This window comes from Lacerta agilis, chromosome 3 (genome assembly GCF_009819535.1).
Source record: "Lacerta agilis isolate rLacAgi1 chromosome 3, rLacAgi1.pri, whole genome shotgun sequence".
Classification (NCBI taxonomy): Eukaryota; Metazoa; Chordata; class Lepidosauria; order Squamata; family Lacertidae; genus Lacerta; species Lacerta agilis.
Genome location: NC_046314.1, coordinates 73,864,248 through 74,111,098, shown reverse-complemented (window position 1 = coordinate 74,111,098; position 246,851 = coordinate 73,864,248). Strand labels below are relative to the sequence as shown.

Genomic DNA, 246,851 nt, shown 5'->3' with positions numbered 1-246,851 from the left:
AATGAGAATGCAAGGATGAAAAACTGTAAATACTCTATTTACTTGCAAGTTAACATGGTTAGGGGTCAGATTTGCATCACTTAGGAAATATATATGAAGTATCAGTGGAAAACTTAAGTCAGTGATTTAAATTGCTGTTTTCTTCTTGCTTATTTAAATTGTTCTACCCTGATGGAATATTCCCTACCCCTATGAGGAGGTGCCATAGTCTGAGCCTGGGACACACACACACACACACACACACACACACACACAGACACAGACACACACAGTTCTGTACCACTGAACAATGACCCTTCCTGTACCTATTCAAGGGAATTTGGAGATGGAGGGGTTTTTTTGTTTTGTTTTTTTGTTTAAATGATTCAGAACTTGCAAGCCAAAATGAGGCCATGGTGATCTCATCTCACTGGTCAAAATGGCACACTGAAGTTTAGCAGGGCCAGTTCAGTTTAAATGAAGAATTGTTGCTTAGAAGTTTATACAAATTTTGCAGGTATTGATTTCCACACTCCGCACTGTAAGCCATGAATCGCCATTGCAGGATGGTATCATAGGCTATTTAGCATTTGCTTTTATCCCAGGCTCAACACCAAAATGCCACCACCAGTCTTAGTCATTTGCATGTTCTTAGTATAGTTCAGCACACATTAAGCAACTGTATTTTCTATGTTTGTTTTGTACGTTAGCTCTTACTCTTAAGTATATCTTCAGGCCCTTGAAATTGTGGCATAAGGATGAACAGGGTGTTTCCTTCCACATAAAAAGGTAGTACCTCTAAATTATACAGTTAATGTGCTCCTTGCTGTGTGATCAACAGTGTTACTGTGCAACCTCAGTCTTTTTCTCCTCATTTAAGTTTTTTATGCTTTCAATATTAATTTTAATAAAGGTTATTTTGATTTGTGATCGTTGCCTCTGGAATAGTTTGTCTGCTTGTTTGATAACAGTATAAATGGTTTACAAGTTGTGTGTCATTCATTATCACACACCTGGGATTAAGTCCCTCTGGTACTGTGGGTTCATTTCAACTTTGGACAAACCACACTTTCTTTGCCTCAATTCCCCTTCATAGATTCTGAGTACTGATTTTAGAATTGAATTCTACTGCTGGATTGCTGTTTTATGATGATCATTGGTTTTTATAATTTTTATGTGATATTGCTGTGTTACATTTTAGTGATCTGTATTCTGTGCTGGGAACCTTCTGGTTAAAGGGTAGGTTTTAAATAAAATTAATAATATTCTAGTTTCATGTATCTTGCCATGCTTTGTTTAAAAAGTAAAAATCTAAAAAAACAACTTATTAAATGCTTAATCTTTTAAGTAAGGGAAAAACATTTTTGCAACAAGATAAGACGATGTTTGAGTTTTGAACTTTTGTTTGAAGGGCTATGCAGCCCAAGATCAGGTATGCAAATAACCTATATCTCTCTGTTGTTTACTATGGGTGTCTCACTTCTTCAGGGAAGGGAAAAAATAAAATGCAAAATGAATCAAGAAGTTCCATAATCCCAGACAGTTGAATTGTGACTCTACAGTTTTATCTCTGTTCCTTCCCTTGCATGCCACTTCTAGCTGCGACTTTCCATAGTGAGGGAGAAACCTCCCCCCCTCACAAAATGATTGGGCAGAATACTCCCTGCACATCTTGCCTTAAATATCTGATTTTATAAGTGCTAGAGCCTTTTTAAAGAAAGCTAGGAATCCATGAAAGTAAATGGTAACTATGAACCCATTAAGGCTTGTCAGTGACATCACCTTAAAGGTGATGACCAGTGCATGGGGCTAATTGAAGGTTAGGTTAGCGCATGTATGCCTGGCTCACTATACAGTATGTGTTTACCCTTGTGTGTTCAGGACTTTTGAGCATTCTCACTGTTGTCTGAAATCAGTGGTACTTTCATATTCTCATGCTATTGCCCTGTGTCTACAAGACAGTATCCCTCCCCCCACAAGAAATCTCCAAAGGCTTCTACTCTTGCGTACATCCTCAGCATCTTTTGGTAGGTCAAGTGTGTATTTGGAGGGAAGATGAAGCTTTGTCTGTCTGTCTGTAAGCAGCTGTAAGTGTGGGATGCTAGCTGACACCAAAATTCTTCATGGTATGCCATTCCATCTCCACCCACCCTGGACACTGTAGAAGATGCCTCTTAATTACCGGTAAATGTAAATTTATGTTTATGGCTTTGAATCCTAAATATGAAATTCAAGACAAAAGCTGACACATGTAATGGTTTCCATTCCTAGAGTTTTATGAAGATAAAACCTATTGTATTCCTTATCTATCACCATACTGTAATATATCTGTGCTCAATAAAACCGGACTCTCATTTTAAAACATATTTAGCAGATATGGCAATTTGTTTTAAAAATGCCTTTAGAAAGCAAGAAAAACAATTAGTTGCTTTCTTCATAATAAGCTCCACTAGGGAACCCTTTCTACATCATAATTGATTTAATTTTAACAAGGCTGCGCAAGTTACCATGGCAACATGTTTACTTATCCTTTTCCAATTGAAAAGGCCTAACTGGCACAGTGAACCTAGAAGATGTAGGCCATAGTGTGTGTTGTGTTCTCTCTCTTCTTAAAAGATTTATAAGACATTAGAAAGTAAGTTAAATGCAGATGTAAACTATTTCATAGTTACTATAAATAAATAGATTTTAGAAGGGGGGGGGGGGGGAAAGGAAGAAAAACACTGCATTCCAAATGACCTCACCCAGAGATTTCACATAAATGTTGAACAGACTGGGGGACAAAATGGAGTCATCTGGCCCAGCATAGTATAGTACAATTGTCAGGAGGCACAAAAAAAACCCTGACTACATGAACGAAACTAGCATTAGGGAGAATGTATTAACCTACATTGCTAATGTTACACACAAGAAGAGGGCCAGTAAAAAAGCTGGCAACCATATTGTGAGTTAGTAGATGCTGCTTGAACCAGGAACCACCACTTACAGCTCATCCTCCTAGCCATTTCATTATACTATTTATATATTTGCTATTTTACTGAACCTTAAACGGCTGCTCACCAGCAACAAAAGGCAAAAGCACAGGGACCAACACCCTGCAGTGACTCAGAAGTCAACTCTACCCCCATCTGTACACAGGCAACAGGACCTAATAATGTTGGCCAGCTTCAAAGGTTTATTCACCTGTTCATCTTCCAATATGATATATATAACCATCTGCAGGCAACACCCGTGTTCTACATAGGACAGGTAGACTAGACTCTATCCAAAATAATAAATGGATGCAAAACAGACACCGGAAAGGAAAACTTTCAGAAACTACTTGGAGAACATGTCAGCCTCCCAGGACACTCTGTTGGTGACCTTGAGGAAGCCATTCTTGAACAAAGGAATTTTGAAGGGAAACTCCAGTGTGACGCTGCTGAATTACAGCTCATCGAGAAGTCAAATTCTACCATCAGTTCTGAATTGAGACAGCAGGTTTTATATTGACTACAGGTGTTTGTGGTGTTAACACTGTTGCGCAAACAGCATTTATTTTACACTTAAGTTTACTTTCATCATCACAGCCTGCATTTCTTACATGCCATTTCCCTCTGACTTTGCTGCCAACATTGTTCTCTCTGTACCCCTGCGATTATAGCTGCCTGGTCTCTGTAGGTACAGCAAAATAACTACTGTATTTTGTTTCTAGCAAAAGTGTGCAGTGTATATTACACTGTATGCATTACATGCTGCTTCCCACTTGGCAATCGTTTTTGGAAAAAAATACTTATGAAATACCGTAACTTCTTTACAGCTGTTCTATTCCTCCTTCAACCTCCTTTCTAAATGGTTTGTAGGTTGATTTATTGCTGCCACCTGCTGGATGAATAAATAAAATTATTCATGTGGTAAGTGAAAGGGAAGGCTTGATCATGTAATTATATTGTGAGAGCCTGGCAATGGACTGAAGCATGCAAAGAAATAGCACCTAAAGAAAGAATTATCCTTTACCTTAACTATTTGCAGTACATTACTCTTGCAGTAATATTTTCCTATACAAATCTTAGCTGAAGAGAGACCTATGGTTCAGGGGAAACCAGAAACTAGGACACATAGGACTTGTGTCAATGCTGGGAATGGTAGCTTGTTTTAAAATGCAGATGCCTAGAGAAATCAGATTTCAGTTTGCGCCCCCCCCCCATTTGCAACCCAGGCAAGAGCTTTTTCTGTGGTAGCCCCAAAATCGTGGAATTACCTCCTTACAGAGACGCACCCTTAGCATTATCAATGTTTGCTGAAGATGCACCTCATTACATATGACAGTTGAAAAGTATTTTATAAACTACCAGAAAGCTATAAAGAAACTTGATGGATAAGAAGTCAGGGTACATATAAAAATGAATTATAGAATTTGCAACATGTGGATAATGTGGAAGAAATTGCAATGAATAATGCAAGTGCACTCTATAAAATTAAGGTGTTGATCTCATTTTTTGTCTCACATATAGGGTTTGCCAGCATTTTAATGGTCCTACTCATGCATCTTTGCCATGCAAAAATTAAGCAGATGAAGCTTCCCACAATCATTTCATCTCCATATTAGGAAGAGCTTCAACTGTTAGATTTCTGCATGCCAGGCTGCTGTTAAAATCATAGGCAATTAGCAGCAGTAGGTGCAGAGTGGTGGGGTTAGGAGACTAAATGACAGGATCAGGCCAATGTAAGCGAGAGAGTCAATACCGTGTTTCTCCTAAAATAAGACATGGCCATAAAATAAGCCATAGCAGGATTTCTATGCATTTGCGAAATATAAGCCGTTCCCCGAAAATAAGCCATACCCCGAAAATAAGCCATAGTGACGCGGCACCTCCCATTAAAACAGCCTGGAGAGGCGTGGCTATGCAGTGTACCGATGCAACGCGGTTAAAATAAGACATCCCCTGAAAATAAGCCATACTGTGTTTTGTTGAGGGAAAAAAAAAAAGACGGTGTCTGTAGCTGTAACACGGTAGCTGTAACAGGTGGGCCATTCCCTACACATACACGAAAAAAATATTACATGTTTTATTTCTGTACTGCCCTTCTTCCCAATCAGGAGCCCAGGACAGTATAGCCTACAGCATCATTAAAAACAGTCCATTTAAACATCAGGTAGGAACCACCCGCATTTTCAATTTAACCTCATTTCAACAGTTGGTGAAGAAGCCCTTTGGACTAACTACCCATGATATCAACAAGGACACTGGAATTTACATTTATCTATATTTGCTTTTTCAGCAACACAGGTGGATCGTTGTGAACTTTGGTTTTTATTACAACAAGTTTTATCGATTTTCAGTGTATAAACACGATTGCGAAGAGTCCCCCACCAACTTGCCCTCCTCTCCCCTCGTACAGGTAATTTTATTAAGTCCAGTTTGTGATTCTGGTGGATTCTTCAGAGTTATCAGTGGATAACCCTGTACCGCCAAAAGGCGTGCTGCCAGCAGAAGAAACGTGCATTCCCACGTACCACTCCGTCCGGCGCCCGCCTGCAAATGTAGCGAGATTTAGCCCTGCATCTCAGGAAACAGCCTGACCTGGGGCATCTGCTTGTTTCCCTGCTGCTGGGGATGATGAGCCAGGTCTAGCTCCCGCCTCCCGCCCGCAAGTTCTTCGGAGGCGTGGGCGTTTAAAAAAAATGCTTGCTTCCCACGTTCAAACGCTGGTAAAGCGCTTCAGTCCATAGGGGGAGCTCATGCTGACATGACAAAGCCTCCCACGTGAAAGGCATTTTCCTACAAAATCATACAGGTATAAAGCAGAAAAGAGAGCCATTGAAATGAAATTCGTTGTTATTATTTCGCGCAGCGCAAGACAGCTCGCTCGCTCGCTCGCTCTCATTTATTTCTGCGGATCCGCAGCTTGCTGCGGGGCATCCCGAGGGGAGGAGCTGGAGGCCTCTGGAGGCCCCCCTCTTCGCCGCCAGGCATTGTGGGGATTGTAGTCAGGGAGCTCCGGCTGTGCGCACACGCGTTTCCCCGTTCGGGGCGGGGCTCTGGCTCTGGGCCGGCCGCGGGAGGGGCTGGAGAAAAGGCGGCCGGCAGAGCCCTGCCGCCGCTCGCGCTGCCTCCTCCGAGAGAGCCGGGGGAGGAAGCGAGGCGCCTCCTCTTGTCCCTCCGGGTCACCCCCCTCCCCAGCCCCTTCTTCCTGGTCCCCGCTAAGAGATCCGTAACGGCTGCGAAGGGGCCGGCGGCGGCCAATGCGAAATTGGCTGGTCCTTCTGTGCCCGTGTGTGGTCGGGGTCGTGCTGCACCTCTGGCTGCTCCTCCTCAGCTGCCCGGCGAGTGGCCCCGGGAAGCAGCACCCGGCAGGTAGGTCGGGGAGGGAGGGAGGGAGCAAGCAACCGGGGAGCGACGCCCGCCTGTCTGAGGGAAGGAAGGAGGGAGGGGCGGGCGGCATTTCACCCTGCTTTCCCCCCCGCGCGTGAGGTGAGGTACTAGGAGAGAAGCCTGCATGGGGGGCGGAGGGGGAGAGGTGAAGGTGGGTGGGCGCCTTTCTCGCCCAGTGTGGAGGGAAGGGAAGGGCAACGTGTAGAGGCAGGCCCGGCTCCAGCTTTTTTGGGGGCGCTGTGGGTGCCGGGTGGCACTCTGGGCAGGCTGCCCTTGACGGAGCCCTGCCAAGCGCCTGTTGAGCCCCTTTCCCCGCTCTCAGGAGGGCTCACCTGGCGTCGCCCGTAGTGGGCTGCTGCCTCCTGTGGGCGAGGGAGAAGGGCAAGGGGCGAAGGTAGTGCCCGCCTCCCCCCCAAAAAAACCCCTTAGGTACTGGTAGAGCAAGGGATGGCGACGTGCTGTTCCCCCCCCCCCGCCCCCCAAGGAAAGTAAGGTTACTGGCGAAAGCAACGGAGAGTCTTGTGGGAGAAGGTGGGGTGCAAAAACCGCCCCCTCAGAGGGTGGGGAGGGTGGTTTGCCCCCTTCGTTTTGGAAGGAGTTTAGGAGGAGAAGTGTAGAGCAGGGGATTGTGGATCAGGAGGCATGAGGGAGGGAGGCTTCAACCAGAAGCGGGGCGGGGGGGGGGGAGGTTGAGGGAATGAAGGGCATAATTCACCCAGGCACTTGGAGAGAAGTTGGGACAAAGGCAGGAGGCACACTGAGAAAGCTGAGAGCAAGTGAGAAGAAAGGAGATCGGCTTTGTCCCCACCTGGTTTGCAGGAGAATTGAGTAGTGGCAAAAAGAGAGAGGCATAAATAAGATATGGAAAAGGTGGCTCAGAGTCTGCCTTATGCGTTCTTGCTGAGAAGTGAATGAGTTCAATGAGCCTTCCTCTCAAGAAAGTCATTTTTGGCTTGTAATGCTCATCTAGGCTAGGGGGGGAAAGTGAGAGGTGAGCTAAGAACTAACGTGTCTGAATGTAGCAGAGGAAATCCTAGTGTTGTGGGCAGGAGAGGAACCCTCAACCAGGCTATTGACCTGAAGGATGGGGGCTCCTATCCAGTCATCCATTATTATTGAAGCAACTACAGAAAGATGAGGAGGCCTCCAGGCATTCCTTTCCTAAAATTTATTTTTGGGGGATCTCTGTTTGGTTCAAGACAGATTGGAAAAGAATGTGCTAGCAAAACTATTTAAATAATTTACTCCAAAGTACTCCAGCATCTGAAGAAGTACTCCAGGTATCTGAAGAAGTGTGCATGCACACGAAAGCTCATACCAGGAACAAACTCAGTTGGTCTCTAAGGTGCTACTGGAAAGAATTTTCGATTTTATTTAAATAATGGAATAAGTCAGCACTAAGAAACTCGGGAAGAAAACTGCTGGAGAAAAAGAATTGCAAACTAAATTATTGACAGAATACTGTATGATTTGGCCATCTACTGGGCTGATCATACGAAACAGATTTAATGAAACTAAATGCTGGAGTACTTTGGAGTAAATTATTTGTCATCAATCAGTGTACTAGTATGTATTTGTCTATCACATGTTGAAGAAAGAAAATGGCCCAATAAATTAGACCCCAGTCCCTTTGTTCTCTTAAGTAGTTGTGACAAACATGCTGCCTTCAAGATCATCAAATCTCTTTTGAAATTAGGATGGGGCAAAATTGCAAACGTTCCTCTCCTTAGAGTGTGGTGAAACTTTTAAACTTTGGTTTGGAGTAATTAAGTGATCTGAAAAGCTCTGTTGCACCTGTTCTCAGACCTTTTGCTTACAAAGTTTACCTGTTTGCTTCTACCAAGAGGGTTCAAGACACACCACTGTACTCATTGTCCATCTAGTTAGTTAATTATTTTTTTATTCCATTTATTTATTGTGTTCCATAAAATATCCCAGAGCAATATTACAGTAAAATCATCCCCAGCTCCTTCCAACAAGCCTTTTAAGTAGAGATACTTCTCAGCCTGTATCCATGTTCAGATTGTTATGATGTGTTTTACAAGATGTTTGTTGCTGGGGGCTCCTTTGAGAGGAAGGACAGGGCAAGACATAAATTTTAAAACAACAATTCCATAGGTAGAAACAATTTCATATGTAACAGATACAGATGAGGATTAAGATTTCCACTGAAAAGCCATGTTGAAAAAGGAAAATCTTTAATAGGCACTGAAAAGACAATGAGACAGCACCTGTTGTCTCTAGCACCTCCCAAATGTTTATTGGAAAGGAATTTCAAAGGGTAGGTGCCACCACACTAAAAGTCAGTTTCCTGTATCATGTGGAATGAACCTCCTTGTAAGATGGTGTCTGCAGGAGGCCCTCTCCTGCAGAGTGCAGTGAACTGTTGGGTATATAGTTGGGATCCCAAGTTCCTGTTTTCCCCTATTCTCATTAATAAATTTATAGACTGCTTCACAGCATAAAGCCATCAAAGTGGTTTCATTCAGACTTGTAGTCTGCCTCCATTCTTTATCCTCCTCTGGGGTCCAGGTGATCCCACTTCTGTGAGATCCTGCTTTGTAGCAGTTTAGCTTTCAAAAGTAACTAGAACTGGGAGTTAATGATGTACGAATTGGATTCTAATTCCTCCGTGTTTCTATTTAGTTACATGTAGTGACAAACACCAGTGTTTTCATCCTGTTGCTGTACCTCTGATTAAGTTTCCTGCCTTTTACTGTGGATGTGGCATTAGGGCTATGACACAAAAAGTGCAGTGAGCTTTGTGCATGGCGGCTTACTGCTCCATAAGTGGTCCAGAGACCATGTGATGATTAAAGGTGGTTTTTTATGAGGTTTAGGAAGAAATCAGTTAGTGTTTTGGGGAGCAAAACTGTGTTAGAATTGAATTATAGGACAAAGTTTTATTCATACTAGTCTTTCTTTCCAACTTGGAGTTGTAGAATAGTCCCTGAATGTAAGGACTATGAGGTCTGCACCAGCTAAAGCTCCTAGACCAGCTTCAAGGGAAGCCCTCCACAGAGTACACTGCAGTAATCCAATTTTGGAGTTACTGATGCATGGACCATTGTGGCAAGGCTGTTCCTGTCCATGAATGGCCTTAGCTGGTGAATGGTACTCCTAGCCACTGTGGCTGCCCGAGCCTCCAGTGACGAAGGTAGCTCAATGAGAACTCCAAGACCAGGTACTTGTTCCTTTAGGAGAAATGCAATCTGCCTAATTTCTACACCCAAGAACCACACACCCAGAGAACTTTAATCTTGCCAGGATTCAGACTGGACCTCATCCAGCCCACCACTGCTTCCAGGCACTGGTCCAGGACTTCCACAGCCACACCTGACTAGATGTAACTGAGAAATAGAGCTGGGTATTATCAGCATGCTGATGACACAGTGTTCAAATCCCCTGATAACCACTTCCAACAGCATCATATAGCTAGTAGGGACAAATACATATTATAGCTTCAGAAGCAACCCAGATATTCCAAGAAATTCTAGTAAAATGTACAAAGAAAAGTCTCTACGACCAGAAACTCCTTAGATTCCTTGAGACATTATCAGGATATATTTGATGGGTTTTACTTTGTCCTACTACTGGCTTTCAAATACTTGCATAATCTTTCCACAGGAATAATAACAAGTATGCTTTCCACAGATCAAAAAACAGCCTGGAGACAGGAGTACTAAAACACATTTGCACTTTTTTTTAGGTTGGCACCACTTTCTTCAAAAACTTAGGTCAAGTGTGTAACATGTCTAAAACCAACAACAGTGAAAACATGGTTCACAGATTTTGACTGGTATTGGTAGCCAAGATATTTTCCCTCTCTTTGTCCCTATTCCCCCCCAGAGGTGGACCACAATAACCTTCAGTTTCCTCTTCAGCTCTGAATTGGACAGCCTTTGGGGCAGGGGAACAGGGGATTTGAATGGTGCTGGACTGCTGAGCAGCTCAGCCCAGGCCAAGCCCCACTTTGGAATGTGGGGCCGGGGATCTTCCCCTCAGTTGCAGAATCTTTCTGTGTAGACTGTAACTGCAGGAATAATTCCTGTCTCTTCCTCAGTTCCATGTTGGAGAGGAAGACTGGGGTTCTGGGGCAGCAGTAGGTGGACAGATAAATGGGATTTAAACAGTCAAAATCTTTATTGTACCACTGCATAGCTGGTGACCAGGACTAGATTATAATTGGGGTGTGAAATTGGAGAGGGTGCCCACTCCCCTGTTCTTACAGGGAGATGTGGGTGGAATTGTGGACTCATGGCAATGAGATCAGGAGTGTAAAGTCTTCCACTCACTTAATTGACTCTGAGGGAAACTTTCCTTGGCTGTGTAACACCAACTCACTCTCTCCATACTTGTGGCACTTGTGCCCAGCTATTTTTTAGTGTGAATGGTAATATCCCAGAGAGAGCATTTCCCCCTTAGATTGAGCCTATTGTGTAAACCAGGCATAGGCAAACTTGGCCCTCCAGATGTTTTGGGACTACAACTCCCATCATCCCTAGCTAACACGACCAGTGGTCAGGGATGATGGGAATTGTAGTCTCAAAACATCTGGAGGGCCTAGTTTGCCTATGCCTGGTGTAAACCTTTTGTAATTCAAATTTATAATCTTGTGACTATAGGATTCCATTCTTGAAACTATGTGCCATCAACAATATATTATATAAGATACTCATAGAAGACAGTGATATTATGAAATGTCACCATGCTGTTAAATCTTGAACATGCAATGTAAATTTGAAAATCTTTTGGGATATGCTAAAATTAGACTTCTGAAATTACCTCTTCCTGCCTTACGTGCAGTAGTTGTTCTAAGATGTCCAGGCACTTAGTTGATTTGTCATCTTAATTTTTTTGGATGCAATCTCAAATTAAGCAGAGTGAGATGAAACTGATCTCTTGCCAGTGCTAAATATACATCTGAGTATTTCCATTATAGAATAACTGAAGATACAATCCTATCTTTCTCAATTGACTAGGATTATGCCATGTTTATTTAGTCTCAGTTTAGGAAAAAGCCTTAGTGTAAAGGAAAATTTGTTTATTGTAAGTTTTTTTGTGAAGCTTTTCGCCATAGCAGTTGGATGTGCATATGTTTAGCTAAGAATGCAGTTTAAAACATGTAACCTTCCTTTTCTCCCTCATGAAAATTTCAGAGTACTGGCTCATTTCCAATGCAGTGCTAAGTAAGCGTCCCTTTAGCGCAAGGATTCTTGCTTGCTTAATAAACTTTTCTTCCCCCCACCCACATGCTCCCTAAATCTATTTTGTGAGTTCCCCCAATCCTCTGGAGCAGATTTGGGGAGAGTGTGGGACACATGTTGGGGACGGGAGGGGGAAGTTCTAGTGGGAATCCTTGAGTTTATGGGACTGCATTGTATACAAACCACTGAGACTCCCCAAATTCTGCCTTGGTTTATATTAATGTTAATTATACAATAATAGCTTTATCTTCTCAGTATTGCAGGCTTCATATTATATGCAATCCATTCATTTTAGTGTGTAAAGTGCTCTTGTGCCAAAGCCTCAAACTCCTCAAATATGTGAAATTGCATTTCTAAATCCCTTGTGTTCTTTACCTACTCCTAATCTAAGAAATAGCTTATTAATTTGTAAGATTTCGTCTCTTGTTACATAGGTTTGGCTTGTTTAGCTTGTGTGTATTTAGTTAATTCTGGTTGAAGAGTTAGCAAGTTAATTGCAAACTAAAAGCAGCTTCCAGTGTTGAGGTTTTTTTTTTTTTTAAGTTACTGCCCCAGTATTGTTTACCATTTCACCACTATTTGAATGACCTGCCTATAGCTCTCGCCACCCTACTTGTGCACTTGCTTTTCTAGTAAGGCATTGTTAATTTCTACTTCCTAGGTCTACTGGCTTTCTTTCCTCATTGGAAACCAAAACATTATGATGTCATCGTAGGGGTACTGTCTGCACGACATAATGATGGGTTGCGGAATGCTATAAGGAGCACTTGGTTCAGGCATTTGAAGCAGCACCCAGGACTGAGCCAACGGTAATTCCAAAGAGTTCTCTTATGAACCTCAAAACCTAGTATCCAAACTCATTTATGAGAATCTTCAGTAAGTGGAATTAGTTCAGAATATTCTTTTAAAACCCCCGCTAAGTTATAGTGAATTCTGTTGCCTGCTTCTGAATTCTCCAACAAGAAGTGTCCTGACCTAAATTAAAACGCTCATCTGCTTGACAGTGCTTTTCTTTATTCTTTTAATGAACATGTCATAATACTGTCCTATGTAGCTGGAATATTCCAGGATAACACTTCATTACATATTAAGATATGCATTACTGTTGAAAAATGATGGCAGCAAAACAAGGCAAGTGGATGTAATGGGTTTCCATGCTAATTTTACTGGCTTTTAATAAATCATTTCTTTGATTATTAATCCTTTATGCGGGAAAACATTTAGAAGATCATTAATCTCATTTTAATTAATCTGGAATGAATACCAGTGTCTAGTTTTCTTTCTCAAATAACTGAGGGAACTTAGAATTGCTACTCCACAGAAACAAGTAAACAAGTTGCACAGGGATGTCCTTCCTTTTTATACCTTGAGCCCTGAAACTGCATCCCGTGAACCACCTGAAACATCAGAGCTCTCCCTCCAAGGGTAGGAGGATTGCTCCAACCTTGGAGAGGGAGCTCTGATGTTGGATGCCCATATTAGATGCCCTTCACTACTGCAAAAACTTCAGCTGCCTTTAATTGTTTTTTTTAAGTTATTGTTTCTTTTTCTATGTTTTAGCTGTTCTTAGTTTATCTGTAAGGTGCCTTGAGTTCCTGTCAGGGAGAAAGGTGGGATATAAAACAAGAACATCAGTAGGGCTGATTAGGGGATGTGACAGGGAAGATTAGCAGATGGCTTGGATCCAAAAGATCAGGTATCTCCCCACCTCCACTGTGTGCCCCCAAACCACAGAAAATACTATAGCCCAGGAGCTTAAAAAAAGAAAGAAATCCTGGAAAAGGATGGCAAAGTGTGGTGGGTGGAGCAGTTAATCTGTCTTCAGTTCTCCTGTCCCCACCCGCCCCTGCTTTAGGGTTGCAGCCTTAATCTTTTGCAAAGGACAACAGTGGGTGAAGTGTGTTGTGGTTTTCTTGTGTAAAACAGTCTTCATAATTCTGGAAATTATGGAACAGAAATCAGTAAATGTTGTTAATAACAATATTTTAGTGTCCTTGTGAAGTTTATAATTGGTGCACATGGATGTGATGTGCCAGTAGAAGATAGAGAAGATCCTTATTCATGCAGACTTCTGAACATCACTAACCCAGGTAAAAACTTTTAGAAATCTTTTGGATGGATTGCTTATTATGTAGCATATGCTTATAGCTAATTAGCTCTGCAAACATTGCAACTGCTGCAGTTTATTGCCCATTGAGCTATTTTTACACTACAAAGCTCTCATACTAAGCCAAACATTTTAGGCTGTTATGACAGTTTTAGCAAGGACCCCTCTTTGTTTTACATCGAGCCCACCCACTCTTCTTAATTGGTGCAGTTGGATTACTTTTAAGTAAATGTCTTAGGGATTAAAGTGTAAGCTGTTTCTAAGTACATTATCCACTGCATTTGCCAGTGATTGTAATTAATATGGAAAAATTCCATGTCTTCTGTAATAAGAGTGTTCAAGAGTTGCTTTGTCTCAATCACCTTCTTTAAATTGACTTCTGTTGTGCTCTTTGTTACCCCCCCCCCCAATAGTTCTGAATCAAGAAGTTGAAGCATTCAATTTGCCAGAGGATGACACTTCAGTGCTCTTGGAAGATAGAGTTGTCAGTGTGCATTTCAAAGTCCTTTACCCGATTGTCATCACCAGTCTTGGGGTGTTCTACGATGCTGAGGGTGTAGGATTCCAGAGAAACATAACTGTGAAACTATACCAGGCAGAGCAGGAGGTATGCTGCTGTAGTTATCCTAATAGAATGAACAAAATCCAGTCTTTTTCTAAGTGTAGAATAAAGGAGAGGTAACAGGTATCTATGATAAATGAACGCACAGCGTGGACTGTAGTGCCGTAACCTGCAATTAATTTTTTTTTTTTAAAAAAAGAAACTTTATTGAAATTTTAAATTAAAATATACAAATCCATTAAACAAGTTAAGAAAATCATACATACTAATCAAAACAAGCAAATCTTACTCCCATAACCCCTCCCCCCTCTGACTCCCCTCCAGCAACATTTCTTCTTCTGTCATAAATCCTTTTCTCAGTATGCATTCTGTATTATCATTCTTTATAAAACATTTTCTTATCCTCTTAATCTCTTTATTTTCCCTTTATTAATCTCCATATCTGTTAATCTAGACATGCAAGCACATCATCCCTTGAGTAATGTTTGGCCATATATTCCTCATAACATATCCATTCATTTTTTAAATTTTGCCTTGATGTATTCCTTATTACCGCTGTTAATTTTGCCATTAATAGATACTCATTCAATTTACAGATCCATTCCTCTTTCGATGGTGCCTTTTCATCCTTCCACTTAGCTGCTATAACTACCCTGGGCCGTAACCTGCAATTGTCAAACAATTTATTTGTTCCTTGAAAGTTCTTTGACATTTGTGAGTCAGTAAGAGTAGAATTTATGGGGTGGGTATATGGGAGGAGAAATAAATAGAAAGGGGCAAAAACTCAGATATTTCTATGCCTTCTCTATGTTTTGTGCCAAAACATTGAAGAAGATGGTTTAACCATGATTTCTGGTAGTCTTCTGTCTGCTCTAAAATAATTAGGCACAGGAAAAGGGAACACAGATTCTTTTTTTCTTCATTAAGCCATTAAATTAATTTTTGTCTAGATTTTAATGGCTGATAATTCTAGGTGGGTCTCCTTCTGCCATAGGACATAGCTTGGCTCCTTTGCTTGCTTCCATGGGTTGTGTTTTTGGGTGGTTTTATAAGATGCAATGAAAGGGGTTGCAGCCTAAAAGATGGGATATTAAATAAATAAATAAATGATTCTACCTTGCAGTGGGTGTTAAAACTAGATATTAATTTGCTTCCTGCCAGCCCTGATGCTTTGAATCCAGTGTAATGGAAGGCATATTCCATATAATGGCTTTCCAGAGGCTCACGGTAAATGAGAGTTATGTTGGGTAGAATTCTTTCAGTGGATTTTAAAGTAGCTATTTACGTAGGGTAGCTGAAATTCCAGGCTTAAGTCACAGGACTGCTTTGCAACTTGAGTCAGAGGACTGCTTTGCAATGCACTTTCAAGTTTAAATTAGCAGCCTGGGAATGTTTTATATGTGGGATTACATTTGGCTTTAATTATGCAGTAATAGTAATAATAATAAAGGATGTATGCAAAAACCCTTGTATTTAACAACTCGCCTGGTAGCCACAGGAGACCAGAAATTCCAAGCAGGCTTGTGAAGGAGGAACAGGTCACTGTATTCCTCCTGCGCCAGACTGCTTGGTTTTTATGTTAGCAGCAGAAGGAGGAAAGCCCCTTCTATGACCAGCATGGGGAACACAGAGGGGATAGTTTGCTTTGGCCCTCACATGAGAGAAGAGTCTTGCATGTGCCAGATCACCCAGGAGTGGTTTCTGATAATTTCTACTAATGTATGGGTAGTAAACAAGCACAACCATTTTCCTTACTCATCCCACAACCAGTTCCAAAAATTCTATAAAGGCTTGTATGAGATTGGGTTAAAATAGGTAACACTTGAATGCAAATGTGGGTTGTTCTGCTATTTGGACTGCATTTGAGATACAGTATTCTGAAATGGAGGTTTGCATATTATTGATGTGAACCTGGAATATATCATATTGGACTCAGTGGACATTTCAAATGTAGTCTGTGGCATTTTAATTCTGACATGGGTACCTTTAAGTGTGCAAGGTGTTGGCTAAGGCCCTGAAGTCTTGATATGGGGACTTGAAAGCTTCCCTCCCTCCATTATTTAGCAATGCATATTTGCATTTTAGGTGTAGAGTCTTTGACGCTTACCTTTTTATAAGATATTATCAAGAGTGTGCAGGCCATATAAAAAAGCATGTTCTCCTGTATCTACAACTATATTTGAATGTTGTAAACTGGTCAAGAGTGTGAATATTCATTAACCTTAATGGCATTCATGGCTTACAAATGTGTTGCTTTTTGTTTTCATAGGAGGCGCTCTTCAGCGCTCGCTTTAGTCCAGCTAGCTGTGGAGTGCAAGTAAACAGACTCTGGTATAAACCTGTAGAACAGTTCATTCTGCCTGAGGTATGTGTGGAGCGTATCTAAACTGGTTCTTTACGATGGCATTTGGTTTTTTCATCTATTAAGAATTCTTCAGCTTTTTCTGTCGTTATTAAATTATTAATGGATTTGAGACTGCGAAATGTCACACATACTCGGTGCTAGCAACCATATCTTTTTGTAGCTCAGTGCACTCTGATTCTGCTCATCTGTAAGTAACTGAAATCTTCTTAACATCCCAATAACTTAATGGGGAGGCGGCATTATAAGCTTTCAAGAGAATTGTCTCCAAGCCCTGGTGAGTAGAGGCAGTGGATTTTAGGCAGCTTTTATTCATGGGGTAAAATAGAAGAGGCATTATATTGCATTCTAAAATTCTGTTTCATACTTAATATGAAAGAGAATGAATAGATCTGGCCAGAGAATGAAGTTCTGCATTTAGACTTGGGTCCAAATCCTAATGTAGATTAAAATATAGAGAGAGCCCTAGAGCACAGTTCTATTTCTTATCCTATTTTCCACCTATAAAGTTGGAATATTAGATATTTCCGTCATGGGCCTATTCTAAAAATGAACAAAAAATATATCCCTGCTGCACGTTCCTCCAGTGAAGAGAAAAGTATGGAAGAAAAATGTAATGAGTTTTAAAATGGACAGATCATTTCAGGCAACTCCCCATTTATGCATGTGCGACTGTGCACATGCGTGGTGCTGGAAATGGGTAGCACCCTGGAGAGTCCTTCTGGCTTGTGAGGAGATCCTCCTTGGAGCCCAAAAAGGAGGGAATCCTGAATTGAAGGCCCAGTGTGGCTTTTTTGAGGCCTCCCCACTTAACAGTTGACATGCAGGGTAGCGCAGCAGTAGCCGCTTCCCCACACATCAGCTGAGCAAGCCCTGCTGCTCTCCGGCTCACGTTCGTCAGAGGGACAGCGGGCCTTCTTGATCAGCTCAGCTCAGCCCTGCTGCCCCTCCAGGGTGCTCCCAATATATGTTATTTTGGTTACAAACAGGGAGGCCCGGAAAATAATCCCCGCATAAATTGAGAGTTGCCTGTAATACAAACTTCTTTTAAAATGCATATGTCCTGATTTTAATGAACCATAGATTTAATGCTCCTGTGGAGAGCATGTTTTAAACATTTGTTTGTTGTTTTATTGCTGGTTTGAGCTTCTTTGGGAGGAAGGGTGGGAGAGAAATTCAAGAAATGCACAATAAACAAACAAAACAATACTTTTCCTGTTAAAATGAAAGATGTTGCTTATTACCAAAGGTCAACATAGTTTGACCATCCCTCCCCAACTTTTAAGAGCAGAATATGGAGGTCTTGTTTAATCAGCAGCTTTTTTGTTACTCCCCTGGAATTAGCTTTGTGTGGGAACTAACTCAGCCCATTATTCCAGATATTTAGATGACACAAAACATTTTTATTTAGATGATTATGTGATAAAAAGTGTTGTTGGTTTTAAATTATCTTTATTCAATTTAATTTTAGCAGACTTTTTTATTGCGTGCCAGGGTCAATACACTGGAAGAGGAATTGCAAAATAAATGGATTGATAAAACTGGATAAAGTCTATCCCTCTTCGGGGTTAAACTGCATCTGTATTTTTGCAGGAGGGAAATCTCTGAACACTTGTTTTTAAGGCCACAATTATTTTGTTTCTAAAAGCTTCAGGCTCAGGGAGCCCACAGCCAAAATAAATAGCTAAAGAAGAAGAGTTTGTAAGACACTAGTTTAAAGCAGCGCTTATTCATCCCTGTCACAGTTGTGTCTTTTATGCATTTATTAATGAGCAGCAATGTGAACAACAACAGACACCATAGTGCCTCAGTTTTAACTGTGGTTAATGTTCACTGTGGTTTTTAACACATTAATAAAAGCAGCAGATTTGACCTTAGTGCACTGGGGGAAATTGCATATAGTCTATGTTTTATTCTTTGATTATTCAAGTGCAGTAGGCAGCCTTCAACGAAAGTCAGGAAGGCGTGATAATTGATTTTGCTAGACTTTCTCAGAGAGACCTCTACCAATTTTAAGCCCCAGCCATTTATTTTTCACTGTAAAAATGTTGTTTGAACGTCTACAGTCCCCACTTCATAAAGCAAACCAACATACATTAATTCCTTAAGGAGACAAGATGCAATTGTAAACTGGATGCAGGTACACACACAGTGCCTTGAAGGTGCCCCAGTAAAGGGAAAAACAGGCTCGGGAAATAACAGTGCTTTTGGAAAACCACCACTGTTAAGGGGAAGAAGTTTCTGTTCTTCTTTCATAGCCAGTGAATAAATTGGGGTATGAGCTTAAATTTGAGTCACTAAAAAGAAGGGCCATCAGAAGTATGCCAGAAGCTATTGAGCTGCCTCTTTCATAAGCAGCTATTAAACAGAAAAGTGTTTATGTGAAACGAAGTAGAACCATGTTTTAATATACGCTTCAATGTGCTCACTCTTTTAGGGTGGAAAGAAAATATCTTGGCAAGTATGAAATCCCATCCTTAAGCATCTGAAGATAATGGGGAGTGTTGGAATAGGAAAAATTCCTTAAAACTACTGGGTAGGCACTAACTAGGAAGAATGAGTGCTCAGGGGAAGGATTAGGTATTTTTGAGGCGAGGCGACCAGAAATATACACAGTATTCCAACGACAGTTACACCATAGATTTGTATAATGGCATTAGGATACAGGCAGCTTTATTTTTGATTCCTTTCCTAATGATCTCTAGCATGGAATTTGCCGTTTTCATGGCTGCTGTGCACTGGGTCGACATCTTCATTGAGCTATCTAATAAGACCCCAAGGTCTTGTTCCTGGTACGTCACCTCTGGTTCAGACCCCCATGAGCATATATGTGAAATTAAGATATTTTGCCCGGACACGCATCACTTTTAACTTGTCTGTATTGAATTACATTCGCCATTTTACCACCCATTCACTCAATTTGGAGCAGTGTTGTTAGAAACTGAGATATGAAAGCTAGGAGCTAAATAGCACCTTAACCCTAGGTTATGGGTGCAATAGTGGAATGTCTAGGGACACTTTTTATAACAAGAATACAAAGGTGAAAATGAATGAACTGCAGCTAAAATCTTATGTTCATTTTTCACATGGTCTAGTCCTTACCTGAAGCTTTCAAAAAACAACGCCATGCTTCCCCTGCCCCACCCCCTAATATTCTTAAAGAGGGTCCCTTCTACAGTCTTCAGAGAGTGGCTGGAAGTGGGGAGGCAGAAAAAGGTCATCCTTTCCTTCTACTCTGCAAACAAGCCCTGGATTCTCCCTACACCCCCTTTCCTTCATATAAATATTTTGGCACCACAATTAACACATATTAAAGGCCTATACAACTGATGGCAGAGACGCCCACCTTGAGTGTCTGGTTCGCAAACCTAAGACTTAAGGGTCCTTCAATGATCCCACTCCAAAATTTGTTTTGATTTTAAGCATCACTGTGAGAGTCTGAGGTAGATAACACTTTAACATGCACTACTTCCTCAAACTCTGCCCTCCAGATGTTTTTGGCCTACAACTCCCATGATCCCTAGCTAGCAGGACCAGTGGTCAGGGATGATGGGAACTGTAGTCTCAAAACATCTGGAGGGCCGAGTTTGAGGAAGCCTGACTTAAACCATCATAACTAACTGGCTAGTATATTTCAAATTAAAAGTACATTAAACAAGGCAACTAAAACCTAAACAAAACATGTTGGGTTTAAAATAAATGAAATTTTTCAGGTCCCCAATGCATGCATGTTTTACTTGGGAGAAAGCCCCCTTGAACTTGGTTGGGATTTACTTCCAAGTAACAGTGGCAATTTTAATCTGAAATCTTAGGCACAGTATTGCGCCCACAGCTCAAAACGCGCCTAGAACAATGGGAGTTTCAAACGCTGATTTGGAGAGGTCTCTTCCCTTTAATGATCCCAAACAATTTAGTATCCCCAGCAGACTTGGCCAAATCACTGCTAGTATTCTTGGCCCTGTTGATTTTTGGTGGTGTTTCATGATTAGTAGACATGGGGCCTTAGCTAGAGACATAAAAAACTCTCAAGTACTTCACTGTTTTTCATCTCAGATGCAAGAGGATTAAAAAAAACCACCACTCTTTAAACTACAGCTTTTAAAATTTGGAGAGTTGTGTTAAAATTTCTGGTGAGGAACAATATAAGGCTGAAAATTATTAAAGATTTGTCTTATCCTTCATTTTCTGTACTCCTCTCCAAATCCAGTATTTAAGGACTTGTACATGAAAATTTAACTTCAGTTCTTCAAGTTTATTGTTCTGCAAAGAGTCTAAAAGATCTGTGAAAAAATTCATTTGTCTAGTGTGAACACATACAGATAAATTGTTAACAGTAAGTGGTGACTGTTTTGACAGAGTTTTGAAGGCACTATTGTGTGGGAAAGCCAGGATCTGCATGGCCTAGTTTCTAGAAATCTTCACAAAGTGATAGTGAATGATGGCGGAGGTGTCTTCAGAATCACTACGGTCTGTCCTTTTATTCCTCCATATAATGATTATAATAGGGCAGCATTTTGGTAAACATTTTAAGCAGGTCAAATTCTTAGGTAACCTCTTAAATATGTTTTTGTTTTACTTGAAATCAAAATGGTGCATTTGGATCATTTTATCATCTTATTATAGTTTTGAGTAGTTTATACATCTGTATAAATTCATAATCTTAAATAGAATCCCCACAGGGGAAATGCTAATGCTTCTAACTCTTTATGACTACTTCCATCTTGAAAGCCATTATGGAGAGCATTTGCCTTAGCTAATGACCTATGAGTTGCATGTTAGCCTAGAACAAATTGCTCTGAATTGTTATAACTATATTGATATAACAAGCATATTGGGCATGTTGAGTATAAAATAACAAAATATCATAATTCCTCTTTATATATTAGTATCATATCATCTTCTAGTATATGTTTTTTGAACTGCAGGTCTACTTTGGATTACCATAAGCTTGACTTACTTAATTAATTAATTTGTATACTGCCCTATACCCGCAGGTCTCAGGGCGGTTCACTTATCTTAGGAATCTCTATTTCTAATACAAATGCAATGGGGATCTAGTATTCCTGCTAGGAATAAAGGTGAACTCATTGCAGCTCTGCCATATTTTGCCACTTTATGGCATCAGAGTACAGTAATGATTTACTAGCTGCTCTGAACAATTGCATTTGATTAGGGCTACAACATTTAATCAATTCTTTGGACAAAATGTTGGAGGAAACCTTGACAGTAACTAGTTTCAAACCATCTTAGTTTTGTAGAAGTGATATTTCCATAGCAAAAGTTTAACTAATTTTCTCCTGTTTAATCATTGTGCACAATAGGCAGGGGAAGGGTCATTGCCTCATGAATTTACACAAGGCGTGGAAGGGATTGCTGGAGGCTTTATTTACACAATTCAAGGTAAGCATCAAAACATATACTCTTATTAAGGCACTGCTGTTTGATGCTTGCTCCCTCTGTTTTAAATTTAGTTGACCCCTCCCTGACAGATCTGCCTGAGATACTGTATGGCTCTGGGGTTATGTACCTTGTAGTCAGCTACCACAATCCTGGAACGCCCCATCTGACGGAAACTGTTGCAACTTCTTTGATTGCTTACAAATAGCTCTGGCAGAAAGCACAAAGCCACCTGGCCATACTGTATCCTACCGGTAGCTCTCAGGTGTGATTTGGACTTTTCCTGTGTTCTATGGGACAGAGAAGCTTCAGCACAGCCCTTGGGGGGTCATTTTCCAATATGTGAAGATAATAGTTTCTTTCAGTATTTAGCAAGGTAAAGCAGAAGTACAATGGATGTTAAATATTCTTGAGAATCTCAGAATTCTCATCTTGCAGAGACCTTTTTAAATACCTTTTACTTGGAAATAGAATATTTCTGTTGCAAAGTAAAGTGTATTTTTTAAAATCTAGGAAAGATAATTATTTTTTCAATGCATCCTTGGCCGCAATCTAATTTTCACTGATTTTCACTTTTGTGTCTTTGTCTTAAGAAGTTTTTTATTATGTTATGTTATGTTATGTTATTGCTGATATTTTAAATACTGTATGTGAGAAAACCTATAGAGAATAAATTCTGCAGAGTGATGTCATTTCAATGTTAGACATATGTGATTTTTGAAAGCTTATCTTTTCCTATCTCATTTTCAGAGGGAGAGGCACTCCTAAAAAGCCTACAGAGTCGCCCTGAAAGATTCACACATCATATAAATAAACTTGAAGAGGAAGATGCCTTATTGAAAGTAGAAAGCAACACCTATGATGATATTGTTTTTGTTGATGTAATTGATACATACAGAAATGTTCCAGCCAAATTATTGAACTTCTATCGATGGTAAGTTGGGAGAAATGTTTGAGGGTTTTGCCTGGTTTATCTGGTGCAGGATTATAAATGCCTTGGTATTGTGGATTATTTGCAGGTGTGAATGAACTGTAATTTGAAATGACCATGGGCCTTCCTTAAAATTCCAATACAATTATAATGTGCATATTTTCCCACTGTATGTGTATGTCTGTTCCCTGATTGCTCTCCTCCTTGTGGGGCCACATTTCCCCAGTAACAGATGTATGTTATATTAAAATAAAACTGGTTCCCCAAATTACTATGTCCTTTGCTGCTATGCTTGCCACATAAAGTATTACAGCATAGTATATTCTTGACTATTACTTTACATACATACATACAACAAACTTCTCCCCTCCCCAATTCTTCATATTTACATTACTGCATTATTGCTTTTTCTCCTATTTTTGAGTTTTTAAAGTATCATAATAGTTGTGCATTCCTTCCTACACAAACTCCAGGGCTTGAGTGCATATATGTAGGGTCATTAAAAGCATTGAGAAGTCTCCTTACCCTCTACTCTCTGTCCTATTTAATGCGACCTTTGGGGATTTTTTAAAAAACAAACAAACAAACAAACAAACAGCCTGCACTCCTCCTCTCCAATGCTAAAGTATACTTCTGTTCAATTACAAGGGTAACAGGAGCCTGACTTTCCCTTTTCCAGAAGGCTACCACCTTCACTTTCCTAATGTAAGCATGGGATATTGCACTATTTGCCCTCTATCACAGCTTACAGGAGTATCCTACTACTAATAAAATATTATTGGAGCCCCCCTTTCTTCTTCTTCTGTGGGTTTCAGTGAGTCTTAATTAGAACAAACAGTTGCCTCCCAATGCCAGAAGAGGAATATGAAAGATGACAGCATTTCTTATTAGGCTGAAGATGACAAACATTTCAGAATTAGAGCTCTTTATTTTTAACTGCTGTCAGAAAGGGAATTTCAGCTCCTGTGGATTATCATGCAATGGTGCTGGGCAACTGAAAAGTTGCATTCTTTCCTCAATGCAGCTATTAAAGCAAGGGGCCAGAACCTTTGGGGCTAATGGAATGTTGAGTGTGTCCTTCTGCCATGGTGGGGGGGGGAGGCATGCCCAGTGACAAAACACGCATTGCAAAGAAGGGAAATTGGTGAGACTAGAAGACAAGTTACTTCCCACGAACCAGAGTACATGGGTGATGTCTTTTCCCCTTTCCCTTTCCTTGCCTTCTCCTCCCCTTCCCCTGTCCTACCCCTTGTCACTCCCCTGGTGCTGGCAGGAAGGGGCTCTCTTTTTATCTTATTGCACCTTTCTTCAGGCTGACTGGATATGTGTAGCTGTCTGCTCTCTTTATTTTTCTAGAGGGCTGGATATGGGAAGGGTAAGAGTGCTGCATGGGTGCTGCACTGGGAAAGCTGTATTAAAGGTACAGGTATAGAAGCCAAAATGTTGAAACATTGATCATCCTATTGCATTAGACCTGTTTCAGTGTAGTCATTACAGTAGTTACAATGCATTTTAAGGGACTTTTCTAGTATTTATTTATTCTGTTTATTTACTGGATTTATATTACTCCCTATACCCACAGGTCTCAGGGCAGTTCACAGAATAAAATCAGAATATTAAACCATAAAATGCATAATCAAAATAAAAACAACCCAATAATAGTCTCATTGTTTTTTATTTGGCTACAGGACAGTAGAAGCAGCTAGTTTCAACGTATTGCTGAAGACGGATGATGACTGCTACATAGATTTGGAGGCTGTATTCAACAGAATAAAGCTTAAAAACTTAGGCAGACCAAATACTTGGTGGGGAAAGTATGTTTGTTTGTATTTAAATAAATTGTTTACACCAGCAGTGTTTCTGCTGCTGTACAGTTTCATAGGCAATAGGTACTGAAGGAGCTTATAGTTGAAGAATAATGGGGAGCATAGGGGATATTTTAAAGCCAAAAATCAAACACCAAATATTGTTTTTAAATGTTTGTTTTATTTTCATCTTGTTGCAGAGTATAAGTGAGCAAGCATAAACACACTAATCACAGAAAGTATATTTAAGGAAATTTGCAACTCTGGTTGCAATTAAAGGGTTCAAGCCATGCTTGAACCAATATTTTGATTTGCATTCTATATAAACTTCTAACTGCAGAATCAAATACAATATTTCTAGATAGCATAAATGATGGATGGTTTTCCATTTGTGGCATCCTGCTTGTACAAAGATTTCTGCTTGTGCTACCAGACCTTGCCCTTATCTATAACATCCATTTGCTCTAGGCAAGGGAAGGAAGGAAAGTCCCATTGCATCTACTGGTGCTTGCCCTATGAGTTTCCTGCTGTGTTCATTCAGATATGAAGTTTATTTAATAAGCAGCTGAACTGCAGAATCAGTATTGCCTACTACATCCATGCTCCAGAGATTGATTTGCATGATGATGTATTGGTTTGTTTTGGGGGCTGGTTTCTGGTATCAGTCTTCTCTTGCAACCTCTTTGGATTTCCTTATGATGCCTTTGCTTAGACTGGCAAAAATCTGGGTGGGAGTGAAGGTGGATGTCAAAGCTGTTTCTAGAGGTATCAGTAATTCTCTTGATACTGTAAAGGAGGCAAATATAAGCAGGGAGATGGGGAAAGAAGAGAGGTTAACTAGCCTCCGTTGTTTTTTCATGAATCCTGTGATAAAAAAATGGCTGCACTAAAAGGTGAATGATTTCACTATTTCACTGTACCGTCAAACCCCCACAAAAATAGGAAAAATAAAATGTGTAAAGAACTTTGAAAGCCAAAAAGTGGGGCACATAGGAGCTACTTTTCTACTTGTATATTGAAAAAAAGGAACAGGTGGCAGCAAAAAAATTGCATGTTGCTGCCTGAAAGATTAAAGGGGTCAGACATGAGAGTGAGCCCCTTCTCTGTAGGGACTAGTCCTGATGATTAAATTGTCTAGTTGCCAGTCCCTGAGAAAGGGTTTCCTACCCCTTAGTCAGAATTAAAGAGCTATTAATATTCTGTCAAAATAACTTTATTTTGGTCTCAAGTTTCAGATTAAATTGGGCCGTCGACCGCACTGGGAAGTGGCAAGAGCTAGAGTATCCAAGTCCTGCATACCCAGCCTTTGCTTGTGGATCTGGTTATGTAATTTCCAAAGACATTGTAGAATGGCTTGCAAGAAACTCAGAGAGATTAAAGATTTATCAGGCAAGTATTTTCACAGGAGGAATGGAGATAGGTTTGTTAGACTTGTGTGGTTTTGGATTAAAGCCAAAAGTTACACAGCATTACACTTGGCTTGGGGGTTTCTGGTTGCATGGATGTGCTCCATTACCTCAAATATGGATGTGATGACATCTATATGCTTCAAACACAACAACGCACCTATACACCACAGTTAAGGGTCTGGTGACTTCTGTTTCAGTGTATCTGAAGAAGTGTGCATGCACACGAAAGCTCATACCAAGAACAAACTTAGTTGGTCTCTAAGGTGCTACTGGGAGGAATTTTTTTTATTTATTGTTTTAAATGATGAAGTGTGTGTCATCTTGAGTCTTGGTTGAAACTGATCTCATTTCGGTTTTTATTTTGATTTAAATGTAGGGTGAAGATGTGAGTATGGGTATTTGGATGGCAGCCATTGGGCCAAAACGCTATCAGGTATGTTTTTACTTGATTTGTTAAGTAACTGAGAATCCTACATACATGTACTTGGGAATCAGCGCCATTTCACTCGGTGCAAATCTGTTTAGATAGATCTGTAAATAATTTTAAGACTGCTAAGGAACAGATGATTGTTATTATGTCCTTATATGTAAAATCAGAGTTCAAAGAGGGTGTACTTCCTTTTTCCACGACTGTATTTTCCTGGCACAGCATGCTATGTGCGTGCTTTGCTCCTCTTACAGCAGTTGTGGTGAACCTATGGCACGCGTGCCAGAGAGGCCACTCAAAGCCCTCTCTGTGGGCACGTGCGCCATTGCCCCAGCAGGGCTGTAGCTTCCATGGGGGGAGGGTGGCGGTGGAGGAGAGGAGGGCTCGCACATGCCATCCAAAGCCTGCGGCATCAGGGCCTGGCAAGTATCGACTTTTGATGTGCGAGGGCCTCCTGCCAGTCTGTTTTTCCTACTTGGGAGTAAGCCACCTTGAGTTCAGCAGGACTTAACTCCAAGGTCAGTAAGCATATAAAGAAGGCAACCTAAGAAGGGGCTGCTGGGTTTACATGTTTGCTGGGCTAACAGAGATTCATTCCATGGAGGCTGCGATCAAACTGCAGCCAAAGAAACAGCAAAATATAATAGTAGTAGTAGTAATAATAATAATAATAATTAATAATAACAACATTTCTATCCCACCCATCTGACTGGGTTTATTAATTTTTATTTGTATGTGCGCATGCAGACAATCATTATTATCTCATATTAAAAATTGGGAGAGGGTGGCTCTTAGTACAGCCCTCCAGTGTACACTAGTGGCCCACATTATGGAACCTTCTGGGAAAAATATACCGTATTTTTCGCTCCATAGGACGCTCCGGACCATAGGGCGCACCTCGTTTTAAGAGGAGGAAACCCAGAAAAAAAATTTTTTTTCTGGTTTTCCTCCTCTAAAACCCATGGCTTTTTTGAGAATCAGCTCAAAGTTTTACAGCTTTTTTTGCAAAGGGAAAAGCCCTGCTTTTTTGAGGATCAGTTCAGATTTGTGCAGCTTTTGCAAAGGGGGAAAAGCATTGCTTACAAACCAGTAAGCACCAGGACAGACCAGTAAGCACCAGCAGGTAATAGGAAGCAAGAGGAAAGCAAATCAGTACAAACCAGTACAGACCAGTAAGCACCAGTAGAAACCAGTACGCACCAGCAAGTAATAGGAAGCAAGAGGAAAGCGAACCAGTACAAACCAGTAAGCACCAGTAGAAACCAGTACGCACCAGCAAGCAATAGGAAGCAAGAGGAAAGCAAACCAGTACAAACCAGTAAGCACCAGTAGGTAATAGGAAGCAAGAAGAAAGCAAACCAGTATGCACCAGCAAGTAATAGAAAGCAAGAGGAAAAGTAACAGAAAGCCCCAAATGGCTGAAAAACTCAATTTCCCAGGATCCTCAGCCCTCCCAAAGGAACTACTGTGCAAGGGGCCTGGGCGGGGCAGGAAGGGAGCTAGCTCCCTTATCTCCCTCTCCGATCTCCTGCAATCAGCTGTTGAGCGGGTTCTTTTCAAAGCTCTCTTTCCCTCTTGTTAGCCTTTAGCTCTTTCTAAAATAGAAAAAGCAGGATCTGCCTTTCCTCCCTGGATAATTTGGCTCCAGGGACCATGCATTCGCTCCATAAGACTCACAGACATTTCCCCTTACTTTTCAGGAGGGAAAAAGTGCGTCTTATGGAGCAAAAAATACGGTATTTCCGAGGTTTGATGGCTCATAACACAACTTTGTTTTGGAGTAAATACCAGTGCTTTTTTCCTGTGGGGACACATACCCCTAAACATTTTGTGAATTTAACGGGAGAAGAAATTCACTGTATTTATTCCCCCCGCCCCCGGTGATGATTTTCTTGAGTCAAAATGAGAGTACCCCTAAAAAAAAATTTAAAGAAAAAAAGCACTGCGTTATACCATAAAATTATACATCAATGGAAAGACAATTAAACAAGAATGTAATGCAATAACTTTTATGAAGGATTATTTATTACAACAGCAGTCGTAAAGAAGAAACGTGAAACACACAGAAAAAATGAGATATACAGGTTAAATTGCTGTGTTGGCAGTTTACGCTAAATGGGTTTTGGGTTGCAGTTTGGGCATTTGGTCTCTAAAACGTTCGCCATCACTGTCCTACAGTGTCTTAGCTCAGGGTGGCAAAGCACTGCACCCACCCCAGTGGTCTGAGAATCTGTTGTATTTAGCAGATCTGTGGCCTTGCAGTGGTTGCTTGACTACAGTTCCAATCATCCCTACCTATTGGCCATGAGAGCTGCAATGCCACAAGCTCCTGATTGCTATGTGGCATCTAACCTGGTGACTTGCTGGTTGAAGTAATCCAGTAACTTAGATTCAGTCTTAAGTGTTTGGTTCCTGTTGCCAGCAATATATTTCTAGTTATTTATTGAGGAAATCTTCGACTTCTGCTCTTCTTTAGTTTCTCACTCCCCCTTTATCTGCCTACCCCTGCCGTCTGTATTTTAAAACCTTATGTTACAAGAGGATACAAATAACTAATATGTCCTGAACTGCCTTTGGAACTATCACTGTGACCTCTTCTTATCAATATTTGCCATGTTTTGTTTCCTATTGAAGAGCCTCTGAAATAATTCTCTCAAACAGGACAATCTCTGGTTGTGTGAGAAGACATGTGAGAGTGGTATGTTGTCCTCTCCACAGTATTCTCCAGAGGAACTTGCAGAGCTCTGGAAAGTCAAGGAACATTGTGGAGATCCCTGCAAATGTGATGAAAGATGAACACTGGCCAACAGCATGAGGAAACTGCAGTTTTCAGTGATAACAGGAAAGGCTCTCAGTGGTTTCTGAAAAGAATTTCCTTTCATAAGACACAACATCAGTCTCCTGTGTAGTTTGTCACTTGTGACAAATATTAAGTGTGGGTAAGTGGCAGTTGTGTGTATGTCCCCCCCCCCCCCGTTACATGGAAAAAGAGGAAGTATGTTTGCTGTGGGTGCCAAACTATACATGGAATTCACTTATTCTCACAGGCGGATTCACATAGGTAATTTGTGTCAAATGGCCCTTTAACAATGTTTTGTACATCTTTTCTTTTGTAAAGGGAGCCTTTCCATTTCCATATTCTCTATAGGAGTTTTACAAAGCTAAATGTGAAGTAAAGCAATTTTCTTTGTTAGTAAATGACAGATGTAGATAAGCTTGACCTCTCATGCATTAATATGCAAAAAGAACAAGGATTTAAGTCTAGCCTTAGGAATGTAAGTGTACTACTGTAAAAATATATATAGATGAGGCCCGCGCTACTGTGCCAACATGTGTTGCTATAGAGGTTCCCAACGCAGGAGGGAAGCATAAGTTAGTGTAGCAGTATTCCACTTATGGGCACTATATATTCTACAACTTGCTAAAGAAAGGTGGTGAATGCTGCAGTAATTCTGCATTCTTTGCACCAGTGGATAAAAAAATCAGGGTAGCAGGTCCTTTCTTCCATGTGGTGTGACTATGGAGCACTCAGGCAACAATCCTATACCCCACTGGGTGGGTGGGGGGCAGGCATGGTGTAGGATTGTGCTGTAAGTAGCTGTGTTTACTTAGTAGTGTTATGCTTGCTAGTAATGCAGTGCCCTCAGGCCAGGTGGACATTGAGAATACCTCAGTTTTTAATTCTCTAGATCTTATGATTATATCTATAAGAATGAGAATATAGTCCCATCCACTTCTAAAAGTTAGCAGTGTAGCACAAACCATGGGTTAAATGCATTTCCATTAAGTTGGTTAAAGCTTACCTTTTCTCAATGAGGCATGGCACTGTTTTTAAAGAGAAATTTCTTAACAAAGTACAACACTTAAGTAATCTGTCTAGTAAATAAGCGTTCCATTTTTCATATCAAGGTTCTTCCAGAAAATAGTTTTTAAAAAATCAACATACGACATGTAGAGGCTTTGCTAGCAGCATACAACTGTTTATTGAAAGATGTGAAGGCAGCAGTTACCATCGGACTAGAATGGAGTCTTCATTTTCAATAGAGTAAAACTGCAATGGCTTTAGGTCATTGTCTAGTTCAAATTCCTTGCCTTTCATCTAGGATAAGAAAAGATCCAGATATTAGACTATTTTAATCTTGCATAACTTTTTTTTAAAGGCAAAAGATGCAAGATCAAGCAGCTGCTACCTCTCAAAAGAAAGCCGAACAAGGTCTAAAATTATGGTTATGGTTACTGTCCTTTGCAGGAATCAAATAATTCAATAGTGTTAGAGTGCAGTGTTGACAGTAGCAGTGTGACAAATTGTATTCTGTATTGTATGAACATGAACTTACTTTAGAACTTTCGTAGGATAGCTTCAGTTCTGAACCTGGGATTTTAAGTAGCCGATACAGCAATCCTTTAACCTTTTGGATAGTCATAGACTCTGTATAGGGAAAAGAAATTTGATCAACTTCAAATAATTACCTTTTAATGCATTTAAGTAGATCTCTTGAAGCAATTAGCAGCAGCACCTCAGTTTCACATAAAGGTAATAATATAAAAATTATAAACCAAATTGAAGTTTCTATAGTTTATGTATACAACACACTGACTGACCTAAGTGACCTTCAGGACTTAGTTTATGGCATTTGCTCTTTTGTACTTTGACTGAAGCTGTTCCCTCTGCAAAAAATGATTGTCATTCTAGGACCTTAGGACAAGGTCCAAAATCGTGTATATTAATTAGTTCTAGTTTACCACTGGCTTTATGTGCTTGCATTACAAACCAATACATATAAACATGGAGGTGTATTTTTGTAATGAGACTTGAAGGAGTAAGTTATCTTCTAAATTTGAGCAATGCAAGATTATTGGCTATTGTGCGTAATCCCCTTCCCCTTTCATTTAAAGCTTTATCTGAAGGCACAGCAATAGTGAGTTACTCTATTGTCACAAAATGTACTTAGAAAAATATTTTTCTATTAACTTTTTGGAAAAGCTGTATATTTTATGCAACTTGTGATAAATGTGATTTTTATTTTAGAATAAATACTTTTCAAAATACAGTGTTCAGATTCATTAAGACTATTTTTTCATGAGAAATGATGGAATTTGTATCCATGGAATATATGCTATTTCTTCTTCCACAAGATAGATTCTAAAGTCAGGTCAGTTTTTACCAGCATTGGGATATTACACAAGAATGGAAATGGGTCTTGGCTCTGTGTGTCCCCACCCACCAGAAAAATACTTCCACTTTGTCACACTGGCATTTATTTTACTTGGGACCTGTATATAATTGTGTAAGCAACTGCTGTTTAAATGGTTTTCTCCAATGTAACTATTAAGTCAGCAGAGACTACTCTATGCTGTTTCATCAAGTAAGTACTAAAGGTGTGAAATTTTGAAGCACAGCAGAGAACTGGTCTTTTAAAGGGAAAACAGGACATGGAATTGAATATGCAATTTTCCTTTCAAACTTATTTTACTGCTTTAACAAAAAGCTAGTTTATAAATTGGTATTTGTCCTGTTTACTCATAAGTAAGGGCCAGGTAAGCATGCAAAGACTTGCAGACCCAAAAGTATAAATACTTTACGCTGCAGTTCTATACATGTCTCTCAGAAGTAAGTCCCATTAAAGTTCAATCATATTTAAGTGAGTATAGAATTGCAGCCTTAAGTTTTGTATAAGATAAAGGACAGCAGACACAGGATACTTGCTCCTAATGCCTCCAAACAAGGTCACCAGACAGCTGGCATAAGGCAAGAAAATGATGGCCCTGTATGTTCTTAAGAAGGCAGCACCCTCTAGGTGCAGAAATTAATCTTGAATCTGAATGTTGTATTCTAATAACGACAGGGATTATCTCCCTCTAATGTTGCTGATTATTTTACACAAAAGATAATCTTGCACATATTCCTAATCTATTTAGCTTTCCCACAAATACTCCCCGTTAAGCAGACGCTGCTTTAAGAGGATTCACCATTTATTCAAAATATATACTTGAACAACTAGACTGAAGTTTTGAATGCAATAAGCAGTCATCCAACCTAGCTGGGGGGGGGGGGAGATCCTAATTAGGGTACTCTAAATTTTTTACAATAGCCTAATTTCTGTTCTTCTGCTTCAAAGGAATACTCTTTTAAAGATGCTTCTTACATCAGTGTGTAGGCTGAGGATGATTCTGCTGCCTTCAAAAAGGCAGAATGAGGCTAGTTTCTCTATGCCTTTTACAATAGAAGGAAAACTGGGTGGTGTCCAATGAAATAGTTCTGTTTAACACAAGGACTTTTGGCTGCACAACAGAACTTACAGGTCAGATCCTCTCCCTGAGCATCTCCTAAATCTGTTCTGGGTTTCCCCTCAATCTTCTGGAGCAGATTTGGGAAGGGAGATGGGGATGCACAGGGAGAAGTTCTGTTAAATCAACAAAAATCCTTGCTGTAATCCAACTAACTTTGTTGGATAGTGCCTTATGTACTCTTCAAGAGCTTAATCCACTTTATGTGAAAACACTTAAATAATGAGGTAGCCAAGAAGCACAAAATAATTATGACACACAGAAACAATAGGCTAAAATGATGAAATCCTGGCTTAATATGCCATAATATAAATTTAATAATTAATAATAATGATATACCTAAGCTGTTGCACCAGCAGACAGTCGCTTTGTGCAAGCTGAGAAACAAGTCAGGGAGCCACAGTTAACTGTAAATAACACATTACATGCAAATGGGACCTATGGTTTATGACTTTCAAATAAGCTTGGACTCCTAAGCTAACTTTAAACCACAGCTAGCCTGTTTAGAAGCCATTAACCCTGGTTCCCATGTAATGGGAAGTTACAGTTAACTTTGGATTCCTGGGTTTCCCTAGTCACCTGAATGAGTTGTATGTATGTTGGTGCACAGAACTCACACATATCTTGGCTTATTAAGCCAGGATTTGATCATGCCTGACATCAACACTGATTCTTGTCCTTACCCGGCAGTTTCTTCTCTATGGGCTTCTGATCAGGTCTGTCAGGACACTTAAAGGTCAAAGCTTAGAAAATAAAGAACAGCGAGAAGCTGATGTAATACTAACATTTTATACAATGTATATTAGTTATAGGCAAGGGAGAAAACCTTATGCATATTTCCAATTAACCCCTAATGCACTTTTGGGTGTAAGAATTCTTGACACTGAAAAGCGTATGACAAGTTCAAAGGCAATAGATTAATACTGATAAGTTACAATACCCGGGCATGACTATATCCTAAGAAACAATTTCAGGGTGCCAAGAAACTGAGAAACTTTGACATAACTGGGTCACACCACAATGGTACAAGCAGAGTTTAAAATGTCTTTGGGACAGGGGAAAGCAGATGTCACCATGCCTACTCGTTACCAAATACATTAAGAGTATTCCTTCCCTCTAAAATAAGCACACCCATCTGAAAACATTTTTTAAAAAAACCTCTGGCCTCACCAGGAAATCTGAGCGTGCTGAGGAATATTAAACCTAGATTCAAGTAATAGTTGTAATATCACATGCTGCTTGTCACATATAGCAGGGGTGCAGTTCCCAGGTTGCTGGACAACTCATATCATCCTCAGTCACTGGCCATGCTGGCTGGAGCTGATGGGAGTTCAGAGGCCAACATCCGCTGGAGGGACACAGGTCCCACACCCCTGATGTGTAGTAATAGGAATCATAATCTCAACACCCCACATCCTTGTTGGCTTAAGACTGCAGAAGCTATATGGCAAGGAGGGGAGGAGTCATCAGTTAAATAATCAGTTAATGTTGGGGATGTGTGCAACATCATAACTGAGACATCCTTTAAAAAAGTCACCTGCTCTGCAAATACTGCACTGTAGTCTTACAAACTTCCTTAAATACTTTTCTTTAGTTTGGCTTTGTATCTTACCCAACAGCTGACTTTTTAGTGAGAAGGGCTGTTCTCTTTTCAGCTCTCCATCTTCAGGGGCACCATATTCTTTAAAAGGAAAAATGGCAAGAATAGCAATTCACTTTTAATGCTTAAAACAAAATATTAGTCTTGTGGGTAGGTTTGCTCATGCTGGCAGGTAAAAGAGGGACTGCAACTTCTCAAAGGTTCAGACACTTCTGACTGGGGCATTAATGGCTACACAAGGGCAACAATGAAGAAAAAGATCTGATGTAGAAAGGTCTGAAAGAGCTCATAAGCACATTCATCTGAAAGGAATTAGAAGCTTTCACGCACCCAGGAATCCTACATTACCAGAAAGAATATACTTATAAGCCCTGATCAAACCTTTGCTCAAATCAAAAAGCTCATGTGCAGAGCAGGTGTGTCCTACACTACCTTGCAAACACATATCATATGAGGATCAGAAAAAGCCAATGTTTTGTTATTCTACATTATGAATTCTGCCAGGGTGCAAGAGGGAGGCAGTTGCTGGGAGAGCATCTCCTCTTGGCTACAGACAGGTTACACTGCAAGGATACTGAGAGGAAGATGCGGTCCACTCAGCATTCCAGATAATGCTGGCAACTGGGTTTTGCCCCACCAAAAATAAAGACTATTGAGTTTTATTCTCTGTACAGTGGTACCTCGAGATACAAAGGCCTCAGGTTACAAATGCTTCAGGTTACAAATTCTGTTAACCTGGAAGAGTTACCTTGAGTTGAGAACTTTGCCCCAGGATGAGAACGGACATTGTGTGCTGGCGGCACAGTGCCAGCAAGAGGCCCCATTAGCAAAAGCAAGCCTCTAGTTAAAAACAGTTTCAGGTTAAGAACAGACCTCCAGAATGAATTAAGTTCATAACTAAAGGTACCACTGTAGTTCCAAGGGGTTGGAGCAGGAAACCTTGGACCACGAGGGCCACATTGCTTCCTGGACAACCTTCTGAGAGCTGAATGCCAGTGCTGCGTTGAGCCAGAGGCAAAAGTGGGTGCAAGAATGGATGTTACTTTACCTTTTTCAGCAGGCTACATTCCAGCTACAGCAAAAGCCAGAGGTCTCTACTTGGCTTCACCTCCAAAATCTCCCCCCGACAACAAAAAGGTATTACTGCAGTTCAAGGACTTGTACCAGCCAAGCAAAAGCAACCGAAGAGGGCACAGAGCAGGGCTGGTGAGGGATATGGCCTATGGATGGGCATAGTCTGTAGAGCAGGGGTCAGCAAACTTACCACGCCTCGGGCCGGTGTCTCCAGCACCGATCGCACGGCGGGCCAGAGTGCGGGGGAGCGCGCGCCCATAAGCATGTGCACAAGCTATTTCTGGCGCACTTGCAGGTCGGAGGAGCACCGGAAATAGCTTGTGTGCATGTGCACAGGCCTCCTCCGACCCGGATGTGCACCAGAAATAACTCTTGCGCATGCGCACTAGCTATTTCCGGTGCTCCTCCAACCCGGAAGTGGTCAGGCGTGCAGCGCAGCGCTGGTAAGAGCGGGCGGTGGGGGTCGCCGTGGGCCGGATAAACAAGTCCCTCAGGCCTTATCCAGCCCATGGGCCTTAGTTTGGGGACCCCTGCTGTAGAGTCTTGAAAGCCAAACAGATAACCAGAGGGCCACATTTCTTTGAAGCTGCAAAGATGTGTTCTGTGCCAATATGCTTTCTCCTCCCACTCCCATGGCAGGAAACAAGTCAAGTTTCAAGATGGTGGCAGACAGGCTTCCCCTCTCCATTCTTGAAAGATGTGGGCTAGATACTACCAAGCCCAAAGATGCTGGAAAGTGTTGAAAGCGTTGGGCCAGATTCAACTAACCCAGGGGAATAGTGAAAGGGATAGTCACTCTACTTTTTGCCTAGAAACCTGACCCTGCTTGTAGCAAGAGCTGATGATATTCCCAGACGAAATTATTGCTTTTCACTGCCATCTACAAGAAGGTCCAAGAAAGTAAAACACACTTCCTTACTAATCTGTGAAAGGATTATACCAAAGCAGGCAGGCATCTAAAAAACAAGACAAAAAGCTAGAGGAAAAACCCTTCTACTGACACTATACTTACTATCACAGAGTAACTGGAACCTGGGGTGAGCAGCAAGGAATTCCTCACTTGGATTGTTTTTGTTTGGATCCTGATTACCACCAGCCTTTAACCAATCGATGCCATATTTTTTCCTGTAGTCAAGTTCTGCTCCCTTCCTTTCCTGAGAGGTGATCTGTGACAAAACAAGGACATATTTCTGCAACGTATCACCAGAACAGCCGTTACCAGTTTATATAAATAAAAGTGTGTATGATCAGAAGGCTATAGCTTATGTCATTTCTGGTTGTAACGTGGACCATGAAAACTGCCGGGTCTTTTCATGTAAGCAACTGGGAATGGCTTCAACTCCAGCAGGGTTTTCAAATTAGCAAACGATACAACTTAACACAGCTTCAGCTGGCTTTGGGTTTCTCAAGCAGGACTCACTCCTGCTACATTACAAACTGCTGCTATACACTAAAAGGACTTCTGAAAACAGTCTGTAATGTGGCAAAAAGAAAATAAGACAAAATTTCTCAAGCACTGGGGGTGCCTGAAGCCATAGTTTCTGTAATGAGACTATTAGCCCACCATCTCACAGAAAGAAAGATAAGTGAATTTCATTTGAGGTACCTATAAACACCATTTGAAGTCCCAGCCCTAAGCATCAACGCCAAAGGAAACAGCCAGCATTGGGTATAACAACTGCTGAGCAACAGAATATCCTGGGTGATTTACTGCTGCTTCACCCAGTTTAGTAAAGGGTACAGTACCAAAAGGTACAGAACTACATGGATCAGAAATACATAGAGCCAGCATGGTTCAAATGATACTAGGACTTAAAATGTATTTACAGAAAGCCGACATTTAACTAGTGCGCATTCAGCTTTATATGCTTGACAAATGATTTTTAAGTGGTAAGGGGACAGGCACCTGGGACAAAACGGCTTTGGCAATTTCACCCACCACTGAACCTATGCTTTGACTTCATGCAATTTTGGCTTTAGGTGCGATCCCCAGAATGCAACCCACGTGTAAATTGCGGGTTTACTGTATATAATTTCAACACTGCAGTATGCCTATGCTACCCTTGCCTTGTTTCTGCTACACAGGTGCAAGTTGTTCTGTGTGCTGTCAAAAGTTACACAATCTTCAGCAATGGGATGCTTTTCCAGCATCCAAGTATAAATACTGGTAACCCATATTCACAAAAAGTCAACAACACAATCAAAAGCTGAAGCTTATTTTTAAAGTCTCTTCTTTGGGATCACATTTTTGGTCATCTGAGAAAACTGATCACGCCAAGAACAATTAATTCCATGTTATGGTTTGTGTCTAAAGTTCTCAGGTGTAAGAAACACTTTTCACGCTCCTCAACACTGCTAACTGAAAAGAAACGACATACCTCAGACTTGTTCAAAAAACTTAATTGGCCTATTTTGGCAATAATAAGCTGCTTCACAGTCGCTGTGTTTTTGTCTATATCCATTAAAGGGTTATTCCGGCAATCGAGAGATTGAAGCTTTTGTAGTTTATCAAGTTCATTGATAACGGACCACTGAAACAAGAAAATGGAAAAATATGTCAACATTGAAACAAAAATTTCCTCTGCTGTATATTAAATGCTAAATGAGGCTCTCATAATGGCCACTATTGGAATGACAATGTATTACATTAAACAGGAGTAAGTCATGTTATTTCACTTAATTATCGACCTTAGAAACTGAGGGTAAATCCTAACAGAGTCTAAAGCTGGGGAAACAAATCTTGCTTGGTCTCACACTAGTATATTTCAACTTCTACAGCTAAAGAGTCATAATTCTGAAGCAGCTTTAACTCTATTCTTCTTTTTCAGGCAAAGGGAACTAAAATGAGGAAATTGCTCAGATTTTTCTTAAAATAGCCCAGAAATCTGTTTGCAACAATCAGGGGCTCAAAATCTCAATAGGCTGTGTAGAGGCAGTGACTTAAAGTGTTAACTCTTAACTGTTATTGTGGTACTTGTTCCATAGCAAAAGCTTAATGAAAACAAGAATAGTGCATGAGTGCACACATACACCAAATTCATACCCAGAGAAACTCACTGAAATCAACAGACATGGATAATTTCAGTCTATTGGTTTCTATGGCTCTGCTCTAATTATGACTTAGATAAATCCTTTAAATTTTATTTTGCACAGTTCATATTGCTAAGAAAAAAGAGCCAGCAACTTATTCAACAAAAGCAAAGTTCTTGATTTTGAAGGTGCTCTATTATTATTTCAATCTAGGGTGCAGATTATGGGGTGGATACAATACATAGTGCATAGTCCCTACATCAACCCCTTGCATAGTATATGCCACAAATATCATACCTGGCCTGACATTGTAACATTTTCACTATGTACTCTCAATTGACTGAAAGTCTATTTTGAAAGTTAAAAATATAAAAGGCAGTGTTAAGTTATAAGACACCAGTGTTCACCCTTCTATACACAATTCAATGCATTACATCAACATTTTACTTACTTCTGCTATTCTATTGTCCTTTATTATAAGATGTGTTAAAGAAGGGAACATTCTGGTCTTGCAACCTTCAAAGAAGAAAAAGAAGAAAAATTAATGAACTGATGATAGTAAAGAAAAATGAATACACACACAAAATGTTAACGGTGCTCGGTTTACTTACCAAATTTTACATCAGGAAAATGTATGGAAGAAATTCCATTGTTTGAAAGTATTAGTGTTTCTAATCTGAAATTTAAAGTCAGAGTAAGGCAGTTAAAATATAAGCTAATAATATACAACATATTATAAGCAGGTATTAAAGCACTATGCTCTGATTCATCAAATCCTAAGAAAGAAAGAGAGAGAGAGAGAAAGAAAGAAAGAAAGAAAGATTCCTCAATGGAAATAAAATTATGGAAAGGAATATATTGCTTAAGCAAACTGAAGGTAAGAAAAGCAAATCCAGATCTAGAGAAAAGGACACCAGGAAGCTACTAGCAGCAAATGCTTCAAGGCATAGATTCAAACTCATTTTGATGGTATAAGTTGTATTTAAAGCTGTCTGTTGCATCACTAGAGCAGACCTCTGCTTGCACCACAGGAACTTCACCTTCCTCTCTTCCCTCCAATCCCAATGCACCCTCAAAATAAACTCCAGAGGCAGGTTAGGGGACTGGAACAGATTTAGGGGCATCTAGAGGAGACAACAGGAAGGTGAAATCCAGCTGAGCAGAAATCCGCTTATGCATCATTGGATTCTGCCCACAGTGCATAAGCTGCAGCCAATATTCATGGAGTTTTTGTCTGGTATAAACAAAACATGGTTTAAGCTCAGTGCACAACAACTTACTTGGCATCCCATTAAGTTACTTAAAAGGGGGGGGGGATGAACAGAAATTGATTATAGACACTCAGTCTTAAAAATGGGAATGTGGTGGAAATGAAATGGCTATGTGGTAGAGCAAAGTAGAAGAACTCCATCAGTTCTTTGGAGGAATCACCAATACATTCTGCAAAAAAATATAACTCTTGATCATTCTATATGGCTGGTGCACCATAGATGTTAAAGCTCCCATGACCAAAAAATCAGGACAGGGACACAAGATTGTGAACTGTTCCCCTCAGATCTTTGGCTCTACCATCTGGCCTTAACCTATGGTTAAGTTTTACACAAACGGTGAAATTAGCAGTAGTACAGTATAATATTTACCTTGGGAGATCTGCAAGTAGATGAAGCTGATTTTCATCTGTTAACAGGTTGTCTGAAAGGTTTAACCATTTCAAGTTATGTAGGACATCAATAGGTCTGAGGGAAGATACCATATTTAAGAGTACAATAAAAACATTAAGAAATGTAACTAATTTCTTGTCCCTTTGCCACATTATACAACATGGGAATTATTTTCTACATTGAAGATATTGTGAACTGTTCGCTTTAGCCCCTGTAATATTGGAATGCTATATCAAAGCTCAATGATCACAGAGAACAATTTATCCAGGATTGGTTCCGTGAATTTGTGCTTGATGAAGAACTGAAAAGTTGCCAGCTCTCACCAGCTTTTAGAGGTATTTACCTACAAGATGCAAGGAATGGTGTATAAGCAGATTCCCAAATCAGACCACTGGGTCATCCTAGCTCAGTACTGTTCATTCTAACTAGCATGGCTGGTCAGTCTCATATTTTTCCCCAAACCTGGTACCCAAGGTCCACAGCTTGAGGAGCTCAAAATTGAAAACTCCCCATTGTACGAAGTACCAAGCTGAAAACATTGATGTTCTCTCAACAGGAAAATCCCCCAGAGCATTCAGGAATCAATTGGATTCAGCACCATCATTCAAAATGATTAGCATGGCATAATACTAAATGTTCAACCAGCATTCTAATAAGGAATATCACAATTCAAGAAGACTGCTTATGGCATTTACAGTTACTCTCATACCTTTTTAAAAGTGAAATGTCATTGGCAGTAAGATGTAGTTCTTCAAGAGCTGGCCACCCAGTAGCACATAAAAGAACCTAATGGGAAAACCTCACTTAGCACAAAAATACCATTTTGTATACCTTATATACATTGTATACTGGTATACCTTAACAGGCATACATTAGAACAAAACAGCACCAGATTTATTTATTTCACAACCACTCAAAATTTTGTACTTTACATGGTGCGGTATTGTTGACACCAATTATTTATATGCAGCAATATTGTTGTATTGAAAAAAGTGAAGGTCTTCATTGGTGTCATCCTTAATAACTTTTATCAGGTATCTTGTTTGTATGGCTTTCTTGGGGTATATTTCAGCCAGATACTGGCTGGATACAATCAAATTTTCTATTAACATAAAGATGAGCACTTCCTCTGGAGTTTTGATAGGGAAAATTTTTCAGAACCTCACAGGAGAATTAATTTTGTATTTGTGAATTGAAGGCAACTGAAGATCTCCATTATTTGTGTTCTTACTATGAACAGAAGTATTGATGAACTCATGTCGCATATAAATTACAAATAATTTTGTAAGTGAAGACCCATAACTATCTTTAAATATTTTGTGACAAAAACAAAGCCATATGATTACGGTCATGCCAAGCAATTCCAATGCAATATTAAATTACATTACCTCTGTCCATGTCACTCCTGTTTGATTAAGTGCTAAAGTCTTGAGATTACAAAATGTTGTTGAAGCAGGTGGTGGAGTCGATGGAAATTTCATTTTGTTCTGACTGTGTAAAAATAGAAAAAAGTGTCTTGCTTTTAGTGAATGGAACAAGTTCAACTCAATTATTTTTGTTGGTTAATGCACGTTTTAAATCTTCTGCTTAAGACAAAGTAAGTTTATAACCCTTCTATTAAATTCCTGTAAATTACTATCATGTTTAAGATAATACAGGTAACTCACAATTTATGCTTTACATGCTTAGCAATAAAAAATAGGGCAGGCATCCAGGAAAAAACTTCAGCAATCCCAGCTGTCATTGTACCCAATGCATTTTGACTATACACAACTTTGATTTAATGCAAAACCCTGTAAAGTAACCCTCATGCAAACTGAGAGTTGCTCATTTTTTAAATATCAACTGGAAGTAGTCAGATTATATTTTAAACAAATTGTGCAAATGTTGTATTTCAGAGATAGATTAAGCCAAACTATTTTTAATGTATGGTCAAATGTTAATGTCAGTGATGTAAGCCACAGCAAAGTGCCAACCAACTGGCAAATCATTCAACCAAGGTCCAGTAATCTGATTCATGATCAAATCTCCCAATATTTCTATTTTTAGTGTAAAGCAGTTGAAGGCGTCTCAGATTTGATGGGAACAGTGGTGCATGCATGTGAAGAGATTAATCCTTTCCCTTGTGCCATTTCCCCATGTTTTCCTCAGAAGAGCATTTGGTAGCTGGGACGTGTGTAGGTTTAAGTACAAGGAAAGTGTTGTAAAAACACTGCCTGCTGCTACAAATAAGAGCCTCTTGCTGATGCTTAACTAAAAATAGAAACTCTGGGAGATCTGAACCTGGATTTCTCATGTTGTGTGGACACCCCCCGTTTAGAATCTCAGCTCCCTGATTCTTAGATTTTCCAGAAAGCAACAGAGTGTCACTCTTCCTTGCCCAATTCACATTAAGTTCTTTATGCTGCTCCACATTACTGTCAGCTTGGAATGGATAAGTATGAAACACTTTTAAGATTCTTATATACCAGACATGTCCAAGTTGTCAATTGCGATCGACTAGTCGATCCTGGGATGAATTCTGGCCGATCGCCATGCACCCTCCACTGGAAACGTGCCTGAGCAGCCACCACCTCAGGGTAAGCAGGCTGTTTTGACGCTGCGCACGCACCCACACCTTCCATTGGCGCCCACCCACCCACCTTGCACCCACCCCAGCCATGGCGGAGGGAGACAGCTGGCGGGGGGGGGCAGCCGGCGGTGTGTATGGTCCTCCCTGCACCCACCACTGCTGCTGACCTGGCACCCATCTCAGGGGAGGCAGCCAGCACCCACCTGCCCACCCTGCCCCCTCAGGGGAAGCAGCTGGTGGTGCGCGCCCACCCACCCTGCACCCATCCCTGGGTGGTATAGCCAGTTTTTATACTGGATCGTAGATCACAGTCTACTTCAAGTTGGACATGCCTGTTATATATCAACATTACAAAGCCTTTAAAGGATTTCAGTTTCTTTGTTGCTAGTATGTTAATGAATAAACTTTCCTTTGCCAACATCTAGATTCAAAACATACTAACCTCAACATTATTTTCTAATTTGAAAATCAAGTAATTAATAGTTGAAAAACACATAATTGTACATCAGAAACAAGTTATAAAAGAACTGACAGTTCAGCTGAGCCTACAAGGGGATCCTCATGCCCATTTTAATCCAAACATCATTCAAGGGTAGGACTTTTAAAATGGCTCTCTTCATGGGTTTTGACAAAATTAGAATATACCACATAAAATAAAGCAAGGCAAATATATATATATATGGTGATATCTGTCTTAATCAGTCAGAGGAGACCCACTGAAATTAGAGGACTCAAGTTGGTCCTACTTAAGTCAATTGATTTCAATGGAACTACTCTGATAACCACTTACTGATAACACTTCTGTTTCAGTGTATCTGAAGATGTGTGCATGCAGGGGCGTAGCAAGGTAAATTGGTACCGGGGGGGGGGGGGTTGTCACACCTCCCCCAGAGGCGTAGGAAGGTAAGGTGGTACCCGGTGTGGAAAATTTCTCGTCACCCCCCCTTGATTCCCACCCCTTGCAAAAATGGTTTTACGTTACTTCATATTTTCTTAATAACAAGTAATAATAATAATAAAACTTTTATTTATATCCCGCCCTCTCCGGCCGAAGTCGGGCTCAGAGTGGCTAACATCAGATACATAACATTGGTATAAAAATCAAACAATAATTAAATTACCTCCTAAAAACATCTCAAAATCAAATTAAAGTCTAATTAGATGGCTTTCCACAGGGTTAGGGTTGGGAACAGTAAGTGCCCCACTGAACTGAAATTTCAGCCTTCACGACATAGGATAACAGCCAAGTAAACAGCTATTTTGGTGGAGGAGGGTCAAGATATTAACCGATATGCATGAAATTTCATATATAGCTATATAATCCCTAGTATAGTAAGATAAGACCTTTGGAGCAGGCATTTTTTTTAAAAAAATGTTTTTTTTATGAACTGCCCTAGTAGGGCAGTAATTGTTCCTTGATAATTTGTCACCCCCTCCATTATGGAACAGGGGGCGAACCGCCCCCTACCCCCCCCTTGCTACGCCCCTGTGTGCATGCACACGGAAGCTCATACCAAGAACAAACTTAGTTGGTCTCTAAGGTAATACTGGAAATAATTTTATTTTTATTTTTTATTTTGTTATGAAATATGAAGTACCTCACAAGTACCTGAGATTAAGTATTTCTAGATTTTCAACTTGGCTTGCAATGCTTATCACTTCCTTCCAAGAAGACAAAAGATTTTTCGATAGACTTATTTGCTTGATATCTGGGCATGAACATTAAAGAAAAATGTAACTGAATTGTGAGGTTCAAGAAGTAGGACCTTGCACCTTCTTAGTTTTACAGTCAATGTTTCTAGAACAGATCACTATTAAAACACCTTGAAAAGAGGTACTGCTTAAAGGTATAGCTCTCACCCAGCACCTTGGTCAGTAAAGTCAAGAACAAAGAGTTAATTCAGATCATCTGCATTCGTTCTATCACATTCCTAAGTAGAACATCCAATTCTTTGACATTTTGATATGCTTCTCACTTTAAGTGATCCTAGCTGCAAAAATTAGAATGTTTTATCTAGTTGATTTTAAGTATGCTACCTCTTCCTCTGCTGTAAAGTTAAGAAGTGCTGCCTTCTGAACCTGTGTTTCCAAACCAAATCAGACCTACCGTTAACCATGACTGTTTTTCCAGGTGAATAAAGGGAGACTTTATTCTGAGTAACACCTTTTGCAACTGGGTTCTGTCCATATGCAGGCTAATAATCTTTCCCATCCTACCTAGGCTAGTAACTTTTGCACACTTATTTACATGTCTGAAATTCTGGGCTACATGGACGAATAGACTGACTTGCCATAAGACAATTTCCTGTTTCTCTAAACCTCAGCACAGCTTGCAGTCAATACTGTGCAACAGATAAACCTTTCACAATTTTTTTTTTAAAAACGACTTACGGGAATTGATAGCAATTAATTCAGCAGTTCTTTTTTAAAAAAAAGGATACTGGGGCATGCTCTTCTGATTTCCTCTTCTGGACCAGCAAGGCTTACTGCACATTCATCTACTGAGATGTCAGTTAATGTAGTCAACTGCCTGCAAGAAAAGAGTGTCTCAGCATAAAGCACTTTAGTGAAAAGCAGGAGGAACCTTCAGCCTATGGACTGAACACAGCCTGACAGGTCTCTCCCTAGGTCATGCTGCCCCCACCCCAGCTCACCCTGCTCTGTACCCTCCTTAACTGCCAGAAACATATTAAATGACATTCTTATATACTGTTCATTTGCCAGGGAAAGCATACTTGCATTTGTTTTTCTTTAATGGAATCAAACCCAACATTTTCTACGATCTTGCTTCCAAATGCTAATGATGGTTCTGTCCCACCCTCAGCATCTTTTTCATCTTCATTCAATCCATACTGCTTCTTGACAGCAGAAAGGAAATCTACTCCAAAATTTGCCTTGCTTGGACGGATAAAGGATCCACCTGTGGGATGCCTGGAAGGAAAATATAGAAAATGACAGAATTATAAACTACTTTTCTGTCAAAAAATAAGCTTTTGCTGTTGACATTTTAGTAATACTTTTGTTTCAGAACTGTAAGCCTCTTGGAGGCGGGTATGATAATAATGTACTAATAACCACAGTTACCAGCACTGTAGAGCTTCACATACACTCTCAGAAATCCTTACAGTAGCTCTGCAAGGTGTCAATATTATTGTATCTACAGAGCTGTACACAATTAATAAATGTACAATTGTTCAGGGGCACCGAGACACTTGACTAACTGATTCATAGGCCAATTGCTTAGTCTTCGCCCCTCCAAACCTAATAAGTATTGCAAACAGCCTAAAAAGAGAGAGCTTTTAGGAAAAAGACAAAGGCTGCTGCTGGAAACTCTTCTTTTATTTATTTATCAAACAGTTTAGTAACATTTGCCACAAAAATACTATTCAGATATTCAGAATTCTTGTATGCAACATGACATTATATTGTTGTTGTTGTTCAGTCGTTCAGTCATGTCCGACTCTTCGTGACTCCATGGACCAGAGCACGCCAGGCACCCCTATCCTCCACTGCCTCCTGCAGTTTGGCCAAACTCATGCTAGTCGCTTTGAGAACACTGTCCAACCATCTCATCCTCTGGCGTCCCCTTCTCCTTGTGCCATCCATCTTTCCTAACATCAGGGTCTTTTCCAGGGAGTCTTCTCTTCTCATGAGAAGAGACATTATAATAGACATTATATTAAATGTCTATTATTATTATTATTATTATTGCTAAAAATCTTCCTCTTCCTCTTTACTTGGTTACTTCAGGACTGGATTACTGTACAGTGGTTACAGACGCTTCAGGTTACAGACTCCGCTAACCCAGAAATATTACCTCGTGTTAAGAACTTTGCTTCAGGATGAGAACAGAAATCGGGCAGCAGCGGCGGAGTGGCAGCAGGAGGCCCCATTAGCTAAAGTGGTGCTTCAGGTTAAGAACGATTTCAGGTTAAGAACGGACCTCTGGAACGAATTAAGTACGTAACCAGAGGTACCACTGTACTGCAATGCACTGTGTGTGGGACTTCCCTCGTGCTTGATCTGGAAGCTGCAGTTAGTGCATAATGGTACAGCACAATTGCTGACAGGCCTTGTCAGCATACAGCACCTGTGCTCTAGAGATCTGCTCTGGTTGCTGATTTGCTACCAGGCCTGGTTTAAGGTGTTTCTATCAGATATAAACCCCTTAACAATTTGGGTAGATTTACCCAGGAGAGCGCCTTAGCCCACATTTGCCCACTCAACCGCCTTGCTCAGGTGCTCAGAAAGCTGAGGTAATTTTAATCTATCCCAGTATCTTAACTTTGTACATTCTAGTGTACTATTGTAAACTTTTCTTCACTTTATTGTTTTATCTTTTTGACAGCTGCTTTGAGGATTATTTTTTTAACCATTTATTTTATGAAATAAAATCTTGTCCCCATATCCTCTGGTTCATCTGTTTGCTAAAAAAAAGTACTGCACATGTCAATATTAACTCACCTGCATCTGAAATACTGTATTCCTTCATGACTACCATTATGTTTTCCTTTTTCAGGGTTGTCCCATTCCACTCCAAGCCAAAATCCTAAAGTAATTATAAACTTTGCTTTTACAAGTGCAAAACTCAACATAAAAAGGAATCTGCCCATAATATATTTTGCATATACTGGCAGAGTCCGCATGACATGCTAAAGCATGGTTTAATGTGACTTGAGTGAGCAAAATTAATCAGCAGCACACTCTCTGCTCTGGCTTAATAGGCCAAAACCCTTGAAGGTTCAGGAATGAACAAAAAGCCATCTGATGAGTTTGTGCTTTTAGCCTCAATGCTGACACCAATTTAGTAAGAATGCTACTTCTAATCCCAATACTAATTTTAAAATATTATTGCCCAATGATTTTTTTTAAAAGTCTGCTGTTAAAACATGAACACCTATAGCTAATCAATGTTTCACCCTGGACATCAGAACTGCTTAGTGAACATTGTGTAAAACATCAGCTAAAAACAGTATCAGCTTGATATTCTTCCATTTTATCAATACTTGCCATTCTTGGATATTATTTGTATAATATGAGTAACTAGCATTTTCCAAATAAATAAAAAAATTAAAAATTGTCCAGTAGCACCTTAGAGACCAACTAAGTTTGTTCTGGGTATAAGCTGGGTATAAGCTTTCGTGTGCATGCACATTGCACACTTCTTCAGATGCAGAACAAACCTAGTTGGTCTCTAAGGTGGTCTAAGGGATGCGGGTGGCGCTGTGGTCGATCAGAAGGTTGGCAGTTCCAATCCCCGCAACGGGGTGAGCTCCTGTTGCTCAGTCCCAGCTCCTGCCAACCTAGCAGTTCGAAAGCACGTCAAAGTGCAAGTACCGGTAGATAAATAGGTACTGCTCTGGCGGGAAGGTAAACGGTGTTTCCGTGCGCTGCTCTGGGTCGCCAGAAGTGGCTTAGTCATGCTGGCCACATGACTTGGAAGCTGTACGCTGGCTCCCTTGGCCAGTTAAGCGTGATGAGCACCGCAACCCCAGAGTCGTCTGCGACTGGACCCAACAGTCAGGGGTCCCTTTACCTAAGGTGCTACTGGACAATTTTTATTTATTTATTTATTTCTACTGTGTCAGACCAACACGGATACCTACCTGTGTCTAGCATTTTCCAATATGTTTTTGCTAAAATTTGAAATCATGCTGCAGAATAGTTGCAAAAACAGAAATTAAGCTCAATTTGCTAATGATGAATCAGGCCTGAACATTTTATTTAAGTTTTCCTTTGCAGTGCATTCTTCCTAAAGCACTGGAAGCAACTACCTACTGCGGAGAGCAATCATAATCACAGTCAGTGATAGCCACAGCTATATCCAAGGCCCAGCCAACTCCTGCCAGTCAATGTGAAAGGGGTAGTTTTACACTCATTTTTGCTGTGCCAACACCACTAAAATAAATGCTTGTGCATCATTTTGAATTCAATCAACTTTACTTCCAGCTAGGACTTTAAAGGGCTCCATTGAACCCCTATACAAGATTGATACTATCCAAAACTGTGTGTGAAGAAGGTTAACCTTACGAAGCAACATACCAAAAGGAATTAATGTTTTATCACTTTGTTTGTCTTGCCATCCAGTGACAGTATATGATGAAATAAAAAAGACATTTTCTTACCTGTTGTAGGAGGAACTTTGCCAGCATAGAGCACAGTTCCATATTCACCATTACGGATGATTCTTCGACCAACTGCATCTGAAGGAATGTTGCTGGTCATCATGGGAAACTGGAGTTCAAGATACTTCTTTAAAGATCTGTGGAACATGACCACATCTATGTGTGAGCCAGGAAATCATAATCTAGATACCCTATTTGTTTGCAAGTCTTCTATCCCGCCTTTCCTAAGAAGCATGACTAGGGCAAGACTTTAATGTCCCATCATCAAGGTGCTGCAGACAAGCCCCCAGCACCAACACAGCACTGCTCCTGCCCTTGCCATCATCAGCCTTAGCCTAGTGCTGCAGAGTCTCTCTCTCTCACACACACACACACACTCACACACACACACACACACCAGTAGGACATGCTTATCTGGCAGGGAGCAGTGGTACTTTGGACAACCCCTACATCTGAGGAATCGAAGATGTCAGCTGCTAGTGCATACTAGAACTGAGCAGTGGTTCAGCTGCCATCCAAAGCACCACTGTTGCCTGCTGAGTAACTAGTCGGAAGGGTGAGGAAGTGACTAGTGGTAGTAACAGGTGAGCTGCGTATGTCTGGTGGTGATGGCAATGCTGACCAGGGGCCCAATGGGGTTGTGGGTCCTACTGCAGAATGTGGCCCCCAGCAGTTGTCCCAATATATCAGGAACTCATGCTATGTTGATATCCAACTTTAGGGCCTACTGAGAGTATTATTGATTTATTTATTATTAATTAAATTTGTATACCGCCCTATACCCACACGTCTCAGGGCAGTTCACAGGATAAAATCAGAGTATGAAACCACAAAATACATAATCAAAATAAGAACAAGAGCCACCCAGTAACCCCTCTCCAAGACATTTTAAAAGGGCATAGGATGTCAATCAACCAAAGGCCTGGTTAAAAAGGATCATTTTTGCCTGGTGCCTAAAGGTGTATAACAGGCATAGGCAAACTCGGCCCTCCAGATGTATTGAGACTACAACTCGCATCATCCCTGACCACTGGTCCGGTTAGCTAGGGATGATGGGTTGTAGTCCCAAAACATCTGGAGGACCGAGTTTGCCTATGCCTGGTTTATAATGAAGGCACCAGGCGAACCTCCCTAGGGAGAGCATTCCACAGGTGGGGAGCCACTGCAGAAAAGCCCCGTTCTTGTGTTGCCACCCTCCGAACCTCTTGTGGAGGAGGCACATGAAGAAGGGCACATGAAGAATATGACGCAGCTGGCTATCACCCAAGATCAGTAGACACCCTGGCTATCACTAGACATGGTATCATTGATTTATTATTATTATTATTATTATTATTAATGAAAATAAAAGCAGCTGCAATAATTCAAATTACCGTTAATACCAAAGTATTAATATAGCTGCAGTCTAGGAAAAAAGATGAGGGCAATACCTACACACAGTATATTTAACAACAGTTATTATACAAGCTTTCTGCTTCAAGTTCTGTTACACTTATAAAGGAGCTGTCAAACATTAACAGTTTTGACACTTAGAAGTATCTACATGAAGTACTAGGGCAACATTCTACAGCAACATGAGTCTGAAAAACTTGCATAACCCAATTATTTTAATCCATGAAGTCAACACCTCCATTTCCAGTTATAGGTGTTGTGAGGGGGCATCTTATTTCTCTGGATATGAAAGGATTGTTTCACAAAATATTGGTAAAGACATTGGCAGTGTGTTTTCTGGGGCAATCCAAGTCATGCTAGTGAAGTGTCATGCCATAGGGCTACAGCTCAGCCAAGATGTATCCACCTTTCCCTGGTAACAATAATGTTGTCGTTGCTCAGAGCAAGCCCCAATCACATGCAGTGCCTTAGGGCACGTACAGAGTTCCAGTTGAGCTGAGCTCCTTGAGAACACACTCTTCAGTCTAAAATAGCTAAGCAAGTTTGGGGAGGGGGATGAAAGCAATATACTGTAGTTTCTTTAATGAGTGTTAAAGGTCACAACCAAGGTATGTTAAAGAAATATAAAGAGGCTGGTAAAGAGGCAGTGTAAACAAAACTCAAAGGATCTAGTTCCAAGGAGGCTTTATACTGTATTTTCTGTCTTTCCTCCATCAAATGATGAACTACCGTACTAAAGGAACTCTCAAGAGCACTCTATATTATGATAGCTCTAAGGGTGTCAAGCCCCCATATGTGCCCACACTACCATAAGGGCAAATAAGAGGTAGGGTTAGAGACTACCCCCGCTACATACAGCTTCACAAAAATGTTGAGGAGTGCAAAATCCACCAGTAGACTTTTGCACAGATCAACTCCTGTAAACTAGCCACATTTCAATACCACACTACATGGGCATAGCCAGGATTTATGTTAGTGGGGCAGAACCACAGTTGGTTAAATATTTTTATTGATTTCCTTGATTTAGGGAGGGGCCAGCTGCCCCCACCCTGGGGCTACACCCATGCCACACTACAAGCATCGCTGAAGCTCAATAAAAACACACTTCTTGTTGTTGTTGCAGCGCCAAGAGTTTAGGATGACTTACAACACTTTAAATCAGTTGTTTTCAACCAGTGTGCCACGGCACCCTGGGGTGCCTTGAAGGATGGTCTGGGGTACCACCAGAGCCGTCTTAAGGGGATCTGCCGCCCTGGCGCGGCTATCCCTCCGGCGCCCCCGCCATGCCGCCTCTCCGCCGCCTCCCTCCCGCGCTTGCCGCCCCTTGGGAGGGGGGTGGGCGAGCGGGGGGTGAGGGGCGTGGCGCTGGAGCGGCGCGGGGCTCTGCGCGCCCTTCCAGCGCTTCCGGGATGGGAGGCGAGGGCGGCCGGCTCGCGCTCCGCGCGCAGCTGGACGGCGCGGCGCTGCTGGGCAGCTCGTGCTGCATTGGGCGGGCGGCCGGCTGCGCGCGGGAGCGCGAGCCGGCCGCCCTCGGCTCCCAGAGCCCCAGCTGGAGTGCTGGAAGGTCGCGCAAAGCCCCGCGCCGCTCCAGCGCTCCAGCTGGGGCTCTGGGAGGCGAGGGCGGGCGGCTTACAGCCCGCCCGCCGGCGCGCGAGTGCCCGCCTGCCCGTGGGGGCGGGGGCGGGTTGGGGAGGAGAAGCCCGGTATGCCGGCGGGCTCGCGGGGGCGCCCCTGGGGCGCCCAGCGCCCTGGCGCACCGCGCCACCAGCTTCTATGGATGAGACGGCTCTGGGTACCACAGGCAACACTGCCACCTGTCCCTCTTTTATCCAATGCCCTCTTGCATCTCTGCATCCCAAAGGCTTGCACAGTTGTTTGTTTCAGCAGCGCTGACTACAAGCTCCCCAGGCAAATGGTGCCTCTGGGGCTGGGCCAGGGGGTGCTGGTTGCCACAGCTGAGGCATCCTCGGAGTAAGCAAGCAAGTGGGTGAGGGATGCCAGCCAGCCCGCCAGCCATTGCTTGTTGGGAATGGAAAGGCAAGTGGGAGGCCAGGCTGCACTGGACTTCCTTGGGCTTGCTGTGTGCAAGGCCTGCCTGGGAGCTCAGCTGAGTGCCCTTTTCACCATGCACACCCAGCAGCGCTCGTTGCTAACACTGCTGCCTCCTAAAGTAAGGTGCTGGCCTCACCTTTGGCCAGTCTCCGTTGGGCCGTTAAGACTGGGGTCATCCTCCTCCCAGGCCCCTGTGGGGCAGTGTGAGGAGGCATCTCTCTTTGGGGCAAGGGTGGCAGCTGCAGCTCTCAAGGAGAGGGAAGAGGAGAGGAGGTTGAGGGAACAAGCCACACCAGAAGGTGTTCGATAGAAGAGTGAGAGGCTACCAGCTCTGCAGGCAAGGGGTGACATAACTTGTCTCCGGAGTCCCATAGGGGTACTGCAGAAATAATGTAGTTGGTCAAAGGAGCCATAGAATCGAAAAGGTTGGAAACCTCTGCTTTAAACCAACAAAGAACAAAGGTGTTTTTTTTAAACACACACACACAGCTTGATTGCAACAAAGTCACTAATGGGTTCAGAAAAATATAAATAAAACATCGATCATTATCAATATAAACAGTTAAAAATAGTTACTTAATAATATTCAAAAGAGAATCAAAATCAATAGCACCTGTAAATAAATACAGTAAATGCCACCCTCCCAACCAGCATCCCGCAGGTGCATTCCAGGGAGACGCCGAGGCAAGAGGACGGACAGCTCCTGCTTCTCCCGCCACCGCCAAGGCGCAGCTGCTCGTCCTCCCCGGCGGCCTCGCGGCCTCCGCTTTATAGCAGCCGGGGAGGGAGGAGCCTCCTGTGAGGAGCGAGCGGGGCGGGGGCCGGAGACAGGAAGAGCCGGGGAACCCGACACCCCTTTTCTGCCGCTCCGGGGTGGGGGGGGGGAAGGAGGCGGAGGCAAGCCCCCCCCCCCGCGTTAACCAGCGCCGCCTCTCACCTTCCGAGGTCTCCGCCGCTTCTCCGCCAGCCCGGAGCGAGCCTCTTCTCTCCGCGGCGGCCTTCCGCGCCAGCTCTCCGCCCGTTTCAGCCCAGTGTGGCGGTGGGCCCAGAGCCCCACCCCCTTCCGCCTCAACCGCCACCTTCGCCTGATGGGGGGGAAAATACGCCACCGGGGCCTGTCGGCGCAGGCGCGAGCTCCTCCTACCACCCAGCTTCCATAATCTGCCTTCGGCTCCTTCCACCGCCTACGCCCCGCACCATTTTCTTATTTTTCTCGCTGCTTCCCGATGCACTTCGGGAATTGTAGTACAGAGGAGGAGCAAGTCCCCTCGCGGGCTGCGGCAGAGGGGCGGATGGAAAACCACGCTACCCAGAAGCCCATGCGACGCCCGAGTCTCCGTTTCCATAGAACTGGAGAGAGAATTACATCAGTGTTCGGAGAGTGGGGCTAATGGCGCTGAGTAGGCGGGCCTTGCTGGTTTGAAAGCCAATGGTGGAGAGGCAAGGGTTGGAGTTGTCACTCACGCTTCGGGTTTTGGGGGAGGGTAGTGAACAGCTTGAAGAACCTTTTAATGAGGGTGAAAAAGGAGAGCGCGAAATATGGTCTGAAGCTCAACATCAAAAAAACTAAGATCATGGCCACTGGTCCCATCACCTCCTGGCAAATAGAAGGGGAAGAAATGGAGGCAGTGAAAGATTTTACTTTCTTGGGCTCCATGATCACTGCAGATGGTGACAGCAGCCACGAAATTAGAAGACGCCTGCTTCTTGGGAGGAAAGCAATGGCAAACCTAGACAGCATCTTAAAAAGCAGAGACATCACCTTGCCGACAAAGGTCCGTATACAGGTAGGTAGCCGTGTTGGTCTGCCATAGTCAAAACAAAATAAAAAATTCCTTCCAGTAGCACCTTAGAGACCAACTAAGCTTTCGTGTGCATGCACAAAAGGTCTGTATAGTTAAAGCTATGGTTTTCCCAGTAGTAATGTATGGAAGTGAGAGCTGGACCATAAAGAAGACTGATTGCCGAAGAATTGATGCTTTTGAATTATGGTGCTGGAGGAGACTCTTGAGAGTCCCATGGACTGCAAGAAGATCAAACCTATCCATTCTCAAAGAAATCAGCCCTGAGTGCTCACTGGAAGGACAGATCCTGAAGTTGAGGCTCCAGTACTTTGGCCACCTCATGAGAAGAGAAGACTCCCTGGAAAAGACCCTGATGTTGGGAAAGATGGAGGGCACAAGGAGAAGGGGACGCCAGAGGATGAGATGGTTGGACAGTGTTCTCAAAGCGACTAGCATGAGTTTGGCCAAACTGCAGGAGGCAGTGGAGGATAGGGGTGCCTGGCGTGCTGTGGTCCATGGGGTCATGAAGAGTTGGACACGACTGAACAACAAGTGAACAGTTGGAGAGGAGCCGCTGCTGTCACCATCACCACCGGGGTTCGGACGGGCGAGATTGGCTTTTGGTGTCGCTGGGCGGGAGCCCTCGTCTGACTTCGAATGTGCATGCACACGAAAGCTCATACCAAGAACAAACTTAGGTGTTCTCTAAGGTGCTACTGGAAGGATTTTTTATTTTATTTTTTGTTTTGAATATTTAGCAAACCAAAATCACAGGCTTTTAAACACTTTGAAAAATTGTTAAAGGGCTTGTGTGGTTTTTTTTTTTTACCAGACGTCTGCATTGCAGGGGGTTGGACTAGATGACCCTTGGGTCTCTCCCAACTCTATCATTCTGTGATTAATGACAAACTTCACATTCTTCCATAGAGATAGACCTTTCCTGAAATTTTCACATCTCCCACATGAAATTCTTTTTCTGAAGTCACCAACATGAAAGGTCTTTATAACAAATCTGGACTCCTAAAGAACTATTGTGTATTTCTTAAGCGCACCCACATACCAATATCTGGGAGAGCTCAGATATTCACAACAATACTGCTTAAAAGCAGGTGAGAAAGATCAGTGGTTTTCATTCAACCAGATGTGTGAGAGTGGCCTAATGGACACAGAGGGCAGACCTACTTACTTATTGGGCCTTACAGGTCAGAGGGGCAGCTGCATGCTATTTACATTCCATTCCTGCATCAGTCTTGTAATACAATATGGGATGTGTTTGTCATCAGGGAACAACAGGCTCTCTAGTACACTTGTGAAGTACCGGTAAACAAAGTTTTAAGTAAACAAAGCTAAACTTCAGTTCTCTCCTAGAAAGCAGGTTTGTGTACTAAAGAGCATTTTTTAAAACTTTTTTTGTTTTGTTTACAGTACTGCACACAGGTCTTCCTGTTTGGATATATGAATCTGCGGTGTGTATACAAAAGTAATATATATATATATATACACCGTATATCGCGGCGTATAAGACGACTTTTTAAGCCCGAAAAATCTTCTCTGAAGTCGGGGGTCGTCTTGTACGCCGGCAACATCATGACCCGGAGTTCCGCCCCGCCACTGGCTGCATGGAGCCTCTCCCCGGCGCTTCAGCCGCCATGGAGCCCGGGCTGGGCGTGGGCGGCAAGCGCGGAGGCTTCCTGTGCGGCGACGGGGAGCTTCTCCCCGCTGCCCCAGGCGTCGCTGCCGACGCCTCAGCAGCCGTGGAGGCCGTCCTGCGCTTCAGCAGGAAGCGCGGAGGCCTCCTTTGGGGCGACGGGGAGCTTCTCCCCGCTGCCCCAGGCGTCGCTACCGACGCCTCAGCAGCCGGGGAGGCCGTCCTGCGCTTCAGCAGGAAGCGCGGAGGCCTCCTTTGGGGCGACGGGGAGCTTCTCCCCGCTGCCCCAGGCGTCGCTGCCGACGCCTCAGCAGCCGTGGAGGCCGTCCTGCGCTTCAGCAGGAAGCGCGGAGGCCTCCTTTGGGGCGACGGGGAGCTTCTCCCCGCTGCCCCAGGCGTCGCTACCGACGCCTCAGCAGCCGGGGAGGCCGTCCTGTGCTTCAGCAGGAAGCGCGGAGGCCTCCTTTGGGGCGACGGGGAGCTTCTCCCCGCTGCCCCAGGCGTCGCTACCGACGCCTCAGCAGCCGGGGAGGCCGTCCTGCGCTTCAGCAGGAAGCGCGGAGGCCTCCTTTGGGGCGACGGGGAGCTTCTCCCCGCTGCCCCAGGCGTCGCTACCGACGCCTCAGCAGCCGTGGAGGCCGTCCTGCGCTTCAGCAGGAAGCGCGGAGGCCTCCTTTGGGGCGACGGGGAGCTTCTCCCCGCTGCCCCAGGCGTCGCTACCGACGCCTCAGCAGCCGGGGAGGCCGTCCTGCGCTTCAGCAGGAAGCGCGGAGGCCTCCTTTGGGGCGACGGGGAGCTTCTTCCCGCTGCCCCAGGCGTCGCTACCGACGCCTCAGCAGCCGTGGAGGCCGTCCTGCGCTTCAGCAGGAAGCGCGGAGGCCTCCTTTGGGGCGACGGGGAGCTTCTCCCCGCTGCCCCAGGCGTCGCTACCGACGCCTCAGCAGCCGTGGAGGCCGTCCTGCGCTTCAGCAGGAAGCGCGGAGGCCTCCTTTGGGGCGACGGGGAGCTTCTCCCCGCTGCCCCAGGCGTCGCTACCGACGCCTCAGCAGCCGTGGAGGCCGTCCTGCGCTTCAGCAGGAAGCGCGGAGGCCTCCTTTGGGGCGACGGGGAGCTTCTCCCCGCTGCCCCAGGCGTCGCTACCGACGCCTCAGCAGCCGTGGAGGCCGTCCTGCGCTTCAGCAGGAAGCGCGGAGGCCTCCTTTGGGGCGACGGGGAGCTTCTCCCCGCTGCCCCAGGCGTCGCTACCGACGCCTCAGCAGCCGGGGAGGCCGTCCTGCGCTTCAGCAGGAAGCGCGGAGGCCTCCTTTGGGGTGACGGGGAGCTTCTCCCCGCTGCCCCAGGCGTCGCTACCGACGCCTCAGCAGCCGGGGAGGCCGTCCTGCGCTTCAGCAGGAAGCGCGGAGGCCTCCTTTGGGGCGACGGGGAGCGTCTCCCCAGTGCCCCAGGCGTCGCTGCCGACGCCTCAGCAGCCGGGGAGGCCGTCCTGCGCTTCAGCAGGAAGCGCGGAGGCCTCCTTTGCGGCGACGGGGAGCTTCTCCCCGCTGCCCCAGGCGTCGCTGCCGCCGCCTCAGCAGCCATGGGGGCCGCTGTGCGCTTGGGCGGCAAGCGCGGAAATCTCCTGTGTGGCGCGGGGGACGCTCTCCCCGCCGCTGCCGCCGCCTCAGCAGCCATGGATCCCGGGCTGGGTGAGTATACCCCAAACTCTGTTTTTTCACATTAAAAGTTGGGGGGTCGTCTTATACGCCGAGTCGCCTTATACGCCGCGATATACGGTATATATAAATAAACAAAACAGGTTTCCAATACTCATTCCTCATGTTTGGATAGTGTGACCTGTGTTTACACATTTGCAGTCTCCTGAAATGCTACCCCAAAAACTATGAAATCTCAGGACCTCACACAGCCACTTTTTAGAAGACTGCAGACGAGGACAAAAATGGCTTAAATATAGGTAAACATGGGAAGAGTGGGCTATTGAAACTGCATGGCTACCAAGTCTGTTCTCTCTCAAATTATAACTCAGTGGTCCCTGTGCTTCAACAAAACCATTCACTGGCTCAATTGGGATGGGTGGCTATTACCCATTATAGTTAGGCCCTGGATTGCTTTACTTGCCTTCTTCACCCTTTTTGACAACACATTTCCATTTTAAAGCATACATTAATCCAGTGCTTTTTTCTGGGGAGACACGGGGACGCATGCCCCTAAACATTTTGTGAATCTTTGTACTTTTGTCCATTTACTGTATTTATTTTTCCCTATTTGAACTATAAAATGGTGATTTTCTTGAGTCAAACTGAGAACCCCTAAACATTTTAAAGAAAAAAAGCACTGCATTAATCCATTGCCCAAAGGCTAAGTGAAAGGAAATGTAAAAGTGATTAAGAATACATGTTAGGACAAATCAGAACAAGATAAAAACCAACACTAATAAACCAATAAAGTGAGAACTTCATTTTCTTCTCTAGTCATTTTTGGAAATGTGCCTTGTAGTCAGAATTAAAATAAACTCACAATCAAAAAGGATTATAGATGAAAGTTGTAGTTGGCAGCTTTATTTTAATGGAAATATGCAGCAATATTGCACCCACAGCTGAAAGAAGTCCAAAGTTCACTTAGGGCACATATAAACCCCATAACCCCTTAATGCATGCTTGAGAGCATTTCCTATGAAGCAGTGATAGAAATATTGTAGTTTAGTTTCCTTGATTATTTCAAAATTGTTTCCTGCAAATATAATCAGCAATTGTATCAGCTCTCGTCGTCCTTGAACATTTTGCTTAAATATTCAAGTAGTGCTGTAAGCTCAGGGTTCTCCCCAAGAGATTCAATTTGTTTGTAAGCTTCAGCCTCGAGTTCTTTTAATGTTTTCCGGGTATATTCAAAAGAACCCACATCCTCAAGGTAATGTACACAATATTTTTTTATGTCCACATTTTCAGTCCTTTGTCGCAGGATATTCTGCACCTGAGTGCTTTCTGGTCTAGACCATATGGCGTGGATAGTTGGGAAACTGAACTTCCCTTCAGTTAGGTCTTCACAAAAACTTTTGTTCTCACTATATTCTTTGGAGTGCAAGTTTGCATAGTCATCTCTAATTTGAAAGAAGAGCCCAAGGGTGTTAAGGAGTGGTTTTAAATCTTTCTTATAGCTAGAGAACAATTGCATGAGGCCAACAGCTAGTCCAAAAAGGCCACCTGTTTTTTGCAGAACCATGGTTTTATACTCTGCTTCTGTAGGACAGGTATAGGTATCTCTCCAGTAAATATCCAAGCCTTGGCCCTTATGAAGTTCCAGCAGTTGGCGGGTGAACACTTTTACAGCATCTGGATGATCAAGTGTTAAAACTTTTTCCAAGCCAAGGAAATACACAAAGTTGGCACAATTTATTACAGATGGTATCCCATAGATGCTATGGGCCACTGGAAAACCTCGCCGTAGTTTTGAATTGTCTTCTATGTCATCTATAAGCAAACTTGCATTGTGCAACATTTCTGTCACTTCAATGATAACCTAATAAAAAAAGAGAACAGTAAGCAAGTCTTGTATTCTACTTGTTTCTTCTACAACAATTCAATAGCTTTTGACTTTCCCTTAGCCTGGTTGCAGATCTCAACTTCTGATCCCAATGTATCAAATTTATTCTCAACTCTTTGCTTTATGTCTATGGTACCTGTGGGTTCCAGTGTGCCCAAAGGGCAAGCAGAGTGCACACCAGGCTCTCTACTTCTTTGTGTGCCCACTAAATATAATGGTAGTGCTCACTCTCACGTTCTTCTCTCTCCCTTGTGCTGCCCCATACTTCCCCTTCAACCATTCTGACAGGTAACAGACACAGAAAAGAAGAAAATGAACCATTCTGACTGGGTTGTTCTAGTAAGTGAGCGAAACAACCGATGCTGGTTTCACTCAGCGGTATATCGCTGGTGAAACACACCACCATTCCTGAGTCCTTCTGCTAGAAGCGTCCGCTGGAGGGAGTCAAGAGATCCTTTCTCCAGTGGGCACTGCTAGCAGAGGGACTCGGGAGCTGCGGCAGTTTCACCAGCAGGGCTGTCTCAGCTGCGGGTGGGGGGAGAACGTTCCCTTCCCTCAGCTGAGCTGCACAAAGCAGCCCCAATGCTCTTGCCACTTGTGCACAAGCAGTGAGAGCACCAGGGTGGAACAAACAAGCTGCATTGTTTCATCCTGCGAGCCTGGGTGAAACTGCCTCAGCTCTCAAGGTGCAATGTTGCAATGTTTGGCTGGCGATACACCACAATGTTGAAAAGCTGATAGCGCCCAGCCCTATGTATGACTAAGGAAATTAAGAGTCAACAGGAATAGGTTTGGCTAATGAATTCAGAGTAAATTATTTTGAAGTGATCTTTCTATTAATTTAGAGTACATCTAAGAGTAATTTACTGAGAGGTAAATTAAGAAAATTAGTTTGCATGCCATGAAATGGGTTTTCTACTGGAGCAGGAAACTTGGTTTAAAGGAGTGGTTTGAATTTGGGGGCTAAGACCCCATCACTGACGTACTCGGGTTCTTGGGAATGTCTTTCAACCTCACAAGTTTGCCTTCTGTGAAATGGGGGGTTGGCTACGCCCACCATGTCAGTCATTTTGTGTCTCCCTCCACTCAAGACTCCAGATGTACTCACCAGCCCAAAAAGGTTTACAATCCCATAATATATATGGGCCTACAGTGACTACAGCATGCATGATTGTGAATCACTGCATAGTTACAGTTCCTAGCCTTAGAAATGGACCAGATTTGGTATACAAAAAACACAAACCTCCTATCAAGTGTGAAAACCACGTACATGTAAAATTCAGTATTGTGATCATTTAAATACTTGGTAGCTTCAGTCTGGAAAGGATAAATTTACAGGTAAATCAGTTTAAGAATGCAACTTACTTGTAGCTTATCTTCAGGAACATTCAGCCAGTGATTAAAAGCTTGGGAGAGTTTGGTTCTGACTTGCTTTCCTGTAATTTTAAAAAAAAGTTAAAGGTATTATTACCTGGAGAAATCATTAAAGCATGTGGAATTTCCAAGCCACTACTCTCCTCATAGTAATTATACTTTACTAGGTCAAGTGGAACATGTGTTTTTGTGTGTGCAAGTTATTCAAATTCAGGAAAACTTTGCTATGTAGCTCACCAATGAATACTTCTGAAGTTTAGAAAAAGTTATTTTCATAGTATGGGGTAGTGTGGATGATACATGCTGTGTGGCCTAGTCTTTACTTACTTCAGGGTCCTGCTAGGACACATATATTGAAATTTGAGAAGTCCACACCTGCATGTTGCTTTACAATTTCATTACCTACTGAACACTACCACAGGTAATCCTAACATTATTACACTTTAACAATACGTTGATTAAAGCATTAAGGTGTGGTTTTAATTTGGTACTTTCAAAACTAAGGCTGTAGGCAGAGAACAAAAATTATGAAAAAACCACACCCAGTTGTACCACAATCCACTACTTCTGGGCAGCCATTTGTTCAAATCTGTATATAAGGCAGCTGCATCTGTTAAAACAAGCCAGAGGAATGTAGATAATTCACATATTTGGTTGACATGTTATTATAGATAATCTGGACACCGTTTCTGAGGATCATGATTGCCCCCAAAGCACTGCTGGCTGACATGCCAATTTTATCTTACCAGATATTTCAATAAATTTAGGATTAATTTTAAATCCACTCAGAAGCTTTTTGCTAGGATCAAGAATGTGGTATGGAAATTCTTTATGCATGTAGGAGGGCATTTGAGTCTCCCACTTCTTCCTGCAACATACCCTCCCATCCCACTTGAACAACTGTGACTGGATGTTAGGGATTCCCTATGTGGTATCCAACAGTACTGAGAACTGTGGTTGCAAGAGGAAAAGGATAAAACTCCAGAAGCACCTAAGCATGCACACTGGGCTCCAGATCCCATCGCTTAAGCATTCAAAACGAAGGAAATTTAAGGGGGGGTGGGCTTTTTACTAATTCCAGGGTAGACCAATACAGATTACCAAGAAAAGGAGGCCAATTTTAATAGAGTTTCCCATGATTAATATATTCAGTTAACAAAAAATTGAATCTGGGGCTTAAGTTCACCATTCTGCCAGCTCCAAAGTAGTAGTGAAGCTATCACAGGATAGGATTCCATACAATATCGCCTAAATAACACATTTGCCAATGGTATGGCGCTTAACAGCTGCAGTTTTCTAGCATTATGGAACATGAGTTAACATGGAAATCCCTTATCCCAGCATGCTAACATCAGACGTGCACAGCTCACTGTGGAAAGGTGACATATAAACTAAATAAAAAGGTTTTTGTCAATTGAATTTGATTATGCCTTGCGTCTATGCTTACGCTTCAACTTGAAATCGAAAATGAGAAAGAAGAAATAACAAATCATACCATTTAGAAGGGAAATACCGGTAATTCACATGCAACTTATTTAGGGCTGCCATTTTTCAAACAGTGAAAATCCGGACCAACTCTCTACCTCAAACAACTGGCTCATTATGGAGGTCATGTTTGTTCCCATGCCCTACAATCACCCTGGCAGATTTCTGCCTGTTGTATGGTTGTTAAAGGTATAGGAGCATGCCAAGCAGGGCTTCAGGTTAACTGGCAAGCCTAGCCTTTAAAGGATGTAATGGAAATATAAGAGATTCCCCTTTTCTTTCTGTGCCTTAAAAAGCTGCCCATCAGTGCTGTGCATTCAGATATTTACCCACTTCCTAAACTTTTTAACTCCTCTCCTGCAATTTCTTCTCCATGTCACCTGTCAGATGTAACTTCTACCCTTTTGGCCTTTTTCAATTGTAAACTCTTCAAGGGCACCGCTTGGTATGGGAGAATCTTGCCTAGCAACAACAACAACCTTCTATACATCTGGAGGCTGACTGACCAGAAACCATTGCCTAGCAACAGCAGAATAATGAACTAGAATTTGCTAACATTAGCCAAAAAATGCCTTTTTAATACAAACTACAAATACGTTGCATGGCCACCTGTCATGGATACTTTAGTTGAGGTTCCTGCATTGTATAGGGTTGGATTAGATGACCCTTAGGGTCCCTGCCAACTCTACAATTCTATGATTCTATGTTACACAAATCATGGCTAAAAGCACATACTAGAAGTTCTCCTAACCCAAAACAATGTTTCCTAAAACACATAATACTGATCATAGAATCTTAAGAGTTGGTTGGGACCCAAGGTCTAGTCCAACCCCCTGCAATGCAGGAATCTCAGCTAAAGCATCCATGACTGCCATCCAACCTCTATTTAAAAACCTCCAAGGAAGGAGCGTCCACCACCTCTCATAGGAGTCTGTTCCACTGCTGAAAAGCCCTTACTGTCAGAAAGTTTTTCTGAATGTTTAGTCAGAATCTCCTTTCTTGTAACTTGAAGCCACTGCCTCAAGTCCTACCCTCCAGAGCAGGAGAAAACAAGCATGCTTTCTCTTCCATGTGGCAGCCCTTAAGATATCTGAAGATGGCTATCATATCTCCCCTCAGTCTCTTTTCCAGGCTAATCATACCCAGGTCCTTCAAGCGCTCTTCATAAGGCTTAGTTTCCAGACCCTTGATCATCTTTGGTTGCCCTCTGCACACATTCCAGCTTGTCAACATCCTTATTAAACTGTGGTGCCCAGAATTGGACACAGCATTCCAAGTGTTGTCTGACTAAGGCAGAATAGAGTGGTACTATTGCTTTCCTTGATCTGGACACTATAGTTCTGTTGATGCAGCCTAGAATATCACTTAAAGACTAAAACTACAACTGAAGAAATCTTGACTTATTCCCATACACGGGTTCAGTTTGATGGGCGATATCCAACATGGCATGAGCAGACCTCTACTACTTTGGCTCAAGGAATGAGACTTGCTCTTCCTCCCTTCCCCTGCTGCTCTCCAATCTGCTCTATAGGGTTGGTGGACCTCCTGGGCCGGATTTGTGGGGGGATGCAAGAGGAAGGTGAAGTTTCATTTTTCAAGATGACGTCTGTTGTTTGAGGATGGAGTGAACAGGGTTTCAGCCAAAGCCTCTAGAACATTCCAGAAATAAGCACTGGTACAGTGATGGGGAAAAGTATTTGATCCCCTGCTAAATTTGTCCGTTTGCCCTCTGACGAAGAAATGACCAGTCCATAATTTTAATGGTAGGTTTATTGTAGCTGTGAGAGACGGAATGACAACAGGAAAACCCCCAGAAACCCAGAAGACAAAAGTCAGAGATTGATGTGCATTATAATGAGTGAAATAAATATTTGATCCCCTATCAACCAGCCAGATGTCAGGCTACCTGGTATCTTCACCGTATGTAACAAGATGAGATTAGAAGCACCTGCTGTAAGGGAGAGGTCTTACCTGTAATCCCAGCTCATTACAGTACCTGTACAAAAGACACCTATCGCCAGAAGCAATCAATCCAGCAGATTCCAAAGTAGCCACCATGACCAAGACCAAAGATCTGTCCAAGAATGTCAGGGACAAGATTGTAGACCTGCACAAGGCTGGACTGCGCTACAAGACTATTGCCAAGCAGCTTGGTGAGAAGGTGACAACAGCTGGTGCAATAATTCTCCAATGGAAGAAACACAAAATAACTGTCAACCTCCCTCGGTCTGGGGCTCCATGCAAGATATCTTGTGGAGTTGCAATGATCAGAAGAACAGTGATGAAGCAGCCCAGAACTACATGGGGGGAACTTGTCAATGATCTCAGGGCAGCTGGGACCATAGTCACCATGAAAATAGTTGGTAACACACTACGCCGTGAAGGACGGAGATCTTACAGAGCCCGCAAGGTCCCCTTGCTCAAGACAGCACATGTACAGGCCCGTCTGCAGTTTGCCAATGCACATCTGAATGACCCAGAGGAGAACTGAGTGAAAGTGTTGTGGTCAGATGAGACCAAAATCGAGCTCTTTGGCATCAACTCAACTCACCGTGTTTGGAGGAGGAGGAGGAATGCTGCCTATGACCCCAATAACACCATCCCCACCGTCAAACATGGAGGGGGACATATTATGCTTTGGGGGTGTTTTTCTGCTAAGGGGACAGGACACCTTCATCGCACTGAAGGTATGATGGACGGGACCATGTATCATCAAATCTTGGGTGAGCACCTCCTTCCCTCAGCCAGGGCATTGAAAAGGGTTTGAGGATGGGTATTCCAGCATGACAATGACCCAAAACACACGGCCAAGGCAACAAAGGAGTGGTTCAGGAAGAAGCACATTAAGGTCCTGGAGTGGCCTGGCCAGTCTCCAGACCTTAATCCCATCGAAAATCTATGGAGGGAGCTGAAGGTTCGAGTAGCTACACATCAGCCTCGAAATTTTACTGACTTGGAGAGGATCTGCAAAAAGGAGAGGGACAAAATACCTCCTGAGATGTGTGCAAACCTGGTGGCCACCTACAAGAAACGTCTGACCTCTGTAATTGCTAACAAGGGTTTTGCCACCAAGTACTAAGTGATCTTTTGCAAAGGGATCAAATACTTATTTCACTCATTATAAGGCACATCAATCTCTGACTTTTGTCTCCTGGTTTTCTGGGGGTTTTCCTGTTGTTATTCTGTCTCTCACAGCTACAATAAAACTACCATTAAAATTATGGACCGGTCATTTCTTTGTCAGAGGGCAAACGGGCAAATTTAGCAGGGGATCAAATACTTTCCCCCCTCATTGTAATTATAAGCAAAAAATAAATAAATGCTTATCTCCAAGATGGGAAATAAATATTTATGATTTTTTTTAATCAAGTCATAACTATTCATTACAGCTGGGTTCAGACATAATACCAAAACATACCGGTAGTTTGGCACAATGCAAAGGACCCTGGAATGAGCACAAAGTCTGCAGCTTTCCTCTTTCCTTATAAAGTGTGATTCTCTCCCTCTCTGGTTTGTGGCAAGCCATAATGTGTCAGTACATCTAAATGATCAAACTATAATACTATTCCACACAAGGTTAAGCACCTATATTTCCACATTTCAAACAGGAAATTTAAGCACATATTTGATCTCCCCCATAGAAGGCAATGGGACTTAATAATTTTAACGCTGGATAGATTACATCTATAGCATACTATATGACCTCTGCTTGCTTTGAATTAAATCTTTATTTGAAATAATTTAAATTAACATAGACATTACGTTTTACCACCTCAAATGTATAGTGAGTTGGAGGTGCATATCTGATATGACTTTAAAATTCAAAAATGGTCCAAAGAAAAAGCCGATGTCCAATAAAGAGGGTGCAAGAATCATGTTAACTGATTACTTTTGTTTCAAGTAGGCAACTACAATTTCATATCAGTTTACTAGATATATTCAGGCATAGATAATACTGTGTTCTTGCATTTTTTTTATAAAAGACAACTGAATTCCTTTCTAGAGTTATATGAAGATGGCAACCTTAATCTAACAGCCAGTGATTTCACCAAAGCATCTTGGAACTATGAGTAACATACAAGAATGCATTGTACTACTTCTTGCGTTAAAAGAGAGAATGAGAGCAATTTAGTATTCATCCTGCTGCCGTGTGCTAAACAAGTTAGCATTATGAAAGCTTATGTTGAGATTTATCTAGGCTTCCAATCATACACAAGCACTTAAGAGGGAGGGAGGTATTATGCAGGTATTTTGAAGCTTGTGGCACAGTGGCAGCCAAATAATGTTTTCCCACATATACTACCTTTAATGAAAATACAGGAGAATTATTTCATCAACAACTTATTCCTCATAACTCAAACAATCTTAAAAACAGAAACGAGCCAGCAGAGCTCAAAAACCTGAATATAGCTTGTAGATCAATAACCACCCTCAACTGAGGTGATATTAAGTAGGAAACTGAGCATGCACACCCAAGACACCCCATTGTGGAAAAAAAGGTGTAGGTGGAATGGCACCAGTGTAGGTGGAATGGCATGAGTAAACATTCCCTGTAATTTAACGCTTCGGTTATGAAACAGAAAAATGCATCACACCATGTGATGATTCCACGGAATCTCTACTTATCTTAAGGTTTTGATGCATGTAGAAGATGAATACCTTGCTAAATGAATGTTTGCATCTTGCTACATTGCAAATTTAGTTACTGGTAACTTGCATAAACACACAGGAGGTTCTTATATTGGTTACTGACCTCTTAATACCACCCCCTCCTCAATACCCAATATTTTGGAAATGATCAAAGTATTACTACATGAAGCTCAAGTTGAGTACTGGCAGTGAAAACATGTTTCATCGCCAAGTCTATTAAGACATAGTGATCTGGTTTTGACACAACCCTAGTCCATATTTAGTGTTACATGAATGAGCAAACTTGAACCTCAGGCTTTTATTCTCCCTTTTCCTCCTGTATTATACCCACATAGTTCCTGCTTTAAATTAACAGCTGTTTGTCATTAAAGTGAAATTGTTGGTTTGGCTGTAACATTAAATTTTATTGAAGCAAGCTAGAATCAGTGAGGTGTTATCTATGGTTTGAATTGCCCTGATGTTCATCAGAAAATGGTACAGTGAGATAGTTAAACATATTAACACAACATTTGCATATAGTCCAAACACATACTCTTTAGGTGGTTAGCAATAAAAAATGAAAACCATGAATAAATATAAAATATAGCCACCCACACATTATATCTCATTTGGTGGGGGAACCTGGAGAAAGGCCTCTGAAGATGACCTTAGGATCTGGATAGGTAATCTTCAAACATGTGCAAATCTATATTAAAAATCCAAGATCTTTAAAATACGCTAGCTACAGTGGACAAGTACAGAGACGAAAGAAAGGTAGGTAGTAAGATACAAACAGATCAGAATCAGGTATTATAAAAGCATTTACCCAGGAGCATAAGCCCAGACATTTATAACTCTTCTTCAACCAGACCACTGAGAAAGCATATGATCAGACACAGGGAGAGAACGGTCTGGAAATTTCAAGAGGTTACAGTATTGCTTAAGCTAAACACATGTAGAACTGGTCAGAAATTTGGATGGAGAAGTTTGGATAACACTAATGTTAAGAACAGGATAAGAATATAATTTAAAAAGAGAAAGCACAGGATATGTGATGGTTAGATAGCACTGGTCAGAAATTAATCGGTGGTTTGAAAGATATGTGACACCAACCCTAGGCTTTAAGCTGAAAACATGCAGTAGACAAAACAAAGTGATTGCTATGGGCATCAGTTTAGATACTAGTTTTAGACATTACTAGAACTTAAAGAGTGAAATGTTACCTGGTAACTGAAGTAGGTAGTTGTATGGCTCCAACAGAATTCTCTTAGATGACTCTTCTACTTGTTCCATTTTCAAAATTTTCTGGAGTAGTTCAATCTGTTTAAGAAAAACCCTTATTAATGACCAGGGGTCTGAAAAATCAGGTCCTACCATCTGAAGAAGTGTGCATGCACACGAAAGCTCATACCAAGAACAAACTTAGTTGGTCTCTAAGGTGCTACTGGAAGGATTTTTTTATTTTTTTATTTTGTTTCCACCAAGAATATAGTAAGAGTTTACATAGGAATCGTACCCTACCCCTTCCATAGAATTAAGGAGAAGAAATAATAATGTAGATGACATTGTTCTCCCATAAGCCTGAGTCCCCTGCATGTCCCTTCTGGAAACTGCCTAACTAATGCAAGTTCATTACAGCCACACCTTTGCTAAGGTAGTGCCCAGGGGGGACACAATCCCAAAATATTTAGTCATGGTTTTCCAAACTTCAATCAAAAATTGTACAGTTAAAATACTCCTTGTGCCAATTATCTTAACTACCTTGCTTTAGGCAGGCTTTCTGTTCTTTGCACCCACCCTGACATAGGTCTTAATTTGTGCCAAAGAAGAATCCAACAAGCATAATAAGGGTTTAAAAGGTTGGGAAATAGCCCTTCCTTCTCTCACAGAAACATGGTCCAGATTTTCCTTCACTCCCTGCAGCAGCCTCCTTTACTTCCCAGTCATCATTTTTTAAAATATAGAAACCCCTCACTGTGGAATATGGCAAGGAGAAAACAGAACACGGATACAAGCAGTGGGCCAATATACAGGATGTACAGGTGAAAAAAATCAAAGCAGGTAGTCACTGCAGGCTTGACTCAAATACTCCTTAAGTATTTTTACATGTCATTCCAAGTAGTATGTAGAATTTAGTGCAAAGTACCCAAGATTAGTAGTATGTCACTTTATGTAGGAAGCATCACTATAATAACTTCTTGAACATACACTTATTTATACTCTAACAAAAATGATATTAAATTTTCAAAATCTACCTATCATTTTAAAATCTACTGTTGTGAGTTTGCGGGTATGTGTGCCTTGGCTCCCCTTCTAATTTCTGAGTGCCAGATGCTGGATTGAGCATATTGATATACAAAACATGAGCCAGTGTGGTAATGACCCACTAAAGTAGAGTAGGTGGGGGAGTGACTCTGTGCCAGAGGGCAAATGGGAGGACCCCTCCCTCAACTCAGAATTAGTTAGAAAGACAAAAGCCTTTGAAGTAGAATTTTTAGAGTTGGAAGGGGAGTGGATGAGTTTAGGATTGCAGCAGTGGTGACGTGAGCTAGTTGGGAAGGGTTGCAATCTGCTAAACATAGCAAACTGTACAAAGTGACAGAGGGCCATGGCCGATTTCTGCTGGCATCCAAGACTGTGGCCATGACCCGGAAGCTGTCTGCGGACAAACGTCGGCTCCCTTGGCCAGTAAAGTGAGATGAGCACTGCAGCCCCAGAGTCATTCGCGACTGGATTTACTGTCAGGGGTCCCTTTACTTTTACCTTTATCCAGTTTAAAATCCACAAAGCACTTTCACAGACTTTGTGTGGAAAATGCAAAGTTACAGAAGACCAATACTGATGTATATTCTACATATATTCTACAAATGAAGTTTTATATATCAATTATTAATTACCCACCCTTCACCCTAAGGTCCCAGAACGGGTTAAAACATGGTTTTAAAGAGTTTAAAACAGCTTACAATCACAGAAATAAGATGGGTCCTAAAAATATAGATCTCAAGCATCAAAAGCCAGGGTAAAGAGGTCCATATCCAGCATTTGCTGAAAGCTGTATGATAAAAGATGCCAGATACACTTCAGTGGGGAGTTCCATAAGTTTGGGGCTACCACACAGAATGCCCTCTCCTGGGCTACCTGTCCCCAAACTTCTGAATGCTGTGAAACAATGAAGAGGGTTTCTACTGCCAATTTTAATACTCACCTTCCAGGGGAGTGCAAACCTGTGCATGACATACTATCAGGATGTTAACCCTTGGGGTACGTAACACCCATGTTTTCAGGAATCAGCTTCCGTTTACTGGCCCACATCCAGCCCATCACCACCTCCAAGCACTGATCTAACACTTCAACCACCTCTCCTGATTCAGATGGGTAGACAGAGCTGGGTGTCCTGAACTTATTGATGACAATTCACTCCAAATCCCCCAATGATAGCTGCCAGGGGCTTTTTATACATGTTAAATAGCACGAGGGACAAGATGGATCTCTCCAGTACACCACAGCGCAACTTCCATGGCACCAAAGAGTAACCTTCCATGGCTACTTTCTGAATACAATGGTACCTTGGTTCTCAAACACCTTGGTACTCAAACAACGTGGAACACAAACACAGCAAACCCGGAAGTAAGTGTTCTGGTTTGCGAACTTTTTTTGAAAGCCGAACATGCTGTTTTTTGAGTGTTATGCTTCTGATTTGAGTGCCACACTTCTGTTCTGAATGTTAAGCTGACGAGTTGAGTGTTACGCATCCGATTTGAGTGCCACACTTCCGTTTTGAGTGTTACGCTGAGGTCTGTCTGTTTTTGCTATTTATTTTGCATTTTTGTGGCTCTTTTTGTGACTGTGTGGAACCTCAGTTCAGCTACTGATTGTGTGACTGCAGTCCTACATTGTTTATTGCTTTCATTTTATGGATCAATAGTCTCATTAGATAGTAAAAGTCATGTTAAATTGCTGTTTTAGGGGTTGTTTTTAAAAGTCTGGAGGGGATTAATCCATTTTGCATTACTTTCTATGGGAAAGCGTGCTTTGGTTTTGGAACGGACTTCTGGAATGGAGTGAAACCAGTGAAGCACTGAGAAGCTTGAGAATTATATTGTGATCAACAGTATTGAAATGAATCCCTCCAAGAGGAATCCCATGATCTCCCTCCCAACAAATATAATCAACCAGGGTGTGACCAGGGCACTTTCAGTGCCATGATCAGACCTGAAACCAAGCTGGAACAGAGCCAAGTAATCAGCTGCCTCCAAGCATGCCTTAACATGTCAAAGCTTTTAATTGTGTTTCAATGCTGACCTAGAATTTCAGAGGAGGGTTTAAACATCTTTGGTAATGAACATGCCACTGTTTAACAGTTTGAATTGGTTGGCCACTTAATGCCTAAATCACATTGGGCCAGCATCCTAATAATGACCTCATTTTTAAATCAGGAATCTTTCAGCAAGAAGAGGTTCACAATCCTTATATCATTTATTATATTTGTTATGGTTACCGTATATTAATAAAGGAGAAAAGAGCATACATATGCATATATGTCTCCATTATTGAATTGTAACAGGTGCCCAGAGCACCATATATGTAAACATTTCAATGATTGCCATTATAACTTATTGTTCCACAAACCGCCAGCTAAAGTGTCAAGAGTCAAGAACACATCACATGACATTTTTACATCGAAGCTGCTACATATTATTCTTCACACCTAATCAATTTAGCAATATTCTGTTATTTTGCTGCAGTAACAAAGAAAAGAGTGTGCAGAATTTATGAGATTGCTAACTTGTCCTCTTATGGAAACATTTTGTCGCATACCTGCATAAAGTAGCACTAATTGATTTTGTTCTGTTCAAGGCAGCTATTTCAGCCCTTCTATGTTCAGAAATAATTTATGCCTTTTAAATAGTAGAACCTATTTGGGTTTAATCTTTTGCTTACATGGTTAACAAATAAACAGAGTTTTAGATCAAAAAGTAACCACACATTACATTACAGTTTTATACATTACACACAGTGGAAAAACACAAATCACTTATTTCAGTTAAAACAGAGCTTTCAAAGCAGCCCTCCCTCATATCTTTGAACAGGTCAACTTCTCCTAAGCAGGCACTTCTGAATAATGTACAGCCCTGGAACAAGCACCCCCATAGCCAAGTGATAATACACACAATTGTTTAAACAAAAGCTTGATTTCCTATTTTACCCTGTGTCAAAAGTTCAAGACCGCTTACTAAGAACACTGTAAGGCGAACAAAACCAAACTACAAAGCAAATAGCAACATAAAGTCACCTGTAACCAGTCTCCTGCCCCTCTCAACCAGCACCCAGGAGGCACTTGCCACGGGGAGACAGGTAACCCGCTTCAGAGGACAGCAGTCTCCCTCAAGCGCGAACACCGATAGAGAAAAAGGCCGAGGAGGGAAAGGCGAGCTCCGAGGCAAGAGGACGGACAGCTCCTGCTTCTCCCGCCACCGCCAAGGCGCAGCTGCTCGTCCTCCCCGGCGGCCTCGCGGCCTCCGCTTTATAGCAGCCGGGGAGGGAGGAGCCTCCTGTGAGGAGCGAGCGGGGCGGGGGCCGGAGACAGGAAGAGCCGGGGAACCCCCGCGTTAACCAGCGCCGCCTCTCACCTTCCGAGGTCTCCGCCGCTTCTCCGCCAGCCCGGAGCGAGCCCCTTCTCTCCGCGGCGGCCTTCCACGTCGGCTCTCCGCCCGTCTCAGCCCAGTGTGGCGGTGGGCACAGAGCCCCACCCCCCTCCGCCTCAACCGCCACCTTCGCCTGATGGGGGGAAAATGCGCCACCGGGGCCTGTCGGCGCAGGCGCGAGCTCCTCCTACCCCCGCTTCCATAATCTCTTTTCGGCTCCCTCCACCGCCCCCGCCCCGCACCATTTTCTCATTTTCCTCGGTGCTTCCCGATGCACTTCGGGAATTGTAGTACAGAGGAGGAGCAAGTCCCCTCGCGGGCTGCGGCAGAGGGGTGGATGGAAAACCACGCTACCCAGAAGCCCATGCGCCGCCCGAGTCTCCGTTTCCATAGAACTGGCGAGAGAATTACATCAGTGTTTCGGAGAGCGGGGCTAATGGCGCTGAGAAGTAGGCGGGCCTTGCTGGTTTGAAGCCAATGGCGGAGAGGCAAGGCGGGGAGAGGGCGGGCTTGGAGCTGTCACTCACGCTTCGGGTTTTGGGGGAGGGTAGTGAACAGCTTGGAGAGGAGCCGCTGCTGTCGCCGTCGCCACCGGGGTTCGGACGGGCGGGATTGGCCCCCGGTGTCGCCGGGCGGGAGCCCTCGCCTGCCTTCGGAGCCAGGCCAGCGATTGCTCGGTAGAAGCGTGGTATTCGGCCAGGGGATCAGGTCCAGCGTTGGGAGGAGGCTCCATCCTCCTCGCCCCCCCCCTCTCCGCAGGTTAGGGGGGACCAGTGAGCAAGCGGGCGACAGTCGAGGAACAAAGGTAACGTAGCCCCGGGGAAGATCTCCCTGGCCCCGGTGGCCTCAAGTGGCCGGCGGGGTCGCTCCGTGCAGGCGAGAGCCTTTTGCAGGGGCCATGGGGGAAAAGAGAGAAAGGGAGGAAAGAGCGCTCCTGGTTTGTTGTTTTTCTCCTTGTTGAGGCTGCGGCGGGACAGGCCGATCGCCCCCCTCCCTCCTCTCTCGAAACCTAAATCTTTGGGTCCCTCGGAGGACGCAGCCAGGCAAGCGGAGTGGGAGGATACTGGTCCGGGAGCCGCCTTTGGAGGAGGCGAGATGGAGGCAAGGCGTCCCTTGTTTCTCCTTCGCTGACCGTCGCCTTCCTGGATTCCTCGATCGCTGACCAGCTCTGAGCAGGGGAGCTGCGGCTGTTGCCGAAACTCCTGCCGCGGAGTCAGCATGGGGGGGGGCACACACGGAGAGAGAGAGACATCGAGACAGGTTGCTGGGAGATCTTTTGGGGAGCCGCTTTTCTTTAAACGGTATGGGGAGGAGTCGTCCCCCCCCCCCCCCATTCCACTCTTCGCTCCTTGTCCTAGTACAATGGAGAAGCCTCCCCTCCCGCAGGGGAGAGAGAGAGTCTGCATGGACGAGAAAGCGCCTCTCCGTCCTGGCTGGACACCCCGCAACCTGCCTCTCTCGTCTCCCTTATTCAGAGACACCCCCTCCCCACTTTTGTGGGGGGGGGGAGGCTGCTAGGAGCCGCTCCCATAGAGCCGAAGGCGAAGGGCTCGTTCCTCCTCAGGCGGTACCCGGAGAGGGGGAGCGGACAGAGAGGAGGAGGGACGGGGACGGAGGGGGGGGGGTTAAGAAGCGGTTGTTGTTGTGGCAAGTTTCTCCTCTGACAGAAATGGCGTCAAAGGCAGCGAGTGAGGGGGAAGCCGAGCCGCCGTGTGTGAGGCTCCGAGAGGAAGCGGCTGCTGGAGCTGGAGCGGCGAGGTCGTGGTTTGTGGCGGTGGAGAAAAGAGGGGCCTGCTTAGAGGGAATAGGAGAGGCAGGGGGTGAGGGAGGGGGGACGGTGGGGGGGGGAGAAGCTCGTGCAGAAATGCTCCCCTCGCGGACCGCGGAAAAGAGGTGGTGCGGTGGCTCAGTGCTTTGTTTTAAATTTCAGGTCCAGCCTCGGCAGCTCAACCTCTTTCGGGTTTTTCTACTGCAGCCTGAGTTCATCATGAAGGTAAAGCACTAATGGGGCGGGCGAGGAACTGGCGGAGGGTTATGTCTGCCTGGGTGTGAGGACTGGAGCCGATTCCAGACCTCGACTGCAGGCTGTTTTCTGCCCTCCGGCTTACTTGTGTTGGTTCGGTTTTGGTAAACCCTCTGTGAACTGTGCTGAGAGCATAATATAAATCTGGTATGCTGGAGTTTTTCTGCAACACCCTTTCTGTGCGGATTGAGGACATGTCTGCCTGGGCCAGCCCTTGGTATTTTGGCGGAAGAATAGGGGGCATTTGCTCTCCATCGTAAAGTATGAAGTGGGATGGGAAGCTCCACTAAGCAGTTGTATTTAATCAGTTGGGGTTAAACAATAGATTCAGTTTACTTTTTTTGTATGAGCCCCATTGAATTGATATTTGTGGGCTACTTGAAGGGGTATGTTTGGGAGGGAATAGCTGCAGCAAAAAAATTGCTGCAAGATGCAGAAAGAAATTTAAAACAGCCTTTCACTGTTGGATGCAGTAAGTGTTTGCATGACATGTGCCCGTTAACTGAAAGGCGCTGACAGCTGGTGGTCAGTGTCTTAAAGAGAATGTGATGGAAAAAATATTAATAATGTGTTCCTTATTTTTAAATCTGTGCTGTCCATGAACACAGAACCTGGTGTAGCATATTATCTAAACATCCAGAACAAGCCCCTTATCAAAGGCCAAATCTGGCTTTTAAGGCTTTACAAACCTGTTAGAGGCACTTACTGAATAACTGAAAATGGAATATTGCACAGTACTTGAATAATAAGTACTGCCTACCACATTTGTTATTAAATATTGTAAGCTACTTCCTCTGTTGAGTAAGGCCTTTCTTGAGGGATGTGGAAAGCTACATCAGCTGTGCCAGAAACACTAACTTAAAATCAAATGTTTCATACAATTTAAATTTGAGATAAGCTCCATGGATGTCTTCTCTTGATAAAATAGTTGTTTTTCAGAGAATTGTTGAGTTGTATCCAAATCTGTTTTTTTTACATTAAGATTATTTTTGATAATAAGTGAAATAATAGTCTTTTTAGTCTAGAGACTATTTGTTTTAAAAATATTCAGCACTCATTCTTCTTTATATATGCAAGTCTTAATGTAGGATGAAAGATTCGTGATCAGATATTACGATTATAGCAAGCCATGCAGTTTTGAAGTATGGAACTATGCAGTTCGCACGTTGTTGAAAATGTAAGAAATGTAGTAGTGCAGTCTTCACTCTGTAACAACTTAAAACCCTGTCTGTGTTAAATATAAACACTTTCGAAAGTGCTGAGTGCCTTTTTTCAGTTTCTTAGGATATGTGTGTAAAATGAAAGTTACAGTGTATTTCATACTCCAGAAATGGATATAGTCAGGTGTTTAGCATTTTAGTACCATAATATAATAGTTTTGGTCATATAAATCTTGGCACAGCCTGATTCTGTACATGCTTACTCTCTGTATTGGCCAATGCTTTTAGCATCTAAAAACTTGTCTGGAATATATATGTTTACTCAGAAGTGTCTCACTGTGTTCAGCAGAGCTTAATCCCAAATAAATGTTCATAGAATTGGTTTGAAAAGTTGAAATAAAATAGATCATTCTGTTATAAAGAGGTTCAGATGTTATTAAAAAAAAAAATCATGACGGAAACCTACTTTTTGGGAAATGCCCACTTTGCTTCCTCCCAGATTCTCATATGAGTTACTTAAGAGGTCTAAGTAACTTCTGCCCTTTTGTGAAAGTATACAGTAGTTTGCCAAAACAAAAGGGTGCAAACTTTTGCCACTCCATAGAGGACTAGCTGACAAAAGACAACATCCTCACTGCCGAATGGCTTTGGTCGCTGACAGCTGTAGTATAAGAGAGAGAATAGTTTGTTCATTCAGTATGCTGTGGCAGCATTGAATTCTGCATATCCCGCTTCAGACCTCATTCTGTTGCATGTCAAAGCTTTGATTAATAGTTGTGATACATGTGCACAGAAGGAAAAATAAAGAGCTGGCTAGTCAGGAGTTCACCCTGCAGCATGGTTAGTGCTGTGACTCATCTCCTTTTTGCCCTGTACTGTGGAAGAAGTTGCCAGGCTCTGTGTTATGTACCTTCTAGTACCTTTTCTTCTTTTTCACTGTGTCACAATTTAACTGTCTGCCTTTTATTTGCAAATGGCTAGCATATTGTTTAAAATTTCAGCTCTAAACTTTTAGAAAAGAACTCATTGTTTCCCTTTATATCATGTTTAAAGAATGTTTTATAGTATACCTTTACTACTATAAGGGTAACACTAACTAGAATAGTAGGTGAGTAAGCAAGGGTGGTTGTTTTTCTGCTTCTATTAATTCAATGTTTTACTAGAATGAATGTAATCTGTAAAGTGATGTTGAAGGTAGTGCTTCAGTAGATAAAAGTAAGCAGTGAAATTTTTAATTGCGCGAGAGAGCTCTACAGAGGTACTTCTGAGGAACTGAAATTATTTTTAGAACAATGCCACAAGCTCTGACTGATGGGGCTACTGGCTGTTCCCTTAAGTGAAGGAGGCAGTGTTGTCTTTTTTGGTTCATGTTCAAGGCTATCAGTCTGGAAACTCCCATTTCTGTTCCCAGCTTGCTGTTTTGCTATTGCTTGAAGTTGCACAAGTGACCTTTCTGTGCTGCAGCCCTTATTGGCAACCTGATGATAAATATAATTTGAGTTGAACACACTTGGATCTAGGCATCGTAAAGTAGGTGAAAATATAGTTTCACATTGCTGCTTATGGCTTAGTAAGTTGCCTTTATTATTAAGATTTATTGATACTTCCTAGGAGCATCTGTATGAATTCCAAGACAATTAGTCCCTTTGTGTGAATGAATGCATGGTATCAAATCTCATATGTTATAGATTTGTGATGAACTGAAAATCCTAAAACAGTGGATGTGCAAATATGTGTTAAATATATCATGCCCCAATTTAATCACATAGTGCTCTTAATAACTACATATTGATTAGCACAGTATGCCAGTGGACAGCATGAAAAACTGTAGTAATTTATTTATTATGGGAATTATTATATATTTCCTTTGGTCTTCACAGTATGTATGATGGGAATTATTACACATTTCCCTCAACATCCAAATAGCCAATCATGCAAGATTATAAGTGTACTTCAATAGAACAACTCTTATTGATGAATATATTATAATAACTATCCAATATCAGAGGCAGTGCTTGCAACAAACATTCCACTATAGGAGGCATTTGATAGAAGCATCAGTCTTCAGTCTTTGAGTCAATTTTTTATAAGGTTTGGTTCAGTATATGCAGCTTTCCAGTATAAAAACTAATACAGTATAAATGGATTTTTGTGTTTCTGATTCCTCCATAAATGTCTATTGATAGCCATTTGTGCCCCATCTTCTTTAAGAAAACGTTAGGAAATTTCATATGTCTGACATGTGGAAGAGGGGGTGTGGCGATGGGAACATGTTTTCCTATCTGTGGCAGTGTATATATATTCATACATTCTGGGTTGCAGTCATCATAGATAAAGTCACCAATCAGATAATTAATCTAGATCCATATTTGGTCTTATGGTAGTCAGTGGAAATTCCAGGAATATATTGCATAAAGAGTTTGTGATAGCTAGGATGGTGGTAGCTAGGATCACAATAACAAAACACTGAAAAGTGATGGGTCTCAATATGACATATCCTTGGTTGTGGCAGATTTTGAACCTAACACTTATGAAAATTTTACACACAGAGTGTCGAGAAAAGAATTGCAAGCAATTTCATGCAATATGGGAGTTGCTTATAGACAATCAAGCAGTCTGTAAATTTTAAAAATAAAATAAAAATTGGTTACTGACATGGAACATGGATGTGGTCTGCTACTGACATATGAGTCAGCTGTATCAGGAAGCTTTTAATGTGTGATATTTTGTTTTGTCTCGTATATTCTGTTGAGAGTGGCTGGGGCAACCCGGTCAGATGGGCGGGGTACAATTTGTTTTGTAGTACAGTAGCTGTACGCCGGCTCCCCCGGCCAGTAACGCGAGATGAGCACCGCAACCCTAGAGTCGGACACGACTGGACCTAATGGTCAGGGGTCCCTTTACCTTTAGTAGTAGAAAACAACTTTGGATAATCTGTGAATCTGATGGATAGCACAGTGAATGAATTGATGAATGGTTTATGCTCTTGATCCTATTGTTATTGCTGCTTTCTTTTTATATCTGAAAATAAACACAAATAAAAATAAAACATAAGGGAATAAGGACAAATGGACATGTGCTGTTTCTCTTGTCTTAAAATTTAGTCATTAAAGGTGTATATACTGGCTGTGTGGCACAGGTTGTGTGAAATATCTTTAATCCTGCTTGTGAAGAGTGTATGTTAACATTTATTTAGTTTATATATACACTCCTCCTCTTTACCACCTCCCTGCTCAATTATTTTTTATTATTATAAAAAATGACCTCTGCCACAATGCAAATCACTGATGTAATGAATAAGAGAGGCTGTAATTGTTTTCAGTTCTGTCTTTTTGTAATAAAATACTATGAAGGAATATCAGCCATTTGTGGTGGTGTTTCTACACAAACAGCCTGAAGAGAAATAGTACTATCATGCATTGGATGAGAGCTCAATTGTTCTTGCAGACAATGTGCTGTAACCTAGTTAAGAATGTAGTAATGTTTTACTTTTCTTGCCAACTGTGTAGAAACAAACATAGGATTAGAATAGGAATGCTTTTAAGAGTACATACACTACAAGTAAGTTAAAGCAGGAAGGAAGGAAATACTTATGGGATGTTTATCTCTAGAACTGATTGTTAGGGTATGTAAACAAGTGTTTCTTTAAAGAAATGCTACTTTCATAGCCTATCTAACCTGCCATTGCCCTATTTTTTTCTCTCCACCCCCTTCCATCTTGGTTACGTAACTCTAATGCAATAACTGAAACAAAATACTTACCGGTACACAAAGCTATTGTGTGCTATTTTATAAGGTCTGTTGCTTTACAAAGAATAATCCAAGAGGTCTGCTTTAGTTGCAAAACATTGTGATGAAGAAATGTTTGAAATAATTTTGTTTAGTTTGTTTGCTACTAGGAGTTCACAAATCTTTTTGTGGTTGCCACCACCACATGCTTTCTTGAGACCAGTGGCAATTGCAGAGAACTCATAGAAGGGAAAGTTGCTTGCCCTTGCAGTAGACTTCAGTGAAAGTTACAAACAGTATCTTGACTGCTGTTACATTATACAGCGATCCAGTGGAATAAGAGAGAAACTACTCCTTTCCTTCCTCCTTTGTGGAGAAAGGGAGGTGGGCTTCTATTCTGTATGCTGGGATTATTTAGGAGAGGTCATTAGCAGCATAGCTTCCAGAAAGATCCCAAGTTCTCTATAGAAGCTCTGCACCTGACAGAAACTCTTTTCCTCCATGCTGACTTAGGGTGAGAAAATGCAGTGAATTTGCCTTGTGAGTTTGGTTTTGCCAAGATGAATGTTGTAGCACCATAACCTAGGTATAAGGTGTGCCATTTGGAGATTAGTTTATATATCTGAGTTTCTAACACTGCAGGTGGCTGTAGAGGGGAGGAAGAATTGGTGAAAATTGCCTCCCTGCCCTCTTCCTCTTGTGTGAGTGGAACTCCCATGAGGGCAATTCTGGAGTCAGCAGAGTAAGTTTAGTTTATAGGAAAGTGAGTCATTAAACTTCTTTTAAAATTCCAAATTGTTAAAGGGTTGAGTAGAGAAGTTGTACCTTATTTTTGATTTTGATTGTACGGAAGAAACTAACAAGAAATAGACAAATCCCTCGAAGAAAATGTGGGGTTTATCCCAGTTAAATAAAAGACATTGTTTTGGTGTTGTGTATTAAAAATACATATAAAGAAATGTACGGTAATACAATAAAACAGAGATGGGGAAACTGCAGTCCTTCAGGAAGTGTTAGACCCCAGCTCTCATCATTTCTATCTTCTGGTCAGAAGGGGAAAGTGTCTTAGTAATGTTTGGAACTTAGGAAGAGAATCCAGAGTGACAGATGTAGCAGGTATCTTGTCTGTGAATTTAAACAAAATGATAGATTGTCATAAAATACAAAATCAGGAAAATGTGTTTGTGCCTTATTTTCCCTTCATATTTGGACAATGATATGCCAGGGTGGTGTGGGAGCTGGTGTGGTGTAGTGGTTAAGAGCAGTAGGCTCGTAATCTGGTGAACCGGGTTTGCGTCTCTGCTCCTCCACATGCAGCTGCTGGGTGACCTTGGGCTAGTCACACTTCGTTGAAGTCTCTCAGCCCCACTCACCTCACAGAGTGTTTGTTGTGGGGAAGGAAGGGAAAGGAGAATGTTAGCCGCTTTGAGACTCCTTCGGGTAGTGATAAAGCGGGATATCAAATCCAAACTCTTCTTCTTCTAACACTTTCCTCTTGGAAGTGTCATTTTCCCTAGGACAAAACAACTGAATTTGAATATGGATGCATTTATTTTGCATATTCATGTTTCCTTGAAACATATTTTGTCCCAGCATAGTTCAGACTAGGGTTTCCATTGGGATACCACAAATAATACTTGGATAGTGTGAGACTACTTTGTTTTAAACCATACATGTGTAATGCAGCCTGTGCAATGTTAGCAATTTACTAGCACTGTCTTGTTACATGCTGCAGCTTGTAAGGATTTTGCAGAACAAATCTGACAAACTTTTAAGTTTAAATTTAGAGGCAGCGGATATTTCAAATTCACACACCATATAACTGCTTCCTGTGAACCCAGATAGTGTGTAGAATTACCAGGTCATAACTTTTAAAGAAAAGGCTTGCGCCATGCTGTTTTCATTGTAATTATCTGTATGTTTTAAATAGGTCATATAGATAGTTTCAATTCTATTAATGTTTATTTTTTTAAATTATTGCTTTCCCCTAGGTTTCTAGCTATTTTTATCCTGTCTGTAAGCCGCCTTGAGTCCATGTCTCCTGCCTTTTCCCCAAGGTGGCTTACATAAGATAAAAATAACTAAAAACCTTGGAGAAAAGCAATCATTTAAATAACCACCTGTAATAACAACAAGCTGGAGAACTTCATTTTCAGAGGCCCATAAATTATCTTAATACATTGAACATTCCCCTCCCCTCTGGCAACCTCTCAAACATGTATCTGGGGAGGAGGGCAAGAGATTAGCTCTGCAGCTACACAGTACTTCCAGAAGTGCTTCAAGTGGCTCTGACAAAGATGAGTTGCGAGTCGATCACCCGTGTGGAGTAAATAAAACACAAGGACACATGATTTTAGGTTAATGGGCAAAATAAGGCCACAACTTCATTGGTTATAGCATGTGAGAGGTATTGGCTTTAGGCATTGGAGAAGAGTACAACGCTTTACTCCACCCCACTCAGCGGGGAGTCACCTTAGCGTTAACGACTAGTGGGAGGAGCTTGTTGATGCAAATACAACTGGAAGCTTCCCCTGATGTCACCAGGGGCTGTGCCATGGCCCTAGCCACCAGCAGGGCATCGGACAGGATCCACGACCTAGGTAGGTGATGGCCACAACCTGCCCTCCAACACACAACACATATACATCACATATTAAATATTCTAATGCCTAACTGCCACCTGAGCCCAAAGATGCTCGCTGCCAATACCCTCACAGCAAGCAGAATAGGGCAATGGCACTGTCGCGCCCGTTTAAAGGCAGCCAGACTCCGCCCCCGGCTAGCCCTATTAGCCAGCTGAGGGGCTTGGTGTGGCAGCGGATAGGGGCTGATGCAGGGGGCCCAACACGCCCCCTTGCAAGCGCGGGAAACGGCTCCTGCTCACAACTCCTCCCCTCTGGAATGAGAAAAGGTCCTACCACTTCCATTCTGAGCTGGGGGAATGGGGTGGTCCCTGACCTATAATGCCCGCAGAGTCTTGTTGGCTACTAAGGCCAGCATGACCAGTATTCTAGTAGTCTCACTCTGTAAATCAACAGTAACAAACACAGAACTAATAGGGAGTAATGCATTCAAACCCCACTTCTGGCAGTAAGTGTCTTCAATTAATGAAGAAACAAAGGGGTGCCCCAAGAGTCTTATTCAAAGTTGGTCCCTAACATGTTCACAATTAATTAACAGTTGAGCAGTATAGTTTAGTAAATGGTATACGTTTATTAGTGATAAGTTAGCATTAAACTTACTGCTATGCAAATATCACAAATGTTTTCCTAACAATTCACAGGTTTGCAACTCTTTGGGGATACTGAAAAAGGAATAAAAATTCAAGTTGCTGGGTAATATTCAATTGTGCCTCTCTACTAGTGAAACTTACATCTACTTTTCCTTCCTCTCCTCCACCTGCACACCCACCAAATCTACTTTGAAGAGTTGAAGGACCTTTACAGCAGATTTGGTGGGGTGTGGGGGCAGGGAGGTAGGGGAAATGTTGTGCAACATTAAATATCACCCTCATAAATATCAACCCTACAGGTTATCTTAGAAGAGGCTGATATGCATGTCTAAGAATTAGTGGGTCTAGAATTTTGTGTCAGATTTAAAAGGTGCCAAATCTAAGCCCTTATTGCAGAGGAACCACCAGGAGCACATCCTAAGGCTCCTGGTGGTTCCTTTGCAGCCATAGTTTTACCTGTTGCATCAGATGCCATGCAGGTGGCCATGGTTGGGGGGGAAACAACCCCATCTGTTCTATACTTGGCTTGCAGGTACGATAGGTTCATCTGATAGTTTTCTCTTTTGACCTGTTCAGTGGTGTCTCACAAGCTTAAAACCCGCTGCTGGCATTGGTCTTAGGATTTTGCTCTGTAATGGCTTTCTGTAAATTAGATCTTTCTCTGTCAGAACATGGTCTTGTTTTCTCAGCAGTGAAACATATTACATTATCCTTTGATGGCAATAATAAACAACAGTCACTTTGCTTGTAGGCAAGTAGGGCACTTAAGTTGTAGTAGTGGTCTCTGGTACGTGTTTCTTCTCTCTGGTGTGGCAACTGCTATCTTTAACCTTTCTCTTGTCACCTTTTATATATTGAATTCTCTCCCTTGGGGCATTTGTAGTCCTTACATTTGTCCCTCTTTTATTAAATTGTTTAAAGTTCCTCTTGAATTTCCCTCTTGATCTATTCTATTCCTTTGATTCTTTCCCCTGTTGTTTAGCTTCTCTTCTTTTTGATTCTGTGTAAAATCACTCAACAAGTGCAAAGTTTTATCCCTCCAATCATGTCCCTCTTTTCTCATGTTCTCTAGATCACGAGCAGGAACCTGTGCATTGAAATAATGTACAGTGCCTAGTTAACTTAAAACCATTACTTAAAATGATGAAGAAGCTGTCTAGTGTAAATTATATACTATTGCAATTAGGAGAAGTGGAACTCAATTTTTCTTAGAACATTTGTTCCTTTATTCCTTGCAAAAATGGAGAACAAAGCCAGCTGCTACAATGTCTGTCCTTTATGCATTTGCTTCTAAATCTAGGCTATACAGTTCCAGAAACAGAAAAGATCTAAGTAGGGTTCAAAGCATGGTTTATGGGTTAACCCATGCTTTTCTTTAAAAGCAATAATGCCAAAGCCCTATCACCAGGGTTGTATTAAACTGATTTGGCATGGTAAGTGGCTAGGCCCAAAGAAAAAAGTAGAGATACTAATACATGCTTGAAAGTACTGTATCATACTTCACATTTGATATGGTCTTAAATATCTGTATGTTAACAAAATAGTAGAGTTACCTTGCCCCCCGAAGAATAATAACATTATCGGAAGATTATTCTTTTTCTTGAATAGGTAGGTAGCCGTGTTGGTCTGCCATAGTCAAAACAAACAAACAAACAACAACAACAACAAATTCCTTCCAGTAGCACCTTAGAGACCAACTAAGTTTGTTCTTGGTATGAGCTTTCGTGTGCATCTGAAGAAGTGTGCATGTACACGAAAGCTCATACCAAGAACAAACTTAGTTGGTCTCTAAGGTGCTACTGGAAGGATTTTTTTTTTATTTTGCTTTTTCTTGAATGTGTATGATTAATTCAGTTAATTTGTAAATAATTGTTCAGATCTGTTGCTGTTTTTTAAACGAACTAACCCAGACGGTGTGTTTGTCCCTTCTCAATATGTCCTCTCTGAGAAAGGAGTAGAGGGTGGGAACATGAGAATGGGCCTTTTCAATGGTGGCTCCGCACTTGTGGAATGCTCTGTCAAGGGAGGCATCCCTGGCACCATCACTCCCTATTTTTAGGTGCCAGGCAAAAACATTCCCTTTTATCCAGGTTGCTAACCCTTAGTCTGGAGTGGTTCAGGTATTTATGGCCCCTCTTATGTATGTATAGTGGTTTTTATTCTTTATTGGCTTTTATACTTCATTTTAATGAATGTACCAGGTTTCTAAATTGCTTTGGATTACTTTTGTGAAAAAGCAACTAATAAATTCAATCCAATAATGAGAAATAATAATAATACTGATAATATAAAATTAACTCATTTTACCATTCTCAGAGCACCTTATGCACTACTTACCCATTTTTCAGCTTTTCTATACCCATTGTCGGTACATCGTGGGATTCTTGCTAGTATATTCATATCCCATTTGAATTTGAACACTTGCTGGAGCTTGCACTCATAAATAGTGATCGTTTTGTTGTACAAAGAATATAACAGCTTTTCAGGTTATATAACTTTTCTACAAAGATTTCATGTTTTGTTAACTGTCTTGCATGATTTGCTTTAGCCAGGAAGTGCAGTGTCTGTAGGTATTCAAAAATAACTTACCTTGCAGTTTCCTCTTTAATCTCCACCTAAGATAGTACTGTTTATCAAGTTTTTGTATCTACAAGGACCACTTCGTTCTCATATGATAAACATACATGCACAAAAAGGTAGAATCATATCGCATGTGAACATCCTAGATTCAAATAACCTTTGTTTTATCCTACTTAGTAATATTTCAGATAAAATATGTTGTAAGGCAAATATACTCCATCTTTTCTGTAGGAAATATTTTATGAAGGTACATTCCTGTTCTAAGTTCCTGTATTGTGGATATGGTACTTTAAACCAGAATGTAATGAAACAAAAATTGCAAGCGTGAAGACCTAATGTTAAATACAGGACACTGTATTTCAATTAAGTTTCAGTTACAGTCATACCTGGTGTTACGTTCGCTTCGAATTGCGTTTTTTCGGGTTCTGAACATTGGAAACCCGGAAGTGTTTACTTCCGGGTTTCCCTCGGCGTGCATGCGCAGAAGCGCCACTCGGGTTACGGACATTTCAGGGTGAGAACGGCACCCCGGAACGGATCAGGTCTGTAACCCTAGGTACCACTGTAAATAGAATAATTTATAGTTTTTTCTGTGAATTCTAGGGGTATTTTTCTAACCCTAGAGAAAAATTAATAGCATTACCGGTATGTTCCATTGTGTTTGGAGGCTAACTTAATTCTGTGTTACACTAATTTAAAAACTGGTAGATTATTTTAAAGCATAATGTCAGGGAACTGTCCCCGGCTCAGCGCAGGGTGGTGCAAGGGCTTTCGGGATGCTACAGAGAGCCTCAGCAACACCTGAGAAGCAGCACTTCCTCTTCCAGCGGGAGCAGCAGCAATGCCTCAAGTGGACTAGGGGAGGCGGTTCAGGGAACTGGCAGCCAAGGCTCTGGGGATTTTAGAGAGACCTCGCACCCCGCTGGTGCAGAGGGAGGCACTCCACTTCTGTCCCCCCAATTGCACAGAGGGGAGCCACGTAGGGAAAGAAGGAGGGGATTTCGTATCCCTAGACTCTTATGCTGGGGGAGAAACCGGAAAGAGGCACTCCCGGATTCTGCTGATGGATGAGACAGACGTGATTTGTTAGCTCTGCACTGTAAATAGTTTTGCACAATAAAACCATTAAAAAGAAGCTACGGAGTTTGGCTGGTCACTCATGAGCAATTAACTGAGGACCTTACACATAAATATAATACTTAGACTTGTATATCCCTAAATTGTTCAAAACAATGTCTAGTTTCAATTTTTTGTTATTGTAAATGTTTTATGTGACCATATTGTTGGCAGTGCTTATGCTGTCTACACAGCTTCTGATTCTGTCATTTGGTCTGTTAACTACTGGAGGTCCAATATGTAATATGTAAGGAACAGCCTTGGCACATGCCTTTGCACAGTTTAAATTGTCTGTAATGATTGAAACAGGCTTCCTCTCGCCCATCTTGCACTTGTCATCCAGTCATGTATTTGTTCCACCCCCCGCCCCTCACATCAGATTATTCCACTCAGATAACCCCTCATACCCATTAAGTGCCTGTAACAAATTACACTTCTTTTGAAGTGTACAATTTCAAGAGCTTTCACCCATACCTTCAGTTAGTAGCACAAATTTAGATACTCCTGGTTCATAAACCAGATAATTTGCTAATCACAAGTAATTAAAAGAATTTTCGAATTCTCCCAGTTATTAACATGTATACTGTACTACATGGCATATTTAATGGGGAGCTGAAAAAAATACTCTGGGAGAATTTGCAAATATTATAAAATACACACAAGAAACAAGTATTTACATTGTTTCGAAAATATCCTAATCTAATGAAGAATCTCTCCAATCACAGAAAAGTTATTGAAACAACTTACAGCTAAAAGCAGCAAAATATTAATATCATTGGGAGGAGAAAAGCACATTTAATAGAAGTACTTCTAGTGATACAGCAACACAATATGGATTAATTTAAGTTTGATCCTTCCACAAAGGGAAAAGGAAGGAGCCCTTTGCCAGTTGATTACTTTCCTGAGACAAACCTAAGATCTGCTTGCAATAGCCTGGGTGCCAGGACAGGATAGTGCCTGACATCACCACCACCTGGGGATCATTGGATTCGGACTGTTTTCAAACACATCCTATGGAATTCTATCAGTTACATTTTATCTGTTCAATTGGAATGAATTTTGTAATAAAATTCCTTTTTCTGTAGCCTGAGCAGGAACAGTCACCATTAAAAAAAGAGGTCGGAATAGGCCAAAATATATGTGGACTGTCCCTGGATCAAGTGACTTTTCTTCTTTAAGTTCTCAAAGCTCTTTATCTAGCTCAAGGTTGTCGTATGAACTAGCCAGATGTTTAACTGAGAATCAATCACAGTCAGTCCACCATTTGAAAAATAAGACTTTAGAGCCTTCTTGCCCCAAAATGGCAACTAGACATTCCATTTTGGCGACTGCAATGGTTTACGAACCCATTTGGCGCCTAGCTTATATATCTGAGTTTCTAACACTGGGTGTGTTAATGTTGAGTATGGTAATAAATAGTCCTAGTGAGGAGGAAAAGGAAGTTCTCTCTGTAAGTTCAAGCATGGGAAAAGAAAGGGCCTGATGGACCAGTTGCAAGAATTATCCACTAGCCCCTTGTGCTGATAATATCCACCATTGCTATTCCTTCTTATAAGAAAAACAAAATCGAAAATTCTTTCTAGTAGCACCTTAGAGACCAACTGAGTTTGTTCCTGGTATGAGCTTTCGTGTGCATGCACACTTCTTCAGATACCCACCTGTAACTGAACCCTTCTTATAAGATTAGGTGTAGCAAAATCTGACTTTATTTATTAAAATATATATTGCTATTCATTTTTTTAAAAAACAGTAGTTTACAACAAATATATTTATGTTATAATTGTGGCTTTTGGGTATTCTAATGTAAGTTGGTTCTGTTGTAAGGTTTTAGTCTACTGCAGGGGTCAGCAAACTTTTTAGCAGGGGGCTGGTCCACTGTCCCTCACATCTTGCGGGGGGCCGGACTATATTTTGAAGAAGAAGAAAAATGAACGAATTCCTATGCCCCACAAATAACCCAGAGATGCATTTTAAATAAAAGGATGCATTCTACTCATGTAAAAACACGCTGATTCCCGGACCGTCCGCGGGCTGGATTGAGAAGGCGATTGGGCCGCATCCGGCCCCCAGGCCTTAGTTTGGGGACCCCTGGTCTACTGTATTAGGTGTCTGGAGCATCTCTGGGTAGGAAAGCAGAATATAAATTAACTAACAAAGTTTATGCAGTGAAGAGAACTTTTATGGGCTTTATATTAGTGGCCCAGAGTGAAGCAAATACTTCTGAGAGATTAGTTCTAGTACATACCGTATTTTTCGCTCCATAGGACGCACCAGACCATAGGGCGCACCTCGTTTTTAGAGGAGGAAACAAGAAAAAAAAATATTTTTCTGGTTTTCCTGCTCTAAAAACCCTGTGGTTTTTTTGAGGATCAGCTAAAAGTTTTGCAGCTTTTTTGCAAAGGGAAAAGCCCTGTTTTTTTGAGGATCAGCTAAAAGTTTTGCAGCTTTTTTGCAAAGGGAGAAAAGCAAAGCTCCTTTTGCAAAGGGAGAAAAGCAAAGAGGAAAAGCCCCATTTTTTATGGTGTTCAACTCACATTTCTGCAGCATCTGAAGGAAAGGGAGCCATTTCTACAGTTTCCAGACAGATAATCTAATCAGCCAGTCACATGTTGCTGGGGAAACAAGCAACCTCCCTCTGCAGCACATTCAACAATGGAGGGCGGGGCTGAAAGGGAGCCTGGACTCTTATCTCTCTCCCAATCTCTTGCTGATCAGCTGCTGAGCGGGGTCCTTTCAACACCCCTTTTTCTCTTTGTAAAATAAAAAGCACTATCTGCTTTTGGCCCCTGGGCAATTCGGCTCCAGGGACCACCATTCCCTCCATAAGACGCACAGATATTTCCCCTTAATTTTTAGGAGGAGGAAAGTGCGTCTTATGGAGCAAAAAATACGGTACCTTCTTTCCTTGTTCATAGTAGACATATATATATTTCCTTTTCAGAGGAAGAACTGAACAAGGTGGAAAGCTAGGCTACAGTCATCTAATATTACAAGGGAGGGACAAGTTGTGCACAGATTACAATGGTAGAGAAATTGTAGTAGGGGACAGTTCTGCTTGACTGAAATCTCTAGCAGTATTGTAATATCGCCACTACATAAATTTACAGGAAGACCATATTTAGAACAATTTGTACAATTCTAATAATCCCATTTCCACTGTGCAGCTAAAACTCATTAAGAACTTGAGTGAACTATGATATTGAGCCTAGCTTGATATCATCCATAGTATTTTGAGTTCACAAGTAATGCAGTTAACACTGCAGATGCTTGCAGAGGTTAAACGATGCACATACTTGAGACACTTTGGAGATTCAGTTTGTGTGTCATTCTGTCACGTTTTTGTGGAACGGTATATTTATTCTTTCATAGTTATTAAATGTAGTCTAAGGCACAGAACAAAAGCATGCAGAGAAAGTGTTTTGTTAGATCAGGTTAAGTGGGCTCATGAATGAAATTCAATCTACCTCCATTTTCAAATCTTGAAGCAAAACAAATGTGGAGAACAAATGTGGCAACAGAACCTGTGGCATGGGATGGTGCAGGATAGAGGTGCTGCTCACTACTTGTCATTTACTTCTCATAGTTACCCTCCAGGGAAAAGTCATTATGAAAATGAAAAATTTTCATGGGAAAAATAAATTCCCTCCCCTGGCACTGTCATTGTTCTACCACTTTCTCAATATGCTGAAGACCTTGGTCTTTGAGAATTTTAATGTGTACTCTTTGGACACACTCTGGTTGTGGCTGTAATTTTTTTTAAAAAAAGTATTTTTTTTTATTAAAGCTTGAAAGAAGAAAGGAAAGACCGTATACAGAAATAAACATCAATCATTTTAAAGTGTTTTAATGCTGTCTTTTATACTGCTGTAACCCACTCTGGAAGCTTCTCATGAAGGGATGGTAAAGGTAAAGGTAAAGGGACCCCTGACCATTAGGTCCAGTCGTGTCCGACTCTGGGGTTGCGACGCTCATCTCGCGTTACTGGCTGAGGGAGCCAGTGTACAGTTTCCGGGTCATGTGGCCGGCATGACAAAGCCGCTTCCGGTGAACCAGAGCAGTGCACGGAAATGCCGTTTACCTTCCTGCTGGAGCGGTACCTATTTATCTACTTGCACTTTGACATGCTTTCGAAATAATAATACTGCCATGTTTGTCATATTGGGATCTTTTGTGAGGAAGGAGGGGGTATAAATTTAATTAATAAATAGGCAGAGGAACAAAAAGACATGTACTTTCTTTGTTTGAAACTGTTTTAGTCTTTCATGATATGACCCAGCTAGTAGAATCAAGACGGAACGTTTACAAATGGTAAAAATGTTGGGTAGATGTGTTAGCAAGCAAGATATGGGAGGAAAGAATGGGATTGTTTGTTAGTGCTTGTGTTTGAGATAAGGGATGCTGTGAACACACAAATATCTGTTTTGTTTGCTTTTATATGCTTTTATACTGTTTTATTGGTTTTTGGTTGTATTTTTGTTTTAATGGATATTGTTTTTATGTACTACATAGTGTGCACTGCTTAGAGATTTTTGAAATATTAAGTGGTTTAGAAATCCATTCAAATAAAATAAATATTAAGAGCCAAGATCAAGGGGGAGGGACTGGGAGTTAGATAAATAATGTGCTTAATATCTATTCTTCTGTGAAGGTTTATAGATAGGAAACACCTGTGTAAGGAGGGAACCCATGAGAATTTGTTCCTGGACCCACTCAGACATAATTACTGATGATCAAGCAAGCCTGCTCCTCTATTCTGTTGAAGACAGCTGTGGCTTCATAGCAGCTGGCCCATCTCCATGTTACTTTTGATTTGTTCTGGAAGCTGGAAATGTCTGGTGCAGTTTCTCAAAATGCTTTGGGAATTTGAAAGGAGTTGAAGGGTGGTACATGTGGGAGCAGGAGCGTAGCTTGGGAAAGTTGGAAAGCCAAACTTCTAGAAAGGCCCTAGAAATCTGATTGTTAGGCTAAATAGAATGCCGGCAGATTATTGGAGAGCCAGGTTCATAGCTATTCTGTATTGTATGGAGGCTAGACACTTCAGTGGCCCTGAGCAGGAACCATAGCACACACAAAAATAAATTCATGTTCGCCTAAAGTGAATAAACTTGCATCAGTTGTAATAATCTTAAATGTTGCTTGATAACTGCATATGCCATTTTCACAAACAGGATGATTAAAATGTTCATTTACTGCATGTCTCTTCCCCACCCCCCACCCCCATGGAGAGCAGTGATACTGTACATTTGAATCAAAATACTTTGGGGGTGGGGATTCGATTTCCAGAGCTTATTATCAGTACTGTATATTTATTTCATGTTCACCCTCCCATATCAGGTTTAGGAAACCTTTGGCACTCTAGTTGTTACTGAACTACAACTTCCAGCAGCCCCAGCAAGCTTGGCCAAGGGGAGTTGCAGTTCAGGAACATCTAGAGAGCCAAAGTTTTCCCACACCTGCACAATATAAAAGTCAAGCTGTAAATCAGTAATAGAAGCAAATATCTATGGACATGTTCCAACCAAGGGTGGACACTTCCAAGTTCAACTTATTTCAAGGAAATCAATTTGGGTCCAATGCAGATTTATCAAGCCATGAGCCAGCTTCAGAAATGTGTGCATATTCTCATTCTTCCCTTATCTTTCTGGAATGAATTCCCCCCTTCCCTCCTTTGTTTGCTCTAAACAAGTTTTAGATTCATCGGCTGGCGACAACCATAGTTAAGGCTAATCAACTTTGATATAGAGCAGGAGTTACGAACAAATTCTGGTTTAGAGAATCCTAGTTATCATGGCCATGGCTAGTAGTGATACAGATGTGCTAAATCATGGTTGAGTCAAGTACAGGAAGAAAGGGCTATATTTGCTTCAAAGTAGGCAAGTAGGTCTTATAAGCATGTCTTAGACTGGTTTCCTGTTTGTAGGGAGCCATCATTACATCCGCATTGGACTATAACCATGTGCTAAACTTTTTTCTTGAGCGGAACATGGGGTGGGGCTTGGTGGCTTTGTGTTGAGTAAGTACTACCATTTCAGTCACAACAGACAACTCTTTATCTCAGTGATCAATAAGCCTCTCTATATAACACATCAGCAATAGATCCATCAGAAGGATCTGAGTCCCAGTGTGATACCAGAAATTCTACATAGACAGTACTGAGGACACTGTCTCCAACATGTTTTGATTGGTACCTTTGATTGGTGCCTTTGTGAAGGAATTGAAAAAACTGAAAAAGTATCAGGCAGCATTCCTACAACCTAGGCCTCCTTCTGCAAAGCACAACACCATAACCACACAACCACAGCAATAGAGAAAAGAGAGATACACAGTGCGTTTTTTGGAGTCTCCCAAGAGCCCAGTCAGTTTCATGCTCCTTTCATCTCCCCACCCTGTGTGCATCACCTTGAGGAATACCAGCCATAGAAACCTGAAGAGGGACCATATGGGGAAGCTGTTGCCCCATAAAAAAGTGCAGGCTTCACATACAAGAGGAGGCATTAGTCTTTCTCAGGTAACTGCAGGCATACCCATGCCCCAAGGTGTCTTGGCAGTGCTAGTTTCCACAGTAATAGCACATTCACCGTGCTGGCAGTAGCTGTGAGTTATTTTCATGACATGGAACTGTTTCCATATACCTGATTAGTCCACCTGGCTACTTAGCCTATTTATCCATTGAAGGAGATAACATAGTAATTAACTCACCTATATAGTCTAGCGAATTGTAATGAACTCTATCCAGTTTGTCTGTTCTGTTCCACATGCTATAGCTCTTATCCTGCAAAGAAAAGGAGCCATTAGTGTTTGGCTAGAAGTAGTAGTAGATGGAAGTGTTCACCAGTAAAAGTACAGTGTTCCCTGGCGCAGTGTGAAAGAGTGGGTTGGTTGGCTCTCCTTCAGCACATGTGTCACACCTTTTATCCCTTGTTTGAGTGATACACTGTGGTCTAAACCACTGAGCCTATTGGGATTGCCAATCAGAAGGTCAGCGGTTCGAATCCGTACGACCGAGTGAGCTCCTGTTGCTCTGTCCCAGCTTCTGCCAACCTAGCAGTTCGAAAGCATACCACCTAAACATTAGGAAGAACTTCCTGACAGTGAGAGCTGTTCGGCAGTGGAATTTGCTACCAAGGAGTGTGGGGGAGTCTCCTTCTTTGGAGGTCTTTAAGCAGAGGCTCGACAGCCATCTGTCAGGAATGCTTTGATGGTGTTTCCTGCTTGGCAGGGGGTTGGACTGGATGGCCCTTGTGGTCTCTTCCAACTCTATGATTCTGTTCTATGATTCTATGATTCTAGTGCAAGTAGAGAAATAGGTACAACTGTGGCAGGAAGGTAAAAGGCATTTCCATGTGCTCTGGCCTCCGTCACAATGTTCTGTTGCGCCAGAAGCGATTTAGTCATGCTGGCCACATTACCTGGAAAGCTATCTGTGGACAAACGGCTCCCTCAGCCTGAAGCGAGATGAGCACTGCACCCCATAGTTGCCTTTGACTGGAATTAACCGTCCACGGGTCCTTTACCTTTACAATCTGTTGAGTTTCATTTGTTAAGCAAGTACACAATAGTGGAAGGAGAAACAATATGTGTCAATTAATATTTGATTTTTTGCATACCTATCTCCCTTCTGGGGAATAGGACAGGAGAGTGTGTAGGAATATTCATTTGAGCAGGGCTAGCCTGAATCCTTTGGGACCTCAAGCAAGATGTGCTACTGATGCTCCCTCATCCATGACCCATGGGGTGGGAGGAGACCAGTGGCAAAGCAGCTGCTCTGGGGGAACACCCCCTTTTCTCCAAGAGTCTTGATCATGGGTAGGCTGCTAGGTGTTTGTTGGTTGTACACAGTTATCACACTCTGCTTTTTCTAAAGATAATTATATAGTCCTATGCTACATTTTGATATCTGAGTTCCCTTTGTGAAGCCTACACTTGATGCAGTGTGACAATTGCTACTGAGTTAGGCTGCAACCCTAAACTGTGACTGACAACAGCAGAGCTTTAGGAGTGGAGCAGTCAACACTACATCCACAACCCAACCACTTGTGCTGGCCAAGGCAGAAGAGTGAGGGGACAGGAAAGTATAATATTTCTGCTATTTTTTAAAGTAGAAAAAGGTCATTGGGCATGGGTTCTTTTAATTTCTGTATTTTTTTTACAGATTTGTTGTGCTTTTGCCTGCTCCTTTAATGGTGTTGGAATTGTTTTATATTTTTAACTGTATTGAATCATGTCCTGAGAACATATGGTTAAAATGTTTTGTTCAAAAAAGGACCATATTCTGAATTGTGTGTGAGTATACGCATGTGAAGTAATAAGTCACAATTTTGTAATTCATACTTTTTTCATTTGCTTGAACTTATTTTATACTCATGATTTTGTCATTCTAGCACATAGAATAACGTGTGTAATACATAGCAGTAATTTTATATTATTTCATAAATGCTAAGCGTTGCAAAAAAAAATGCAAAACTGCTGAAAACTGTAGTACAAAATGCAGTGATACTGACGGTCCAATTTTAAGCCGCTTCCCATGCTACAGAGGAATAAGCACACATGCAGTGATGTCCAAACTTTTTTCAAAGAGGGCCAGATTTGATGAAGTGAAGGGCCTTGGGGGCCAACCAAAGTTATTGAACTTTTTTAAGGATTGAAGTTGCTGAGCTTTTTTAGGGTTGGAGTTGTTAAGGTTTTTTTTAGGATTTCACCCCAGGAAATAAACTGCCACAGGCCAGATTAGGCCCCCCAAATGGACTTTGGACATGCCTGCTTTAGGGAAAGAAACCATGTGTGTGAATACATTTGGTTATGAATGGCTTTCTCTTGCTTCTTGATCAATTTTTAGAATGCATGGAGGTGGAAGTTGTATTGAAGTAAACAGTAACATTTGTAGATATTTATTGTTATATGCTTGTTTTTTTGTTAGAAAAGGTAATGTGAAGTTGTTCTTAGTCTGGAATTATTTCTGTTGTATCTTCGTAATTTGTTTTGATCATATTAAAGTCTACTCAACATATAGATAGGATTATGAAATCCACAATTAGTTCAGGCTGGTCACTTCCCTTGCTCTTGCCATGGACGTTGGAGCCAGGAGGACAAGGAGAGGGAGAGGCCCAGGAGCACAATTGTGCTTGTGTGGGGAAAGAACTTAGAAGTGGTCAGCTTTGTTGGAATCCTTCCTCCCTTTGTATAAAGTTAATAGCAACAAAATAAATGTCAATTTGAGTTAATTGAGAACCCAAGAGGGCTGTCTCCACCCAGCCTTCTTTACCCATCTGAAGCCACAGTGGAGCATCGCATAACAACTAATAGTGGCCAGGGACCAGGGACCATCCAGGACCAGGAGCACACTAATCCAAGTTTAGATAGCAACCATCACCTCTTTGGGCTCTGCTCCTTTTTTTTTTTTTTTTAAACAAAGACCACAAGAGGTTGTACAGAGGGCCTGTCACTGAGAATCTTGGTTCAACTAGAACTCTCCAAGATGAAGTGAAGGAGGCTTACAGTGGTGGACAGGGAAAGCTCTAGCTTATATGTTGGTGATAATCAAAACACATGCTAGACACTAGCATATTGATAGCATACCCCACCCTAACCCAAATAAAATAATCTTGACTTTCAGAAGAAACCCAAACCCCATACCCTTATACAAGGGCAAAGGCACATTACTCATAGTCTGTGTTAATGAAGTGAAAAAGAAGCCTGTTTGCATTTTCTAAAGACTTTCAAGCTTGACCTCTTTTATCGGCAAAGCAAGATTATTTTGCTGAAAACAGTTTGAATGGGCAGAAACATCCTGTGGACTGGATTTCTTCCTTGTGGCATGACATTGAATTAATTACACTCAGGATGTCCCAGGAATTCTCTACCCTTGTCTTTGTCATTAATTAAAAACAAAATAAAATAAAAAATTCCTTCCAGTAGCACCTTAGAGACCAACTAAGTTTGTTCTTGGTATGAGCTTTCGTGTGCATGCACACTTCTTCAGATACTCAGGTACCTGACTGGACCCTCTCTGAAAACGTCCTTTAACATTTAGAGGCTTAGGTTAATCAGTGTTGTTTTTTCTGTAGCTGGGGGCATGAGTCATCCCCACTGGATTCAGTCTTCCCCACTCAGATTGATCCATGCTCCTCTACATGCCAGTCTCTTGCTCAGGAGGCTGCCACACAAGTTCAGCTGTCTTGGAACACTCCTGGAAAGTTTTTTCCAATCTCTTTTAGTATTCTTTTAGTCCCCTTGCCTCAATGGACCACAGAAGCTTGCTCCTTTTTGTCCCTCTTTCATTTAGGCTTTAGCTAGATTCCTTACCTCTTACACCCTTGCCAATTGCCTCCAAACCATGTTTGTTATTTTGTTTCACTGGTATTAATGAACCTCTGTACAAAGGCACCAGCCAGTGTCTTTATAAAAGAAGGTGAGTGAGTTGGGCTCATGGGCTACATTATTCACCACTCCATCACAGCCTGAGCCTTATCAGAGAGAGGGAGCATTTCCCACAACATGCGTAAAGCAGTCATGAAAGAAGTGTGATTACCCTTGTGCCGTTTTGTGGAATGATCCCCTCCCATCACAAAGAAAACTCAGGAAATTTGAGATTAGTATTACCTTCTGAACCCTGCATCTCAGCTTTCCTACTCTTCTCTGATTTTCACATTTCTCTGATCTCGAGAGAGGACAGCTACCAACCTTTTTGTTGTTCTTTCTATTTCCCCATAGTAAAGTTCAGCTTCACTTTTACTCTTTTCCCTTCATCTTGGTGATTAAGCCATGGGTAGGCGAACTAAGGCCCGGGGCCAGATCCGGCCCAATCGCCTTTTAAATCCAGCCCACCGACGATCTGGGAATCAGTGTGTTTTTACATGAGTAGAATGTGTGCTTTTACTTAAAATGCATCTCTGGGTTGTTTGTGGGGCAAAGGAATTTGTTCTTTTTTCTCCTTCAAAATATAGTTTGGCCCCCCACAAGGTCTGAGGGAAAGTGGACTGGCCCCCTGCTGAAAAAGGTTGCTGACCCCCGGATTAAGCAAATGGCCCAAGCATAGTTATTAACTCATTATTTTCTATACTAGAATTTTAAGCCAAAAAACTGTTTTGTTGTTTATAATCATATTTGTTTATATTGGCATATGATCTTTACATTTATTTATATTAATTTATAAATAAAAAATATTGTATTTCCAGCTGCATCATGTTTATTGCTTGCTTCCTAGAACAAGCATGTTAAGGATATTCCATGCTAAAGCCCCCAAATTTAAGTCAGTACAATTCTGTTTGTGGAAGCACACTATAGTCACCAGTAAGAAAGATGCAGTTGAAGAAGGAGAACTAGGGGAGAAGAGGGTGAGTAGAGCAAACCTACCTGGACTGAGCTCAACTGAAGACGGGGTTGTATTCAATATACTGTAATGCTAAAGTGAATGTTCCATCAGCACAAAGGTTTCTGCTTGTGTGATGGAACACTGTCCCCTGCCTTTCCCCTTAAATCTGTTCTGGATGTTTCCCGAACCCCCCAGAGCAGATTTGCAGACTGCACAGGCGGAGAAGAGGGGAGAATCCCTTTGTGCTGGTGCTAATCCTTGAGCTTGCACAAAAAGTTGAATACTTCCCAGAGTTCTAGTTGTTTACTTTTCATGCAGGTTCAGCTACATGTGGGATGGGGTTTTCTGCATCAGAAAGGGGAGAAGGGGACGTGGAGTCCTAGTAGGACCCAAGTTTTCCCACCATGGGAGATAAGTGCAAAGTACATAGAATGAAAGCGATGTTTAATGTGCAACATTTTGGTTGACATTCCTCACTTTGATGGATGCTAATTAGTAGTGATATGTTTACTGGTGCTCAGAGTGCCTCAGGCATCAAGTTTCCTTCCCCAAGGCTGTAAGATGGCCAGTTAGTAGATACACCTTGTATGGCTTGATTTCCACAGGAATCAGGCAGTGAGGCAGGCCACTGCTTATTCCAGTTGTCACCTCTCTCTGCATAACTTGTGAGAGTCACTCCTGCTGCAGATGGTAAGGGATGAGCTTGCTCTGGTTCCCCTAATTTCACCTGTTTAGTTCATCTTTCTAGACAAAATGGGATTTCATTGAGTCAGATACAGTACTGGGGCAGACTTAAATTGGCAGCAAGACTGAACTCCTTGGTATAACATCATATAAAAATTACATTTTTGAGGTGCATCTCCAGTTGTATTCCTGTGGTGTTCTTGTGTAGCCTTAATCAAAGAGTAGCAACTTTCCCCACCATTAACACCTAATGTGAATGCATGTGTGAAACATGATGTATTACTAAGCCATGACAGGAGGATATGTTGCCTGTTTCACCTTGTCTCTCTTATGTCATCTGAAATATTATACCATATCAGCTCTTTGAATGCTTTGGAGATGCCGATATGTATAGTTGCTGTGTCTAGCAGCATTTGTTTTTCTCCATAAGCCACATAAACTGTGTCTTTTTGTGGGATTTCTTTGGCAGAAACAATTCCTGGCATGTTGGAATGTGAAGGGTTCCTTCTCACCAGCTGAGTCTTTCAGCTGGCTGGGATCACCAAGTACCGTAGTGGTAATAACCCTCAGTATTCAAAATCACACCTTTTAGTTAAGATTTTGAAAAATATTTTTTGTAGATGCTACTTGGGGGGAGGGACGGGAAGACAAATTGTCTTATATTTATTATGTATGAAATGTTTCTGTTGCTGTTCCTTAACCTTTTGCATGATCGTGGAACTCAAAGTACTTTCCTAAAAAGCCAATAATTCTCATTAAACTAGAATAATCTTTTTTGGTAGTTAAAGCGGAACACTGTTAACAAAGAACATTGTGTCTTGCAAATTTAGTTTTCATTTCCCTCCACTCCCAAATATATCTAGTGGGTGGAATACAGACTTACCCTCTATGAATAGAAGGACTCGGTGTTAGAAACTGGGGAACGCTAGAGCCCCGTGGCTCCTGGGACCTAGGTTGTGGGCACCAAAACAAAATGTCTAGGCATCTTTGGGGGGGGGGCTGCCCTGCTACCAGACCAGGCAGCCTCACAGTAGAAAACAAAAACAAAAACAAACCCACACCCACCAGGAGAATCTGGGTGTCTGCAGGGTAGTGCAGCAGCAAAAGAGACGTGTGTTGTGCTTTGTTGTGACATCACACTTCCCTTATGCAGGTGAGATAAAGTCTCTAGCTATAGCAGCTCTGCTATTCAGTAATGGTTACAATGTAAATGGTTGTGGATGTCAGTTGTGCTACAGCAGCCCAGCTGGTATAAATTGATGGTGGATTGGATTGGAACCTCATATAACAACTTTCGTAAGTCTGAAACATCTATGATAGTTACAGTGTAATTTTGTATCACAAGGCTAGGCAAAGTTGGCATGGTTTTTATTTGGGCAAAAATATTAACCCACCCAGAAAAAAAACCCATGCACGTCTTAGTTATTGCTTTTCTGGGATTTTATTGTTCCATTTGGATCTGTTGGGTGTTAGCCTGTGATGTCGTTCGGGTAACACAAGAACTTTTGACTGTGCAGCGGAACTTTCCCTTGCTCTCCTCTTGCACCTCCCCCCCCAACAGTTCTGGGGTGTTCCTTCAGCATTCCTTCAGTGTTTTATCCCTGTAAGAGACAGCTGCATATTCCTGCATTGCAGGTGGTGGACTACATGATGCTCAGGATCCCTTCCAACTCTATGATTCTATATGTATGTCTGAACCCTCCGGAGCAGATTTAGGGAGGACGTGTGGGATATGGAAGGACAGGAAATTTCCATTATGGTGTGGGGTGTGTGCAGTGTTTGCTGTCATTTTATAAACTGCTTATAGACTGTTCTGGTATGAAGCAGTATACTGTACAGTACTGTATAAAGGTATTTCATTGATAGATTGATAGTTAAATTATCTTCTTTGATCAGAACTATTTACACAGAAGGCTGTAGTGTGCTAGCAACTGGTCTTGCGGAAACTGCGCAGTAGCAAAGCAGCACTTCTCTTTCCCTCTCTCTATAGCTTTGTGCACTTACACCACAGCTGCATAATGCTTAGAAAATGCCTGGTTCTTCAAAGCCAGGATTGCCAGTAGCCACAGCTGAGCACTATGATGAGTGAACTCCTAGCTCTTTTAAGCTAGCAGGCAGATAACAAAAATATTCTGCCATAGGTATGCTAATTAACACATCTAATGTGATTTTTGTTGGGGGGGGGGAATGTAATCACAAGGCAACTCACAAGTGACAGAATGTAATTGTCTGATAAATAACACTGTGCTATATTTCCCATTTTCTGCACACAACTGGCCCTTTTATTCCCTGTTCCAAGGAAGGCTATATTTTATACAACACAATGTACACCATTAATTCTAGTATAAAGAATTATGTTGCACTGTGTTTCATTTTCCTGTATAAAACCTTGGATTAAAAAATCATGTTCAAACTGAGCCCCACATCTTGGAAACAGCATAGGCTTGGTTGGTTTCCTTGCCAAATCTATAAAAATCTTTAAAGTGGTTTTAAGAAATGGGATCAAATTCTGTTAGTTGGATAGTGTGACTTCAGTATTTTATAGAATACTTGAAGCTCAAAGGCTTTAAAAAGGACATTGACCCAAACAAAGATATCAAAATACCTGGGTTTTTACACACCAAATTAATGTTTCTTGATTCTATCTGAAACAGATCTATTCATCTTACAGTTTATTAGGGGAAGTACGTTGATAGCAGAATTAGTGCCTGTTGAAATATTTCTGTGCTCTTGATAAGTGTAAGAGCCCGATGCAAAAAAAGAGCAAATAGTTTTTGAGAAAAATAATTTTACAGCTTATTCACCATGTTGATTTTCGCAGTTCCTTGGGGAAAAAATAGGAGAGATAGGATAGGGAATGATTGGTGCATTTAAAAAGTGCACCGATATTTCTAGATTCCTAGGTAATGGAAACAAACAACTTTTTAGATTTAGACCATGTCTTACTGCTTTTCTGATTTAAAAAAAATCTAAAAGATTGTGTGAGCTTTTAATTAGCAACAAGCTTATACAGGAAGTAAAAGTTATTTGTGACGAGAGGCCTGCACTTTTACTGTTTGGGAAAGAGGTGACCCATGATGCCTAAAGCATCTGCCCATCAGCAGTCTGTGCCTGAATGTCTAGCCCCTTGCCCAGCAAAGATGGTATTTGCTTTGCAGTTTAGATTTGGAAACTGGCTCCCTGAGGAGTTCCCTGAGAAATCTGTTGCACCAACAGAAGTTAGGCAGAGACTGCAGAGCAGGCTGCTCCACCTCTTCCTTGTTGGGTCCTTATCTAGGGCCTAAAGCTGCACTAGTTTCCCTCCTCCTGAGTTTAAACTTCAGGAAGGGATAGCACAAGCAGACAGGCAAGTGTCTGGCTCACTGCTGGTTCAGGGCTTCAAGCTTGGTTTATTCATGCCTGAGAGCCAGCTGTGTATTTATGGTGTCTGCCGCCACTGGGCAGAAGAAGAGAGGAGCGCTTGCAGTTCAGCCCATAAAGTACAGCGTAAGAGCCTGGGAGCACCTTCTTTGTTCTTCCTTGTGTGCTTGTACATGTCTTGCCGCCTCTCTCCCCCTCTCCAGCCTCTGTGTGAGCTCTGAGTGCTGCCCCTGTCATTGCTGCCCTTGGATCCTTGCACTAATGTTTGTTAGCGGCTTGGAGACACACAGGAAGCAGCCATAGACACCACCTCAACCGCCCTCATTATTGACACCACATATGAGCAGCACACACTGTCCCATTAGATCCATTTCTGTTGAAAAATATTGCGGCTGAGGGCAAGACAGGTGCACAGCTAGGTGTGGGAGTGGTGAGAAAAGAACAAGAAAAGGCAGGGGAAATGGGGGAGCAGCTCTTCTTCGCTCTAGGAAAAGCAGATTCTCAACATGCACGCAGCTGGTTCAGCTGGGCAGCCATATATAGTTGATCACCCATTGAACCAAAGAGGAGAAATTTGAAAGGTGGGGGGATGCCCAGGAGGAAACAGGAGCAGCCAAGCTTGTCTCTTCACATAAGTGCTCCTTCTCCCCCGCCCTCTGCCCCCATTTCTCCCATCTCTGCCTGCCTGCTTCCCTTCTTCACTCTCCTTTGTTGTTTTGTGCGTTAGTTTAGGGTTACAGAGGTGAAACCAACAAAGACACAGCCTGGGTTATTCCTTAGGTCTGAATCTTAGGTCTGAACTAAGGTATCCATGTTGTTGGTGAATAGCTTTATGCCCTTTTAATATTCTTCCCACCTATTTCCCTACCACCCCACATGTGTGTGTCTCCCCTCTCTTTCCTCCCCTTTCTGGTAATTGTGCATTTGGGAACATAAATGGATTTCTCTTTCAAGACTGGGCAGAGGGTTCTTTTTTGATTGAGGTGAGAAGTTGCATCCAGGCAGGTCAGTGTCCAAGATGGTTGAAGTTAGTTCAATTTAAACATTGGCTCCCCAAATTTGCCCTGATTTCCCTACCATAAATAAGTTTCTGCTAAGAGTCTGGGATAAAGGATGGGATTCTGGAACTGGATTGGGGGTCCAGGCAAATGGTATTGTTTCTTCTTGTTCCTTGGATGAGGGCAGAGGGAGTTCTTGTAGGTTTTCAGGGGTTGGGGGGGGGGTCTTCTCTGAATCAGGGGCTTCATAGAATTTCTATTGTTAAGGAAAATTCTGGGCTGAGAGACTACTCAACAGCCCAGCTTGTCAGGGTACAAGTCCCCCACAGGTCCATGTGGTCAGTAAAAGAAGGAAATTCCAGCCAAGCAATTTGGAGCAAAACAGTAGTCAGTAGACTCAGATTCTTTATTGTTGCGCAACAGGTTCAACAGCAGCGAGTGAACCCAGAGCATGGTGTGACATTGACTTTTAAAACTTCCCACCATATCCCAGAATCAGCTCAGCAGTTGTCACCACATGGAGTCCTTTTTTCAAGGGCAAAATAGCGTTGGAATGGAGGAAACTGGCAAAGGAGTTGATTTTATATGATTTTTAAAGCTAGGCTAAGTTCCCTGAGCAGTCAAGTTGAAAGGATACATTCAGGCATAATATTTGTAATATTTAACAACTTTAAAGATGTGCCCCTCCTGTAATTTCTGTAACACTATTCTGTACCATCTCTATGGAAGTTTCCTTGGTCTCAGAGTCAGGATCTAGATTAATATTGACTGGCATAGCTATTTTTGATGTCATCAATGTCTAGCCCAAGGTCTAAGCAGGTTAGGTCTGAGTTTGAATCCCATTATCAAGTATAAAAAAGCAGTGCACTTTCCTAGTTGCTTAAACAGGTCCTGTTTGACAAGGATAGAAGGAGATGAAATTTGCCAGGCATAATGCTTGGGAACTGAATGAATGGAGAACTATAATGAGCATGAGTCATGATTTACTTATAACAATATGAGGACTCTTTTTTCAAAAGTTCAATCATAGAATTGTAGAGTTGGAAGGGACCCTGAGAGCCATCTAGTCCAACACCCTATGATGTGGGAATCTGAACTAAATCATACATGACAAATGGCTATCCAGCCTCTGCATAAAAAGTAGAGTACATCACCTCCCCAGGGCATCTATTTCACTGGCAAACAACTCTTACTGACGGAAAAGTCTTCCTGATATTTCGCCGGAATCTCCTTTTTTGTAACTTAAAGCCATTGGTTTGGGTCCTACCCTCCAGAGCAGAATAAAAAAGCTTGTTCCATCTTCCATGTGTCAGCCCTTTAGATATTTGAAGATGGCTATCAATTTAATTATTCCCATTGAAAAGTTTTCACTGAAATTTAGTAGTGGATTGCTTATTCTCCTAAGTGTAGTAATTTTGCCTCTTTTGAAATATCAGGGGAGAGATTAAAAGCCAGTTGTGTTCCTTTTTCTTCTCTTCTAGGCCCTTGATGAGCCTCCATATTTGACAGTGGGCACTGATGTGAGTGCAAAATATAGAGGGGCCTTCTGTGAGGCCAAAATCAAGACAACAAAAAGACTGGTCAAAGTCAAGGTATGTATGTGTGCAATTTTTCATTTAAAAAATAGCATATATTCAGAGCACTCCACAATGTATGGGTCTTGCAGTGATACATTTTAAGAGGGATGAGTTAGTGAAGTACTGAGTGCCCTGTTGTTCTCCCTCTCCATTCCTAACAGTTTCTAAGATCACTTTGAGGGAGCAACAGCAAAATGTCATTAGTGTTGTTTTAAAAGCAACACCAAAATGTAGACATTGCATAATCATTTAATAATCCTGCTAAATTTCATTATGCACCAATATATCTGAAAATAAAGAAAAAAACTATAGCCCTCTTCAGGTGTTCTGATTAGGATTTGGGGAGGCTACAGGGATAAGCACACTACATCTGTTTCCCTTCTTGTTTTGTCACCCTTCACAAGTTGGAAGGCAAAGTTTTGAAGCAGGAAGCCTCATGTGGTGGATGTTCCCTGTGTATTTCAAAACCCTGCTTTTATAAAATAATCATTTGTATTAATGTAAAGTGCTGTTTGTTTTTGCAGTTTAGTTAATCAGTTAAATCCAAAGCTCCTGCTCAAAACAGGCAAGTTCTATGGGATTCAGTTTTCTACAAATAGACAGTATAAATGTATGTATCTTCTATTGTTTGTGTGTAATACTTCAGTTCTAAGCTAATGATGTTATTACTGATTACTTTTCTGTGCCACCCTTCCTTCAAGGAGTTAGGGAAGCATGCATGTGGTAATCTCACAACAATTGATGCTGCTTCATGGCTGAGCAGGAATATGAACAAAGGTTTTCTTAGTCCAAGTCCAGCACTATATCCTTTGCATTACGTCTCATTTTCCTTTATAAGGAAAAAAAAGCAAAATAAGTTAATGGAGATTATAAAATGGGTGGCGCTTCTAATATTTTAGATTTTAGTGGCAAATAGGGCCATAAATAGGGGAGACGTGCTATATATAGTTATTTGTCTGCTAGTGGCATAATTTGCAGCTATTGTAGACTGGCTAAACTCAAACTCGGAAATATCTGTACACCATGTGGGGATGTTGAAAATGGGTGTGCCCCAGTTGTGGAATGCCCTTCTCTTAGATGTATGTTTAGTGCCTATTATTTTTTCATTTTGTTGCCAAGTGAAAAATCTATTCATTTGCCCAGGCATTTGTAGGATATTAGCTTTATCTATTGCTGGAGGTTGCAGGCCCACTCTGTGCTTGAATAAAGGCCAGTATTTTAATGATTTGGGCTTTGATCATATTTGTCATATTTGCTCTTGTTATGAAGTGGATTTTTAAAATTGCAATTGTTTAATTTGGATGAGTTTTAATTGTATTGTTCACCACCACAAGATTGGTTATAATGAAGGGTGGCCTAGAAACACCCTAAATAAATAAATAAATAGTAAAGATAGCTATACGTACACTTGCACTGCTTTAACAATCCTTTAAATTGTGCTTTCCAGGTAACATTTAGGCATGATTCATCAACTGTGGAAGTTCAGGATGATCACATAAAAGGCCCTTTAAAGGTAATATATTTGAATGATTAACCATGAAAAATATTTCCTAACAAATCAATATATTTATAGTGATGTATATATAGATATAAAGTTAGGCGTAATTATTGAACAATCCTACTACATTGCACCACAATTACCTTGTGAAGAATGAACAGTTATTATTTAAGCAGGATACAGTATAGTTTGCATAGTATTAAAATCTGAGCTGTTCTGATCAATAGAATTTAAGTAGTTTGTTTCTGGCATGGTACGTACAGTGATCGAATAGACGCTGCAAATAAATGGGTTGGGATCCAAAGGATAATGCACAGTGTTCTGGCCTCCCCTTTTCACTGCAGCTTCATGGGCTCCCCTTCCCCAGCCCAGAAAAGCCACTCCTGAGGGCCAGGGAACAGTACAGAATGGTGTGCAATATGTGTGCCAGGAATGACAACACACATTGCTATGCACATGTGGAAGTGTCCTCTGTTCACTTATGTACTTCTTTGGATCTCGGATCAAGTGTCCTGTACGGTGTCTTGGCGTAGCTTATGCCATTTCTTCTGATGAAGAAAAATTTAGGCCAGGTCTAGTATGCTGTGCGGAGAGTCATGCAAGGGACCTGTGTTAGTCTTTTTGAATTTAAGTCTCCCGCACCCCCTTTGAACAGCTGGACCCACATCCCCATCCCCTATCACAAACTGCTTTTGATACACCCCTCAGTTTGAAAAGTGCTTGCCATGTGGTGCAGGGGCTGCTGTACAAGGGCAAAAGTCTTGAGCCCCCATTAATAGCTATTAGATTTTTGACTGAGCATGTTAAGGAAACAGTGCCTAGCTGGGCAATTTTTTAGAGTCCAGGACAATTCTGGTCTGTGGGGGTTGGACTAGATAACCCATGTGATCCCTTCCAACTCTACAATTCTGTGATTCTATGATTCTTTGTTTACAGAAATTTCTTGAAATTATTGTAGTGAATGAATAAGTGTAGGAAAATGTCTTGGGAATGGATAATCTTGTGAATTTTGTGTAGGATACTTAAGTTCCTATCAGTTTCTCCTCACAGATCTTTCATTAAAATACATGTTTTTTTCTGTTTTCCAGTTGTTTGGCACATCTAAAACACATACAGTGGTACCTCTGGTTACAAACTTAATTCGTTCCAGAGGTCCGTTCTTAACCTGAAACCGTTCTTAACCTGAGGTACCACTTTAGCTAATGGGGCCATCCCGCTGCCGCTGTGCCACCGGCACACGATTTCGGTTCTCATCCTGAGGTGAAGTTCTTAACCCGAGGTACTACTTCAGAGGTACTACAAAGTGTTTGTAACCCGAGGTACCACTGTAGTTTGCAATTAACTACATTCAGAACTGCATGCCTGCAAATATTACTTTTTATATATACAGTGGTACCTCGGGTTACATATGCTTCAGGTTACATACGCTTCAGGTTACATACTCCACTAACCCAGAAATAACGCTTCAAGTTAAGAACTTTGCTTCAGGATAAGAACAGAAATCATGCTCTAGCAGCGGCAGTGGGAGGCCCCATTAGCTAAAGTGGTGCTTCAGGTTAAGAGCAGTTTCAGGTTAAGAACAGACCTCCAGAACGAATTAAGTACGTAACCAGAGGTACCACTGTAATGTTGGCTTTGAGATTAATCATGAATTTATTATTTTAAGCAGTATCAAAATTTTAGTTTTAATCGTCAGGACAGACAGTAACTGCTGTCCACAGTGGCCTTGACTGTATTCATGCAGCTGCATACTTTGCTCACTCCCACAGTTGTTTGAAAGGTTTCCTTAAATCCAGTAGCTGACAGCAAAGCTGTTTGTTAGTTGGAATTGTTGGTTGCTGCTGCAGAGCAGTGAAGAGAGAAGGGGATTCATGTTGTTAGCTGCGTGTGCTAGGAGGCAGGGGGGAGCATTGTGATCAGCAGTGTGGAAGTACACTGTTGCTGACAGGCAAGAGGGGTTGTTATACTGGCAGTCAGCAACCCCCCCCCTCTCTTTCTTTCTCTCTTTCACAGTGCAGACTGTGAGACCCCTTGCTTCAGCACCAGCTCCTAATGTTTATGACAAGAACTATCCTACCTCCCCATCAGCAGCTTCTAGCAATGCTGCTCAGCTCACTGATTCACTGACTGGTGCTGCGTAAACAAGACCATATGCCTGGTTCCAACCAGAAGAATGAATAGTTTAGTGACTTCTCATAAACTTGAAATACTTTTATTTATCTGCTGCCTTTCCAGAGTTAAAGCTATGCTCAAGGCACCTTACAACATAAGAAAAAGACATAATTACAAACATAAGTAGTCATCAACAATAAAGAAAATGTCAAAAAGTACATAACCAAATTGAAAAAAGATCCACTTAAATCCTAGTGTCTAAAACAAAGATGCAAAATAAATAATATAAATAAGAGCAAAAATCCCCCTCCTCAACAAAACCCCCTAGGCAACACCCCAGCGTAAGCAGCCTCGGCTTTTGTAGCAGGAGTCAGTCAACGCCCTGCCCTCCCAGGACAGGTGGGGAAAAGGCCAGTAAGGCAGGGAGCAGAACTCCCAGGATCAGAAATGATGTCAGCTTATGGACAGATGGACGTGATTTGGGGGAAATGGCTTGGCGGGCCAAGCGTGCCAACAGGCTGAAGGTTTCTCATTCCTACCCTAAAATAAGCAAGTGTAACCATTAGACTACTGAAATGGTGTGTGTTTTACTTGCTGATTCCTTAAGTTGTTGAATAAAGCTCAGCAGTCGCTCGTCTAATAGTGAAAACAGCACACGGCAGAAAAATATTGTTCCTTCTAGAGAACAATGAATGGTAACTGCCATTAAAATGTAAAACAAGTGGTAGTCAGTATGACGGAGGAAATGTAGTTTCCTTTTTGTTTTCTATAATATTAATTGCTCCTTCCATATGAACTCTCCAGGTAGCATAAGACAGGAGACAGAAAGGAAATATGGTGGTTAATTTAAAGAGGCATGCAGCTTTTTTTTTTTTTACAGAAATATTTAAAATAATGCTTTAGAGAGAAAATGGGTGACTTTCTCAGTCCGTCATCCTCAAAAATCTAATAGCTATAATGATTAGAGATTTTCTTTCTTTAATCTTTGACATTCAGAGAAATTGAAACATCAGTTTAGATTTTTAGGACACAGTAGAAATAAGTTTGTTTTTTGTTTTAGGCAACTATTCTAGGGAATAACTTTGACCATTAGCTCTTGTTCACCATCTGCTGGCAGTAAGGAAGTAGTAAACAGGCAGATCAGCATTTCTGAAAAGTGCCTTTTGGAAGCATTTTGGGGTAAAAGTTGGGAAGCTGTCTTTTAAAAATAATTTAGGCATACTGACTTATAAAAAACACTTGTTTCTAAGCATAATTTATGTCTACTCCAGAATAGCAGTTCTATGCTAATAAATTGATTTTCTTTGGCTTAGACTGAGTTCTATATACTGAGTTGAATCCAGACTTTCCATGAGTGGAGCTCCACTCATAAGACATTTCCGAAGGGGGATACAGTTTTCACTGATTTATCCTTCCCCTTTCAGCCTCCTATCCACCCCCACCCCGCCAATCCCCACCCCTGCTCTGGTGGGTTGAAGTACCCTTCAGAATAGGCAGCACAGGGGACTGCAAGAGGAAATGGTGATAATTATCTCCTTTCCTTCCTCCAGTGGCGGCTTCCACTGGATCTTAGTCCCAAAAAGCCATTCTGTTCACTGGATCCGACCGAAGGAGGTGGGTCCCATAAATAATAACTTCACTGAATGTTTGGGCAGGTGTGTTACACATTCCAGCCATGTCTGAGCAGTCACATTTCTATGTGTTCACTTTGGTGGAAGTCAGTAATGTATGTCTCTGTTTTTTCATGAACTTGTGCCATACAGTGGTACCTCAGGTTACATACGCTTCAGGTTACAGACTCCGCTAACCCAGAAATAACGCTTCAGGTTAAGAACTTTGCTTCAGGATAAGAACAGAAATTGTGCTCTGGCGGCGCAGCAGGAGGTCCCATTAGCTAAAATGGTGCTTCAGGTTAAGAACGGACCTCCGGAACGAATTAAGTACATAACCAGAGGTACCACTGTACTAGTGTTTTTTAAAATCTGAGTTCCGGTTTATTGGTTATAATAGTTATATTTAAAGGTATAAGATAACATCTGGAGGAGAATTTCAAAACTACAACCTCTGTAGGCCAGGATCCAAAGTGTATTGTGAGTGCACCATGGCTGTTCATCCCCCCCCCCGGTACTTCTGAAGGTCAGGAGATCATCACCCTCCATAGCAGGTGTGGGCAACCTTTGGTCCTCCCATCCCCCCCCCCTCCGAAGACCAACTTACATCATCCCTGGCCAGTGTTGCAGGAAGGGCTGCAGCCAGGAAAGAAAACTGCCCTATTTGCCTATCTCTTTGCACACAGTTCTCTTTGAATCTTCATCATAGAACATATTTTGTCATTTTTTTAAAAAAATGCCTTCATATAATTTTATACATTGCATGTTCTAATATTTACAGCTTTCTTGGTTTGAGTGGGGAAAAAACTCACTTGTAAAATAATCCTATTAAGTTGCTCTAAAAGGCACCTCTTGGTACAAATCGATATATATTTTGAAGTCTGAAAAGTAAAACCTGACATACATTAGATTGCCTCAGAGGCATGTAACAAAGCCACCCTCTTGTGAAGATGGTATGTTTTCCAGATTTCCCCTTCCCCCCGAAATCCAGCCATGTACACTATATGTGTAGATTGGTTTTTGAGAGCAGAAACTGAATAAAAAACAAAATGTTCAATATTTTCTAATTACTGCCTTGGAGATTACCTAAGTGGCTTTTATGTTTTAGGTAGGAACTGTGGTGGAAGTAAGGAATCCAGATGGAACATATCAGGAGGCTGTCATCAACAAATTAACAGATGCTAGTTGGTACACTGTAGGTAAGGAAAAACTACTCCATTTTTCACCAATCCAAAAATTACAGGTCAGGAAAAAATGTTTTTTTTCTTCCATAATAAGTATTGGAATTGAGTTCTGGTTTTTTTATATTTAGTGTTTTCTTACTCTCAAAATTATCACTTTAATTGAAATCTATATATGGCTTCTTGAGAATATTCTTGGACTTGCTGCTTGACAACAACAGGCAGTAGGCATGGAGATGGGAAGGGAAAATGAAGAAAATATGGCAGAAGAAAAGAGAATAATGCAGATTTATGCAAATTGGTGGGGGGGTTTTAATTTTAGTTTGAGATTATTCAGCAACTTTTGAAAGGGTTTCCCCCACCTTTTGAAATTTTAAGAGTGTTCCTTCCACACAAAATATATAGTTTTATTCAAATCTATAATATTGAATAGTATTTACACTGCTGTTTTCTGTTACAACCACAACATGTGGGGAAAGTGTAGAATTTTACTAATAATATGTTCATATTAATTTTCTGCCTAAGAAAGAAGGAGCAAGAAAAGGGGACCATTCGATTTTCAATGACTCCTGTGGTACCTTTAAAAAGACTAAATACTTAACATATGAGAAATCACAGAGCACCTACTTCTTAGATGCAGGTTGATTTTAAATTAGAATTAATGATGAAACTATAGTTCTGGTTGGTAAGCTCATTCATTTAGGGCCTTCAGAATGATGATTTGTTTCCTCTTCCAACAGCTTTCATGACAAGTACGTATCACTTTAATATTGATGCCTACTAAGAAAAGATAACATTTCTCAAGATGCAAAACTTATTTGCATGCATTTCCAGTGTTAATTAATAAAACCTTGTTCCTTTATTTTTTTTATGAGTAAAGATTTCAGATTCATGGAGGGCTGGATAGGAAAAATCTAGTAGATCTTTCTCCTGTAAAACACTGCCTAGCTTCCAGCTTACAAATTTGATTTTAAGACTGCAATGCAAAGTGTACTTATTTGAGAGTGAGCTCCACTTGAACTAACTTCTAAGTTTTGAGTAAACATGCATACATTCAACATTTGTTTAACAAAGACTTTTCAGTAAGAAGTGCAGCATTTTGCTTTTAATTAAAAATGCAAACAATATTACAAAGGCTGCTTTTGCACACAACTCAAGCATGAGCTGTATGCTAGTGCACACATCCCTAGTGTTCCCATTTCACTCCTCCTTTCTACTGTAGAAGGGGGAAAACTAGAAAAGGTTTTCCTTCTCTAAAACGCTGGGACCAGTCCAGTGAAGGGGGCGGGGGAGAAAGGGGCAGCCCAGTAGCAATGCTGTCAGGCTCCTTCCCCCCCCCCACACTTTAGCTGGTGTTGGGAGAGACAGGCGAAGCGGCTTTGTCTGCCTCCCCCACCCCTGCCAACACTGGCGATAGTGGGGGGGAGAAAGGGGAAGCCCGGCAGCATCGCTACTGGGCTTCCCCTTTCTCTCCCCCCCCCCACTTTCGCTGTTGTCGGCAGGGGGGAGGCAGCGGGGAGAGGAGCAGGTGCTGCTGGATCCTCCCCGCAGCCTCCGTTCGCCAAAACAAGCCTGTTTTTGCGAACGGAGGTGCGGGGAGGATCAAGCAACATCGCTGCCGCTACAGTGGAGAAGCTGCTGCTCGCCCATCCTGCCCCCCGCCCAAGCCTGCTTTAGCGGGAAGTGGGGAGTGGTGGAGGAGCAAGCAGCACCTCCTCCGCTGCCCGCCTCTCGCAAAATCCTGTTTTTGCGAGTGGCGGGCAGCGGAGGAGATGCTCTTCGCTCCATAAGATGCACCAACATTTTCCCTTACTTTTTAGGAGGGAAAAAGTGCATCTTATGGAGCAAAAAATACGGTAAACAAAGCACAAACAGTCACGCTTAGAGGTACATACAAACCTGGGATTCTGGTTTGTTTCACCCAGCAAACCACGATTGCTATGCCAACAACAAAGCATGACCTTCAAGTTAATTGTTTTGTCTAGCTGAAGAAAACGATGATCCCAAGTGTAGATTTTACACTGAGCAAGCCTAAATTTGGCTTTTAATTGATTTTATTTGTTTGCATTTCATTATATTTGTATAAAGCAATGAATGCATGCAAAAATAAATGTATAATATAATATAATATAATATAATATAATATAATATAATATAATATAATATAAATAGCCTGTTGGTTTGTTTATTCATTTGTGGAAGGGAGAAGCAAAATGGGAATACTAGGGCTGTATGCATGAGCACGCACCTCATTCACAGTATTGTTGAATCGAACAAACCTTATGGCTTAGAAATATAGACAAGTTTTTGGTCTGAAATAGTAACCCCTCCAAAGAAAAGGAAAGAAGTAACCAACATCTGTTGATACTATTCCTCACTCTTACTCTTTTCTGTTTCTATTACTTTTTGCTATTTAGTCTTTTGCAGTTCAAATTAGTTTGAAATGTTAGAACTGTGTAAATGCAAAAAGGCCGAAGATTGAAAGGGAAGATCAAGCTGTACCCTCCATGTTCACCAGCACTTCATGTTCACCAGTCTCCATACTTCTTTTTTAGTTTGATTTAAACATTACAAACAATAGTAAAAAAATTGAAAGTACCCTCCCATTTACCAAAGAAGAGAGGGCCTATCGCCATAATTATCCTGGTGAATGGATTTGTAAAAACCCTGTTTAGAGGCTGTATTTCTACCATAAATAAGTTCCTGGCCAGTTCTCTCCACCAGTGGAGATGGATAACTAGTGTTGTGAGGCTCTCCAAAGGCCTCCAGCATGCAAGCCAGATAAAATCCTCCAGGTATGTAACTGGGGAGACAACACGAAGAAAGAAAATATATTTGAAGATTCTCTAGAAGCTGGACTAATTGAAACTAAGGCCAAGAAAAAGACTGTGTCAATACCAAAGTGGAGGAAGAGACACCAAACAACTTCAGTTCTTTTGTCCTTATAAGTTCTCCTAAAAGCAGCCCTCCAAGTACTCTTAAGCCAAGATGGCAATGGCAGCACAAGCCCACAACTACGGTTGGAGATTACTGTTGAGATTCTCAAATGTTTGGAAGGGTTCTGAAAACAGTGGAGAGTGTCATGCCCTGAAATTTCAGTTCTTTCCTGTCCATTGTCCAAATATCAGAGGATCACCTTAGCATTTCAGCATTTCCTCCATTAAAGACATTAAACTAGCATCTCACGAGGCAAAGTACAGGAGTTTATATTCAGGAAAAGGGAAACACATTAAATTTTGGACTTCCAAAGAATCCTTCGTCATCTGCAGAAGTGCAGATACTGCATAAAGACCCTGTGCTCCTTACTGACTGGACTTACACCATCTATACAGTTTACAACAACTATTCAAATATGCAATAAGAAGCGTGTACAAATTTGAAATTGGAGATCATCAGCTAACTACTGCAGAAGATGGTAACCTGGTAAATAACTCCAAAGTCTATGAATTTGCAACTGAAAATTGTCTGCATATTGATCTTCTTACCAACAATAATAGTTGCAGATGACCAGTAGCCTTAACTCAGAGATCTCAGTTCCACTCAAGGTAGAAAAATTGTTAGGTTGGTGGACTTCAGGGTTACCCTTGATATGGAGCTTCCCATTCAGAAATCCAGTTGGGTCATCTAAACCACAAATTCTGATCTGAGCACATGGGAGGCCCACTACAAGGAAGCATTTATTTTGTGATCACCAGAGGATCTCAGAGGAGCATAATCTCAGGAGTATAAAACCTTCTGGAACTCAAGATGATCAGATTAGCTTTGCTCTACTTCTCTCACTTTCTACAGGCACATCATCTCCTGATCAAGATGGGCAGTCAAGGTCTGCACCAAGAGAAGGGGAGCCCTTGATCAAAATTAGTCTGTGCTACACAAAAAAGGGACCCCAGTACCTAAAAGGGAAACAATCTCTAGACCTAGCAGATACTATTTGCTGATATACATGTCTACAAAAAGATAATGTAACACAGGAATAAACTCTTGAGTATTTTATTGATAAATTGGAATATTGTCCCTTACTGAGCCATCTCCTGACTCTGCTTTGCAAAACTCTCAAGAAGAAAAATACCTACACAGCCTAATTCCCTAGAGTACAAAATTGCAACAAACATTAAGATTGCAAGAGTTTCATATGGAATGTTTCCCATTTTAAACATTTTGTCCTTTTATGAAATATCGAATGACAAAGTAAATCTTTTTTTTTTTTTATAAGAATTTATTGGTATTTTTCTATAACAACATATACCCACACCCACACCTACAATTAAACAAATGCAAAACACATAGAACAAATACAAACAGTGTCAAGTTTTCTTATTGCATCTTTCTAGGAAAAAAAAAAAATTTCTATTTCCGTATCTTGACTATTGACTTCCCCTGTCTTTTCACCTTCGAGTTTATATCCTAAGTCTATTTTATAACCATTTCTCCTAACAAAAAAAAAAAAGAAGTTAAATTCAGTTGTATAATTACAATCAATTATATCTTCAACATTTTACTAAAAATACATCACTACATCTTGATCTCAATCCTCTTATTCCATAAACATAATCCACTTAGATTTACTTTACTTATACTCCACCTCACTGATCTTCATAGCTTATTCGATCAAATCTATCTCTTCTATCCTTAAGATTGCTGCTAATAACATGATAACTTGAAATATCTCCTTTCATGTTCAAATAAAAAATATAACAGAAAATTGTTGACAGTATTCACCCTCCGATTTCAGTTTACCATATCAGGCTACCTTAAGTATTACTTAATGCTTCACCCCACACCCCCTCTGTCCATTATTCTTCTCCTGGTGGTTTCAACACTAAACTTCCATGTAGCTTCCCTCTCCAAACGTCCACAGATCCAGGCACAGTCCAAACCTCTCCTTGCCACGAGTTCAGAGGTATCCATCTCATCATCTCTCAGCTTCTTCGGTTCTTTGTAACATTCCTTTTCTTCTTGTAAATACCTTAATTCTCTGTCCCTGGCCCCCGAGCTCACACCTCGGGGACTGGATATAAAAAATCTTGACGTCGCCTTGGGGCTGCCACCCCCAGAAAGCGAATTTCTTCTCCGAAGTAGCTCACTCATCAGCCCTCTCAGCTCCTTGGCAAGGGATTCTTCCAAAGTGTCAAAAGTTTTAAAAGCCTCCTCTGTGGGCAATTGGTTCCATTTCAGACCCCCACACAAGACTTTGACTTTTCTACAAAGCAATTCCACCTTCAAGGCAGTGAGTCTCTGTTCATCCGTTAATCCAGAGTTCGATACCAGTTCAAGGACGAAACCCAGCATACTGGCAGAGGAGGAGGAAGTGGGTGTCATATTTCTACTCCCCTCTTTGTTCGTCGCCATTTTCCTGAGCTGGAGCGCAAATACCGCAACTTTAAATGGAGATATTTTCCTCTAGTTAGCTTCCCGAAAGAAAAGTTTGCCAGTCTCATGTGTCAATTTTAAATACATTATAGCCAGTTCTGTAGCAGCAATCACTCAGATTGGTTAGATTCTTGAGCTCGAAGGGAGGGAGGCAGGCTGCCCTTCTCCTTCCCCCCGGATCGTCCCAAAAGCACGATTTCACTCAAATTCTTTACTCACGACCACCGGGTTCCTTTAGCTCCATTCTTCACAGGTAGAACTTAGACGCTCACCGCGGGCTCTGTCGCCGCATTTGCATCCCGGTTGGGGCATGTCCCCGAAGCCCGGCTCCGGTTGTCCCTTGACCCCCACTCCCCCTTTACAGGGGGGCAGGGGAAGGGTTCGGAGCCTCCGCGGGCGCAGCCGGGGAGCCCAGGGTGCGGGACGCTCTTCCCGCACCCCAACCGGAGCCGCGCGCTGCGGTACCGCGGCTCCTAACCCCCGGGATGGACAAGGCGCTTCGGACCCGAAGCAGCCTTCGACCACCCGGCGATGGCGTCGCCGCCGGAAGTTCGACAAAGTAAATCTTACTGCTTTGACTGACTAATATGGGGAATTATTATTAGTGATGGAAATTGAAAAGAGAATTTTTACTTTTGTTCTTCCCAAAATCTGATTTTGTCTAGGCTACTGTTATTCAAGGACAAGTTATGAAATATCTGTTCAGTGTGTTATACATGTCAACCTTGTAAACAGAATGCATTAAGACAGTAGAAAATACAGAAACATGTTGTTAAATTATAGTGCATTTATATAAATTAGTGATATTTTGTGTCATCTACACTTTACTCTTCAGTAACTCCCTTTAAGGATTAAAAATAGAGAAGTATTTAGACACCAGTTTAAATAATAGGATTATGGGCTCCATGGAGCATTGGCTTGATTTTGGATGCTGTAATCTTATAAATTGGAATTGCAGTTTCAAGTTGAATGTGCTCCTAGAGCAGTGTTTTTCAACCACTGTTCCGCGGCACACTAGTGTGCCGCGAGATGTTGCCTGGTGTTCCGTGGGAAAACATGGGCAGGCGGTTGCGGCACTGGCGGGAGGTGGCGACGCTGCTGCTAGCGGCAGGTGGGCTGGGCGCGTCTCCCCCTCGGCCCACGGCGGCGGCGGGCGCCTTTGACTATGAGCTGCTCCTCCTGCGGCGGAGCCCGCGGAGCGCCTTCCTGCCCAGTGCTCACGTCTTCGCGGGCGGCGTGGCGGACGCGGCCGACTTCTCGTCCGACTGGCTGCAGCTGCTGGCAGGCGGGCCGCGCTGCGGACTGGGCTCAGTGCGGGGCGAGTGCCCGAGGGCGCCGCTCTTCGCTGCTGAGCGCCCGGAGCTGGGCTCGCCGCTGCCGGGAGACGTGGCCTTCCGCCTCTGCGCCATCCGCGAGGCCTTCGAAGAAGCCGGAGTCCTCTTGGTACTGCCCGGGCCGGTGGCTGATGCCGCCGCCGCCGCTACCACCGCGGGCCCGGCCCGCCTGCTGCCAGCCGAGCACCTCCCGCCGTCCTCGGGACTGGCTGAGTGGCGGCTGCGGGTGCAGCGGCAGCCCGGCAGCTTCTTGCAGCTGTGCCGACACCTGAGCTGCGTGCCCAACATCTGGGCACTGCGCGAGTGGAGCAACTGGCTGACCCCCGTGCGCCGTGCGGGGCGAGGCGGCCGCCGCTACGACACCGCCTCCTACCTCTGCTGCCTACCTAGCATTGGGGCATCTGCTGCTACCAATGCTATTTTTCTAGAAAAAGAGGTGCTGGAGCCTGGAACTCATCACGGACGCCTTCCCTCGTTCTCTTATAATGGCGAAGGCGCCCACCTGAGAGGTGCCAGAACTGAGTTCCTGTGGCTGGGGGGAGAGTCCTGACTAGTACTATAGTTGTTATTTATTATTATTAGCCTGGTGGGGCCGGGGCAAGGTGCGCCATCTTCACATGCTCAATTCAGACATGAGAAGAATTATCATTTTTATTATTACTACTACTACTATTATTGTTATCTAATGGTGGTGTGCCTCGTGATTTTTTTCATGAAACAAGTGTGCCTTTGCCCAAAAAAGGTTGAAAAACACTGTCCTAGAGTACTGTCTTAAGTGCATATTGGTTGGGAATTTGTTGAATGAGCAGAAAGTGCTTTTGTCCACAAATAGGCAGGTTGCTGCTCTTTCCTGGATGCATCCACTTGTCAAATTGTGCTCCAGGGGATCCCTTGACCTTTCATGAGTTGCTTTTGGGGAAGGAGGAGGATTGTAGTAAGGAACTGGGGAGCCGAAAAGCCTGTGAATCATAGTCCTTTGGATCCTGGTCACTTAATTTGAATTCTATAAAAGACATTTCCAGATGACACAAAAATATAGGCTAATAATTCTTTTAAGCTCTGCTAATACAATTGGTTATATGAATAACTAATGGTTGAGTCCTTAGAAAGTTCATAAATTATGCCTGATAGATTGCAATTAATTTATAGTAATGGGTAAAACCTATTTAAAAGTGAAAGAGAATGCCTTGAGTTCTTTGTTGATTTACTTTAATAAATAGCTTGGCCTTCATCAGTTTGTCACTGATCAATCCTCTTGAGTATTATGCCTTGCATAGGGGTTGTTTTCATTAAATATACCATTAAAAATTACATATACACATGCACAGACACATTTTTTTAAATTTGTACACTCTGTTTGATATGTTCCTGTCATACTTTGGGTAGAAGCCAAAGAACATTTAGGAATAGTTAATTTTTAGTTACTGTTTACTGTTTAAATGAATTGTACTTAGGTCTCTACTGAATAAGCTTTAAGTCATACAACAAGATTTCCTTGTTTTTAATTGTAATTGGGCAAATAGATTAATAATTTGTGTTTCCTTTTTATGTTTGGAAATAGTATTTGATGATGGAGATGAAAAAACGCTTAGACGTTCTTCGCTTTGCCTGAAAGGAGAGAGACATTTTGCTGAAAGTGAAGTAAGTATTCTGATTAAATGAGAAGTAAATTCTTTTTGTAGATCCATGCCATTCTGAATTTTATTTAGTTATGTTGAAGGAATCTGGCATGTTCTTATAAGGTTATCCCACCAATTAAAGGAATGTAGTAACATGGCTTACTGAAAATAATGGATCATGATGTGAGTCTAAGAAATCATTACTACTTATTGAGGAGACCTTGCTGTTGAAGTCATATGCTCATGCTACCATGTCTTGAGCCAAAATACCTTTTACTCCTTGATTAGTTTTTTGTAGAATGGAAAGTGAAGCAGGGAAGATGGGCCATTTGTACAATACAAATTTTAACACAAATTATGCTTAAATTTGTTTGCTTTCAGTGATGATAATGTTTATGTTAAACTTACACAAGCATGCTTATGTAAATCAGACTAAAAACAAATAGCTAACATGAGCAAGTCCACAGGACAAATAAATTCTATAACAGGAAACCCAAGCATTTAATTAGCTGTGAAAACGTATATACCGTATTTTTCGCTCCATAAGACACACTTTTTTCCTCCTAAAAAGTAAGGGGAAATACCTGTGCGTCTTATGGAGCGAATGGTGGTCCCTGGAGCTGAATTGCTTTTTATTTTACAAAGAGAAAAGGGAGTGTTGAAAGGACCCCGCTCAGCAGCTGATCAGCAAGAGATCGGGAGAGAGATAAGAGCCCCGGCTCCCTTTCAGCCCCGCCCTCCTTTGTTGAATGTGCTGCAGAGGGAGGTTGTTTGTTTCCCCAGGACATGTGACTGGCTGATTAGATTATCTGTCTACAAACAGTAGAAATGGCTCCCTTTCCTTAAGATTTTTTCAGAAATGTGAGTTAAAACCCATAAAATGGGGCTTTTCCTCTTTGCTTTTCCCCCTTTGCAAAAGGAGCTTTGCTTTCCCCCCTTTGCAAAAAAAGCTGCAAAACCTTTAGCTGATCCTAAAAAAAAAACACACAGGGCTTTTCCCTTTGCAAAAAAAAGCTGCAAAACCTTTAGCTGATCCTCAAAAAAAAAACCCAAAACAAAACAAAACAGGGCTTTCCCTTTTGCAAAAAAGCTGCAAAACCTTTATCTGATCCTTAAACAAAAAACCCCAGGGCTTTTCCCTTTGCAAAAAAAAGCTGCAAAACCTTTAGCTGATGCTCAAAAAAAAAACCAAAACCAAAACAAAACAGGGCTTTCCCTTTTGCAAAAAAGCTGCAAAACCTTTAGCTGATCCTTAAAAAAAGGCCTTTTGCCTTTGCAAAAACAGCTGCAAAACCTTTAGCTGATCCTAAAAAAAAACACCAGGGCTTTCCCCTTGGCAAAAAAGCTGCAAAACCTTTAGCTGATCCTTAAAAATAGGCCTTTTGCCTTTGCAAAAACAGCTGCAAAACTTTTAGCTGATCCTCAAAAAAACAACAACAACAAAACCAGGGCTTTTAGAGGAAGAAAACCAGAAAAATATTTTTTTTTCTTGTTTCCTCCTCTAAAAATGAGGTGCGCCCTATGGTCCGGTGCGTCCTATGGAGCGAAAAATACGGTAATATTTACTGCTCTATCAAGAGAGAAGTTAATTTCTGGTTAACTTCTTAAGATATAGTCTCTCTACACTTTGATGTGTTTGTGTACACCATTCTACTCCAAAGTCTATGAATTTGCAACTGAAAATTGCTAACACGTGTGGCTACCTCTCCAGAAAAACAAAAAATGCATAAGCAACTGAGAATTGTTGCTCTTCACAGTGCAATCTTACACATGTGTACTCAAGAGTAAGTCCCATTGAGTTCAATGAGCCTTACTTCCAGGTGAGTGGATATGAGTGTAGCCCTTAATCTATTCCCAGACTCTAATTCAATGCTGTTTATGCCGTATTTTGGAATTTCTGCAGCAAGAGTGATTTAAAAAAGGATGTTGCTGCTGTTTAGCATAGTGAGAAGCAGATATTTTAAAATAACCCTGCTCTTACTTGCTTTCTAATTATTTCCTCTTGATGGTTCTTCATCCTGCTGCAGAGGGCAGCTGATGCCATTGAGAGTACTATATCTTGGTGCTATAGAATCAAAAGTTAAATAGAGGGTGTGGGGGAGAGAAAACAGGAATGACTGTATTTACACATTTGTGTCCAAATGTTAGGTATTTTGATAGGCAGATTATATTGTTCAGTGCTGCTCCTTCCAATCTGTGGCATGTTCTTCCTAGAGCGCCTCACCTGACACCTATATTAATGTCCTTTTGACTCCAGGCAAAAACTTTCCTGTTCTCCCAGGCCTTATAGCACCATTTATTATTTGTTATTTATTTCTTAATATCATTTCTTCCAGTCACTGCAGAGACATGATAATTTGGTCAGTTTTAGCTTTGGTTGGGGATGAATCTTGTCAATATGCTAATTGAATTAGTTGCTGGTGGCTGGTTTACATCTGTTTTATGCTGAGTTGGATTTTATGACTGGATCTTATTGCTGAAGTATTGCTGGGCTGGTTTTATTGTTTTATAATTGAATTGCTTTGCTTATAATTTTGTTTCTTTTGCTGTTGTATGTTGCCTAGAGACTCATAAATGAAAATTTACTTTAAAAAAAAAAAACCTTATAAAAGGCTAGTGCTATGGAAAGCACTTCCAAAATTTTGTTGGAATTGCCTAACATCCAAATGCTCCATTTAGACTTCTTGTGTGCTCGTCTCTCCTTCTGCTGCGAGAGGACTTCTGCCAAGTGTAGTTTCACTTTCAAAGAATTTTGGCTTAGCATTATGTCTGAGCCAGGAATCCTGGGTTACAACATATTCTGGTCAGTCTCAGTAAATCCATGGTTTGAAGATGGCTTGTTTGGCAGTTAGTTACTGATTGTTGTAAACTAGAATTCATGATTTTATATATTATGCTAAACCAAAATTGGTTGGGGGGGGACACCCTATACTCTGCAGAAGTCCTCCTCCTAACTGTGCAGGAGGAAAATGAGGAAGCTATTGGAGTCCTGTTCATATAGCACTAAACTGTGGTTTTGCATTACATATAATCTGAGCCATTGCCTACTCCAGAAGATCACTTTTCAATTTAATTTAATTGCAGTTTTCAGGGCTGTGTAATGCATTCATTAATATTCAGACATACTTTGTTGATGAAAATTCCTGAGTCAGTTCAAAGGGTGATAAATGTAATGTATTTTTCAACAGACACTAGATCAGCTCCCACTTACCAACCCTGAACATTTTGGGACTCCTGTCATAGGAAAGAAAACAAATAGAGGAAGGAGATCTAATCACATGTAAGTTGTTTTTGTTTGTAATCTTTTGTTAATTTGTTATTATCTTAATTTTCAGCAGGTAGTTTGAAGTTGGTAGAAATGTACTGCATACTTTAAACTGAAAGTGCTGTTATGTGGCCCAATGTGTATTGGAAGCAGGACATAAGGGCTATTAAAAAAAACCCAGACAAATTTATTAATGGAGTGGGGCAAGGCCACAGCTGGCCCACTGTATCTTAGAGTGACATAAGAAGAATCCTACTGGGTTAGAGTAAAAGCCTATGTTGTCCAGCATCCTCTTTCCCACAGTGGACAATAAGGTGCTTCAGGGTAACACACAAAAAGGGCATAAATGCAACAAAACTATTTTTTTGTCTCCTGGTGACTAGTACTCAGAGGCATACTGCTTCTGAACCTAGAAGTTTGGCCATTTGTAAAAAGATATTGCATGAGTTCCTCATTTTAAAACTAAGCCAGTGGCCATCATTAGATATTGTGGCAATGAACGCCCAGTCATAAATAAGATATGTCTGTATAAGGAGGTACTTTTTAGACAGTCCTGAATCAACTGTTTGTTATTTTTGGAGGTTGGCTTCATGTTCTGGTAGCTGTAGGGTATAATCAGCCTTGAACTCCTAGTGTAAGTACAACTTTCCCCTTGTATTTAGTAGTGGGCCAAACAGAGGCTACTCAAGTCTGCCATGCTTGCTTGTACTACTGGATATGGGTATTGGATCTTGCTGTTCTTCTTTATTTAAATTTTTTTGTTGTATACTATATGGTGGGCATTGCGCACATTAAGAAGAAAGAGGGGGTAGCCATTGATATCATGTTATGGATATAGGTTATGGGGGGCACAGGTGACAGAGATGCTGTTCTCTGACTTTTAACTCAGCAGATCAAACATTGAAATAGAGACATAAATGCAAATGTAATGAAGCACCTATATTAGAATATATATTTCTTTTTGTGTGTGTTTGCATATGGCAAAACACTGTTTGTATCTTTTTTCAAAAAGTTGCAAAGATGTACCAGAAACCTTTCCACTGAAGAATCCTTGCCAAGTGCACCGTGAATACATGCACTTCGATAATGGCTTATTCTTGAGTAGTCTTGGTTCTTGTTAATAGTACTGTTAAAAATTTTGTTTTGTCCCTACTCTCCTTTCATTTGCAGACACAATGTATTTGTAGTTGGTTTTAATACAGCTTGAAATCAACAGGTTTTTCTTTTATTGCTACTTTGTTTGTATCAGGATTCTTAGTGAGACTTGCATAGCTTTGGGAACAAGACTGATCCCTTTATTTCCAATAATTGTGACATATGTATTTTGTCCAGTTACTTGCCTCAAATAGTTACCCAGTTAAACTGTATGGTTCTAACTATTAACTTGCTCCTCTCCCCTGATTGGATGACAACCCACCCAGCCCTGATTGGTTTCTGAGTCACTAGGAGGCTGACCATCATATGTGAATTCGTCCTTCACATGCGAATTTAAAAAGTGGTGGCTACCATTTGTTACTTGCTCGCAATTCCCCTCAGGACAATACTATGTGATGTAGTGCCATTCCAAGGTCATTATGAGGAACATGGTGGCTACCAGCATGGAAGACTACTTTCACACCCTGGGAGACTGCTATCACTGTTGGGGGTTGGGAAAGAATGAAAAGAGAGTGTGAAAGGGATGGACCCTATAGCAGTCCCCACTTCCCAAAATTCAAGCTAAAGTTCATTTGTAGTTTGACCCTAATCAAAATTCTGAACTATATAGCACAATTTAACTTGGAGCTCTTTTCCTTATAGCCCAGAGGAAGAATCTTCCTCATCCTCAAGTGATGAAGATGAAGATGACAGAAAACAAACTGATGAACTATTAGGAAAAGTTGTTTGTGTAGACTACGTTAGTGTGGATAAAAAGAAAAACCTCTGGTTCCCAGCTTTGGTGAGTGTTTCACTTTTATATTTTTTAATAGCTTTATTTTTAAGAGAGAGAAAAGTACCTAGAAATTATATTTTGCACTTTGAGATATTCCTCTTTCATAATTTAAAACCACCACATTAAACAAATAAGGTCAGAATAGTCTTAACTATCTACAATTCGTTTGAGCACACCTAGGGCAGTAACTTCATAAAAGTGCATATATTGTAAAAACTGTGCAGTTTAATAACACATAAGTGCAAAGTCAGTCTGTATACAATAAAGCAGATTTTTTTAAAAAAATGTAAAACAGAGCACTGCTTCTTTTCTTTTAACCTATTTTATGGTCCCTATTAATTTCCACGCTATTAGTCCAGCTTCCAATTGAATAAGAAGGTCAAAGGCAAAAGCTGCTGTATTGTTCCTATTTTATGCTACAAAACATACAGATTGCTGGATCTGTATTCTGAAGTGGTGTACCAGTTGCTAGGGAGAAACAGCAGCAGTGGCTACTTTTTTCATTCCCTCCCTGTAGGCTTCCTGAAAGCATCTGGCTAGCCATGGTTAGGAAAACAGGGTAGACTAGATTGACCCTGAGTCAGGAATGTTTTTATCAATCCTTTTGCTACATGGAATTCTTTTTACACTTACTTACTTGAGAATATTAACATTTTTAAAATAAAATGCCCCCCCAAAAATTGTGTAAATCATGTCACATTAATTACAAGCATATAAGTGGTCGCAGGTAGAAAACGTGCTCATAAATTTTAATGAATATTTGCAGAACTGTAAATGAGATCCTAAACTGTACAGTTGACATTAAATAAATCCTCATTATTTTTAATTTATTGTTTTGGCTTTCAAAAGCAGTGCACATGTCACATCCATTATAAAAGAATGGCTGAAGCATGAAATATTACTTGATATTGTTCTAGAAGATGGTTGCATTAGGTTTGTGCTTCTAATGGAAGATTGTGACTTAGCCAAAAGCACCACGAGGTCACATTTTTAGAAACTGAAATAAGACAAATCAAAGATCTTAGAAGCAATGTGCCAGTTTTAAATAGGGAAGGTAATTTAACAAGTGGCTTAATTGATATGATGTGGGTGATTATATTTGGCTGAAGTTGCTGAGCAATTTAAATTCTTTGTGAAATCAGTAGTGAAAAGGGGTCCACAAATTTCTTCCTAGCTTACTAACCCACCGTCCTCTAGAAGACTCTGAAGAGAGGAAAGATTGGTATCTCAGTTGCTGCTGGGCTTTTCAGAAACATAGGCAGCAAGGGGCTTCTGCCTTTTCTCACTTCTGCACCAGACACTGAGGAAGCAGTGTAAAGGAGCATCGCTTCTTTCTCTGAAGCTCTGTGGGAAATGAGATGAAAGGGCTCTCCCCCAAGTCCTCTGTGCATACAGAGGACTCAGGCAAATGTGTGTGTGCCTTTTATCTCACTCAGTGCTGGACTTAAAGAGAAGGTAGAATGCAAGTCCTGTCCTCCTCGTTGCTTCTGTTTCTTCAAAGCCCACTGCAAAATAAGACAACAACATCTCCCCTCCCCTGAATTCTCTGCACAGGTTAGAACACTTGGAGAGGAGCAAAGCCTTGTTTTTCATGCATGGCACAGTGGAAGACAGCCTTCACACAAGTTCTCTGAAATTTTCAGAGAACTCTGGGGAGGATTTTTTGTGTGTGCTGAGCATCCATGACAGGGGCAGTCAGTCACCTCTGTGACCAATTTTTTGGACTCTAGGGTCACGAAGAGTCGGACACGACTGAACGACTGAACAACAACAAATTTTAAGCATTTCCTTCCTTTTTACGCAGGTGGTTTGTCCAGACTGCAGTGATGAAATTGCAGTGAAAAAGGATAACATTCTGGTTCGTTCTTTCAAGGATGGCAAATTGTGAGTAGAAATATTTCCACTGTCATTATTTATACCAACTAGCTAATACAATCTGTCGTTTCTACTCACTGACATATATAGGGCTTTATTTTTAAATGCCAGTAAAAGGGAGGGACAGGAAGCACAAACCAACTGTTCATTCTACCTTCCACCCCACTCATGTCACTTACATAGAGTGCCTAGCATATGTGTTAGGAATCAGGTTGCAATTTTGTGCAGCTGTATAAGTCGAAGGGTGGCCGCTTTACATACAGTACTTGTTCTATATGTCAAAGTTTGTTTTTGTGATGGACAATTTCTAAATAGTCTGTTCTTGATTTGGTTAACATGCCCGTGTATCAGTGTAAATCACAGTAACACAATATTATTTCAGCTGGCTTCAAAATAGTGTAAATGGCAGGCCCATTTCTGATCTGATTCATGCCACTTTTTCACTTGAGAATAATTTCTTTTCTTTAAGAAAGTTGCAAATAGGAAATGTTATTCTTGTCTCCTTTTATAAAGTCATTTTTCTCCCCTCACTGAGAGGCAGACATTCCTAGGTGGGTTAGGTTCTGCCTCTGGAAGGCAGGACTGAGGAGCCATTTTTTGAGAGGTGTGAACTACTCACCCATCTCCCGTTTGTCTTCTTGCCTGACACAAGAAGGCAGGGTTTTTGTAAGGATTGTACTGTTAAGCAGCTGCCATGGATACAATAGTCTGTTCCCACTGCTTTCCGCTCACAGAAAGCTTGGATTGAAAGTTCTTGCACAGAATTAAATCTGCTCTGGTAATGGACCCATGGATAAGTACATTCTTGATACTCTTGCTAAATGAACATAATAACAGCAGACAAGGTTTATATTAATTATAATGGTTGTGGACTTTGTTTTTTTTAAAAAAATATGAGGATGGTATGTTTAATCCATGGATGGAAAGAATGATTTGTTATTTAAAGTGTTTTAAAAATTTTGTTTTAAAAGTTTTTTAATACTGTATTATTATTATTATTATTATTATTATTATTAGCTCTTCCGTACCAAGGAAAGATGTTCGAGAAATTAGTGACTCTTCACCAAAGCCTGATGCTGCATTAAAGCAAGGTAAAGACAATATAGAATGAAGAAAAGATAGCATTTTTCTTCTGAATTTGGCTAGAAATCTGGCACACACTATGAGAGGCAGCTGTGCCATCAAAACATGAGGGTGCTACATGTCCCACCAACTGCTAAACAATTCCTACCATACTTTCCTGCAGTTCAGCCCACTCAAAGTTGCTCTTTCCTGTTCTACCCTAGAAAGCTCATCTTATTAGCCATGATAGCTAAATGGAACCTTCATGTTCTCAGGTAGTATACTTCTGAAATGTATACTCACTGAGTACACTCAGTGAATACTGGATGCTGGGGACAAACAGCAGGGGAATTTGTTCTTTTCATGACCAGCTTATAAGTTTTGCACTGGTATTTGACTGACCAATGTTGGCAACAAGAATGCTAGACGAAATGGAGATGAGTGATTTGCCCAAGGCTTCAAATAAAGAATCAAGCATAAACTAAGTCTTAAACACCAGACCACTTCTTTGATCTCACATTTGTTGCTGCAAAAACCATTTTAAAGAAGGTGAATGACTGAAGCTGAGATGGGTGACTTACCCAAAACCAGAATCTAAGTATAAGGAAGAGCAGGAGTTGCTTTTCTTTTTGGACCAAGGAACACATTTTGAATTTTGAAAGGGTTCTGTCGTAAGATGTGAGCAAAGCACAAAATGGCTGACGGGGAGCATGGCTTCACGCAAAATTAGAGAGAGTGCTTAACCTGTCAAATTTCTGCATAGAAAATGAGACGGAGGCTGGAAAAGTGCATTAAAGGGGAGTGGAAGCAACAGCTCTTTAGGACCCCCAGGATCCCTACTGGCTGGTATCAATCACATTGACTAAAAACACTTGACCAAGTGGGAGAGCCAGGCTTGCTCATTTTACAGAAATTCATTAGAAGAGTGTTCCTCCCTATTTTGCTTCATAACTATGTTTCTAGCAGGGCTAGATACTTGCTTAAAAAGAAGTAAAGACAGTTCAGTCTGGGGCCCCTGCATGGGAACACAAATGGAAGATTCTTGTGGGCGCCATGGCACGCACAGGCTCCAGGCTGGTGTCCCCTGAGGTGAACCAAGTAAGTTCACCTCCAAACTTCCCACTTTAATTTCCCTTTAATTAGGTGACTTCCCAAATCCGTTCCTCTTCAGCCAATTTACACTACATACATTCATCCCTTGGGCATTCACAGAAAGAAAGGAAAAATCAATGTATATTTCACCTGTGCTTTCCCAAAGCTCCTGTACAGGAGGGGTAGGGAAACTGTAGCCCTTCAGATGTTACTGGACTCCAACTCCCATCGGCCCCAGCCATTATGGTCAGTGGACAGGGATGATGGTTGTAGTAGCCCAGCACCATCTGGAGTGCCACAGGTTGCCCACCTCTGTGAACACTTAGCGGTCCTCTATTCCAGCCTGCAATGCAGCTCAAGAACAACAACAAAAAGCATGAAATTTCAGACTGGCAGCTGTTCTCCAGTCAGCAGCCACCTGATATGCTGGTCCTGTCTGGCTCCATTACATCTCTCCCACACAGCTCCTTCACATTATAACCATACAGGCCGTCTCTGGCTCTTGCTATAGGGACAGCCAGGAGCTGAATCCTGCAGACACCTTCTGAGCCCAGCTGGGATCTTAAAAAAAGAAAAGAAACAAACCCCAGATTGTAATATCAGGGAAGGGGTTAAATAGGGATCAGCTGAAGTTTAATTACTTTTATTATTTTAATGTATTTGAAATATGTACACATTGCCTCTCAGTTATAATTTCTGAGAGTGCTAATAATGTAATTGAACTAAGAAGAACAAAAACCAACACCATACAAGACAAGCATCATTAAATACCATGTTAAATAGCTTTAAAACAGCCAGAATAAATCAGCTGAGTGATACCTCACTTTAAAAAGAAAAAACAACCCTGTGCAAACTGTAGTATCTGTAGCTGGCAACTGAAAGCTATCAGAATTTGCTAGGCTAATGGACAAGGAGTGAGTTTCATAAATGAAGTGCCACAACTGAAAAGGTTCTGTCCTTCACTGCCACCCACCATGCTTCAGGAGATGGGACACTGTGAACAGGGCATCTGATCCTAATACTCGGACATGTTTTGATAGGAATTTGTGGTTTTTCATATACCCTGATCCCAAGCCATTTAAGGCTTAACAGGGGCGGAGGTAGCACATCATAAGAACAGTGGCCAGATCCCACCAGAATTAGTTATATGACCCACAGAGCATTCATTTGCAAGACCAGATCAATAGCCACACCCAGGCTGCAGACAGGAAAAGGCATATGGCCTGCACTAGTACGTTCCCAAGGAGAAAACTTGAACAAGCCCCATTTCTCTTATTTTTGTGTTTTACCAAACTGGCCTATTTTTTTTTTACATGCAGGAGCAAACAAGACATTCAGTGCTAATAAGTTTCATTCAATTTACAGCTTTTGATCACGCCTTAGAATTCCGTAAAAACAAAACCGTTCCCAGTAACTGGAAGACTGAGTTGAAAGAGGAAAGCTCCAGTAGCGAAGCAGAAGAGGAGGAGGAAGATGAAAAAGAAAAGGAAGATAACAGCAGTGAAGAAGAGGCAAGTACAGCACTGTAATTTGGATGAGCCATGGAATATTTCCCATTTGGATTATATTGATTGTTGAATTACAGTAGTGGCACAGACAGTATCAACTCTTTTATTACATTGTCTTTAGCATAATTCTTCTTTGTATATTGTCCATATTTGTGAAGCCTGATTAGTCTACAAAACACGTTTTCTTTATGCAACAAGGAAAACTAGTGTGTGATCAGCGTGAACTTCTGCAAAGGGGTAAAAAAACTAGCAACAGGGAATAAAGACCTATATGTTGCAATTTTATTTAAGTTCAAGAAATAGGCAAAATAATTGTGGTAATGAGCGTGCTTGACTGGAATAAAGAAGGGACATTATATCTTATTTGGGTTTGTAAAAAAAAAAGAATGTTCTGCTGATACCATAGCCTTTAGGGATAAGACATTGAACTAGCAGCATACACAAGTAGGGGGAAAGTCAGTCACACACACCATGGTCTGCAAACCCTGCAAAGGCATGCATTGAATGGCTAAGAAACCTCCTTAATATTAACTTTGTGTTTTGCTAAATCCCGCTTCTAACATAAATGATTAACTGTAACATCAGCAACATCTGCTCTTCTAAATTTTTACTGGAGTTGTTTTGTTGGTTTACAAAGAAGAAGAAGAAGAAAACTTTAAAAAGTGCAACCCAAAAACCCACCTCCCTCAAAATGGTGCTAAAATATTTGTGGAACATCCGTGGAAATGAGTTAGTTTATCTTTCTGGAAAAGTTGCCATCTCCACAATGAAATATTTTTGTCTTGGAGAGGAAAATGGAATTTCAGTTTGACTGCTGTAATTAAATAACAGATAACAAATTAATTTGTTATTTCAAATTTGCTTTATGTTTTTATTATGGCACTTTAAGACTGCAGTCCTATATACACTTATTTGGAAGCAAGTCCCATTCAATTTTCTTCTGAGTAGACATGCAGAAGATTATGCTATAAATATGCATTTATTTGTATTTTGATGGCTCCCCATAGTGAAACTAAACGTTTTGCAATTAAAATACACTTAAAACAGTTATTAGTGTAAGATACAGAGAAATGACATTTGCCTTCAAAGCCAAAGTACCAAAGCATTATGTAATGGTTCCTGAACTTTTAAAATATAAATGTAATTCCCTGCAATACTTTTAAAAGAAAACTGTGGTGATTAACAGGACACTCTAACATGTGCTTTTGTTACCGTATTGTTTAAATTAGGAAGAAATAGAACCCTTTCCAGAGGAAAGAGAAAACTTCTTACAACAACTCTATAAATTCATGGAAGACAGGGGTAAGCATGTCATCATATTTATCATATAGTTTGTTTTACGCTATAGGGGGTATAGTACATTACGAGAATGTAGTACATCCCTGAAAACTTGTCTTGTTGCTTTTCATAAAGTGAGTTTCAAAGCTCATTTGAGAGCCAGTGTGGTGTGGTGGTTAAGAGCGGTAGACTTGTAATCTGGTGAACTGGGTTCGCATCTCCGCTCCTCCACATGCAGTTGCTGGGTGACCTTGGGCTAGTCACACTTCTTTGAAGTCTCTCAGCCCCACTCACCTCACAGAGTATTTGTTGTGGGGGAGGAAGGGAAAGGAGAATGTTAGCCGCTTTGAGACTCCTTCGGGTAGTGATAAAGCGGGATATCAAATCCAAACTCTTCCTCCTCTTCTTCTTCATTTGGGGTTTAAACCCTGGTCTCCTAGATCCTAGTCCAGGTGTGAGGAACCTCTGGTCAAATGTGACTCTACAAGCCTCTCTTTCTAGCCTTTGGGGGCCCTGCCAGGCCACACTGGCCTTGTTTCAGATCCTCCTATGGTGCTTTTTCCCTGGCCGGAATGTATCCTTGAACTCTGATAATCATTCTCCCTCGCTTGGATGGAGGATAAGGAGGGGTGTTGTGCGTATGTTTAGAAGCTAGCCTACTGTACAAAGATAAAAATTTTGTCAGTGTTTTGCTTCTAGTCTTGTCCTCATAAAGTTGCCCAGAAGGGAATGCAGCCATAAGGTTCAAAAGGGCTCCCCTGCCCTATTTCAACCACTACATCACATAGGCCAGTTGAAAGTTGTTCCTTTTAAAAATCAGCACTATCTTTTTGGAATTCTAGCTGGTATAGTACAGCAAAATATTTCATTTATATATTAAACCTGTTATTTATTTATTTTTTCTAAAACATGTATCCTGTTGCATGTACATCCAATTAGTGTTCCCTGGACAGGTTATATCAAAGTAAAAATATAATAACAGCATAGCAATTTTTAAATGGAAGAAACATGCAGCAACTAAAGAAACAACAGAATAACTAATAACTTATACAGTGTGTGTCTGTATTACATACAAGCCTGCATAACGTTTAACCCACCAAAACCAAACACAGCTCACCAGCCAAATTTGGTGGCTTGCCAGGTGCTTGACACGACTCTATTTTTTGCAATCCTATGCAGGCAGCTAATACTGGAAGTTTATCAAGCCCTTCATGGCTACCATATGTTGCTGGTGTGGTGTGTTCAACTTTGTGGGTTACAAGTTGCGCAGGCCTGAAGAGAAGAATGATTGCAGGGCAAATAGTATTTCATTATATTTTGATTTTGAACTGTATCATAATGCCAGTTGTCCAGCTGCCTTTTGGTAATCATAGGGCAGAATGAATGCATTTGACAAGAAAGCAAAGAAGTTATGTCAGAGAACTCTATTCCCTTTATACCATTTAGAAACTTTTGGAGCCCACACATATTTGATAATGGTTTTCCAATTACTTGGAAAAACTCTGTAATATGAGTTCTGTTACATGGTTGTTAACTAGGAAGATAAGGCACAGCTGCAATCGTATGCACATTTCCCTGCAGTAAGCCCCATTGGAATTACCTCCGAGTAAATATGCAGAGTATTGAGCTGCACAGTATATATATGTGGTATAGTCTGGGATTGAAACACTGAACTGATTTATGTGCATTAACACCAATATGAGTTGTCCTTTCCAAGCTAAAACACCACACTTCAAAATACTTTCTTTCACAGGGACTCCTATTAATAAACGACCTGTTCTTGGATATAGAAACTTGAATCTCTTCAAATTATTCAGACTTGTACATAAGCTTGGAGGATTTGATAATGTAAGTACTATTAATCAGAGTAGAAATAATTTTGCATTTTGAAGAAAAGTTAATAGTGCAGCTTCAAAACCACTAGGAAAAGAGATTTGCAGATGATGAGGTGGACATCACACTAAGGACTTTTTATGCATTAATTTTTCTAACGCTAAGACTCTTTTCTAGGTTAAAAAAGAAAGCAGCTTGTAATAGTAGTTTAGTATGAAGTATGCAGTCATTACATATACCCAATTATCTGAGTGTTAACCCCATAGAAGACAGACTTACTTCAAAATACATGTGTATTATCTGTGCACAGGAGATGGAAGTGAATTTGAATACTCTTAAAGTATGGGTGTCTAATTTTTGTGTATGCTATTTTAGACCTTTAAAGTTCAGAATAAATTATTTATTTAAACACCTGTGCAGAATTATTCATTTAAACATAGACATAATGCTTTTTATTGGGATAACAACTTTCATTCTGCTTTATAGATTGAAAGTGGAGCAGTCTGGAAGCAAGTGTATCAGGATCTTGGGATCCCTGTCTTGAACTCCGCTGCTGGATATAATGTTAAATGTGCATACAAAAAGTAAGTAGATCTGTACAGTATATATAAAATTGTGTGCCTCAACTCAACGTTGAATGCTTCATCTCAGCCAAAGTAAACATTGCATAGGTATTCTGTTTTAAAGCTGTCATCATTTAAATGAAAAAAAGGATAATGGGCTATATTCAGTTTTATTTCTTCAGCCACAAACAGCTTTGTTTCAGTGGAGCCTTCCATGAACAAAACAATGGGGAAAGTAGTTTTCACCAATTCCCCCTTCTGTCTGCAACCCTTGCTCTGAAGGGTTGGGCGATCTCTGGAACAGCATGGGAGGTGGTATAAGGGGCTTCAGGAGAAAGGCGGGATTTGCAAAAATCATATCCTTCCTGCATTTCCAGAAACATCCACAGAGCAAAGAACCCAGGACTCTCACTGTGCAATCCTAATACTGTACTTGTGTGTATTCATTCAGAAATAAGTCACATCAACGGGGTTTACTCCCAAATAGGAGGATACAGTTCTAATTAAGGTGTCTTTATCTATTTTCGCTGTATCGTGCCATGTGTAGTAGTAACTACCCAAATCAAGTCTGCTGTTCTGGCAGCTAACCGTAAGCCCTCTTTCAAATTTGTTTGGAAGGTTATTAAATTTTATTCCTGAGCTTCCATGTTGCTAGACTAACCAGACTCAACATGACTTTCTTTCAGGTATTTCTTTCAAAAACAAGTTGACATTTGGGGCAGTTAAAACAACAACAACACAATTTTGAGCTGGTACCATGTTGTTGGTTTCTTTTAAAAAACAAAGCAATCTTAAACCATTCTTTAGCAAATTAATTTACATCCTTAAAAGTGTAGTTGTCTCGTAAACCAAACTATGGTTAACTAATCTTTATGTTATTGCTATCTTTTAGATACCTCTATGGCTTTGAAGAGTACTGCACATCAGCTAATGTTGAATTTAAAATGGCATTACCAGAGAAAATAGCGAGCCAACCCTGTAAGGACCTTGAAAAAGATATGAAGAAGCATGAAGAAACTGAGCAAAATATAAAAGAAATAAAGGTGGAAACTGAAGAAAGAGATGATGAAGTAACGAGGAAACAAGACACACAAGCTGAGAATGAGAGTGAAAGAAAAGAAAATGATGCGTCCTCCTTGGTAAGAGCTGTTCCATTATCTTTTGTAGATTTTGTAAAATATATCATTGTTTTCTGTTAAAGTAAGCTGAAATATCATTTGAGTGGATATTGTGCCTATAAAGCAATGCATTTTATTCTAGCATTAATATACTGTTTGCTAGTCTTGCTACATTTCTCAAAGTATTAATATCATTTTCAGAGCTAATAAGAACCTGTTGCAGTCCAGATTCACTTTGACAGAAGAAATACTTTTGTGGGTGTCTTGCAGAGTTCAAAAGAAGGCCCTAAAAACTCTGTTTAGGCAGAAATCAAACACTGTTGTGTCTGCTATATCTAGGCCACATTTGGAGATTGTGTCCCAAGATACAAACCAGACTTTTGTCCTCACACCCAGTCCCTTTGCTCCTCCTTTTGCTAAGCTCCGTTATGCTAGGAAGTCTCGAGCTACGAAACTGATAACACAGTTTGAAGGTTCCTTACATACACATGACCTTACAGTTTCCTTGTAGCTATAATTTGCAGCATGTGGAAAATCAGAACTCTATGTTCCTGATGTTCTCCTGGTCAAAAATATCTGGAAAGCTACGGGTGAACAATGTTTCTATGATATTTATGTTCCTTTTCCCTTTGAGCAGAGATGTTGTAAGGTGGGATGAGAGCTCCCTCTAGCACAGCTAGATTAGAGATTTCTGCTCTTCAGCTCCCAGCAGCTTTTAATGCTTTTACGTTGTGAGGTTGGATCTCACATTCTCCATTCAGCTTTGCTCAGAGTTGTGTTTTGTCTACAGTTTTCGGAGCTTATCTTTATGACATTGTTGCTTATCATTTGTTGTTGGTGTTTCTGTACTTATTTGGGGGAAGGTTGCATTGATTATGCCGTTTCTCTCTTAGGGAGTCCCGTGAGTTTTTATCTTGATGTACAGTGCTTGATTGTGTGTGAGTTTTTGGCTTCTTATGTGCCTTACCACTTTCCACTCTTTCTGCTCTGTATCTCCCCTTCACCTCCTCCCCTGTTGCTTGTCCCTGGTTTAAAGTGAACTCCCCTCCAGCCCTGGGGTCCCAATTTTGTTTTTTGGTCAATGGAGGGGATATTTCCTCCCCGCCAGAACTCCAACTTTTTTCCACAGTTTTCACCCAGCAGCTCTGTAGCTTTTTTTTTTATTTAATACTGCTAAAGCACTCATGCATAAGGTGGGCCACCCGAGGATGTCTGGTTCAGTTTCCCACTCTTTTCAGATTGATTGTGATAAGGAAGCTCTGTGTAAAGAGTGGGTGTACCTCAGAACCCTCTGAAAACTTCCTCTGAATAGCATTCTTTTTGGCATTTGAGGTGGCATTATCTGTGAAAAAAAATATTACTCATTTTTCAGATATGCAAACATATCAAAAGAAAGAGGTGCCCTAAGTCATGGAGTATTAGGGTCATACCAATGAATAGTGCATACATGATGTGGGTGGCGCTGTGGTCTAAACCACTGAGCCTCTTGGTCTTGCTGATCAGAAGTTCGGTGGTTTGAATCCACGCGACGGGGTGAGCTCCTGTTGCTCTGTCCCAGCTCCTGCCAACCTAGCAGTTCAAAAGCATGCCAGTGCAAGTAGATAAATAGGTACTGCTGTGGCAGGAAGGTAAATGGTATTTCTGTGCGCTCTGGTTTCTGTCACAGTGTTCTGTTGCGCCAGAAGCGGTTTAGTCATGCTGGCCATATACCCAGAAAGCTGTCTGTGGACAAATGCCGGCTCCCTTGGCCTGAAAGCGAGATGAGCGCTGCAACCCCATAGTTGCCTTTGACTGGACTTAACAGTCCAGACATCCTTTACCTTTTACTTTAGTGCATATATGAGACTGCAGCATTATCTTTAAATGCCCTGTGCTATGTTCTGGCCTGGGTGAGCCCTCGTTCCTTTGCAAGACATTACCATATTGATACTTACATCTCTGCAGGGGCACTTTTGAGAGGCACGTGCTTCACCATGTGTTTCCAGGGATATAGGCAGCCAAGACCCACCTTATTTTGGGCAACTTGGACACTTGAAGAGTGTCCTTTTCTTTGAGTGAAAAGATGTTTTCATAGCCTTACCCTACCATTCACTATTTGGTTTGTTCTTATCTGATTGAGTCTCTTTCTGGATTGCCGTGAGCGTCAGGGCAGGGGGCTGCTCAATGTGTGTTGTTGTTGCTACATGTTGTTGGTATGTTTTCTTATTAGTGTGTTGAGTGCAGGTTGTTGCAGCTTGGGGGCTGGCCAGCTGAGAGGGAAAATCTCTAGTTTAGCTGCAGTCGTGCTTGCAAGTGCTTGAGGGAGCTCTCATTCTACCTAAGAACATCCTTTCACTAAAAAATACCCTTCACAGGTAAAACCAATGGTCCTGTTTCAGCAACCTGGACATGGATCAAGGGACAGCATGCATGATCCAATGTGCATTGCAGCAGTACTTCCTTAGAGATGTGTTATTGTTTCATGAAAGTGATTTACAATATAGTAAAACATATATAAAACAGCAACATATATAAAAACAGTTAAACAATTGCATATATAAAAACAATTTTTAAAAAGTTTACACACACACACAGAGAGAGAGAGACAGACAGACAGACAGACAGAGAGTTTAAAACAACATCAGCACATACATAAAATCAATTCAAATCCAGTATAGATACCAATAGAGAAAATGCCTGGTGCAGATTCTTCCTAATTGAAAACTAACAGTTTTTTTAAAAAAAAAATATTGTGAGCTATATGAATGTTTTTATTTCTCCCAGGGAAGCAAAAAAGGTTTTCAGGAATCACACACTGACCAGGAAAAGGAATTAAGAATACTGAAAACAGATGAAGCCAATGTGGAACATAAAGAGGATGAGAAGAGTAAGGACTTGGAAAATCAGAATACCAGTCTTGAAACGGAAGAGAGGGAGAAAAAGTAAGGTTCTTTTATTTTCATCTAAAACCTATATATGAGGGGAGCAATACTGGGCTTCAAATCAGAGTTGCCTTTGATCTCTAAAAGATCAAAGAGGAACTAGAATTTAAGAGGAACTAGATGACTTAGGCTGTAATCCTAGCCTCATTTATCTCAGAGTAAGTCTTACTGAATTCATTGAGACTTAATTTTGTCAACTTGTTTAGGAATGCAGCCTTTATGTCAAAAAGCTCAATAAATACCATCTTATTTTGGTGCTTCTTTTTGTCGGAGATGTCCAGTTAAATTGCTTCATTATTCTGAATACTGTAGAGGTGGTGTAAGAGAAATCATCTGCTGTCTTCTGATAAAAAGATAATTAAGAGTGATGGGGAAGCAGCCGTAGGCCCCTCTAGTCCAGCATTCTGTTCTCACAGTGGTCATCCAGATACCCATGGTAGGCCTGCAAGCAGGGCCGGTTTACAGCAGCACTCTCCACACTGGTAATCATGGGCAGATGGACTTCAATACTGAAAGATACGAGTGGAGTAGGATTGAAAGCTAGAAGAATTGTGTAGGATAATGTAAAAGATAAAGGTGTCGGGAAAGCTAAACAATAAATTGTGGGCAAAAAAAAAAGTTACAGTAGGGGTTCTCAAACTTTCTGCCCATGAGGCTCATTTAAATTTCCTGAGGCCCGCGAGTCACAAAACGGTGCAGTGGCAGAGCCAGTCACAAAACGGTGACAGATGGAAACAGAGTTTGGCATAATCAGCTGACAGTTGCTGATATCATTTTCTACTGATATCAAATCCATTTTTGGAAATTGCTGACTTCTTTGTCACAGCATTTTCCTTGTGGCAAGGAGTTCCATAGCTCAGTTTTCCTCAGGTTAAGTACATACATTTGCTCTGTGGGTATTGTAATTCAGCCTCCCTATTTTTGGCAGAATTTGCTTCTTCGGAGGCTCTTTAAGTGGAGAAGGCTTTTTCTTTTATATTTCCCCCTTCACACTCCCACATTGCCTCTAAAGTATTTTTACTGTCTCATCTTACCACAGTTACTTATCTGCTCCCATTTTCCTTTCACACTCAACTTGTACCTTATTCACACACACCCCAGCCAACTGTGTTTCTTCCTCCTTAATCCTTTTGCATTAATTTCTTCCTCCTACAACAGTTTTCCTCTCATTCTCTTACTTTCTATTCCTATCTTATAAAAATATTAACCTGTAATCTCACCTTTAACACCTCCCTTTACCCTTCCCCCTCAGAGGAGGGAGAGCTTCCTTCCAATTCCCACTTTTCCCAGTCTTAACTCAACATGCAAGGAATTTTTGACACTAGCCAACTGTCTGAGAAACACAGAGTTCTAGGTTGGAGTTTTTAAAAATTTGGCTCCTCTGGTGGGCCACCAAAAGAAAAGAGACGATTTCTTATCCAGAAATCAGCTGAATATAGATCAGCACTCCATAAATTTATTCTAATGGAAGGCAGCAACATCATTAGAACTGATGGTACCGCTACTTGGTTGAAGCACCTGATCAAGTACTGGTAATTCTATTGATCTGCCAAGACTTCCCTAATTTTGCTGCTATGGTTTGACAACTATGTTGAACATCTGAAGGAAATTATTTTATTGCCATTCTGCTTCTGAAATAAATATAGGAGTATCTATTATCAGCGTGTCATGCATGTGACTAGATTCAAGTCAATAGCCTATCTGAGTAGTTGGCCCTCAGACATGCATAAAGTTGTGGTGCCTTTCAGGCAAAATGGTAACCAACTGATCATTTTTATGTATATAAAAAAATAATGCTTCCCTTTTTTTGAAATGCAGATTTACATGTATGGTATGTTGGAATTGGCCCATTGTGTTCTCATATTTTGGTATACTGTAGAGTTCACTGCTTATTGATATTGAAACGTGTGGATTTCTTTATTGTGAATTAATCTTTCAGGCACTTTTTTTTTTTGAAAGTATAGCTTTTTCCAGTTCAGGTTTCAAACATTATTAGTGGGACTAATGAGTTAATTTACAATTCTCACTTTTACACTTGTAGTTTGTACCTATCTTAAGTTTGTATATTTGACTACAGTGAGAATTGTGCCTGCTGTTACCAGTTCAGTGCATTACATGATTTCTGTGCTCTGGTGTTGGGGGCTGCTTATTACGAGGACCTGTGAGGAATGTGGCGAAATAATGTAAAAAGGAGCTAGTCTGGAAAGTCACTGAAGGGAAGCATTGTGAGGGAAGAGTATTTCTTGTGGAGCTGTTTGTAAGATCTTTGTAGCAATGAACGGAGGAATATGCTTGCTCTTTTCTTGCACATGCTCTAGGCTTAGATAAGTAACCATGTGCCTCCTTGTATACATGTTTTTACAGAAGATGCAAATGTAACTGTGCACTGTATTGTCTCATAAAAAGTAGCACTCACATTCCTGTTTACTACTACTAATATTAGTACTTGGTTCTGCTATGTCGGGGTTCTATAAGCCGTGGCCTGATGTGGCCCCTGTTGTGTTTTTGTGAAGTATAAGCTGTTGTTTTTCAAAATGTACATTTCTAGTCATCTTTATCTCAGATACGCATCTTGATTTGACAAACAAGTATAATATCACTGTATATCTAGTATATGTTAATCATGTGATTAAAACTTTGGTTGTTAGTATCTTGATTTGGGGCTTAGGAACACTTTGCTAGAGCACTTTGCTATGTAAGTTTTGTATATCAGTTACTGTATTTGAACATATATTTTGCTACATGGGAGAGCTTTCTTTCTTTCTTTCTTTCTTTCTTTCTTTCTTTCTTTCTTTCTTTTATTTCTACTCTTGATAATCTTTAGCAATTCAGTTTCACTAGTGATTTGCCTTAGAATATGCAGTCTTGTGCTATTGGCCACTCCCCCCCCCCCCCACTTTTGTTTGTTTGTTAGAAGAGCATACTAGCCATTGCATTGCCTCAATTCTGTAGTGGCTTTCAGTCAGGATTGCAGTGGTATGTTTAGTCCCACATATAAAAATACTTATCAAGACAACCCTCAGCTTTGTATACCCTTTCATATCTGCAAACACTGTTATCTGATTTCTTGCAAGTTACACATGTAATTGAAGAATCTTGGGTACAACTACATACAAAGATTGTATCTGCGGTCTGTAATGACCATACTGTTAAAATGCATAGATCAGACACTTGAGTCTTTTGTGTGGTTCTACTTTCATCAAAACCTTATGGAAGTATAGTTTTGTTTTGTTTTTAAAACCCCCCACTAATCCTGAGGTTAGCAACTTTTAGCTAAATAGCTTCATTGAAATAAAACAGCTATTGTGGTATAAGGTAGTAAAGAGAACCACGGCTGTTTGGATTTAATTGAAATGAAGAGCATTTTAGCATATTGGGATACAAAAAGAGGCTTTTGTATAAGTTGTTCTGTTGTCTTTGCTCTTCCTAGAACATACCTTAATTTATGTGGTTATTACAAATGGGATTAAAATAATGTGTAGATCATGTATCCAGTACTTGTGTTTTGCACATTTTGCCGCTTTTGTCTAATATATAAATTCTAACATTTCAAAAGCTCTGATTCCTCAGACCCTGGTTCTTTAGTCTATAAGTTTATTAGTGTTTTGTCTGGGACAATTACAATTGTGAGTTGCAATAGTGATGGGTGTCATCTTTTTTCTAGAGAACAGATTTCTTATGCTTCGCTATATTTGTGTCTTGCTTCTGTGACTCATGATATAGTAATGCTTGGACACAGATTTACAAGTTATGGGGCGTGGGGGTGGCAGTCTGCTAAAGCTAATGATAGATATGACTTTGTGAATCAGTGATTAAAATCTATGGAATGTGTAATAATAATGATAATTAATAAATTAAGCAATATAGCTATGCTTCTTTTCATAGTCTTTGAGATTAGTTATGGTGTGCTTCCATCAGGAAATTAGTTAATTGTTGCAAAGTCAAAATTGCCACAATCTGACACCACTACCACCTTTTGAGGATAATCCAAAATACTGACGGAACTTGTGTAGCTGTGCAGACGTTGCCTCTCTCTTACTTTTCATGGAATATATTTTAAAATGCAGAAAACTTCCAAATGCTATTTGGCTAGCCTGTGAAACTGTGATAACAGTTCCTCATCATCCTGAAAAAAAGTGACAAGTGGGGTGCCTCAAGGTTTTGTCCTGGGCCCATTGTAATTTGCATGAAGGTGCTCATCAAATCTGGAGATGACACCAAACTGGGAGGGATAGCCAATGCCACTGAATAACAGAATTGGGATTCAAGATGAGCTTAACAGATTGCGGAACTGGGCCCAAACTAACAAAATGAATTTCAATAGGGACAAATGTCAGGTTCTGCACTTAGGCAGCAAGAACCAGCTGTACAAATATAAAATTGGGGGTACCTGGCTTGCCAAAAGTACACGTGATAAGGGTCTTATGAAGAACCTGGATAAGAGGAGACTGAGAGGGGATGTGATAGCCATCTTCAAATATCTAAAGGGCTGTCACATGGAGGCTGGAGCAATCTTGCTTTCTCCTGCTCTGGAGGCTAGGACCTGTACCAGTGCATTCAAGTTACAAGAAAGGAGATTCCGACTAAACAACAGGAAGAAATTACTGACAGCAAGAGCTGTTCGACAATGGAACAATATACAATTATGTGATTCTATGAGTTCATGGACACATTCCAGCAAGGCAAAAGCACCTATGAAGTAGGGCTGGCAAGGGTGTGCGCCCTGGGCCAAGTCCCAAGGACCAGACAGAGAGGCGAGGAGGGTTACATTCAGATGCTGGGCCTGAGGTCCCCACCTGAGATATAAAACCTAGGGAAAACAAGCAGAAAATGTGCAACTTAAACAAATATATGGCATCTGCCCACTTACATGGGAGTTATGTTCCAGGCCCTCGCACTCACAAGCGAAAAGTGCAGGGAGCACTCTCTAAATATCTTACCTGAAGCTTTGTCTCCAATCCAGACCAAAAAAATACTGTATCCAAAAATATCCACAACTAGAATTGAAGCTCTGGGGTGGGGGGAGGCTGAGCAGCCTAAACAAAGCCCAATTGTGCCTCTTCCAGCTCTGGTGAGGCTCTCCTCACAAGCCTTGTGAATTGAATTTTTTATTTATTTCCTGGCGTCATGCATATATGTGGTCGTGCATGTATGTCGGGATGCCTGCATAGTGAAAATTTTCTTTTCTGAAAATTTAACTTGCTTTCCCTAGAAATGCAAAGAGCAAAGTGGACTTCATCTTCCATGATGGGAATTGCCCTTCCTTTCCTTCCCTCTGCAGCCTCCCCCCCAAATGTTAGAGCAGATTTGGGGGGCATGGGGTGGACTGAATTGGTGAAGAGGGGAAAGGGAAATCCCATTGTGCAAGTAGAAGCCTGTGCCGTTCACTCAAAGGACACCATTGGTTAATCATTTTGTACAGTCACATTTATAGGACCACTAAGATGAGTATCATAAGGGGCAATAGAAAATGATGACTTACGCTGATCGAGCCTCATTGATTTCTATCAGATACTGTTGTTGAGTGTACTTGATTTGAAATGAGGAAACTTCACAGGATACTGTGCTATTCTCACAATGGATTTTTTTTTTGGCGGGGGGGGGGGATACAAGTTAGTTAGGCATATCAAAGTACTACTTGATATACTTATTTCAGTTGAATTCCATCATTGATTATATAGGAGTGAAGTGTTCCTTAGATTGTGTTTCTGGAGATTTGCAAAAGATGTTTCTCAAGAGAGCAATTATCAGAGTAAATGTTGCATACTATGCAAAATGGCCACTAATGTAGAAGTAACAGAGTAGTTTGAAATTTGGAAGAGGGATTTACTCTAAGCAGACTCCAGGGGCAAATAATATTTTTCCTCTTTCAAATATAATCAGAACGATTACTGCATTGTTATAGTAAATCCTTTATACACTAACTAATATTCAGGCTGGTCTTTTAACAGTTGTATTTACTTTGATGATTATCAAGTATGTCTGTTCCCTATAAACTTTTTTAATGTAGTTGCTGTCTTCTGTTGTTGCTGGCTGGTTTCTTTCCCTTTCCCTTTCTGAAGGTTGAAGCTCTTGTTCTTTGGGACAGTTTTTACTTGAACTGCTTGAGGCAGCTTACATATGGGAACTGCTTGCATCATCATCTTACTGTGTTATCTTATTGATGTACTTTGGGATCCATCGTTCTAATGAACTGACCTTTCAGTTGCCTGCTTTGCAACACTACCATTTAGCCAAAATCTTCACTTTACTGGAGTTTTTAAAATCCTATTTAAAAGCTTATAGGCATCATCATCTGCTATGCAAATGCTTTTTATATTAGGTTTACCAAAGACTGGAATACAAGAAATCTAGCTTCTGTCTGTATGCAGATATGTAAAGTAAGGTTTCTAGAAGGCATCCTGGCCTATCCTGGCAACATTTTCCCTCGGGACTCCTGCTTCATGGTATTCAGTGCTTTGCTTCTTTTCTGTATGGCAAGATTTTCAATCTGGGACTAGAATGCTATGGTCTTCATAGTACAGATCTATTTTTAAAAATCTATTGAAAAACTTGGAGGCATGTATTCTTGACAGTTCTGCTGTTCCCTGACATGAATATTCTTGACATTGGTTGCATCTTTGTATCTTCCATCTGTGATTGCAAATCACTCTTCACCCCATATATATATGATCCCTGTTTTAACCCCATATATAATGATCTCTGTTTTAACTTTCTTATGCATCCTGGTATTTTGTTCCAGAAGATGTTACAACTTGCTCTTAGGATTTGAGGATTATTTAATTTGCTGAGATTTTCACACTTCCATAATTTTTTCAAGCTTTTAAATTTATTTTTTTTGCTACATTGAAGGTTAGATACTCACTTTAAAAGCAAAAGAGTGAGAACTGAAGGGCGCCATTGGCTGTGTTTTGCCTTTTCCCGATTTATATAATTAAGATTTCATAATAACTTAATACAAAAAATGCACATAATATTAAAAAATAGAATTTTCTGTTTAACAGGAACTTATTATTAGTGTTCTGCCTAATATTTAATAGATTTGTTTTTTTAAAAAAAAGAATTGAAAGCTCTGATGGTGTAAAATTGATGTTAGAAAGATGAGAGAGAAATGCTGAAATCTATGCAAGTGTTCCTAGATACCTATTAGATAAGAAACTATCAGTTACTAACCCCGCACACCCAATAGTGCTTTTTTGTTTGTTTTTTAAATTACAGAATGGCTTTATGCTCCCACCCCTTGTGCTGCATAACAAAATCAATACATTTTGAGATGATCATTTCTCAGGGTCCCTTCCAATTCTTTGAAAAGGTGTGGCTGAATATGCTGCATTGCGGGGGGGGGGGGGGGAGAGAGACTATTGTATGGCAAACAGCAATTTACTGGTAAATGGGGGAGAACATGCTTGTTGAGTTCAAAATCCCTACAGTTGTTTCATTGATATTACTGTTGAAGACACGTGGGCAAATTAAGGTTTAGTTTGGTCTTTCTGGGAGATTGATTCCTTTTTACGTGGGAAAAGCATCTGAATTACAATGAAATTTGTATCCTTGGAACACTGCGAGAGAAACCATATTACATTCATTTATATGAGAAAGGGCTTTTTCTATATGAAATACTAAAAAATAAAGTTTAGATTAAAAATTTCATGCAAAGCCTCTTTCTCTAGCTGTAACTTGTTCAAAAACATTTTACTATGGCTTTGAGATTTTCTCTAGGAAGTGCTTACTTATTAAGCATAATGAAGTAAGCACATTGCCAAATCCAGTTTATTATTGGAGACAAATTAGAATGGATGTGTGTAACATAGGAGAGAAAACATGCATAACTTAAACTATCTGTTCTGGTCTCAGCACTTCCCGCTGGGTATGAGAAAAACTGCTTTTTATACTCAACAAAGGCTTGGTTCTTCAGCAGCAGAAACTGCTATGGCAAAAACAGCTAGGGAAAGCTTCAGCTGCGCATGTGGTTCTCTCTCATCCAACTTGTCCCTCTTTGGATTTTTGTCAAGGCTTGTGAAAAATAGCCCTCAATTTTGGATGCTTGCCTCTTCAAAAGTCATGATTAAATTCAGTGGGAAATGTGCCATACTTCCTGCCCATGACTTCTAGGGAGAGGACCTGAAAAAAATCTGTAATTTAAAATTAATAAATGTTGGGTTGAGTTTTTAATTTTGAAAACTTAGACCACTACTTTCTGTGTCATGACCAGGATCCAAAGAGCTATTTTATACATGCCCAAGGGTGTGGGTGTGCCCATTGAGATTTTAAATAGATACACACCCACCTCCTTCTTCACAAGCTGCTTTTGAAATTCCTCCCAATGTCAAAAGAGATTTAATCATGAGGCTTGGGTTGCTACTGCTTTCAGTGTGCACAATTAATTGCACAATTTTTTTAATTGAGGCCTTAGCAACTAAAGCATACCTGTGCTTTTAAAGCAGTCATTTGCCAATTAATGTTATGTGCCAAAACAAAAAAAGTCATCAGTGTATACTATATATACTGTAGCTCAGTTAGTAGAGCATGGGACTCTTAATCTCAGGGTCATGGGTTCAAGCCCCATATTAGGCAAAAGATTTCTGCATTGCAAGGGGTTGGATTAGATTACCTTTGTGGTCCCTTCCAACTCTACAACTCCAGGATTCTGTGTTCTGAAAACTAGTTATGTATGAAGCACAAAGTGAAAAATTCAAATACATTCTGTAGGGAGAGACGGAGAAATATGGGCCCAAGATGCGGGTGGAAGAGTCTCAGCTAGGGATAGACAGCTTCAGTAGCATCTTGGCTTATGACTGCATCTTTAATCTTCATAGATGGTGGTAAATGTTTTTTTCCCCATTAAAAATCTTCTATAAGTTTTAAAGATTCTTTCTGTCACTATTCTGATTGCTATATTCTTGTCTATATTCTTGTCAGTTGACAATATAAATTAAAAATTCTCATCTTGTAAGGGATTTCATATATATTTACATATATATATGGAGCCTGCTGTTCTTCACCCTCTATGCATCCGCAGTATTAATCAATATACGCCATTTGGCACAGAACATTTTCCCCAATCTTTTTATTAACTGACATTTTTTAAACCTTTCAAGCAATGGCACCATTAAGGAGGAAGAAGAAGATGAAGAAGAAGCAGAAGAGGAGGAGGAAGAAGAGGAAGATGACAACAATGACAACAATGAGGAAGAAGAAGAATTTGAGTGTTATCCACCAGGCATGAAAGTCCAAGTGCGGTATGGACGAGGGAAAAATCAAAAAATGTATGAAGCTAGTATTAAAGATTCTGATATTGAAGGTGGAGAAGTCCTTTACTTGGTGCACTACTGCGGATGGAATGTGAGGTAATTGAGATTTAGCTAGTGATTACTTCCTTTAAAATACTTCTAAAATACACTTGTGTATTTTAAAACACACTGAATATTGAATTTTTTTCAATATTGCTGCTCTTTGGAGATCATTGTACTGTATAAAATTATTTATATTATAGGATATAGCCACAGCAACTGAATAGCATATAGATCAAGAAAAATAATCTTGTTCGGACTCCTTTCTCAATATTATTTTAATTCGTACATAACAGAGAAATAGCTTATGGCTCTGCTCATCATGTAGTATTGGGCAACACACAGCTAGATCTCTACACATTTCTCAAAGTCTAGCGTGGAAAAGCAAAGCATACATTTTACCATGAAGTAGAGGTGAGGTTTCATTTGGAATAACTGGATTTCTATCTGGATGATTGCATGCACGCAAGAATCTATCATTCATTTTCAGCACTTAAACCAGATGACCAGCTTCTCTGAGCACCTAGGATCCTTATGTGCACCTTTGTGGACAGTAAATAGCTGACTTTCACTTGGCCAGACCTGGTTTCTTGTTACCATACACTTCTGAAGAAGATTCATCTTGCCATAGTTACTTGTGTCACTGATTTTATGTCTGAGCATCTTCTTCTTCTTATGGCTTGCTGCCATAATTTAGTGCTTTGGGGAAATGTTGACTTTAATTTTTGCCAAAAATGTTCTTGACGTCTTTTATGCCATTAATTGAATTTTCTACTCTGTGCAGTTCTCAAATTGCTGTATCCTCAGGCTCTTTCAAAAGTTTGTTTTATGGATATGTGTTTTGCAAGGGCTTTTGTAACAGGCCCCATATTTCTCATTTAATACTCATGTAGACCTTCTTATCATCTTTGCTTGCCATTTGGATCTGCATTGCTTTTATAGTTATCTTTGTCTCGGAAGGTTGGAGAGAGTCCATATTAGATTTCTCTGATGTTGGCAACGTCAGCCACCATGAGTCATAGTTGGAAACTCTTGTCATGCTACCTTCTCTATTTTCATAATGGAGCTGTGTTCAATGAAGTCATTGCTAATCAGACAAATAAGAGGCTGCTAGTAAAGATTGTGAATTGTAGGATTTTGTTTTTCTTGCAGTATTTAGTTTCCTTAACTGTTGACTTGCTCACATGTGTCTTCAAACCAAGTTGAGCATGTATTGCAAAAGAATAAGAGTTTTGCCTTCTATGTTCAAGTGTAAATAGTGAATACACAACATATGACTTGGAAACTGATGTAATGAACTTGTATAAAGCCTTTGATTTTTTTTTCGTATTTCATTTCATTTAAAGGGATGTATATTTTAGACTACTCAAGCAACACTCTTTATTTCTCCCTAGCATTAGAAAGAAGTTGAAAATTGAGCTCAGGCTTTACTTGCTTCATTGTGAAAGAGAATTTTTATTTATAGGCTTTAAACTATTTTTATTTATAAGAGATCCAAGAACAGCTATAGTTAAGTTTTGAAATGATATTGGTGTTAGTATGTAGAAATGATACATTTGTGAGCGGTTGACTATAAAGTCTTAATTGTGGCTTGGGTGATTCCTGTTGAATGTATTCCGGTTTGAAACTCTAGCTTTTGAGGGATAGATTGAGATAATACTTCAACATAAGGGCTAGAGAATCCTCTTAATTCATGTGATTGTTTAGTTACTGAAGGGTTTCTATTATGTATGTTTAACTTTGAGTGTGACCCTTAGAAATGTTGTACTCAATAGACATAAAGTCATGTGACACTAGTTTAAATTTCCCCTAGAGGTTGTGCCCCGAGGCTCTTGCAAATTCCCTACAAGAAATGCAAACCCTAAATCTGTAGCTTGGACTTTTCAGCCTCAGGCCATAAAGTAGAAAACGGAGTAGAACTTTTTGTCCTGTAATCTAGGCATACAGGTGTGTGTGTGTGTGTGTGTGTGTGTGTGTAAGAGAGAGAGAGAGAGAGACAAGAGAGTGATCTTTGGTGGTTATATTTAGGGTGTGTGCGCCTAATAAGTTGCTTTCTCATTGCCTTTGCGGCCTGTTGTTCTTCAAAGCAATTTAATAATAAAAGCATACCTTTGTGGTTCTCTGTATCCTCCCTCCATGCTCCAACTCAAAAAAGCAATAGCAAATTGAGATTTTCACATTTGTCTTTCAACTAATGCCTCACATCATAATTGTAGACCCTTCACTGTTGGTTTGTAATTCTATAACCCTTGGACAGACGACATGTGTTTACTGTATATCAATATTTACACAGATGATTTAGGCTAGGGATCCCATGTGAATTCTAAGCAAATCAAGGAATTGTCAGTTTTGCATAATCAGAATTAAATTGCTACAGGACCTGAGACAGAATGGGTGGAGGGTCTACATACATTCGTTCATTAAGAGACTCAGAATGCTTAGGTGAGTAGATAGTTATTTTTAGTAGGTGCCAGCAATATTTGGTGATTGGAGTTGTTGGAAGGAAAGAGACAGCTAGGAGTTTCAGTTCTGTCAATCAAATGTAGACCCTGCAGTCTTCTTTTGTGGAAGAAAATAGCATTGATTCATAGCCTGACTCATACAATTTCTGTTTAGACACTTCTTTGAGGTAGGGAAATATGGCCTTCAGCTTGAAACAGCTGTTAACTATGTGTTCAACAGTGCTAGCGCTAACAAAGTGGCAACTCATTCATACTCTTTCTGCTGAATTTTAAATGTTAAGCAACTTTCATTCTGTCTCCTGAGTTGGATGAATATGACTGCCAGAATTCTGTATGATATGCTATCAGTAAGTTAAAATAATGTATTTATGGTTCTTCTTGCTTTGAATATTTTGTTTTTCATTTTGTAAAAGTTAGTCAAAGCATAAGCTACATTTAATTGCCATTAAAAGTTTCTGAATTATTTCAAAGTGATTACTGGAGATAACAAAGTACGTGCTGACTCCAGTAATAGTGTTGGTATGCCTCTGAACACCCATTCCTGGGTAGTACAACTGCAGAGAGTGTTGTTGCTCTCATGTCCTGCCTGCAGGCTTCCCATGTGCTTTGGCCTGCTACTGTGAGAACAGAATACTGGACTAGATGGGACTTTGGTCTGATCCAGCAGGGCTCTTCTTATGTGCTTAAAAAGATATTATCTTAAAGGATTTTTTAACCAATACTTTGGGATCTTGTTAATAATAATTCTTCCTCTGGCCTTCAGAATAAAACCTGTAAATGGTTTGGTTCATGGAGATAAACTCCTGATTTTATTAAACTACTAGTAATGCTGATTTTGTTATTCTTACTCTTAAGAACTTACTCCAGCATGTAAATCTGCTCAGTGGTCTTTAGCTTGAATTGTCAGCTTTCCATATTCCATATTTAAATAATGGGAGTACTTCTGTGTCCCAGGAAAATGATCTAGAATACAAAGAGTTAGTATAGTATAGTGGCTTAGAAAATGAGCTTGAGCTCTGGAACTCTGAAGTGTTCATTTTGTACCAGCCATGAACTCATTGGGTTGTCTTAAAGCAAGCTGCTCACTCTCTTTGGGCTCTTCACACATAACACTATGGTTTAGTATGAATGAGCCTCAACAATCCCAAGGACTTACATGCTTTCCCTCTACTCACATAGGAAGAAGGCTTCTACTGGTTTTGTTCAGTTACAAAGAATTTCATCAGTGTAATGTGCAAAGCAGGAATCCTGCCTTACAGTGGTTAGCTCCTGAACAAGCCAGATTCACTAACAACTAACCACTTTTCATTTTAAGTCAGGAGGTTCTTTGAAACAAAATAAATTTAGTAGAAGGCCTCCTGGCAACGTGGGAGAGAGAGAATGTGAGCTCTGTGCTTTGCTCAGGCTTATTTTGGCTCATCCACGTACCCTTAAACCATAGTTTAGCATTATGTAGGAACAAGTCCTTTGTTTCAGCCCCACAGCTGCACTATAGAGATGATAATGGCCCTACCTTAAAAAGTTATTACAAGGTTTTCAGTAAGAATATATGTGAAACTCAATACTCCAAAGTAAGGCAGGTAAAAGGTGCACCAGGGTCCTGGCAGATCTCTGATTTCTGACTCAGAACTGTTTAACTTCAGGGTTGTTGTTGTTGTTGTTGTTGTTGTTTTAAATCTGCTGTAGCTGGCTAATCTCTAAGCCTCAAGGATTCCTCAACAGCAAAATGAGTACTGCAGCTCTGCTGGACAGTTCTAGGGTTTGTTTGGAACCCTTGGCCTGTAGTAACTCATATATAGTAGATTTGTACTTGCATCTGCCAGTTAACCCAATGAAAGACTTATGAAGTGAAGGAGGTATTTATCCCCACCTGAGCTATCAGTTGCATCTGGCCGTCAGCCATTCTTTTGTTTCTGGCTCTGTCTGATAGACCTTGAAGTTCTAAAGAAAGAAGCATATTAGTGCCAGGAAGCTGAAGATTGCCCTCCCATGTTTTTCAGGTACTCTGTAAATGTTAGGTTATTGTTGCTGTTGCTATTCATGTAATATCATTTCTAGTGGAAAATACGTATTTCTACTTGTTGTTCCTGTAGACTTGGGGAAATCAATCTGGACCCTCCAGGTACTATTGGACTCCGACTCCCATCATCTCTGACCATCTGCCATGTTGGCTGGGATTGATGGGAGTTGGTGTCCAACAAGATCTGGAAGCACCATATTGGCTACCCCTGCTGAAGACCATGCTTTGAATATCTCCCAAAGTGTAACTTTATGTATTTTATTCCCTTGTAGGTATGATGAATGGATCAAAGCAGAGAAGATAGTGAGACCAGCTGACAAAAATGTGCCAAAAATAAAGCACCGGAAGAAAATAAAGGTAGATGACTTTGGACTACTGCTGAATATATTCATATGAATAAGTGGAGGAGAAATTTATGATAGCAGCTGTTCTAGTTGGAGGGAATTTCAGTGCCACAAGAATGTTGTTTCATATTTACTTGTCATTACGTACCTCTGAGTTAACATAATACTGTTGACTGTGAAGGACAAAGCCAGTCATCCTATATCAGACCCATATTATATGTTTGGCAACTTATTCATTGAAACACAGCAGTAGGCAGTGTGTGTGTGTTTTTATTGGCCCATTGTTGCTTAGTTAGATAACTGTTTGTTTGTTTGTTTGTTTGTTTGTTTGTTATATAGATTTATATACTGCCCTTTATCCAGTATGGAACGTTCACAATTTCCAATATCATAGAGCTTTTTTCCAAGCAAATATGAGAAATCCATGATAGAAAAAGGAAGTGCAATTTAAGAATGAAAACCCTCAGACTCCATTTACGACTACACTGAGACTATCTCCAGTGTCATACATACAGTGGTACCTCGGGTTGCGGACACGATCCGTTCCAGGGTGCCGTTTGCACCACGAAAAGTCCGCAACCTGAGCGGCGATATCGCACATGCGCGGAAGCGTGATATCACGCTTCTGCGCATGCGCGACCTGTGAAGAACACTTCTGCGCATGCGCAGACCACGTGGCGAAACCCAGAAGTAAACACTTCCAGGTTTGCTGCGTTCGTAACCCGCGCCATTCGCAACCTGCAGCGAATGCAGCACGAGGTACGACTGTATAAAGAAGCTTTTCACTTACTTATAGTTTTCACGCTGTTTTGAGATGTCCCTTGACAGGACCTAGAATCAACGACCTGGTTAGACCATTGTTTCCCAGAGAGTGAGCACGACTCAGCATGGGTCCTAATAATGCTCCATCTTGGCAGGCTTGTATCCAATGATGTCATTCAGTAGACAAAGGGTTCAATCAGTGGAGCAAGGAGGAAAGCCATTTTTGGTTATTTCCCTTTTACACTGCAGGGCCCCTTCCTCCAAATCTGCTCTGAAGGATCCCCAAACCTTTGGAACAGATTTAGAGGGTCTGTAAGCGGGGTTTGCCAAATAACGCTTCCCTCTCCATTCCACTGATGGAAGCTTTAGTCAGCTGAGTGACACCACTGGATGCAACCCTCACATTCTTAGCATTCTGGAGGTTCAACCCCAAGTTCATTTATGAGGAGAGACGTGAACAGCTTCTGCGCAGCAGCAGAACTGTTTCCAAAATTTCAGAAGGTACGCCCTCACCAATTTCACAGGAAAGCGTGTATATGTGTCTATACACATATTTGGGATTTGTATTTTTCTTGTTTGTTTGTTTGTTGCCAGAAATTCATTATGTAACAAAGATAAAATTCCACTTATGGAACTCTTGTAGAAGGTTTAATATCTGCTCCATTAAGCTTCCTTCTCCACAGCATGTGTGATACCTTTGCAGAGTTTTATGCTCAAAACTCTTAAGATAAATAGTATGGCTTAATTAACTGAATATATTTTTCTTATACACTAGAATAAAGCAGACAAAGAGAAAGATGAAAAATATTCTCCTAAAACGTTTAAATTGCGACGCTCATCAAAACCACCTTTTCATGCCAGTATATCACCTGAGATGGCATCCAAATCAGACTGCACTGAAGCCAAAACTTCTGAAGCTGCTCCAAATAAATCTTCAGAGATTATTTCTATCCTTAATGGACTGCAAGGTAATAGACATGTTTCAGTTTATTGTGCAAACATTTTTCTAGCACTAGGGAAGAGAATCCTTTATGTAGCACAGGCTTTAAACAGACTCTTGTCTAGTTGCCTTTAGGGAATAAGAACCATGTTCAGACAAGGAGACAAGAAAGCCTTGGTGAGCTTTGTCAAACTGCCATTAATAACTAACACATACACTCATCTCTAAATGTTTTAATGTAGTGATATGTATCAGCGTCAAGGGCAACAGTTATGCAACCACGTGTTTGAGAATACATGTTAATAATTATTTAATTTTTCCATTGGTGGACTAGTAAATTCTGTGGACACATTTGTGAGGTTGATGCTAAGAAACAATCCAACACTAAATGGAAAATTGCACAGAAAATAGCTATTTCTTATTAAGTTTTGGAAGTTTTAATTGGTTTGTAACTTTTTTGTACTGTATTCATATGCTGCATGCATTGTGCAATGAAGTAATCTTTTGTATAAGGATTATGTGCAGTGGAGATGCAGTCTTTATTTCTTGGAGCAAATACTCTAAATTTTCTGTTTTATTTCTTTACATTTCATGGGTTGAACCCAAAGGTAAAATGGAGCAAATGTTGCTTATTTTGCTGCAGTGATCAAGGAAATACAGTACTGATGTGTTTACTCCTACCACAATAGCATGAATGTTTAGAATTACAATACTTGAGGAAATTATCTCTACTGATGTAATCTGTTTAAATATGGGGATCTAGAAATTATTTCTCCATCATGGAAGTATTGTTCTTAGCTTAGCACAAAAGCCAAATTCAATTAGTATTGTGTGTAAGATGTAGTGCAACACCTAGCTATTATTATTAGTAGTGTCTGTGACACATAAGTTTGTGTATGGTGACTCACATGACAATGTCAGCTCTCAAACATCTTGTGCTAACATTATGTTGGATCTCACTCAAGGAGAGAACAGAAGGTAAAGATAAGAGATAGCTGATAAAGAAGAAAGGAAAACACATTCATGTATTTTGAAATCAATACTACTGGTGACTAGCATAAGCATGACCATTCATTTACTAAGTACAAAGTATGGATAAGAATCTAGGCTCATTAAGAAACAGGAAAACTATAGCAGGCCAGAGTAAGTAATCATGTATTCTCCTAGCAGAATGTCTTTGTATGAGTAAGTTGCCCCCTCTCCTTTGTTGTTCTTTAGTTTCCTACCATCTACATTCATCTGTTCCTAGTTTGTTCTAACATTTTTTTTTTTAGAACAAATGGACACGAACACATTTTTGCTTTTCTGTCTGTTACTAGATATTGCAACTCACATTTTAACTTTTTGTTTAATTTCACCCACATCCTAGTAGTTCCATTCCTCCTTAAACAAACTTGTGGCTTCTAGTCTTGTGTCAGAATCCAACAAACTACTTTAGCAGAGCCCAAAGGCTTGTGTTTGCCGAAGGGAATTATTGGCTGATTTTTCTGAACAGCCGCTCTCCATGAAAATCTTCTAAGTTTTAAAAGCCATCTTGATCAACAAGCTGCTGATCAAGAAGATAAATATAAAGTCCCCTTGGGCTCATGGAATTGATTGCTCAGTTGTTTGAATGTTGGACCTGGTCCCATACAATATGGTATCAATCTGTCATTTCTCACAATGGAAGCATACTCTTAAGTTATGATGCTTCTTTAGGGAGTCTTCGTTCTTTCCTTTCTAATTCTACAGTCTTAGAACATGTGGGATTGATTCACTTTTATCCTCCAAAGAATATTGCATTTCCTTTTTAAAGCCATTTCTCTGATAAAACCATCCTCATTTCCTTTTCGTCTCGTGCACTTTCCTTTGAGTCTGTTTCATCATTTGTATTGCAAGTTACAAGCTATCTTAGATTGTTTGAGAAAAGAATATTTATTTTTGTGGTGTTTGTGTAAAGGTTTTTATTGTATCTAAAGGTCCAGTTTGCATCAATAAACATAAAAAGTATGGTTTTCGATGCAAAAACTTGTGGAGAAGCAGTAATAATATTACTTTTTGCAACCCCCACCCCCACCCGAAGTGTTATCATTCATTGGTAAAACACAAGTTTTGTGTGCAGGAATACCTGGATTCAATTTTCAGCATCTTCAGTTAGGGCTGAGGAAGACACCCCTGCCTGTAAACTTGGAGAAGTGTGTAGAGCAGTTTAGACAATACTTAGCTAGATGGACCAATATTCCAACTCTTATTAGAGCTTCCAGTGTTCACTTCAATGATTTTTTTAAAAATAAAAAGCTGCTGATGTTACACACTGGATTGAGGACTGGTGAGGCATTTTAGCCCAGACCCGCACAGAGCATAGGGCAGCTGAGTACACTTGCCCAGGACCTTGGAGGGCTAATCCAGCCGGGTGGGGGGTGGCAGGCCTGCCAGGGCCTGGCTGGACTTATGCTATTTGAGTTTATAACTTTATTCTAACAATACTCCTGCCCTGGGTCCTCAGACAAGATCTGCATGGGCCTGTTTCAGCTGTAATATTTCTTTCTGAATTTAAGGTTATTTGAAGACAAAAAACACAAAACATTAGGTTGAGATTCTGGATAGTAAAAATACTTATATTTCCAGTTTAATATATTTTTAGTTCTAGGGAATAACAGGAAGTATAGCAGTTAACTTTCAATGCATTAAAGTAATTATATTAATATCCAGGTTTCAAGCAGAAGTTCTAGTTTAAATTTTAAAAAACCCAGTAACCTTAATTACAGGGATCACCATTTTGGATCATGGGCAGCATTTGCAAAATAATAATCATTTTATTATTATTTATTAAATTTGTATACTGCCCTGCGTCCATAGATCTCGGGGCAGTTCACAACATAAAAATACAAGATATAAAAAACAGAAAACACAATAAAGACAAGAACAAAAACAAACCCATAACCCACCCTCTCTCAAAAGAATGCCACACGGGAGGAAACCCCATGTATTTCGTGCACATTGCTAAACACGTGATTAGCAATCTTACTTATATGTGATTGCATATTAGGTGTAACACCTAGGCATCCCATTCTATCCATCAGGTTATCAGTGCTATAAGAGATGAGCATGTAATTTGTATGCTTAACTGGGAAGATCTTTGCATGCATGCATATGTGTATCGTGCTCCTATGAGTGAAGATGTATTTATCAGGGCCTCAATCACTTATAGAGTTCCAAAATACTATACAAGTTCCTTGGTATAATTACCCAGCAGCATTGTGAGAACTGCAAAGCAAGAACTGGACCAGTATAGCTCTAGCATTATTATTTTTTTAAAAAAAATCATGTTTGATTTGCTTTTTAAGATTTTTGTATGCCTAATTTCAACAGATATAAAGATTTTGAAGCCTAAAACAAATGTTTTTGTATCAATATAATTTTAATATATCAAGAAATATAGTTAGGATGATGGTTTTTGCAATTGATTTTCTTGGTTCCTTCTCCAGCTTCTGAAAGCTCTGATGACAGCGAGCAAGATGATGACCAAAGTCCTCCAAGTGTTTATAATAATGGTAAGGAAGAACCGCAAGATGAGGCTATGAGCCAAGGTAACAATGAACTCTGTCCAAAAGAGCAGAACAGCTTGCCCTTTCCAGAAGAGGTCAAATCCCTTTCAGATGCCACAGCATCCAAACCAGCACCCAAATCTCCGGAAAGACTACGAAAAGAATTGGCAGAACTATCTGATGATACTGATTATGAGGGAGAGAACGAAGCCACCAAGAAGAAGAAAGAGGTCAAAAAAGAGGCAGCGGATAAAATAAAGCCCCCAGTAAAACGTGGAAAACGAAAATATTGTGTCCCAGAGGAATGTGTAAAAACTGGGTCACCTAATATCAAGGATGAAAAATCAAATGGCAAAGACATGTTAAGTTTGGAAAACAGTAGCAACAGCTCCTCAGATGAAGATGAGGGGAAAACTAAATTAAAAATAACACCAACTAAGAAGTACAATGGTTTGGATGAGAAAAGGAAATCCTTACGGACAAATGCTTTTTATTCAGGTTTCTCTGAAGTGGCAGAGAAGAGAGTAAAGCTTCTAACCAACTCTGACGAAAGGCTTCAAAATACCAGAGCTAAAGATCGAAAAGATGTCTGGTCGAGTATTCAGGGGCAGTGGCCTAAAAAAACTCTCAAGGAGCTTTTTTCAGACTCTGACACAGAGGCAGCAGCTTCCCCGCCACATGCGTCTTCTGAGGATGCTACACCGGAGCAACACCTTCAAACTCTCGTAGAAGAGACTTCTTTGCCCAGCTCTAAATCTGAAAGACCTTTGCCAATCAGCTCAGAAATGAAACCTGTTGAGGAGAAGCCAGCTGAAACGAATGACAAAAAAGTTGAATTCCCAAGCAGTGGCAGTAATTCCGTACTAAACACCCCTCCCACAACACCTGAATCGCCCCCGTCTGTAACAGTAGCAGAATCCAGCAGACATCAGTCCAGCACGTCTGTGTCTGAACCACTGGCACCAAATCAAGAAGAGGTACGAAGCATCAAGAGTGAAACGGATAGCACAATTGAGGTGGACAGTGTTGTAGGGGAACTGCAGGACCTGCAGTCTGAAGGAAATATATCTCCTACAGGCTTTGATGCCAGTGTCAGCTCCAGCAGCAGCAATCAACCAGAACACACTGAGAAAGGTATAAATATTGTGCCATTTAGCTTTTATCACTTCTCCAAATTCATTATTATTGTGTTGAGTTCAGAGGTTTCTGTCTGTCTTGAAGATGTCTTAAATCTCTGTGGAAACTACTGTTCAGGAAATGGAATATAATTATCAGTGGGTTGGACCCAAGACTTCCCTTCCGGGAACAGATTCAGCCCCATATATTTTATGCATCTTATTCTTTATTTAAAATGAGAGATGTTAGGAGTCTGATATTAATATTGAACTATGTTAATGTGCCACTATTCTTTGCACAAGTTTATCTCACAAATGAGAATGAAAATATTTTGTTATCTGAAAGGTTATCCCAAAAATGTAATTGAATGGCTACAGTCTAATAGATTATATGGTCTAGTAGATTATAGTTGACCATGGGATCTAACAAAATTGTTTTGAATTTCAGTACAGTATTAACTACAGTACAATATTTATATATTTTGCTAAAGAATGGTGCAGCTGACTGAAGAGGACATCAGACTGCACATTTGATCTTCTTTATCCACTTGTCACTGCCAACCAATCCTGGTTTGCTCTACAGCATTCTTCCATTTCTGCTCTGTTCATGTTATCTGTTGTTCAGCGTAGTAGTTTTACATGTCCTGTGAAATGTAGATTACTGTCTTTAGAAACTAGGATAAAATTGTCTCAGACTTAGTTAGATTAATAGACAGTTGAAAATAACTAGATCTTTCAAAAAACGTACAAGCATGATTAAGTGTTCCTATTCTATTAAATTTTATCCCTAGTATGGTAGGTAGGAGTATTGCATATTTTTCATATTTTCTAAAGGGATTTCTAAACTAAGAGTGACCATTACTTTATCATTCTATTAAAATGAACAGACTGTTGCTTGAAAGTTTATTTTAATAACATATGTCTTGTTCTTTCTTCTCTCAGTTTTAAGGAATCATCTAACAAAATCCTTGCTTTGAATAAATCAAAGTATCTACCATTCATATTTTCTATGGCTGGGACCCAAAAAGGGGATATGGCTGTGCAGGAAAGGACCACACACACAGCTGCAACTTCACATCCTGCTTTTGCCACATTAGTTTCCACTGCCTTAGAGGCAAGATGCTTTCTAAACTGAACAGTGGTTTGCCTCTTCAGTAGCAACTGCTGAGACAAAAGCAGCAAGCAAAGCTCAGGTTGTGCATGCGGTTTTTTCCCACATGGGTATGTCTCTTTTTTGGTCTAGGCCTACTTACTTTAGAGAATTTGCATTGAAACAGGAAGCAGATATTTTAAGTTAATTCCACTTCATCATTTAAAAAGTAAACATTTGTGTCTCTGGTATGTAAAATACATTGTGTAATATCTTGTTCTTGCTGTTATTTTACTAAAGCTTGTCCAAGCCAAAAAAGGCTCAAAGATGTCCAGGGAGGTGGTTCCTCAAAAAAGCAAAAAAGAAGTCACAAAGCATCTGTGGTGAACAACAAAAAGAAAAGCAAACGTAAGTATAGCAAACTTCAGCTTCAAACTTTAGAAAATGTCTTTGCAACAGTTTTGGGCCTACTTTTGGCTCAAACCTTAATATCATTCATGTTTCTCACAAGTGAATGCATTTTGCATTGTTGTTGGAATGAAGAAGTTATAGAATCTGTACATACAAAAAACAACCTGTATATCCCCCCCTTCCCAGAATGAGTTCTCATAAGTGATAAGGCTGCGTAACTCATATCCTGTTGTGGAATTCCTTGTCCTCTGGCACCAGGGCCAGGTATCCCTCATCTCTATGGAAACAAGTGTTACATTTTTCTCTTCCAGTTATCTATTTAAAACTGCCATTTGGTTTTTATTGGAAGATTGCAGCCAGATTGTCTGTGTCAAGATTAGTTTTACCCCGCAGTAAGAGATGCATCTTACAATTGGAAACAAACATTCAAAGGGGTGCTGAGATTTTTAGGAATATGCTAAACCTATACAGTGTATTTGTTGTGTGTTTCTTCAGCAAACAGCAGTGATAGTGAAGAACTTTCTGCTGGAGAAAGTATCACCAAATCTCAGCCAGCAAAATCAGTTCCTGCAGCAATGAAGTCCCAGAATACCAAATCTCCAGCAAGAACACAGTCTCCAGGAAAGTGTGGCAAAAATGGAGAGAAGGATTCTGATCTCAAGGAGCAGAACAATCGCTTGCCAAAACTTTACAAATGGAGTTTTCAGATGTGTAAGTATGGATTTCTTGTTGCTGTGCCTGCACTTTTGAATGTGTACCTTCTGTACCCCCAAGGTTGTTGGAGGGGCAAGGGAATGACCCATGTTAGCCTGTTTTGCAACAAAGGCAAATACGGTTGTAGTATTTTAAAGACTTAAGAGATTTATTAGACCATAAGCTTTCATGTTGCATCTAATGAAGCAGACTCTTTGCCATGAAATCTTATGGCAAAATAAATATACATAGGTGGTGGGTTGGTAGGTTTTTGTGGGTGGTGATTACCGGTATTTGCTTCCTAGTGGCAGTAGCTACTGATACAAGAATAAGTAGGCTCATCCTGTCTTCCCAGTTTTCTATAAAGAATCATTTATTTCTTAACACTGCCCAACTTCTATTTAATTAAATCTAGAATTTGTATAATGCTATAAATTTGTTGCATCTCCTTCAGTTTTGGTCTATCCCTCATTTTGTGTTATTTTTCATAAGGTGGAAGAATTAAGATTTTGCATTGAGCTAATGAACGTTCCTTTCTCTGCAGCTGAGCTGGAAAATATGAGCAGCACAGAGCGCATAGCAATCCTACAAGAAAAGCTACAAGAAATCAGGAAACATTACTTGTCTTTAAAATCTGAAGTAGCTTCCATTGACAGAAGAAGAAAACGTTTGAAGAAAAAAGAGCGGGAAAGTAAGTAATTAGGTCTTGAACATGTTGACAAAGTTAGAATTTGCCTCTTGGGTGTCTCTTAAAATATTAGGTATTATTTTGTGAGTATTAAGGGACCGTTTCAATCTTGTCCTAATCTGAGCCTGAATGCTGTCCCTTGCTTCTCACATTGTTATTTTTCACATGCTCAGTGGCTGCATTGTAAAAGAAGAGGGCAGGAATTGCTCCATGTAGACCTCTTTCCCATCCAGTGGGAAACACGTTTGTGAGAAAGTTAGGATTATCTCATTGTAACCGCTCAATCCACAAGTGCTACCTGACTTGTACTGTTTATTAATTAGGCCAGGAGAAGGAGCTGGCAAACTGATCTATATAATGATAATGCACAAAAAGGATTGATTGCAAAGCAACAGTGTGAGCCTATGTATAGTGTGTGATGGGAAGTGGATCTTCGGATCATATTTACCTTTCCCTTGCTGCTCATTTTCCTTCAAATGTAATGTCTAAACTGGGAGATAATGCAGTTATTGGAATATGGGACATGCCTCACCCAGCAGTCTTTAACTCATCTGGAAAATTAACTCTCAAGCAAGTGAAACTACTATGTTTCAGACAAATACCCCAAACCTAAGTACACCAACATGGAAGCAAGTTCCTTTCATTTCAGCTACATTTACTGTTTCACTTAAGATCAAAGGCAAAATCCTTACAAAATACAAGATGGGCAAATTGGTAATCCTTTACTGGTTGGGCTTCTGTTGCAAGACTGGGCTTCATAGAGCTTTTCTTCAATGCAAAAATGAACTTGGTAACAGAAGTGAATCCATTAAAATGAAGTATACCTTCTTAACATGTGCCAGTCTGTGTGCACCAAAGTGAACTGAGGCTACAGTCTTACCCACTTACCTGTGAGTAAGCCCCACTGAAATCCAGAGGACTTACTTCAGTATAAACATGTATATGATTGTGTTGTAAATGCCCTTAAGATTGCTTAATAAAGCAACACGTATCACTGAAGAGATGACCACAACTATAAAAGCATTCAGGAGGTATTTACAAAATGCCGATGTATGCCCCAAATGTTATTTGATTTCAGTAACTATTCTTTTCAGGGAGTATTTAATTTTTTGCTCTACGTTACAGGTGCTGCTACCACGTCATCATCCTCTTCCTCGCCTTCTTCTAGTTCCATTACAGCAGCAGTTATGTTAAGTTTAGCGGATCCACCTATGTCGAGTTCATCACAGAATGGAATGTCAGTTGAGTGCAGGTGACAGCAAGACTTGCCTAAGCACTTTGCACTTAATGGCTGCTGAGGGCCACTTTTTATACTGCACAGTGGCACAAAATTCAGACAAGCACTATTTTGTATTTAAATTTTTTTCTTGACAAGCTAACTTTGCACTTAAGTGCACTTTTTTTGAAGAAAAAGTACAACAAACTGCTTTTCCTCAAGCAATAATTGTTTCCAACTTGTCTGGGAATTGTGTGGTGAGTTGAAGGCCTTCCACTGTGGCAAATGAAGGCTGTTCACTGCCAGTAGAATGGATACGGTAAGCATACAGTTGTTGGGTAGGCCTAATTAATGTGTTAAAAGTGGCTTACTGTTCACCTATTCCCTGGTATTTTGTTAAAGCTGGAGCATTTGATATTTTTCCATTATTTAGGAAAAATGAACCTATTTTCATTTTTACAAGACAATTGTTTTTTAACTAAGTCACCTTACGGTGGCTATAACTGTACAAGTCAAGCACATGTAATTTAATTCCAAACCTGCCGTCAATAGGATGTTTCTCATCAGACCTGATAACCAAATATAAGGATTCTGTTTAAAAGGCTGACTAATGTTTACAGGTTTGAATTAGGCTAAATAGGTTACTGTGGGTTTTTAAATAACCCAGGAATTGGAATGAAACTACTGTACTTTGCCATTTTTCTATGAATCAGTATTTTTTTTAATTTTGATAAAAATACATTGTGAAAAAAATAAGAAAATGGCTAACAAACTGTATTAAATCTTAATGTATAAAGATTGTATTTAGCCAGTTTAAAGTGTATATTTATTCATAATGAATTATAACACTTATATTTTTGTGTTTTCTTGTAAAAGTTTCTTTTCAGTTAAAGCAACAAATATTTCATTTGTAATGCTTATTTTATTATGAGCTACAAGTGAGAGGTCTTCAAGAAGGAGTAAACTGTGTTAATATTATACATGGGTGTCGAGAAGAACATTGCCACAGAAGGGATAGTTGTTTATAATATAAATAGCTAACTGAGTGGTAGATACTTTTTTTTTAATTGCCTTGTACAAAACCCCAAATCAGCTCAACTGTTTTCACTTCTATTGACTTTATGTTGTATGGATCCCAAGCCCTCTCTCGGTTGGCACTTGTATTTAATTACACAACTTTGTAAGACATTTGTATATTGCGGAGTGTTCATTCAAGCTATTTAATACCTGGCACTGTTAATACACAGTACTTTATTGTACAGATTGTTTTACTGTTTTAATTGTAGTTCTGTGTACTTTTTTTGGCTGGGCTTATGGGGGCTGGCATGTTTTTCTTTTTTTGTTTTATTTCTTTTTCTGGCAATACAACATGTAAGAATTTCAAACCTTCTGTTTGTAGATGCTAGAGTGTCAGAATCTTTACATTTGACTTTTCTAAGAAAAGCATTTTCAGTCTTAGTAGTGTGTGCTTAAAAGGTAACTGATTTTATTAAAAATGGTTTCAAGCTATTCAGATATGTACAGGACTGTAAAAAATTGTTGACAAACATTGAAGGAAAGACATATAAAGAAAAGCTATAAAATATATATTAGGTTCTGCAGACAATGGAATTATGTAATATATTGTATAAATGTAAGCAAAGGCCTCCGAAATAAAATGCCATAGTTTGTGAATATTGGATTCTGTTTCTAACAGTTTAATTAAGACATTTCAGTGTCTTCAGGATTACCAGCTATAAACTCAGTTTAGCTAATATATTGGTGGTTACCCGGGTTATGGTTTTTTTTTTGGTAAACATTTCTATCATTTCCCTTTTGATTCCATACAGTATAGAGAAAACAAATGAAATATAAAACCAGAGCAATAATAATAACAAATAGATAACAATATATCTTAGGCATGTGTCTTCTGCCAGAGAATCAGTTATACCAAGTGTAAGTTGGCAGCAGTTGTTTGGGAGCAAATGATCATAGAAATGTACCTCTGAGCCAAATTTCAAGTTAATCTAATCTACAATGTTGGTACCATTGTCATTGATGATGCATTAGATTCCACAGATCTTGTCGAGGCTTGCTAGCCAGCCACTATTTGTGCTTGCAGTCAAACCCTCTTTCCCAATTCCTTTGGCATACCTAGAAGGCTTGGAGGAGAAGCAAGAATTTCTCCCATGTGCACTGTGGCTAGGAGAATGTAAAAACAGCAGGGTCCTTCTCACTGTTTATCCTCTTTGCAAAGCAGAAGACCTATACCTCTCTTCCAGGCCCTCTGGCACAAGCAGAGTCATTTTTGCTGGGGCAGTTAAACTATTAAGTATCTGATGGGCTTTAATATTTACTGTTTTGGTTATTAGTTGGGAACATTGGATTCCATTGCAGACACTGATGTTGCACTCACTCACACCAGCACCTAACAGGATCTTTAACTCTGTAAAAATGTCTAATACACTACAAAATGCTGTTTCATGTGCAGTGTACCTAGGAATGTCCCCTTGCCCAGCACACCATTGATTAAAACATAGTATGGTTAAAATAGGCTGACACCTTCTTTACTTCAATGGACTGATAATATTCCAGAACAGTTGCTGACTATGGTTCTGTTCAGAGAGGCTACTTGCTGTAGGTTCTTCTATGGCTGGGCCCAGTCCTTAGAGCTCCCAAGAACAGAAGCACAGCAAGCGTTCTTGATTTGTAGAATTTGTATCACAAAATAAGCAGTTCAGTACCAGAAAACAATAAATCCATCTGTCATCATGTTAATCCACAGGTCCATACATCTAAGATACTCAAAAGGCCTGGAAGAACGAGGAAGATTTTACAGCTGGCGCTGAAAATGTAACTTAAACTGTTACTTGTGCATTGCATCTGTTTACGGTTGTGGTATATAAAGAGCTGTCTTTTAATTAATTATTACAGATCCTCTTGATGTCACCTTCTGTTTAAAGCCAGTTACAAGAGTGCTGGGTTGGATGAGAGTGTTGGGTCAGAAGGTTATGAAGATAGGTCTACAGTAGGTGCCCCCCCTTGCCATGTGCCGCCCTCAAGTACTACAGTGGCTATAAAGTCATGTGGTGTGACTCACCAGGCTCTTATTGCCCCACCCCCAAACAGGCACTGGCCGCAATCCTGTGTAAGTGCCACTCTGTTCTCATTTGGCTTGGATGGCAGCAGATTAGAATCCCCAAAATGCATTGCCTAACGTGAATTTAATCATATTATCCTGCAGCCTAAAATGGTATCCACTCAAATGGGGATCTCAGGGGAAGGGGAGAAATGAAGCAACTAGAGGGGAAGAAGGGAAAGCTAGAAGGAAGAGGTGGAGAAGATAAAGCAAAGCAACAGGGGTAGGGGGACAGAGAAATCAGAGGGTGGCACAGTGATCAGAAAAGAGGGACAACAAAACACCCACCCACAGGTAGAAATGGAATCCCATAATATAGATTCACTTGAACTTGTAGTTTTTATATGGGATGTGCCCTGCCATCAAATCACATCTCCATGGACTGAAACATAAAAATCGCAGACCACCACTTTCAGCACCACTATTATCAAAAACATATGAGAAACGAGTCTTTATCATGATTCGTACACCATCCAATCATCTTACTCTTGTTTCCGTATGTGTTCTGTGATTTAATGGTGGTGATGCTGGCATTCTATGTAATGCTCATAAAGATCTAAAAGGACCCATGTTTCTATGCCATAGTGTTGCATTGGGCAAAAGGCCCTTCTTCTGAGCTATACCAATAAAACTCAGACTAGAGGAGCTAGGAGTCCATTTTGTTTTCTTTATTGCAAAGCAATAAGGGTTACAGTCGAATCATTTTCGCAAGCCTGCAACCCCACCCAAAGGTCTGGGCAGGGGTATTTATAACATTTCAGACAAAGGATTTCAAATTAACCAATCATATTTCATTACTTCATTTCAGTTTAGTACGCATGTACATTACCTAATCTAATACGCATGCGCAATAAGCATTGTTAACTAAACCTTGGTTCTCACCGATCTGTTAGTTTGCATGCATGGGAATCTGTGTTAGGCCTTTGTTCTATGTATCAACTTATGTTCTAGCTTATGAATGTGATTGACGTATTTGCTGTCCTTCTTTCCCTGTAGGGAAAGTCTTATGCCAATTCATGTTTCCTTAAAGCAACAGGTTAACCATAACATTTCTATTATAAGCAGGCGCCCCAGCAAGTGGGGGAGCTGTGCAGCTTTGCTGGCGGCCTCCCCTTTCCCTCCTGCATGCGTGGGGGTGGGTTGGAGGAGCCCCAAAGCTGCTGATCTTGTCGAAACCAGGAGTCTGCGAAGGACCTGAGGCGGGCAGGGCAAGGCTACGAGGTGGGCCCCGAGTTATAAATTCTGGGAAAGGGAGGGGGTGCCAGAGGGATCTTTGCACCATGGCGCCATCTGTGCTTAAGATGGCCCTGTGTATAATAAAATCAATGCCCTGAAGCCTGCCCCCAATTTGCTCCATTGGTGGCCCCCACAGGTTCATGCCAGTCCTATCCAGGTAAGTAGGAGTGATACTAGTGTTCGGAGGGCACAACACTGTCCCCTCCAGGTGCTGCTGCTGCTGCTGCTGCTGCTATATGCAAGGCTTCAGGAGGGAAGAAATGGGGGAAAGAACATATCCTTCCCTTCCTCGGAGCAATAAAATATATTGGATTGGATTGGATTTTAAAACTGAACTATAATGATAAATATAAATAACATTAATAATAACAACAACAATCATAGTAATACCGTGTTTCTCCTAAAATAAGACACCGTCTTATATATTTTTTTCGCTCAACAAAACACAGTATGGCTTATTTTCAGGGGATGTCTTATTTTAACCGTGTCGCATCGGTACGCTGCATAGCCACGCCTCTCCAGGCTGTTTTAATGGGAGGTACCACATCACTATGGCTTATTTTCAGGGTATGGCTTATTTTTGAGGAACGGCTTATATTTCGCAAATGCATAGAAATCCTGCTATGGCTTATTTTATGGCTATGTCTTATTTTAGGAGAAACAGGGTAGGTGGAGGAATCACAGTTTATTGGTAGAGCAAATGGTTTGCATGTTGTAAACAAAGAAACTTCCAGGATAAAATCTCCACTTTAGAGAACTGGTGTCAGTCAGAATAGGTTCTTGCCTGACCTGGTACAAAGTAGCTTTCTATTATGTTCAAAGTGCTCCAGTTTGGAACTGGCAGTCATCCCTCAACTGAAGCCTTTTAGGCTACATATATAGCCAAGCTTGGGAAGATTTCAATGAGGTTTTTGTTGTTTTAAGAAAACTGCTTCCTTTTTCTTTTCCTTATTCCAGGCTGGCTGGAGCACCCCATAACAAAAGCATTCCTGGTGGCAATGGCAGCATTTTGTTTCAAGGCCCCCTATCCCACAGTTCTACTGCAAAACATGGCGACTTTGGCCTGATCATTAAATGTCTGGATGGATGTACAAACTGGGAGCTCCACTGGCTCTTAGTTCCATTTCCAGGCACAAGTCAAAGTTGTCCTGGCCTGTCTGCTCCTTAGATTATGCAGGGGAGGTTTTCCTCACAGGGCTAAACAGGCAAAGGCAGTTCCAAACAGTACAACTTCCAAATCACAAGAAGAAAACAACCCATCTAGAAACAGGTTTGGCCTCTCCTGGATAGGTCCATAGCCTCAGAGCTGTTTCTGGATTTGGATGCCAGTGGCACCACACAGTTAGGAGCCTGGTGTGCCAACTGTGCCACATACTGGGGAATGCAGAGCTGGCTATTACAATAGATGCAGTTTGCCCAAAATTTCCAGCTTAGATGCTGACAAAAACCAGGCACTGGGAGGGAGCATGTTACTCCAGAGCAAAAGCAACTGCACTGACTTCCTCATTCTTTGAGCCCAATTAAAGATGGTGCATTTATGGAAGATTGAAGTGATTCCGACAGTAGAAGAATGGCAGATGAAAATGATAGACTACATGGAGCTCGCAGAACTGACCGGGAAACTCCGAGACCAGAGGGACGAAGCAGTGGAAAAAGAATGGAAGAAATTTAAAGAATATCTATAAACCTATGCTAAGATTAATTGTTAGGAAAAGAGTAGGAAGATGCGATAGGCTACAGAATTAAATACTAGGAAGAAGACAGATAGAATAAATGTTAAGGAAGGTAGATTTAAGATAGCTAAGGAATAATTAGATATAATAATCGTTTAATGGTAAGAAATTACTAAAGATGATATTCAGTGAAAGCAGAAGGTGAGGATGTGAGGAAGTCACCCGAAAGAGGTTAAAGACATTTGATGTTTATTATATTTGTATCTTTGTTTTTTGTTTTTATTGTGTGTAGTGTTTTGTTGTTTGTAGTGTTTATATGTTTGTTTTTCTTTTGTTGAAAATAATTTTTTTTATTAAAAAACAAAACAAAAAACAAGATGCTGCATTTAACATTCTCTGCCATCGGACTGATTTTGAATTTCCTGGGAGATCCATTTTGCCCTTTTCTTAATGACTTTCCGCTTTCTTTTCTGAAAGACCATCTGTTTTTAAAGATCAGACTTTAGCAATGACCTACATTTCTCATTTAAGGGTGTTTTTAAACATAGTATTGCTGCCGTCTTAACTGCTTTTATTTCTTGCTCTGCAATTCTGTTTAGTTTTGCGATTGTTTTATTGTATTTTATGATTTTTAAGTTGTGAGCCATCTCAAACTTTTCTAAGGAAACACAACCCTGTTGTGTGGAGCCATCTTTGGGTTTGGTTCAGAAGCACCAGCTGATGGAGAATGCAGTGACCGGACTGCGGTGGTGGTGATGGTGGGCATCTGGCCATTGTTGCTGTCCACTTACTACTGAGTCAGGTTCAAGGTCCTTGCATTGCTTTACAAAGCCCCAAAACAACTTGGGTCCAGGATACCCCAGGGAGCGCCTGAACCCTTATCATACCCCAGTTCAATCAGAGGTCATCTGCAGAACCATCGATGGTCATTCCCTGAGTTGGTGAGGCTCATCTGACAAGGAGCCATGCCTTTAGTGTCACTGGCCTAGTGCGACAGATTGGCCCTAGGGTGGAGGAGTTATTACCTCCCGGCTCAGAAGGAGTTAATCCACCTTCGTCTTAACTGACAGCTCATCCTTTGGTGGCGGGAGGGTCCCCAGTTTAAAAGGAGGGAACAGCCATTTTGACAGTTGAGAAGAGGGAGGGTGTGTGTGGAGACAGGGAAGAAGAAGGGTGTGGGGCCAGGATAGTGGTGGTTTAGGTTAGGATTAGTTTAACATGAAACTATAGATCAAAAGATGTTTCTGTATTACCGCAACTAAGATTGTGAATACATGAATCTTTACATCAACTATGTTTTCCAGAAAATAAAGTTCAGTTCTTTTTAGTGCCAAGGAGGAATCATCATTATTGGTCCAGCAGGGTATCAAATCTCACAGAGATGTGGACTCAAGAAAGGGCAAAACTTACCTGAGGAAAGGGAGGTGATAGCTTGTGTTCTAGAGTCACACAGAAAAGGGTTAGATGGTGAAAACCTAGAGTGCCACGAAGTTGCCAGAGTGTTGAGGCAAATCGAGACAGTGGGGATCTGAGCTGAGGGAGGCCCTTTACTGTAGGCAAGAGGTTGTTCATTTAAGTAACCCAGAGTAGTGAGGATACCAGGCCACGTCAAGCTGGAAAAACTCTTATTACTATTAAGCCCTTGAAGTAAGAGGGGTTTGTTTTGAGGCGAACCAAGTGGAGGGGGGTTCGTTTCACCCCTGTACCCTTTTGGACATGATTTTAGTAATTGAGAGGTAAGGGTTCGTCGCACCTAGTCCTGTGGAACTCCCTGCTACAGGAAGCGGCTGCTGGAACAGGAATGGGACCGGAGGGCGAGAACTCAACTCTGGCCCCCCCCAAGTTTTGCAATGGGCGCGGGGAGAGGGCAGCCGTGGAGGCGTCTCCAGATCCTCCTGCGGTGGAGGCTGTCTGGGGAGGGAGCGGGGCGGATAGTGCTGCGTCTCCGGTGGGTTCGGCCTGGGACTCCAGCTCAGCGCAGGCGCATCGCCAGCCTCAGTTTCCACAGCTGTAAAATGGGGTCGGGGCCAGGCCTCCACCCGGCCGCTGCCATGGTGACCGGCTCCTCCAGTCTCCCTCCCCCGCACGCAAGACAAATGCGGACGAAGGAAGACAGAGTGGACAGGGCAAAGCGGGGCACCCATTTTATTCGCTGCTTGCTCCTCCAGGGGGCGCTCACAGCCTCGCCCATTGGCCGGCAGGGGACGCAGCGGGCCCGAGTCTGCTATTGACCGCACTCAGCGTCCGTCCTGGGCTCCGTCCTTTCTAAATGGCCTTCCTCAGGGATTCCCCCCATTGTCCTTTCGGCGACCCTTATAGGACCAGCCGGAGGCCTTGGCCTCCTCCTTCAGCTCACGCAGGAAATTGTCGCGCAGTCGCAGTCCGCGCGTCAGGGCCGAAGCCGTGAGGCGCGCGGCTGCCCGGATAGGCCTCGCATCCGCCAGGCGCTCCAGGAGCCGGTGGTCATTCAACATCGCGAGCAGCAGCCGGCGCAGGACCATCCTCGCTTTGAGAGCGAAGGCAGCCTCCGTGGACCGAAAACTACAGGCGGGAGAAGGAGCACCGTCGCGAGCGGCGATTGTGCGGAGCAGGCGCCGTGTAGATCACGTGCTGGCCTCCTGTCGTCGGGATTGGCCGTGGGAGCTGAAGGCGGCGTGTGAGCCGTGACTGGCGTGAGGAGCTGGTCCGCTTGACCATAGAGTCGCGGGTCCTGTGGGCGGAAGTGAGCGCCGCTTCCGGGCCTTCGGATAAGGGGCAGCCTAGAAGTCAAAACAGCTAAGGTCACTGGAGATACCTGTCAGGAGTAAGCAGGGACCAATGGGATAAAATTGTATGGGAAACAGCCTTATTGGGAAAACTAACCAATAAACTGAAGCTGACACGGGGACAAATGGAAGAAGACACCTTCATCCCAGTATGGCTCCCTTTTATCACATTCACAGCCCAACAAGACAAGGACAACAGCATACAAATCAATCTGGCTAACCTGATCCAAAAACACTGGAAGCTCTGCTCATGCTCTGGAATACAGAAGTTTCCTGGGCAGTAGGAGGCTGTGACTAGTCCGAGACCCCTACCCTCCCTGCAAAGTGGCATGTGGAGTCCCTGGAGCCTCCCAAGGACCCTTCGGTGCAGTCCAGCTTAGGAACAGACTTGGTGCCCAGCAGCAGCAGCAGATCCCGGAGGGTCCTTCGGGTCAGGCCTACTGCTCTCACAGTGGCCACAGGGGAAGCTGCCAGCAGTGCTGCTCACCCCTCATTCAGACGGAGCGCAACCCCCTCCCGATGCCCGGCCCTCCCTCGCCTCCTGGGGGCCACCTGCCCCTTCACAGGCCGTGGTTTCTCTCCTGCCCCGGCCGCCATTCACACGTCCTGGAGAGGGACGCGCATCACCCAGGAGATGAGCCCAGTCCCAAGCCGGGCGCGAAGGCGGCATCTCCGTGAGGGGCGTGGCCAGGGCAGGGGGCGTGGAAGATGCTCACCTGGGCGCCAATGGGTGGGCTCCATGCAAATGACCTGCTCTTTGGGACGCTAGCGCGCCCTCTCGTCGGCGGGAGCGCTCCGAGCCGGAGGTCCCCCAGGGCAGCCGAGAAGAGTGCGCTAGAGCGGCGGCTGCCACGCCGAGCAGGCAGCAGAGATCCGAAAAGTCTAGAGGGGACCGCTGGGTGTTCTGGCTGGGCCACTTCCAGAGGGTCGGGAAAGACTGATGCTCGCCTGGGAGCCCAGGCACGGGAGGGAGGAAGGGGGAACTCCTGGCTGCCCCCCATATGCAGAGCGTGACCCCGCGTGTGGACCATGGACTTCCTTTGTTGTTGTTGTTAATCAATTTATTACCTGTGCTTCACCCACAGGCCCCAGGTTGCAACAGTTTAAAATGCAGAATTTCAAAGAGTATAAACCAATGAGAGTCCCAGGAATAGGGCAGTTCTCACAGTACGCCAAGGCCAGAGTCAAAGGGAAGGTTTGGAGGAGTCCTCCTCTCAGGCGGGCAGAACAAGCTCGAGGCAAGCGGGGATTTCTCTTCTGCCACCAGCAGCAGAAGAGGCATCGCTCTTGGCCCAGAATTCACCAGGATGAGGCGGCTTTCCTTGTCAGAGGCTCAGAGAAAAAGGCTGGTCCAGAATGCCACCTGCTCCAGTGGCAGGGGCATCGCTAGGGGGGTGGAGCTCAGGGGCCTCAGCCACCCCTCCTTTCCCCCCTCCCATTAAAAACAGGCTCCTATATTTGTGCCTTGCCGCTCACCACCCTGAATTTCACCTGCCTTTCTTTGCCTGAATTGTGGGTTTATCTAATGGAGGGGCAATTTCTTTGGTAGCGGGAGGCTTGCTTTTAAAGCGCTTTGTTTCAGGGTTTTAGCATTCACTTCCTTGGTTGTTGTTTGTTGCCAGGCAACGTGGGGGCCGCCATTTTGCCGAGGTCACGTGTTCCGGGGCCATTTTGATTGCACCACGTGGCTGGTTGTTGTTCAGTAAATTAACCATATAATTGCTGGTGATCATTTGTTTGGCCTTTGGTTGTTTTATTTCTTGGTTACATTTAAAAATAATAGTAATAATAGTAATTAAAATAAAAATAAAAAACAAACAGGTGAATTTAAAGTGCTTTGGTGGAGGTTTTACAAATTTTATTTAATTTGGGGATGGGCTCACTGATAAGGACCGTGCTTTGGTTCTGTGACTGTTCCCCTGATAGTGCTCTTGCAGCACATTGAAGCAGCATTTGGCTAATTCTAAGCTGCAAATTAATTTAGGATCGGTTTATTTTTACATTAGGTAGCATTTCATCCTCTGGGGTGGATAAAGCTAATTAAGGGTTGCAATTTAATCGAGGGTTGCTGGACAATTTGAAGCTGTTTTTTATTTAATTAAGAGTTTGTATATATTCAAATTTGGTGTTCTGCTATGCCTTTTACTAGGGGCTCTATTGTGTTACTGAGTTATTGCTTTCATGAGTGACTGATTGCACAGGTATTATTTGCAAAGGCGGCAGCAAAGCAGCTCAACTGCAGGCTGGGTGCCACAACCCAGAAGGCCCTGCCCCATGCACCCATCAGCTGTACGTCTCATACAAAGTATTTGCTTTCATGGGTGAAGAGTGGGTGGGCAGATTCATGTGGGAAGATACTTTTTCCAGATATCATGGCCTCCAACTTTTTAGGGCAGAGATGGGGAACTTGTAACTCTCAAGATGTCGAGAGAGGACTGCAATGCCCATCATCTCTGATCATTGGCCATGATTGTTGGGGTTTATGGGAGCTGGAGTCCAACAGCATTTGGGAGTAGTCCACTGATTTCCAATTCATAGTTTAAAGCACTTTTAATTATGCTACATAGAAAAAACAGACCAGAAGCCAATAAAGATGATACAACTTAAGAGTCCCATACTCTTGTGAAAACTTGAACTGCAGCAGAGTAACTGGGGCTCTTTTTTATAAAATTTACACAGGATACACAGGAACAGTTTCTGAACTCACAGACCTTTTTTGTATACTGGAAACATAACTGGAAATTCCTATTTGACATTTTTATTTCCAGTTGCATATTGCCTATATAGCTTCTTTTTCCTATAACAATATGCTAACAGTATTTGAGTTGATTGTGTAATATTTTCATTCTTATAAACATTATAATTTTAAAAAGAAAATCTGAAAAAAAATCACAAATAAAAACTTTATAAAAAAGGAAAGCATTGCATTTAAAGTGACCAATAAGTTCTCTCTGTGGTGTTGGATCAGTGATGGTCCATTCTCACATGCAATCCACCCTTCTTGAAGTCATCAAATAATGAACATGCATGAATGAAGCCCATTGAAAGAATCCTTATGGGAATGCTTTTATTAGGTATTTTAGTCCAGGCTTTGGGAACCTGTAGCTATCCAGATGTTGTTGGACTCACATCAGATGCAGCCAGAAATGAATTGCATCCCATGTGTTTAAAACATAAGCATAAAATAAAATACATTATAATAGCAACACATGCAGTTTATAAAAAATGCACAAAGCTCTCCCTGGCAACAACCCAAATCATGCCCAATGGCATCCTTCCAATTACAGTACTAAGAGGTTGCCTTAGCAATCTTGTCAATTGAAAATAAAGTAGCAAAGGGGATTGATTTTGATGATGTAATTTCAAAATCTGCAGAGTTGAAAGTTAGGAAAAAAGTTTAAACAACTTATGCTCACAATATCTATCAACCAATGTAAATCAACCAATGTAAATAAACCACAATATAACACTTTTAACTGTAAGTATCTTATTTTTCCTCCTTTTATGGGGATGCGGGGGGGGGGGGGTGTGGCAAAATATTTTTTGCACCCGGGTACCAGTTTACCTTGCTACGTCCCTGGGCTGACGGAAGTCCAGAACAGACGGAGGCCACCAAGTTACGGGGAGGCTGAAGTAAAATGGCGTAAAAGAACCGGAAGTTTACGCCCGAGTGTTCCTCTGAGCTTCACGCGGCGCTGCGGGGGGGCGGAAGCGGCTCGAGCGGCGGCGGCGACCGTGGGAGCGTGTCGAAGGCGAAGATGAAGCAGTCCAAGGCAGCCAAGCGGTGAGGAACGCGGCCCGCGCTATGCCCTCTCTCCCCGCCGCCCCGCGGCTCCCATGGCCCCCCTCACCTCGGGTGCTGGGAGCGAATGTTTAGAGGAGTCCTGGGCGCCCGCCATCGCGGTCCCTTCTGATCCCCTCCTGCTCCGGCGTTTGCCTGCCGACCCTCCAGACCCCGCCTGCTATACTTCTGCGCACGTGTGGCTTCTGAAACCGAGAGGTGCCGGGGCTCAAGTCACGCCCTTCACCTTGCATTTTCAGAGTTGCCCTCTTTATAACAACTCCTCACGTCTTGTGGCCGGCGCTGAAAAACATGCCCTTTCCTAACTTGGCACTATAGGCATAATTCGCGGCCCCAGTCCCCTGCAGAGCCGGTGTCATAGAATGGTAGAGTTGGAAGGCCAACCCCCTGTAATGCAGGATTCCTGCTGGCGCTGGCACTGGCACTGACCCATTGCACCACAGAGGGTCCATTATGGGAGCAGTCGTGTATCTGTGCAGTAGTTTGTCACCAAGGTTCTCATAGAAGCCAGATTGGGCTCCAAGATTGACTATTAGAAAAAGAATACATACATTCTCAAAAGAACACCTCCTATAGCGTCTCCATGGTTAGCTTGCTCCTTATCAACGAAACATAATATTGGTGTTGGTAGTTGTAACTGCTGTAGCATTTAAGAACATGTGACGAGCCTCCAGATCAGGCCAGTGGGCCACCTAAGTCCTGCATCCTGTTCTGGCAGTGGCTAGCCAGGTACTTATGGGAAGCCCACAAGCAGGCCTTGGGGGGAGGGTAACCCATTACACAAGCTTCACAGCTTCTCATTCTGTGTGGCGGGGGATTTAAATTGTGGAATTGTGGTACAGCAAGCCCGCAGCTTATGAGGGGTTACATTCCTGGGGGTTGTGCCTAAAGCTAAAATCGCGTATAATCATAAACCCATTGGGTTCAGTGGCAGGTGGGATTGCCAACATCATTTCCCCTGGATCCCCACCACTTTTTATTTTTTAGAAATCTTTTTGACGTGTGTAAAGCCGAATGTGCAGAAGTTAAATATGCATAAGTTGAGGACTTAGGTAACTGTACTTCATTTCTGCCTTTGTTTTGATTTTTCTGATTTCTATAAATTACCTAAATATAGTTAAATGAAGGAATTTGCCATACTTTCTCAGGTTAGTATGTAGTTTAGAAGGCTTTTGTCACTTTAAGCTAGAGAAAGTAAAATGCTAATGCTACACATTAATCTGAGTATGTATGGCAGATATATTGCAAGTGGTTTGACTTGCTATTTTTTAAATAACAAAACTGTAAGAAGTTATTTTGTTATGTGATGTGACAGAGCTTTAAGTTCAAGGGGTACCAGACTTGATACACTAGGGAAGATTTATGCACTTCTGTATCCTTTCACTCTTGGCAAATATTTTTCAAACATTTATTTATTTCATTTATCAGATTTATATACCGCCCTTCATCATAAGATCTCAGGGCAGTTCAGAGAATAAAATAAAGAATAAAAGCAAGTAACTAAGTAAAACAAAACAGCAAAACAATACCACCCCCCTTCCCACAGATATCTGCAGGACCTGCCTGCACCTGCAGATGAGCTACAATGGTGAATGAATCTTTCCTAATATACCAAGCCCGGTACCCCTTAAATTTAATATTTGTTACATCGCACAACTAAATAACTTAATAAAGTTTTGTTATAAAAATAATTTTGAGACAAACCACTTGCAATATTTTTGGAAAGACAGTATAATTGTTTCTTCTCTCAAATGCATACCTGAAATTGATTTCTGGCAATAAATGTAATCATACAAGAATCAGAGCTGTCTCCTGTTTGTTTTTCTCCACCTACATAGTGATTATCTCCTAGCAGTCTGTGATTTTTGCATTATATTTTCCTTTAATTGGAAAACTGCTGCTGAAATTATCTTGTAAGATTGAAAGGCAAGGTAGAAACATCTAAGCAAAAGTAGGAAAAACTGCAGGCTATTGCTCGTGAAGTGCCATGTGTTTATTTTTCCAGAAGTCCATGGCCCATTGGCTCAGGAAGCAGACATATGTGCAGAGACTTCTCCGTCTGTGTACTTGCAGCAAATGAAACATATTGTACTAATTCTTCAAAAGTAATGATATGCACAATCTGCTTGTTTGTTTGCATGGATATTATTGGTTTGTTTTACCTGTAGTTTATGCTTTATAGGACAGTACTAAATGGGATCTGATGACCAACTTTATCTCTTTAATAGCAAAGCATGTGAGAAAGATGCTGCCACTGTATCAAAGGAAGATTATGTTGTGGGTCAAGTGGCCAACAGTCTGTTTCAAAATAAACCCACCGCACGTGGCACAGGTTCCCTGGTCCAGCTCTTCAGTGCTCCTGAGGCTGAAATACAGCCAGTGTATGTTGCTGTGCCAATAGTAAGCACATATCTTTTCCTTTGCAATTCTCAAAATGTGAGTCAGTTCCCAGTACTGAAGTATGCCAGCATTTGGAATGCTTGACATCCCTTAAATAAGACTGCAAACTATAGATGTTAACTGTTAACAATTCCATATTTCAACTCCTTAACCAGGCTGTAACACTATTGTTTGCATTCATGTTACAGACACTGAAGATGAAAGATCATTTTGTTAACATAAGGATGGTCATAGCACCCTTATTTTTCACATTATGTTCTTGTTTAAAAGCGTTGATGCATCCTTTTTGGTGTTGCGGGCGGAGGAACAAGCAGCTGATATATTTTTTAAAAATATTCTCATAAACAGCAGCTGTGCCATCATGATAAGTCTTGGGTACCATAAAATATTTTATTGATTGTTCCTTCGTTGAAAGCTTGTGAAACTTAAAGGTGCTCTTAAAATATATTTGTCAGCTATCATTGGTAATGCTTCATCTTTTTGCTGACAGAGAAGAATCAACAGAGTGCTTTGCCACCAACAAGTATTATAGACAGAGCCTCTTAAGTTACCGTACATTGGGCTTCTGAAAGCAGAATTTTATCCAGATGTTCATCCATCTCTCTTTCTCTCTCTCTCTCATTAGAGATGAAAATCCCCCACCCACCCAATACAGTCTTGTTGGTTGTGTGATAAAAACAACATAGACTTTTCTTTTAAAAATAAATGTGTTTTTCAGTTTTGGTAGAGGCCTGATTAATACTTCACCAGTGTTGCATGAGAACTGTTTTCACTAAGGCTGGTCCAATGCTGCACAGTTCATGTTTGTCAATAGAAACTGCATTATAAACCCAACTCACCTGCTTCTTGCGGGGCTTCTGTAGTATGGGACTAGCCCATGTAGTATCGACTGATTATACAGATGCAACTTATGAAATGACCTGTGTGTGAAATTAAAAAAACCTTAAAAAGAGAGTCAGTAAGCCCTTTAAACCTTATTCAGTTTAATTCTAATCACCAGTACCTTTTTAAAATTGCTGTTTAAAAATACCTTTCAACATAACAAAACAAGGTATTATGCTTGAATTCCTAAAGCAATTATCTCCCATTCTAAAATTGCAAACTATTACAAAAACCATCTCAAAAGTGTGAGATCCTCAAGATTATTTTCTACAGTGGTACCTTGGTACTCAAACGGCTTGGCTCCCGAACAAATCGGCTCCCGAACCCCACAAACCTGGAAGTGAGTGTTCCGGTTTGCGAATGTTTTTTGGAAGCCAAACATCCGTCGCAGCTTCCGATTTAGTGCAGGAAGCTCCTGCAGCCAATCTGAAGCCGCGCCTTGGTTTTTGAACAGTTTCGGGAGTTGAGCAGACTCCCGGAACAGATTAAGTTCAAGAACCAATGTACCACTGTATCTTAAATTGCATGTGAGAAGTTGCTTAAGGTATTTTTTCACATAAAAATTACATGAATAAAGGAGTGGGGCGGGGGCATCATAAAACTGAAGTTGTCCCCAAAGTACATATTTTCTTATTTCTGGCCGGTGACCTTGTATTTCCCCAACCCCTTATATGACCACGTTCTAACTAATTCTTTAAAATCGCTTTTCTAAAAGGAATATAATAAACGGAAGCTTACGGAAGAAGAAACTGCCACAGAAGTTCAGGGTTCATCTAGTAAAGGAGAGCCTTTGCAAAAAAAGCTGAAAGCTAAAAAGAAGGATCTCTCACTTGCAGAGGAAAGAGTAGCAAGCAGGTAAGTGAAACATTTTAAAACTGATTAAGTTCAGAATAATCTATTAAAGGCAACCACCTCTCCTCACTCCCCCATGGTCTAACTTGAAGACTATTAGTAAGTCTTACCAAATTCAATAACTTACTCCCAGGTAGGTAGGGTTAGGATTACAATCTAAACTGTTTGTTTTAGTTTGCAGCACTTAATATAAACCAAATTTTATCATACTTTTCATTTCTTTTGGTTGGTTATCTTCTCTGGGTCCTAGGAATGAGACAGAATTTAGAAATACAGAGCGAATTAAGGCACATAATGAATTTTGGAGTTTTTCGTTGAGCAGTGTACATTTTGTAGAATGGCACTGTTGTAGAAGTAAAGGTACTCTGTCTTAGATTAAAACAATTTCAAGGCCAGCAATGATCAATAGAACAAAACTATGCAGGTTCCTTCAGAATTAAACCCAACTGAGTTCAGTTGGGCTTATTCTCAGGTAAATATGCACAGAATTGCAGCATAAGCATGTGAAATATGCACTGGCTCTTAGAATATAAATTGTATGCATATCTATTCAGAAGCAAGTCCCATTTAGTCCCATTCAGTTCAGTGTGATTTACTCCCTTATAAGTGTGTAAGAATGTAGCTTTCATTTATTTCACGCTCAGCCCTACTAAGGTTTGTTGACCACTTGTTGCTTGAGTGACAGTAATTGCATGTTTTGCATATACTTGTTGTCAGCCTCTCTAGCAATGTTGTCCGTTCCCCCCACCCCACCCGCCGCTTCCCCAGACAGTGGTTAAGTAGAGTTAAAATACAGATTTTTCCCTGACTATTAAAAAAAAACACCTGCTAACAAAATTGTTGTACTTTTTCATGGTTTATCAAGGGAATGTACTTTGGATGAAGCAGATGAAGAGGAGCAGAAAAAAGAAATACAAATTAAACAAAAACTGAAAAATAGACGTTCTAAATTGGTTTCCCAAAAGCTTTCAGATGAAGATGCTGGACTAAAACAAAAGAAAACACAAGTTAACCTGGCTGAGGAAATGCTAAAGAATAAAAGAACTATTTTTGTGGGCAATTTACCTGTTGATTGTAAGGCACAGGTAAGTTTGTAATATGTGGGCAGAGGAGTTGTGGTCCCCAGTATAGCAAGTGTTCAGAGTTTGTTGTCACATATGATATCCCCAATGTCCCCATTTTTTATCCTTATAGAATTTTTAGCACCATATATTTTTCTCTGCTTCTTTGACCTAATTGAAGATTATATAATTCAGTTACAGATAAACCAGATTTCCCAGTTCTGTGTTTTCTACCCCCCCCCCCTTTTTTAAAAGAAGGTGTACTTCTTGTTCTTAATACCATGAACCAGATAAAAGTTGTGTATGGATGAAATATTTGCTGCTTATTATTTTTGCTCACATTTGCTCTGACAAATTACACCATATGCTTGTTTCAATTTAGATGCTGAAGACGTTTTTCAAAGAATATGGGCAAATTGAATCAGTTCGTTTCCGCTCTTTGGTATGTTTTCTTTGGTTGTTGATTTTTATAATATTAGCTGTATGTATCTTCATGGGGAGAGAGTCTCTGGGCTAGAGCAAAATTGTCCTGGCTCCTTCCACTTTTACCCATGAGCTATTGCTACTTTGTTCTCATACAGCTTCTGTAGCAAACGGGTTCATTTTGTGGCTGGCAATTTGTCACAGTAACAAAGATGCTGGTTTTTCCTTGTTAACTACCTACTGCTTGTTCCAGTATTAAAGGGCCACAACAGGCAGCTGTGGTGGTGCTGCCATTTGGAACTGGAAGAAGTAAAGCTGGAGAAGCAAAGGAGGTGAGGGGGAATATGACAGGATAGGAGCAGAAAAGCATCTCACCCAGTGTAAACCAATTTTGGCTTGGCATACATCCTCCCAAGTTCTCTACCTACACTCTTCCAAATGGTGCTGGGCTTTGTAGCTAGCAGGAAGTGCATCAACATGACCTCAGAAACCCAATGTCCTTCCTCCAGCAAGAGATTAAGGAAGGATCTAGTGTGGTGTTGAGTTCATAAAATGTGATATGATAACGGAACAACACCTACCAACTAATGCACTACTTTTTTTTCTTCCCTTTTCAGATTCCAGCTGAGGCTACTGTATCCAAAAAAATGGCAGCCATAAAGTAAGTTATATATATATTTTTTTATAAAATGTGTTTAATTTTTAGGAAGGGGAAACTGTACACATTTTCTTTTTTTTTTCTTTTTAGCAGTTAAATTTTGTTAATCGTTATTTTCAAAATAAATACATTCAGTAAGTTTGCTAAAGATCAGGGGTTCTTTCTACTTTTCTGAAACAAAATGGGAACTGAAGTTATTCTGCCATTCATTGTGTTGGTTGGTATAAATGGTAGAGCAGTGAGTAGTACTTTGTGCCATAGGTGTGGCATAATAAAGCCACACCCAACTTCCTACCTGGAAAAGGTAGAAACTATTTTCTGCCTAATTCCTTACTCTTTCTGATTGATTTCAACACCCATTGTGCCAAACTAGTGCAATTTTTAGCCAAATGAAGACTCCTTAAGATGCTTCCCAACAGGGCAGGAAGGGGCCCTGTCTCTCTCATTCCAGCAAAATTGTCTTAACATTTTTGTACTGATGAAGAAATATCAAGAGAGACTGATCCTGTGTATTCCAGATCAAGAACGTATACAACTAGACAGTTCCTTTAAAAGTTTGCTAAGTGCCATTGAATTCAGCAGAATTTGTGTCTTAGCAAACACGTTGAGGATTGTTCTTGGTATGAGCTTTCGTGTGCATGCACACTTCAGATATGCATACGAAAACTCATACCAAGAACAAACTCAGTTGGTCTCAAAGGTGCTACTGGAAAGAATTTCCTATTTTGTTTCGACTGTGGCAGACCAACACGGCTACCCACCTGTAACGTTGAGGATTGTGCAATATGTTGTAAAGCAGGGGTAGAGAACCTTTGGCTCTCCAAATGTTGTTGGACTCAAATTCAAAGGAGGATGGGAGTTGTAGTTCAACAACTGGAGGGCCACAGTTTCCCCACCCCTGTTCTAAAGCCATCTATCCATTCAGCTTTCAAATGTACATATGTAATTTGTAATTAAATGTATAGTAAACTTCATTTTTTTTCCCTTCAGGCGAATGGTGCATCCTAATATGAAGTACATTAATGCTTATGTCGTTTTCAAGGAGGAATGTTCAGCCAATAACGCCTTAAAATGGTATTTTTAAAAAGGAATACTTGATGCTGGATTTTATAAAGTATTACGACATGCATTTAATTAAATAAATCTTAACAAAAGACATATCCTAAATTGTAAATACCTTTTCTGAAATAACACACTGTGCAAACTAGGAAGGTAGCTGACTGGGTTTTTTCTGATTATTTTTTCCTGTTATCGCTTTAATAGTAATGGAACAGAATTTACCAGTGGATTCCACATAAGAGTTGACCTTGCTTCAAAATCTGCATGTGTAAGTAATTCAGTTGCTGTAGGAAGAAACTCCCCCCCACCAGCTGCTTCCTTAGACTGTTGATTCAATTGTTCTTGTTCACTTGTTTTACAGCACGATAACAAAAGATCTATTTTTGTGGGAAATCTCCCTTATGGTAAGTGTTAGGTGAAATTTTACACTCTTTTCAAATCTGTGTAGAATTCTCTTGCAGAAAAATGACAGTTTCAGAGATCCCTTATGAAATACCCTGTTTCTCCTAAAATAAGACATAGCCATAAAATAAGCCATAGCAGGATTTCTATGCATTTGCGAAATATAAGCCGTTCCCCAAAAATAAGCCATACCCCGAAAATAAGCCATAGTGACGTGGTACCTCTCATTAAAACAGCCTGGAGAGGCGTGGCTATGCAGCGTGCCGATGCGACAGGGTTAAAATAAGACATCCCCTGAAAATAAGCCATACTGTGTTTTGTTGAGCGAAAAAAAATATAAGACGGTGTCTTATTTTAGGAGAAACACGGTATGTTCTTTTTGCAGCTTTTGCTGACTATAAAAGATTTACACTTCATCTGGAAAGCTCTTAATGTAAATGTACAGTGGTACCCCGCAAGACGAATGCCTCGCACAACGAAAAACTCGCAAAACGAAAGGGTTTTGCGAGTTTTTAGTTGACTCGCGAGACGAATTCGTCTATGGCTGTTTTTCGCAAGACGAATTCGTCTGGCGAGGTACCACTGTGAGCCGCCGGAGCCGCGTTTTAAGGCTGCAGCGAGCGCTGCAGCTTTAAAACGCGGCATCGCGCCATAGCTAAAAAGGCTTACCTTTTGGCTCCGGTGTGGGGGGGGTGTTTTCCGCGTCGCGTCCGCCATTTTGGATCGACTCAGACATGCGCAGTCGATCCCAAATGGCGGGCGCGATGCGGAAAACACCCCCACACACAACGGAGCCAAAAGGTAAGCCCTCCCGACCGGCACGGCGCCGCGTTTTAAGGCTCCAGCGAGCGCTGCAGCTTTAAAACGTGGCGTCGCGCCGCAGCTAAAAAGGCTTACCTTTTGGCTCCGGTGTGGGGGGGTGTTTTCTGCATCGCGCCCGCCATTTTGGATCGACTCAGACATGCGCAGTCGATCCAAAATGGCGGGCGCGACGCGGAAAACACCCCCCCCCCCACAACGGAGCCAAAAGGTAAGCCCTCCCGACCGGCACGGCGCCACGTTTTAAGGCTCCAGCGAGCGCTGCAGCTTTAAAACGCGGCGTCGCGCCGCAGCTAAAAAGGCTTACCTTTTGGCTCCGGTGGTGGGGGGGTGTTTTCTGCATCGCGCCCGCCATTTTGGATCGACTCAGACATGCGCAGTCGATCCAAAATGGCGGGCGCGACGCGGAAAACACCCCCACACACAACGGAGCCAAAAGGTAAGCCCTCCCGACCGGCACGGCGCCGCATTTTAAGGCTCCAGCGAGCGCTGCAGCTTTAAAACGCGGCGTCGCGCCGCAGCTAAAAAGGCTTACCTTTTGGCTCCGGTGTGGGGGGGTGTTTTCCGCGTCGCGCCCGCCATTTTGGATCGACTGCGCATGTCTGAGTCGATCCAAAATGGCGGACGCGACGCAGAAAACACCCCCACCACCACCGGAGCCAAAAGGTAAGCCTTTTTAGCTGCGGCGCGACGCCGCATTTTAAAGCTGCAGCGCTCGCCGGAGCCTTAAAACGCGGCGCCGTGCCGGTCGGGAGGGGCGCGGCTTACCTTTTGGCTCCGGTGGGGGGGTGTTTTCCGCGTCGCGTCCGCCATTTTGGATCGACTGCGCATGTCTGAGTCGATCCAAAATGGCGGACACGACTCGGAACCCCCCCCCCCACCGGAGCCAAAAGGTAAGCCTTTTTAGCTACGGCGCATTTTAAAGCTGCAGCGGGCGAACAGTTCGCTCGCTGCAGCCTTAAAATGCGGCGCCGCGCAGCTCCGGTGCCGGCCGGCGCCCCTTCCGACCGGCGCTCCCTGATTTTTTTCCCATAGGAACGCATTAATTAAATTTTAATGCGTTCCTATGGGAAACGGTGCCTCGCAAGACGAAATTTCCGCAAGACGAAAAGTCTTGCGGAACGAATTAATTTCGTCTTGCGAGGTACCACTGTATACTCATTTTTAAAAGCTGCTTTCAGATATATCAATAATAATTTGTTTTGCCACAAACAGTAAGATGATGCTCATGATGTATTGTTACAGCTTAACAGAAATATATATACTGCTGGTAGTAAAAAGTCCTACATTAAATCTGAAATGAAAATATTTTGAATTTTTGCCACATACCTAAAACTATTATGTTTTAACATCAGCATACTTTTTTAAAAACCATTTGCTTGCAGAAATTGATGATGATACAGTAAGAGACCATTTCTCTGAATGTGGAAATGTAATCAGTGTACGAATTGTGAGAGATCGGAGCACAGGCATTGGCAAAGGTTTTGGTTACGTTTTGTTTGAGGTATGTCAATATCTGTGATGACAGAAACTTAACATTGTATTAATACTTAACACTTACTGTGATTGAAGGGTAGCTATGCTCAGCTGTTAGCAACATTGTAACATTAAAAATGTAATGGCAGTTACAATGATGCACCTTCTAAAAAGTTGATAGAAATTGCTGCCAACTCCACTGAGGGTGACATCATAGCTAGACACCTCTACAACTGAATGGTGCAGCGTTGGGGAGCTAAGTTCTGGACTGCATCTGTGACAACTGACTGCGCTGACTGGAGATTTTGAGAGTTGGAGTCCAAAGCCCCACAGGTTCCCAATCCCTGGCATAGGGAAGGCACCAGTTAACATGCAGTAACTTCTGCAGAATTGAAAACACGGTTCAAAGCAAGCAATCTCACACAACATGATTCCTGAGTTTTGCAGAGTATCATCTCTTCACTCTGAAATATCTATAACTGTGAATTTGTAGCCAAGCAAATATAATTGTTCTCGTAAGAACTAAAAGCTCAGTCCTCATCATGTCTTATTCAGAAGCAAGTCGTACTGAATTCAGTGGTCTTAATTTCAAGTAAGTGGGGTTAAGATTGCAGACTGAGACAACACTGTTCAAATCCTGCTGCTAGCAGATGGTGTCTTTGCTCTATCTCACTTCTAACACCTTCACAGTCAGTATTTTTCAACACACTCCAAAGCTGATGTGCCGGGCCATCTATATTTAATTTTTCAGTGAAATGTTCACGGGGGGGGGGGGGGGATTAAAAGAAGAAAGTTGAAGTAGGAAACCTTGTTTGCAGCACAGACTTGCTCACAGTTGATGTGTTTGTAAGCGGGAAAATTTGCATCCATTTCATGCTCCAAATAATAGTTTAATATGAAAGAAGAAAATTGTAGGCAGTTGGATAGCTTTCCAGTGGCTATGTTGCTTTTATTTACTGTGCATTTGGGGTAGACCTGTATTTGCCTAGTTTTAAAGTGGATGTGCTGGCATGATTTTTTTTTAAAAAAACCACCCCCCTTTTAATTTAGCTGCTTTAAATACTTTTGATTTATTGTTTATTGATTATGTTGTAAAGTGGTTTTTTATTTTTGTGAATTTTTCTGAAAGGAAAATAAATATTAGTTACCAAGATGTAAGATGAATGCCCAATTTTAGATGTTGCCCTTTATTTTCCTTAAAGACTACAGATTCTGTACACCTTGCACTGAAGCTAAACAACTCTGAACTGAAAGGAAGAAAGCTACGAGTGCAACACTGTGTTCAAAAAGAAAAAGCTCCACAGAAGAGTTTAGTCAAGAATGTAAAGAGCCCTGTTGGACTGAAGTATTCAAAGTCTTCTTCACTGAAAAATACAAAAGGATTATCGAGTAACTCTTTTGCTGGTGAAAAAGCAACTCCAATGACAAAGAGCAAAAAAGCCAAGTCAAAACACATAATGAAGAAAAAACCGAGAAAATCCATTTGAAATAGTTACACTGCAAGTTTTGAATTGTATTTTTAAATAAAATTTATTTCATAGTCTTTTGAGAGTTCTGCATATTCTGTCTTCAGAGTTTGAGTTTAGAAATTAAGCTGGATTAATTCATAATATTAACAACAGAAGTCACACTAAGAAAGTTCAACACATAACAATTCTACTAGCCCATCTCTACTCATTATGTAGTGATTTGGGGTCTAAAGGGGAAAGAAACAATCTACTCCAGTAAAGTTTACTTAAAGAAGATTTGCTAACCACAAGCATTTGATCATTTACAAACCTGTTTTTACTAGTGATTGTCCTTTCTACTGTTACATTATGTCTGTTTCCAAACCAAACCTTCAGCAGTATACTGTTGCACGCCACCCCAATCTCCAAGCAGCGTAAGATTTCAGGGGTTCCAGGTGCTTACCTAAGGTTTGTGTTTCCATTGGAATGAGTTACAGTGGAGACTAAGGTGTATTCATGATATATGGTCTGTTTACACATATATACCATGAGCCTACAATGGAGGGGTTCACAGCATTAACACCCCAAGAGAGTCTTGCTTCTCCCATAGCTGCAGCCTTGGATTCCAGCAGTGTTCTGTGTCTGGCTTCCCAGCCTGTTGCTTCCAGCTTCTAGCTCAAGGCAATCCGCTGCCCTCAATGCCTTTTTGGGTTGCCTTTGGCAACGTTTGATGCCCCCCCCCCCGGGAGATGACTCACCTATTTGTCCTCTGGTGCTGAGCCACTTCTTTTGTTAGCTTTTGTTCAGTCGTTCAGTCCGACTCTTCATGACCCCATGGACCAGAGCACGCCAGGCATGCCTATCCTTCACTGCCTCTCGCAGTTTGGCCAAGCTCATGTTAGTAGCTTCGAGAACACTGTCCAACCATCTCATCCTCTGTCGTCCCCTTCTCCTTGTGCCCTCCATCTTTCCCAACATCAGGGTCTTTTCTAGGGAGTCTTCTCTTCTCATGAGGTGGCCAAAGTACTGGAGCCTCAACTTCAGGATCTGTCCTTCTAGTGAGCACTCAGGGCTGATTTCTTTGAGAATGGATAGGTTTGATCTTCTTGCAGTCCATGGGACTCTCGAGAGTCTTCTCCAGCACCATAATTCAAAAGCATCAATTCTTCGGCGATCAGCCTTCTTTATGGTCCAGCTCTCACTTCTGTACATTACTGGGAAAACCATAGCTTTAACTATACGGACCTTTGTTGGCAAGGTGATGTCTTTGCTTTTTAAGATGCTGTTACCTTAAAGACTCATATTTAGAGGGCCATTATCACACCAGGCAGCTAGCCTGGCTATTCCAGGAATTTGAATCCTTCCTTAGATTTTAACCCTTGCTGGATAAGGGCCTCTGCATATAGTCTACTTCCACCCCCAAAACTCATAACAATACTTTTAAGTTGAAAATCTCCACATTATCAAATTGTATCTCAATGTCTATTCAAATTTAAATGTTCCTGCTTCTGGAGATTAAAAAAAAAAGATTTCCTGTATTTGAACCAATTAATGAAAATACTTTTAAAGAGAATGCATATTACTTCATTCCTGTATTTCAAACTTGCAACTGTTCCTGTTGTATTGTTATCTTTGCAGCAGGTATCCCAAAAAGGTCCATGTAGCATCCAGTCAGGAGAAATTTGGTCATGCTAGCCATGGATTTTTGTGGGTTGTGTAACAGAACAGACTTCTTTAATAGACTTGGTTTATGAACCCAAACTGACTCCCAGGTTGCCACCAGAGCTGGCTGAGACATGTAAACAATTTATTTGTGATTTTGGTCAGTTCATTGACAGGTTATAGGGAAAATGAGTGTGGATTAACAAAATTTAAGAGGCATTTGTCTAATGTAAGTAAACTTTGATTAGGCCATCTGTTTCTTTGAAGACGACCTGCTTGACTTCTAATGTAGTACAGGAAACTACAGTATTGGGGAATTCTCTACCAACCATCAAACATATTACCGGTACATGGAAAATGCAACAGTGCTGATCCCACAAGATCTGCTAGTACTGTATCCTAGCAGTTTTATGGCTGCAACGTAAGAGCCTCTGCGGCGGATAAATGCAGCGAGCCCGCGGCACCCTTACGCAGAGGTTAGCCTGGGACACGCTTAGAGTAAACGGACTCCCGGGGACACTAAAACAGACGTGACTCCGTCCGCATAGTTTAAGGGGGCGGGGGAGGAGGAAGAGTCGCGCGCGAACCCACAACGCATGCGCCGCGCTCCCGCGGAGAGCGATGCGCGCGTGCGCAGTGCCGCTAGGAAACGGCTCGATTTCCTGCCCATGCGCTCGGCTCGCGGTCGCTGGCTGATGACGCGCTCCGCCTGCCGAAGCGAGCGTGAGTATGTGAGCTAGAGGAGCCGCGGTGGGCGGGGTCTTCCTCTTCTGCTCGCTCCAAGGTGCCTGTGAAGTACGAGGCGGGCTCGGCAGGCAGGATGATGGGGGGAAAGAGCAGCGCCATCGCCGCGGGCCTCTGCGGGGCTCTCTTCATCGGCTACTGCATCTACTTCGACCGCAAGAGGAGGAGCGACCCCAACTTCAAGAACCGGCTGCGGGAACGTGAGTCGCTCTCTCGGCCGCCCTCCTCCTCGTGCAGCCGCCGGGCTTCCCCACCCCGCTGGATCGCCCCTCTGACCTGCCGCCCTCCCCGCCCCCCGCTCGATTGGCGGCCGGGCCTGTGAGGGTGGCCCTCCGGGGAAGCCCCGCTGCCTGCTCGCCCGCTTCCGAGGCTGCGATTCCTTCCGCGGCGCGATGGAGGAAGGTCCTTGCTCGCCATTAGCGGGTGCGGGGATTTTGCGGTGGCCCCGAGGACAAAGCAAAACCAGGCCTCCCAACTAGGCATGCCTCTGTAGTGGCCTGCGGCGTGGGCGACCTTATTCCACTTGCTCCCTTGCATCGCCAGGCTCGCCTTCATTTCAAAGGTCACAAGCTGCATGTGTTTGGATGAGGATCGCTTCACGCACTGTTATGACCCACCTAGTGTGTGTTTTTTTGCTGGATGCACGCAGAAACCTAATGTGTGTGTGCAGCAAACACATGCTCCCTGCTGCATGAATCCTACTGGAGTTTGGGATGGGCTGTAGCATTCTGCGGTGGATATGCATGGTGATGTATATCATGTTTCCTGCCACGTGTTTTGAGAAGGGTCCCTGGGAGTACAGAAGCTTGTTGCATTTTTGATACTTCGTTTTGCACAGGTTTCCAAAAACTGAAAGTATCTTAATCAAGCTGTTGAGATTTTGTCCCCATGTTCATCCCTCCCATGCTGTGATTGGGTTTGTCACCTTCCAAGCGTTGCAAGGTGAACATATGCAGCCTTTTTTGATCATGTAAACTTCCCATGTGATTTAGAATCCTAGAGAGTTCGAAGTCCCTTAGTACACAAGTACCCCCTGAAAGGTGATGAAGCCTCCAACGAGCCCCGATGGAGGAAGTGGACTCACAAGGGGTGGGGGAAAGAATTTTGTAAAGTTAACATGACTTCTTGGGTACTTACTAAAGGTAAAGGGACCCCTGATCATTAGGTCCAGTTGTGTCCGACTCTGGGGTCGCGGCACTCATCTTGCAATATTGGCTGAGGGAGCCGGCGTACAGCTTCCAAGTCATGTGGCCAGCATGACTAAGCCGCTTCTGGCGAAACCAGAGCAGCGCACGGAAACGCCGTTTACCTTCCTGCTGGAGCGGTACCTATTTATCTACTTGCACTTTGACGTGCTTTCAAACTGCTAGATGGGCAGGAGCTGGGACCAAGCAGCGGGAGCTCGCCCCATCACGGGGATTCGAACCACTGACCTTCTGATCAGCAAGCCCTAGACTCTATGGTTTAACCCACAGCGCCACCCGCATCTGTTATGCATTCTCAAACCCTCCTGGTACTGTTGCTATTATAACTTCCAGGATAAGGATGGATGCAAGAGAAAAATGTAGAGTTATCCAAAATGCAGAATGTTCTCTCATACTTCTGCATTATTTCACCTCTTCAATAAAAAAATCATATTCTTCAATGTGATCGTTCTTAAAACACACGCTCACAGAAACTGTTTTAAGTGCCAAATTGTAATGCATGCTCTCAGAATTGAGCTGGTAGCTTTTCTGTGTGTGCTGAATTTTTTCCAGGGATTTATACAGACATTGTAAATATTTTGTGCTTTGTCTTCATTTCTTGAGAACATTGTCTTCCAGTACGATTTGCAGTAGAGCATGATAATACAATAGGAAGCAGTTAACTTGTCTCTGGGTGATGAGGCAGTCAAGTGATGTTGGGACATGTGATATGTTAACTGTTTCTCTGTAGCTCTCCAGTATTCCTGTCATTCTCTCGCTATTCTTATAGGGCATGTGACAAATTGAGGTGGAATAGCTCCCTCACCCCAGAAGTGTGCTTCAAGGCAACATTGTATTTAGTTATGCCACTAGGTGGTAGGGCTTCTCACAGTTATTAAAATGTTACCTCCACTCCCTGGTAGTAGTGGTCCTGCTGCAGTATAGGGCCTGCAGTGAGCTCAGGGGAAATAGTTTTATCCTAGGAAGTGTGTTTTCAGACAGTATAAGATGTAATTTTGCATAAGTTCTTTTAAATAATTGCTCTATATACAGGCCTTTGTAGATGGTTGCTTGTCCAAATATGGACCCCTAACTATATTATGTTTTATTTCTATATGATATTTCAAAATGTCCTTCCCCCCAATTCAATTTGGAGTGCAAATAGTATTGTGATTCAAAGATCAATATATCCTTTTTTCTGTAGATTACCAAAATATAGAAACTGAAAATGTGTGGTGTGTTTAATTCGTAGGACGGAAGAAGCAGAAACTCGCCAAAGAAAGAGCAGGACTTTCAAAGGTATTGATTTGAGTTCAGTTTTAGTTGTGGTACATCATACATGTTGTACAGAATTCATTTCAAATTGGATTTTGGCTTGAAATGGCGGTGGCCATTTTGCACAAAGGTTCTGTTCCTGACCCCCACACTCATCGACAAAGCACACATAAGCCTGCCCCATTCCATCCCATTTTGGGGCCACTTCCGGGTTGGCAGCAACAAGCATGTGCGTGATTGTGTGTTAATCGGACACGTAAAATGGTTGCTGTCTGAAGTAACAACTGTTTTGATCTATGTTAGTCAACTTGAATCCAGAGAATTTCCTGCACCACTCACCGAAAATGTATTTTGTGTTTTCTGGCAGTCCCCCTTGCTCCCCAAATCATAGGCAATTCAGGAGAATTGGTGACCCTCAGAAGACTGCTTTTTTGAGCGCGGGGAGTGTTGAAGGGCTGGGGACAGCACTTTCCATAGTCCCCCTTCCATGGATGTATGTCTAAATTAATTATTTCCATGGAAAGAAGTTTCACAGTGTGGCTCAGTTCTGTAGCATATGCTGATATGGAGGTGATCTCAGGAGTTCAGGCATCTTTAAACTTAAAAAAAAAAACCCTTCTAGAATGCTCTTAAGTACTGTATTTAAAAGCATATGTGAGGAACGGATTGTTGTGACTTATAAATGGCTGATTGCATAAATGGCTGATTGCATAAATGTCATTGTTACAGTTGCCTGATCTAAAAGATGCTGAAGCTGTTCAAAAGTTCTTCCTTGAAGAGATACAGCTGGGCGAGGAACTACTAGCACAAGGTTGTTGAAATTTTTACAAATGGGGAATGGGGGAGTAAAAGATACTACAGTTCAAATAATGTTAATTTTTGAAATGGGACATAATGGGGAACAATAGTTACCTGAGGGCTTCCTGGTTTGTATGCATGCAAAGTGGCTATGTGCAAGGCAGTGAGATTTGTTTATATCTCAGCTTAATAAGCCTAGATATCATCATCTGGATACAGCCATTGTTTAACAAGATAGCACATCTTAACTGTCATGTCATATAAATCTAAAACAGTGGAACCTTTACTTATGTTCACCTCCGGTTACATATCCTTCGGGATTCATATGTGGCAAACCCAGAAGTATTTTTCTGGGTTTCACCGTGCGCGCATGCACAGAAGCTGTCTACCACGTTGGCCGCATGCGCAGAAGCAGTCCCTCTGGTTGCGGAAATTTCGGGATCCAACCAGAGCTCCGGAATGGATCCTGTCTGCAACCGGAGGTACCACTGTACAGATTTAGTATCCTATCCAGACTGGGAATCACCAATGTACTGGCCAGATGTGTGGACTGCAACTCGTGTAAACCCCAGCCAGCACAGCCAGTGGTCAGGGATGGTGGGCATTGGAGTCAGTAACATCTGGAGCTACATTGCCACATTGGCTACCCCAATCCAGGCTGCCAAAGACAAAGCATATTTAAAATTGCTTTGTTAAAAGTCAGAAATTTCCTACCATGGTTACATTATCATCACAACCACCCTATCTTAAAAAGATGATATAATAAATGATAAAATCTACCTGGGAATTTTCTGGTTGTAGTGTCCATTCCAGTACTCAGTGAAATGGTGTCAAATTGGGCATTTCTGCCTTTCTCAAAGTCTCAAGTCAGTAATGTATTTCGTTATCAGTCGGCAAATGGAGGTTTACTGTCTTCCATTTACTTGAAAAAATTATTCTAGTTGTAATGAGTACCTTGACCAGAAATCCTTCTCGGTTCAGGGATACTAAGCCATCCAAACAACCCAAATATCGCCTGAAGAGTAGTTAGGAATTATTTCTATTTTATTTTCTATTTAAAAATGGCATCTGGGAATAAAGTGTTGGTAAATTGACTTAAATTCCCTTGGATATACAGTACGATTTGCTATTAACTGAAGATGAGTGACAAATGAAGCCTGAAAGTGCAAAGCTAATGATTGTCCTTTTTTCTGGTGACAAATCATAAACTGATGGTTTAATCAGTTTTGCTTTGAGATGAAAGATAAGCCCTCTTCAGCTTTTCAGAGGTTACATGGGGAACTAAAGCAAGTCAGCTCCACTCCTAACAGCCCCATCCCTGCCAGGACCTTTATGAGTTGATGCCAAAATTCTGAAGGGGTGTCTTTCTAAGTGTGTTTAGCTAGAATCCTCCTGAATCCCAGGGTCCCTATCATGGTAGGATTCTTAAGTACGTCTAGGCAAACAGACAAAGAATCCCTCTTCAGACCTTGCCATTTAATGTGAGAAGGTTCAGGGTGCAGTCGACAAGGCTATTGGAGATTGAGCTGGTGTGTTCTGCTTCTCTATACTTTATTTAGTTCATTTGTTCTAAATAGTCCAATTTCTTCCATTGATGCTTCCAAACCTACTTTGAAGGTGAAATTTATGGCGTGCAATTTAAAGCCAATTTAACATGCTTCATATTTTACAGGAGAATATGAAAAGGGTGTTGATCACTTGACGAATGCCATTGCTGTGTGTGGACAACCGCAGCAGTTACTACAAGTTCTGCAGCAGACGCTTCCGCCCCCAGTGTTCCAGATGCTTCTCACTAAACTCCCCACAATTAGCCAGGTATGAAAAGCTGGTTTTTTTGCACTCCTTTTCATACTTTGAAATAGGAGTAGTCGCAATCAGCATTATTTGCCTGCTCCTGTGCATGTTTGTTCCCGTTGATTTTGTGCTCAGGATTGCAGCTTTACAGATGGATTTTGGTGGTTTTGCTGATACTGAGACAAGTGCCTAATTCATCACATTGGTAGACTTGGCTTTAAAATCAGGGAGGTATTCTAACTGGAATTGAGCAAGTGGTGGCTCTGTTTTGTTTCATTTGGTGCATTTTCAACTCTAGTCCTCAAAGCAGCTCAGAAGATGCAGTGGGCACTTGAAACAAAACAGCTCCACTTGAGCAGGAACTAGCATCCCACAAGGCAATTGGTGTTAAACGGCTCTGGGGATCAGTCCAGTGGGAACAGAAGCAGGCACCTGGTCTTGTTTTTTTCCTGTCTCATAGCACGATTCTGACTTCTCGGGCAGCTTGTGCAAGCAGCTTTTCTGGCAATTGTGCCTACTGCCTGCTTGCTTGCTGTCCTTGAGACCAAGGACTGCTTGTCAGAACAACTGTAGCTCTCAAACCCTGTAACATTCATTCCTACTATATGCAGCTACTCAGGGTTATATCCAAAAGTGTGTTTCTGTTAACTCTTTTTATGCTTCTGTGAATGGGAGGAGGAGGCAATTTATATTGTATCCTGCCTTTCTTCCATTATGAAATCCAAGATGGCACACATGTGGTTCCCAGGCAATCTCCTATCCAGCCACTGACCAGACCCAGACCTGCTTAGCTTCAGCAAGTTAGTGGCCTCATTTTGCCTTCAGGCCACCTCCTGGGTAGCATGGAAGGGGGTTGCAGAGAGGGGGTGGGGGAATTAGTTGCCTCCTGCTTTCTATTCACAGAAGCTTTCATTGAATCAGTGAGCCTTCTGTGAGTGGAACAACACAATTTGATGCAACCCTGTTGAAGCAGATTTCCAATGTGCAAGAGCAATTATTTGCTTCCCTTTGATAAGAAGGGTTTGCTGTGTCTGAACAAACTCACATAAAACTCAGAATTAAAGGGAAAATATGATCTAGCATTTTTATATATTCCTAGCTCCTGGGATGTCCTCTGATAAAGTGTTCGGTGAAAGGCCGCTTTTGAGGATTGTCTGTAAACTTCAATTGGTTCATGATGCAGCTGTCCACCCAGCTCCCAAATCCTAAATGACTGGGGTTCAGAGCTTGCCCCTAACTTCATGTCCCATCATTCCTGACCATTTGGTATTCTGTTTGGGGCTGATGACAGTTTTAGTCCAACTTCCTGGATGCCACCATGTTTGTTACCCCTGGGTCCTGTTCTGTGGTACAGTCCTGCTTTAATTGTCAGTGCCGCCTGATACTAGTGCTGACAACGGGTGGTATAAAGGGCAGGGTGGCATTTGTGATGGATTCCTTACTATAGAACTTTCCATGTACCATTTTGACAGCCCCATCTGTTCAGGAGGTTAGTTCAAACCATATTGTTCAGGTGAGCATATCTGGAAGTATGAATTGGACAAGATAGTCCTGAAAGAGAGGAGTTCCAAAAGTGGTTGTGGCACCATGAAGAGCAGTAAAAAAACCCACATTTGCATGTGAGTTCCTTTGTTGGAAACCACTGGGTAACATTAAATGCCATGCAAGCAGGCTTCCCCTTTTCTTCCCCAGGCCCCCAACCTACTCTGGAGGGTCCCCCTACATTCTTGAGCATATTTTAGGCAGCACTCGGTTGCAGAGGACAGGAAGTGGACTCCCATAGCATGTCTGGATGTTCCTTCCACTGGCAAATGGACACCTTTGGATTTCGCCCACAGCCTGTTGCTCATCAGACATTTCGGACAGATCTAAAACTTGAGTTAAAAACATAGGGCCACGCTAAAGGGCTATTTCAATGTTTTCATTCTGGCTTAACTTAAGAGACCTAAGTAAGACTTCTTGGTATTTGTTTCATTTAGTTAATTTCAAACTAACTAAATAAAGCGGAGTAAAATATTAACAGCAGCAATATATGCAAGTTTAATTACTGGATCCCAGTAATTAAACTTGTTCGCTTGGCCAAATATTGCACAACTTCATTTTTATAAATACTGTATTTTGATTAGCAAGCTTATTGGATCCTTGCTGCACTTGCTGTTTACCTGCTGTTTTCTTACTAATGTTGATTTTCACAGAAGAGGGAGAATCTAAATTTAATTTTGCAGGTTGCGACTCATTCTGTAATTCACCCGACGAGAGTGTCTTATTACTCTAAGATGGTTCAAATGTTTTCTTTTACAGAGAATTGTAAGTGCACAGTGCTTGGCTGAAGATGATGTGGAATGAGAAATTTCAGCTGGAAAAACAAGTGTTTCCTTAGCCCAAAATATGAGCATCACTGGGGGGGGGGGGGGAGAGCAGGGTAAAGGAGTAAGCATAGAACTCATGAACTGTATACCACATTTGAACCAACCAAAGTTAATTTTAACTTTGAGTGGGTTGGTTTGGCTGGACTTTATTTATTATCTAGTGCAAAGTGTATTTTGATAAATTCATTTTATAAATACACCATGTTGAGTTATAAAAAGTGTCATTAATGTCATTTATTACCGATACAGTTGCAGCATTGTACATATAAAAGATGTATTACTACAACATGAAAAAACCCTGTGCTCATTTTTGAAAAATGCAAAGCTAAGGCATTAAAAGACTTAACCTGCCCTCCCATGTGTATGTGTGCTCATTCAAATGTCAAAGGGATAGTGAGAAATTTCAGCATGTTCTGTACAGTGCCCAGGACATTATTTTTCAGATGGCTCTTCTTAACTTTATTTTGTCTTTGGTTCTTTGGATCTAATGGACCTACAAGGCATCTTACACCAAGTAAAATAACAAAGCAAAACAATCATTTTAAAATGATTCCTAAATCATTTTAAATGCACTTTTACTGTAACCAATCTCGAAAAATATAACTAAAAAGAAAAATGTATTATGAGGGGCACAACTGAAAGGTTCATAGAATCATTTTTCTATTAACTCAGGACCTCACTACTAAATTATTATGATTATTATTATTAGCACCTCACTACTAAATATAAAGCAGTATAGAAACTAAATGAATATAATTATTCATTTAATTTCTATACCATTTACATTTTTAAGAAAAAAATCTCAAAGCTGTTTACAGCTGAAGAAATGTGAAGAAATGCAAAGTATACATAGAAACAAAGTATGCATTCAAAGCAACATACTTAACAGGAAACTAAAATATTATCTTAAAGATTTCAAAATAAAATGTTACAAAAGAGGTCAATTACAGAATGTGCATATAATACAGCATATTATATATACCTTATACAACATACCTTAAAACATTTCAAAAGAAAACATTGCTAAAGGAAGTCAAATATAAAATTTATCATACAGAAGTGTTTTACTTACAATTTTAAGTTGTTTTGAAGCCATTCCTGGTTCTTTTTAATATAGGCAGAAATGTCAGGCAGTCTGATTATTTCTTTTTAAGAGAACGGAAATGTAAGAGAAAAGATTTATGGTGGTCTTTTCCAGCTTGACTATTCTTTACAAGTAATAGGGCTTTGTATTCCAAAGCTTATAGGAAGCCATGGCTGAATTTTTTTATATTGTTTGCCAAGCACCTTGTCCAAATTTTACAGGATGGACAACTTTGCTGTATTTTTTTTTAAAGTGACAGAATTATACGCTGAACAATTTTGTTCTCTAGGAAATGTCCAGACCATGCAGTCAACAGTATGTATTTTGTTCCCTTCAGAATTCTTTATCATTGATTTGACTCAGCTGTGTCCATACATATTTCCTTTATGAAATATTTTCCTGCTTATTTAACATTACTTAACATTCGCCAGCCAGATAAAATACATATACCGGCTTGCATCCAAAGCAGCATTTGCCCAAGGGAAAATTTCCCATCCCTTCTCTCCACTGCCCCCCTCATTGCCCCTCACCCCCTGAAAAAGGACATCTCCTGAAGGTTGGGCGAGTCTCGGAAAAGGCTTGGAATGTGGTGCTGCTTGGAGGAGGAGATGGTGAATGAAAGGTAACCTTAAACTCACTGCCTGAAGGGAGGGGTGAATACAGACTGCAGTGCAGCTGATGTAAGTCAAGCTTTAACTATAATTCAGATTACTGGTTAGATGTGCTGGGTGAGGAAAGGATCGCTACTAAATCCCTTAAAGCTTTGCGGGCGTTGTAAACGCTGACCTAGTTTTGTTAAGTCGCTGTAGCTACTACAAGCAGTGGTGCACTGCTGGTACAAGAGCCAAAAAAAGGAACCGAGGTTGGGGTGCAGTGAGTCAAGGAGTGGAGACTAGTTGGAATCCTATGCTCACACTGAAGTTGTCCTCACCTCCAATGCCGGTCGAAGGCTTTCGTTGTGAAACTAATGATGCAGTTCTCCCACTGAAGTAAGTGGAGAGCTCTAGCTTGATGGTCTGACAGCTTCTTCCTGACACCTTCTGCCTCCAAGATGAACTCTATAGCTAATCATGACATGGCCCTGCAGATGTATTAATCAGGCACAGCATATATCAAGGCATGTATTGTGGACTCACATCAACTTGTCTCCTTCTCACAGCTACTTTCTGTCCCAATATATTTGTAAAAATTGTAACGTCAGCAAAAATATTGTTATTCATTACTTGCTTGTTACCTAGAAAGGTCTCCAAATGACATGCATTTATAAAGAAAAATACATTATACCATGAAAGGAAGATAAACCACAAAATATGTAACTTTTTAATAAATTTATAGCAACCCCTCCCAACAACAGAAAGCTTTGGTTCTACACTAACAATAAAACACAATCAACTCAGCCCAGCAAAGGCCTGGGGGGGGGGGAAGTTTATACCTGGTTCCAAAAAGATGTCGGTGAAGGTGCCAGGCAAACCCCACTAGGAAGAGCATGGCACAGGTGGGAGCCGCAACTGGAAAAGGCCCTCTCCCTTGTCATAATGCTCAGAGGAGTGATCTGGAGAGAGGCCTGGGATGAAGATCTGAGGGTCCAGGTAGGTTCCTATCAATGATTGATGCAGTTCAGTATAAACAATACTATTTTGGATTATTCCATCTTCCATCACAAATTGTTGCTGAGTGCCAGCTCATATAATTCCTTTGGGAAGTGGCTTCCTCACCCGGTGACTGGTTCTGGTTTCAGCAGCACAAAAAGTAAAGTCTTTTACTTAGTTGGGATGTGAGCTCCTCCTCTTGGTGGTGGTTTTAGCTGCAAGGGATGTAGGGCTGGCCAAACAATCTTACTACTGTATGTCCTAGCTAGTGCACACACCAACCCCTAATGAGATCCTGGCCACTGTATGTTACCATGACTCACTATAACGGAACTTGTGGCACAAACACATGGGAGGGACAAGGGTATCAATGGCTACAACTCCTGATGGCTGTATATTACCTCCAATATCAGTGGTAGCAGGCCTCTAAATGCCAGTTGTTATGATTATCCCCACCTCTTCTTTCTCCGATTCTCTCCCCCACAACTTCACAATGTCTATGACAACAGTATCTAAAACTGAATATAACTGACTTGTAGAAAGGACTCTGGGTTGAAAACAGACGTATGTACCCTTGTTATCCATGAAAATATTTCCAATAAAAACAAGTAGAAATAAAAATAAATGCCAGCTGCTGGGGAACAGGATTGGGAAAAGGCTATTGCACACATGGCCTGCCTCCTCTAGTTTGTGGAGTTATGTCATGTTTTCATCTCATGTTAATAGAAATCTTATTTAAAAGACTAGTAAAGTTAGGCACTGGAAAGCAGGGTGTTGGATTGCACAGGCTTATTGGGTTTTTATGTAATGTAACAGGCCCAGCAGAACTCTATATCAGGTGTGGAGACCCTTTGTCCTTCCAGATGTTGCTGAACTACAGCTCCCATCAGCCCCAGCAAGCATGGCCAATGGCCAAGGATGATAGGAGTTCAGCAACATCTGGAGTGCCAAAGGATCCTCACAACTGCCTTACAGGGAGAGACAATGTTATGGGCTGTAACTGTAAGGCTTTTCTCAACTAGCAGTCTGGATAGGCCAGTCATGCAGGGTAGATACGCTCCCACCGCAGGCCCCTTGCATTCCCTCTAGCCTCAGGGAAAAGTGAAGCCCCAGGGTGCAAGGCAAATACTTACAAAATAAGACAGAGCATCCAGCTTTCCCCTGTCTCTTACATGAGCACAAGGTAACTTGCTTTCCTCTGTCTGACCCCACTGATAGACACACATAGTGTGAAGCCAAATGGCCTAGCCGCACGAGGAGGAAATAATCCCTTTGCGTCCATTCAAAATGCACACAAGAACCCCCCACTATCCACTTTTATGATAATTTATTAAGAAGAAGGTTTTGGTGGGGGCATAATGGCGCTTTAAGAAAATAAAGAGAACTAGCTTGTTTTGAGAAGTAGCTACATCAGGTCTACAAGCTGCATACTCATGCAAAGGGTCTTTCTTCACAAGTATGCAGCTTCTTCAGAGGTCAGAGGGGAGGGTGAAGGACCATGAGGGACAAAGGAATGTTAGCAACATTCCTCTTTTAAGAATCTGAGCCAGTTCACTGCATTTGGCAGCTGTGGTTACTGAGCTGGCTGTAAGGTAACTTAGCAGACAGGAAGTGTATACACAAAACCTGGTCTGCATCCTTTGTGTAGGTCATGGTGGAACAAGAAATCATAGCTATCCAAAGCCCCATATGCCAATCTTCACCATCCTGATCTCTTCCAGCTGTTTTGGACTACAATTCCCATCAGCCCAAGCAAGTGAGGAGTTGTAGTCCAAAGCTGGAGAGGAACAGTTTAGTGTTGGTTGGATAGCAGATTTCCTCCTGAAATCAAAAGTGATGATTTGGCAAGGGCTGTGTGTGTGTGTGTGTGTGTGTGTGTGTGTGTGACACAGTAGCCTACTTGAAGAGTGGAAGTCACTAGAATGGAAAGCAAGTTTTGGTTCACCACAGAATTTTTTAATTCAGACTTTTGAAGGGGCTCCAGATAACCACTAGCTTTTGTTCACTTTGCATTATGTGCTGCAGGCTGACTGGAAACATTATGTAACAGGGTTAAAACAAAATAAAAAATGGGTAGCCATTCCTGAAAAGAAAAAACCTAAATCAAAAAGCCCAGGATTTAAACCGAGTCCCTGCTGGTGAGGCAGTCTTGATAAAACCAGTAGTGGTGAAAGTATTGGACTACAGATGTAACAACATTCAGATCCAGTAGTTACTTCTCTCCCATTCTGGAGATGTAAGAATATGTGACAGTACCCAATTTTTCTGGAAATATAAACCTTCATATATCAAGGCCAAAGATCACTCCAAAACAGGGAGGTTGAAGTAGGAGTTCTACACCTCTACCACTAGATGGCAATGTGGCACTCTTGCAGCTAGATAAATTATTTTCCCTCTTTCCTGTAAAACTCTTCCCACCCCCTTCACTTTATCTCCCACGAATTGATAATTTCATCCACCACCTTATGAAGACAGAGGGGGAAATTGTTTGATGATCCATTACAAATGTTGTAGTTTTGGACCCGTTCCCAGTGTTGTGTCTCATTGTAGGAAACAATGGTTCAAAATCCATCCTTGCTCCCTCTCCCAAAACAGGTAAATGCAACCCCCTTAGGAGCAATTAGTTCTGAGAAAAGCTTTTCTCAAACAATTGCCAGGAAATATTGTCCTGACCGATATTTCTGATGCAATGTCGGCTTTCTCAGCATTGTTATTCCGAGCGCTTCCAAAGCACAGGGGTTCAAATCCACATGCTGCCTTGGGCCCAAGGTCTCCCAGCCCTGGACTATAATCCTGATGGAGGATTTTTGGCACCTCAGGCCACCTAGTTGGGATATCTTAAAACATTAGACAATAATTAGTTTGAGCAAAGGCGGCTTTATCTTTGGAAACAATAATATATATTCCCACACAAACTGACTGCCTCCCACCCTCTTTCCTTCCCAAGGATCTCACCAATCTCTCCCAGCCTACAGGGGACAAAATTCGATGGAATCCACTCTGGGTTTGCTGTTCTTTGACAAGAACATTTTAGGTATCTAAACTTAAAGAAAACGTCTGCTGTAGGGACTCTTGTTCTGACATCACCTTCTGCTGTGTACAGCAGCCATACTGTACTTTTTCTGGCCAGGAATCAGGATAGATGCTTTAAATTGCACTCACTCCAAGTGAAATGTGGAAAATAAACCCCAAAGGATTCTTGGCTCAGCCTGCGGCCTATAGCAGATATTTGCAGTGTGCAGTACAAACGAAGGGAGGGAAACTGCAGAAACTTTACTAATAACAGTAAAGAGTAATCCAGTCCCAAGTTCAGTATTAAAGTCATGATCCTGTAAGTCCATTCATTCCATCTTAAATGTCCTGGATCAAAATGTGGGCTTAGCAACACAGTGAGAAGGTAAGGAACAGTGACTTGTTTATCTTTGACTATGCAGGGCACACTCTGTTCAGTGCAGAATATCATATCATAGTTGGCACAGTGCTTGTCTTTAGTTTTCCCCTTGCTTTATTATGTTGCTTCCAGATGACCTGTTTACTGAGCAGCCACCCTGATTTCTTTGCACAAAGTTCAGTGGGGAGGTTATACAATACCAACTGTTTATTGAGCATTGATTGATTGCTGGAAGGTTATATGATGCCGCATCAACCCATCGTTATCCCATGCTTCCAAGTGCATTTCCCCATCCCTTTGCTTATTGCAAAATGGCCAGTTTTATTGAAGCAGGTGTGGCCAGCAGGACTGTCACATCTTCTTTAGTTGTGCAACCTGAATTGGCTGGGAGGTGATTGAATTCCACATGCAACACAGAGACACTGTGGAAGTGTCCTTACATCATGTTTCCAGACCTCATGATACACGTTTGAAACCATGCTGTTTCTGATGTTTGGAGCGGAGTTGTTAAGCAAGCCTGTGTGCATTTGATTAATCGGCTAACTTCCTATTGGGAAATTTTCCCAGCGTGGAATTAAAGCAGTGGTGGAATGCTTCACCTGCGTAATTTCTGTGCATTGTACTGGTGCTGAAGGCACTGGAGCAGGGCTTAGTAAAAAAACAAAAAAACTTGACAACCCTTTGAATATGAGTTTTCTTCTACAGGAAAAGTTAATGGGCTTCTCCAGACATCCTTTTTGCTGATGATTTGTGTTCATTGTGCTATTGGGGTGGCCACACACAATCACACTTGCAAAAGAGCTTGTGCCTGCAAAAGTTTTGGCGTTGTCACACTGCTTCACTGCCCATCAGTGCAGATCTTGTAACCTCCTGCTGAAAGCCTGTAAGTTTTTATTCTACAAAGGTTCTTGTGTGCCAGTGTGGTGTAGTGGTTAAGAGCGGTAGACTCGTAATCTGGGGAACCGGGTTCGCGTCTCCGCTCCTCCACATGCAGCTGCTGGGTGACCTTGGGCTAGTCACACTTCTCTGGAGTCTCTCAGCCCCACTCACCTCACAGAGTGTTTGTTGTGGGGGAGGAAGGGAAAGGAGAATGTTAGCCGCTTTGAGACTCCTTCGGGTAGTGAAAAGCGGGATATCAAATCCAAACTCTTCTTATTTCTGTCCTGCTTTTGTTGTGCTCAAGTCCCTCTGGACAGCAATAACGGGGAAGCACTGGGGAAGCATAGGATACCAAACCGAACCAGAATACATCTACCACTACCACTATTAAGGGATGTGGGTGGCGTTGTGGTCTAAACCACAGAGCCTAGGGCTTGCCGATCAGAAGGTCGGCGGTTCGAATCCCTGCGACAGGGTGAGCTCCCGTTGCTCGGTCCCTGCTCCTGCCAACCTAGCAGTTTGAAAGCACGGCGGGAAGGTAAACGGTGTTTCCGTGCGCTGCTCTGGTTCACCAAAAGTGGCTTAGTCATGCTGGCCACATGACCCGGAAGCTGTACGCTGGATCCCTTGGCCAGTGAAGAGATGAGCGCCACAACCCCAGTCGTCCGTGACTGGACCTAATGGTCAGGGGTCCCTTTACCTTTACCTTTAAGGCACTATTATTGTGTTAAGAACTTGTTGCAGAATACATTTCCAGTAAAGGACCCGTCTGCAGGGGCCTTCACAATCTCCCCCCCCCCTCTCTCACACACATTTTGAGCATCCAAACATGTGTATACACAAATTTACGGAGGTTTGAGAAATCAGCTTTGCTCTCTGGGACAGGGTGTGAACCAAAGCACATTCTGGAAGGCAGACAGCAGTGTAACCCTTCCATTCAGTCCCGTCTGCAGCTGCTTTTTATAAACTTGGCATAAATAAGTACTTCGTGAGGCCAGGCCTGTGTATCTGGAAAATATTTTCCACAATCCCCCACCCCACCCCCTCACCCTCGCCCTTAAAAAAAAAAAACTTTTAAAAAAAACTTGGACAAAGAGCCTAGGAATTGTGCATAGCGTGGAATGGCCTTGCTTGTGGTTATTTTCCATTACTTCCTCTCCTCATTTTTCTGCTGCCAATTGTAGAAGCCCATAAGTCATCGCTGTTAAACTTTCTCAGTTAAAATGTAACTCTAAGAACAAAGTAATCTGATACATTAGAGCCAAGTAATCGTCCTTTTAGAGGCTCTGACTTGGGAAAGGCTCCAGTGTGCTGCTGGCAAGCTCACCGAGCAGCATGGGCTGTGATCCTGGGTCAAATGAGTCATGTGTGGGCCCCTGGTGTGTGGCTCTGACAGGCAAAGCGTTCCCATTGGACTGAATGGGGATTTTTATTTTTATTTATTTTTGCCTCCTGCAGCACAGCCAGCCCCATACTGGGAGGAGGCTCCCTGGCAGCTTCCAGCCATTCTCTCCCCCCACCCCCCCCCCAGTCATGGATATTTGTTGCTATTCTGCTGCTTGCCATCCATACTGGCTGACGGAGTCTGACAGGATGTCTCTGGGTTGTGTTTTACTTTGTTCCTCAAACAGTCCTTCTCTGCTCTACACTTCCTCTTCTCCATTACAGACACGCATGCACAGCACACTTAAAAAATAATAATAATCATAGGAAGCGTGCAAGAGCAAATGTTACTAGCTATAGCTAACATGTTTCTCCCCCTCATGGTTAATCCCCACAGCAGGTTAGGCTCAGAGGCAGCGATCAGCCCAAAGTCACCCTGTGAATGTGAACACCAAGATCCCAGATCCTAGTCTTAACACCAAGCACTACACCACGTTACCTCTCATTTGGCTCCTGGGTCTGAGATGCCCACTACTGCTCCAAGGCATGCACAAGAGTAAATAAGAGGTCTTGCACAAGACCTCTGTATTTGTATTTGTATTTTTTTCTTCTAAGTCCAATGTATGTTCTGCAGTTACAGTCCCCATGCGCATTGTGTGGAGATTTGGGGAGAATAGCTCTGCCCAACTGGGTTGTTGAAGTTTTGAATGTGCCTTCCAGCGTGCAGTAGTTGGTGGAAATAGGCACCCTTGTATCATTTGGGCCACTGGAAACAAAATGGCTGGGTTGTGCTCAGCTGAGGAGCAAACACAGGTAGGGGTGTGGCGATAGATGGCACCCAGCAAAACATCACCACAGAGACAACATCTTGCCTGCCAAAAATGTTCTGCTAATGAGTTTCCACCCCAGCTGTGATTGCAGCTGTATAACAAATTAGTTTCTGTGGTAAGAGGAAATCCAGATTAAATGCGAAATGTTCTGCTCTATTCCCTCCCTCCCTTTCTTTTATTTTACTTGCGTTGACCACTGAAAATCTTCACTATTGTGTTGTTTTGATTGATGTATTAATTGCACTGTATTCTTGTTGCATATTTCCTGTATATTGATATTGTTGTATGCCACCCCAATCTCTGAGCGATGTGAGATTCCAGGGGTTCCAGGTGCTTACCCAGGATTCAGTTTCCTCAGAATGAGGGACAGCGGAGACTGTGGCATCTCTATGATATTATGGTTTATTTACACACATATATACAACCTGAGCCAATGATGGAGGGGCTCACAGCATTAATACCCCAAAGCGGTCTTGTTTTCCCCATAGCCACAGCCTTAGATGCAAACAGAAATCAAGCATGGCTCTGTCTCTCCAGTTGCTGCCTGATTCTAGCTCAGCTCACACACATAACTCTGCTTTAGTCATTCTAACTATCACCTCCGTCCCATCACTGGTTCCATCACCTCCTGGCAAATAGAAGGGGAAGAAATGGAGGCAGTAAGAGATTTCACTTTCTTGGGTTCCATGATCACTGCAGATGGTGACAGCAGTCACGAAATTAGAAGACGCCTGCTTCTTGGGAGAAAAGCAATGACAAACCTAGACAGCATCTTAAAAAGCAAAGACATCACCTTGCCGACAAAGGTCCGTATAGTTAAAGCTATGGTTTTCCCAGTAGTAATGTACGGAAGTGAGAGCTGGACCATCAAGAAGGCTGATCGCCGAAGAATTGATGCTTTTGAATTATGGTGTTGGAGGAGACTCTTGAGAGTCCCATGGACTGCAAGAAGATCAAACCTATCCATTCTCAAGGAAATCGGCCCTGAGTGCTCACTAGAAGGACAGATCCTGAAGTTGAGGCTCCAGTACTTTGGCCACCTCATGAGAAGAGAAGACTCCCTGGAAAAGACCCTGATGCTGGGAAAGATGGAGGGCACAAGGAGAAGGGGACGACAGAGGATGAGATGGTTGGACAGTGTTCTCGAAGTTACTAACATGAGTTTGGCCAAACTGCGGGAGGCAGTGAAGGATAGGCGTGCCTGGCATGCTCTGGTCCATGGGGTCATGAAGAGTCGGACACGACTGAACGACTGAACAACAACAACAACAACAACAACAACAACAACCAGCCAGCCAATGGAGGGAGGAGGCCCCCCCATCTGCCATCTTCCTTTGTTACCTTAACGACCCATACTTAGGGGGCCATTGTCAAGAAGCTGGCCTGGTTATTTCAACATTCAAGTCCTTGCTGGATTCAGGAATGAGAAGAGACTCAGATATACAGCCTGCCCACCCCTGCCTGAGCCCCAAATCCTGCTCACAACACTACGTACTTGTATTGTTCACCGCATGGGAGCCTTTCTACTAAAAATGGTATACATATAAGCCATGTTTTTAAAAAGAGTAAGTTTGGGCTGGCATTCTGGTGCTGGCAAAACCCGCACATCCATGAGCAGTATTGGTTCTGCAACAAACTCTCCTGGAAGCATCCTTACGGCAATGCAACTGCATGCTGCTGCTACCTGTGGGACCTTACATAGGGGATATTGAGCCAAGATCCCTTTGAACAATAAGAAGAGCCTCTTGCCTTCATGAAGAAGACCCTCACCTAGAGGAGAAGTGAGTTTCATAAACAGCATAAATAATTGTATCACGCCAGATGCAATATTTTCCCCTGTTACCTTTTGATAGTAATTTAACCAACCCCTGCCCTTTGAAAAGGCCAGTCCTTGAGGCACCATCTTCTATAAAAGACTCCTCCTCCTTCTCATGGGCATTCCAGAGCAGCCATTACTGATCTTGAAATTGCCCCCTCAAAAGCATTCAGTCCAGTTTTTGCTATTAACTCCATCTCTAATGACCACAGTTTTTGGTTTCTTTAGGTTTTCTTGGTATCGGTCACTATGTGTCAAACGATGGCCACTTAAAAAAAATATTTCTGTGGAAGATCAAATCACTGCTATTAAAGTGGGTGGGAGTGGTCAAGTATAGGACTGGTGGAACATCCTGGGGGGGGGTGTATGGCATTTCTCCCTGGCTTATTCCTGAACATAGGACACCAACAAAGCATGGTGGTAAAACCTAGGAAGCTGCCTTATAGCAATTTAAACTATTGTCAATACTGACTGGCAGTGGCACTCCAGGGTTTTTGAAAGGAATTTTGGCCAGCCCTACATGAAAATTCTGGGATTGAACGTGAGACCTTTTCCATACACTCCCCACTTGGTGTGGTGGTTGTTCTCTTGGTCCTATCATCGTCCCTGGCAGTACAAGTGCCCGTGGTGTTAGAGCCTGTTACATGCTTAGGCAGGTATCCCAGCTACATCCCTATCCAGATTCAGTTTCTGGTGTTCGTGCTGTGGGAGCCTCCTGTTTGGATTACATTGCTGTGTTGCCTGTGGAACTGCCTTTGAAAGTGGTCCAGAAATTTCAGCTGGTGCAGAACATGGTGGGGGAGACAGTTAACAGGGACCAGGGAATATGGACACATTACTTGAGTGTTTTCTCACCTTTGTTGGATTTCAGTTTGTTCCAGGCCCAATTCAAAGTGCTACAAAGCCTTACACAACTTTGGACCTCAGTACCAAAAGGAACAACTCTTCCTATCATTGTGAGTTGGAGGGGGGGGATCCTAAACCTAAGGAATTAATAAATGGTAGGATTTTGATTATTTGAAGGGGGAAATGCAGGCCAGTAGAAAAACACAAGCTAAGTTTCCTTTCCAAGCCAGTTCCACTCTTGGAATAGAGGCGTTAATATGGCAAAAGGTGTTGATGGTCCATCTAAGAGGAATCTTGGGCCTTGGCAGACAGAGGTTGCCAAGGTGATGGGGTGTGAGAGAGAGAGGGGAAGGGGAAATAGTGTTTTTAGCAAGGTATGCTGGGAAGAAGATGGGAGAGAACCGAGATAGAGATCCTTTTTAATTTTTGTTTTGTATTAGTATTGGGCATCACCTAGAGACTTCTTGCATGAGCTGACTAAGAAATATAACAAATAAAAAACAAAAATAAATGCCACACATAATTTTCATCACTGACCACTGGTCACCGGAATGGTGACCATTACCAATTTGCTGCAACCACTTGGAAATTCAAGGAAGGAACAGGGTGTAGGTTGTTGGATGGCAAGCTTGCCTCTGTACTCACTGTTTTGGACCTGGGATAGCTAAGTTGGCTCAGATAACTGGCAGATGCAAATGCTGGTCTCCAACCACTAGGGGTGACTCAAATTGGCAGAATCCTAGCATCAATCTGTTCCCAGTTCTCCATGTTTCATTTGCAGAATAGAGAGGCTTGGTGGGGAGGCTAACAGCTGCTCCTTCCCAGTTAATACTGCAACCAAAGCTACTCTACCACACAGTGATCTGCACATAGAATTACCTTTTTAAAGCTAAATGGTCCTGGAGTTGGTTCTGTCTGGCATGTCCCAGAATAGTGTGGCAGGCAATAACAAAGGGCAGAAGGCCCACTTACAAAATTGTTTTGAATTCTTAACTGTGGGGCGGGGTTGACGCCTCCTCCTAGTTCTCTGTCAAAAGTGCAGAAGATTAAATTCACTGCACCCAGGCTAAATTGGGAATAAATACAGCGAAATCAATGGGTGTTGTTTAGCTTTTAACTGATATAGTAAAAGAAACCAACACCGTGTAATTGCTGGAGACGAGGCTCCCTTTTCCAGCCAAAATGAAATCTCTTTTCAAAATTAGTCTAGTCTCCCCTGATGGTGAGGAAACAAACAAAGCCAATGAATATTGGCTGTGTGACATATTTTTCCAAAGCTGTTTTTCAGGATCTTTCCTGATGTCAGTTCCTGGACCATGACATCATACACGAGAGAGGTGGTGGTGATTAATGCCTCCTGGTTTAGGTAGGGTCACTTGCTCAACAAAGCAGGCAGGCAGCCAAAAAAGGGAGGGAGGGAGGGAGGGAGGGAGAGAGAGAGAGAGAGAGAGAGAGAGGAGCTAAGGCAGACCCCCCCCAATCATTCTATATAATACATGTTCTTCAATTTCCAGGTGATTTAATATGAAAGCAAAGCAGAAATTACTGCTTGCATTTTCCTCTCCTTTTCCCTTTCCACAAAAGTGTATTTATTTACCTATTTGCTCATCTGACATCATTGCCTGTCAGTCAAGTTTTGTTTTCCTGCAGCAATATTGCAAATAAATGCATTGTCTGTTTATTTAAACTATCTGTTCTTCACATTTGAGAAGATTAGGAGGGCAGTGGGAGAATACTGCCCAATTGTATTCACATCTTCCTCCTTCATCTTCCTGAACCCACCCACTCCAAATCACGTGACAAACAAATTGTGTAAAATGGCAGCATTAATAGCATTTATTTTATTTTTTGCTGAAGAGTTGCTTGACAGATTTTTCAAAGATCTTGTTGCATGAGCCATGCTCAGTAGGTCTCTTGGAAACTGACTTTGAAAAGAGACTTGCTTTTATACTCACTGCAATTTTGTACTCAGTGATGCTGTATAAATCTGAGCCAGAAGCAAGATCATTAGATATTTGGGAAGGATGCAGGGCTCAGCAGTAAGGCTTTCCATTGTCATGAAGTGCCAGTGGTGTGTTACAGATACCCTCAGGAGACATCCATCTGCACCTTGCACAACAAAGGATTCTCCTATTCTTCCTGAATGATCTGCATCTTTTGAAAAGCTAGTGAAACAGAACTGCGCTATTCATAATTTTATCAATTGGCTGGGGGGAGGGTCTATGACCACTGATATGCCAGCTACCTGGAGCTTTTTAACATGTGCCTGATGTTTTAACATTTCCCCCCAAATAATTGATTCCTTCTCCTCCCCTTTGAAGAGAACAAAATTGTGCATTAGTACTGTCAAATGAAGTAGGTCGATTTATTTTCTTCTTCTTTTCACACAGATTTTTTTTTTTTAAAAAATTAGGAATACCTTACATCAGAAATTGTCTTCCGATGAAAATGTGGGCTATTCAGACAAGTCCACAATTCATTGGTCATGAGAGTTGGTACAAAGCAGTGAACAAAGTGTTGGACTTGGACGTGGGAGATTTGAGTTCAAATCCCAGCTTAACTAGGAAGCTCCCTTCATGATTTTAGGCCAGTCAATATCTCTCAGCCTAACCTATCTCAGGTGGTGCTTGCTTCATTTGTTTGTTTTATGAATTTGTATGCTGCTCAGTTGTCAGAACCTCTAAGCAGTTTTTGTGGAATGGAAAATATACATTGAAGTCTGGAGTTCAAAACAAACTGTCCAGAATAAAATCAGTAAAAATATACCTGTAAAAATGCATATCTGGGTAGGCTTTTCTAAACAAAAGGATTCTTGGCAAGTACCAAAAACAATATGAGAGTGTAGGTATTTCCACAGATAAAATGTTATTATTTTATTGCTATTGTTATTGTTATTTGTACCCCACCCATCTGACTGGGTTGTCCCAGCCACTCTGGGAGGCTTCCAACATATATAAAAACATAATAAAACATTACATATTACACCTCGTGTAAGCTGGTATTTACACTTCTTAGAGGGCAGGTAGGAATGTGATATGTAAGCATTCAACCTCATACTTCTTGGATGCCTGAGGTTCAAATAAAATGCTAGGTCTATTATTTGATCCAAGAATACTTCTCCATGACTGAGCTTGGCAATTTATCTTCTAGTGACCACAAACTCAAACGCCCTCATCTCTAATCCCAAGCATGTTACTCTGTGGTGATATGCACCATTCTGTTGTCCTTCATTCAGCTGAAAGCAAACTGCCTGTTGCTTCCCCTTCAGATTCCTTAGAACCAATCGACACAGGAATATGTGGTCCACCCCACTGAATGTGAGCCTGAATTATCTCCAAACAACCTGGCATCTTTTCAGCAGAGCAAAGTGTGCATTTCTGTGGAAAAGCTCCTCCCATCAAATAGGACATGAGTGGGAGGGAAGAGAGAGAGAGAAAATGACTTTAAGCATATTAACACAGAGGCGTACCAAGTATTGCAGCAAGGAAACTGTGATGCTGTAGGTGTGGTGAGGTTAAAATTCCTTCTGGCTGGGATCCCAAGAGGCCCATGCATCTGTCCAAACAAAAAAGGTAGTAGTTGGTTTGTTGCATCTTATTGGCTGCTGTGTCTGAGGGTGGTGACCTTCAGGGAAACTTTTCATTGGGATGCAGCTGGAAAGGTTAGTTAAAAAAACCCCACATGTACCTGTAAGGTATTTTCTGTAATGCTTTTGGGTCTCAATGATAGTTGGGATAGTTAGAAGGACAAAGGCTAAGTTTATAGAGTATGAAGTGATAAGACCTAAAAGTAAAGCAACAAGCTGGCAAGAGAGTGGGAGCAATGTTTGAGAGCAATATTTGATTTCTGTTTGAATCCAAGGCTGTGGAGAGAAACAAGATCATTTTGAGGTGTTAACAACAACAACAATAACAACAACAATTTATTTATACCCTGCCCATCTGGCTGGGTTTCCCCAGCCACTCTGGGCAGCTTCCAACAGAATATTAAAATACAATAGTCCGTCAAACATTAAAAGCTTCCCTAAACAGGGCTGCCTTCAGAGCTTCATCACAGGCTCAGGTTGTATATATGTGTAAATAAACCATATACAGTGGTACCTCGGTTTCAGAACAGCCCTGTTTACGAACTATTCGGTTTATGAACTCCACAAAACTGGAAGCAGTGTCCCGGTTTGCAAACTTTACCCGGTCTAAGAACAGAATCTGAATGGTGGAAGGGCATCGGCAGTGGGAGACCTCATTAGGGAAAGCACGCCTCAGTTTAAGAATGGTTTCAATTTAAGAACAGACTTCCGGAACGGATTAAGTTCATAAACCGAGGTTCCACTGTGTCTCATTCCAAAAAGGAAACATGAATCCTGGGTAAATGCCTGGAACCCCTGCAATCTCACACCGCTCAGAGACTGGGGTAGCATGCACAGTAGATATTGTCTTCCTTAACTAGCTGCTTTAATCTTACCAACTCATCTTAGAAAACAACAACACATTACCATTACTTTCATACAGAATGACTCCACTATGGACTCGATTGCTCTTTCAGATCTGACCATTATATTTACTGCACAAGGGTGAGATCATGTCACTGATCTATATCATGGCATTGCTGGTCCAGTGTCAGTCTGTGCTAAAGCTATTTTTTTTCTGAAGGGGGGGGGTTCCCATTTTTTAAAAAAGAATTAGGAGGTCACTGATACTATTTTGCATATTTTCCATTCTTCAAACACCCTTTCACTCTTACAGATGCACAGATAACATCACTCAGAAAGCAGGGTGAATTATGAGACACGCAGACAGCTATAATCCTTCCTCCAGGGTTGTTCAGAGATTTTTTTCTTGAGTCCAAACCTGTACCACCAGCCTCTTTTGCAATGTGGCCGAAGGGTGAAAGAAAGCTCTTTCTGCATTCCAAGGTGCAGGCAACATTTGTGTTACATTTTATACCAGGAAGCCTACATGATGTGGGGGAAATCCCACAGCTCATGTGTTGTTTTTAGTGGTGGTGGTTTTTCTCCATTTGTCTAGATTATTTGATGTGTTGGGATTAAGGTATTTAGCTGACAGAGATACAAATGAAATGCCTGCAGGTTTACTGCATGCCATTTGTGTGGTGCTGTGTTACACTATGACCAAGTAGCTTGGAGGTAGGCTAGTGGGCCTAGGTAACAACTTAACCTGATCCAATATGTCATTGCAAGCAAAATCAGCAGATGTAATGAAGCTGGTCTTCAAGAAATAATGAAAAAAGTGTTCTCATTTGGACGTAGAAGTTGATTATCTTGAGATGCAGCACAGGACCATTTGAAGGTGATACAGCTTACCAGGAACTAAAGTCCAGCATGACATACATGATGACTCTTGGGTGAGGATGTGGTTAGGATTTGGTTCTGGTTGTGATCGTTTTGTATGTGACCAGATAGTTTTGTGCAGGGAAGGAATAATAAGGAAAATGAGTATTAAAGTGCAATTAAGAATGGAGATGTATTCTTACTTTTGCTTTCATTGTTCTAGGACAATAATCTTTAACCTTCCCCATGTTGATTAATTCCAAAATAACTGCAGTGTCCACCATGGGAATCAGGTGTTGCAGATGATTCTAGGGCATGTTCTTGCAAAGACTTCCCCAACCTAGTGCTCTCCAGATATCCTGAACTACAACTCCCATCAGATCCAATCAGCATGGCCAACATCTGAACAGGATCAGGTTGGGAAGGCTATTCTAGGGTGTAGGTAAAGTTACGAGTGCAGTCTATTATGATCATCAGAGAAGATGAATGGCAAGTGGAAGGTTGCCTGCTATTGCTGATCTTCAGTTCTCAGTCCCCCCCCCCCCCAAGGTGTTGCTGCACCTTGCCTATGGGTAGAATATTTTAAAGTTACAATGCTGTCAACACAGATCCTTGCTCACTACATTACATCAATATTGCCTTTTTCTCAATAAGGTGTGTGGCTTCCAAGATACCTCAGATATTGAAGTAATTGGACAACTCGTTCAAAAATAAAAAGGCAGCAATTACTTTTTATAGATATCTATTAACAATACACAAGTTCAATATGCAGACTGTAAGAGATGATTGGAATAAAGAATTGGAACTTTCATTAATACCCAGACAGTGGGAAAATGTATTAGCTTCAATACCTAAGGTTTCATTAGATTTAAAATTAAGACTAATACAACATAAAATAATATTTAGAGTTTATTGGACTCCTTTAAGGTTGTATAAAAAAGGATTAGCTAGGATAGCTCAGGGTTGGAGATGTGGCAAGGACAATGCCTCTCTGAACCACAAGTTTGTACGGTGTTCTCTAATTAACAAGTTTTGGGAGAAAGACTGTGTAACTATGACTGTGCAGAAAAAGTTAAATTTTTCAGCAGAGACTATTTTATTGAAGTATATACCCGCAGTATGGAAATTATCAATGGGACAACAGAAACAGATTTTCTGTGCCCTAATGGTAGCCAAGAAATTGCTATTGAGGAATTGGAAAAATAAAGATATGATGTTGGACCGATGCTATGACATCACTGATGCAGACGCTGTATGGATAAATACGATAACATTTGCAATGAGTTTATACAAAATGTAGTAGGCTATTAGCATTTGCATAAGCACTAGGACAATAACACAATACCAATTTATACAAGAATGTATGGGAATATTGTATATTGTTTTCCCCCTTTTGTGTATTTTCACTCTGTATGTATGTATGTATGTATGTATGTATGTATGGTTGTTGTTGTTTTTCTCTCTCACACTTTTCCTCCCCCCCCCCGTATCTCTTTATTTCTTTTAACTGAAATCACCTTAATAAAATATAAATATTTTATTTTAATATCACTGTCCCATATCCGTGCCTTTTTGCTAGTAGCCCCCTACTGATGGAATCCCTTCATCGGTGAGGTTGGTGTGTCCCTCTCATTAGTAACATTTAGAGTGGATTTTAAAATATTTCTGTTCACCTAGGTTATCTGTTGGCTGAAAGACATTGTTTTGGGTAACTTTGACATTATTAGTTGTGAGATTATTTGGTTTGTTTGAAAAATGTTGTTTTTAATGTGTTGTTTGTATTACTTTGCTGGGCTCCTTTGGGAGGAAGAGTGGGCTAAGAATCCAGTGAGTGGGTTTGGACTGCAGCCTAAGTGATGAACAAGTTTTGGATGCTTTGCCAATTTACAGTCTTGTCTTGGTTGCATCCAAAGCCTGTGAAAAACAAATGTCTATGAAATCCACAGTAAAAGAACAAACTAGCCAGCTTCTCCAAGCATCAGATTTCCCCAGGTTTCATCACAAAGTTGAGAATTCACTTGACTTGTGCAGGAAATAACTGTTTAGAAGTCTGAGGAAATGTTACACATTTTTACATACCTGCTGTTTTGAGCCTTCTGAGTTTCTGCTCGAGAAGCAATTGGCTTGTGTCAACACGTAGCCAACGTGCTGTTTTAACTTTGGGCTTGCTGTAAGATCCAAGCTTCCATTTTTATTAGAATGTATAAGGCGTCTTTCACAGAGGAAAAATGATGATAGGTAAAGGAGAAACTGTGCTTCATTTAGACATTCTACACTTTGGAATTGTCTCTGGCTATATTCTGTAATTTGCTCTCTGCAGGCCCAAAGTGCATCATGGCTTTCAGACTTCAGCTCAGTGTGGCATCAATTACTTCAGTCTTCCAGGAAGGGCAGTCACACTCACTCCATTTGTCCTCCCCATGTCTCCCAGGTTTCCTGCTATGAGAACACTGCAAATTATTGAAGCGCAAAGGCTAACCTTGCCAGAAAATAGAAATTTAACCTGTTCCATTTACTTCAGCTGAAAAAAACCAGCCACAAAAAAATGCCTAGCTTAGCTCTTTTTCTCAGAACATTGGGCAAATGGTGTTAAAACCGTAGGAACATCAGAGCCCAAAGGCCCATCTAGTCCTGCATCTTGTACTCACAGTGGCCAACCAAATGCCTATGGGAAACCCACAAGCGGGACATTAATGCAACAACACTCTCTCTACTTCCTGAGTCCCAGCATTCAGAAGCATACTGCCTTTGACAGTGTAGGCAGAAGAACGCAGCCATTATGGCAAGAAGTATCCACAACAAATATCTAAAGCTCATGGCTTCCTGCAAATAATCTCGAGAACTGTAGTTTGTTAAGAGTGCTGGGAATTGGAGCTCTGTGACAGGTTAATTATCCATTTGTCTATTCTCTTCACAGAGAATGGTTACCTCAAGTGTCCTCAGCATCCATTCATGTTAGAGGAGAGTTTGGAGAACACATTATCTACCGTATCTATCTATCTATCTATCTATCTATCTATCTATCTATCTATCTACTTACCTATCTATCTATCATCTATCTACACTTCCTTTGACATTTTAGTCCAAGTGTGTCACAATAACCACTGAGCAAAAAACATGGTCAGGAAAATTTGGTGTTCCGTATTATGTTCAGAGAACTAGACGGCACTTGTAGTGTTCTTTAAAGGGGATGTGATAAATATTTTTCCATCCAAATGCATCATTCCCTGATGTATTGTTTAAAAAACCTTTGGTAGCATTTAATTATTAGATTCCAGAAAATTGCATCCACACTATTTTCTCTAGTATTTGATCTTTTATTTGATCCCTTATTCTCTTTCTTGATAAGTCAGATGTTGTTTGTCTCATTGCAGTCACATTCTGTCCCATGCGTTTAAGGGACTGGTTTGTGTTGATTTTTGAAGCCTCTGTCACAGTGATAGCACAAACTTTCTGGTATGAACTGACACAGTGCTATTACTTCACCTCTTTGGAGGTGTGGCTTTTGATGAGCTGTGTGATAAGAGTAGAACACTGTCACTCTTTATTACTTGTTTGCCTTTTGACAATTAACCTGCCCTAATATGACACCCTACTGCTGCAGAGTTCTTGCGACTGAACCTGCAGCAAGTCCCAAAACATGTTTCAAGATTAAATGAGGTGCAATTGAGAAATATCTTGTCAAGTTCATTTTCCCCCCTACCTCAAAGTTGTACCTGGACTTCAGAGATGAAGAAATAGTTCATCAATTTCATGTGGTAGAGGGAACTCAACCTGAGGAATGGCTTGGGATGGATGAAGTTTCCCAGTGTGGTTCTCCCCTTGGAAAAGGGGGATCCATTGCATAGGAGATGCAGTTTGAAGGACTAGCACGGAATTGGGCTAAGGCTTGAAGAGCATTAGAAAAAGAATAGCTTTTTGTTGCTGTCTAGAAGGACCCATTATTTCATAATTACACAATGAAGCTAGAACTGGCTATAGGGAGATGCTCTTAAAGCTTCCTTTGATCACAGCATTTTTTTTAATCCACTCCTACCATCTTACGAGGCCATGTTTGCTTCAGTTTTATGGCAACATCTAGGCAGGGTGCCACTTGGACTCATGGCAGGGAAGCTATGAAAGAATGGCAAAGTGAGTGAGAGGGGTAAATGGAATCCGCAGCTGTTAAACCACAAGAAAAGAAAGTCTGGCCAAGACACACATACCACCAGATGAGATAACATGCCCACAGAGCAATACATGTGTGGAACCAGTCACAGAAAGGCTCCTATGTGCCAAACTTGGTGTGTGGCAAATTCTTATCTGTCATCATCGCTTGTATAATTAGTCATGTGCTTCACTGACATAAACCACAATTAGTGCCAGCTCCACCAAATATCAACTTGGTTAAAAAGAAAGAAAGACGTCACAGATTCAGGCCTAGACTGCAACATGGATAGGGCTTTTATTTGATTTAGCAGTGTTGAGCACCTCTTCAGCAAGGGTACACCAAGGCAGTTGACTTGCAGCTTGCTGGGGACACAGAGTGTAGCAGAGCAGGCTGTTCACTTATGGAAGCCTTATAAGCCCTATTGAGGCACTGCAGTTGTGATGGAAAAACATCAACAGAAATGGGCTTTGGGGCCATGCCTCCAAGGGTGGCTGACCTGTGGCCCTACAGCTTCCAACATCCCTGACCACTGAACATGCTAACTAGGGCTGATGAGAATTGGAGTCCAACAGTATCTCAAAAGCCACAGGTTCCCCACTCCTGCCTAGGTGGAAGCTACTAGCTATTAAAAACACCACCAGCAAAATGCCCCTAGGGTGATTCTGCTTCTGTTCATCATATCTGGCAATGATACGTTTCTCATCTTCTACTGACCAGTGAATAATTAAGGAATCTTAATTATAAATACTAGCTTGGAAACAACTGAGAAACCATTGTTCAAGGACAGGTAGGCAGAGATTCTCACACCTCCACAGGACGCTTGTTGCTTGATTTTAAAATAATGTAGTTGTTCTTGAAGCTACTAACATGAGTTTGGCCAAACTGCGAGAGGCAGTGAAGGATAGGCGTGCCTGGCGTGCTCTGGTCCATGGGGTCACGAAGAGTCGGACACGACTGAACGACTGAACAACAACAAGTAGCCTGTGGGAGGGCAAGTTAGGGATTATGCTATAATTGGCATTATGTTATCTGGAAGAACTTGCTCTGCCCATGCAAGTCAAAGATTCTGCTTCTTCAAACATGTGCTGCTTGTTGTGCATGTCTGGCTGTAGTGATTAGAGAGATAAATGATGAAAAGGCATGGGAGGTTTCTTCTTCTTCTTCCTTTTTTCTTTTTTGCATGTATGGATGGATGTTAAAATCCCAGCGCACACGGGCCCCTCAGCTCCTCAGGGTAGCTCACAATGATACTACTGAGAGAAACTGCAACAATTAAAACATAAACAAAACAGAAATCAGGAAGGGAAAAAAGCAAGTGAGTAGTGGGAAGTTTCACAACTCTCCAAAAAATGCCCCCCAAAATCATGCAAAGAAGTTACTGGATAGTAACACCAACTGCCAGGTAAAATGTAAAGCCGGATCAATTGCTGACCCTGTAAGACTGCAAGAACAGAAGGTTTTATGATCCTCTTAATGCACATAAGTAGAAGTGCTGGGACTGGAAATTATAGAGTAGGTGCACTCTACAGCTGAGAAGAACGGGCTCCTTGTGCCAGGTGCCCTAGCTTCAGACAAAGCTGGCACACACAGCTGAGCCTCACCTGACAACTCCAGTCTACTGGGAGCTCATACGGAAGAAAACAACTTTGGCCTAATCTTTTAGGGCTTTAACGGTCAGCACCTTTTGATTGAGTCTGACAGGAAAGTAACGGGGGGCCAATGCAGTACTTTCAGAACAATGTTATTATATGTATTCTGGCTCATTTCTGTCAACGGTTAGATGGATTAATTTATAAACAGAGTCTTTGCATAGTCTTCAAAGGCAGTCCCATGTAGAGCACATTGCAGCAGTCCATGTCAAACATTTCTAAGACGTATATCATGGAGGCGAGGTCCTCCTTTCCTAAATGCAGCAGTATTTGACAAGTCAGCTTAAGGCTACAATCCCATGCACACTTACCTAGGGTGCATAGAAAACCCCATTGAGCACAGTAGAACTTAATTTTAAGTAAACGTTGATAGGATTAGACTGCATGCATGAGAAACTCCTAGCTACAGATGCTACCTGAGTATCCAGAACTGGAAACCTGGATTTTTATTGGGAAATCAGTGTAGAACAGGATCACAAATTGGATCTAGATATTTCCCTTTCATCCATACCTGGGATTGGTCACTGGGACTTTAAATATAAGCTTAGCCATGCCATCTACATGGACCCAATACATGATGTCAATAATAAACACTGTTATTGTTTTATTATTGATGTAATAATATAAAGAGAGCTCTGCTAGATCAGATCAAAAGCCTACCTAGCCCAGTATCCTGTCCTTACAGTGGCCAACCAGATGTGTACGGGAAGAAGCCCTGAACCAAAAGCACAGCAGAGTCTCTCTTCTACAGAAATCCTATACAGGTGTGCGAGCACAGGTATGATTTTCCTGCCAGAGAAAAAAGTGCCTTACTGGGAGCTTAGATCACCTTCTTTGTTCCTCTGCCAGCAGACTCCTTAACAATGCTTTTAATTATCCTGCTCAGTAAATTTCAGTGAAATGTATCCAGTCAGAAGTAAGTTTTGCTGAATTCAGTGGGGATTTCACCCACTGTGAGCCTTCGTTTCCTTACTGCCATGTTCATCCTTGCCATTGGGCAGTGTACAAGCTCCCATTTACTCTGCACTCAGTGCTCTCTCACACTGGTTTGAGCCACAATCCATATCTATCCTGTAGTTCAAATGCACCAACTCCCTGGGGTTGTGGGTGCCCAGGCCACAAAATTTTAAACCCCCCAATGTGGGACCCCCCCCCTCACATTTCCCTTCTTCAACTGCACATAAGCCAAACCCCACTTCATTTTAATACACCTGCTTATTCCTGGCCATCCTTTGATAAAACCCAAAGCTAAGTCTGTGGAGAAAAGATGGAAGTCCTCAGAAACTTCTGGTAAATAACTCTCCAGATCCTGGTGTTGACAGTGCTGGCAACTCTTTGCTGGAGGCACTAGTAAGATCTGGGACACACGAAAACACAACACACCCATTTGGGAGCAGATCATGAACAGTATTCAAATTTCACTTTCCCTACAGCTACCTTGTGTAACAACATTAGTTGGCAAGTTACTCATTACGCATATCTCATGAATCTTTCGTTGGTCCATTATGAAGTTGCCAACGCTGTTATTTTCCATATAGATTTATATTTTGAAAAATTAAATTCCCAAATGGAAGAAACTGCCTTGTAGTTACTGTATCTACAATTCTTTCGACAAGTCTTGTTTCCTTATGTGTTGGTGTCTGTAAAAAATGCTGCATTTTTTCATTAACTTGCACCTTACACTGCAGTTTCAAATTGCTTGGTCTATCTGGTTGTAACAACCCACATTTGTAAAGACTGGAGGGTAATGCATTACACATGAAGATCTTTATCATGAAGCTGGCATAATGGTTTCTTTAAGAATGTAATTTAAAAGGAAAGTTAAAGCCCCCATCCTTCATTTGGCACATACCCAACATTCCTACAGAAATTCTACTCATATTTCCTCCCCACCCCCTTCAATGTAAGGTAATGATATTTTTGTTGAACCAATACAGTATGTGTCAGAGTTTTTAGGCCAGAATTCTAATCATGCTTATGTGGGAATTGGTTCTACTGGGTTCAACCTTTGTAAATTTGCTTAGAATGGCAGCCCTGTGTCTATATTAAATGTGCATTTGCTGGTAGATTAGGGTTCTAGTATCGCAGTGAATACTCTGCTACTAACTATGCAAAATGGTGTTCAGCCATTTACAATTGCAGCTATGGCCTAATTCTCAGGTACCATGCTTGCTGCCAAGAAACCAATCTGTGTGGGCTCCTGTCAATGCACTAAGTTCATTATGGGAAATGGTTCCAGCAATTTCCCACTACGCAAGGGAACCTCCTCTCTATTGATAAATAGGTGTTTCCTTGGCGTAGTTGAAAATGACCCAAGCAGTGTGGGTGGTCACATGGATAGCCTACTATGTAGATTAGAATCCATAAAGTTTGACTTCCTGGTGACAATCACACAGTTGGAGCAGCACGTAGGAGTCCTACAGTTCCCAGAGTTCCCTGGGAAGGGAGACTGGCTGTTAAACTGCCCTGAGAATTGTAGCTCTGGCCTCCTAACAACTCTAATCATCCTTAACAAACTACAGTTCCCAGGATTCTTTGGGGGAAGCCACAACTGTTTAAATGGTGTGATACTGAATACTGAGGGGGCTCAAGTCAACATACACTAGGTGACTGAAAAGCTTGGGCAAATAAAAATGTTTAAACACCTGCAATAAATAGAAAGGGAATTTAATTATTTGAGTGAAGTAAAACAACAACAACCATCTCCTCCTGTTAAAAGTATAAGAAAAAAATGGCCTCACCTTAATCATTCCCTGGTGATTTTTGTTGTTGTTGCTGTTTGACCTATTATATGACTCATCAAGTGTGTGTGTTCCTCAAACAGCCTCAGAATTAGCTGGTGAGCACTAGGCAAGCTACATCCTTGTATGGCATATTGCAGTGTTGCCATAGCAACAGGCACAGGATGAGTTAGCAAGCGCAAGGAGCCGCAGTCGGGCTAAGTAGGTTAGAATGAAATGGAGGCCAAGGATTCTCTTTTATCCTCAGTGAGACCCTGCCAGCAACCCCCACTCCTGCCTGGAGTATCAGAAATATGATTACATTAACAGCACTGGCGTTCAGGCAGAATCCACCACAATATTATGCTATGTCTGGATATATAAGCTGGACACACACACACACACACACACACACACGTGGGGGGGAAATACTTCTGTGAAGGTTTGTTGAGGAACTTAATCACATAACTGGTAACAAGGATGATCATTCAACATATAGAAGCAGAAAAGGGCTGTATTTTCCTTGGAATGAGGAGAGGTGCATTCAGGACACATTGCGAATAATATGCAAAGGATTCCTGGCAGGAGATACTCTGCACAGCGCCAACAGCTGGGGAGTCAGGAAGGAACAAGGTCCAACACAGAGACCTTCTTGCTGTCTAGAAGGCTGCTGAACTGCCTAACAAAGATAGAAAAGGTTCTAACTGCAGAAATACTCCATATCCTAAGGCATATGGAGTGGTACCAATGGCACTCAGTTAAAGCTTTTGTTTTTTTGCTTCCCAGACACTCAGACCACCTTTGACTGGCGACAGGTCTGCTTTACGGCTGCACAGAAAACACAGCCACTTAGCTGTCATGGCTTTCCCAAAGCATGCTGTATTGAGGGTATTGAGAAGTCTCAATTAAAAATGGCGACCTTCCTCCATAGAAGCTGAAGTCCAGGAGGCACAGCTAAAGCAGATGTGGTCAGCATGCATGTCAGTGGTGAGGGGTGGGGCCTGCAGGGGTTTGAACTTTCCAAATGAAAAGGTTGGCATGACCTCAGTCAGAGATAGGGAACCCGAGGCCCAGGTTCCAGATGTGGCCCTCCAGGTCTCTCTATCTGGATCTTGACATTCTTCTCAAGACACTTGCCCTCCACAGCAGCAACGCCCCTCACTAGTCCTGCTTTGGCACCTCCTTGAGTGTTTTTGCCTGACTGGAATGTGCCCTTGAGCACCGATAATGCTTCTGGCTTTCTTGGATGGAGCAGAGAGGGAATGTGTGTGAAGAAACTAGCCTATTAGCTAGTATCTGAAGAAGTGTGCATGCACACGAAAGCTCATACCAAGAACAAACTCAGTTGGTCTCTAAGGTGCTACTGGAAAGAATTTTCTATTTTGTTTCGACTATGGCAGACCAACACGGCTACCCACCTGTAACTAGCCTATTAGCGTTCACATTGAATGCCCCACCCACTTTTGCCTCTCCCCCCCCCCACTGTCATGTGCCCCCTGGAAGTTTGCTCAGAAGGGCATGTGGCCCTTGGCTTGAGAGTCTCACTCCGACTCAGAAGACACCTGAGTCGGAAAGGGCCAATAATCTTGGCTGAAGAAAAGCAGGTTGCTGTTTTGGAGCACTGCTTTCCACATTCTGTACTTTTTTCAAATAGTTTGCATCCATGGCTGAGAACCTGAATTATCCTTTTCCAAAGCCAAAGCTGTAATACATTTCTTGGAAGGAGCTAGCATTCATATTTTACATGAAGCTTTCTTTCCATTCCGTTAGTGTCATAATAATAAATATCGGCTTTCTCATGCATATCAATGTTTTCACCCCTTAGGATCTCAAACTGCTTTCCAAATGATTGTATAATAACAACATTAGTGACTTCATCATAGCAGTTGTATCTTGCCTTCCATTAAGGCTTGGTTCTGGGAAACATAGAAGCACTTATTTCCAGCTGAAACTGATTTGGCTGCCTTGCCAGCAAGCAGAGGCAATCCCCATGCTGCTCAATTTAACTGCACAACTCCTCCTGGGGTTATTCAAAGTTTTATAAAGGAGAGTTCCTCTATGCACTGCATGACTCTTGGTGGGAAATTCAATGCTTAGGGTACGTTATAACTCTCCCAAACAACTTGGTTAGGAATCTCCATGTTTAATTAATTTGTCCCTCTCCCATTTTATGAGTAGCAAATGCCAAATCTAATTTCTGTGTCAATATATGTCATCTGAATATTTAGCCAAACATCTGGATTGTGTGGGGACAGCAACAAGAATCTGAATGGAAGATTATTGCATCAATATGTTATGTAGGTGTCTTCTATTGGTCTCAACAGCATTTCAGCAGTTCATATGTATTAAGGAATGTAGCCAATGGCCCCCCCCCCTTTTTAGAGGTAGATATATACTAATTTATATCTGCATAATGTTGATAATTGTTCAACTTCTTAACAAAGTCCCTGAGAGGTCTCTGCAGTTTCAGAGTGCCAGGCTTCGGGGCTTTCTGCACAACATCAGGGTCAGTTTACAATGGCATTATTATGTAGTAATATAATAAATAAATAAATAAATAAATAAATAAATAAAGATATCCAAGTGTTTCCATCAGTCATCATGTGATGAATTATCATGGATCATTGCCACATATATAATCGATTACATGAAGGCTTTCTCACTGATTATGTTGTGGGCAGTGGGAAAAGGGATCCCTGCTGTTGATTTTGCCTCACCAGAGCTTATCTGCCTCTCTGATTGGGTGATCTCTGCTGAAGGCAGAAGTGGTCTTAGGAATTGTATGGCCCAGTGCAAAGGATCATGGGGAAACATGGGAAATATACTGTGTTGCATATATACAGTGGTGCCCCACTAGATGAAAATAATTCGTTCTACGAATTTTTTCGTTTAGCGGTTTTTTCGTCTAGTGAAGCGGCAATGTAAACCGCATTTTTCGCTAAACGAAAAAAAAGACGAAAATTTTTCGTCTTGCGAGGCAGCCCCATAGACTTTTTCGTCTTGCGGGGCAGCCTCCCGCTAGACGAATGCTTTCGTCTAGCGAGTTTTTCGTCTAGCGAGGCATTCGTCTAGCGGGGCACCACTGTAGTAGTTTTCAAGGAACTCAGTGTTGGTCAGAGAGGAGTTCCTTTGGCTTCTGGTAGAACTTTGCATTTTGTTTTATTTCTACTTGGCCTTGAATCATAGGGTATGTACACATTATGGGCTTAACACACAACAAGGCTGCTTTTTCTTGCTGTGTTTCAGTTCAGGTTTTTTTTTCTTCCCCAAATCCTGGTACGCATCACCAAGGTTTGATGTGTTTACTCTCCCGCCATTGTCTACCTCCAGTTCCCCCCACTTCCTGACCCATACTTTCCTCAGGCCTCTTCTGTTCCAGCTATGTTGCTAGTCCTTCTGTTTCTCTTCTTCGGTTTCCTTACCTTTCACACTGCTGCCATCAACAGGCTTCATCTGTGGCTCGGCTGGCTACTTTGCTTGAATTGCTGGTGGAGAGGGCAAGCTAAGAAATGAAAGAATGCACTTATGTTCTCCCAGGAAGCAATGTGAAGGTGGCTAACCAATGTGTGTCCAGTGGCCATTCAATAAATGCAACTTAGCTTGCTGTGAAGTAGGAAGAGACACAGTAGCTGACTGGGCTTGGTACCTCTTGTGATGCTTCTGCTTGCTTCAGTGACTGCCTCTGTTTCTTCTCCAGGGCAAGATAAACTGCTGCTGGATACATTCATCAACTGATTCCAGGTCACTTCTAAAGGTGGTTGTTGGGGTGTGTGTGTGTCCCTGCCTAGATATATGGAGCAAATGACCCACTGATCAAATAGCAGGTCCAGCGCTATTTTTTTCTAAGTTCTTCCAGCTTTAGGAAGGTGTGTGGGTGTGTGTCTCATCATTTTGGGAGGGAAGCCCTTTTTATTCCATATTCTGTTGCTATCACTTTGCATCTTGACCTTTTAATTGTTGTTGTTGTTGTTGTTGTTGTAGTAAAAATGCACTCCTATCCCACTGCCACCAAACTGCTATCATTTGCATGCATATTTTCAAGTATAATAATAATAATAATAATAATAATAATAATAATAATAATAATATTTATACTCCGCCCATCAGCTGGGTTCCCCCAGCCATTCTGGGTGGCTTCCAACAGAATATTAAAATACAATTATCTATTAAACATTAAAAGCGTCCCTATACAGGGCTGCTTTCAGATGTCTTCTAAAAGTCTGGTAGTTGTTTTTCTCTTTGACATCTGGTGAGAAGGTGTTCCACAGGGCGGGTGCCACTACTGAGAAGGCCCTCTGCCTGGTTCCCTGTAACTTGGCTTCTTGCAGTGAGGGATCCGCCAGAAGGCCCTCGGCACTGGACCTCAGTGTCCGGGCAGAATGATGTGGGTGGAGATGCTCCTTCAGGTATACTGGGCCAAGGCCGTTTAGGGCTTTAAAGGTCAGCACCAACACTTTGAGTTGTGCTCGGAAACGTACTGGGAACCAATGTAGGTCTTTCAAGACTGGTGTTATGTGGTCTTGGTGGCCGTTCCCAGTCACCAGTCTAGCTGCCGCATTCTGGATTATTTGTAGTTTCTGGGTCACCTTCAAAGGTAGCCCCACATAGAGCATTGCAGAAATCCAAGTGGGAGATAACTAGAGCATGCACCACTCGGGCAAGACAGTCCGCGGGCAGGTAGGGTCTCAGCCTGCATACCAGATGGAGCTGGTAGACAGCTGCCCAGGACACAGAATTAACCTGCTCCTCCATGGACAGCTGTGAGTCCAAAATGACTCCCAGGCTGCGCACCTGGTCCTTCAGGGGCACAGTTACCCCATTCAGGACCAGGGAGTCCTCTACACCTGCCCGCCTCCTGTTCCCCAAGAACACCACTTCTGTTTTGTCAGGATTCAACCTCAATCTGTTAGCCGCCATCCATCCTCCAACTGCCTCCAGACAGTTGTTTGGCAAATGAAGCAAGCTGCATCATGAATCAGCACTCATTGTTTATCTCAGTCACTGTGCATAAGCGCCAACCCAGCATTTCTGAAAGGTTTTTATGTTTCATTTATTATTGATCAAAGGTTGGTACCCATGAATAAAAGCTTGATAAAAAAATCTCTTTGTTCCGCTCTTGTCTCCATCAACAAGAGATTAGAGATATTGGCAGTGGAGTCTACAAGGCAAACTTAATCTCTGCATTTTACATGGGTTCCCTCACCTGCAGGAAGGTTTAAAAGTGGGCAGACCATGGAATGCATTGGACGCACAGGATCCAACACCACCAGCCCCATTTCCCCAGTATGCTCCCAAGCAGAACAGAAAACTGTGCCAGACTTAGAGCTGGTGTAGTGATTTTCTCTCACTTGGATGCCGATGGGAGGAAACCAGGGTTGGCCCTACCATTAGGCAGAGTGAGGTGGCTGCCTCAGAAAGTAGATGACGAGGGGCATGTAGTAGACTCAGCTGTGAAGCCTTCTCTGTGTCCCCTAACCTAGCCTCCTGGAGGATAGTTGTTGTTTTCGATTTTAATATTACAAAGTCCAAATAATGCAAGATGGAAGTTCAAACCATCACAAATCTGTATGATCAACTGCCCTAGAAGCTGATATATCTATGATTCATCCTATTTCACCTACCCAGGATTTTGTACCGGTGTTTTGTTGTTCAGTCGTTCAGTCGTGTCCGACTCTTCGTGACCCCATGGACCAGAGCACGCCAGGCACGCCTATCCTTCACTGCCTCTCGCAGTTTGGCCAAACTCATGTTAGTAGCTTCGAGAACACTGTCCAACCATCTCATCCTCTGTCGTCCCCTTCTCCTTGTGCCCTCCATCTTTCCCAACATCGGGGTCTTTTCCAAGGAGTCTTCTCTTCTCGTGAGGTGGCCAAAGTACTGGAGCCTCAACTTCAGGATCTGTCCTTCTAGTGAGTACTCAGGGCTGATTTCTTTGAGAATGGATAGGTTTGATCTTCTTGCAGTCCATGGGACTCTCAAGAGTCTCCTCCAGCACCATAATTCAAAAGCATCAATTCTTTGGCGATCAGCCTTCTTGATGGTCCAGCTCTCACTTCCGTACATTACTACTGGGACCGTACATTAACCGGTGTTAGTTAAGTGATATTAAAGCAAATCTGTTTTCACCCTTCCTAATGAATCTAACTTCCCAGAATAGAAAAACAAGGAAAGAATAAAGAAAGGTGCCTCTGCTTATATTGGCTGCCAGCAGCTTCTGTCCCGCCCCCCTTTCAGATTTCCTGATGATAATGGCTGATTGATTTACACAACACTTTACATAAAAACAGAAGCATACAATGTTTGTTCTCAGACGACTGGTTCCCCCCCCAAAAAAATCAAAAAAAATTATATTTATCAAATAAAATACTGCCCCTTCCAATTGTTATAAAAAATAATTAGAAAGTAGCAATGAAAAAGAGCAATGACAAATAAGGAACAAATGAACAGGAAGGAAGAAACCCCAAAGTGGTAGCAGAAAAGGTGATGGGGATCTCATAAAGTGAGGTCAGGGGTCACATGTCGGTCCCCAACTGCAGGTTGCCCACCCATTGTTTAACCTCAAAGGAAGGAAACAACAATATTTTTCCGGAATAGAGACCCTGTGTCTTAGAATGGTTTTGCACTGCTTCAATGAGCACTGGAAACATTATCTGATAGGATGAGGTTCAATAAGAAAGGTTTGGCTTAGCTTGGAAGCTGCCTTTCCCTCCATTTTTATATACAATCCAATCACAATGTCAGTTTTGTACCTTCCTCAAAGTTCCCCGCAGTGTGGAGGAAGCAGACCCTACAAATCTGATCTCCTGTCAACAATAACGTCAAGTATAACATCAAATGTGGTTCCTTCACTCTAAGCAATCTGAGCTTCCTCCTGGCTTGCTAGCAAAGTAGAAATGTGTGTGTGTGTGTGTGTGTGTGAGAGAGAGAGAGAGAGAGAGAGAGAGAGAGAGAGAGAGAGAAAGAAAGAAAGAAGGAAGGAAGGAAGGAAGGAAGGAAAGAAGGAAGGAAGGAAGGAAGGAAGGAAGGAAGGAAGGAAGGAAAGAAAGAAAGAAAGAAAGAAAGAAAGAAAGAAAGAAAGAAAGAAGTAAGTGTGTTCACATGTGTGGAAGTGCCTTTCAGGCACATAATGATTTAGCATCTCAGCTGAAGATGGCAATTTAAATGCAAGCCAGCTAGACAGGCAAATGTGACTAGAAACTGTATATTGCGTATCGAGGACCTCAATCCACCCCCCATTGACTTGACACAGGAGACAGATTTTTGGTTTGGGTTTTTGGCAAATAATTTAGGGCCACAACTTTATTTAAATACAAATTCGGTGAGTGGTTGCGTAGGCATTGGTTCAGACTACTGTCACACCGGGACAGAGGCTGGCCTAAAACCAGCGATTGGGAGAATGCGACTGAGGAGAGTTAAGGACGGGGGGGCAGCAACGCGTCCCTCTTCCTCAATGGTCCCGGGGACTCGGCTTATGGCCCTAACCCCTACCGGGGGCATCGGACAAAGCATAAGAGTCGCCGGATTCCTTTAACGGAATTCCCAGCATCAACATGATTCTGGATGGGCAGCGCCCAATCCAGCAATCCACACAGGAACCAATGCCTAACCGCCAACCTTACAAGTTGTGACAAGTTGCTACTGCAGTAGGCAAAACCAAAAGGCACAGCCAATCGGCCAGATGGACAAATTCCTACTGGGCCCCTGCAAAGCAGACGACCCCATGACAGGCAGAGCAAAGTCAAAGCAGAGGCCTAAGAAAAAAGGGGGGGCGGGACGGGTGATCAGCAGCCGAAGCCAAGAGAAAGGAACACCCTACGTGCGGAGGCTTAAATAGGACGCTAAGCTGTCCATCACAAGTTGCAACATTAACTTTTGCCCAGCAACTCCTAACTGACCATTAGCTACTAAGGCCGGCTACCGGCCCCACCCCCACAGGAAGGGAATGTGTCTTGCCAGGTCCCGATCGCAACACGTGCTCTTACTCATGGTAGAACCCGATTTGCGTATCGAGGACCTCAATCCACCCCCCATTGACTTGACACAGGAGACAGATTTTTGGTTTGGGTTTTTGGCAAATAATTTAGGGCCACAACTTTATTTAAATACAAATTCGGTGAGTGGTTGCGTAGGCATTGGTTCAGACTACTGTCACACCGGGACAGAGGCTGGCCTAAAACCAGCGATTGGGAGAATGCGACTGAGGAGAGTTAAGGACGGGGGGGCAGCAACGCGTCCCTCTTCCTCAATGGTCCCGGGGACTCGGCTTATGGCCCTAACCCCTACCGGGGGCATCGGACAAAGCATAAGAGTCGCCGGATTCCTTTAACGGAATTCCCAGCATCAACATGATTCTGGATGGGCAGCGCCCAATCCAGCAATCCACACAGGAACCAATGCCTAACCGCCACCAGAGCCAACTGGCTCCCGCCAAAACCACTCACCCTGCAAGCCAAACCCTAATACCACGAGCTATCGCCCCCAGCCATAAGTCATTCCCATCAGGGGACAAGTGAACTCCATCCCTTCGAAACAGGGAGGTGGCAAGGAAGGTGATGCCGGGGTGCGGAATATCAGTACCCCCCAAGGCTCGCACTGTATTCACTGCAACGCCATTAATTCGTCTCCTCGCATTATTGACCGCTGCCATGGATCGAGCTCCCCGCCAGGAAGCTCGCTGCAGCAAATGTGACCAGATAAGCATTGTGTTGGGCAGGCTGGCCCCCCAAAATTTTCAATTCTCTACGAATCCAGAAGCGCAAAGCGCGACAACCAGTTCGGGGCAAGTCATTCTCCCCCAATTGAATCACAAGATATCCGGGGGACCCACCCAAAAAACCCGGTTTTTAACCAGAGGGACAAGCTCATCCCACAGCATGCCCCGTTTGCCCAACCAAGTAACTCTCAAATTTGGGAAAAGTCCAAGAGTAGCACCAAGCCCCAATTCCCATGCCTTGGCGCTGGCCCAGTGCACGATGCTGTGCCCGACAATCCAAATGCAGCTGGGCTCGGGACCTGAAAGCAGAAAACAGGCAGTATCAATTCAGGAATCAAGACCGAAGTCTCACAAACCCCTTATGAGCAGCGGGCTTCCACCTTCCCAGTCCCAACATTCCATCTGCCGGCAAACCCCAAAGCGCCACCGTCCTGGCGGGCCAATTGGGAAGTGTGAGGGGGGCAATTACCAGCCGAAGAGCCATAGGCCACTATGGCCTTGCTCATGACCCTGGCAAACTGACACCGGGCAAGGAAGGGCGTTTACATGCACTAAAGTGTGCCCTATCCTAGCGTTCTCAAAGCCCAAATCTTAAACCGTGTCCTTCAACGGGCCAGGGCCTGGCTTCCCCGCTGCCTACGGCCGGATATAGGGCCCCCATTCCAAGAGAGCTGTAATAGAAATTGCAGTGGACTGAGTCTGGATGATATTAGGGCCCGTCCGAACCAGAGCAGGCGAGCCAAGGACTGCAACGCCTGCTCAGAGAATGGGGGCAAGTCCCTCCAAATAGGCAAGACTGCCAGCGAAAGGTTAAGAAGTCACTCCGGAGCTGCTCAAAACCTAAAGTGGCAGAGGGAATGGAAGCTACTCCTCATAATAAATAATTGTCGCTAAATTGCCACAAGGGTTCCAGAAAATTCCGGCTCCAACTAGGCGACCAGAGCCTGGGACCTGGAGGTCCCCGTCTGAAATATGGGAGAGGGCAACATCGAAACCTCAGATGAACCCGTAAGAACATGAGCAGCAAACACCATTTAAACCTTAAGCAGTGCAGCTGACAATGTGTAAAAAAGAGGGCAAAACTCTACAGTAATGTGAGGGCCATTTGCCAGGTCCCCACTGCCTGGTCGCCATACCAAGTACAATTCCAACTGTCGCTGGACTCCTCAATCCAGATGGGCACAGTTACTGCAAAGGGGAAAACTCAAGCAGGTTAAATCACACGATTGCCTTGCTACACCGGACTCGGGGCCATGGCATTGAACAGCTGCCACCCCTGCATTAAAACCCTAAGCAATTCCAGTAGCATCAGAATGCCCGTAAGACAATGTGCAGGTTCACGACTCCTGCCATGGCGAACACTAATGCAGTCGCTTGGAGGTTGTAACCTCCGCCTAAAATCCGTCTGCGGCTTACTTGGAAGCGGGACAGGGAAATGCCTGTGCAACTGCTTTGCCTGCAAAAGTAATTAGATGACCTGTCAACAGGACACACGGTTCCTCCATGAAGGAATAAAGGTGCCCAATAACTAAGCCATGTTGTCCCACGATCCCGCGATAATAAGAATCATGATGACAGGTTACCCGGGTGCACGAGGTTAACCAGACTCAATCTCCAAGACCAATCAAAGAAGGTGCTAAAGGTCTCAAATGCTGCACAGGCTATCTGCGGCCCAAGGCGACTCCTTATCAATAAGATAGGCTCCTTCCGCATAGCTTTGCAAGCATGCCAGCACCTATACTGCTGCCCCACCAAAAGGTGCTCCCGTCATGGCGAATCGCCCCTTGGGCCGAGGTACCTGGAAGAGGCCGTTGAAGGAGAAGAAGAGACTCCCTAGCTCCTTTTGGCTGGCTTTCTGGAACGTCTTTTGTGGCAGCGCTTCCCGCCTGAAGATGCTTGTAACGGCACTGGCAGGCTGACCTCAGCAGAGGACTCAGGCGCAGGATCCTACAGCAAAGTACCTGGGAGAGACTGAGGAAAGGAAACGGGTGAGATACCAACCCCAGAAGAAGGCCCAGGAAAGGACTGAGAAGACCTCCCAGCCCGGGAGGGGGCCTTTTGCTGCCCCCTCCTCCTAGCTGCCCGCTGAGCTGATAGATAGATGTTTATTCGGCATTTGCGCCCATCTTACAATACAAAAACAGAACAAACAGAACAAACAAAGGAGAATCAAATAAAACAAAGGCACCGTACAAGCCGCAAATAAAAACACAACTCACAAGGACCAATATTAACATTTCCATAAAAGCATATCTCGGAGAAATTTTTAAAAAGTTAAAAATTTAAGCATAAAACTAAAATCAGTGACTAATTTCGTTTTGGAAAACATATTTGTAATTTCAATAATCAGCTAACATCCCATTTCGTCTCTTATACGCAATAACAGCTGTTAGGAATCTAGCAACCTGTAGGGTTATGTAAGGGTCCACATCTTGAAGAACCCAAGCAAGACAAAGGTCAACTGGCTTATCCGCAATAGACTGAATTATCGGATTTAATATACTGGCACGGATCGAACTGTACATAGGGCAATTGAACATTACATGCTGTAGAGATTCAATTGATTTATTTTCACAGGCACACATGGGGGAAACTTGGCCCTTAGTAAATCTGTGACTCAGCACGTTTGATGGAAAAGCATTAAACCTAGCTTTAATGAAGGCGTATCGATGAGAAGCAACCGTGAGAGATGTTAAATAAGATGGAACTTGGTAAATAGGGGTAATGCCAATATTTAACGGTGAACAAACTCCCCCACCAGTTAAGAGATTTTGATATAGCTCCACATCTTCCAGACTTTGATTTATGCACCTTTTTGCCGCTGTAAGATCCAATTTGAGCAATTCAGAAGGGGAAATCTCATAAGCCAGCAATTTGGCATGGATTTTTCCAGTCCACACATTTGTGAAATCATCCCGCCACCTGCACCGGGGCCTGCGGGGAGGAAGGAACTGGACTCCGTGAAATTGGGAATCAGAAATTAAAACCCTGATGCCGGGAGCTCCTCTCCCTCCTCGCTTGATGCCAAGGTGGCAGGAGACGAAACCCCATCAGAGGCGATGGCCCTGCTTGAGCGCTGAATTGACGGGTGGAGCATTGAAAGAGACCATCCATTCTGGATGCGATCACTGGCCAAGCTTGCTATGAGGGATTTAATATGGCCCATAGCACAACTAAGATTGGGTGAAAAAGTGACTGGGACGGCCCCTTAATAGCCCTCTTTGCTGGGATAGGAAGCAAGCTGCATAGAAGCCTACTTTGGAGCCATTCCAGCAACAGGTTAAGGAAGAGTTTATTACCCATGGGCCGTGCGGCTGCTGAATGAAATACAGCAACATCGCAGCTGCCGTTAGGGGTTGGTAGTAATACGACAGCTCGAAATGTGACAAGGACTGTGAAATTGGGGGGAGCAGGCTCATTCAAACTCACTGTAAACATGTGGTATAGTGACAATAAATTATTCTTATTTTATTCTACCTACCCAGCAATAGAGTAATCCCCATAAGGAATGCTAAAAGATAGACATCTAAAATGGTGACTGACCTAACAGGGCAAAATATACTTGAAGAAAATAAACTTGCTCAGGAAACAGCAAAGCTAAAGAGCATACACAGAGTGCCCCAGTATAAGAGGCCCCAGGAGCAAACCGGCTCCACCATGTCTGCCTCAGAGATGCAACGGCAAGAACAGCACAAACATTCAGGCAGTCACACCCACACAGAGCTGCTAAGCCTGCAAGAAGACTGATACAATTGTATAGAGAGAGTCACATGTCACAGAGACTCAGCCATTTTCTGTTAACAGTAAAAGGCTTAGGCTTCAATGGTATGAGCAGGCCATATAGGCCTCAATGATTCTGCTCTTAAAGATCTGTGCCATGATGAGGCCCACACAAAATGAAAAAGAAGCAGCCCAAAGCAGTGCTCACATCAAAAGCTAGGAAAGCACGCTCACAATAGCAACAGCTGCAGTATTAAAAGAACCTCCCAATAGTGCTCCTGCCCAAGGCTAGATTAAAAAACGGCCTACAGCACTGCACACCCCCAAATGAAGGCAGCCTGCAGGAATACTAATGAAAGTGATTCCAGCCAATCTAGGAACAGCCCTGACTAACCCCACTATTATAAAGTGGAAGAAATGGGGGGGGGGACCTTTTGTGCAAGGAAAGCCCCAATAGGGGCTCTCACTATTGGGAAAGGTAAACCAGGAGGATTATGCATGGGCAGAGCTAATGGGCACAGGGAGAATCTTCCCAAGGAGCAGAGGGAAGAGCCCAAACAGGCCCCTGGTGTGGCGAAGCCCCTGCCAGGGGAGGGGTTGGAAATCAAACAGGAAAAGCAAACCCCTGCTGTTATTATTATTATCTGTTATTATTATTATCCAACCTTTGTGAAATACACACCAAAGCCCAGGGGCTACAGAGTGATTTGCCACCCTCTTAGGCTGCCTAGACACAGACCAGCTGGCAATAAAGATGCCCTATGCCAAAAATAAATGTAGTTTATCCAACAACTGTACAAGAGGACCCCAACAGGCCACCCGAATGGTGGGAGGTGTGTGTGTGGAAAGGCAATCAGGGGGCCTCCTTGTGAGGAAGCGGCATGGGCCTGCAAAAGGGGGATCAGGGACCCCAAGAGGGGAAGGAGGAGGGGGGAAAGGGGGGGTAGGGTAGAGGGAAGGGTATTATCACGAGGGAATTCTTAAAATGAGGGTGGAGGGTGTTAAAGTTAGCCGAGGTAATTAAGAATAAAAGGTACAAGGCCAAAGGTTCTACAAGGGATAAGAAAGGAATAAATAAGTTTAATACAACCGTGTTCACAGCCTGGTGATCTGATCAGCAGCCGAAGCCAAGAGAAAGGAACACCCTACGTGCGGAGGCTTAAATAGGACGCTAAGCTGTCCATCACAAGTTGCAACATTAACTTTTGCCCAGCAACTCCTAACTGACCATTAGCTACTAAGGCCGGCTACCGGCCCCACCCCCACAGGAAGGGAATGTGTCTTGCCAGGTCCCGATCGCAACACGTGCTCTTACTCATGGTAGAACCCGATTTGCAGGATAGCACTAATGTGGTGAGTTTATTGTAACTTTACTCTGAATGGTTAAGTCTTTAAAACAGAATGCAAAATCACAGTCTTGAAGGGGCTTCAGCTTCATTAATTCCTGCTGCCTGAGTTAAAAAAAGATCCAGGCTTGCCACAAACCCAAGTGAAGCAGTGTTTTAAGACACAGATTTCCAGTGGACATTTTCTTGCACCCAACTTTCCGGGCATTTCCCCCATCATTCTTTACTTCCCTGATGTCTTCATGGTTAGCACTGGTTCAGATAAAGAAATGAAGACAAATATTTCCACGAAGAGAAGAAGATCATTTGTTTCTGGTGCTATAAACCTCTTACATCAATGGAAAACCGCCCCCTGCACCCTAAATACTCCGGAGGGAAAAGAAATGGCAAGTGTTGGTGAAACAGGACGTGTGTACCTGCCCATGGAAGCTGCATTGATGTGCACTCAATTGGTCACCATCTTAGTGGGTATCACAATGACGAAATGTTTGATTTAGATTACTGGAGAGAAGAGCTTGGATCCTCACTCATTGCAGGCTGGAAACATATTCTACAGATGAAGTATACCACACTTGTATTCTCTGTGAATCATTCACAAAAGAGGCATGTAATTTGTATTCCATTATGGGGGTTTGCCGACTATCCTTTGTTAGGCTGGTCACTTGCCAATGGTTAGAATGAATTGGATCATAGATCAAATTTGTAAATGTGGTGATGATGCAACTGTCACAGGCATTTCAATGAGCTGTTTAGCATGATTGATTGTGGAATCTACTTCACTGAAGCATTTTTTTTTGGGGGGGGAGGTGGTATTAGATGCTTTCAGAATTAAACTTTGCTTTCTACTGTCGGCTGTTAGGTGTTTTGCTTTGTTTTCGCTTTGGGCGAAAGAGTGTCTGTTTTAGTTCCGGCAGTGATATGCCAATAGAGGGCTGTCATAGCTAAAGCTATGGGTAGGCAAACTAAGGCCCGAGAGTCGGATCCAGCCCAATCGCCTTCTAAATCCGGCCTGCAGACGGTCCGGGGATCAGCGTGTTTTTACATGAATAGAATGTGTGCTTTTATTTAAAATACATCTCTGGGTTAATTGTGGGGCATAGGACTTTGTTCATTCCCCCCCTCCAAAATAATATAGTCCGGCCCCCCACAAGGTTTGGGGAACAGTGGACTGGCCCCCTGCTGAAAAAGTTTGCTGACCCCTGGCTAAGGCTAAGTCTCATCTAGTTACTAATGATGCGCTGGTAAGTGCAAGAGCTCCTCATGGTGGCCCCCACAGCCACATCCCCCAAACTACAGCCCCAACACATTCTCTGATCTCCTCCATGCCAGGCATGGGGAACATTTGGCCCTCCAGACATTGCTGAACTACAACTCACATAATCCCTGGCCATAATGGCTGAGCTTGATGAGACTCGTAGTTCAGCAACATCTGGAGGGCCAAATGTTCCTCTGGAGGACCAAAATGCATTCTTCTGAATTCATTCACGACAGCAGGTGAACATGGACTCTTATTTGCCCACCACTCCAGTTGCTAACCCATTGACAAAGGACCAATCTAAGCCTTCAGGCCACAGACAGTCTGCTAGTGAGTCTGACTGCTGTAGACTTACCTGTCAGGAAGACTTTAGCAGGGGTTGGGTTGGGTGACCCATGGATCACTTCCAGCTTTAAGATCCTACTTTTCTGTGCAAGTCTATAGACAAGTTTATGCTAGTGTTATAAAACCAGAAGATGAAAAACATCATTGTCCAGAGACCAAGTGGGAACTACAGGCCCATAATTTAGACCATGCTTTTAAAACATAATAATAGTTATTCCATACCACGGCAATCTGAAATGGAGCATCTGTCTTTCCCACCAGCAGCCTTTCCAAGAAAAGTGGTCTCTGATATCTCAGCAACAACTTTTAGGACGCACACCCAGATGTCCAGCCTTTTCAGAAGCCCCCCACTCCCTTCTCACAACAACTCTTGCACAAATATGTCAGCATCCAGATGTTTGTTTTGTTGCTCAGAAGATGTGTTGGCTGCCTCCCAGATTTCCTAATTCTGTAATGTTGCATCAGTGTGACTCACAAGTGATTTTCTGTATGTGCCCCGTCCAAGCTAGTTTTTAAATTAACCATTTAATAGGACCTTTTACTCAAAATCTTCAGGACTATTTTTTTAAAAATCATTATGATACCAGAATAGAAACAGACCATTAGAGAAAAGTAATTCAGAGCAGCTTTTCCCAATGATTTGGATGCCATGCTAGCTGAGGCAGATGGGAGCTATAGTCCAAAACATCTGGAGGGTGCCTGATGGGCTGGTTTAGATTTTAATGCTAAGCCAAACTTTGCTTAGTGGGACCACTAGGGAGGAGCTTGCAGCCTCCCCAGTCCTATTTGCTGAGCTAAACCAAGGTTTGGCTTGGCATGCCATATGGACTGGGGCTTGTGGTTCAGATCTCTCTTCACTAACCATGATTTGTAACCACAAACAACCCTAGTTACCTGCGCGAGGGTTCCATCTTCCCAGAGTCTCCTGGATATCACATTTTAAAAGCTAAGGAGAGATCTCCCGTGATTCACTTCCATTGATGAACCACCATCCAGTTATCTGGTTGTCATGCCTACAATTACATATTGCAATTAACCCGCCAAAGGAGGACCTCCGAGCACCAGCAGGCCTGGACCTACCATTAGGCAGATTGAGGCAGCTGCATCAGACCACTGATTTTGTCTTTCATGGAAGGGCAGGGAATTGATAGTTAATTACTGTAGTTTTGCTGTCAGGGAGGGAGAGAGATGCTGGTGGGCTTTTCTGGCTGAAGTGCCAGAATAACTTGGATGGCCTTAGATATATCCACCCTGACTTGGGTTGGGGTGCCATTCACTGTTCTGGGCCAACCTTGAGCATCTGTGACACTGTCTAATAAAATCAATAAACTAATAAAATCAAGTCTATCATCTTTGTAATGGCAAATGATATAAATGGTACTTTATAAAGTAATATAAAATAAATTCCTGCCCTGAGAAGCTTATAGCCTACATTTAGATCATGGGGCAGACAACAGAACAGGGAAAAGGGAGGGTATGGCTGTGTACACTTTTGCTATGTACACACTTCTGTTTACACCCACTGCAAGCCCACTACTGTTTTGGGATGTGGTATACAGTAGGGCTGTGCACTAGATCCAGTCAAATCCCAAACTGAATTGGGCTGATTTGTGCCCTGTTGGATCAAGCTGAAGGAGCTACAGATCACTTCAGATTTGTTTGGATTGTCCTAATCAATCTGCCGATATTATTATTATTATTACTATTTATTAAATTTGCATACCACCCTTCATCTGAAGACGACTGGGCAGTTTACAACATAAAAATACAAAATGAAACCACAAAATACCGAATAAAACAAAATCAGACCAACAACCCCTTTCCTACACACAAATTTTAAAGGCCATATAATTTTTAGAGCCAGTGTGGTGTAGTGGTTAAGAGTGGTAGACTCGTAATCTGGGGAACCGGGTTCGTGTCTCCACTCCTCCACATGCAGCTGCTGGGTGACCTTGGGTTAGTCACACTTCTTTGAAGTCTCTCAGCCCCACTCACCCCACAGAGTGTTTGTTGTGGGGGAAGAAGGGAAAGGAGAATGTTAGCCGCTTTGAGACTCCTTCGGGTAGTGAAAAGCGGGATATCAAATCCAAACTCTTCTTCTTCTTCTTTTAACCAGCCAAAGGCCTGGTTATGGAGAAACGTTTTTGCCTCGCACCTAAAGATATGTAATGAAAGAGCAAAGTCCTTAGCATGAAATCCCCAGGAATTACCCAACTGAAATTTGGCAGGGTTATTTCCCTTTATAGTGGCGGCTGTATCTCCAGATATTGTGTCCCTGTGTGAAATAACAAGGAACTTGTGGCCATTTTGGTTTCGCAGTGCAAGCCAGTGTGGTTTCTGGAAAGTCCAGATCATAAGCCAGATTCAAATTGGGTTCAGATTAGATCGTGTCTGATCTGGATCGACAAATTAGATTAGGAGGGCAGGTGTGCATGTGTCAACAATCCATACCATACGTATATTGTATCTGTTTGTTGTGGAATACTGCGTTTTCATGTGTTTATCCACAAACCAAGCTTCATCGGAATTGAAAAAAGGGTGACCTAGCCGTGTTCTAAACTGGTAATATTTATATCCCCTTTAACTACTTTTTAATTCTTAAAATCAGGAAGGTTCAAAAGTTGTAATGGGAAGGTTTCCCAATATGCTTTAAATGTATTTATGGATGAGCTAGGGCTTCTATGATTCTGGTCCACATTTGTCCTCCAGGTGTGCAGCCGGGGCTGATGGGAGTTGTATTCCAAAACATCTGGAAGTCCCCAGCGGCTTGGGGGAAGGCTAGTATACAAAGCGTAGGTCATTTCAGCCTGTTGATGTAAGTCAGCTCTGCTTGCTTTGGTGGAGAATGCTCCACTCCTATCACAGAAGTGTAAGGCAAAATCAAGGAGCACTCAGTAACACGCAGCTGAGCATCTCCTCATAAAAGTTACAGATGACTAACCACTTTAACATCATTTTCACATTGTCTCAATGGGTTGCACATTGAGACTTCATCTGTACCACAGGCCATTACCTCACTGATCGTGCTTGCAGCAAGAACAGCCACGCCTGCTTAAGGTGGGGGGGGGGAGGGCGGCACCGGGGGGGAGGGGGGGTCTGGAACCTGAAAGCAAGCCAAGTCCCTTTTCAGCTTGAGAAGTAATCGAGTTAATTCTAAGTATCTGCACAGGAGGCCTTCAAGGAAATCCCTGAGTATTACAGGAAGAAGTATTGATTATGCAATAAATGTCACTCTCTCCCTCTGCCTCTCAGTCAATTCTGGAGTGGAACGAAATAGGCTGATAAGATTGCCACTGGGCCAGTTTCAGGCTAGTCAGAGAATGCTGCTCACCAGCTTTCCATTTTCTTTTCTTGCTCACCAGCTTAAGGCCCAGTTTTCATTACAGCCCCTCCCCCACAACTTGTTGACGGTGCTGCACAAAACCTCCACATGGTGGCACTTAAGCAATGTGTGCAACATTTGTAGGTTTCCCTCTTGACACTTATTGATCTGGCGGGTGCACTGGGGGGGGGGTGGTCATGGAACTTGCATATTGGAATTTGTGATCTATGTCTGTAGGGATAACAGGAATGTGAACTAGCAGGCAGAAGAGGTGCCTGCTGGTTCTCTCCTGCCAATGCTGTTTCCCCCTTAGCTGGGCTCAATTTTGGTTTCAGAGCCTGGCTGGAGAAAATACCTATTTAAAATTGTCTGGTAGGGGCACCAGCACTAGCTGGGACAAGGATTAAGCAGGCTCTCTGCTTCCATCTGCTAAATTTAATCTGCAAAGGTGAGAAAATGTGTGTATGTTAGCATATAAAAAATGAGCAACAAAATGAGGTTTTGTTTGCTAACCCTTCCTATTTAGATTTTGCAAATATAAACATATATAACGTAGTCTTATTATGACTGGTTCAACAATGCCCTTTTCTTTTTTTAATGCAAGAACCCTATTTATTTCGTGTTAGACTAAAATTAAGGTCACCTGTGTGTGAAAGAGCAGGCTGTTAATTGAGATGTCATGTCAACAGTTAGCATAAACCATGATTTGCAACTTTTGCTTCAGACCACACTTTCTGATTCTGGTTTGCTGATCATTGGCAAACCATGGTTTGCCAGTCTGGATGTCACTCAGCACAACAAACCATGGATAAGCTTCCTCCTTTGGCACAGCAACTGTATGCAGCCAGAGATGGAATCACTCGATTTAAAAGAACTCTTGTATCATGTGAACTGTTATATCAAAATGTTTCTGTCATATGTGGAAAATAACACCCTTGTACTCCATATTAAATGATCAAAGCTCTATTCTGACAGTCACTTAATGCCAATTAGAAACCTCATAGGCATGTTCTGGAAAAGGGAGCAAATCCCAGACATTTGCCTCCTGATGGACAGAGTAATCCTGCTACAGTAGAGTTAATGCTACTGCTACCTCAGCATAATGGAAGTTACAGTCCTATGCGCTTCTGGCAGCAAAATAGAAAGCAAAGCAATACCAGTAAGACAAGAAATAATGTAGCAACACTGACACTCCTATGGAGTCCATGGCAACTTGGCTGCCACTCACCATTCCGTATCAACACCCCCTCAATACCCATGCACTGTGAAAGACACCGATCAATACACCATGCCTGGTATGCACCTCTTTCACATACATCACAAAGCAACCAGGGAGACACCACAATGCCTCTCGCCACACGATCCCTCTGTGTAGCAGATATGGGGAAAACAACAGGCAGCTGTATTCAGAAGTTCCAGGACTCAGACAGGAACTTGAAATCACCTGGTAGCATGCAGAGCAGCCACCTAAAAAAGAGTGAGGACATTTTGCCCGGTAGCGAAGGAAAGATGGACTTTCTAGCACCATAGTTAATAGAAGGCCTGGATGGGAAACCAATGTGTCCTCCTGCCCAGAAGGAAGGTTCAGGTATCCTTGTAGGAATAGTCACTCTGCACAGAACATTATGTCTTGGTATCCATATGAAGGGGGACAGCATTTTGCAAGAGAGAGAGAGAGTCACATGCATAAAGACGAATGGAAGCTCCCACTAGTCCTAAAAGGTTGGCAACCTCTGCTCTATCGATTCTTGTTTTTGTTTTGTGTCAGTTTTTGTTTGCCCTGTCTTAATTAGAAATCCAAGGTGTATATATAGGGAGAAAATGTAGCATAAACACCAACAATTGGGAAACACTTGCATGCGAGCGCTCCAATTGGAGAACAACCTTTACCAAAGGTGTCATGGGCTTTGAAGGCACTCAAACTCAGGACGCAAGGGAGAAACATGCTAAGAGGAAGGCACGCTTGGCAAATCCACACCGTGATCAACTCCCGCCCAGAAACCAATGTCCCCACTGTGGAAGGATGTGTAGATCCAGAATTGGCATCCACAGTCACTTACGGACTCATTGGTAAAACCGTGTTTATGGAAGATAATCTTACTCAGCTACAAGTAATCGCCAAAGAAGAAGATAGGGAGAAAAGGACCATTTATATTAATAGATAAACTGGGAAGAGGGCATGTCCTGCGTATTTCACGCTTGATATGTCTTATGATTGTGCATATACATTCTCCACCCCAAACCCAAACTGTGCTTTGATAGAAGCCAAATTCCCTGATCAGAATGCAGAATAGAAATCAGACAGATCTGCAGGGGTCTGAATCAGCCAATCTGAATGTCTGAGTCAGGGAGAGAAAGAAGGAACTATCACAGTACGAAAGCTTACATTTTCTAACTGCTGGAAGTCCCCCACTGCCTTCATCAGGCATTGTCCTACTTTTTTCTATCATTCCTCCATAATCACAAAGAACTGAACAAGAGATTTCCATTTTAAATTTTATGTTAAAGATGAGATTCATCGGGTGATGAACACTAGTATAGAGCTATCAGATTTTGCACTTTCAAGGGTGATCACAAACATGAAAGTCTCACCTCCCAGCCATGGAGGGAGAAAAAGGAAGTGATGCAAGAGGTGTTAGTTTTATCCAACCTAGCATACAAGGCCTGAAGTAATTTAGTGATGAAGTTTTTTACAAGGTGATGTAGCTGAACAGCAAGCAGTGTGGTGTGATGGAAAGCAGAAGCTCTACCCAAGATCCCCAGGGATTGGTGGGCATTCAGCACATAGCTCATGTGCATGTTTTCATGCTTTTGGTGCTAACATTTTTCTTTGCTAAATGCCAAAGCTTTTGAACGAGCCATCAGATCACTCTCAATGCATGCTGTGACTTCAGCCATTTCAAGTTCTATACTCACCTTCCTACTAATTCAACTGGGATTTGTCTGTCTTTTCTGCATGCTTATACCCAGTGCTACTTTTTTTTCTAGAGAAGGAGGTACGGGAGCTCACTTCTCCTTTGTTCTCTAACAATGGCAATTGCACCCACCTGAGAGGTGCCAAAACTGAGCTCCAGTTGCAAAAAAAGTCCCTTCTTAAAGGCATTCAATTTATAATCTTAAAACCACGTAAATTGGAAAACAACAACAGTCGCCCAGATATAGAAAGGCCCTTGAAATAAAATGAACTAACAGTGTTGATGGAAAACATGGTTTCTTTAATCTGCTAGTGGCGTTAGGGGTTGGCTTTCATAAGCATCAGCTGTGAAATGCTCAAAGTGTTTCATTGACATTCTATCAAAGCCAGGGGTGGTTGTCAGCCACCGGAATGTGTCTGTATATGTAAGTGTGTATTAGTAGTTTGCATTTTGCTCTGACTTTGAAACTCATGGCTGATCTTGTTCTAAATGGGCCCAAGTGTGAGCTGAAGAATTCAGCAGTATATTTTTTTTAAAAAGCATAATTATTTGCTCTGATGAATGGAAGATTGGTTTGGAAAATCCGCCTCCAAATCTCGTCTTAGTGGGGAATATGTGAAACACATTACTTTGAAACCTTCTGAAGAGTAATCTTAGAATGTTTATATTAATAGGAGTTTTATTTGATCTGTTTGCACCCAGAGATTGCAGTGATTGCCATGGCAATGACGTAGCTCCTCTGTTTGTTCTAAGAAAGACAGTTGCAAGCTGTGCACTTTGACCTTTAAAAACAGACTCTATTTTGATTAACTGGTCAATCCAACCTGTACTTGTTGTAGTGGGGGGGGGGGAGAGAAGGAAGGACAAAGCTGGGCAGACAGTCAAATGGGAAAAAATATATCGGAAAGATCAAAGCAGTATAGCCCTTTGCAGCAGAGAAATGACTTTTGCGCAGACAGACGGAGTCCCCCAAACCCTAGGCGACCTGACTTTTACCAGGGTAAGATTAGGAATCATTCACACCTCCATTTTCCCCTCCACTTTCCGCCAGTTTACCACTGAATCATAGTAAATGGCAATTGGGTTTTTTTGTGGATAGCCATTTCCCCCCAATTCATTTGTATGGGGTGTGTTTTCAAGGGGAAAGCTGCAGGGCAAACACAAAACCGCCTGGATGCTTGCTTAGAAAGCATGAGACAAACGGGGAACGGCTTGGACCTGTGCTTTCTAGGCAGGACAAACGTAAGTGTGGATGAGCCCTTAGAAAAAATGGTAGCAAGAAGAGGACACACCTTTTACCTGAAATGTGTTCCTTTGCTCCCGGTTGCTGACATGCACAAGGCATGTTTCCAGAACTGTGCTCCTGTAACTAAGGTCGCTTTGTTCCCAGCAGCCCATGTAACTTATTTTCACCGGCAATCTGTCTATTAGCACTTCCTCCTCTTGGACTTTTAAAATAGCATTGTTATTCTTAAATAGCATTGACTTCACACAGTAGTTCTTATGTGCTTATATGAGTCCGATACATCCGATGTATTTGTGCCGGGAAATAGCAAATGCGAGGTGTTCAGACTAAGAACAGAAAAGCTTATGGCTCTTTTATGAGCAGCTTCCATGAGAAAACTCAACGTCAGAATGCTGTAAATGAACCGAAAGGTGGTAGCAAGTCACAGGATGCAAGGAAGGACTGGGATCTAAGGATTGCATGAAGACTACAGTATCAAAGGAGCCAACTCCTAGGGGCCGAGGTCCCTTCACCCCCTCCAATAAAGTATTTGAGTGCCCCCCCATTGATGGACATTGCCATTTAAATGGCGTGTGTGTGCTGTGTCTTGTATTGATTATGAGGGGCGGGGCTTACCTGCCCCCCTCCCATATTTTATTCAAGTTTTCACCCTTGTACAGCATTCATGCATAACAGCTGGTGGCTCTGGATGGGCCACACATTTCAATTCACAGCAAAGGATCCCGTCAGCCAGTTCAGTGGGGCTTGATGAGCAATTCAGTGCAGATGGCGATGTGCTTCCAGATGCACATCTGCACCCACATCTTTGAAAGCTCCTTATGCGCACGAATGTTTCTTGATGATTGCAAACTGCGTGCAAAAAATGCTGGTTTGAGAGGAAAGTGGATTACATGCTTTCTCCAGAGCTTCGATGGTGTAACATCAATGCCAACTGTGCAAAAAAAGAGTTTCGTTTGGGATTTGTCTTACGTTGCTGGTATTCCTAAGTTTGTGTTCCTGCCTGATTTTGCTAGTGACCTGGATGAACCCTAGTATACACCAGTGTCCCCAGATGTTGTTGGACTACAACCCATATCAACCCTGACCAACCTAGGCTAATCAACCTAGGCTGGCTGGGGATGGTGGGAACTGTAGTCCAACAACACCTAGGAACCCGAGGTTGAAAAATACTGGGCTGCACTGAACACCCAGTTAGGAGTGGACTGCTTTGTAGCATGTTGATTCTAAATTTGGCATGCCATAGTTTCCTGGTTCATTGGATGGCCATGTAGACACACAGTGAAAGGATGATTCAGCGGGCTTTGAAAAGGACATCATATCCTCTGCAGAGAAATTCAAAATAAGTCAGCAGAGGCTAAATGGAGTTGGATGACAGAGTAAGGTTGCATGGCTTGTGAAGGGTGGAGTGGGGCATCAGCTAGACATAATTGCTAGTTAGGTGAGTCTTAAATGTGAGACTTGCAATGAAATGTTGCAGGAAGTGGTTCCAGGGTTTAAGCAATGCAGTATTTCCTAATGAGTCACTGCTGGCACAAAGCCCCAGTAAAATGGAGCTCATGGGACTGTGTTGTTGTGTGTGACACATACTTGTGAATAAAATTGTGGGAACTAACTAGCTGAGACATCACCTTGCCGACAAAGGTCCGTATTGTTAAAGCTATGGTTTTCCCAGTAGTGATGTATGGAAGTGAGAGCTGGACCATAAAGAAGGCTGATCGCCGAAGAATTGATGCTTTTGAATTATGGTGCTGGAGGGGACTCTTGAGAGTCCCATGGACTGCAAAAAGATCAAACCTATCCATTCTGAAGGAAATCAGCCCTGAGTGCTCACTAGAAGGACAGATCCTGAAGCTGAGGCTCCAATACTTTGGCCACCTCATGAGAAGAGAAGACTCCCTGGAAAAGACCCTGATGTTGGGAAAGATGGAGGGCACAAGGAGAAGGGGACGACAGAGGACGAGATGGTTGGACAGTGTTCTCGAAGCTACCAACATGAGTCTGACCAAACTGCGGGAGGCAATGGAAGACAGGAGTGCCTGGCGTGCTCAGGTCGATGGGGTCACGAAGAGTCAGACACAACTAAACGACTAAACAACAACAACAACTAGCTGAGTGGGGTGAAAGGCAAGGGGAGAGTTTCCACAATGGCCAAATACATTTTTGCATTGTGATAACTTGCATATAACCCTTCATTAAAGTGGCACAACTTGAGTCATATTTACTGGCTCCCAAATTTCCTCTTTTTGTGATTCTGCTGTAACGTTTGAAAGTTTCACTTGCTCATCACTCCTGTGCTGATATGTGCAAACTCCGCTTGGAGGAACATTGCACACTGTTGTACAAGTTCCCCCTCTGCACATTAAATCAGATGCATGAAAAGAGGAAGTACTAATATGTCCAAGAGTCCCAGAGGGGTTTTTTGTGTGTGGGTGGGTGAGGGCATGAGCACATTTCTTTTTTCTTTATGACAAACATTTTGTATGAAGGCTCAAGGGAGAAGTGAAAGGAAAGAATATAAAGTAATATTAAG

General features: G+C 41.9%; 6 protein-coding genes and 1 non-coding gene across 17 annotated transcripts; 5 read left to right on the top strand and 2 right to left on the bottom strand.

The window, feature by feature from the left end:
* The first annotated feature begins 6,002 nt into the window (after window positions 1–6,002).
* B3GALNT2 (beta-1,3-N-acetylgalactosaminyltransferase 2) lies at window positions 6,003–29,773 on the top strand. 4 transcript variants are annotated; one of them, XM_033144319.1, is made up of 12 exons: window positions 6,003–6,317; window positions 12,204–12,351; window positions 13,532–13,632; window positions 14,063–14,256; window positions 16,481–16,576; window positions 20,930–21,040; window positions 21,895–21,973; window positions 22,721–22,904; window positions 24,590–24,706; window positions 25,936–26,095; window positions 26,492–26,548; window positions 29,204–29,773. In XM_033144319.1, the coding sequence occupies exons 1-12, from the start codon at window positions 6,206–6,208 to the stop codon at window positions 29,336–29,338; spliced, it is 1,494 nt and encodes a 497-aa protein (XP_033000210.1). In that variant the 5' UTR covers window positions 6,003–6,205; the 3' UTR covers window positions 29,339–29,773. The 4 variants fall into 4 exon arrangements, with proteins under 4 accessions (XP_033000210.1, XP_033000208.1, XP_033000207.1 ...); XM_033144317.1 differs by having other exon boundaries at window positions 24,590–24,715; window positions 25,942–26,095; XM_033144316.1 differs by having other exon boundaries at window positions 6,004–6,317; window positions 24,590–24,715.
* A 644-nt stretch (window positions 29,774–30,417) lies between these two features.
* Window positions 30,418–72,472, bottom strand: TBCE (tubulin folding cofactor E). Of its 4 annotated transcripts, XM_033144315.1 has the most exons (17): window positions 53,274–53,478; window positions 48,893–49,029; window positions 47,232–47,316; window positions 45,503–45,698; window positions 45,209–45,293; window positions 44,377–44,476; window positions 41,584–41,686; window positions 40,905–40,981; window positions 40,175–40,270; window positions 39,146–39,210; window positions 38,986–39,050; window positions 37,883–38,035; window positions 36,517–36,670; window positions 34,443–34,511; window positions 33,514–33,573; window positions 30,880–30,971; window positions 30,495–30,641 (listed from the first exon to the last, which is right to left on the bottom strand). In XM_033144315.1, the coding sequence occupies exons 2-17, from the start codon at window positions 48,993–48,995 to the stop codon at window positions 30,549–30,551; spliced, it is 1,596 nt and encodes a 531-aa protein (XP_033000206.1). In that variant the 5' UTR covers window positions 48,996–49,029; window positions 53,274–53,478; the 3' UTR covers window positions 30,495–30,548. The 4 variants fall into 4 exon arrangements, with proteins under 4 accessions (XP_033000204.1, XP_033000203.1, XP_033000205.1 ...); XM_033144313.1 differs by lacking the exon at window positions 53,274–53,478 and adding an exon at window positions 72,424–72,472 and having other exon boundaries at window positions 30,418–30,971; XM_033144312.1 differs by having other exon boundaries at window positions 30,418–30,971; window positions 53,274–53,481.
* GGPS1 (geranylgeranyl diphosphate synthase 1) lies at window positions 58,304–72,472 on the bottom strand. 2 transcript variants are annotated; one of them, XM_033144321.1, is made up of 4 exons: window positions 72,424–72,472; window positions 68,017–68,113; window positions 60,671–60,741; window positions 58,304–59,281 (listed from the first exon to the last, which is right to left on the bottom strand). In XM_033144321.1, the coding sequence occupies exons 2-4, from the start codon at window positions 68,084–68,086 to the stop codon at window positions 58,520–58,522; spliced, it is 903 nt and encodes a 300-aa protein (XP_033000212.1). In that variant the 5' UTR covers window positions 68,087–68,113; window positions 72,424–72,472; the 3' UTR covers window positions 58,304–58,519. The 2 variants fall into 2 exon arrangements, with proteins under 2 accessions (XP_033000212.1, XP_033000213.1); XM_033144322.1 differs by lacking the exon at window positions 68,017–68,113 and having other exon boundaries at window positions 72,424–72,469.
* A 442-nt stretch (window positions 72,473–72,914) lies between these two features.
* ARID4B (AT-rich interaction domain 4B) lies at window positions 72,915–163,614 on the top strand. 4 transcript variants are annotated; one of them, XM_033144310.1, is made up of 24 exons: window positions 72,915–73,243; window positions 74,369–74,431; window positions 104,113–104,223; window positions 105,656–105,721; window positions 110,537–110,627; window positions 118,875–118,954; window positions 122,121–122,212; window positions 123,995–124,133; window positions 125,932–126,011; window positions 127,020–127,093; window positions 129,522–129,667; window positions 130,894–130,966; window positions 132,696–132,790; window positions 133,262–133,359; window positions 134,231–134,477; window positions 137,220–137,377; window positions 146,476–146,724; window positions 151,422–151,506; window positions 153,031–153,223; window positions 156,663–157,856; window positions 159,228–159,335; window positions 159,834–160,049; window positions 160,576–160,722; window positions 161,845–163,614. In XM_033144310.1, exons 2-24 carry the CDS (start codon window positions 74,426–74,428, stop codon window positions 161,973–161,975), a joined length of 3,879 nt encoding a protein of 1,292 aa, XP_033000201.1. In that variant the 5' UTR covers window positions 72,915–73,243; window positions 74,369–74,425; the 3' UTR covers window positions 161,976–163,614. The 4 variants fall into 4 exon arrangements, with proteins under 4 accessions (XP_033000201.1, XP_033000200.1, XP_033000202.1 ...); XM_033144309.1 differs by having other exon boundaries at window positions 72,962–73,243; window positions 146,476–146,616; XM_033144306.1 differs by lacking the exon at window positions 72,915–73,243 and adding an exon at window positions 74,172–74,196.
* A 10,819-nt stretch (window positions 163,615–174,433) lies between these two features.
* On the top strand, window positions 174,434–186,104 carry RBM34 (RNA binding motif protein 34). Its single transcript, XM_033144305.1, has 11 exons — window positions 174,434–174,511; window positions 176,758–176,929; window positions 178,527–178,666; window positions 179,529–179,748; window positions 180,107–180,166; window positions 180,765–180,808; window positions 181,796–181,879; window positions 182,069–182,132; window positions 182,226–182,268; window positions 184,471–184,589; window positions 185,764–186,104. The coding sequence occupies exons 1-11, from the start codon at window positions 174,486–174,488 to the stop codon at window positions 186,046–186,048; spliced, it is 1,257 nt and encodes a 418-aa protein (XP_033000196.1). The 5' UTR covers window positions 174,434–174,485; the 3' UTR covers window positions 186,049–186,104.
* A 2,293-nt stretch (window positions 186,105–188,397) lies between these two features.
* TOMM20 (translocase of outer mitochondrial membrane 20) lies at window positions 188,398–196,191 on the top strand. The gene is made up of 5 exons (XM_033144304.1): window positions 188,398–188,615; window positions 190,852–190,898; window positions 191,604–191,685; window positions 193,345–193,487; window positions 195,768–196,191. Exons 1-5 carry the CDS (start codon window positions 188,492–188,494, stop codon window positions 195,810–195,812), a joined length of 441 nt encoding a protein of 146 aa, XP_033000195.1. The 5' UTR covers window positions 188,398–188,491; the 3' UTR covers window positions 195,813–196,191.
* Window positions 189,908–190,050, top strand: LOC117044844. The gene has a single exon (XR_004426370.1). It is a non-coding gene; the product is annotated as a small nucleolar RNA SNORA14 (small nucleolar RNA).
* Window positions 196,192–246,851: the final 50,660 nt, after the last annotated feature.

Bases quoted from the DNA above. Each gene is read 5' to 3' on its own strand.
- B3GALNT2 (XM_033144316.1), top strand. From the start codon at position 6,206: ATGCGAAATTGGCTGGTCCTTCTGTGCCCGTGTGTGGTCGGGGTCGTG. The intron at 6,318-12,203 runs GTAGGTCGGGGA...TCTACTTCCTAG, and splicing joins CGGGAAGCAGCACCCGGCAG to GTCTACTGGCTTTCTTTCCT. The intron at 24,716-25,935 runs GTATGTTTGTTT...TTTGGTCTCAAG, and splicing joins CCAAATACTTGGTGGGGAAA to TTTCAGATTAAATTGGGCCG.
- TBCE (XM_033144313.1), bottom strand. From the start codon at position 48,995: ATGATGACCAGCAACATTCCTTCAGATGCAGTTGGTCGAAGAATCATC. The intron at 47,317-48,892 runs GTAAGAAAATGT...TAATTACTTTAG, and splicing joins CAAAGTTCCTCCTACAACAG to GATTTTGGCTTGGAGTGGAA. The intron at 33,574-34,442 runs GTAAGATACAAA...TTATTTTCTAAG, and splicing joins ACTAAAAAGTCAGCTGTTGG to CTTTGACCTTTAAGTGTCCT.
- GGPS1 (XM_033144321.1), bottom strand. From the start codon at position 68,086: ATGGAACAAGTAGAAGAGTCATCTAAGAGAATTCTGTTGGAGCCATAC. The intron at 60,742-68,016 runs GTAACATTTCAC...TTAAAATTACAG, and splicing joins CTACCTACTTCAGTTACCAG to GAAAGCAAGTCAGAACCAAA. The intron at 59,282-60,670 runs GTAAGTTGCATT...TTTTTTTATTAG, and splicing joins TTCCTGAAGATAAGCTACAA to GTTATCATTGAAGTGACAGA.
- RBM34 (XM_033144305.1), top strand. From the start codon at position 174,486: ATGAAGCAGTCCAAGGCAGCCAAGCG. The intron at 180,167-180,764 runs GTATGTTTTCTT...TTCCCTTTTCAG, and splicing joins CAGTTCGTTTCCGCTCTTTG to ATTCCAGCTGAGGCTACTGT. The intron at 180,809-181,795 runs GTAAGTTATATA...TTTTCCCTTCAG, and splicing joins AAAAAAATGGCAGCCATAAA to GCGAATGGTGCATCCTAATA.
- ARID4B (XM_033144310.1), top strand. The intron at 110,628-118,874 runs GTAAGGAAAAAC...GTTTGGAAATAG, and splicing joins TGCTAGTTGGTACACTGTAG to TATTTGATGATGGAGATGAA. The intron at 129,668-130,893 runs GCAAGTACAGCA...TGTTTAAATTAG, and splicing joins ATAACAGCAGTGAAGAAGAG to GAAGAAATAGAACCCTTTCC.
- TOMM20 (XM_033144304.1), top strand. From the start codon at position 188,492: ATGATGGGGGGAAAGAGCAGCGCCATCGCCGCGGGCCTCTGCGGGGCT. The intron at 188,616-190,851 runs GTGAGTCGCTCT...TTTAATTCGTAG, and splicing joins CAAGAACCGGCTGCGGGAAC to GACGGAAGAAGCAGAAACTC. The intron at 190,899-191,603 runs GTATTGATTTGA...TCATTGTTACAG, and splicing joins AAAGAGCAGGACTTTCAAAG to TTGCCTGATCTAAAAGATGC.